Source organism: Panthera tigris, chromosome A1, assembly GCF_018350195.1.
Source record: "Panthera tigris isolate Pti1 chromosome A1, P.tigris_Pti1_mat1.1, whole genome shotgun sequence".
NCBI lineage: Eukaryota > Metazoa > Chordata > Mammalia > Carnivora > Felidae > Panthera > Panthera tigris.
This window is the reverse complement of record NC_056660.1, coordinates 142,537,792-142,751,949: the sequence shown is the minus strand read 5'-3', so window position 1 is coordinate 142,751,949 and position 214,158 is coordinate 142,537,792. Positions and strand designations below refer to the sequence as shown.

At 37.4% G+C, this 214,158-nt stretch overlaps 1 protein-coding gene across 1 annotated transcript; it reads left to right on the top strand.

Annotated features, from left to right (window-relative positions):
- Nucleotides 1–64,387: 64,387 nt before the first annotated feature.
- HOMER1 (homer scaffold protein 1) lies at nt 64,388–199,326 on the top strand. Its single transcript, XM_015536535.2, has 9 exons — nt 64,388–65,348; nt 112,864–113,020; nt 117,009–117,140; nt 120,637–120,729; nt 130,882–131,021; nt 178,070–178,226; nt 182,797–182,907; nt 183,531–183,611; nt 196,960–199,326. Exons 1-9 carry the CDS (start codon nt 65,344–65,346, stop codon nt 197,146–197,148), a joined length of 1,065 nt encoding a protein of 354 aa, XP_015392021.1. The 5' UTR covers nt 64,388–65,343; the 3' UTR covers nt 197,149–199,326.
- Nucleotides 199,327–214,158: the final 14,832 nt, after the last annotated feature.

Genomic DNA, 214,158 nt, shown 5'->3' with positions numbered 1-214,158 from the left:
AAATCTCTTTTTCTCCTGGTAATATTTTTTTGCTCTAAAGTGTACTTTCTCTGATGGTAATGTAGCCACTCCAGCTTTCTTTTTTTGTCGAGTTAACAAGATGTATTTTTAAAAGAAAATTTCCAATTCTGCCCAAGTCCTCCTGGTACTCAAACCCAAGAGGTTACAAGAAAACTACAGACCAATATACTTATAAACAGATGCAAAAATTCTTAACAAAATTCCTGCTGTTTTTATTCTAATATATGTAAGAAAGATAATACATCATGACCAAAAGGGGAATTATCCCAGCAATTAGGTTGAATTAATAGAAAATCAAACACTATAATTCACTATATTAACTAAGAAAAATTTTATCATCATTTTAATAGATGCAGCAAAAGCACTGGACAAAACCCAATATCCATTCCTAGGAATTCAAGGAAACTTCTTCAACTTGATAGAAAGCATCTATAAAAAGCACCATACTTAATGGTAAAGAACTAAATGTTTTCAGCAAAGATGAGGAACAGGGCAAGGATTTCTGTACTCACCACTTCTTCAGCATTGTAATAGGGGGTCTAGCCTGTGCAATGGGCAAGAAAAAGATATAAAAGGCATCCGAATTGAAAAGCAAAAAGTAAAACTGGTTTTATTTGCAGATAATATGATCTGTGGTGAAAATCCTACAGAATCTACAAAAGCTACTGGAACTGTTAATGAGATCATCAAGATCACAGGATATAAAATCAATACACTAAAGTCAATTGTATTTGTATTATACTAACAATACACAATCTGAAATTGGAATTTAAAATATCATTTAAAATAGCATCAAAAATGTGAAATATATCAGGATGAGTTTGATAAAAGATAGTCAAGTTGTACACTGAAAATACAAAATATGCTGAGAGAAATGTAAGAAGACACAAGCAGAAAGATATACCATGTTCATGGTTTAGAAGAGCCAAAACTTTAAAAATGTCAGTTCTTCTCCAAATTAATCTGTAAATTCAATACAATCCCGATCAAAATCCCAGCAGGCTTTTTTAGTAATTGACAAAAGGATTCTAAAATTTATATGGAGAGGCAAAGGACCTAGAACAACCAAAACAACTTTGAGAGTGAAGAGCAAAGTTGCAGAACTTACACTAAATTACCTGATTTCAATATTTACTATAAAGCTACATTAACCCAGAAGATATAGTATTGGTGTAAAGAAAGAGAAACAGATCAATAAAACTGACCAAATCCTATTCAATGAAACTGAATAGAGTTCTTAAAAAGTGCCAAAGTTGTTGATTTCAACAAAGGACAGAGGCAATTCAGTGGAGAAAAGAAAGACTTCACTAATAATGCTGAAACGTTTGGGTGTTCATAGGTGAAATGAATAAATTAATTAGTTAAATATTGTGTTGGAAATTAAATATTGTGTGGGAAAACACAAAATGGATCATACATCTAAACATAAAACTTAAAGCTTGTGGAAGAAAACAGGGAAAAATATCTGTGAACTTAGGCTAAACAAAGATTTCTTGGGTATAATACCTAAAGCACTATCCTTAAAAGACAAAAAGTAATAAATTGAACTTCATCATTCAATAGTTAAAAGAAATTAACTATTTATTTAAAGGACACTAAGAAAATGAAAAAACTAGCCAAAAACCGAAGAAAATATTTAGAAATCACATATCTGATAAAGAATTTGTATCCAGAATGTATATTTTGAAAATCTCTCATACCTCAAAAACAAAAAACAAAAAATTCTCATACCTTAATAAGAAAATGAGCAACTCAATAAACAATTGAGCATAAAGTTTGAATAGACACTTCACCAGAGAGGTCATATAAATGGCAAATAAGTGCATGAAAAGATACTCAACATCATGAGTAATTAGAGAATATATGAATTAAAACCACAGTGAAATATCACCACCTACCTATTTCATGGTAAAATGAAAAAGACTAGCCATACCAACTATGGTTGCAATGTGGAGTGATTGGAACTCTCATAACCACTAATGAGAATGTGAAATGTTACATCCTCTTAGGAAAATTCTTCGGCGATTTCTTAAAAAGTTAAACGTATATTTACATGTGACCTAGACATTACACCCCTAGATATATACCCAAAAGAAATGAAAGCATTTGTTTACACAAAGACTTGTACACACATGTCATAGCAATTGTGTTCATAATAGGCAAGAACTGGAAACAGCACAAATGTCTGCCAACAGGTAAATGAATAAACAATTCATGATATATCCATACAATGGAATACTAAGAGTAAAAACAAATTTACTTTTGATATACTTGCAACATGGTTAATCTCAATTATGATCAGTGAAAGAAGTTGAGCAAAAAATATGATCCCATTCACATAAAATTCCAGGACATGAAAACTAATCTTTAGAGAGAAAACAAGTCAGTGGTAGCCTGGAGAATGAGTTGGGGTGAAGGGTTGAATGTAGGGAGAATGTAGAAGGGAGAGATTGTAGAGGATTAGAAGAGAACTTTCGTGAGTGATATTCACATTAATTATCTTGATTGTTGTAATATTTTCATGTGTATATACATGTGTAGAAATGTGTAGCTTATTATGAGTCAATTATACCTCCAACAAGCTGTGAAGTTTTTTTTTTAAAGGGAAAATCTATTGGTCCATGTTGCACTTTCGGTGAATCTCTTAAACTGTGAGTAATTTTAACAACCCACAGTGGTCAATTGGAAATATTGGTTCACTGAGTTATGTAGATCTTCCAAATGTTGACATATTTCATCCTATGCTATCTAAATACCACATTTGTTACTATCACTTCCAATCTCATCGGAAGAATCTAAGTATTTGGTAATTGTCAAGATGACAGTGATGATGCAACTTTTACAGTTTTTTTTCTTAAAAGCTCAATTATATCAATGATAACAAATATTATTAGTTGTTTTACATGAACTGATGATTCCACTTCATTTATTTTTGAGAAAATATTTGTCAAATACCCAAGTCTAAATAACCACACTTTGTCTATGAATAGATATTTTAATAAAAATCGTGTTCCATAATATTAAAAGAAGTTAGTTCAGCTTGTAACTCAATCTCACAAAGCTTCTCCTACAGACAATTATGGTCTTTAGTATGCAGTAGAAACGTCCTATGAATACTTATTTTTTTAAACAGAATGTTTTAAAAGATGTGAATTCAAGGATCAATAGTCAATAGAATTAATAATTTTTACTGCTTCCTTAAGAGCATTCTTTTTTATTTTTTAATGTTTATTTTTGAGAGACAGAAAGACAGAGTATGAGCAGAGGAGGGGCAGAAAGGGAGACACAGAGTCTGAAGTAGGCTCCAGGCTCTGAGCTGTCAGCACAAAGTCCAACATGGGGCTTGAATCCACAAACCATGAGATCACGACCTGAGCCAAAGTCAGCGGCTTTTTAACCAACTGAGTCACTCAGGCACCCTCCTTAAGAACACTGTTAAGTTAAATTGTAATTTATTTTTAAACAGCAAGAGAAGGATAGTGAAGAACATAAGAACTATTGATTTGTGCCAGTGGTGTTCAACTAGAGGTGATTTTGCTCCCAGAGGTTATTTAACAATATTCGGAGACATTTTGGGTTGACACAACTTGGGACTAGAGGTGGTTGCTCCTGGCATCTGATGACTAGAAGCCAGAGATGCTACTAAACTTTCCAATAATCAATACACAGGACAACCCCTTCAATAGTATTATCCAACCCAATATTCCATTGTGTCATATACCACATTTTGCTTATCCAATCACCAGCTGATGGACATTTGGGTGTCCCCTTTTTGACTGTTACAAATAATGTTGCTATAACCATTCATGTGTAAGTTTCTGTTTAAACACATCTTGGGGTGCTTGAGTGGCTCACTCAGTTAAGAGTCTGACTTTGGCTTGGGTCATGATCTCATGGTTCATGGATTCAAGCCCTGCATCGAGCTCTGTGCTGACAGCTCAGACCCTGGAACCTGCTTCGGATTCTGTGTCTCCCTCTCTCTCTGCCCCTCCCCTGTTCACACTCTGTCTGTCTGTCTGTCTTTCTCAAAGAAATAAATAAACATTAAAAATTTTTTAAAAACCTATGTCTTCAATTATCTTAGGTATATACTTAAGAGTGAAATTGCTAGGCCATGTGATAACTCTGTGTTTAATTTTTTGAGGAACTGCTGACTCCTTTCCAAAATGGCTGCAGCATTTGCATCCCCATCAGCTGTGTATGAGTATTCCAATTTTTCCACATACTTGCCAACATTTATTACTGTCTCTCTTTTTTATTATAGCCATCTTAGTGGATGTGAGGTAGTATTTTGTGGTCTACAATGATTTGCTTTTGAACTATCAAAGCAAAAGTTAAAACAATAAAAAAACATAAATTCTTACTATTGTTTTGAAAATAATTTTGACTACATGGCTCCTAAAACACACTTTGAAAATGGCTGGAGCAGGGTATGGCAGAAGTCCTAACAAGAATTGATAGCAAAGAGATTTATTGGGAGCTTACTATATGCCAGGCACCTTGCTAAGCAATTTGCGTAAATTATGTCTTATACTCTGATTAACAGTCCTCTAAGATTGCTACTTTCATTATCTTCACTATACACGTAAAAAAATTAAGTCTTAGTGAAGTCAAGCAACTTTGCTCAATATCCCACAAAAAGGCCAAAGATAAGATTTGAATCTCGATAGCTGGACTCTGCACTCTATGCCTCCTCCTTTAGCATAGCGTAGGCCCCTCCCTGACTCAAAGCTCTGCTTTGGGACGTAGTCAGGGAAGAAGGGCAGGACTAAGGGACTCAAGAGCTTTTGATGATGTGGTGTTGTAGTTGTTGATTTTATATTTGCCTGTTGAGCATCTTGAACTTTTCCATGATGTGGAGTCCACTCTAACTTCTAGGTTCCTTCATCTTTGTCTTACTCACTTACATTCCCATTCGTATCTCCCTAACACTCTCTGTTGTATCTGATGAAAATTTTGGTTTCCAGAAAGGAGATGGGGATGGAGAAATAGGTCATTTAGAGAGAAGTTGGCAATCACCAGTGTATATAAATAGCTCTCTAGGCCCAGAAGAGACATTCTTTAGATTCTACCCACTGAAATAGTAGAAAGAATTTACAACCAGGTGCTAGAAGTTCTTCTTTCCTCATCATGAGTGTATTTTAGCACATTTCCCAAATCCATCTTCAAAGCTTCATCACTTTTGATTCGCTTTGATACATATTAAAAGGAAAGATGCGGGGCACCTGAGTGGTTCAGTTGGTTAAGCGTCTGAGTCTCGCTTTTGGCTCAAGTCATGATCTCATGGTTGGTGGGATCCAGCCCTGCACTGGGCTCTGCGCCGACATTGTGGAGCCTGCTTGGGATTCTCTCCCTGCCCCTCCCCTGCACACGCACGCTCTCGTGCTCTCTCTCAAAATAAATGGATGAACATTTTTTAAAAAGTTAAAAACAAAAGTAAAGATGCAACATCTCCCTAAGACAAAATGAAATAAAGACGCTCCAGAGAAAATAAGGTTAAGCTGAAATCTGCAAGTTATCCTGCAGTGTGAGGCCGCAGTGCTTTGATTTGGACGTGGTAAAGTGCAGAATAGAAGAGAATGGATAAAAATAATGACTACTCTTGTACTTTGTATTTATTATCTGCCATTTCACCCAAGGCATCTTGTGCCTCTTGGGGAAGCAATGGTAAAGAAGATCCACCCAGTTTCTACCTTCGTGTAGATGACCGTTCAGAGACAATAACCTTTACAAATTTATAAAACAGAAACTTAATTTTTACGGTGCTAACAGAGAAAAGGAACATACGTGTCTCTATAAGAGCAAATAACTGGGAGATCCAACCTATTATGGAGGCTGTGCTGGCTATGGACATGCACTTCTTAGCTCTCCTATGTGAGGAGCATAGTTGACTGACAACCCCAGCTACTGCCTCTCCAGACCCACAACGTTTGGAGTGGAGGCTATGCCTCTCCTGAGCCTCAACCAGCCAATGACTGAGCACAGCAGAGATACTACTGCCAGTCCATTCCTACAGGACACAGAACTCCTCTAATGGGCAATTCTGGCTTCAGAACTCCCCACTGGCATAGCCAGCACTTTCTTAGTACTGCAATCTTTTCCTACCCGATTCTCCTTTCTCCCTCTCCTTCAACAGATGTCAGACTTGCATTGGAATCCGAGTCTTTCTCTGCTTACTCTTGCTTTCTCTCCTTTATCTTCCTCAGGGATCTCCTCTAATAAATCTCTTGCACATCTAATCCTAACCTGATATTAGTTTCTTGGAGGACCTGAGCTAACACAGAGGATTTCTGTGAGAAAAGTGCCATTTAAACGGAGACCTAAAGGAATAGAAGTTAGATTTAAAAAAAAAAAAAAAAAAAACAACCTTGAGGGAAGAAAAAGAACAGTCCTGAGTTAGACCAGAGCTTGGCACAGTGCCTGGCACATTCTTGGTGCTCAATAAGTATTACTTGATTAAATGGAATGCAAAGTGCTTAGTGTGTGGCATGTAATTATTCCTCATAAGCAATTTTACAAAAGGAGTTCTATTATTATCTCTATTTTACAAATGACAAAACTGAGGGTGAGAGCCGTAAAGTAACTTGTCCAAGGTCAGGCAGAAGTTCAAAGTACAGCTGGGATACGAACAGGTTTGTTTATTTCCAAGCTTGTTATTTTTAACTGTTTTCCTGCCAAGATATGCTGGCTCTCTTCAGAAGAATTGAAAATGGACTTTCAAAAGAAAATACCTGTAGGGTCCTCTGGGTGGCTCAGTCGGCTAAGTATGTGGCTTCGGCTCAGGTTATGATCTCGCACTTTGTGGGTTCAAGCCCCGCGTTGGGCTCTGTACTGACAGCTCAGAGCCTGGAGCCTGCTTCGGATTCTGTGTCTCCCTCTCTGTCTGCCCCTCCCCAGCTCACACTCTGTCTCTCTGTCTTTCTCTCTGCCTCTCAAAACTAAATAATCATTAAAAAAAGAAAAAAAGAAAATACCTGTAATATATTTTTTAAATTCATAATCCATCCAAAGGCCACCACCTCTTCTAAAAACAGATCAGACACATCCTGAGTTATCCTGGGGATGTATATGAAAGTCATGAGGTAACTGAATAGAAGTTCATTAACGGAGTCTATGTTATAAGCAGGGTTCTACAGTTAGAGAAATAAAAGTTTCAAAAAGATTCAAAGAAATTATAGAAAGTTCCTCTTTATTAAGTAATGTCATATGGAAATCCATAGATGTCTTTCTATTTAGGAGGTAATGACAGAAACCAGAGGTACAGGATATGGTTAGATGATTATTACAGGGTTAAAACTCTTCAAACTTACCAATTTTTTTCTATCCAGTGTGATTCTGTATAGGTCATGGGTACACTTTCAAAGTGCATTTTTCTGTATGCTATTTGAGAACATATACTGGTTCCTGAGATGAACAGTGTTCTTGGGAATTCAAAATACAATTCTCCATAATTTTCTCTCTAATGAATTTATTGTAGAACAATCTGAGTGATTAGAGAGTATCAGAACTAAAACAAAGTTTAGCAACTATTGCCCTATTTTACATGTAAGAAAACAATGGATGTCATAAATATAGAAAAGGAAATAAATTCATATGTTCTAAATCATTTTAAGTATATCAGCGTGTAATTTCAACCTTGATATTGCTTGAGTATAGACAGTACAATCAAAGAAGGCAATTGCAAATTCTACATGAATACATTTTGAATGTAATTCTCTATTCACTCACTTGGAGAGAGCCCTTAGGAATTTCAAGGTGAAATTACTGTCATAGGTTCTCATGCCTTCAGAAATTACTATGATAAAATATAAATCTGAACAACAATTTGCTCAGAGGCATAAGTGGCTGATTTGGAGAGGTAGGGTACTAACGGGATCTATTGCTTTCTATGATTCTAAAAGTAATGAAGGTTTATTGGATAAATTTTGGAAAATACAGAAATGTATTAAGGAAATAAAAAATTTTAATTCATAAGATACAATATAAGTGAAATCCATGAGCCTGAAAGTTGCTGTATAAAAGGCTAACTTTATGGGTCACTTTATGGGTGGCTAAGTCGGTTAAGCATCTGACTCTTGATATCAGCTTATGTCATGATCTCACAGTTGTGGGATCAAGCCCTGCATTGGGCTCCATGCTCAGCATGGATTCTTTCTTTCCCTCTATCTCTGCCCCTCCTGTGCTCACACTCACCCTCTCTCTCTCTCTCTCAATATAAATAAATAAACTTAAAAAAATAAACAAAAGGTTAATTTTATGAAGACAAAAATAAGAATTATAATAAATGCCAATCAATGTCTCAGTTTTTATCATCATGAATGTTTTTTTTAAACAGGTATGATTTAATATGGCCCAGATTAATGTCACCGTCTTTAACTTTTGTTACTTTGAAAACTAAAGAACCGTACAATATAAAATGATATTCTAAGAGATTCAAAGTAAAAGATAAGAAAGAGTAACTTACTAGGCATTAAAGATCTAAAACATCTTGTTAGTTGTAGGTGCCAAATAACCGGACAAGATAACTGTAATTAAATGAATTAATTAGACCAAAAAACTAACTTTTTAAATTGATCCAATAGGCATTTTTAGAATAGCATTTGATTTTTCTAAACTGAGTCCTGAAATTATATGGATATGTAGCCTTCTCAGAGTCAACAGATTTTAGGGAATGTAAAAGAATAAAGTCATTATCACCAAACCTTCTTTGCAAAGTCCATCATTTACAATTTGTTTCAAGTTTTCTCTCTTTGATCTTGTTTCTTTTCTCCCTGGAAAGGTCTTCACTCACTATTTCATTTGTTCATTCCGTTTAAGCAGTCATTCAGTTAATCAACAAGTATTTACTGAGCACCTATTATTTGCCAGATTCTCTTCTAGGCAAAGAGAGGCAAGAACGACTATTAGGGAGGTGGAGGATGGTGGTAACAAAAACAGGAATAGAAAAGACGGCTAATGGAAAAGGAGACCAAAGTTCAAAATCAAGCAGTATGTGAACAAGATTAAACCTCAACAAGAGCTACAAAAGTGTTATCAAGAAACAGAGTTTCATTCAAAAAAAAATTTCCTCAAAAGGAAAAGTGGAGAAAAAGGCTGGAAGAAAAGTGAATTTATTGTAGGGAAAGATACTTCTCATAAGTATCAGAATGCAATGCTTCAGTTTCTAAATGTTTCTATTTGTATTCTGCGTAGCTTTATACCACATTCTTCCCTTAAAATTTCTTCTTAGGAAGCTCCACTCAGAGAAGAATTTTTCAGGGTAATGTTAACCAGATGGCTTTTTCTAATCTTCCCCAGAAAAAAAATGCAAAGTAGGGTTTGCAAGTAACACTGCCACCTACAAGTAAGTACTTTGGAGCAAAAATGACTGAAATTCCAATCATCTGGCTAGATGTCCAAGCTGCCAGAAATCTAAGAATAAGACTTTGCAGTGTGGCTTTTGGTTTACAGAAAATAGAAATGTGATGAAAATAAAATAAGAAAAGAAAAATAACTTCAAAGTCTTGGCATCCTTCAAAAACAAAAAGTCTATTTGTCTCTGTATTTTGTCTTTATATTAGCTACATCTTTCCAGTCATATGAGATCCTTGGCCAAGTTACTTAAACACCTCTGCATCTAAGTTTCCTTACCTGCATAGGGATATTATAATGGCAGCTGCTTCTTTTTATGAGGATTAAATTCTGACTATTTACTAAGAATGAATGGCTGAACTTTGAAGTGCCTAGGTGGCTCAGTCAATTGAGCACCCGACTCTTGATCTCGGTTCAGGTCATGATCTCACCGTTCCTGGGATCTAGCCCCATGTTGGGCTCTGCATTGGCAGCATGGAGCCTGCCTGGGATTCTCTCTCTCCGTCTCTCTCTGCCTCTCCCCTGTGCTTGCTCTCTCTCTCTCTCTTTCTCAAAATAAATAAATAAACTTTAAAAAACCCACTTTAATATACTAATATATGTCAACCATACTTCAATAATAAAAAAAAAAAAAACTTTGTTTAAAACCACTTAGAAAAACACTGACATTTCAAATAAACTAGAATGTGCACATGTTTACAATCCAGCAATCCTGCTCCTGAATATATACCCTAAAGAAATTCTTACCCAAGTGATATGTTTAATTATATTAACACTGCCATTTTTTCAAATAGAAAACTGGTAACTCAAATATCAAGCAACTGAATCAATAAATTGCAGTTTACTCATAAAATGGAATACAATATAGCAGTGAAAATAAATTAGTGTTACATATGTCAACATAGATGAACATCAAAAACCTATATGTTGAAGAAAAAAGAACATGTTTCAGGAGAGAAGAATTATATGCTTCCACTCATACGAAGTTCAAAAACATGCAAAGCTAAACAATCTGTTACTTAAGAATACATTCATATGTAGTAAAACTGTAAAGAAAACAAAGAAATGATAAATACAAAATTCAGTATAGAAGATAGCCATGGGGAAGAGGAGGAAAGAAGAGGGATGAGACAGTGCAGGGACAGAAGGTAGGACACAGAGTGATAATATTCTATTTCTTAAGTGGGGTGGAGCATATCTGGGTGTTCACTTATTATTGTTATGGTTGTTATTTATACTTACATCTATGTTATGCCTAATAATAAAAATTTTTTAAACCAGAAATTATATATTATAAGAAATGTTTGATTAATATGAGATTTAAAAGTTTTACAGACATCAAAAATCTAGTTAAAGTGATCTGAACATAATTTCAGAGAGACCCTATTGAATTGAAATATTACTAATATAATCAATTGTTCAGTAGACACTTGGTCTTGAAACTATTTGTCATTCTTTTGTGGTAAGAATTTGAATTTTATTTAAAAAAAGAATTTGAATTTTATACACATAAATTCTAGTTTTACAGAATTGCTGGTGACTGAATGAGACTACCAGATTTCTTTGAATACCCCTGAAGTTTTTATCTTATTGTTCTCCCCTTACCTTTATATACATGGGGACACTTGTGAATTAATTTTCTTTAATTATTATTTCTTTATGAAAATGGTCTCCACCAGAAAGTCAATTTTTAGTGCTGGTGTTGGAACTGTAGAAAAAGAGAAACAGCCTAATTTAAAAGTGATTCCTAACTAGAAGTTTTATCAAGAAAAAAAAAGAAAAAGAAAAAGCTATCATGAAATTTGTAATTTGAAGATTTCTGAAAGTGCCAAGATACTACCCCAAGAATAAAAGGAGAATGAATTATAGAACGGAAGTTATAGCATGACTGTGCTAAGAAGGAGTAATTCTGAGGAAAATCTGATAGAAGACAAGTTAAATTAATTCATTTATATAATGTAATGAATATTATAAAAGTTTTTTTTTTTGAGAAAGATTGAGAAGCTGGCCCATGTGATCCACTGTCTATCACTATTTCTTGGCTTTCTTGTGCTTAAATTTTTTTAATTTAAATTAAGCAGTAACTCATGAACATATTCTTAATGTAAAAACTTTCAACAATATGAACTGAAATGTCCCCCTAATTTATCATCCTTAATAATTCTTGAATGCTCTTCTCAGTTAACTATTAATTGTGGTCTTTATGTAAATGGTATCATGCAGTATAGTAAGTACTGAATCTTACTTTAATTCAATACACAAGCTCAAAGATTTTGTCTGTTTTTCTCCCTACTCTATCCTCAGCACTATTTATTCGTTTAACAAATATTTATTAAACATGAACTATGTACCAGGCTCAAGTAGGAAACATTTACTTGAGTTTTCTGCTGAATTCCATTTCCTCCAAATCTTTCAGCATAGCCCTTAGTTCTGATTCTACAGTTTGCTAGGGTTTACAAGCCGATATTATCCCAAGGATAGGGTCATTGCTGGCCCACATGGTGCTTTTATGCTACTTGAAAAAAAGGCGTTCTTCTCCCACGAACCTTATCACATACATGCCAGGGCCACATAGCCAGCACTGCACCATGTTTGGTGAGCAGAACTCAGCCTGATTTTCTCCCCCAGTGAACACTCCAATGCAGATACAACCTATTCAACTACATAAAGCAGCCCTACCCAAGAAAACTAGCTAAGAGACGCCGACTTCTCTTTCATTTTTTTGAACCTGGCTATCATCAAAAAGGCTTTTCCTTTACCTCTGCTATTTTCACTGTTAACTTGTATACTACACAGCTGTAGGTGTCCATAATTTGCCATGAAGAAAAACGGCACCAATCAGCTCTTTTAAATATAAGCTCTGTGGCTCAAAGAGCATGCTTTGTCAGTAAAATGAACCCAGATACCTTGGCCATTACAGTTTGGTTTGGCTTGGACTGAGAACTGCTTCACAAGCCAGAAATGACCTTCTCTAGGCTACGTATAAGGGACACTGGGTGCCTGAGGCGACGTCACCCAGTTTCAGCAGCCCAATTTCTGTTGATGCTGAAAAGCCAATCAAAGTCACTTTTGAGAACTGTACGTAATAGATGAATAAAGGACACATTACTCCAGTTTAGTTAACCCAAGTGATACTGAGCAATTCGTGATTTTTAGTGATACTCGAAGCTGCAAATATCCCATTGCAGGGAAATTTGGGACACAAGCCCACATTCCTTGTACAAAATCTCCAACAGAGAATGAAATCTGTATGACTCTTCCCAAGAGGTATCTGACTGGCACAATAATTGGTCATTCCCCCAGCAGTGAAGTATAAAAACTGTCTTGTGTCATTTTCCAAGTTCTGCTTTTCTCTCCAACCAGATGCAAACTTCCTCAAGAGAGCTTCCTTGTGAGTTCTTTAACGGCTGGCAGAGTGCTGAACACACACATAACAAAAATTCAATAAATACTTAAGAGGCTGAATAACTTTTAAAAAGTGTGAATAACTCAGCCTAAAACATTTAGGTATAAAGTAACATATAACCATTATAAAAATGTAAACAACCTAAGGTGGAGTTCATGTGTCTTTTTTTTTTCCTACTCCCAACTGTCTGCAACCAAGGATTATCAGTGTTAACGTGTGTTACATGATCTCCGACACCCTTTTATATGCACAGACATAGTAATTTGTGGAGTTTATTCCTTATATTAAAATGGAATCACATCTTGTTCTGTAACCTGATTTTTTTAATTAAATAATTTTTTTGGTCTGTTCTTCATGTCTCTGTGTGTGTGTGTGTCTGTGTATGTGTATGTTCACCTCATTGTTTTAGATGGCTGCTAAGTATCCCTCCCAGAGTATGAATATGTCTTTATTTATTGTTTTTAATAGATTTTTAAAAATTCATTTATTTTTGAGTGAGAGAGAGAGAGAGAGAGAGAGCACAAGTGGGGGAGGGGCAGAGAGAGTAGGAGAGAGAGAGAGAGAGAGAGAGAGAGAGAGAGAAATCCCAAGCAGGCTCTGCACTGTCTGTGGGGAGCCCTATGCAGGGCTCAAACTCATGAACTGCAAGATCACGAACTGAGCTGACACTGGACATTTGACCAACTGAGCCACCCAAGCACCCCTGTCATAATTTCTTTAAATAACCTTCTGTGGTTGAATCTTTAAGTAGTCTTCAAGTTTTCATTACTATGAGTAATGCAATGAACACCCTTGTACATATATTCTTGCACCCTTTGAGAGTCTTTCTGGAGGCTAAAGACCCAGATGTGGAATTACTGGGTACAGTTGTAAAGGTGTTTTGAGAAGGACACTCAGAACTCTGCTACAGAACAGAACAGAACAGAACTCTTCTGATCTGTTACTCTGAGTATGCCAATTCAACTCCCCAAGATTCCAACTGATCTGTAAGACAAGGGAAAATCTCAGTAGGTTTCATAGGATTGTTGTGAAAATCAAGTAACAAAACTAAAGCTGCATGGTTGATTAATAGTGGGTTTGAGGTCAGTTTTAGTAGGTTGGGAGCATTTCCTGAGCTCTTCCTAATCTGCTAAGTCTCGTTAGATGACCTGCCAGTTCTTAGCAGTCAGCTGACATGTTCCTCTTTGGAATATAGAATAGGGAACCAAGTAGAAGAATATTATGGAAATGAAATAGACCAAACAATGCATTCTGTAGAAATAGGTCTTGCTCTATAGAAAGATGAAGTCATGATTCCAGATTCGATCATCCTTCGAAAAATGTGGAAGTGACCCACAGTAACCTCCAAAAAAGAATACAAAGAAAACATCTGTTCTAGAGTCCTATAAGGTTGTAGGCAGAGAAGGCTACAAGACCTTTATAATCCAGACAGTCAATCTTGAAACACCTTAAAGTGGTTTAAAAAGTACTTGTGCCACTAATCTTGTTATCAGAAGACCTGAGTTTGAATTCTGACTTTGCCACTGACTAGTCTGTGAGCAAATGATAAGCTCTCAGAGTTTGAGTGTTTTTTCAAAACGGAGATAACAAAAATACCTACATTATTTTAAGGATTAGATGAGGTACTGTATGTAAAGGAGCCCAACAAAGTTCCTTGCAAATTGGGACATTCAGTAGGTATAATTAACATAAAGGGAGGAAAAAGAAAATTCCTGTGGAAATGACATCTCAAGGAAGAAATAGCTCTAAGCCCTAAATGAAGAATCTCCATTTTCCTCACTCGCAAAATGAAAGGGTTGAATTAGATCATCTTTAAGGCCCCCTGCCTTTAAACAATACTAAGAATTATAAGTTGCATGTATAAAGTGCTCATTGTATGTCAGGCACTGTTCTAATTGCCTTATATTTGTTGGTCCATTTAGCCTTTTTTTATTGAAATATAGTTGACATACAATGTTATATTAGTTTCAGGTGCACAACAGAGTGATTCAACAATTCTATACATCACACAATGCTCACCATGACAAATGCAGTCACTGCCTGTCACCATACTAGATTATGCTGAATGAAATAAGTCAGAGAAAGACAAATAACATATGATTTCACTTATATGTGGGAATCTAAAAACCACAATAAACAAAAAATAGAAACAAACTCATAAATACAGAGAACAAATAGATTCATTTAACCTTCACCACAAACCTACGAGGCAGGAACTGAAAGGGCGGGCCTACGCCGGCCGACTCCATCTTGTTCTGTGTCCTTCACCTTGACCACACCTCCTCCCCTTGAGTAACCCCCCCTCACCCGCCTAACAGGACTCAGGACCCTTCCCCAGGACCCTTCCCCAGCCAATCGGCTGAGGCCATAGCCATTACCTCACCAACTGCCCCTAGGCCCCAATAAAACCTTTGTCCTTTTGAAACTTGCTCTCTCCCAGGTATCTCACCGCTGCGTCGGGTGCAGGTAGGGGATTGAGCTCGAGCTAGCTCGAATAAAGGCTCTTTGCTTTTGCATCGGACTCGTCTCCCTAGTGGTCTTTGGGGATCACGAATTCTGGGCATAACAGAACTACTATTGTTCCCATTTTACAGATAAGGAAACTGATGGCCAGAGAGGTTAGGTAACTTTCCCAAGGTCACAAAGCTAGTGAGGCACAGAGGAAGGGCATTAAGTCTAGATTGTCTGGCTCTAGAGTTCATGTTCTTAAGCTTCATTCTATGACTCTGATACCCTCAAACACTTGACTTCTTGGTTTGTGTTGATATTTTAAGGGAGTAGGTAATAGTTTCTTTCTGTTCCTTTCATTTTAAAGTTTTATTGACTTATAAATGTATTTAGAAGAGAATTTTCCTTTTTTGAGAAAAAATATAAATACAGAGAACTTAAAATAGTTATCTACTGCAATGTAACAAATTGCCCCAACACTTAGCAGCTTTAAACAATAAACATTTATTATCTCACACAATTTCTGAGGGTCAGAAATTTGAGAGTGGCTTAGTTGTATGGTTCTCAGTCAAGGTCTCTCACAAGCCTGTAGTCATGTTGTAGGCCAGGACGGCAGTTATCTGAAGGGGCTAAGAATCACACGAGCTCACTCCTCTGACTGTTGGTAGCAGATTCATTTCCTCACCATGCGGGCCTCTCCATAAGGCTGTTCATTTAACTTAGCAGCTGGCCCCCCAGAATGAGAAATCTGAGGGGGTTGGGAGGAAGGAATAGAAGGAGAGAAAGAGAACCCAGGATACAAGCTAGAATCTTCTTTCCTAGCTACTGGTCTTATCTTAAAGGTGGCATTCCATTCCTTCTGCCATATTCTATTTTCTAGAAGCCAGTCACCAAATCCAGCCCAAACTTAAGGAGAGGGAAATTAAACTCCATCTCTTGAGGGGAGGAATATCAAAGAATGTGTAAGCACATCTTTTTTTTTTTTTTTTTGTAAACACATCTTTAAAACTACAATGAGTGAGGGAGTGCGTGAGTGGTTCAGTCGGTTAAGCATCCAGCTCTTGATTTCATGATCTTGCAGTTTGTGAGTTCCAGCCCCGCATTGGGCTCCACACTGACAACATGTGGAGCCTACATGGGATTCTCTCCTCCTCTCTCTCTCTCTCTCTCTCTCTGCCCCTCCCCTCTCTCTCTCTCTTTCTTTCAAAATAAATAAATGAAACTTAAAAAAAATACTACAGTGAGTACAAAGAAAAATATAACAGACAGTGGTGTATTCATTGCCCCAAACTGGCAATTATTACCTTATTGCATTTTTCTCAAAAACATTTTCAATTAAAAACATGAGAAATAAAATCTTCTTTGTTCCCATGTGCAGTCCGAGTCCCTTTTCTACTCTCCAGAGGCAACAATTACCAAACCATATCGCATATCTTTCCAGTATTTTTATTCTTTTATATAAATATAAATACAGTGAAAATAATATATGGTGTTGTTTTGTGGGTTTTTTTTTTAATTTTTCACAATTGGTATCATACTTACATATTCTTCAGCTTGCTTTTTTCACTTTTCAGATTTATGAATGCTGATATAGTTGGACCTAGTTCAATACTGCATAATATAAACAGACCACTTTCAATTCATCTACTGACAGAGATGGTTTCCTAAATTATAAATCACTATTATAATCAATGCTTTGAGAAATGGCTCTAGTCGTGTTTCCTTGTGTGCATGTGTGTGAGTTGCCCTAGAGAAGGGTTTCTACCTATTTGACCCCATCCCACAATGGAAAATTTCTTACTGTGACCAGCTCAGGTCTCCTTGTAACCAGTTGCATATACGTAGGTGAAAACATTTTTTGAGAAATAGTACTTATTCTTTCTATGAGTAATGACCTCTGATATGACCTACCTTTAATCTAAGTTCTTTTAACTTGTTAGCTGAGAGCCACTTGATTTCTGGACCCACTATTGGGTGTCCATCTGCTGTTTGAAAAACTATCTTCAAGGTCTGTCTCTTGCTGTTATGGCATACATAGTTTATGGAAGTTTAAATTTTACAAAACATTGTAACCTGGCTCTTCATAGCTGTATGAGTCTACGCCATCACAACCATCCCCAGCACTGTTCCTTTTTGCCCACATTGACACTCACACTCCATATTCTCAGATTTCTCATTTTTGCCAGTATCATTATTGGGTCTCACTGAAGGGTGGATGAAAGGAAGCCTGCATAAATGTACCATTTTTCTTTGTTGTTGTTTAATACATACAGGTGTAATGGGAGAATTCTCCTATGCTTGTCCTCATGGGTGCTGTATGTCACTACTGAGTTCCTTGGAAAATATAATAATTAAAGGGAGAAAGGGGGTCTATGGGAGCATCCCTCAGAGGAAGGACAGGAGCCTCAATCCCCCTGCCATGGCTCCCTCTGGTTTTCCAAGGAAGCCATTTCAATCCATTTTCACCAAGCCCTCCACTCTATAAGCTGTCCTCACCTTCAGCAACCACTTCTCCTACTGCGCAAAGAACACGAGACCATCCCAGAAAAACTCCGCCATAGCCTATCTTTCATCTATAAACCTATCAATACATGTTTCCATTCCCTCTCCTTCTGTCCTATCCCGAAGCGAATGGTGACCTTCCTCCTGGCCAAGGCTAATTCTTCTACCCCAGCACTGAACACATCCTCTGAGGACTCTTACTCCATAAATTATCCTGTCTTTTGCCTCTCTCCTAAACCCCCCTCGCACAACGTCATCACTCCCTTCAGCACATAAGCACGTTCGAGTTTCTCCTTCCTGAATAAGGCCTTTCCTTATTCTTCTCTGTCTGACTTCCTTTATTTATCTTCAAGCCCAAGCATCACTTTCTCAGAGAAGCATTTCCTTTCATTCATAGAGTCTATCCTTCCTTTTCCTTCATTACATTTACCCAAATATGTATTTACATTCTTATTTGAGGGTCTGCCTCCCCTACTATATAGTCAGCTCCGAGTGGTCAGGGACGTTGTCTCCCTAGCACCTAACATAAAATAGGCACTGGGTGCATATTGTTGCGTAAATGATTTCTAGCTTACAGCCTCATTTCTTCTCATCTCCCTTCCTACATCAGGTGGATATTGCAAAATGAAAAGCCTGTTGGATGCCTTCTGAGCTTGAACAATGCTGCTGGCTGCTCGGCCTGAAGAGTACAGTGCACTCCCCTTAACGCAGCAGAACAGGCTTCCGTGAAAACAACTCTCCCCTCCCCCCACCAAAGCAAAGCAAACAATGTTTCTTCTAATAGAGGAAGCAGAACAGGAAAAACTCAAATCAGCTAATATTATTATTAGCTGACAGCCCTGATAAAAGAAGTCACGGAAGAAGAAGAGTTTAGAATCCACAGATAAAGGCGGTTATGTCATTATTTATAGATTTCATCCTGTTGCCTTTGTTTTTGTTTTCCTCTTGCTCTTTTCCTTTCGTGATAAAACATTAACCTATTGGGTCAAAGGGAAGGGAATCTTAACATTTCATTGGGCAATTACAATTACAATACACCAGGCATTGGGCTAAATGCTTTGTTTATCTGATTTAACTTACTTCGCTTCAAAATCCAGTAACACGTATCACCTCCTGTTTCAAAAATTAAATGACCGAGGCCCAAACTATCAAATACACTAAGGAAAATGAAATGTTCTGGTGATTGCCACATTATAAGAAAGTGCAGAAGGCCTGTACATTATCTATGCTTTTTATTACTCAATATCAGATCACAGGTCATCTCCCGCATGTGTGATACTCCTGTCTCGCTCGTTCTTCTCTTCCTCTTGGCTTTCTCCTCTTTCTCTTTCTCTCAATTAATTCCATCACGTTCTATTTTTGCCATTTTTCTCTCTGCCTATCTCTTACACCCATCGCCAGCTGCATTGTTGCCTTTTAGGCCCAAATGGTTATTGACTACTTAACTGAAATGAAAGCAAACAGAAAGAAAGCCTTTTTAAAACTTCTGGACTAGAATGGCAACAAGCAATAATGATGTCACAATACGTGACCCAAAGAGAGAAAGTCATACATTCTAGCCAAGCCTTCTGATATGCCGGGGAAAGGTGCCCACTGAACTTTTTGTGAGGTTCTGAATCATTGCTGGTAATACTAAGGTTCTCATCTTTCCATTCTGAAAAACAGAATCTGCAATCACAAGACGAACATTTTATCAGCACGTGAGAAGTTACCAGAGACCTGGAAGGTAGAAATGGAAGCAAAAACAAACTGGGGCGGGGGAAGGGGGGGGGGGGGGGGGGGGGTTGCCAGAGGGGAGGGGAGGTGGGGGATGGGTGAAATAATTGAAGGGGATTAAGAGGTGTAAACTTCCCATTATAAAATAAGTAAGTTGTGGAGGGGTACCTGGCTGGCTCAGCCAGTGGAGCATGTGATTCTTGATCTCGGGGTTATGAGTTCAAGACCCACACTGGGTATAGAGATTACTTAAAAAAAAATCTTTAAAAAAAAATTAAATTAATAAACAAATAAACAAACTGTGGAAATGGAAAGTACAGCATAGGAGATACAGTCAATAATATTCTAATAATGTAGGGCGACTACATATATAGTGGTGAGCATTGCATAATGTGTACAATTGTTGAATCACCATGTTGTACACCTGAAACTAATGTAACATTGTATGTCAGCTATACTTAAAAAAAAATCCTGAATGTAACACCTGTGTCCAAGGGCAGCAGAAGTCATGGAGCCGTTGGCATGTCCAGTGTCCAGGGCCAGCAGTGCAAAGCTACAGGTTTTCTCACTCCGCAGGGGCACTACTACCCTTCCCAGATGATGCTGGTGTGTGGCTTTGTCTGTGGTTTTATTCAACTGGCCTTTCCTATTCTTCTTTGTTTGCAGACCCTTGTTCTCTGGTTTCTTGGAGATTCTGTGAGCTATCACTATTCCGTCAAATATATTCCTTTGAATATGTCAGACAAAACGAAGAAGAAGCAGAAGCAGAAGAAGAAGGGGAAGAAAGAAAAGAATAGAATAGAAGAAGACGAAAGAAACCTTCCTGTAAAGGACAGAGACTTAGGATGTGGACATCTGAAAGTAGCATCATGTAGAAAATTCAAGATGAGACTGGTGGACCTAAAATTCCGCCCCTTAATTTGGTCCTGAGAATGCAGAGGCTGCTTTGGAAAACCAAAGCTCTATTACTAATCCAGGAGATTTTATGCTCTATTTGACTGTTAAAGTCAAGGCTGGCACAACAGGTGCCTTCCATTTTGATGCTTTCTGAACCCCCACTTTCAGACAAACAAGAAGAAACCAAGGGAATTAATCATTTCCTCGGTTCAATTTCAAGAAAAGATATTCATTTATTTGCAAACTTTTCAAATGCCGTCTGAATACCAGACTCCATATTTAAACAAATCAAATCTTGGAGATCAAGCAGATGCTATAAATCATCATAATAGCTCCCTGTTCCCCCACCCCCCGGACAAACAAACAGGCATTAAAAGAAAATTAGTGTTGAAGAACAGAGCTAGTGGGTAGGTGGTTTATAGCTTGTGGGCTGATGATCTGACAACATTTTAGCAGAGAACTTTGCTGCCTGGCAAAAAGCAGCGAGTTGCTAAACACTCAGAGATTGTTATGAATACGTAAGGGCAAATGTATTGTTTCCTGGAAATAGGGGCAGTGTTTGAAAGCTATAGCCCTGAAACTATCATGATCTGCATCTCATGAGGATGTGTCTTTCCTTGATGAAAAGCATTTAGATTCCTGGCAGGAACCACCCCCTCCTCTTCAACAGACTCCTACCTTCCTGAATTAATCACAGACCTCGTTGGCTCATTAAGTCTTGGTGTCATTTTGATGCTTATGTTATTACAATGATACATACAAAGCTACAATATTCAATTTCTGTTTAAAGGATTTTAAGGCTATACTTTGGAGATGAGAAATTTTGAATCATCCAATTGATTCAGGAAATGAGTTTGCTGGCCTTTGGCAGAGTCATTGGAAGAAAGAAAAAGAGAAAGCAAATCCCCTGAGGCTTAAATCAAGGGCGCTCTTAGGTCTCCATTATACTTTTTGGGATAAAATAGTAACGGTAGTCATAAGAAGTTTTACAAATTCGCACACCAAAAATTTCTCTTTTGGCTAACTGGATATACCTGGTTAATTGAATAAGCTGGACCCAGTCAAGGGCAAAAGTTTTACTTTTACTCTTTCAGTTTTACTCATTCTTCACCATTCTTTCTAACTTCTGTCAAATTATTCTCCTCTATCCTTGCATGAAATCTTAGGCAGGGATCCTAGTTTTTCTGGCCATATTTGGCTATTAAAAACCTCAATATTCAGGTGCCTGGGTGGCTCAGTTGGTTAAGCGTCCCACTTCAGCTCAGGTCATGATCTCATGGTTCATGAGTTCGAGCCCCACATCAGGCTCTGTGCTGACAGCTCAGAGTATGGAGTCTGCTTCGGATTCTGTTTCTCCTTCGCTCTCTGCCCTGACCCCACTCACACTCTGTCTCTGTCTCTCAAAAATAAGTAAATGCTAAAAAAAAAATTTTTTAATAAAAATAAAAAGCTCAGTATTATCTAATATTAACATAATACACCGTCATTTGATTCAGAGTTTCTCTTTATGACCCCATTCCCCCCCTCTTTTCATGCTCAGGCCTGAATCAAGAGCCCAAGTCTCAAATGGGAAAGGCCAGGATGGGTTTGTGTGGCCTAAGACATATTCTTTCTTTCTAGATCTACCTGTGTGTGATGATGAAGAGGTATTCTTTCTTTCTAGATCTATCTCCTTCTATACTTTGTAACTGCTCTTTGTGGCTCTTTTATGGTCTAATCAATGGAGGAGGTGGATTAGAGGACAAAAGTAGTATTTCCTAGTTAATGCTGTGGACTTTCTGAGTTCCCACTCCTGAGGACCTCCAACCTCCTGTTTCCTTTCATAATGAGTGATGAGGGGCTGACTACTCTCTCCACCACTTCCTATTCCACATACTGCATCTCACCTGGAAGCTTTAGAAGGTCCACCACCACTCCTTAGAAAGACTGTTTTGGGGGAGTCTCTTTATTTATTTTTTTAAGAGAGAGAGAGAGAGCACAAGTCAGGGAGAGGTGTAGAGGGAGAGAAAGAGAGAAATTCAAAAAGACTCCATGCTCAGCATGAAGCCCGACATGGGACTTGATCCCACGACCCTGGGGTCATGACCTGAGCCAAAATCAGGACTCCAAACCTCAACCGACTAAGCCACCCAGATGCCCCTGATATCTCTTTTAGATGACCCAAACCCACCTCTTTTTAATGTAATCCACATGCAGACCATAGGAAACATGGACATTTGACCCCTCAGGCCCTTATTTCCAGCTGTATTAATCAGGGTTCTCCAGAGGAACAGAACCAATAGGATACAGAGATATCAAGACAGACAGATATAAAGACAGATATGAATATAAATATAGATATGGATATATAAAGAAACTTATTATGAGGAATTGGCTCATGTCATTATGGAGGCTGACAAATCCCAAGATTTGCAGTCAACAAGCTGAAGACCCAAGAGAGCTGGTAGTGTAGTTCTATTCAGAAGGTCAGTAGGCTGGAAGCCCAGGAAGAAGCAATGTTTCAATTCAATGTTTCAATTCAGAGTCTGAAGGCGGTAAAAATCTTCCCAGCTCCATGGCAGTCAAGGAGATTCCCCTTACATGTGGGAGGGGCAAACTTTTTGCTCTTTTGAGGCCCTCAGCTGACTGGATTGAGCCCACCCACATTAGAGAGGGCAATCTGCTTTACTCAGTCCTGAGTCAGAAATGTTCACCTCAGGGGCACCTGAGTAGCTCAGTTGGTGGAGCATATGACTCTTGATCTAGAATTCTAAATTTGAGCCCCATGTTGTGTATAGAGATTATTTTTTAAAAAAACAACAAAAAGAGAAATGTTAATCTCACCCAGAAGCATCCTCATAAACAGCCTCAGAATCATGTTTGACCAAATGTCTGGGTACCTTGATGCCCAGGCAAGTTGACTCTTAATATCAAGCCTAACACCAATTCTCTTCGCCTGCCACCTAGTTCCCTTAATGACATCTTTTTCCACTTACTTGTTTTCAGAGGAAGGACAGGTACAAATTCCTGATTCCTCCATGCCAGGCTCTCCCCTCCCCAAAATATTCCCCTCCTATCCCACCTTACAGGGCACAGCTGTAAGATGACTCCATGGAGAACTTAGTTTAGCTCATACCAACATGAAACCCCAAATCCATGGCAGAGTAATAGAATGCTTGAAAAGCATCAGGTCAACCTAACCTCTTTAATTTTTTTATGTCCCAGTATGACCCTATGTTTCCCCACAACCTTTCCTGCTCCCCTCTCTACCTCTAGTTCTGCCATCAGAAATAGACTCTGTTGGGGCATCTGGGTGACTCAGTCAGTTAAGTGTCTGACTCGTGATTTCAGCTCAGGTCATGATCTCATGGTTCGTCAGATTGAGCTCTGTGTCAGTAAGGAAACTGCTTGGGATTCTCTCTCTCCTTCTCTCTCTCTGCCCCTCCCCTCCTTGTGCTCTCTCTCAAATAAACGTTAAGAAAGAAAATAAGAAGAAGGAAAGAAAGAAAGAAAAGAAAGAAAGAAAGAAAGAAAGAAAGAAAGAAAGAAAGAAAGAAAGAAGAAAAAAAAAAAAAAAGAAACAGACCCTCTTAAATTCAAATCTGAACCCATTGATCTGGCTAAATGAAAACAGCTCCACAGTCTATTTGAAATAAAGTCTAACTCTCCATATGTAGATTTTTAGTCATCAGTACTGTGGAAAGAAAATGGATGTTTATTCTTTATGAATCTCAAGCTCATTCATTCATTCAGCAAATATTTACTAAGAGCTTAATGTATTCAATGTCAGAGAAACACAGGTTAAAAAAGTATGTTGTCTGCCTTTAAGGAGTCACATTCTGGTGAGTTACACAGATGATCATACAAGTGTTCATAGGGTAGGAACATAAGTTCCAAATGTCCAGGACAATTCTCTAAAAGCATTTGAATGAATAACCGGATGAGTTAGGCCAATCCTAACTGATTAACTGTTTATTCCTATGAGACTTGGACAGCAAGAGATGGATGAGGTTTTGTGAGGCCCTAAGCTTGTACAATTTGGGAAAGCTACTTTAAGAAAATGAATACAAAAATCTTGCCTTCACATTTTACAAAATCAGGAGACTATGTGAGCATGTCCCAGGGGACGTGGAAGGGACCCATGCAAGAAAGGGGCTCTGAAGCTAAAGTCCCATTAGCTTCATGTAAAATCTGTCTCAGCCTCAGTCCATTTGATAAAGTATTAGGTCTTTAAGGACTATTTTAGATTGGGTAGTGGTAAATCTAGGCTCTACAATCACACAGACAGACCTATGTTTGATTTAACCTCTACCAGATACTTCTGTATATTCTGGGAAAAGCTATTTAAATTTCCTAAGCTTCATTTTCCTCCATTAGTAGACCTACTTCATATGGTAGTTGCAAAGATTAAAATGCATAAGCATAGGGGCTCCTGGGTGGTTCAGTTAGTTAAGTGTCCAACTTGAGCTCAGGTCATAATCCCATGGTTCGTGTGTTGGGGACCCGCTTTGGGCTCTGTGCTAACAGCTCAGAGCCTGGAGCCTGTTTTGGATTCCATTATCTGCCTCTCCCCTACTCTCTCTCTCTCTCTCTCTCTCTCTCTCTCTCTCAAAAATAAACATTAAAACAACTTAAAAAAAATAAAAAATAAAGTACAGAATCATGTAAAACATTTTAGCATAGCTCATAATTAGTGCTTAACAAGTGTTACTATTATTAGCTATTATTAAAATCTGAAGTATCTGAACTCTGCCCCTCTACTTGTCTTCAAAACTCACAATTCTTGGTTCCTTGCAACATGAAATCCCGTGGAGCATCTGTAAGGAAACAAAATCTAGAAATTCCAAATCTGGAACCGTGGCGAATTTCCTGGTGAGGAATGGCAGCTGGATCCCTGCTCCCCCACCTGAGGTTCCACTCCGGGTTGATTACTTTGCCACCATTCTAGCTGGCTGACAAGGAATTGTTCCTCTTTGCTGAGACCAAACTGGATTGTGGAAGAAAAAACAAAGAGTAAATTATAGAAGATATTTTTTTTTTAAAAAGGAATAAATCAAAACAAAGTATATCCAAGGTAGAGTTGGCTTTCTCAAAGATATCTCCCTATACCACACGAAGCCTTAGGAAAAGAAATTTTGCTTAGATTTCTTCTAGCTTCCAACTGCCCTCATCATGGTATATCCCATAGACGAGCATCCAACCCGAGGTGTACAATCCCAGACACAGAACTATGTGGGTTGGGCACTGCAGAAAGATATCACATATAAGGAGGTACCACTCACATTATAGACATCATATATTTTTATATTTATCAAAATTACTTTCTGGCAAACGGCAGCTAAGTGCCTTGTTACATATTCAGTCAGTACATTATAGTTTTATAATCTTTGGAAGTAAAATGTCTTGAGGAAGACTTAGGGAGGTGGTGCCTTTTTCCACTTTGTGCACATGTATCATATAGCTGTGGAGACCCTGACTAGGTATCGAGAATATTCAAGTTCTACATCAAGAGGAACAGAGATCCAGCTCCCTTGTTTATCACCCCACATCTCCTTTGCCCTCTCAGTTCTGATTTCCTATGCAATCTACCTCTTCCCTTAAGAACTGACATAGAGAATTGCTCAGTCCATCAGTCAAGTCTTTACTTTTGCAGAGCTTAATAATATAAGCAGGCATTCATATAATACAATAATCTACAATAATAAATACACATGTGGTAGTAGGGAAGAATTTTCTTATAACATTTCTAAAATACATACACATATGGTTGTTTAAGGCCATGTTTGTTTCAGCAAAAACAAATTTCAGTTACCCAAATGGCTGAAGATATATTAAAGTGGGTAATAGAATATGTCTGCTCTTCTTTCTGACAACTTAAGCTTTTATAATACCACACCTAGAACAAGGAAAAGGAAAAATTTTACCAAGTTGATTTGGTTTTCAGTGTAAAGCTCACCAGATACGTCATATTTCTGGAAACATCAGTGAAAAGAGGATGTTTGGTTTTTCAAATGTGTTGGCCCAACATAAATATAGCTATATCCAACAACATCAGACCTAGCCATATTTAGCCTACCCATGCTTAGTATAAGTGTATTTCTTAAAACATGGTCTTTATTGCAATATTTTGTACTATGTTTAATTCTCAATATGTTCTGAGATATAAGTTAAAACCAAGCTTTAATTCTAAATGAAAAAGAAAAGTTTTATGATATATACCTTGTAGGGGCACCTGGGTGGCTCAGTCGGTTAAACATCTGACTTTGACTCAGGTCATGGTCTCACGGTTTCTAAGTTTGAGATGCATGTCAGGCTCTGTGCTGATGGCTCAGTGCCTGGAGCCTGCTTCAGATTCCGTGTCTCCCTCTCTCTCTGCCCCTCCCCCGCTCATGCTCTGTCTCTCTCTCTCTCTCTCTTTCTCAAAAATACATAAACATTAAAAAAAAAGTGTACCTTTGTAACCATAATTTAGAATTTCCAACTTAATTTAGAAAATATTAGCTTTCTTTTGTTTAAACTTTCTTACTGTGGAATATTTCATACCTTCACAAGAGTGTGTGTGTATGTGTGTGTGTGTGTGTGTGTGTGTATGTGTGTATGCAGTTTAAGAAGAATAATAAAAGAATAATTATGTACCTACCATTCATCTTAAGAAATAGAACATTACCAGTACCTTAGAAGTTTCCTTTGTACCTCTCCCCAATGATGTCCCCCTCCCTGTCTGCCCCATAGGTAACCATATGTTAAAACTTTGTTAATCATCCCTCACCTTTATTAATTGACTTATATGTGTGTCTCTAAGCAATATATGGTTTAATTTTGCCTTCTTTCTCAATTTATATAAATGGTATATATATATCTAGGCTTGTATGACTTGTTTTTTTGTTCAACATGTTTTTAAGATTTATCTAATCCATTGATAATCCATTGAATGTAATTCATTCATTTTTGCTACCCTGTAGTATTCCACTGTATGAACAGACCACAATTTTGTTATCCATTTTACTACTGATGGATATTTGGGCTGTTTCCCATTTTTCGTGTCTTCATGAACAGTGCTACTGTGAACATTTTTATTCACATCTCCGGGGGAATGTGCACAAATTTCTCTAGAATATAAATCTAAAAGTAGAAAGCTTTAGTATTTATCAAAATAGTTAGATTAAGAAATCAAAGTAATGCCAAACCACGGTATTCAGAGAACATATATTCAAGGATGCTGATGATGATGCTGATTTTCTTGCTGAATAATGGTACAGCAGGAGAGATCATGCTTTGCTCACTAGTTCTGGCTTCAAAATGTACTTCATATCACCAAACTCACTGGGAGAAGCTCCAAAAAACCTAACACAAGCCTCCAGGCTTCTCCTGATAGGGAACAACAGCTAAGAGGGTGGAAGAATCAATGACATGGTTTACCAAGTGATGGTAAATGTTTGCCAAACGATGGAAAGAAGAACTGAAGTCTGAGTACTATTAAGGAGAACATGCCTGGACAGGGACAGGAAAGCTTGACTTCTAAGCTGCCTCTATTTACAGATGGGTATATGATCTTGGGGAAATCAGGTCATTTAACTTGGAATCCGTTTTCACGTCCATAAAATATGAAGTTTGGCTTTAATGACCTTTGGGTCATTTCCAGGTCTAAAACTCCAATCCGGTGATTTCAAAATACTTTGGAAAATGACAGTTTTGGTCGCCCCCTAGTGGTTCTTTCTAGCTTTGCAACTAGAGAACCCAGCTCAACCCTTACGGTTGTTAGGGCCTCTCAAAAACTTCCCTGCTTAATGTAATTTAGGCATTGTAATTAAAATGTATGAAAAAGGAAACATTTTGTGAAGTTACTAAAATTTTTGAAAACATACACAAATAAAAAGTTATTTTTCTCACTGACAAGAACTGATATTTAGTTTTAATAATAATGTCCTTGAGCTGTACACTTATAATTTTTGCACTTACTTTCTGTGAATGCAACTCACTTTAAATACAAAGTGAGGAAAAAGTTCTTTGCCCAAGTTGGGGAAAAAAAATCAATTAATTCATCTCTCTTCTACTACATTAATGTCATTAATCATTACCTAGGTAGGTAAAAGACTGGAGAATTCCTAAGGATTAAACAAAATAACTTACACGCGACCTTACCCATAGTAAGCAAATGAATGTATTGAAACGGGTTATGTGAGTGTGAACATGAATCTAAAAAGCAACAATACTTTTTTTTTTTTTTTTTTCCAGCTGGAGCCTGATGTATCCAGTGGTTTGAATATAAAAGAGAATGGCATTGATCTACTTTGGACACTCGTGAACAGACTTAACCACTTTAACACCGAGTTTCTCTATTTGCAAGGAAGGAAAAAATTTCGTGATGCCTTTTGAAATGACAAGGACATCATAAAGATTAGTGAGTTGAATGTTGGTAAAAATATCGTGTACCTTAGAAGAGCAGTGTTACGTAAAGACTCAGTGCAGTATCATCAGAAACTGGCTACCAGGGCTCTGTGAAATACACCACATGCTATTTTTGAAATAGGGTATAAAATCGCGACAAGAAAAATAACCCTGCTCACAAAACTATAAAATGTCATTTTTCTTCAAAGAGAGGAAAATAAGAAAAATGAAGACTCCTACCTTTGAATTTAAACACAAAATCAATATATGAAGGAAAAGAATCAAATCTGAGTCCTGAATGCTTTGGTTCTTTGGGCATTTTAATGAATAAATGAAAAATAAGTTTAATTCTATAAAAATACTTTGACAGAAGTTTAATATTTCGTCTTTTTGTTGTTGTTGTTGCCTTTTCAACAGTAGCGCTACCTTGAGAAAGCTATTTCTGTGCTCTCTTATCTGTTCGCCTGATTTTCATAGACACAGCCCAGTGAAGGGGGGAAAGAATGGCACTGGAGTCATTTTAGCTCTGGCTCCGCCTCTTAAAGTCTAAGTGACCTTGAGCAAGCCACTATAGTTCTCAGACACTTCTATAAAATGGGGTTTTGATCATAACAGTAACTCTCTCACAGTGCTGTTCTGATGTTTAAGTAAGAGTGTGTAAATTCTTTTTAGAGATTGCCAAAATTATTTCCAAATGTTAATGATTGCTTTTTCATCTTTTTTTTTTTTTTTTTGGCTGTACAAACCTATCGATCTTGTCTATATCCATTATTAAGTCTTGATAGTTTTACTCCCAATCTCTCATGTCCAGATCTTCCTCTGCACCATTCCGGTTCACCACCTCACCACCCACTTAACCCCACCCCTGACTATCCTAGGGCTTCATTCAAACCACCTCACCACAGAGTGAAATTTCTCATGTGCAAATATAATCATGTTTTTTCTAGTGCTTGGTGTTCTTTATGGCTTCTAGTCATGTGTGGAATGAAATCTCAACTCCGTCACCATCTAGCACTGCCTACCTGTTCAGCTTTATCTTCTGTTTCCCTTCGTGTACTTCACAATAATTCCATGGTTGTGTTTTTTCCTGTCTCCATGCATTTGCACATTTATTCCTCCTGCCTAAAAGGACTTCCTCCTCCCACTGGGCAACTCTGGTACAATATTTCTGCAGAATCTTCTCATTTATTGCTGGCAAAATTCTACTGATGTTTCATGTCTTAGTTCAAAATGTCTCCCTTTTGCATGCTCCCTTTCGACTTTGTTTGGATCTTTTTTTTTTTTTTTTTCAAATTTGTTGCACTTTTTTAGGCTGTTGATTCCTAAAGAGAATTGAGCATGTCTTCTGTTGCTGTCTCCAGTGGCTAGCACAATGCCTTCACCTAATAAACACTTTGTAAGGGTAGGGCTAATCTGTAGCCTTAACACTATAGGTTAAGAGATAATAGCCTTATCCTATCAATCAAGGGATGGATTAGCGCTTGATTGGATTGGGGCAAGGGCCTGTTTGAACTGTTTCCACCTGGGAACTATTCCTTTGTTCTCTGTTCCCAGGTGATAATAAGACGATGTGGTCGGCTATAAAAACTCTGTACCCCGGCTGTTCGGGACCACACTCTGGTCAAGAGCGTCCATCCGGATCCATCAATCGGTTTGCCTTGCCTCTCATTGTAATAAACTTTGTTGTGACTGTCACTGGTGCCCGTAGCATTCTGTTTCAGGAGTCGTGTTAAACAAACTTTAATGTTTGTTGAATGAATGTATAGTTTCATATATTCTTAGGCCCTGGACTGATTTCATTTTATAAATCTTACTTTTCTATTTTTGCAAATTAAAAAAAAATTTTTTTTTTTGAGAGGGAGAGACAGACTGTGAGCAGGGGGAGGGGCAAAGAGAGAGGGAGACTCAGAATCTGAAGCAGGCTCTAGGCTCTGAGCTGTCAACACAGAGCTTGATGGGTGGCTCCAATTCATGAACTGTGAGATCATGACCTGAGGTGGAAGCTTAATCGAAAGAGCCACCCAGGCGCCCCGCCTATTTTTGCAAATTTTAATCCCTTCTGTATGTCAGTTTAGCATCCTTCTTTTAGTATCAGGTAAGCAGTTCTTATAACCTTATTTTGGGACATCATTACTGTATCAAATACAACATTATTGCTTAAGTTAGATCTTGTATAATTAGAAGGAACAAAGAATTACTCAAGCTAACTCAAGGGATGAGATGGGGGTGGGAGTGGTTTTTAAGACACTGAGGTGATATTTAGGGGCTCTAAGCACCGGAAGTCTCATGGGATATGAATACACATGGGGCACAGAACATCTTCTTGGCCTCTTGTCACATCTTTGCATCCTTCTCTTCGTTCTCTCCCAACTCCATTTGCTTTTGATTTCCTGATAACTTGGGCTTGACTTTTGGCTACAATTCAAGTTTCCAACATTTTTTTACATTTTGCCCCCACAACTTCCTCTTTTTTTCTCAAATTTCAGATCCACAAGAGAGAACTCTAAGTGACACAGCTCATCAAGCCACATTCATTCATCAAATATTTAAGGAATATATAATATATGCTAGACATTCTTCTACATTCTGGGGTAAAAGCCCTGGAAGAAACAGATAAAGATGTCTGCTGTCATAGAACTTACTTTATTAGTCACAGACAAATCATCGAACTGGCAATCCCTAGACCAGATACCACCTTTGGGCACCACCATCTGTGGCTGGGCAGTGGGGAGGAGGGTCATGTGGTACAAAACATGGCTGAACGTCAGTAAAAGTGAGCAGGGAAGATTCTCCAGATGGAGGTGTGGGTAGATGTAGAAAGACTTAGGTGCAATTTTAGTTTGAGTCCTCTCTTTATTACTTATATTCCCTTACTTTATTCTCTTTCGTTTTCTATATATCTCATGGAAGGTTTAAAAAACTTTCTTGAAAACTTTTCTTCATTGGACATTCAAGGCCACTAAGACACTTAAACATATTCTTCTAAGTTATGTGTAATCTTGAAAGTCACTTGGAAATTTTTTACTTTAAAGACAATTTAGGGTTTGTAAGGTTTTTTAATACCTAAAGAGTATATTCCAAGACAGAAAGAATAAACATTTACTCTTGATTTATGTGTATCACCTCATTTTGTGGGTTTCAGATGTTGTTATTCCCATATATATCTATAGTTGGAGGGAAATATTTTAGAAGACTTTAGTAATAAGCCCTAAACTCCATTAAAGTCTGTCATTCAGTGTGCTTCTCCTTGTCTTTCTGGGATTTCTACGTGCGTGAGCACAGGAGTCTATTCAGCATGTTGTTCTTGTCCATTGATAGTTCCATTTCAATTTCTTTACTGTTGATCTTTCTCCCTCTCCTACCGATCCATCTTGTTCTCCCACCTCTTCTCACAGCCCCTGAGTCTGTCTGTCTCCTTGAATTAACTAAGATATAGAACTGAAGTCAATGTTTTGTCTTCAAGATTTTATTTTTAAGTAATCTCTACATTCAACATGGGGCTCAAACTTAACAACCCCAAGATCAAGAATCGGGTGCTCTACCAACAGAGCCAGCCAAGTGCTCCCTGAAGTCAGTGTTTTATTACTGGTGCCACCATTTGGTTGTACTGGGATTGGATATGAGTACCCCATGACCGGATTACCATTTGGTAGAAGGCCTAAAATTTAGTTAGCTGTTAACAGTTGAGAAATAATTACTCAACCATGAGCTCAATTGGAGGGCTTCTCACCAGAGTAAATAACTACCACTCAGTGATACCTTTTCATGTAAAACCTAATTACTGAAACACATAATGCATTATGTAAAATTTCTTAATGATGATGGATGTTTTCATTAGAAAGCTATCACAATTTATAACAATGTAAGGAAATCTAATATCCTTCTACAATCAACAATCTTGCCCATTAGCCTTTGTTATAATTACAGTTAAGTAGCCTACTCGTTAATCCTCTGGTTAAATTAACTCGGGTTTATTTTGGCCCATGCAGATTAAGTTTGCCATAAATCAGGGCACCTGGGTGGCTCAGTAAGTTAAGCGTCTGACTTTGGCGCAGGTCATGATCTCACGGCTTGTGAGTTTGAGCCCCACGTCGGGCTGTGTGGACAGCTCAGAGCTTGGGGCCTGCTTCAGATTCTGTGTCTCTCTCTCTGCCCCTCATCTACTCACACTCTCTCTCAAAAATAAATAAATGTTAAAAGATATATTTAAAGTGTCAGGATGACACTTTAGAAATAAAAAATAAAATCTGTTTGATGTAATGTATTATTTAAAAAAAATAATAAATAAATAAACAAATTTGCCATAAATCTTCTCTTATAATCAGAAGTCTGTAGGCATGCCTTTGATCAAAAACCAAGGGACTTTAAAGCGACTTTTCATAAAGGAATTTTAGTAAGTAGTTTCTACTCTGTTTATAAACCACGAGTTATCTATAACTGCCTGCAACTTTTAGAAAGAAAGCAATTGCTTCAACTCTCCCTGTTCCAGACTTCATCTTTTTGTCCTTAGAGCAAAAGAAGGGGGGAAATAAAAGTGTTTCAGCATGACCTAGACCTGAATCAAAATCCTGAAATGATCCTCTTTTAGTCAACAGGCAATTCTACAACTGCTGACTAACTTGATCCAATTTCTCCCAGCCTTGTAACTGATTTTATACCTACACTTTCCATCTATGTACTATTGACTCATTTCAAACAGCTTTGGTAGAATTCCACTTCTTTTCAACGTGCTTCTTAAAGAAACTCACTCTTAAACTCATATCAGACGTCTCCTTCCTTGTTCTCAAACACCTTGGCAACATGTTAAAGTAACAGGGGTTTTTAAACAATTCATTCACCTTTTTAACAAACATTTATTGAGCCCCTACTAGGGCCAGCTACTGGGAATGTAGCTGAATAAAAGAGACAACAACACTTGCCCTCATGTATTTTCCATTCTAGTGGAAACAGATCTAGTTTGAATTGATCACTTGATAGCAATATTCCACTTTCCAAAGTGACTGGCAATTTGGAGCATCAGAAGACATGTTCCTAAGAGTTGATGACTCCACAAAAAAAAAGAGTACTCTAGAAAACCTGGGACCAAAAACCTCTGGTGAACCCATCTGATTTTAGTTATTTTAGATAAAGGCCGAGATTTCTTCCATGCTGCTACATCTCATACACAGTAAATAACAGTACTAACCAACTATAAATATTTGTGGATTAGTATAGCATGTAATTGCCATCGTTTTCCCACATATGAAAATGAGTTTAAAGTTTATTTGTTTTGATAGAGTGGATGAGTGGATAGAGCATGAGTGGAGAAGGGGCACAGAGAGAAGGAGAGACAATCCTGAGCAGGTTCTATGCTGTCAGCGCAGACCCTGACACGGGGCTTGATCTCACGAACCGTGAGATTGTGACCTGAGCCAAAATCAAGAGGCGGACGCTTAACCCACTGAGCCACCCAGGTGCCCCAAGTTAGACTATATTTAAATGTATTATTCTATGTAGCCATGGCCACAATTCTAAGGACAGATATGAGTCTTATTTTATAGGTGGGGAACTTAGCCTCATTTCAGCGCACCAAAAATGAGTTTAGATTCTTTGTTTTGCTCTGCCTGGCTTCTCTTGAGCGTCTGCTTACCAGCTGAACGGTCACAGGGCATCACTTCAACTTCCAATCAGCCAGACCAGTAGTTCTCAACCCTGGCTATGCACTGGAATCATCTTTTTAAGTTGCTGATGGATAGGCCCCTGATTCCAATTAAACCAGAATCTTGGGGGAGTGGAGCCAGGGTATCAGTAATGTTTTCGTTTTAATTCCAGGGGTGCACATGTGGCTCAGTTGGTTAAGCACCCAACTCTTGATTGAGGCTCGGGTCATGATTTCACGGTTTGTGTAATCAAGCACCACGTCAGACTCTGCACTGACAGTGCAGATGCTGCTTGAGATTCTTTCTCTCCCTCTCTCTCTGCACTTCCCTTGCATCTCTCTGTCTCTCTCAAAAATAAGTAAATAAACGTTTTAAAAAATCCCAGCTGCGCAAGAGATTCTAGTGCATAGCCTGGGCCAAGAATCTTTGGACGTAGCTTGTCAGGCCCAATTCAGCCTCTCCAAGGGTCTCTTAGGGCAATTAGCAATGTATTACCTCCTTAGAGACCTCAGCTTTCACCTCACTCTCCTTTTGTTTCAACTACTTTCCTCCCTTTCCTTTACTTCTTGTCCCCTTTTTGTGTGCTCCTGCCTGAGGCCTGCCAACAGTACCTGCTAAGGCTGTTTGGCCCTATTGTGGTACGGTGGGCTAGATTTTCAGCCTCTAATGCAAAACACACTGATCTAGTTACCCAGAGGTTGTCCGCTCATCATTTCTGCAGCTGCTTCTATGCTCCTCCAGGGTCTCTTCACCTCTGCCAGCCTGGCTGCCCTCCACAGGTGGTGCTGCACTCAGGGCCGGTCCCCAGGGTGGCCTGTTTGACCCTCAGAATTCCCATCTAATATATCCTATCATAGCATCCACATGTGCCCTCCATGTAGTATAAAAGGCATTTCATTATCTGACCCTTTCCTCTTTCAACCTCCCCACTATCAGTACCGTAGGATTCCCGCACTCCCACGCACATCCCCTCATGCGTCTTATCAGATTTCCACAGACATATTTATATGGCTTAAATCTGGATACTTCCTGACTCATCCTTCAGGCCTCTTAACTGTGGCTCCCCTCGGCAAAGCCTTCTCTCACCCCCTTGATTATGGTGTTATTTACACTGTATCATGATGGCTTGTGTGTTCATGCTTCTGGCCCTTCCTCTAGACTGAAGGTAGAGGATGAGTCCTTATTTTACATATTTTAAAATAATAACAACCTCTTAGTCAATGAAGAATGAGTAGACTCATACAATGTAGGCAGCAAACTACAGTTTGCTTGTAGACCACATCTGGCCCATTGCCTGTTTTGTAACTATAGTTTTAACGAAACATAGCTACATCCATCTCTATGTATTGTATAAATACATCCATTTGTATATATGTGTAAATTTGTATTGAAAACATAGCCACACTCATATGTATTGTTTGTGGTTGCTCTAATGCTGCAAGGGCAGAATTAAGTACTTGCAACAGAGACCATATGGTCCCCAAGGCCCAAAATATTTATGATATGGCCATTTGCAGAAAAAGTTTGCTGACTTCTGACCTAAAAGGAAAATGAGAGATCTTCTATTGTAGTGTATCCAGCAGAAAGATAATGCAAATCATGTATGTAATTTAAAACTTGCTGTAGGGGCACCTGGGTGGCTCAGTCGGTTAAGCATCCGACTTTAACTCAGGTCATCTTATGGTTTGTGGGTTCAAGGCCCGCGTTGGGGTCTGTGCTGACAGCTCAGGACCTGGAGCCTGCTTTGGATTCTGCGTCTCCCTCTCTCTCTGCCCCTCCCCCACTTGCACTCTGTCTCTCACTCTCTCTCTCAAAAATAAATAAACATTAAAAAAAATAATAAAATGTAAAACTTGCTGTAGCCACATTAAAGAAAAAAGAAAAGAAACAGACAAAAATAATTTTAGTAATGAGTTTTATTTAATTCAATACATGAAAATGTTATCATTTCAATGTGTAATTAATATTAAAATTACTATGTAATGAGATATTTTACATTCTTTTTTAGTACTAAGTCTTTGAAACTGTGTAAATATTTTATACTTACAGAACATCTTAATTTCGACTACCCCTGTTTCAAGGGATCACTAGCCATATGTGCAGCTCTTAGCTATATTATTGGACAATTCTAAGTCAAATCCATCAGTTTATAGTTGAAGAAATTGATCCAAAGAGGGTAAGAGTGTAATCTAAAGTCACATGGTTAATGGAAGAATTAGACATTGGGGTGCCTGGGTGGCTCAGTCGGTTAAGCCTCTGACTTTGGCTCAGGTCATGATCTCACAGTACGTGACTTTGAGCCCTTGTCAGGCTCTATGCTGACAGCTCAGAGCCTGGAGCCTGCTTTGGATTCTGTGTCTCCCTCTCTCTCTGCCCCTCCCCTGCTGGTGTTCTGTCTCTCTCTCTCTGTCTCTCAAGAATAAATACACATAAAAAAACTATTTTAAATTAAAAAAAAAAGAATTTGAAATTGAATCTAGCTCTCTCTTTTTTTTTTTTCTTTCTGAGAGAAAGAGAGTGAGCATGCGCATGCAAATGGGGGAGGGGCAGAGAGAGAGGGAGACAGGATCTGAAGTAGGCTCTGTGCTGAGAGCAGAGGCCTGATGTAGAGCTCGAACTCACAAACCATGAGATCATGACACGAGCCAAAGTCAGACACTTAACTGACTGAGCCCCCTAGGCACCTTGAACCTCTTTCTCTTTCTCTCTAACCAAGTGCTCCTTCCATCACATCATACTACCCTTGGCCTTGTTGTTTGTTCACCAGAAGAGGTATGATAAGAAGACCTGGATTCTAATTCCGCACAAGCATTAATCAATTGTGTAACTTTAGAATATTTCCTAGCTTCTTGGAATTTCCATTTCTTCACCTCTAGAGTAAAAGCATTGGATTAGCACTAATGTTACATGACAATCAAACATGTTGGTTTGCAAACCAGAATATACTGTAGTCATTTTGCTCCTGGAGTCTGTTTCTAAGAACCCATGTATAAATATGAACTTAAGACCATGTTGGTTGTCACCATAACTTCAAAAAAAGCTTTTAGAAACCAGAATTTTAGATAATTCATTCATTAAAATCTATATTTTAATAATAGGGCCAAGCCTAAAGCCTGACACATTTGGCACAGAACCTTACAGGACATCTGGGTTATATTCTCGAGAGATTTTGAAGCTGATCTGAGAAGGCCATTGCTGAGCAATGAAAGAGCACAGAAAGAAATTGTGTTAGGGTTCATTCAGGGCAGCAGAACGGTCTCCTCTCTCTGCTAACTAGCAGCAGGGTCCGTGACGGGCAACCAGAGCATACTGCGGTGTGAGGGAATGGAACTGGCATAATACCCATGGAAAATTAGGGGTAGGGAACTGTGACGTGATTAGATAATCAAATTTTATTTTGTATTAGCAAATTTTATTCCAGAAATAACTTTATTAAATTTGTACTCCAGATCACAGGAGAAATATAACAGTGTAGGAGAAAGGTACAGAAATGGAAGTGGGCAGGTATGGAAAATGGATGCATTTTTTCAAAACATCTGCATAAGACTTGTGTTTACTTTCAGATACATTCGCATCTCTCCTGTCCCTTAGTACAGAGAAACACTTCCTTCCTTCCAGAGTCTGGAGATGACTGCAGTGCAGGGCAAAAGCTATGGGCCTTGGTATGAGCCCCAGATCCTTCTTTTAAAAATTATAAGGAGTTGGGGCACGTGGTGGCTCAGTCAGTTGAGTATCCGGCTCTTGATTTCGGCTCAGATCATGATCTCATGGTTTGTGAGTTCAAGCCCCACTTGGGTTTCTCCCCCTCTTTCTGCCCCTCCACTACTCTCCCTCTCTCACTCTCTCTCTCTCTTTCTCTCTTTCTCAGAAGAAATACACATTTAAAAAAAATTATAAGGCCATGGCATAGTTGATACCTTAGTTTCCTCTTCTATAAAATGTGCACAATAGGGGCGCCTGGGTGGCTCAGTCGGTTAAGCGTCCGACTTCAGCTCAGGTCACGATCTCGCGGTCTGTGAGTTCGAGCCCCGCGTCAGGCTCTGGGCTGATGGCCCAGAGCCTGGAGCCTGCTTCCAATTCTGTGTCTCCCTCTCTCTCTGCCCCTCCCCTGTTCATGCTCTGTCTCTCTCTGTCTCAAAAATAAATAAACGTTAAAAAAAATTTTTTTTTAAATGTGCACAATAATAGTACTTACCACATGGGATTAAAGATGAAATTAGACAATATATGAAAAGTTTTTAGTGCAGTATCACATATTAAATTCTAAATTAATCTTAACTACTATTCTTATTCTGAAACTAGGAATCCTATTCTGAAAACAGGAATCAAGAAGGAGAGGAACTACCAGAATACTGTTCCCACAACTGGTGGTAGGTGACTCACCCAGTCCACCATGTTTATGGAAATATTTGCGGTATACATCCAATTGTGCACACATAAATCAGTGCGACTCTAAAGCATTTCACGGCAAATCCGACTCTGTCACCCAGTCCTCTATTATTAATGCCTCAAGATGGCAGAAGGGCAGCTGGACACAATGGTGAGGAGTCATCCCAGGAATCCTGCCAGACATTTTGCTTTTATTACTTCATAGGTAGGGTCTTCAGAAACGGAATTTTGTTTCTTTGTGGCTTTTGCTTTTTTTTTTTTTTTTAGTGTTTATTTACTTTTGAGACAGAGAGAAAGAGAGCATCAGTGAGGGAGGGGTAGAGAGAGAGGGAGACACAGAATCTCAAGCAGGCTTCAGGCTCCGAGCTGTCAGCACAGAGCCTGACGCGGGGCTCGAACTCATGAACCCTGAGATCATGACCTGAGCTGAACTGAGATACTTAACTGACTGAGCCACGCAGGCACCCATTGCTTTTGCTTCTTTATTTCATTTTGATAAGCTTATGCATTGCTAAATGACTTTACCATTGTTTTGTTAATCTTCCATCTTTCTAGAAAAAAAATGACATGAAAGTTTAAGTGGCTTGAAGTTTACATCCTGTGTTGGAAAACTTGCCCTCCAGTACCAAGAAACTTTATGAAACAATATTTCAGTATTTGTTCAGCCAGCAGCAAACAGGTGGGTTACCTCCCAGCTGACTCATTCACCACATTTCCTGCAGGGTGGATTCAACTCAGCGTGTTTGGAATCATTGGCCAGAGACCAACCTGACAGTCCTGGGATTTCCATCCTGGGAAATTTCTCAATGAAAACTCAGCCCCATAAGACAGAACATGAGGTTAGTTTCGAACCAACCATCAACTACAACGGAAAGTACCATTTGCTTTATAATTTAGGATTGAAAAGAAAGGTACTATAATAAAAACATCTATGCCCATATGGCACTTACCAAGTGCCACGGTTCTGAATGTTTTACTTTTATTAACTCATTTACTTTTAACAGCAACCTTACGAAGGAAGTACTGCTATTGTTGCCATCCCATTTTACAGAGAAGGAAACTGAAGGGCAGTTTCTCAACTAAGGCTGAATAACACACCCAAGATCGCACAGCAGGGAAGAAACAGAGCCTGAGATCAAACTTTGGCTGTCTGGTACCACAGTCTGTATGCCTTTATTTCCCTATTCCACCTGTTTACAAATTAAGAGGTGTTTTTAATTTTTGACAAATTTTTGCAAAGGAATTCCAAATATGTAGATTTAAAAGTCTATTTTGTTTCATCAAAATTTTTTACATGGGGCACCTGGCTGACTTAGCCAGAAGAGTATGCAACTGTTGATCTCAGGGTCATGAGTTTGAGCCCCACATGGGCTGTAGAGATTTCTTAAATAAATGAAAAATAAAACAAACAAATCACTTTTTAAAAGTTAAAAGTTATTCACAATAATTTATTTGGATACTAAGGCAATTTTCACTCTTCAGAACTTTTAAGTTATCAGTTTCTTTAATTACGTTTATTTTGCAGATAAAGAATAAGAAAGATGATAGAAGTTAGGGGCACCTGGGTGGCTCAGTCAGTTAAGCATCTGACTCTTGGTGTAGACTGAGGTCATGATCTCATCATTCGTGAGTTTGAGCCCTGCCTCCAGCGTCCATAATAACAGCGTGGAGCCTGCTTGGGATTCTCTCTCTCCCAATTTCTCTGCCTCTCTTCCACTCATGTTTATTCTCTCTTGTCTCTCAAAATAAATAAATTTTAAAAAATTAAAAAAAAGAAAGGTGATAGAAGTTAATCTTTTTGCATCAAAGTTTTTTAGAGTTATATGAAATCATTGTGATGTGATTTTTTTCTTACTATTTTACTATTTGTATCTTAAGGATTATTATTAGAAATAATCCTTTTTAATTTTGTGTTCCACATACTGCAATTTCTCATTATGATTCTATGAAGAGAATGTCATTGTACATAGTATAAAATGTTAGCAAATGTGCAAACACCAGATTTTAGCTAAAGAAATAAAGAGCCCAGTGCTGCAGCTCAATTATACATTTAGAAGCAAATACATTTATGTAACAGCTTACATTTGAATCTGTTTTTTACAAGAATAAAAGCAAAGTAATTATGTTGCATAATCTTTGATTAAAATTAGTTGAAAACCAAGATAGCTCTAACGTGTTACGTTATAACTCACCTAACAGTCAATATTATCAATATATCAAACTCGCAAATTTATGTAATTTGTTCTATTGAACATGTTATTTGTTTAGCTTCAATTCAATCAAATTTAAGCTTATGTTACTTCCTGACTAGTTTCTTAAGTTTATTATAAGAGCTCTTTTCACTGAAAATATTTTTGAATCCCGGTTTGGAGTTTATGCCATTCTACAATTATTATTAAATATGGCTTCATATATTTGTATTATAAATATATTTAGTGTTTACAATGTTTTTACAATGTGTTACATAGTGTTTACAATGTTTTATTGTAAGTATTCTGGATCTAGGACCTCAGACTCCCTAAGGAGTTTTTAGGAATTTGTGGTAGATACTTTTATTTAATTAAAAAAAATTTTTTTTATGTTTATTTATTTCAGAGACAGAGAGAGACAGAGCATGAGTGGGGGAGGGCCAGAGAGAGAGGGAGACACAGAATCCAAAGCAGGCTGCAGACTCTGAGCTGTCAGCACAGAGCCCGACGTGGGGCTTGAACTCACAAACCGTGAGATCATGACCTGAGCCGAAGTCGGTTGCTCAACCGACTGAGCCACCCAGGCGCCCCGGTAGATATTTTTTTTAATTTTTAATTTTTATTTTTTTAAATTTACATCCAAATTAGTTAGTATATAGTGCAGCAATGATTTCAGGAATAGATTCCTTAGTGCCCCTTACCCATTTAGCCCATCGCCCCTCCTACTACCCCTCCCGTAACCCTCAGTTTGTTCTCCATAGTTATGAGTCTCTTCTGTTTTGTCCCCCTCCTTGTTTTTATATTATTTTTGTTTCCCTTCCCTTATGTTCATCTGTTTTGTCTCTTAAAATCTTCATATGAGTAAAGTCATATGATATTTGTCTTTCTCTGACTAATTTCACTTAACATAATACCCTCCAGTTCCATCCACGTAGTTGCAAATGGCAAGACTTCATTCTTTTTAATTGCTGAGTAATACTCCATTGTATATATATACCACATCTTCTTTATCCATTCATCCATCGATGGACATTTGGGCTTTTTCCATACTTTGGCTATTGTTGCTAGTGCTGCTATAAACATTGGGGTGCATGTCCCTTTGAAACAGCACACCTGTATCCCTTGGATAAATGCCTAGTAGTGCAATTGCTGGGTCATAGGGTAGTTTTATTTTTAGTTTTTTGAGGAACCTCCGTACTGTTTTCCAGAGTGGCTGCACCAGTTTGCATTCCCACCAACAATGCAAAAGAGATCCTCTCTCTCCGCATCCTTGCCAACGTCTGTTGTTGCCTGAGTTGTTAATGTTAGCCATTCTGACAGGTTTAAGGTGGTATCTCATTGTGGTTTTGATTTGTATTTTCCTGATGATGAGTGATGTTGAGCATTTTTTCATGTGTCGATTGGCCATCTGGATGTCTTTTTTGGGGAAGTGTCTATTCATGTCTTTTGTCCATTTCTTCACCGGATTATTTGTTTTTTTGGTATTGAGTTTGATAAGTTCTTTATAGATTTGTGGCAGATATTTAATAGGGTGTATGGGTTTTCTTTTTCTTTTCTTTTTTATCATTATTATTGTTTTTTTGAGCCCAAAGTAGAGCTTGAACTCATGACCCTGAGATCAAGACCTGAGCTGAGATCCAGAGTTGAACACTTACCTGACTGAGCCACCCAGGAGCCCTGAGCTTTTCTTTTTTTTTAAATTTTAATTCCTACATTTCCAGAAGGGGATATAATTTAATATCAGAGTGAACTTATGGAAGCTCACTTTCAGATTCCAAAAGGCTTTTTATTTTGTGAACATTCTCCTATAATAAGTCTGTTGAACAAGCTGAAACTATTAGACAATCACAGGATACCTAAAGAACAATTTCCTTTCCTGTGCTACATTTACAACTAGTTTTGAAGAATCACTCTTGAACCAAACTATTCTCACAAATATAGTATTGAATGATTTTTTTCTTCACGTGCATCCTTTGAGAAGTAGGAAGCCATAATTTTTGTGAAATCATGTTTTTAAAAAATATTTTTAAGTTTATTTACTTTGAGAGAGAGAGAGAGAGGAGAGAGAGTGCACAGGAGGGGCAGAGAGAGAGGGAGAGAGAGAGAATCCCAAGAAGGTTCTGTGCTGGTGGCATGGAACCTGACATGGAGTTCAAACTCCCGAACCATGAGATCATGACCTGAGCTGACGTCAAGAGTTGGATGCTGACCTGACTGAGTCACCCAGGCACCCCAAATATGTTTTGTTTTTCAATGTGTGGCTTACTCAAATTGAAAACAGTAACAGTAGGAAATTTTTTAAATCACGTACATCCTCACCATCCTCACAGATTGAGATTTTATTACTATTTTATGTGTTTGCCTAAAGTTTGGTTTTTTGCACTGCTAAAGAGCCTGTAGCATTATAATTTTAATAACATCACAGTTTTCTCTCTATTCAGCCATCAGGTAGGTATTTAACAGGCATGGAGATGGACAAATGAAGGAAAATAAGAAAAAGTAATCATTCATCTCTGAAATGGCTGAATCTTTGAAACATCTCCCTTCACAAACAGTCCACACTCTTCGTGCTTTGCTTCCGATGGAAAAAAAGCAAAGCTAACTTTGGCCATTACTATTACTTCTTTTAGTGTAAGTCCAAGTTGACCTTGTTCAACCTATGTCAAACCGTTTTAGTTGATTGCTCTCTGGGGCTTACAATGCATTCAACAAACATGTGGACATTTGATTTATTGGTCACAAACAAAAGCTAAAATCTTACAGGAGGATAAAACTCATCTTTGTTTCAGCTTATGTTAGCAGGAAGAGTTGTTTTAGCTCCATGGAGACTCTGAACCTTATTTTGAACTTATTGCATGGTTCCTTAGAGCAGCAGGATCAATATTTTGAGGCATTTCTTTCAAGTCTTGTAATTCCAAATGAGCCTCAGCAAGTTGAACTAAGTTCTATTTGGCTTAAGTAATTTCAAACCTTCAATATTTTTTTCAATATATGGTTGAAAGTCAATGCTATCTACTCATTAACGTGTTTAGGTTTTGTTTGAAGCACAGACATTTTATCCATCTGTAAAAGCCTTGACGTTTTATGCTCATGAGAGAAACATATGCTTATTACAAAAAAATTCTAACATTAAAAAATTATTGTAGATAAACTCTTCTGATATGGACAGCCATTGTTAATAGAAGAATAGCAAATATTCCTCAATAATGTTTCCTGTTTACTTTATAGAAAGACTTTTTTCAATAATTCCTTGATAGAGGGGAGCCTGAGTGGCTCAGTTGCTTGAGCAATAATTCCTTGATAATTATATAGCTCTCATAAATGTACTAAATTATACCGTACATACTGTTTTGTACTTTGTGTTTATCACTTAATATCTCTTGGACATCTTTCCATGTTAGTATTTATAAAGTCTATTTCATTCTTTTCTTTATGTATATAGCATTCCATAATATAAATGTACCATAATTTGCTCAAATAGATCCATAATGATGGACACACGAGTTGTTTCCAGGTTAGTTTTGTTTGTTTTGTTTTCTTTTACCATACCAATGTCGCAGTGAATATCCTTTTAAATGTATCTGTATATACTTGGAACATGGTACCTTAGAGCATTAAAAAGAAAGAATAATACTGTTTCAATGTATTCATTCTTGTTAGCAATTCAGATTATTATTAACATATCAAACGCAATAAATATTTCAAAATTCTTAATTCATTCCCTTTAGTTCTTAAGGATAAGTGCTTTTTCTAGAGTTTGAAAATACTGATCCACAAGTCACCTTCCAATACATTCTTTCGTGATTCGTCGAATGATAGTAATAATGATTCCTTGACCATTATCTAGCTCTCCAGTTTACAAAGTGTCTTCGCGAAATTATCTCATCTGACTTCACATCAATGTGATGTATGCAAGACAGGTTTATAGAGAAAAATGGTACTGACTTAGAAATTTTTACTGCCTGAAATAGTTATGTAGAGTGTAAATTCTTTGTTCTGCTAACTCAAGGAGTCTAGGCACTGTCATGATAGGAGTGTTATATCATACTGGTACCTTAATGTGAAAAAAGACACTTACATATCACTTCAATAACCGGCGTTGCTAATTTACTATCCAGTTTTCTGGCGTTTTTATTTAATTTTCTGATATCCAGAGATGAAACTCACCAGGCATTTATTAGCTAAGTGCTCCAATAATTGCTACTCCAGAACCAAGTGCTAAAAGACATTTAAGCAGCAATTGTTAATGGTGGATGGGTTTCAGTGCCACTTTTCTTCATTTGCAATTGGGAGAACAGAGGGTGAAGACACAAAAGAAAAGCCCATAGAATGTAGCACTAACAAGACAGTGCTTGCTAAGACCTTAAAAAGTCCTATGCCCACACAACATTACTCCTATTCCTATGACCTTTAAGAAGGACTAAAGGTCCTGGAAGGACTGGCAAAAAATGGTGAAGCTTCTCTTATTACCTACCCGGCTGGTAGGAAGCAGGCTCCTGCATAGAGAGAGGAAATCATTGTAATGTTGTCTCCTGCTTTGGGAAAGGAAGCAATCTTGAATGATAGTATTGTTGCCATAGCGGCAAACTTATGTTGCCTCATTAGTAGATCTATTCCTACACTCTGTTTAGCTAAGAATGCACTTCTGAACTTCCTCTCTTCCTACATCTAGCACAGGACTTCGAAATCAGTTTCCATATCTAAAATCTTACGAGATCCTGTCCAATTCAAGCCCTGCTTATTGAATATGATAGCAATTTTTAACCAACCATGATTCTACAGAGTGGCTACATCCATACTTAAAAGCAAATTACATTACTTAAAGACAAATCACATAGCTGATAAAACTTTGAAATTCTCATGCTTTGTTCTCTTTCATCAGCTCCATTACAGAACGTTGATCTGTCCCTATCCTATCTGTCCAATATTATTTTGTACTGCTCAAAGTGTACTTTGTCATCAAATCAAGGAGGTTTCTTCACGATCTTGTGTGTAATACCTAGCTCATTTCCACATTTCTGCCTATCCTCGTATTGTTTCTCTCTCTTGTAAGTCTGTCTACTCTCTTGCCTATCTGAATTCTAATCAAATTTGAAAACAAGACCCCAAAACCCACCTAAAGCCTTTTTCTGCTCTGATGGAGAACCCCACTGAGGTCTAACATAAATTTGTACTTTTGACATCCAGGTTCATAAAAACAGTAACCTGTTTACTGAATCGCAATAATCACATTAGGCACCAGAGTGTAGTATATGCTTTTCCCATTCTCCTGTTCCCAAGCCTTCTCTCTAAACCAAATAGGGAAATATACTGATAAGCACGGTTGGGTTTTAGTACATGTCTCTGGGCCCATATGGAGCTCCCAGTGAAATTCAGAGTCAGAAACAGTTGATCACGATCTTACTCATGTAATATACGGGAATGATGGATGGTTCCAGACTGATCAATGACAAGTGGCCCACCATTCTTCTTGTTTGGCTAATGAACTCTTCTTACCCACAGAGCAATGACCTGTTGACCCTCAAGATGTTCATACAGCAGGTACCTTTGGACACATTTCCCCTACTCAGGATATTTCCAGAATGAGTGTTCCACGGCTGGTTAACATTTCACAAATACTTTCCAGTACAGAATAACATGTTTTATAAGTCTAATGAATAAAATTTTTTTCCAGTTCAGGAAATTAAAAAATACAAGAAATGTGGCATATCTGGAAGGTGAGTGTTTCCAATAATAATTTTATCTTGTGTCACGTGAGTAGTCCTATGAGCTGCCTAATTTAAGATTTAAAGTCCTGTATTACATATCGTTCAGTATATTGATCAGAAACCTTCTAACTAGAGTTTAAACTTGTCAAGGGCAAGAATCATGCCACAAATACCACTGGTACCTCTCATAGTACTCAGTATAATCCTATGTTTATTAAGATACCCAATATACATTCAGTGATTGAAATCAATACCATCTTTAGAAAGAGGTACTTAAATTCCATTTCAAAGTGTTTTAGGTAAGAGATGGTGTCCTCTGGAAGAAACAAAATTCACCCTAGATGGTTCAAATGAAGAGACTCTAATGAAAAGGCTATGCAAAGATATATAGACCAGGTTAAGAAAAAAGACAAAGTTGGGGCACCTGGGTGCTCAGTCGGTTAAGTGTCCAGCTCTGGATTTCAGCTCAACATGGGTTCGATCCAAGCGTTCGAGTCCTGTCTGTGCTGACAGTGCAGAGCCTGCTTGGGATTCTCTCTCTCCCTCCCTCCACCTCTCACCCCTCCTCTCAAAGTAAATAAATAAACATTAAAACGAAAAAGAAAAAAAAGACAAAATATGATGAGGCACCCAGCAACCAGCTACAGAGGGAGACCCATTTTTCCCCTGGGGCCGGAGAAACAAAGAAAGGCAACAGCAGAACCCATTGAGAGCTGAAGCTGGGGAAGAAGACCAACCTGGAAGAAAACGTGGTTGGAAGGGTGCAGCTACCAGAGAGCAGGGGTGTGAAAGCAGGAGGGTAAGGAAGAAACCTCCCACTTCCAATTCCAGCTCACAGGAGTCATGGAGATGCAGCCTGCAACTCCAGTCTTCTGGGGCAAGCAGCAGGGTGGAACAGGGTGGAGAGAGACAGAGAAACAAAATGGACACAAACAAACAAAAGGCTGAAGTAGTATATATAGAACAATAAAAGCTTAGAAATACAAAAACTATCTGGAGAAATAAATCTGACTTAGCCAAATTCAGACCCTGACACTGATAATTTTCTTCATGAGATCACTCTGAATACAATCTGAATGAAGAGAATAAATGCTCTGTTATATTCACTTTCAACTATTGCATTTTCAAGTCAAGAACTGAGCATGTACATCCATCACTCGTGGCAATGAATAAACATTCATTTACAGACATAACTGCCAACTAACTCAAAAACGGGGGCTGTCCTGCTTAATGAGCACCTCCATTTTTTTTGCTATAAAGTAAAAGAACAAACATGTTCCTCTTATGTAGAGAAATTGTTATGAATAATATAAAACTGTTCTCTTTCAGTTTATAATAGAGGTATATTTAAACAATTTTTGCTTTTGTCCAGTGCCTATCCATGACCACATAGGCATTGGTGAATATTTACATAAACAGAATCATAGAACTGAAAGGCATTAAGGTCTGGTAATGTACACTGAATCTAACAGGTGAAGAAACAGACTCCCATAAGTTAAGTCAACTGCCCTCAATCAAGTAGTCATTTGTGGCAGAACGAGTCCAGAATGCAGATAATCAACATCCTAACTTAGTCACCCATAGTTCTAGAAATGCTTGATTTAATTCCAGTTTAATGGCAAAAGAGCATAGGGCTTAAGGGCAAAGGTTCGGAATTATGCAGAGCTAAATTCCAATCTAGCTGGACCTTAGCAAACAACAAATTCCTGCTGAGCTCCCATTTCCTCCTCTACAAAATTGGAATGAATACAGAATACCACCCCATTAGAGTTGTTTTGGATTGACTGAAAAATATACATATAACAAGTTTAGCACAGTGCTTGACATGCAATAGATAGCCAGTAAATAAAAGCTATTATACACAGTAGTAGTTATAAACATTTTCCAGCTTTCTTTGAAAATCAACTGATAATAGTCATACATGATGGTCATTAAGAATTTAAGAAGCATTATGTAGGGAACTACAAAGCAAGGAAAAGCAAGAAAAGAACCTTGAAATAAGCCAGACAGGTAAAGTAGAGAATAAGGGAAACTAAATTGGGTTGGAAAGGAAAACAGTCCTAATAAAGTAAATGAATTGTTTTGTTTTTCCTCCATCTTTACTAAGGAAACAATACCAGGAGTCTCACTCATAAAATAGGGAATTTTTAAAAAAATTAATAGATTTTTTGAATAGTTTTTTCTTTATTTATTTTTAGAGAGAGAGAGAAAGAGAGGGGAGGAGAGGGGTAGACAGAGAGGGAGAAAGAGAATCCCAAGCAGGCTCCATGCTGTCACCACAGAGCCCACAGTGGGGCTCGATTGCATGAACCATGAGATCATGACCTGAGCCAAAATCAAGACTCAGACACTTAACCAACTGAGCCACCCAGGTGCCCCAGATTTTTGTGAGTAGTTTTAAGTTTACAGAAAAAATAAATTATTCTTTGATTCACAAAGATTAATACTATTGGACCCGTTAAAAAGTTGAAAATTGTTGAAAAGCATAAAACTCTATACAGATGGAAGGTGGTATGAATATATAATGAGAAGTCTCCAGGACCTAGTTTACACGCCAGAAAGAGATAAATCAACAGACTTGATCTACCTAGGTTTTTAAAGAATACCAAGGGTAAAATTATGCAACTGCTGACCAAGTTGTGTATCCTGTTACTGCAAACTTTCCAGGGGACTGATGGATTGCCTATCTAAATTCTATCTAAAAGAAGAATTGCAGGCGTAGCTGTGGAAACTTGCTGATAGTGAGTATCACACTATACAGGACAAACCAGTTGAATCTGTATTTAAAGGGTAGGACCATTGAAAAATACATAAACAAAACCTATCAGGGAAAAGGCACCATACCTCATAAGGGAAACTACACGCAGAAATATCATGAGGTCTTTAAAGAAATAATGACTTATTGTGCTAAAGGGAAAACTAGTGGATAAAATTTCTAAATATAAAACTTCTCCATAATCATTATATGCCCAGCCATTTCCTCCTATTTAATAAGAAATTTTGATTGAGTCATCATTAGATTGGCACTACTTAAAAAAAAAAAAAAAAACAAGTATAGGTAGCTGGCTTAAAATGAAGAAACAGGGTACATGAATCAATAAACACGTCTTAATTTGGAGGAGCATAAACAGCATTTCACAGATTCTTGTGTGCTGGGACAAATATATTTAAATTTTGTGAAAGTAATCTGAAAGATAGCCTACTAGCTTCGTAGGTAACAGTTATTCCAAGCAGAAAACGCCAGCAGTAGCAAATGGGGGTAATGGTAGGAAAAATCTGAAAGTTTGGGTAAGTAGCCAGAAAGGAAGCAGTTCTCATTCTTTAACACTTAATGCCCAGGATTACTGACCCTTTATTTGACCCTTTATTTGAGCAGGATTGCAGAGGGATGCTGTTAGCTAATAAAGTGCCTTGGACATGAGGAAGACTCCATGCAACTGGAGTCCCACTGTTCACTCTAAAGTAGGTTCTAGGCAAAACGTAGAGCTGGCCCACTTTCTCTCTGGGTCCAAACTGGGATGTTCTGTCACTCCAGAGAAGCCTTCCTGTAGAGGTGGGATGGGCCAAAGAACTGTGAAGAGAGGCTTTCCCCTGAAGGAAAAATGTTTTGTGGAGGTTTAACTAACCCTTGTAATCAGGTACCCTAATGTACTTGCAAGGGCTCAGTTAACTCACAGGCAAGAGTTGAAGCCAACTTTGAGATCTCCAAGTCCTTTGAGGGGTGACATGAGCCTTTGTGCCAGGAAGGCATTTTTTTTTTTTTAACGTTTATTTTTTTTTGAGACAGAGAGAGACACAGCATGAACGGGGGAGGGGCAGAGAGAGAGGGAAACACAGAATCGGAAGCAGGCTCCATGCTCCGAGCCATCAGCCCAGAGCCCGACGCGGGGCTCGAACTCGCGGACCGCGAGATTGTGACCTGAGCCGAAGTCTGACGCTCAACCGACTGAGCCACCCAGGCGCCCCAGGAAGGCATTCTTAAAACACCAGGAGTTTACTCCCGCTCCTATGGGATAAATCCAGAGTCAATGGTAATTTGCAGTCTAATTCATGGATGGAAGACACTAAAATGTAGTAGTTCAGAAGGATTCAGAGATCACTGGGCTTGAACTAGAAAGGATTTTGTATTTGTGTACTAGGGTCTCTGTTTTTGCTTCCTTTTATACTTAATAAGATCAAAGTGTTGGTATGATATGCCTCTGTGTAAAACTCTCAAAGGTTTTGCATGCCTTAAAGGAGAATTCATTTTGGAAACAACTTTGGAGTCAATTCCTCTAATTCTTACATATTCTAATGTTTCGTTTCCATTTATATAGTTCCTTTTAGACAGCCGATTATAGGAGTACCTGGGTGGTTCAGGGGGTTAACCATCCATCTTTGGCTCAGGCCATGATCTCAGCGCTCATGAGTGCAAGCCCCTAATCAGCATCTCTGCTGTCAGCACAGAGCCAGCTTTGGATCCTCTGTCCCCCCTTCTCTGCCCCTTACCCACATGCATGTTCATGCGCTCTCTCTCTCTCTAAAATAAATAAAATTAACATTAAAAAGTAAATAAATAAACAACTGATTATAAGTGGAATAGAAAGAATGCAATTAATTTTCACATCAGTAAACGAAAAACTGACAGTTACCTTTCCTATACAAAGAGCACATTTACTAAGCACTTGCAAAGTACTGGTATTTTATTCTTCATTTAATTATGTCAGCAAGGCCTTCAAGTACTATTATTATGGCCTTCAAGTACTATTATTATTCACATTTCAGAAACTGGGAAAATGAGACTCAGAGATATTCAGTAATGTATCCACAGCTACCCGGCTGGGCCAAGAGAACTCACACTCAAAGTCGATCTTCAGAGTCAATGTTCTCAATATCCCTAAACATACAAGAACCTACTGATTTCTTTAAAGTTCATGTTTGTATTCAATTGTAATTTATATTAACATAACAAAAGGAAATTTCATTAAAATACTTTCTTATCCTTAATCTCTACCTTAAAACTCTTTCCATTTTATTCTACATGCAGCTTACTCTGTTAGTAGAACAACTGCCATTCCAGATTATAAAAACTATTTTTCAACAGGGACGTATTCCTGAATGTCATGACTATTCATGTGCTGGTTCAAGTGCTTCCAAACAAATTTGTCTTATGGTGACCACTCTATTGCATTTTTGAGTAGGTGGTAAATCTTGTTAAAACCAATAAAAATATAATTTCAGAATATTTCAAAAGTGATCTCTCATGTCACTGGAGTCTCAAATGTTTTTCAGTTTTCTACGTTCTTCTTGTACAGTGCAAGAATTCTGGTCAGAATAATTTTATCTTTAGATGTAAAATTTCCTTCTAATTACAAAAAGTAATACATGATGACTTGGAAGAATTTAGGATATGTATAAGGGTATAAAGAAAAAAATCCAAAATTCCATTATCCACAGATAAAAAAACATGAACATTTTAATGTACTTCCCTTAAATATATATGAGATAAAAATTTAAGTGTGGCTTTTTTTGGAGAGTGGTTGAAGAATTTCAAGTAATTTAAAATTATATATATATATATTTTTTAAATATATATATTACACATGTATATATTCATCTAAGATATTCACTGAAGTTTTCAAATACTTTTCCTAAAGCTATCCCATTCCTTTATATGATGACTATAAGGTTACGATTATAAGCAAAAATGTGGCCAATTTGTCTAGTTGCGAATGAAAAAATAAATTAATGTGATTTGTATATAATAGAAATTTTGAATTTCGCATGTTTTAATTTTATTTTTTCTGTTTACAAAGATTATATGTGGCCACTATAAATAAATCAGATAACACATATAAGTATTAAAAGTAGGTAATATTTGTTGGGTGCTATCTGTGTGCCAGGCACCATTCTAAGGGTTTTATTAAGTCATTTAATCCTTACAAGAACTCTATACAGTAGGGATTATTATTTATTATTTGCATTTTACAAATGAGAAAGCTTAGTCTTCAAGAGGCTAATTTGCTTGAAGTCTTAGTTTACCAGGAAAACAGTTAAGCCAAACTAACATGGTTTTTGTTTATTCACCGAGCTGTTTATTTTAATGAGAAAATAAAATGAATTAGGGCCTGCCATGAATTCACAAAAGAAAATCTTCATTTCCTAAGAGGAAATGATAGCTCCACGTGATATTTTTGTAGGTAAAAAAGGTAAAGGTAGGGGTGTGAAAGCACACCTAGGAGGTCCTGGAGCCAGCTGAGCCCTTGGAGGAAAGGTTAATGGATCACTATCAAGGGCATATAGTTACTAAATGACAGAAGTGAGATCCAAACCTAGGCAGGATGTCCCCATAGTTAATCACTCCCTAAATTGCCTCTATAAAGTATAAAGAAGAATGGGGTGCTTGGGTGGCTCAGACGGTTAAGCATCTGACTTCAGCTCAGGTCATGATCTTGCTGTTTGTGAGTTCAAGCCCCACATCAGGCTCTGTGCTGACAGCTCAGAGCCTGGAGCCTGCTTCAGATTCTATGTCTCTCTCTCTCTCTCTCTCTCTCTCTGCCCCTCCCCTGCTCACATTCTGTCTCTCTCTCAAAAATAAACATTAAAAAGAATTTTTTTTAAGTATAAAGAAGAAAGACATCAAGAAAAAAGCCAAAATTTCTCTGATTCCATGCGTCAAGGATAACATTTGCTGTATTTCCAGACCCTTTTAGATGCAAAGCTTAACTGTAGCTGACTTGAATTTTCACAGAATGTCCTGTGAGCCTCTTGGAACATGAGCCCATGTGAAGCTTGTGAGAAACTTCTTCAAGGCCATTTCTCATTTGTCTCCCTATCTTTCCAGGAGATTATCATGAGGCAGTTTCTCATCATCTCCTAGGTTCTAAGGAGGTAAGAGGTTTGCCGACTTCTCCTCTGCAATGCAATTACAATGCTAACTACCTGGAGTTAGGTCAAATTTCACCGGTAAGGGCACAGTCCCCCCTACAAGACTACCCTCACTTCAAACACCAGCTAAGAGCTCAGAATTTCCCAGGCCACCCACATTTCTGAGCACAAAAGTGGAAGTTCCCATGATCTCCTCAATTTTAATAATTCACTAGAACAACTCAACAGAACTCAGGAAAGCACTACACTGATGACTGTAGTTTTATTTTAAAGGATATAAAACAGAACCAGCCATCTGAAAAGACCCATGCGGGGCAAGCTCTGGGAGGGTCCTAAAAGCAGAACTTTCAAATCCTCAAGATGTGTAACCATCCCACACATCAGTGTATGATTACCAACCAGGGAAGCTCACTGGAACTTCTGTGTTCAGAGTTTTTATAGATGTTTCTTTATGTAGGCATGATTGATTAAATCATGAGCCAAATGATTGAACTAAGTTTCTAGTCCTTCTCTCCTTTCCAGAGGTTGGGCTGACATCACCTGGTTCAAAGTCCCAAACTCTCTAAGGGCTCCTGGGTGGCTCAGTTGGTTAAGCGTCCGACCCTTGATTTCAGCTCAGGTCATAATTTCATGGTTTGTGATTTCGAGCCCCCCTTCAGTCTCTGTGCTGGCAGCATGGAGCCTGCTTGAGATTCTGAATCCCTCTCTCTCTGCCCCTCCCCCACTTTCTCTCTATCTCTCTCTCAAAATAAATAAAAATTAAACTTGAAAAAAGTGTCTCAACTCTCTAATCACATGATGGTCAAAGACATCCTATCTCTCAGGAAATTTCAAGAATTTAGAGGTTAGCTCCCAGATACCATCAGCCACATTCTTTCCTATACAACATCTCCACCTCCTTAGCATACAACTGCAGGCTATAAAACTACTTGGCTGCATGCAGCAGAGAATCAACTCATCAGCAACAGCATCCCACCTCTCATGTTGCATTGTCACCTAGCCCCTTTTGTTTCTGTCTTGTTCTGCGGGAAAAGGGACGTGAGGAGCAGCCCCTTTGCTGTTCCTGCTTTTGTTATCTATGTAAGTAATAAGCTGTCTGGATTTTACAAAGCTTATGGGTTTTTTTGTTTGTTTGTTTGTTTTTGATTTGCTTTCTTTTTGCCAGCCAAATCTGTTAGCCTTGGGTGACCTGTCATGTACAGAAATAAGAAAATCTCAAGAGGACAATTATGGGTGCTTCAGGTGTTTAATTCGTTTTAGCCATTTTGATTTACGAGAACACTCAAGTGTAGGGCACCTGGGTGGCTCAGTCGGTTAAGCGTCTGACTCGATTTCTGCTCAGGTCATGATCTCACCGTTCCTGAGTTCCAGCCCAGCATCTCTTAGTGTGGAGCCTGCTTGGGATTCTCTTTCCCTCTCTCTCTGCCCATCCCCTGCTCACATGCACGCACTCTCTATCTTTCTCTCTCTCTCAAAACAAACAAACAAACAAACAAACAAACAAACAAAGTGGGGGAAAAAAGAACATTCAAATGGGAGTTATTCAGTAAGCTAGGTGTGAGATTGGAGCCTGAAGGAAAGAGGAGAAAGTAAGTTGTGCAGTGGTGATGAATGACATCAGAGGAGAGGATGTGTTCTCTGAAGAAGACAATGTAGAGAAGCTAATGGGTGAAGGACTATTTTGACATGAGCTCAGAGTTGAGCAGTCATAAAATCTTTGAATAAAAAATGGCTTTGGGGGTGTTATATCCAACCTCTTACCTGATATAAACATCTTTTCTACATCATCCTGGCAAATGATCATATGGCTAGTTTCTGCTTCAATATACAGGGGAGGAAGAGCTGGGCCAATAATTATCAGGGCAAACAATTCTATTCATATAGATCTGAATGCTTTTGCAATCTTTCTCATATTGAGCTAAAAACCTGCCTTTTATTAATTTTTACTACCGATCCTTTACTACCTTATAGAGCACATATTCACATAGCTATTACCCATTCTGTGATGGACATGCTATGAGATCAACCAGCAAATTAAACATTTGAGTTTTGTCATCAGCAAATTAAACATTCACCTTCACCCACAACTCACACGGCGCTGTCTTGATTCTTTCTCACCATCTTGGTTATCTTGCTATCTCATCAGCATCTTGCTTAAAATAGAATATCCACATATGATTGCATCCGTGGAGAGTATGATGGAATGACTACTTCCGATAAAATACGTTATTTTTATTTCTTTTTATAAATGTATTTTTAACCTTACATAGTCTTCTTCATAAAAGAATCTGAGGGAGATAGGAAAATGAAATGTATGTAATGCCTTATTCTCTCCTCCTGCAATTGAATTTTAAGTGTATTTGTATTTTAAATAATATTTTAAAATAATTTGATTTGCTTTTGTATTATGAAAATAATAGACGTTTATGGTTAAAAATGCAAATAATCCAAATGGCAAAAAAAAATCCCCATCCCTGTCAAATTTACAATCCTACTCCTTAAAGGCAACTGCAATTTAATTTACTATATCTATGCAGAATTCTTTTTTACATTAGGCATCTTTCCATATCAGCATTATAGATCTACCTCATTCTTTGTAATCACTGCATAATATTTTATTATATGGTCACACCATGTAATAAAATGGTCAGTTATCTACCATTCCCCTATTGATCGATATAGAGGTTGTCTCATCTTTTTTTTTAAACTTCATAGCAATACAGAAAAAACTTTTTTTTTTTTTTTTTTTTTAATATTTGAGAAAGCCCATCTGTAAAATAAATTCCTTAAAGTAGAACTGCTGTGTCAAAATGTAAGTATGTCCTCAAGGGTATACCAATTGACATGGTTAAGAGTGTGTGGTAGTGTTTATTTTTCCATATGCCAAACTTTAAAATAATTGCTAATCTAACAGCTGATAAATGGAATATGATTCAGGCTTCATATTTTCTTTTGCCCCTTCAGATGCCCGTGCACCCTTCTTTTTCCCTGATTTCCCCTCCCCCCCAGGAAGACAATCTGTATGGACTACATCACTGGACTCCTGTGCCTTCTCTAGCTTTCTATATATGTCAAGATTAGGAAGAGCACCAACAGGAAATGGACGATTGGGTAGAGAGGAAAGTGAAGCCGAGATATTTATTTATTTATTTATTTGGGCTCCCTTCTTGTGAAGTCTCTGTGGGTTGGCTGTGACCCTTCAGCAAAGGACACAGCTCCTGTCCACATAATTTTCTCTTGCCCCACCTTTGTAAACAGTAGTATCATTATTAAGCACTCCTCAAAGTAACTCATTTAAATGTTCTGTTTCCTGCCAGTTCTTATTCCTGGGAGCTCAGCCTAGAGAGATTCCCAGCCCCCCCAGTGGTTCTGTTAGTTGCATATACCATTCTAGTAAATCTCTGTTCCAGTTAGAGCTGGTTCTGTGGTTCACTCCAGCTAACTAGTTAAGAACCCTGGTTAACTAGGTAATTTCTACCTAAGTATAACTGAAAATCTAGCAATTCATTCATTCAATAAATGTTTACTGAGTACCACCTATGTGCTGGACATTGTCTTGCTATTGCAGATGGAAAGTAGACAAGATTACAGATAAAGTTGCTCTTCGTGGGGTGTATAAGTATGTAAGAAAATTAATAAATCTATATTTTAGATAGAGCTGAATACACTGTGAAGAAAATAAAGTAAATCAAGTGGAAGGTGAGTGACTATGTATATTCTGGTATATTATAAAGAATGCTCAGGAGGTGTCTCTCAAGAGAAGTGATTTAGAATTAGAACTGAATGATGAGGAGTGTGATAATCTTGGGCATATGTGTTCCAGGTGGCAAAGTCTTTTCATATTTGAAGACTAGCAGGAATACCAGAGTGGCTTTGGGTCGTGTGTTGCATATGTGGTCTGCTTGCCTAATGCCCACTGCCTTTTCTTCCCTGATGGGAGAGCTCTAATTTGGTTCAGATGCAATATGCAGGCTCAAGGGATAAACCACCATTGGTCTAAGAAAATCATGGAAATTCTGTTCCAAACTGTCAGTGATTGATTTAGACATAGGAATATAACTCAGTTCTGGCCAAGGAGACATGAGAGGAAAATTTCTGGGGGCCTCTTGAGAGTTTTTCTCTCTCATAAGACATAGGCATAAAGGAAAAAAAATTCCTAAGTCTCTTCCTTTCTCTTTTTGTTTTGAAATGCTCTTTGTGAGACTGTAATACCTAGAAATGTAATAATCTAACAACCATGAGATAACAAACCAGGTTTAAAAGACAACAGATTAAGATGTCAAAGTGAAAGGCTGGGAAGAGCCTGGACCATAACGACACTTTGGACTTTCCAAACCACCAAAGGACCACCTACCTTCAGACTTCTTCTTCTTCCTCTTCTTCTTCTTCTTCTTCTTCTTCTTCTTCTTCTTCTTCATCATCATCATCATCATTTTAATGTTTATTTATTTTTGAGAGAGAGAGAGAGAGAGCAGAGGAGGGGCAAAGGGGGGTGGCAAAGGATCCTAAGGGGTCTCCACACTGACAGCGGAGAGCCCAATGTGGGGCTCGAAATCACAAGCTCATGACCCAAGCTGAAGTCAGACGCTTAACCAACTGAGCCGCCCCTGGAATTCTTAAGTAATTTGAACACTTTTATAGCTTAGGTCACCATCGGGTGGGGCTTTTGTTTCTTGCAATTAATATACTAACCCACACACTAGCAATGGAGGTATAGGGGGGGGTATGGTAACCAAGGTAAGAAAGATGGACAGGGTCCCCTCATGCAATACCTCTTAGGCCACGGCATGGAGTTTGGATTTTATTTTAAGGATAAGACATTTTAGCAGATGACCAAGTCAATGCAGGCATATGATAGAGATCTATCTATATTTATACATGTATTTGTATCTATATACATATTTATTATGTATAGATGAAACATAATTTGTTCTTAAAATAATAGAAAAGGTACATTGAATAAAAATATATTTGCCATTTCCTTTTTAATTTTTAGAGAAATTACTATTTAGAACCAGATTAAAAGAAATAAAAGGTCTTATAAATTCCTCATGAAATGTCTTGGCTGAAAATCTCAAAGGTTAAGAATCTTTACTTATGTCTGACCTCTTATGCTTGGGAGAGCCTTAATACAGTTTCTAGGTATTGCTTCTGCCCTTTTTAGTCATGTCAGAGTCTTTACCAATTATGTTCTGCTTCAGAGAGTTTCCAGTTGCCATCTTAAGCCCTTATCTCCCTTTGAAAGTCCCCAATTTTTGCCTCAGCCTTGTCTCTTTGGAAAGAAAGCGACTTCCTTTTATAAGCATGGCTATCCTAAATACTTTGGGTGTTGTTTTTCTCTTAGCTAGCACCAGAAGCATCACAGAATAAGGTAGCTCATTTAAAGCATTTTCCTCATGGTTGTCCTGTTCTCCCATTCAGGAAAAAGATTATTGGTTACCATGGCAATCAGCTTCCACAGCATTCCATTCCAAGTAAACGCACAGGTATAGCACAAGCTTTTACTCAACATTCTTTACTGTAGCTCTCTGCAGATCTGCATATTTTTTCCAGCCTGTTCTCGGTAACTGCTGTTTAGAACAATCAACATGAAATTAAGCCAGGTAATTTTCTCAAAGGCACCATATCCCCATCTATTCTAAATATTTTAAAAATTCACACATATAGTTGTGCAATAATTTTCTCATAGCACCAAAAAAAAACTTTCTTTAATAAGTCTGGGATTATATTTACACCTCTTTAACCATTTTTAGAAAAAAAAAATAATGAATTTACAGTAAAAAATCAGAGCAAAAGATAGTTTTATGAGATTATCTCCCATGTGTTCTAAATCATATCTTTCCTGAAACTAATTCTCTAACTTCCCTCCCTCCACCACTCCCAAGCCCTCTGATAAAAAAATGCACAAACTCATAAGAATAAAAATTTTCCTTAACCCACCATTATATCCTGGAGATGCCGAACCATTATATCCTTGAACCATTAACTACCCTGGTTTGGTTCAGAACATAATTAATAATAAAATAGGGTTTTGAACAGGCCAAACACATTTTACTGCCACCCAATGTCTGTTATATTGTGGAGGAGGTGGGATGACTTTGGACGATGAACTGGATAAGCTCTGTTTCCCTACAACTCTGTCATTCCTTTTTATTATTACTTATTATTACTTCTAGTCTTTGCTAGTTATTTGGTTTCTTCATAACTATGTGGCATAAACCATGAATCTTGAGACTTCTTTTGTTTGCTGAACTATCTTTTCATTTATTATTTCTACTATGATTTTATTCAAAGTAATACTGGTATTTTGGTAATTAAAAAGAGAGAACTTAAAAGGGAGTTGCTATTACCTAATGTTAAGCAATTAAAAATAAAATCTGGCTTTAACCATCTTTCTTACAAAGTCTATCACCTAGGTGTCTTTTCATTGAAAAAGACCTATCTCACACCCAATCTATGAACACCCCATTGAATATTGCCATCTCCTATTAAGGGCATGGAAGTAAATTCTGTAACTAAAACAGATGCCTTCGCCTACAGGTTCTAAAATCAGAGGGTATTCATAAACCTCTCCACAAATTTTCAGAGTGTAGTGGGAAACAGGAACTGTTAGAAATTTGAAACTCTACTAAAGTACTTTTTACCTCTTCCGGGAAAAGAAAATATATTACTTTCTAGGAAGCTCGCTACTTTAAAAAACATACAAAGCAATCCGGGTTGGAAATTCACTGTTAGCATTTGGGTTACATCAGCTTGGTTTTAGATGATATTTACTTACATTTTTTTTTTAACGTTTATACATTTTTGAAAGAGAGAGAGAGGGAGAGAGAGAGAGAGAGAGAGAGAGAGAGAACAAATGGGGGAGGGGCAGAGAGAGAGAGGTAGACACAGAATTCGAAGCATGCTCCAGGCTGTCAGCTCAGTACCCAACTCAGGCCTCGAACCCACGAGCTGCCATATCATGACCTGAGCTGAACTCAGATGCTTAACTGACTGAGGCATGCCAGATGATTTATTTTACATGGAAAGCCATAGAATGGTTCTCTGACTCTTCTCAAAATTGTGTTGAAATTGTTTCAAGGGAGCAGAAAAGTACTTTTATTTATCTATTTTTAATTATTTTTTTAAATTTTATGTTTTAAATTTACATCCAAATTGGTGAGCATATAGTGCAACAATGATTTCAGGAGTAGATTCCTTAATGCCCCTTACCCACATCCCCTCCAGTAACTATCTGTTCTCCATATTTATAAGTCTCTTATACTTTGTCCCCCTCCCTGTTTTTATACTATTTTTGTTTCCCTTCCCTTATGTTCATCTGTTTTGTCTCTTCAAGTCCTCATATGAGTGAAGTCATATGATATTTGTCTTTCTCTGACTGACTAATTTCACTTAGCATAATACCCTCCAGTTTCATCCACGTTAGTTGCAAATGGCAAGATTTCATTCTTTTTGATGGCCGAGTACTACTCCATTGTATATATATATACCACATCTTCCTTATCCATTCATCCATCGATGGACATTTGGGCTCTTTCCATACTTTGGCTATTGTTGATAGTGCTGCTATAAACATGGGGATGCATGTGTCCCTTCGAAACAGCACACCTGTATCCCTTGGATAAATGCCTAGTAGTGCAATTGCTGGGTTGTAGGGTAGTTCTATTTTTAGTTTTTTGAGGAACCTCCATACTGTTTTCCAGAGTGACTGCAGCAGCTTGCATTCCCAAGTACTTTTATTTTTTTCTGATCAGATACTTTTTCTGATACATAAAATGTTTTACTTATTCCTTTGAATACACAGACATATGTATTCCTCAATATACTAACCCCATACCAGCTAGAAATAAAATTTGACCAACCATTGGTAGATTTTTTTAGGTTGAGGACAGAGGCCAACATTAAATAATCACATAGAATCCGAGTAATTACATCACGATGCACAGATTTATATAGAAAAAAAAGTTGCTCTGAATTTCAAGTCGACAAAAGAAGAAAGAGACCGTGGTAGCTTTGAAAAGTAGAATCTCTAGTGAAGGGTCAGCACTCTAAAAGCAGGAAAGCAGCTGACATGCTGTTTTGACAGTTGGGTAAAGATGAGGGGGAATAAGATAGGAAACCGGAGGAAGTTCTGCTGAAAGGGTAGAATGAAGTGTTTGAAAATGGTAAAGTGAGAGCTCTAATCTACATGGACTAATGGAAAGAGCAGGAAAGAGAGAAAAGTGATTTAGTACAGATAGTAAATAGTTTGTGGAGAGATTTTATAGAATAATAACTTAATTTGTATTTTAATTTGCAAGTGCCAAGGGACGACATTATTTGAAGAATGACAGTTTTATTGTTTTAACATTTTACACATAAGAAGCTACCATTTATCTGAAATATAAGTCAGTACCAGTTTCCATTAATGTGATAATACAGGGGGTTGTTCTTGATTAACCTTTGTTATAACCTTAACAAAACTACTTTCAATATTTCAAATTATAAGATCCTGATTTTATAATGTGAAGATAAACAGAAAGCCTGATTTTGTTGCAAATTGGTCCTAACTTTTTTGGCTGGTGTCCTTTAATATCAAGCTTCTAACTTGATCAAGAAAATGTAAAAGCAAAACCCTGGAAAACCAATTTCCTTAACTAGGAATCATGTGAGTAGTTTAACATTAAAACATGTTTAAAACATACATGATAGAAATTGTGTAGAGTTTTATCTCCTTTTATTTAAAACAAATGCATGGATATCCATTTATAGCTCTCCCAATAATCACTGTAGGTTGGTAATCTTATGTTCTGGATTTTCCAGGTCACTTCAGATTTCAAATATTTTGTCTGTTGTCAAATGATGTGTATGGATTTTAGTTTGGAAAACATGGTCACTGAATTTATAGACCAACTCTGAAATAGCAATGGCCTTTGGCATTATGCAGTAATTCCATATCCGGGTCATGATCATCAAATTAAACCAAATCAAACTTCATTATTCGAGTTTACCCAATACTCGAATAATAAAAGTAAGGACATTTTAAAACTTTGTAGTAATTTGCAATTTGAAAAGCATTCATAATATGCTTTATTATAGACACAAACATACATAATCAGTAAATCTATAAATGGCTATTCACCCTTGTCATATAGGAAATGAAAAACAACATACTTAAGTGATATTGTAATTATATACTCCATGGCCAAAACTAAAGAATACAAAAATAATCTGAATGAAACTTTGTTAATATTAAAAAGAATTTGGTAGTCTTTCTTATTTTTAAAGTCCATAGACTGGAATTCATATTCTTGATAAACTGGAACTGGGAGGGTATACTGGCATTTGCTACAGATATGACAATAATTACGAGTGAGCTTTTAAAGATTGTCTCACTACTCTGTGCCAAAATGTTGCTGTTCTGCAAATGAAAACATTTAGATCATTTGACTGCCTTCCCTCCTCCAACCTTAATTACCATCCTTTATAACACTGTACCGCTTGTTCATAGTTCTGCTCTTTATTCTTTCGTGATGTGGGTAACCACTACGTGGGGGGGGGGGGGGAGTTTTAAAGTCTACTATGTTCAGAATGGCATTTAATAACTCTTTCAAAAAGTAAGATGCTTTTTCCCAAGTCTTGTTGGAAATACATCTACCACCAGTGATCAGGCTCTCCTCCCACATTTCCGTGCTAGTTGAAACTTGAGAAGCTCGGGGATGCTGCGAAAGGTGGGAGTGGGAGATAGGATATCACCCGCTTGACACTTCGGCACTATTGCTACGAATGATTCACTTGTGTTTGGCACATTTGTTGCAAGGAAATCTCCTCCCGCCGCTTCCTTCTCGGAGCTCCTCTCGGGCTGTCTCCTGTGCTTTGGCCTTTAAGGAGAAGCGAGAGCAGGTGGGCACAGAGCTGCTCACCGAGTCCTCCTCCCCCTGCTCCTTCCCTAATTTAGCAGTACTTCCGGCCGCGTGACATCATCCCCCGCACCCGGGTGACGAGAGCGGCGGGTGACGTGTGTGCGGAGAGGAGCGCGCTGACGTTGCTATTTAAAGGTCCTCCTGCGGGGAGGATGGAGACACAGCGCGAGCACCTGGTGTGGGGCGCGGAGGAGGCTGTGGCGGCCGGGAGCGGGGCCAGGAGACAGCGGAGGAGCAGAGCGCACGGTCCGCCCGCCGCCCGCCACTAGGGGAGGGGGGGAAAGGAAGGAAGGACGGACTGACGGACCTGCAGGCCGGACTAGCTCCCCACGAGGGCCCTCTCGGCCCCTGACCACCAGCCTTCCCGCCGCCTTCGCGGCTGCTGCTTCCTCTCCCGCCGCCCGTAGGGCCCCGCTGGGCCCTAGGGACGGGTCAGCGCTCCGGCCCCCGACGCCTTCCCGCGGCTCAGAGGCGGTGGCCGCCTCCCGCTCCCTCCCACGAACGGGGGGAGGGACAGCTCTCGCCCCCGGTTCTCCCCGCCTCCTCCCCCGCCCTCCGCAGCCCGCTCCGCCGCCGCGCTCTGCTCACGCGGGCGGCGCTGACCCGGGAAGCAGCGCCTTCAGCTCCGCGAGCGGCCGGTGGAGGCGGAGGCAGCGGCGGGCTTCAGGCCGCCCGGGCCGGCGCTGCTCTGCCGAGCGGGAGCTCGAGGCCGGCGGAGGTGGGCGGTGATGGAAGCGTGAGGAGGCGGTGGCGGGCCCGGGGACTGTGAGGCGGCGTGTGGCGGCGGCGCGGAGCGTGAGAGGCGAGGAGCGCGGGTGGGGGCGCTGGAGCAGCGGCTCTCCCGCGGCTTCGAGCCCCGCTCCCCTGCCCGCGACGCGGGATTAGCCGCCCGCCCGTCGACCCTTCAGCTCAGTCCAACGCCGCTGCTCGGCCCGCCCTCGCGCTGGGAGCGGGTGCCGGGGGCAGCGTGGGGCTTGGCTCTCTGATTCATTCATTCGCCGCCGCCGGCAGCCTCAGACCTGCGGTGCTCCGAAGAGAGGAGGGAAGACGGGCAGCCGCGAATGAAGGGCCGGGCGCCAGCAGGGCTCCATTGTGCTCGGCGGCGCGAGGCGGGAAGGGGCTGAGGGAGGTGGGATCGGGCCCCCTCCCCCTGCTCCCCGGCGTGCGCTGCGCCCCCAGCCTGCTGCCAGCCTGGAAATGGCTCCGTTTATTCTCCTCGGGAGAATGAATCGATCCTGCCCAGTCTTCTCTTCCTCCTCCCCACCTCCTCTCTGCTCCGAGTCTTAGGAGGGGAAACATTTAAAAGACAGATTCCAATGTGGAGTGCCGTGCACATCGCGAGCTGTTGGGTTTGCACTTCGAGGAGATTTTTCTATCTAGCTTTTTCTAACGTGAGCGCAGGGAAGCAGTGGCATGACTGCTTTTAGGATTTTTATTTTCTCGTAGGGATCTCTGTAAAGTGCACGTCGCATTGGGTTACATGCTCCACCCCCAAGGGAACTGGTGTGGTGGAGAAATTTGAACCCGCAGCCTTAGTAGCACCAAAAGGCCGAGTTACCTGGCTCTCCCCGAGTGTCTAGGAGGACATGAGCGAAATGACCACCGAACTCATTTTTTATAGGACTCGGTGAAGCTGGATTCTGCGTTTCCGACAGACACGTAGACTCATTTTGTGGAATAGAGTTGACCGCTGTCTCCTCCGCGCAGCATTTTAACTCTAATAAGCAAATGCCACCTCTGCTTGAACGTTTTGGTATTTACGAGAGAGAAATCCTTTTACCTAAGGGAACTAATTGAATTGTCAAGCACCACTGAAATACCTCCAGAAAAGGATCTCGGGGGGTGGAAAAGCAACTGCGAAATAGCAGACGGAGAAATTCCTTTGGAAGTTATTCTGTAGCAGAAGAGCAGAAACTTCAGAGCAAGTTCTCATTGGGCAAAATGGGGTAAGGACTTTTGTGCCTAACATAGCTTTGAATCTGTTTATGTGTGTTGTTGAGCGATGGTGGTGATTGTGTTTTATGTTTTCAAACAAATTTGCCACCTTGCTAAGCTGGTCGTACATTAAAAATACGGGTTTGTTAACCTGTTAATAAGATATTTTTATAGAGTGACCCCGGAGGCCATAACGAGGGAACATATATACATATTTTTTTTTAATTTTTGATAATTTGTAACCAGAATAGAGTTCGATTAGTAATATTTAAGAAGACAGCATCTTCTGCCCTTTTACTGGTCAGCCTGCTGCATCCGTTTGTAATTAAAATCATACTGTCTTAGGTTTTGTTGCCAGGGTCTTTGAGAGAAAAGTACTGCGTTCTCTCAGTGCTTTGAGAATAATCAGTTGCACAAAGGAACAATTGTAAAGTAATGAGTGGTTGGACTTTAGTCCTTGAAAATGATTCAGTGTAAATGATTGCCTCCACTGTGCCCTCTGTTTTGCCCTTGAATATCCAAAGCTAACATGTAGAATTGATTTATTGGGGCATTAAAATGAAAATCTGAAATTCTTACCCATGTGGTGTCCACAGTGCCGGTGCACTTAGTAGATCAGAGCTTCAAAGGAAAAATCTTTTTGTTGAAAGAACTTGTTCGCTTTTTCTGTTTTTTCCTCTAAAGCTCAGGTTTTCAGTTGATGTTAACAGTGTCGGATCCACACCTTCTTTCAGTACCAATGTCAACCAACAGTGTGTTTTCCAGCCTTTCATTAACTCTTCACACAGTAACTTGATAACATGACTCTTTGTAATGTAAGTCAGAAATATATTAATGGAGTAATGATGAAGTCATGTCATTGACAGATTGTCCATGCTTTTTGTCAAAGAGGAACTTCGAGAATTTTCCTTCTCTCTGTAGTTGAACAAACCCAGCTCAAGTGTAGTTAAGAGACAGGAATCGAAAGAATAGACCAAAATTTATTGTGACAGTTTAGGGGTATGTACACCTAAACTTTATTTTTTGAAACTTTGAAAGTTCTTAGATAGTACTATTTGTTGTTGTTGTTGGGAGTTAGAATTTGAAGTTTATTAACTTGAACAAGTTTGAAAATGTAGAACATGTGTTGTAGGGAGTTCTTTCTTCATCAGGAATTAATGAGAGTGATAATTGTTTTTAAAACTTGAGTGACAAGTGATGAGAATATATATAACTTGGATGATTTGAGGTAGAGCTAAGCAATTAAAATACCTTATTCTATTTTAGTACTGGTATTCGTAACTTGGTAATCTGAGGCAAATTACTTAACCTCTGTGGACTCTTATTATCTGTAAAATGAAGGACTTAGATGATAAGTTTTAACGTTTTTTTCCAGTCTGTAAAAATGAATTATTTTCATTTTCTCCTGTAGTATTTTAATTACTAGCTGGTTTCTTGAAGTAGATCTTTCAGATGGAGACATTATTCTCTCAAGCAGGTTTTAAATATCAGCTAGAAAATAATGGCATTTAAAACTGGGATGAAATGCACCAATTTTAATAAGAGAAAATGCAGAAAAATACTGCTATTTAAAACCTTTGAAATATGGCTTCCTTGAGAATCTGCAGCTCTTGTGTCTAAAACATGTCAGAAGAAAAAAAAAAAATCAAGTGACAATTTTTCATGTTGAAGGCTGCATTCTCTAGACTGTAGAGTGGTAGCATCATGGAAGAAAATCGGGTTTTCCACAATCTTTAAGCTGCATGAATGCTTACCTTTTTACCAAGAGAAGTTTGGGATGAACTTCCTACCAAACAGGCTGGTATTTAAACTATTAAAATAAGCCCCCCCTCCCAACATGACACACATTTTTGATAATTCAGTGTAATTACATTTGCTTATAAACTGATTTATTTGTCCTTTTCCCAATAAAGTTTTAGAAGTAGACTGGAGAGGAAAAGGAGTGTTTCTGGCATTAGTTTTCTGAAAATCTGTGTAGGGCTATGATTATTTCCCATGGATAGTGATCTGTTCCATCTGAGTTGTCAAGAGAGGATGGACAGGTAGAAGAGAAGAGCATAGAAGAGGCATTTGTGGAAGTTTCCACACTTGGTAGGTGTCAATATCCGTTAAGTGTTTGTGGAATAGGTATAGTCTCCTGTATCTATTTAAACCAAAAGGAAATGGTGTTTTAAATGGCCTTTAAAGTTTTCTCTGGGGTAATCCAAAATTACCTTACTTTGACAGGTATATAAAATTTAATACTGTCGTGAAGAGTTTCACCATCTTATGAACATATTTTTGAATGTTAGTTTTTAATAAGAATTTTTCTTTGCCTCAATTATGGCTATAATCCAAGTCTAGGGGCATAGTTTAAGCAGAAAGAATTATTTTTAGTTTTTTTATTTTTATTTTTTTTAATGTTTATTTATTTCCGAGACAGAGAGAGAGCATGAGTGGGGGAGGGACAGAGAGAAAGGGAGACACAGAGTCAGAAGCAGGCTCCAGGCTCTGAGCCGTCAGTACAGAGCCCGATGCGGGACTCGAACCCACGAACCGTGAGATCCTGACCTGAGCCGAAGTTGGATGCTCAACTGACTGAGCCACCCAGGCGCCCCTGAATTATTTTTAGTTTTAAACAAAATGGGTGATTAGGCAGAAAACAAACTTGGCTCCTATAATAGTTTGTGAACCACTGTGGAAATGGAAAAAGAACAGCTGAAAATGACAGTTGCCAGAGTCTTTCAAAATATCTTGGATGCTGCCCGAACTGTTTTTAATTACAGTGAAGGCAGTTGAAGAATTGGTTTGTGAAATAGGTGCATCAGACCCCTAAAAAGTAGAGCATTCATGTGTGTAAGATAAAGTCTGGAAAAAGCTTCAAAGCTCCAGTGAGGAGCGCCTGTTAGGTCCAGCCCCCAAGTCATCCTCCAAGTAGTATCTCCTAATGAGAGCAGTGAGTCAGTAGCTATTTCAGAACCATTAGAGGAAGCAATAGAAATTAAGGAACTTCAACAAGTTATTTCATGCCACCTTTTGTTTTGCTTAGCTCATATTGACAACTTAGTGCCATCAACAAGGGAATAGAGAACCTCCCCGCCGCCCCATTTAAAGTTATTTATAAAAATGTGATTCTCCGTGCTAATAAGGTCCGATAGTGCTATTCTGATTTGTCTCACCTGCTTCTGGGAACTTCTGGAAACCATCTTCTCTGCCTTTCCCCACATAACTTCCTGGAAGCATGAAAGTGGGTGCTGCTGATTGCAGCCCGAAGAGTCCTTTCTTGGCTTAGAGAGGAAGCTGACCCCTCTTTCTCCCTCAGGCTACTGGGTGCTGCTCTCTGGGTGCCCAGGCAAAAACGTGGAAGTTTTGATCCAGCAGTGCAACATGAATGGGCTTGGTTGGAAAGGCAATCGCTCAATCATTACTAACATCTGAGAAGTTAGATGCATGTCCTTAATTGTATATTGGTTCATCTTACTAATTGTGAATCCCTAACATGTGGCATGTTCGGCAGCCCAGTGTTGGTGATACGGAAACTAATGTGCTCCTTCCCTCAGAGAGTTTATAGTTTAGAAGTTAGGAAGACAGTCAAATTAGAAAGTACAGTGAAATGTCTAAGGGGCCCTGATGTAGGGCATCTTAGGGACACAAAATATGTGTGCGTGTAGCATTAGCTGCTGAGGGAAGGATAAAAAAGCTATTGTAGAGGTGTAAATAGCTATTAAATAATGAAAGAGAACAGGTGTGCCTTATAGACAATTGAGAAGGCATTCAAGGCAGAAGGAACAGTGTGATTGACAGTACTGAGACCAGGAACTGCAAAAAAGTTTGGCTTCACAAACTCAGCTCTGTGGAGTGCGGTAAGAGATAGGCCCAGAGTCTTAATGCAGGGGCCAGTTTAGAAGGCCTTGTAGACCAAACAAAAGCCGGTGTATTTCAAGGTTTTTGGGGGCATTGACCCATTATAGTAAGATACGCATTTTTACCTCACCACCTAGTGCACACATATTATAAATGATAAAATGTCACAAAATAATGCCCTTTGTGTGATGCATTGTCGTATTTTCTAGTTTTAAGAAAGAATGACATTTGAGATCCAGTAAGTTGATACAACAACCCAGTGATGATAACTGGTAATTCGAAAAACACTGCTCTTGGCTATGGGAAGCACTAAAGGATTTAAAGCAGAGTAGTTACATGAAGGGTCGGGTAAGTAGGATGAAAAATTAGTTTTAAAAACCATTGAAATTTTGGTTTTGTTTGTTAGGTCCTGTGGAAACACTAAGCTGGAGCAATGAACCCTAGCTAGTAGGGGAAGTGGATGGCTGAACAGGGCCTAGAAAATTCCAGGGTGAGGGGAGAGGAGGGATGATGATGAGTTGTATGCAGTTGTCTCAGTGGGACTTTTTCAGGATTAGGGCATTTCGTGTGCAGGGGTAAAAATATAGGAAATGGCATGATATGTTTGTTCTTTGCTGAGCTGCTCATTCAGATGGGCCTTGAAATCTTGAGTGTAGAAGTTTAAAAAGGACTTTCTAGCTAACATACAAATTGCATGGAAGAGTGAGAACATGTTCCCCCAAGCAAGTAATTAAAGAATATTTGGAATTGTCAGTGATATTTGCCTTATAAGCAGATAGATGTTTCCTCCCCCTCCAGTTTATTAAAACATAATTGACATATAGCATTGTATTACTTTAAGGCCCACAATGTAATGATTCAACACATATACACTGTGCAATGATTATTGCACAGCATGTATACTGTGCAATGATTACCATAGTAAGTTTAAGTTAACATCCTTCGTCTTATATACTTACAGATTTCTGATGAGAAATATCATCAGAATAGGTTTATTTTTTAATATATTAATGGCATAATCCCCCCCCCCCCACTCTCATTAAAATTTGAAAGAACTCATTTTTTTGTTAGGTATTTTTCAAGGTAACATATACATAGACAAGATGACCCTGGCTCTTTCAGATGTCCTTTTCCCTCCATCTAAACCTATAGTCAAGACTTTTAACTGATTATTTTTTGTTCTGATTTCGTTTTATCCTTGTGACTTCATTCCTTTTTCTCTTGTCCAAGGGGCAGGTATAATCACATGGGCTCTCAGGGTCTCTCCCCTGGCCCCAGTGCATTTACCCTCTTGAAAGTGCTGGAAAAAATTTAAGGCCATTCCTACTCCTGTCTCCCTAAACTACTCCTGCAGTTTCCCCCCTACTTCCCAGCTTCAGTTTGCTTCAGTGTCCGATTGGCAGTGCCCATCTGAGTGCCTACCCTCCCCAACGCCCACCCCCCCCCCCCCCCCCCCCCCCCCCCCCCGCAACCAAAAAAAATTGGAGGAGGAGGACTTTGCTTTTCTGGATTTGGTGGTAATGGGATGGGAAGGCCATCCACTCTGGACTGAAAAGTAGCAACATCTCTATGTGGGATAACAGTGTGTGTTATGCCAAAATGAATATTATTTTTTAGATTTACAAATAAGATATTTTATAATGTCTTTTTAAAAAATTATATCCTATTCTACAGTTTTAAAAACGAAAAAAAAAACCTTTTTGAATGGTTATGTATTTAGCATGGCAGAAATTGAGAAGAGGGGAATCAAGATTATGGTACTTGAATATTTAGACAAAGCAATTAGTGGGAATGTATAAACTAGTGAGGGTTGGTTACTTTAAGTTTAATCTGCATAAATTAATTTTAGGGAGGAGCAAATACTAGAGGTGGGATTATTTGGGAAACAGAATGGATGTAGTATATGATGTTCTTGGCTCTGACCTGAGGTTTTTATAAGAACTAAAGTAGTGATTATGAGGGATGTCTGGGTGGCTCAGTAGGTTAAACGTCCAACATCAAGTCAAGTCATGACCTCACAGTTGGTGGGTTTGAGCCTCGAGTCCGTCTCTGTGCTGACAGCTCAGAGCCTGGAGCCTGCTTTGGATTCTGTGTCTCCCTCCCTCTTTCTCTCTGCCCCTCTCCCCCTTGTGTGCTCTCTTTCTCAAAAATAAATAAACATTAAAAAAAAAATAAAGTAGTGATTATGAGTAGCATGTTAAGATGTGATTATGTAATTCTCAAAAACAAGATGTGTTATGTCATTTTGATTAGTTATATTATGTAGACGTTAATCCTTTTTAAAAACATCCTTATTAATCCTATTTTTATTTAGTTCACTTGTAACTTTCTTTTCTTTTTTTTTTTTTTTTGATTTCCTGTCTCTAGAACAGAATTACTAAACTTTGACCACAAACTTACACATCTGTCATGAGCAAACAAGTGTACACAAAAACAATCCTTTTCAAAATATATATACATAAAGGAAGTGTTTAGGGGAGCTCTTTGGTTCAGCAAAGTTTATTAATTTAATAATTTTGAAATGAAGTCACAATGTACATCAGACTAGTGTGACTTTTCTTTTTTGGGATTAAAGGATTCTGAAAGTTGGTTTAGGCTAATTACCTGAAGCATTATTCATGCAATTAAAGGATTGAACAAAGAAACTGTCTTTATAAATAATTTGTAAACTTAGTTTAGTTTTAAGTGATCAAATGTCTCAGTGAAAAAATGATTGAATCTCAAAAGGTCTAACCTCCTTGCTGCCGTATGATTTTTATTTTGTTCAGACCTCTGGTGTTTAGTTGAAATACTTATTTTTACTTAACTGGATTGTTACATTATTTAGAATTCAACTCACTGGACAAAAGAGTAAGGGAAATGAGTTACAAATATTTAATTTTTCCTGATAGAAATTTTAAGTGACTTAAGACTTTTTTGAAACGTGTGTGTGTGTGTGTGTATGTATATATTTGTAATGTTTATTTTGAGAGAGAGAGAGAGAGAGAGAGAGAGAGAGAGAGAGGGAGAGAGGGAATGGACGTGGGTGGGGAAGAGGCAGATTGAGAGAGAGAGTGACAGAATCCCAAGCAGGCTCCACTCTCAGTGCTGGAGCCTGACAACAGGGCTCAGTCCCATGACTGCGAGGTCATGACCTGATCCAAAATCAAGAGTCAGATGTTCAACCGACTGAGCTACCCAGGTGCCCCTGTATATAAGATGTTTTAAATAGATTTATATCTCAATTAGTAAAGATTATCTTTAGTTGAAGGAAATGTGCAATTTTTTGTTTGTGTTGCATCTTTGTAATGCCTTGTGATCTGTGGCTTATGCAGTAAATTGACCCTGTTTTATAAGATTCATTATGTTCTTGTAATAAGTGAGATTTTCCTAGAGATTTTCCTCTGTTAAGTATTGAAAAATTGAGTGCTTTTGGGGCATTGTAAGATTTCGGACTCATTAAGTATCTTCATTTCAAAAGAATCTCCATGTAATAAGCAGTGTTTATATAGATTTTAGCCTGTCTACAAAGAATTGAGATAAAATTTCCAAATCTTACTGACCAGGCATTGCAGGAGTAGGTAAACTTTTTAAAAGCTGATCATTCAGTGGTCTTCAACCTGTAAATAAAAGCATATAGTTAAAATCCTAGTTTTTATAGCATACCTCCATATTCCATAAAATTAGGACATTTCACTATCACTCTCTGTTAAAAGAAGCAGATTTATCAGTGAACTTCTGCTCTTAATTGTAGCCTGATTCTCCTTTTCCCATCCATCATAAATAGTACACCTTTGGTCATTTCTGTGCTCCCTAATATCTGAGTAAAAGAGATGAGATTGGTAAGAATCAATGCTGCTTGTATTAAACAATATTTTTCAGAGGAGAAGTTGAAATTACGGACATGGGTATATATACTGTCTTTTTCATCCACTTGTATCAGTAGATCTCTCAACAACTTGGGTTTGAGCTGTGTGAGTCCACTTACAGATTTTTTTATATAAATACAGTGCAGTATTATACATGTATTTTCTCTTAAGATTTTCTTTTTTTTTAGGTTCATTTCTTTTATTTTGAGAGAGAGTGCGAGTCGGGGGTGGGGAGGTCAGAGAGAGAGGGACAGAATGAGAATCCCAGGCAGGCTTCACACTGTCAGCGTGGGAGCTGGACGTGGGGCTCAAACTCATGCACTGTGAGAGGATGATCTGAGCTGAAATCAAGAGTTGGATGCTTAACTGACTGAATCACCCAGCTGCCCCTTCCTTATGATTTTCTTAATAACGTTTTCTTTCCCTCTCTTCACTGAAAGAAATAGTATATAATATACAAAGTGTGTTAATTGACTGTTGATGTTATCAGTAAGGCTTCCAGTCAACAGTAGGTTATTAGTAACGTGTTAGGGGAGTCAGAAGTTATAAGTGAATTTTTCACCGTTGAGGGAATCGGCGCTCCTAACCCACATTGTCAAGGGTCAACTAACTGTATTTCATTTATTTTCCCATCTTGTTTTAAAAAGTTTTTAAAGGGGCGCCTGGGTGGTTCAGTCGGTTAAGCGTCTGACTTCAGCTCGGGTCACGATCTTGCGGTTCGCGAGTTCAAGCCCCGAGTCGAGCTCTGTGCTGACAGCTCAGAGCTTGGAGCCTGCTTCACATTCTGTGTCTCCCTCTCTCTCTGCCCCTTTCCTGCTCATGCTCTCTCTCTGTCTCAAAAATAAATAAACATTAAAAAAATAAAAAAAAAAAGTTTTTAAAAACGTCACTTCACTGTTAAGTACAGTTTAGAATTAATTTTACAGGGACATCTTTCTAGTGACCTTGCAAAGGAAAAAAACAAAAACAAATATTCTTTCTCATGAGGTTCCCCCTTCACTAATGGATTGTGAACCCAAAATGGCTTTTGTGTAGCTAAAAGAATTTTAAATGGGTAGAACTAACATTTGACTTAGTTAAGCACTGAATTTCACTTATATATAACTGCCTTGTCTCTTTTAAGGTAGGCCACTGGAGGAAGGCAAAAAGTTCCTCTTTTCTTTCTTGTATGAGAAAATAAAATTATTTATAAAATACAAAAATTTACCAATTGAGTCAATCTTTTCCCTTCATAATAAAATTTACCTTTATACTTATGCTAGCTTTCAAAAAATCACCTTAATCTCTTAATAGCTACTATTAGCTTTAAAAAACAAAAGGTTTGTTTTATAGATATTTTCTTTTAGTGTTCTTCCATAAAACATGAAACATTTTCATGTTATCTTTGAGGGTTTGGCGCTAGTTCCTCAAGGCAGAGAGCAGTTGTAAGAATTGAGAACTTTGTATAAAATTACCAAATAAGAGTTAGACAGAAATTAAACACAAACAACTGCCAAGGGACCACAGATACCAAAGCAGCTTTCATTACTTTCTTTTTAAGTCATGTTTATCATGTCATGTGTATTGGCACATCTGGATCCGTGTGTCAGAGTCCAGAGGGCTGTAGACAAGAGTCCATGACTTCCTCCCTCCCCTTAACCCATAGAAGGGAGGAAATTTGTACGTGTATATTTTTGTTTTTGTTTTGAAAGAGAGCATGCACACATGCTCAGGGGAGGGACAGAGAAAGAATCTTAAGTCAGTCACTGGCGGGCTCCATTTCCCGACCCATGAGATCATGACTTGAGCTGAAATCAGGAGTCAGACATTTAACCAGCACCCCATGTCCCTGTGTTTAATAGGAGAGCCTTACTAGAAATGTGCTGAGAGCCACAGCTCTGGTACATATGTCTTGTGAGTGCTATATATTGTGTTTGCTAACTGTCTAGTTCATGGTATAGCATGCAAGTGCAATGTAAGTTGAAAGGATCTGGGGAAAATTAGAATCCTTTTTCCATATACAGAAAATCCGGATTCCTAATAGCAATTAGGTATATAGTTGGATGTACCAGTTATTTTTCTGATCATTTTTCTAGGTAAATTGTTGGTTCTTTTTACTTTTACCTTTAAGCATGCCTCAATCTTTATTGTCTTTCTGTTTTCATTTAAGCATTTATAAGAAGTTCAGGAGAGCTATTCTGAATAAGGCTTTTTTTGTGAGTTACAATTTTCTGCCCTAGTTATTTTCAGTTTCCCCCATTAGGCTCTTAATAAGTCTCTAAGAAATTATCTTAAGTGGATTTGACTATAAAAGAACTCCAAGTGCTCATGTTAGAAAATTTCTGTCAGTCTTCACAGAAGGTAAGTCTGTACATTACTAAACATATAGGACAATTACTTTGAACCTCTCAAAATATTTGAGTGTGCTTAGCCTATCCCTTTATCTTTATATGCTTCCCTTTTGCAAAACTGCCATTTTCTCTCCTGGGTTGTTAGGAATCTCTGTCATGTGGATTTTAACATTAAAATTCATGTGCTTTGCGTAATCACCCTGCCAGCTCCCAAGATGTTTACAGAATGAGGATTCTACCTACTCTTGTTTACTCAGTGCTGCCAGGGATATGTATACGTTCAGCTGAATGGGAATACTCCCAAGCCATCCTTAAACCCATCTTTCTGTTGATTTAAAACAAACTATTCTAGATCTCGCAGGCTGCCTTACTCAACTGATAATATATAGAATTTTAGTTGTCTAATTTTCATTGTTGCTTTCATTGAATACTCTATGAATGCTGAATTGATACTTATATTAGTGTGGGGAAAAGAAAAAGGCATTAATGAGAATATTACTATTTGGTTTTATTTGGTGACATACTAGTATATTCTGAGTCATTAATATATAATTGGTGGTTAAACTGTAGGCTATGTGTATGGTAGGAAGCCAGCCTGAAGAATGTTTTCAAAGATGATACAGTGGTCAGTTAGAAACCAGGATGCCAAATTGTATATTCTCTGTGGCCTCGTCTATATAAAATACATTCTGTATATACATAAAAATACTTGAAGAAAATTCCTTAAAGTGCTACCATGTTTATTTTGGGGAGGTATGATTGTGAATTTTTTAATTTTTTTTTTTATTTTTTCTGAATCTTTTAGCTTTTTCTGTGAAGGATCTGTTTTTATATTTTTTTAAGTGTTCATTTATTTATTTTGAGAGAGAGAAAAAGAGTCCCAAGCAGGCTCTGTGCTCACAGCAGTTGCGGGTCTTAATTCCACAAAATGTGAGATCATGACCCGAGCCAAAATCAAGAGTTGGACGCTTAGCCAACTGAGCTACCCAAGCCCCCTGAATATATTAAGTTTTTAGAACTTCTCTTGGGTTATTAGGGTGAGGGCTGTTTAAAAAATGATAATATCTACAGTACAAATTATCAGAATCGGTCACTGTTCTTATATATACTTAGGTGTTTGACCCAGTTTTAGCTTACCCTTATTTCATTTGTCTTTAAACAATTGATTAAGGAACTAGTTACGCTAATAGCAACAATTGTTTTTTGTTTTTCAGTGTAAAGAGTTTTCGGAGTGTTAGTACTTATCTACACCTTGTGTGGGTAAGGAGAGAGAGCTCAAAGGGAGTTGTGACTTACAGGAGGTTATGCCGCCATGAAATGGCAGAGTGTGTCCCAGCTCCTCCAGCTCCTCAGGCTCCTATCATTACTTCGGAGCATCCTAAATCGATGCTCACCTACGTCGTGACTCATTTAGAGAGAGGTTTCTAACCCCTCATAGTTAAAAGAAGCATTCTAATTTAGTGGAAGCTTGGTATCTTAGTGATGAGTTCATTAAATGTATCTTGTTTTCCTTGTAGATGGTATGGAAAGAAACTGCATTCTAATTTTAGTGTAATTAAATCTCTGCTCATGCATTAAATTTTGAATTCATTGAAGTGTTTCTCAGAAATGATTTGATGTTATTACATGTCCATGGTTTATATAAAGTTTCCAAAGTTCACATTAAATTATAAATTCCATCAGTCAAAGCCCTGTTAGCCACCTCTGTAGTTACTGGGCAGATGAACCTTTGAAATACTTAGGGTCTACTTTTCTGAAGACTTCAGACCAGGAACAGAAATCTTGGGATGGTATGTTGAAACACCTTTCCTAGGGCTTAATGCTGGACCAGGAAACCTGTAAATGGATGGGTAATATATTGTACATGTTTGAATCATCATGAGACAGCTATAAGTTACTCGCTTGCCTGGAATTTGTAAGAGAAGATTGGACCATATTGTATCCAGATTTTAAATTATTCATTATAAATTATTTTTTCTGGATGTCAAATTCAAATGCTGTCATTGGCTGGGCAGAAAAATATGTGAACATATGAGGTAGAAGGCAGTAGGGATTGATGAAGATTGTGGGAAAGTGAATAGAACACATCCTGCCTAAAGTCGTTCATATCCAATTTCTTCTAAAAACCTTCTGGTGAGAGAAACACATCTGAAGCCTAATACATTAGTTATTTAGCAAACATTTTTTTAAGCTTCTGCCAGGTGCTAGTGACTAATCTAGGAAATCTTTGGAAATGCTTTACCTCTTGACCAAAGAAGGAAGACCAGAACGTAGTAGGGCACTGGCAAAAATTGACATTAGATGAGTGGTTCTTAATTTTGAACCTGTATCAGGATCACCCAGAGGGCTTGTTAAAATCTGAGATTCCTGGGCTTCACCCCCAGTTTTTGATTCAGTGAGTCTGGGAGTGAGTTTCACAAATTTGCTGTTCTAACAAACTCCCAGGTGATGCTGATGCTGCTGGTCCTAGGACCTTGCTTGGAGAGTCGTTGTATTTGCTAAATGAAGCTGACACATGTGAGAAACTTTGTAGCCATATGAAAACTCAATTCTTGAAGCTTTTGGTTTTTTTTCTTTGCAGTTTGCAAAAATTAAAATTCTGAACTGAGGGGAAATCCTTGATTGAGCCTCTCCTCTATTTTTTTATTAGCTAAAAGATCCAGGACAACTTGAAACTGCTCTCTATCTCTTTAAACCTGCTTACTTTCAGCAGTACTGACCAGTTACGTGTCTTTCTTATTCAGAGTTAATCCTGCTTTCTGGTATTACTAAATGTATTATTTCTAAAATTACTTGAGCCTGCTTTGACTCCTGAAGTTTTTGCATTTGGAGTATTATTTCCTTTGAAGTTGTGTATTCTGCTTAGATACCCTTCAGTTTGTCCACATGCCATAGTTTTACATTTCTATTGCTGTGTGACAAATTACCACAATTTTAGTGGCTTAAAACAATGTACATTTGTCTCACAGTTTCTGTGAGTCAGGAGTAATTGGATCTTCTCAGGATGTCATGAGACAGCAGTCAAGGTGGCAGGAACTAGACACATTATGGATCTACATTATCTTTAAAGCTCATGTGGTTTTTGAGTGAATTTGTTGCCTTGCAGATGTAGAACTCAGAATCAGAAGCTGTGTCTTTGAGGCCAGGAGGAAGAACCCCTTTCCAGTCCTTCAACTTCTTTTAAAGGACTCACCCAAATAAGTGAGGGTCCTAAGATAACCTCCCTTTTGATTAACTGAAAGTCAACTGATGAGTGACCCTATCACCTCTGTGATACCCCATCCTATTCAACCCTTTTACCACACTCAAGGTGAAAGTTTTAGGCAGAAAGCATCCGCCAGGGGGCAATAATCTTGGGGCCATCTTAGAGTTCTTCCAGCCACACCGTATCATGTATGGATGGATGTTAACCAAATGGTCAAATGCCTCTATGTCCATTCCAAGTTTTTTTTATTTTTTATTTTTATTTTTAAAAATTTTTAAATGTTTATTTTTTAGGGAGAAAGAGTGTGAATGAAGGGAGGGACAGAGAGAGAGGGAGACACAGAATCTGAAGCATGCTCTAGGCTCTGAGCTGTCAGTTCAGAGCCTGACATGGGCTCGAACCCATGAACCATGAGATCATGACCTGAGCCGAAGTAGGAGGCTTAACTGACTGAGCCACCCAGGGGCCCTGTTTCCAAGTTATTTTTTAAACTAAAAAAAAAAAATCTATAGCCCTCTGTACTCCTGATGCAATATGGACTAGGTACTCTTTAGGCATACTATGTAGTTCTCATCCTAAACCTTCCTCTCTCTTTATGCCCATTTATTTACTTATTTGCACTGTATCTCCCGGACATTGTTTTCTTTCTTGGTTTTACTGAAGCTTGTTTTCCTGTAGTACCTGAAAATGGCTCAGTGGGAGATGAATTTTGAGCCATAGTATATGTGAAAGTGTCTCCTCTGCCTCCTCCTTTTATAATTGAGTCTATATCTCTAGATACAGTGTGAGGGCTTTTTTTGTTTGTATGTTTTCTTTTTCTTTTTCTTTTCTTTTTTTTTTTTTTTTTACCATTTTGCTGTTTAAGTCTCTGTTGGGCCATTTCAATCCGGTTAGTTTCCCTAAATTTGGGAGATTTTCTTCTGCTAAAAAAATTTACCTGTACATTTTGTCTTCTCTTTATGAATTGTCCATTGGTTGGATGGTGGACTTCCTTTTTGTCTTTTCTACCATTTTTTCCCCCTTTTAATCTGCCTTCTGAGGAAGTTTCCTTGACTTCCAGCTTCTAACACTTCTTTTTTTTTTTTAAGTTTATTTTTATTTATTTTGAGAAAGACCTAGAGAGCAAGCTAGAGAGGGGCAGAGGGAGAGGGAGAGAATTCCAAGCAGGCTCCACACTGTCAGTACAGAGCTGTACACAGCGCTTGAACTCATGAACCCTGAGATCATGACCTGAGCTGAAATCATGACCTGGATTTTTAATTTCCATATAAATTTTAATTTGCAAACCATCTTTTTCAGTATCTTATTTGAGGAATTTTATAGTGTTTTATAGTTTTGTTTTCTGTTTCCTAAATTACCTTTTTTTCTGTTCTTTTTGTTGTGTTTTGTTTAGTTTCTATCATGTTGGAAAGTTTCCTGAAATACCTGGTGATCCTCATCTATGTATTGGAGATATTGAAAAGCTGATTCAAAGCTCTTTGTGACTTAGTGAGTCATGTCATTAGTGAACTTCATGTTAAGCATTTAGGTGGTGGTCTTCTTGGGTGGTCCCCAAGTGTCAGTAAATAGTCTCTGTTGGGCCCTTTCAATCCGGTTAGTTTCCCTAAATTTGGGAGATTTTTTCTTTAAAAATTCTGAGATTGTTGTCTGAGATTGTTCACTTTATCTAGAGAATGATCTTCCACTATATATAACTCGTGGCATTCCTAGAGCAAGGTAAGTATTTTCTTCTCTATGTACCTATATACTGTATGTACCTGTATAATCTGAATACCACATAGGGGAGAGTTTTTGGAGGGCCATGGTTTAGTTTTCCGGCTTTCTTAAGAGAAAGTGTTAAGACACTCCTGTTTTAGGCCCCATCTTTGTCTCCTGCTCTTGGGCAAGGTTGTTGCTGGACTGTGGAGGGAGTGGGGACTCTTACTGCTTCGTTATTTAAATTTTCAATCAATTCCCAATTTTCATCCTATGCCTTACGCTCTGTTCTGTATCCCATTGCCTGTAAATCCTACAAGTTCATTTACTAGTTCCCTCTTTGCAGGCAATTTAGTTTCCTTGCCTTTGCCAAGTCAAGTACTATTCCTTCTTTTAAAATTACATCTTTCAAACCGTATTTGAATTACTTGTGCACTGGTGTCACTTCTGTTCTTTGGTGTTATGGGTTTATACCTTCTTTTCCCTTCACTTACATTTTAGTGGGATTTCAGAAAAGGAAGATAAATGTATGCAATTAATTTGCTATGTTTGACCAGAATCACTGAGCCTTAGCATTTTAATTTATATAAGTCGTTTTTTAGAATGTGTTGACACTGTTGGTGGTTAATTGATTAGAACTTGGTAAATGATAAAGTGTTGGCTTTCTAAAAATCTCTCGCTGTTACCAACACCTGAAAACTCAATGCATGATGCAAACACATCTCAAAATGGGAAAAGTTAAAATTGATCATCAGCCCAGACCTCAGCAAAACAAAGCACTTACTCTTTCAACTGTTTCAGGTAACTAAGGTGTTGCTGTGGTTTTTTTCATACCACTGTGCCTCTTGAGCACTGGTAACAAACATAACACACTTAATTTGTGTCATGAATCATGCTAGGCGCTGTCAGTACAAAGATGACTAGATAGCCATGTAAACAAGAAATTACATTACTGCTGTAATGTAATGCACGTGTCTCTGACAGACCGAGAAGGAAGTGCCCACCTCTACCTGGGAAGGTCAAAAAAAGCTTCATATAGCAAGTTAGGTTTGTTTTGAGAGATGAGTTGATGGGGAGGGTGGTCAATGGGAAGTCAGAACATATGTGAGTGGATATTAGGACATTTCAGGCAGAGGGGTGGCATACCTAGAGCCTCACAGGTGACACATGCTAGTTAGAAAGTTACGGTAGGTGCACCTGGGTGGCTCAGTCCCTTAAGCGTCTGACTCTTGGTTTCAGCTCAGGTCATGATCTCACAGTTTTGTGGGTTCAAGCTCTGCGCTTACAGTGCAGAGCCTGGTTAGGATTCTCTGTCTCCCTCTCTCTGCCCCTCCCCAACTTGTGATGTCTATGGCTCTCTCAAAATAATAAACTTAAAAAAAAAAAGAAAATTAAGGTAGTTTGGCGTAATTCATATACAGTATAAAAGTAGATTTGATTAAAAATTAGTCCAGGGTCATATGATGACTATGTGCCATGAAGTACCCATATCAATAAAATATTTGAAGTAAATTCCTTCATATGTATCTAATTCTGTTCAATGTTCTATAGATATAGATATATATCTATATATATATATAGATATATTCTAAAACACATAAAACAGAAATGAAAGAGGAGAAAACTTTTTGTACCCCACTTTAGAGGCCGTCGCTTTAAGTAATGGTGAGCAAAGGAACAGTTTTAAGCCAATAGAGTTATTACTATACTTGTGTTTTATATTAACTACTCATATTGCAAGTTTTGGATTTGGGGGTTTGGGGGAGGGAAGTGTGTGTGAAAAATGGTTGGGGGTCTTGTAGACCCTCAAGTTTAATTGTGTAATAGGTTAATTATAGCAGTTTAGTCAACAATAATGGCTGGCATTAAGATAGAGTAGAACTGGGGCTGAATTTAAAAGAGGTTTACCTACTAGTATTTATAGGAGTTAATGATGAACTGTGTAGGTATAGAGGGATAAGGAGATTGGCTTCGTCAGCAATTAGTTGAGGTAGGAAATGAGAAATTTGCAGTGAGGTGAAATGACAAATTAGGTAAAAGCTGATATATTTATGGTCATCCACATGGGAATGTCTTCCAGTTGGATATCCAGGTCTGGAGCTTAGGTAAAAAGGACTGGGCTGAGGATAGAGTTTTGGGAGTCAGTACAATACGTAAGTAATGGTTGAAAGTATGAATGTGGATGAGCTCATTCAGGATATTTATAGAAAAGAGCAGATGAAGCCTCTCTGAGGGAATAGTCATTTAAGGGACAGGCAAAGGAGCGGAGAAAACTGTCAGGCTAAAACAGTGAGAGAATAGTGCCAAAAAGCCAAGAAAAGGGAGTTTTAAGAAATGAATAGCCAGGATCAAATGTAGCAGAAACACCAAAGGAAGCAAAAGTAGCTCTTAGATGGGGTAGGCAGTGGTCCCTTAATGACCTTACCATGAGAGGTTTGAGAAGGCTGAGATGGAAGCCAAAGTGCCACACGGTGATGGTGCTAATGGAATGGATAAGGAAGCAGAGACCAAAAGTGTAGACTTCTTTAAGAGCAAGCTTCTTTGAAATAGTGTAACTTCAGCAAGCTGCAGGGTTAGGAAATTTTTTTGGTTTTGCTTCAAAATAGGATTAAGCATTCTTTGAGGCCCTGGGAAAGGAGTTCATAGCTGGGGGTACTTGAAAATTAGAGTAGAGAGGGATAATTACTGAGGAAAGAGATGGGCGAGATTGTGATCTGAAGCACAGGTAGAGTAGTCAACCTCAGTAGGCTTATCTTCCACATGGACTGGAGGGGAGGCTGTAAGGAAGGAAATGACTAGATTAAGTTTGTAGGTTAAAGGGCAGGAGGTTGGGAAAGAGTTCCTTAGCTGGGGGACTTCAATTCCACAATTCATCAATTGATTCATTTAACAAACAAATATTTATTAAGTACTTGCTTTGTGTCTGGCACTATTCTATGTGTATGAGATACATCTATGAACAAAGAGCCCTGCCCTCATGGTAAATTCTAGAAAATGGTGAAAGACAAGGCCATCTGCTGAAAATGTAGAAAGTGAGGGCTGGTCAGAGCCTTGGGAAAAGAGGTGAGGAATGGGAGAGATTACCAACCATCAATAGCCAGGAGCTTGGAGGGCCCAAACTGGGGTAAAGCCATGAGTTGTTGAAGGAGTCAAAATCTAGTTTGTTGCTTTACCTGAGAAACAGAAAGCTGTGTGTTAGAAGGGTTTTCCTGGTCTCCATTCTGCTAAAAATGAAGCATGAAAGAGGTATGTTCAATTTTTATAGTGTTAAATTCAGAGTTACTTTAATATGCTACCTTTTCCCCCCTCAGCTGCCCTTTTCCTTCTTTAGAGAACATTCCATTGTTTTAGGAAACCAACCTAGTATTAAGTTTGCCAGAGCACCACCAATTTCTTAACAGTAGATGTCTTTTCTGTGGAAAACCTCCTGAACCCTTGTGGTGTGGGAAGTTTTGAAACTCTTCTGAGGTCTGGGATTACATTTAATATTTATCTTCTCATTTCTCACTTGTCCTGTACACATACCACCCACAATACACAGACACTCCTGGGGAACCAGAGTGTAGAGGTGATCTTTAAGTTTTTTTCCTCTTCTTTCACACCTGGGAAAGTCACAGAAGTCAGTTGATTGGCATAAGCACTTGAACATTCCTCAGCTTCCTACTAAGTCCTTAACTATTTTGGAAGCAGTTTTGCAGCTTTAACTTATCCTATCTCCCATGATAAATATAAATATTTTTAGTTTTTTTGGGTAGGGTGGGCTTTTGTTCTCTTTCTAGTCCCTCAAAGTACCTGTACCCCTTTGCTGATTTTAATCTTATTATGACAGTTTTGGTAGAATTGTTTTTAAAGGGAATTTCCTGTTGAAGGGATTTGTCTCAACTAGTGAATTGAGCAGTATTTTTCTTTTTTATAGAATTAAGAGGCAGTTAAGAGAGGCTTGAAAATGAAATACATTTTTACTTTATCCTTTGTTGTGTAAGATGTAATTTCATCATCAAACTCTGATGGCACTGGTAGGATTTTTTAAAGTGTTTTTGTTTGTTTTTTTGGTTTTTTTCTTTAAAAACCTTAGGAGATTTAGGCCACGGACGCTGTAGCTGTGGCAAAGCCTAGCCTGGCACAGTATGGCACAGTACAGGGTGGCTTAGTAGTCACATCAAGGTCTCTTGAGCCAGCTAGTGGCCTAATTTAAATTATTGATCTTCTTTAGCTCTGTGATCTTGGAGAAGTTACTTAAGTTTTGTAGGTCTCCATTTCCTCATCTATAAAATGGGGATAGAATTGTGAACATTAGAGGACAAAATACAAGCAAGTTTGTTGAAACAGTGGAGCACTTAACTACTCACTACATCGTGGTTATTGTTATTGTGGCTTTTATACAGTTACATTTCTGGTACTCAGCTGAATTTGTTTAACTTCTAAATAGGCAACATGAAAAAAATTAAGCTTTGGTACTACTAAAGGTGAAAAATAAGTTTATGGGATTTATCCATCTTCTTATCAAATACCCATTAAAATCATCCCTCCCTTTCTATTTTATGTCCAAAGAAATTATCTGCTTAATGTTCTTTTTTTTTTTTTTTTTAAGTTTATTTATTTCGAGACAGAGAGAGTACAAGTTGGGGAGGAACAGAGAGAAAGGGAGAGAGAGAGAATCCCAAGCAGGCTCTGCACTGTTAGCGCAGAGCTCAATGTGGGGCTCCAACTCACAAACTGAGATCATGATCTGAGCTGAAATCAAGTCAGCGGCTTACCTGACTGAGCCACCCAGACAGCCTTATCTGTTTAATGTTCTAATTTCATTGACTGTCTTGAAATATTCTGATTTTGGGGGATCTTGATGGAATCATGAAAATACTACTCAGTAAGGAAGTTTGAAGTTTGAATATTGTATATGATAGAAATCACTGTAATAAATCTTATAAAATTAAAAAAGTCAAATTTAAGTAGTGCTGTTTTTATGATAACTATAGTTAGGCCATCTTACTGATCATCTTATTAAGTCTACAGAGAAGTATTTAAATATCTGATTTGGTCTTTTTTATTAAAGATTGTTCACCAATTATGGGATTCTTAAAATCAGATATTGTTAAGTTACTCAGATTAAAATTTAATATATGAAATTTTAAGTAGAAAAACCATCAAAAATAACACATGATCTATTTGTGAAAGATGTATAACAATGTAGAGAAAGGCTCCTGTTGAAAAGTTTGCAATATTTTGGTGTCATCAGATGGTAAATTCTGGTCTTTTTAGTTCACTACTTAGGATGTGTGATTTTTGGGCACTGTGGAGTGATTATCCCCTATGAAAATTCAAAAGAGACTGATACATAAACTAAGATGGCAACTTATTAGTTAATTATTTATTATAAGTCATTAAAAATACATCATCTGCCATAGAAAAAATGCCACAGTGGAAGCCAGATTGTAATCAGAAGTTTGCTTGATAAGTAAGGGTATTTTATTGGATATCCACTGCTACACCCCATGCATTGATCTCCATTTACCACTCAGATACATCAGGCCGCCTCTCGCCCAGAGAGTGCTAGAGGCACTGCCTGACCACCTCTCAGAAATCCTTGTTTCTAACTTACGTAGTTCTCTACTTTCCTCTTGTATCTTCTTGAAGACAAAGGCGAAGCACTTGGGGAGGTTTTGTGCTTAGTCATTAGCGTGATCATTCCTGCCTGAGTTTACAGCCTTATCTTGGTTGGATTTGAGAAGCTTAGATAGACTCCTAAATTTTTTAAATTTAAAGTCTGTATTATGGAAAGTTTTAAGTATATAAAAACATTAAGAGAATTGTATAATCCCCTGTCATCTTTCACTGTGGTTCAACAGTTAATATACATATGGCATATATTGTTTCATCTATACTGCCTGATCCTCTTAGTATTATTTTAAAGCAAGTATAGACATCATATGGTTTTACCTGTAAAATTACATTTGGTTGATAAATTTCTTGAGTCTTTGAATCTATAATAGCCACCTTTCCTGCTGGCTATTTATCAAATATGTCATCTGGAAATCTTCCACATTCTGGATTGGCAGGCTATGTTCTCATAGTGTCATGTAACATGTTCCTCTGTTCTCTTATTACTGGTAAACTTACAATTAAATCTAGGTTTAAGTGGACTCAGTTTTGAATTTTTTTTCCCCCACAAGAATATGTTATAGGTAGTGTGGTATACTTCCAGTGTATTGTATTACTCTAGAAGGCACATTAAAATTTCTTGGCATTTCTTTTTTTGTATGTTAAAGTTGATCATGGGACTCCATGTTAATCAATTTGATCCATCCATTATATTACAAAACCATGATATTTTAGTTCTTCCTAATTTTATTCTCAAACAGTACCTTGTTGTGAAACATTGCCTTTCTTCTAATCTGTTCTTCTCATGCAGCCAGGATGATCTTTTACATATAAATTGGATCATAGACCACTCTGCTTAAGTCATATCGCATTATTCAACGATTAATACCTATACTTTCTACCATGGTCTAAAAAGTCTGCATAGCCTGGTCTTAATCTACCTGTCTCCACCTCATTTTATGCCATTCTGTCCTTTGAGAAGCAGTATAGAATTTTGCATAAGATAGGCTTTTGCACTAGATTGCCTGAGTGTGTGGACTTTGGCAAGTCATTCAACTATTTTGTGCCTTGATTTTCCATATAAAATCAGTGTTTTAAGAGTACCTACCAACAGAATTGTAATGATTAAAGAATACATGAGTCACTTAGAACAATGCCTGTATAACACAAATACCAAGTGTTAGCTGTCAGTTGCTGCTGATATTGGTGCTGTCGTTTTCTATATCTGCCTTTAAGCCTCACTGTACTTTTCAGTTTCTGGAACTGCCAAGTTCTTGCGAGCCTCAGGATCTTTGCACATTGTCTTGATTATCTCTTGCTATATAACAAACCACCCAAAATTTAGTGTCTTATAATAACAACAATCATTTAATTAGCTCATGAATTTGGAACTTGGGACAGGGCTTGGTTGGGATGGCTCATCTCTGCGGTATGTGGCATTAGCTGGGGTGGCTTAACTGGGGGCTGCAGTATCTACTTTTAAATGAGTCATTCATATAGCTGGCAAGATCATGTTTGCTTTTGACTGAGAACTCGGCCAAGGCTAGGGGCCTTGGTTCCTCTCCATAGGCTGATTGGCTTTACTCACAGCATGGTGGCCAGGTTCTAAAAGTGAGTGTCCTTGTGGGGGGAGGGGAAAGTGGGTGATGGGTATCGAGGAGGGCACCTGTTGGGATGAGCTCTGGGTGTTGCATGGAAACCAATTTGACAATAAACTTTATATAAAAAATAAAATAAGAGTGTCCTGAGAGAACCAGGCTGATGCTGAGTGGCCTATTACAGCCTGGCATCTAAAGTCACAGGGTCACTTTTGCCTTATTATTTTGGTCCAGTCTTATAGGGCCATTCAAGTTTAAGGGGAATGGACATAGACTCTACCTCCTGATAAGGGGATGGGAGGGTTCTTGAAGAAGGACAGAGATACTGTTGCAGCCATCTTTGGAAAACACATTTCGCCACACATGCATTTGAGTCTGAAATGCTGTTAACACTCTGATTCTCACTCTTTAACTAAGTATCCAGTCTAAATTAGTTCCCTTTTCTTCCATTCCCATTGTGTACTTTCTTTCTCATAGCTCTTTATTTTCCTTGGCAACCACTGATCAATTACAGTCACAGTTGGTAATTTTCTCCTAAAGTCCATGAAGGCTAGAGCGTGTTATATACCTAGTACCATGCATAAAACCTGTTGAAATGTTAAAATGTATTATATGAAGCTTACACATCTTAACACCATGTATTAATTCCCACTAAGAATAGCATATTCTAAACTTTGTAGAAGGAAGGGAACAGATACAGCAATACCCGGAGTCAGTCCTTTAACTCCTGATAGTTCACATTCTACTGCCTAGCTTGGGGTGAGGATAGGGTGGAGAGGAGACACATGTATGTATAAATTTTGTGGGGGAAAGGGGGTGGGTAGTGTAAGTTGCAATAGCTGAATCCCTGCTTAATCTCTCTATACTTTTAAAAATCAAATTCACAAATACATTTTCTCTTTCTCTGTTTCTCTAGTATCCATTTCATGGCACAAGGCTTCTAGCTGGTCTCACAAAGAATGGTAGCCTAAGAAATATTCAGTACTGTGCTCTCAGAGCAGCCAGATAGATGTTCTTTACTCAAGGAAACCTAACCAGACCCTCACTCAGAACCACTACCCTTTCACTTTTGGCATAGATCCAACAAATTTAGTTACTGGGTTTCTCAGCCTCCTTGTGATTGGGTAGGACAAAGAGAATAGACAGTGGGGTACAGCTAATAGAACAGCTGCTAATACCTTGGATATTGTAAGCCTGGGAATAGTAATGTGGGATAGAAATTTCCACAAATTCTAAAGGCTTTCATTTGCTTAATACATACTGCATGCCACTTTGTTGGGTGTTGGAGACATAAGAGCAGATAGAATCTACGTGGCCCTTGCCCCCATGGAGCTTACAGTCTGGGGATGGGAGTACACTCATATTTGCAAGGTATATATTTTTTCATCCTCTTACTTTTAATCTGTATGTGTGTTTGTGTTTCAAATGATTTTATTTTTTTAATGATTTAAAAATTTTAATAAGCATCTTATAGTTGAGTATTACTTTATATCCAATCTTAAAACCTCTGGCTTTTAATTGGGATGTTTAGATTGTGTCTAATTTAATATGATTACTGATATGATCAGGTTTGTCTACTATTTTACTTGCTTTCTGTTTGTCCGTCTGTTTTTGTTGTTGTTGTTCTCCTCCCTGTCTCTCTTTTGACTTATTTTGGCAAACTTACTTGAGTATCTTTTATGGTTCCTTTTATTTATTTTATTGGTTTATTAACTACCTCTAGTTCCTTTTTTAAATGATTCTTTAGAGTTTATAGTATACAGCTGACCATTGAACAACACCAGTTTGAACTGCACAGATCCAGTTATCAGTTATTTGTGGATTTTTTTCAATCAATACAGTACTTTTTTTTTGTTTGTTTTTTTGAGAGCATGCAGGTGGGGGAGGGTCAGAAGGAGAGAGAATCTCAAGCAGGCTCCATGCCTCGTGCAGAGCTTGACTCAGGCTCGATCTCACGTCTGTGAGATCCTGACCTGACCTGAAATCAAGAGTCAGAAGCCCAAGTGACTCAGCCACCAAGGTACCACAATATAGTACTTTTTTTTTTTTTTTTTAAGAGACAGAATGCGAGCAGGGGAGGGGCAGAGGGAAAAGGAGACACAGAGTCTGAAGCAGGCTCCAGGCTCTGAGCTGTCAGCACAGAGCCTGATGCGTGGCTTAAACCCATGAACACAAGATCATGACCTGAGCCAAAGTCAGATGCTCATCTGACTGAGCCACCCAGGCACCCACCAATACAGTACTCTAAATGTATTTTTTCTTAGGATTTTAGTAACATTTCTTTTCTCTAGTTTTATTGTAAGGATACAGTGTATAATATAATGTAATAAAAACTACTTGTTAATCAACTGTTTATATTATTGGTAAGGCTTCTGGTCAAACAGTAGGCTGTTAACTTTGGGAGAAGTGAAATTTATATATGGGTTTTTAACCACACAGGGGTTCAGCACCCTTAACCTCTGTATTGTTCAAGGGTCAACTCTATAACTTATCACAGACTACCTTCAGGTGATATTATATCACTTCACATATAATAAGAACCTTACAGTAGTATCGTGTTATCTTCTACCTTTGTGCTACTGTTACACATTTTACCTTATTTTATTTTAGAGAAAGCATGTGCAAGTTGGGTAGAGGGGTAGGGCAGAGAGAGAGAGAGAGAGAGAGAGAGAGAGAGAGAAAGAAATAACTTAAGCAGGCTCCACATTCACCATAGAGCCTGATACAGGGCTCGATACCATGACCCTAGGAGCATGACCTGAACTGAAATCAAGAGGTGAATGCTCAACTGACTAAGCCATGCAGGTGCCCCATTTACATTTTACTTCTAATATAAACCCTATAGTACATTGTGATTACTTTTTGCTAAAACAGTCATTTATTTTTAAAGATATTTTAAAAATTAAAAAATGTTGTATTTACCATTTTTATGTTCCTCATTACTTTGAGTAGATCCAGATAGCTATATGGTATCAGTTTCTTCTACCTGAAGCTTCTTTTTAATATCCTTTTAGGTTTCCGATCAACTGATGATGAAGTCTCTCAATTTCTGTGTGTTTGAGAAAATCATTTCACCCTCATTTAAAAAGAATTTTTTTGAGATAAATGTGAAAGTAACCACTAACCATTTAAAAGTATATAGCATTCATTGCATTCACATGTTAGGTAAACATCATATTTGTCTAGTTCCAAGACATTTTCATTTCTTTCACTTTTATTAAATTCAATTTCACTTTTGAAAGAATTTTTTCTGGGTAGAGAATGTTTGATGAGTTCTTTCCTTTCTGTACTTGTAAGATGTTGTTCTGCTGTCTCCTGGCTTGAGTTGCTTCTGATGAGAAGTCTGCTGTCATTCTTATCGTTGTTCCTGTTTATGTAACGTGCCCCACCACCCTAAGACTGCTAAGACTTTTTCTCCATTGTCGGTTTTAGGCAATTTAATTGTGGTATACCTTGGTATAATTGTCTTCACGTTTCTCTTTGTGCTTCTGATTTATTGAGTTTTTTGGGTCTGTGGCTTTATGATATCAAATTTGGAAATTTTTCAACCATATTTCTTCATGTATTTTTATCGTCTCTCCCATCTTTGAGGACTTCAGTTAGATGTGTATTAGGCCTCTTTGAATTGTTTTTTGTTTTTTGTTTTTTAAATTTTTTAATGTTTGTTTATTTCTGAGAGAGTCAGAGACAGAGCATGAGCAGGGAAGGGGCTGCTGGAGACAGATGGAGACAAAGAATCTGAAACAGGCTCCAGGCTCTGAGCTGTCAGCACAGAGGCTGATGCAGGGCTCGAACTCACAAACCATGAGATCATGACCTGAGCTGAAGTCGGAGGCTCAACCGACTGAGCCACCCAGGCACCCCGGAATTGTTTTCAATAATCATATGAATACTTAATTTTTTTTAGTGATTTTTTTTTCCCTCTGTGCTTTATTTTGGATAGTTTCTATTTCTATATCTTCACATTAACTTGTTTTTTTTTTCCTCCTGCAATGTCTAGTTGGCTGTTAATTACAACCAGCATATTAGTCATCACTAGAAAATTGATTTGAAGCTTTTATATATCTTCAAGACTCTCCTTAACATGGTTGTGCTTTCCTCTGCCTTCTTGAACCTGTGGACTGTAGTTACAATAAATGTTTTAATGTCCTTGTCTACTTATCCTATCAGTGTCATTTATGGGTCTGTTTCTGTTGATTTCTTTGTGCTGATTGTATTTTACTTCTTTAAATGTTATATATTTAGATTTGTAGTTTGAGTGCTGAATATTTTTGTGTTTTAAAATACTCTTGTAGGGGCGCCTGAGTAGCTCAGTCGGTTAAGCATCCGACTTCGGCTCAGGTCATGATCTCATGGTTTGTGGGCCCAAGCCCTATGTCATGCTCTGCGCTGGCAGTGCAGAGCCTGCTTGGAATTCTTTCTCTCACTCTCTCTCTTCCCCTCCCAACTTGTGCTTTCTCTCTCTCTCTCAAATAAATAAACTTAAAAAAAAATTAAAAATAAAATAAGATATTCTTGTAAAAGGATCTAATGAAAGAGGTAGGCTATTTTCTAATATATATGTGTAGATAATAACTTGTACAGTTACAATGCTTGTCTTAAGGAAATGAGGAAATAGAATGTATTTTGTTAGCCTGACATAAAAATTTGTAAGCTAGGAAATTTTGAGTTGGTTACTGAGTTACTCAGAAGTAAAGAAAAAGGAAATTTAAGTCTAGTTTTCATTGACAGACACTATTCTCTTGTTTGGGAATAGTGAAAGTCGTGGGCTTTGGATTTAGGCATGCTATTCAATGTCAGAAATACTGGGGTGCCTGGATTGCTCAGTCAGTTGAGTGTCAGACTTCAGCTCTGGATGTGATCTCAAAGTTGTAAGCTTGAGCCCCACTTCAGGCTCGCTGCTGTCAGCGTGGAACCCATTCCATTTTGCATCCTATGTCCTTTTCTCCCTCTCTGCTCCCTCCTTTTCATGCCTCCCCTTCTCTCTCTCTCAAAAATAAAATAAACATCAAAAGGAAAAAACATCGATAGTAGTTGTGACCTGTGGCCAATTAGTTAAATCCCTCCTCCTTTAGTAAGTCTTTTTTTTTTTTTAAATTCCTTTTATCTCTTGGGGCGCCTGGGTGGCTCAGTCGGTTAAGCGGCCGACTTCGGCTCAGGTCATGATCTCGCGGTCCATGAGTTCGAGCCCCGCGTCGGGCTCTGTGCTGACAGCTCAGAGCCTGGAGCCTGTTTCGGATTCTGTGTCTCCCTCTCTCTAACCCTCCCCCGTTCATGCTCTGTCTTTCTCTGTCTCAAAAATAAATAAACGTTAAAAAAAAAAATTTAAAAAAATTCCTTTTATCTTTTAATGTTATTTTGATAGGAAATGAGAATATATACATATATATGTATATATATAAGGCATTTACATGTAGTAGAAATTTAACAAAATGTTGGTTTCTTCACGTTTCCCCATCCTTCAACTGTTTCATTTTTGCAACAGTGCTACTTCCGAATCATGTGTTGATTTGATGTTTAGTGAAATGGGGAGAAAAACAGAGTCACTACTCAACTACACTTGTTATTCTTGAACAATTACTGTAACTTTTCCCATAGCAATCATTTTTTACTCCTGAGCTTTAATTTTTATCAAATTACACTGCAGTTGAGGATACCCAGTTGGTAAACAAATTGCCTAAAAGTGCTTTAAGATATTCAAAATTGCTTCTATTAAGATTTTATGCTGTTTTCAGGAATTCTTCCCCTACTGAGTAAACATATTACTTGAGAAATATGATTAGAAACTTACTTTTAATAGAATTTAGAATAAACTAATCCTATAAATGGTGGAGAATTAGTAGATTTTAACTGGATGAGGATTTGTGCCATAGTCCCCTCCCTTATCCATGGTTTCACTTTCAACGGTTTTAGTCACCTGCAGTTCTGAAGCAGATGATCTTCCTTCTGATCTCTTGTCAGAAGGTCAATAGTAGCCTACCACTGCATCACAGTACCTGCATCATTCTTCTCACTTGGCATTACATAGGCATTTTATCATCTCACGTCATCACAAAAAGGGTGAGTACAGTCTAATAAGATATTTTGAGGGGTGCCTGGGTGGCTCAGTTGGTTAAGCATCCAACTTCGGCTCAGGTTGTTATCTTACAGTTCGTGGGTTCAGGCCCCACATTGGGCTCTGTGCTGGCGGCTCAGAGCCTGGAGCCTACTTCTGATTTTGTGTCTCTCTGCCCTTCTCCCCCTCGCATTCTGTCTCTGTGTTTTTCTCTCTCAAAAATAAATGAACATTTAAAAATTATTAAAATAAACAAAAATATTTTGAGATCGAGAGACCACATAACTTTTATTACAGTATATTCTATTAGTTACTGTTATTTTTACTGTGCCCAATTTATAAGTTTAACTCTATCATAAGTATAAATGTATAGGGAAAAACACAGGATAGGTAGGGTTTGGTACTACCTGTGGTTTCAGGCATCCACTGCAGGTCTTGAAACACGTCTTGCACATAAGGTGGGGACTACTATGTCATCTACTGTTGTATTAGTTTCTTATGTTTGTTGTACCAAAAAAAGTTCTTGGCTTAAAACAACACATATTTATTCCCTTAAAGTTCTAGATGTCAGAAATCCAAAATCAGTTTCACTGGAGGTGAAATCAAGATGTGAGCAGGGCTGCAGTCCTTCAGGAGCCTCTGGAGAGAATGGCTTCCTTGCCTTTTCCAGCTTCTAGAGTTATATTCCTTGCATTTGCGGTTGATGGCCTCTTCCATCTCCAAAGCCAGCACTGTACACATCTTCCAACCTCTCCCTCTTTTCCCTTTGTGACATAACCTTCTTTTGTAGCTAAATCTCCCTCTGCCACTTTCTTATAAGGACTTGAGATTACGTTTAGGGTATACCCATCTAATCCAGAACAATCTCTCCCATCTAAGGAGCTTTAACTTAATCATAGCCTCAAAGTACCTTTGCCAAATAAGGTAACATTTGCATGTTTAGGTTTTAGGACCTATGTATCATCGGGGGCATTCGTCCTTCCACAGTCATTTAAAGGGGATGTCAATAAATCTTACTTTTTGTATGTTAAAGTGTTTTTATGCAGTCTTATATTTAAAAGTCTGCCAGTTTACTGAGGTGACCTGTTAACTTCCCCTTTTCTGTAGACTGTTTACAATTTCACATGGTAAAGTATGTTTTTTCCACCTATCTCCACAAATATTTAGTTGTGATGATTTATAAGAAAAACACGGTCTTAAGAGTCCCATTATTTTCAGAGAATTAATAAGTACTTTCAAAAGTAGTTCATGGAACCCATTTTACAAAACTTGTTTTTATGAAATTTAGCCTTTCTGATTGTGTGTAAATTCTCTCATGGCTCAGATAGCTTTTATAGAACATATACACAACTTCCCCACAAGTGCAACTAGCTAGGGAGTTATATTTTAAAAACTTTTTTTTAATGTTTATTTTTATTTTTGAGAGAGAGAGAGTGGGGGGAGGGGCAGAGGGAGAGGGAGACTCAGAATCTGAAGCAGGCTCCAGGCTCTGAGCTGTCAGCACAAAGCCCAATGCAGGGCTCCAACTCACAGACTGGGAGATCATGACCTGAGTCGAAGTTGGATGCTTAACTGACTGAGCTACCCACGCACCCCTAGCGAGTTACATTTAAAAAACCGAAAGGAAACATTTTCCTGGAAAAACTCTTTTATCAGAGGTGAAGTATTCAATGAAATAAATACTGGAAGTATTAAATTCTTAGATGCTTTTACTAAAAAGAAACTAAATCAAGATTGGGGAAAAAAGGAGAAAGTAGAAAGTATATTTGCACATGTGCAGGTATGTTAACAGAATATACATATTCTTCCTATCATGTGATACTTTTCAGAAATGCCATGTATGATTAAATCTAGCCAGTGTGTGAAGCAGATGTGAAGTAATTTGAAATTAATAACATCTAGTCTCAAAGACCAATGCTTTCACTTCACACAGGCTAACATCCTCACCATTATTCTTTTTTTTTTTTAATTTTTTTTTTAACGTTTTTATTTATTTTTGAGACAGAGAGAGACAGAGCATGAACGGAGGAGAGGCAGAGAGAGAGGGAGACACAGAATCAGAAGCAGGCTCCAGGCTCCGAGCCATCAGCCCAGAGCCCGACGCGGGGCTCGAACTCACGGACCATGAGATCGTGACCTGAGCGGAAGTCGGACGCTTAACCGACTGAGCCACCCAGGCGCCCCCTCACCATTATTCTTAGGAAATTCTGTTAAAGAGGTGGAATCATTGTATCAAAATACAGATCAGAGAGTTTTGTCTTCCTTGCAGAACAGCTCAAGAACTATGACAATTGGCATGACTAAAAATAAGTTTTTGGATTCTCCCAAACCATACTCTCCTTCCAATAAAGTGTTAGATTACAAATTGCTTTCAAAATACAAGTGAAAGGTAAGAAAACACTTTCTTGAAAGAAAGATGAAAACACTGAAGTACTCTTAACGGTGCTTACCACGCACAGTAACCTTAGTTGTGGAGCATACTATCCCACTTCAGTCCGCAAAATTACAGGGGAGAGCCAGGCAAATGTTTGGTCATAGCATAAAGTCTGGTCTACAGGACTAAAGAATTCTTTTCCCATCCATGGACACAGCATAGGATGAAGTTGTGCGCTCTAGAGCCAGGTTATGTTTGCGTGCCGTCTCTACCGTGTGTCATCTTATGAGCAAATTATGTATGGACCCTCTCTGTGCCTTAGGATCCTCACCTTCAAAAGAGGGGTAATAGTAGCTACCTCATAAAGGCTGAGAGGATTAAGTAACACAGGGAAAGTGCTTTCAACAGTGTCTGACCATAGGGTAAGTCTTCACAAATGTTAATTAACCAAAGAATTTACCACGCACCAATTTATAAGTTGAGGTTTTTGTTTTCAGGCCTAGGAGTGGCATATTTGAATTTCTCAGTTTGAATTATCCAATCTGTGGCTTTCCTCCATTAGCATAAACGAGTGAAGTTGTTCATTTGTGTGCTCATTAATTTTTAAAAGGGAAATGGTCGAGGTATCACATTCCAAGGGCAAAAGGTTAAAAACTGTCAACTTTTTTTTGGCCCTGTGTTTTTCTCAAATTCAAAAGCTACTGTTTAAGCTATTCAGTTTTTATTATGTTACATGTGTAAGCTTTCGGTTTCTACATAGAATTTCCAATAATTTGTAAGATCAAGAACAAAGTAAAGCCAGTACAGTTGAAAACAGTTGTTGAAAAGCAGATGAGTAGATACAGCAGACACCTGAGATTACATTACTGAGGGAAAAATAGCATAGCTGAGTTTCTTGGCAAATGAGTGAGAGGTGTATTAGGTTATAGTCTTATTTGGATATAACAGCAAGCAGACGAGTTTTTCCCTAGCGCTGTCACATGGGATACTGAGTAACATGGGGATTCAATGGAAGTTTCTTTTATCAATCTATTAAAAAATTCAACGGGGAGCCTGATATCTTAATTCAGTGAAGGCTTTCTTCAAAGGAATTAAGATAAGCAGAAATTTGCCTTCTGAATGTATTACTAGTGGGGAGGTGGGAGCGGTTTATTCTTAGTTTAGAATAGTTAACCAGTTCCTTAAGCAAATACTAGATATCTGCCAAAGTACCATAATAATATATGAGAGTGAATGATTTAGGATACTAAGGATAGGAAGGTGTCTATTTTGTGTTATGGCTTAGCTTATAAATTCATATAAACTTTTCATTCTTTTCCTTAGTCTCGCCGTATTTATTTCTGATACTATTTTCATTGCCATGATACAGATTGTTGTAGGAGACATGCTGTGCTCAAGCTGCTGTTAGTAGTACTCTCCTTGTTAATTCCACTGCTCTCTTTTTTTTTGAGAAGTAATGCTAACTTGTTTTTCTGAAATGTCTCAAAAGAGAGTTTGATTGCATCTCCTAAGCTTTTTCTCACATGGTGAGAGGCTGTTTTTGACTGGAAGAGATTTTAAAAGTAGGTATTAGTGCTTTGTCAGTACATCAGAATATGCCTTTTATAGAAGAACCGAAGAGAACTGGTATCTCAGTGGTCACCAAAAAGTTGTGTTAGGCAACCTTAATTAGATTCCTGATATTACCCATTTAAATATTGTGGAATGTCTGCCAAACACGAAGGCTTTAGTAGAATTGGTACTTTTTGTATTTATCACGTGGTTCGGCTAATATTTGTATTTTGTTAGTTAAACTGTCATGATCTTCTATGCTGTGTTAGCTGGAAGAACCAGTTAGGGAACTTTTCCGATTGAGATGATTGGCTTTCTTAGAGTTGATGTATTGTGAGAGTTTGTAGGACAAGCTTCCTGATTCACACAGTGATACAGTTATATTTTTTACTTACTGTGCAGGATATTTATAGGTATTTTTAAACATCCTAATAGAACTTTAAGCGGACCTGATTGATGGAAAAACTTGGATCATGGGGGATTTGTGTCTGATTTATAGTGGTTGTCTATGGGCAAGAGATGAATCCATTATCAATAGGACTATAATATTTTTAATTGGCATTTACCTTTTTTTAAAAAATTTAAGACATATATTCTGTCAGGTGCGTAAATCTACAATTCATTGAATTCTTACACATATATTTATCTGTGTAATCACCAAGGTAACATTCTAATTGTTTTTTATTTTTTAAATTAAATTTAATTTTTTTTACTAGTTGTGTTTTTTAAAGCAAATATATTGCATGATGGTTGTTTGTTTAAAGTTTTATTACAAATATAGCATGTTTACCCCCTGAAAAACTGAGTTAAAAAACCAGTCACTTATAAATTCTACCACCAAGAACTCTATATTTCTTAATATATATTCATTCATTCATTCATTCATTCATTATGTGACTAATGTGTGCCAGGTATTTGAGTTGCTTGGGGGCATAGCAAGAATTTAAAAAGACTTAATTCTTGCCCTTGAGGAGATAACATTTTAGGAGAGGGACAGTAAATAAGAAAATACATTGTATGTCACATGGCGATAAACACCAGGGGGAGAAGTTAAAACAAGGGGATTGGGGAATCCTGGGAAAGAGGAAGGAGTTGCAGTTTTTACAGAGAGCCATCAGGACCAGCCTCACTGAGAAGGTAACATTTGAGCTAACAGCTGGAGGAAGCAAAGGAAAATGCTAGACAGATCTGAGGGCAAAGAGTACTTCATACAAAGGCCCTGTGGTAGGCAGTGCTTGGCATGTTTGAGAAACACCAGGAGGGCCAGTGTGGCTGGAGTAAAAGATACCACATGGCAGATGAGGTTGGAGGGTGGGTATCCTGGTGGTTCTTCCTCCTGGCTACACAGGACAATCGCCTTGCAGGCTGAGGGTTTCTAACACAGCCACGGTTGAGAAACACTGGTAGAAGGCCTTTAGACTGTTGTAAGGACTTTAGTTTTACTTTGACTAAGTTGGTAAACCACTGGAGGGTTTTGAGGAATGACCCGCCTGATTTAGGTGTTAACTCTCCTGAACCACCATCATCACACCCACTTGAGTAGCCTTCCACATTTTGCCTTTCTTGCTTTATCCTCACCCTTCCACCCTTTTTCTTCCCCATAGTTTTTTAATGCTAGCTTGGGTTTTTAGAAGGACAACTCTGGTTTCTGTGTTGAGAGAAGGAGAGGCAGGACAAAGACTGAATATAAGTACTAAATGTCCTCCATATATTTTTTCTATGCATATAGGTATATTTTAAACAAAACATACTGTATTCACTATTTTATAAACTGTTTTCCTTGACTATTTTGGACATCTTATGTCATTGAATATTCTACTACTTTGTTTTTAATAGCGACATAGGATTCCACTATATGGCTTTACTGTAATTTGTTTGGTCTTACATTACTGAACATTTGAATTTACATCTTTTGGTTATTGTAGATTATGTGGTGATACAACCAGCTAAATAGATATTGTAGATTATGTGGTGATACAACACAGCTAAATCTCTGCATATTCCCCTGATTATTTCCTTAAGGTAAATTCCTAGAATGGAATCGATGTGTCAAAGGATACGCACAAAAATTTAAAGGCTTTTGATATACATTGTCAAAGTGTTTTTCAAAAAGACTTTAACTGATTTGTACTCCCACCTGCTGCTTTTGAAAGTGTCAGGTTTCCTTAAACTCTCACTAACATTGAGTTTTTTCATTGAAAAAAAGGTTTCCTGTTTTGACAGGTGAAAAAATAACTTGTGGTTCTAATTTTCAGTTCTTTAATTTCTAGTGAGACTGAATTTTATTTTCATTTTCATTTTAAAAATGCTTATTCATATCATTTGCTAGCTGTGTGACTTCGGGTGAGTCACCTAAGACCTATGCTTCTGAACCATGAAGTGGGTATTGTGTGCCTGCTTCACATGGTTTTCATCAACATTAAATGAAAGCATTTTGTAATGCCTAGATTTTTAAACTTTTTGACTATGATTCACAGTAAGAAAAAAAAAAAGTAGCTTAAATTGCAGCAAACATAAATAAATATGTAGCCCAAAGTTTCATGGGTAATAAATATGTACACTGCTAACAAGTAAGATGTCCTCTGATATTTTACATTGTCATTCACTTTTTATAATGCCCATTGTTAACCATTAAGTTGACCATGACCCTCTGGGTTGCCACAATGTGTAAAAAAACAGTGCTATAAGCTGTAGAGTACTGTATCTGGTGCCCTTTTTATCAATGGTGATTACCTCATGTACCTCTCTACTAAAATTCACTTTCAGAAAGGCTAAAAAGGCCAAAGACACCCCCCCAACCTAGCTTATTGTATACGTATATTAAATTTATCATCAGTGACAAATAATAAATACATTCACAGTCAGAAAGTTTGGGATTCACAGTCAGAATTTGTTTGGGACTCGATAATGCTGTAATGACTGAATTATTTTAACACCACTGTTTTGAAATAGATCTAATGCATTTGAGCAAAAACCCTATGTCATTATAGAGATTGTATTTGCAAAACCCCAAATTGGGGCACAGCATCTGACAAAAATTTTTGTTTCCTGAGAAGCTGACAACAGTGGGCATCATAAATCACATTTAATTGCAGTTAATGCAGCCCTTTTTCAATAGAAAAAATAAGTATATTAAAGTTGGATAATCTGAGAAACTGAGAATGTGTGGCTATCGTACATAAAATACCAGATGCTGTTCGTTGGTAGACTTACATATAGCTAACCTACTTGAAGACCACTCAGAAAGGAGCTAGCCAGATGTAGTTACTACCTGTGACTGAGAAAACTCCATTAGATAGAAGTGATTCTTTCAAGTCTAAGGAAAGTTGGAATGGAAATTGTGTAGAAGTGGTGATATTGTTTAATATTTGAAAAACACCCATGAGTTTAACCTTTTTGACAGTAAAATCACATTATTACTTTTGACTTATAGTTTAGCATTAAAGGTTAGGTTTAAAATTTTTTTTAAGTTCATTTCTTTATTTTTGAGATGGGGGGGCAGAGAGAGAGGGAGAGTGAGCGCATCCCTACCAGCCTCTGACAGCACAGAGCTCCATTCAGGGCTTGAACTCATGCACTGTGAGAACTGTGATATGATGACCTAAGCCAGAATCAAGGGCCAGACGCTTAACTGAATTACTCAGGAGCTCCTGGATTTGTTTGTTTGTTTGTTTGTTTGTTTGTTTTGATAAGAAGCCAGGAAAACTTTAAAAAACTCTAAAAGTTTGACTAGTATACATTTATTACTCCTGTAGTCACCCCTCCACAAAGGAAAAATTTTGAAGAATGTCAGGAACAATTTGGTATATAAAAACTAAAACTATAATTTGCCTTTGGAAAAGAGCAGAATTTATGTGCTATATCTATGCTGTATTGATTTTCAAACATTAGATGTCCTTAGATTTAGGGGAAAAAAGCAACTTGGTTTTTCTGTACTTTAGTGGGTGTTGACCTCAATTAGGTTTATATATGTTAGAATTATGAAATGTTGCCCTGCATATGGTTTGAGTGCTGAATTTTGGATTCTGGTCTCTTTCACTCTCTGAAGCTAAAATAAGGTTTTAAACAAGCTCAGGAATAAGTATAGAAATCTACTGGACTCAAATGGGTCAGAAGTATACGAAGATCTCCTAAGCCTCACTAGTAATCAGTGTTATGCAGATTAAAGCAACATTGAAATACCATTTCATGCCCATCAACTTGGCACAAATTAAAGATGTTACTTGGACATTACCAAGTGTTGGGAGGAGATTATCTAAGACTATTAAGAATATAAACTCAGGGGCATCTGGGTGGCTCAGTCGGTTAAGCATCTGACTCTGGATTTCAGCTCAGGTCCTGATCTCACTGTTCATGAAATCAAGCCCCGTGTCAGACTCTGCATGGACAGCATGGAGCCTGCTTGGGATCCCCTCCCTCTCCCTTCCTCTCTCTCTCTCTCTCTCTCTCTCTCTCTCTCTCTCTCTCTCTCTCATCTCTCCCCCCCCCACCTCCCCTGCTTGATTCTCTCTCTCTTGTGTCTCAAAATAAATAATAAACCTTTTTTTATAAAAGAATATAAATTGGTACATGTGCTGTGAAGAGCAAATTGGAAATATGCTTTGGTGCATACCCTATGATCAGGAATTTTTCTAGTATATCTTCTTGCATGTGTGCACAAGTAAACATACAGGGGCATTGTTTGTAATAGTGTCAAAAATGGAACTTCTATGTCTGTCAGTAAGGAAATGGCTACATAAAATAGTCCAGTATTTTCTACTTGAAATACAGTGTGAGCATCTTGTATAATTTTAAATTGTTAATGTTTTAAAAAGGTAAAATTGGTTTTAACACATTTTGGCACAATATATCCAAAATAATATCTTTTTAATATGTGATTAATATAAGAATCATTGGAATATTTTACATACTTTTACTTACTAAGTCTTTGCAATCCCTTATGTATTTTGTACTTAGAGCACCTCTCATTTTGGAGGCTAAAATCAGAAATACTTGATCTGAATTTAAATTTCATCGGGGCGCCTGGGTGGCGCAGTCGGTTAAGCGTCCGACTTCAGCCAGGTCACGATCTCGCGGTCCGTGAGTTCGAGCCCCGCGTCAGGCTCTGGGCTGATGGCTCGGAGCCTGGAGCCTGTTTCTGATTCTGTGTCTCCCTCTCTCTCTGCCCCTCCCCCGTTCATGCTCTGTCTCTCTCTGTCCCAAAAAAATAAATAAAAAACGTTGAAAAAAAAAAAAATTTAAATTTCATCAAATGTACGGTTGAAATAGTAGATTCACATACCCAGGTTGTTCCGTATATGCTTAAATGTGTTTAAGTGACTTGGGTATCAAAATCTAAATGAATTCACTTTATCAATTGCATAAGCCGTATTTCAAATATTCAGTACTCATGTGGCTAGTAGCTACTGTATTGGACAGTGAAGCTCTAATTATATTATAGACTTTTGTGTCGCGGTTAAAAATAAATGATCTACATATCTATAAAACATAGCTGATTATTCAGATTTCATAGTGTCAATAAAAATTCTAGAGAAGTGGTGTGAAGTTTTATTGTTTGTTGTGAGCTATTTAAAATATTCAGAATAATACAGGGAATAATGTAACATTCATGCAACTGCTATTCAAATGTAGCAAACATTAACGTTTTGCCACAGTACCTTCAATTCTTTCTCTTCACTCCTGGATTTATTTCTTAGAATAGTTACTTCTTCAGATACTATATGGATTGAGTATCCACTTGGTTAGTTGTAGTAGGTGTACAGGAAAAGTACCTAAGAGTATTGTTGTTCCTTCAAATATCACTGGTATTAGAACTTATATGATCTTCTGGGGCGCCTGGGTGGCTCAGTCAGTTAAGCATCAAACTTCAGGACATGATCTTGCAGTCATGGGTTTGAGCCCTGCTTTAGGCTCTGTGCTGACAGCTCAGAGCTTGGAGCCTGCTTCAAATTCTGTCTCCCTCTCTCTCTGTCCCTCCCCCGCTTGTGCTCTGTCTCTCTCTCAAAAATAAACATTAAAAAATTTTTTTAAATAATATTTTTACATTTTACTCACTTTTAAAGGTTTTAGGAATTGGATGTCTACTAGAAAATTTTTTTAGATTTTTTGGAATGCACCACCTATTTTAACACGAATTAAATTTTCATTAATAAGAGACTTTTTTCCTTCGATTTCCCTTTTGTATATTTTCGGTTTTCACTATTTAGCTTTATTTAGTGGAAATCACCTGGGTAAAGAATAAAGTCTAATAGAGTTGGAAATAACAGTACTAATTTAAAATTTTTATTTTATTTATTTTTGAGAGACAGAGTGCAAGTGGGGAGGGGCAGAGAGCGAAGGAGACAGAATCCAAAGGAGGCTCCAGGCTCTGAGCTGTCAGCACAGAGCCCGACCCAGGGCTCGAACTCACAACCTGTGAGATCATGACCTGAGCCGAAGTTGGATGCTTAACCAACTGAGCGACCCAGGCACCCCGCCTTTTTAAAAAATTTTTTTTTCATTTATTTATTTTTGAGAGACAGAGATTAAAATTTTTTTCATTTCTTTATTTTTGAGAGACAGAGAGACAATACTAATTTTAAATATAATGAGTTATCAGGAATACCTCTTTATTTTTAAACATCCAGGATTTTATCTGAAATGGATATGGTTTAAAATGGAGAAGAGGGGGGGCGCGTGGGTGGCTCGGTTGAGCGTCCAACTTCAGCTCTGGTCATTATCTCGTGGTTTGTGAGTTCGAGCCCCGCATTGGGCTCTGTGCTGACAGCTCAGAACCTGGAGCCTGCTTCAGATTCTGTGTCTCCTCCTTCCTCTGCCCCTCCCATGCTCATGCTCTCTCTCTGTCTGTCAGTAATAAATAAATGTTAAGAAAAAAAAATTTTTTTTAATAAAAAATAATAAAATGGAGAAGAGGGGCAGAGATGATGTCACTTGGCGGTTATTTAATAAATAGCATGTCAAGGGGCACCTGGGTGGCTCAGTTAGTTAAGCATCTGACTCTGGATTTCGGCTCAGTTCATGATCTCATGGTTCGTGAGTTCTAGCCCGACATTGGGCTCCGTGCTGACAGACATCAGCTTGGGATCCTCTCTCTCCCTCTCTCTCTGACTTTCCTCTGCTCACTTGCTCGCTCTCTCTCAAAAATAAACTTTAAAAAATTACTTAAATTTTTAAAAAAATAAAAATAATTAGCAAGTCAGGTTCTCTGAGCATTGAATCAATTGATAATTATCATTTGCTAAAAAGTGTACATTGAGTGGGATTGCTTTCCTTTACTATGAATTTTGTTATACCTTTTGATGTTTTAAAAGTAGCTAATGATTAAAGTTCCCAAGGTAAATAAGTACTATAATCTCTTTTAATATCTAGTGCTGTGGCCTAATGAAAGGACTAAGATTGATGAAAACCCCTCTTAAAATGAGGGATGGTATATAAAGAAATAGTATTATTACTAAGTATAATTTCGTAATTTAATCTTAAATTTCAAATGGAAAATTTTAATTTATTTGATGTCATGAAAGTTTCTGACGCTCAATTGTGATGCAAATGATGATTTTTCTAAAAAAAAATCTTTCATTCAAAGGGTCATTTAACCAATTACAAGACCAAGGAACTCTATTTTTAAACATCAAACATTTCTAAGAAATTCTTCCAGAAAAAATGTTTTGTAGTTGTTGGCGTCACATTTTGAATCTGCATACTTGTGGTATAACAATGTCACTTTACAGTTTTGTGTTGGCTAAATAGTAACTTGGAAGTTTTAAAAAACATATGCCTGCTATGTTTTTGGTCCATCACTAGATGGAGTTCTTGTAGTACAACTATGTGTTGGGTAGCCATTAGAATAATCTCTGCTTCCCTCAAAAGAAGCTTGTATTTTTTAAAAGATAACATTCTAAATGTATATGCAGTCAGCTGTTAAACACATAACATGGCAATAGAAGTACCTAATTGGCAATATGCAGTTACAATATTTGAGCAGCATCAAGACAGGTATTGTAGTCAAGATTTTTCTCATGTGGATGTATGGGGAGATGGAGTTAAACCAGTTCCCCGATAATCCCAGTGGGATTACAATTTATATTATTACTTGTGCAAGATAATTCTTTGGAGGAAATTCAGGTGCTTGAGCTCTGACTTGTCTGAAGACATTTTGTGCCACCACCAAGTGGCACTGAAGCTAAGTTCTTCAGGTATTACATCTAAATTCAGTGATCATTGGTGTGTGTTCATTCCCTGTTTGATCCTTGCTCATGTCCTTTTGGCCTTAACAAGTATTATCCAGCTTCTCAAATTCCAAAAACTGAACTGACATAGAATGTTTTTATCTTAGTGTGTTTTTACTTCTAATGGAGGAGAGTATTTTCACCTCACCAAGAAGTAGACATACCTTCAGTCTTGGATTTAGGCATGTTTGGATTTCTGCTTCTCTCCACTTTCTCTCTATTCCTCTTAATGAATAATAGAAATACCTTCATAGCATGTACTGTTGAGTCCATTGAGTTCCAAGCTATTAAAATTTGTCACTTATTCTTTGGTTCTCGGCAGTCTTCATAAGTGGTCCCTAAAACATTCTTTTCTTGGTGTTAATTTTGATGTGTATCTAGATTCCTCCACAATGCCGCTTTAAAAAAGTCTTTTTGGTACCTATACAGAGTTAAACAATTAAGTAATACTTGAAGTTTTGTAAAGACAATCACTAGTTTCCCCTTCATCTGGCTGCATCACCAGAGTCAACTGCTTTTAAAACATCCAGTTGTTATTTCTCTTGGTGGTTTTCTCCCTATCTCTAATATGTGTTATACTGCTATTTCTTAAAAGCTTTGGGTATTAAATTCTTAAAGTAGAAAGTCAGTTGATAGTGAACTTTTGCCATTGTCACATTTCTTCCTCCCACCTGTCTGAATGCAGTTAGTCTTAGGGATTTTTTTATTGATTACCTCTAGAATTTTAAATGACCCCCTCACCCCCACCCAAATCTAACTGGATATGCTGTGGGGTCGTGTTATGAAGTTGATGAATGACCAGTGTATAGCTAGCCAGGAGTTCTGGAAGACCATCAGTCACATTTTATTGGGGGCACTTCATTGTAGGGTTTATTTCATGTAAACCTCTTCAGTGATCATTTATGTAATTTTTTGTTTTTTTACATTTATTTATTTTTGAGACACAGGGAAAGACAGAGCACAAGTTGTGAAGGGGGAGAGTTAGAAGAAGACACAGAATCCGAAGCAGGCTCCCTGGACATGGGGCTTGATCCCATGAACCATGAGATCATGACCTGAGCCAAAGTTGGATGCTTAACCAACTAAGCCACCCAGGCGCCCCTCATTTGTGTAATTTTTAAAGTGAAAATGACTTGCTTGAAACAATTAGGGAACTTATTTTACCACATAAGCCTGGAGGCTAATTCACTGATTCAGTAACAACTCAAGGAAGCAGATTCTTTGTCTTTCCATCTGCTATTCTTAGCAAACAATGTTGGCTTTGTTCTCAGGTTAGTGGCCTCATAGCATTAAAATGACTCCTTTAGGTCCGATGTCACTGCATACACAGTGTTATTTAAAAGAACACCTCTTGTTATGTGTGAATCTCTTTGTGACTGTACCCAGAAGCTTCCAGCAAACATTCCTTGCTTATCTCATTGACCTGAATTGCTTCAGAGGTCCATTCCTAAATGGACTTGTGGTAAGAAGACTGGAATTGCCTTGATTATTCTAGTGAAGCTCACAGTCATGTGAAGGAAGGTTGGAGCACCAGAACAAAATGCAGGGAGATGTTAGGAGGGAGTGCTGAAGAATAGTTGGTGAATAGCCAGCCAACCGTGTTTATAATCAGTGTCAAACTCTCAGTGGAAACTATGATTAACCTTGGGGTTTCTTAAACTTCTACCAGGCTACTTTCTTCTGAAAACTTAATTAGAAAGTCGGGGAATTATTTGAAACCATAACCTTCTTTATATCCCCTTTGCTACAATATTTAATTATATTTACATGTATGAAAAAGAGTATTTGTAAACCAAACCTTAAAAGAAGACTAGGGAGGGGTGCCTGGGTGGCTCAGTGGATTAAGCGTCTGACTTTGGCTCAGGTCATGATCTCACGGTCTGTGAGTTCCAGCCCTGTATTGGGCTCTGTGCTGATAGCTTGGAGCCTGGAGCCTACTTCAGATTCTGTGTCTCCCTCTCTCTCTCTGCCCCTCCCCTGCTCATGCTCTGTCTCTCTCTCAATAACAAATAAACATTAAAACAAAAATTTTAAAAGAAGACTAGGGAGTGTATAATTTCTTTTTCTTCCCTTGAGCTTGGTTGTTAATATTGGACCCATACCTTTGCACTTCCTTGAAACATACATTTATTGCATAATCACATAATGTTTGTAAAAATACAGATTTCAGTAATAATTTTTAAAAAGCATTATCATTGAACTTTTCTAAATCAAAGCTATCCAGATGATGAAAGTTAACTTTTTCCTTTTTTTTCTAGATCTAGAGTTTATATATTTCTTGGCAAGTAGTCTTTATGTTTTGCTTCAGTTTTCGTTGTTTTTTTTTTTTTTTTCTTATTACAGAGATAAGAGTTAAATATACTCATTCTTTATGTCAATTCTAATGTGTTTAAGTAAACCTTGTTTTTAACACAAAACTCTGATTTTACCACATTTTTCTCAGGTCATCTTGTACTTCCATTCTTCCAGTTTTTCATATCCATATTAAGTTTTGGAGTTGATCACTGCATGTAGTACTTTTACCGCATTTTAGCCCAAGATGAAGAACTTCAGAATTGTTCTTGTACCAGCTTCATAGAATTATTTTATGAACCAACTGGAAAATATTCCAGTAAGCTTTTCTTATAATAGGTCATTTGAACTACTCATTGTCCTGATAATTGATGGAAGAAATGCCAAAGTAGATGATTTTCTAGTTTTAAAGTGTGTATGGGTGTGGTGTGTGTATGTGGTTCAATTTTATTCCTCTAAGGCAGTTTAAAGCATTTCATGCCAAAATCTATTTGCTTTAAAATTGACAGATTAATTCCTTAGAAGAGTTCCTTTCAATGTCGTTTAAGAAATAATACTCTAGTCGTTACTAAAGCTTCGATTTTGTATTGTATTTTTTATATATGTTTTCTACTGACAGTAATGTCAGTAAAAATGGCAGAATATCCAGACCAGCTTACAGTGAGATACTTTTACCTCAAAATTTATCTTTTGATTTTCATATTTTGGTTATAAATATAAGTCCTATGACATGTTAACGTGTTACATGGAAAAGAATTTTGGGGCCAGATAATTTTGCCACATGCTGGGTTACTCAGGCCTAAATGGGTTTCTTTACTGCAGGATGTTTTAGAACCTTTAATACATTAATGTACATTATAAGTATTCAGAATGGGACAGAACAGTGTTTGCAGAATTTATTTAAACACGGAACACTCATTTCTAAGACTGTTGTTCCATAGAACGTATTTTGGGAACTATTTGTATCTGATGCAGTTAGTATTTTTGTGAATTGCTGTAAAGGAAGTACTGTGTCTAACCTTTATTGATGAATGCCATCCAGTTTACTTAAAAAAGTATTAACTTTAACACTTGGACACTTGGGTCAGTTAGTTTCAAATGCTTTACGGATCCTTTTAAAAATTAAGAGCTTTAAGATTTCAGGTATGGCTTTTCTCTGCTGCTTCTCAGAGCTTTTCTCTAGAATGAAATACATCCACATGCTTAGTGTTATTGAAATGTATCTTAAACAGACTAGTGTGATACGATCTCTTGATGACTCCCCCAACTTTTTTCTGCTCCGTGGTTTTCTCTACTGTGCTCCAAACTAATATTTTTAAGTTTCCATTCTGACAGTTTTATATGCAAACCCTTATACACATCTGAATTTGGTCAAAACTTCACTCATCCTCTCCCATTTCATTCTTCCTCAAACCCAGACTTCAGTTTCTGTTTCCCAACATGGCTAGTGGCACTATTGACATTTCGGTCTGGTTCTTTCTTGTAGGGGGCTGTTCAGTGCATTGTAGATGATTACCGATGCCCCTGGCTTCTACCACGTAGGTGCCAATAGCAGTCTCCCTCAGTTGGGACAACCAAAAATGTCTCCAGAAATTGTGAAAGGTCCCAATTGGGACAAATCACCCCTGTTTGAGAAACACTGCCCTGCAGCCAATCTGTTGCTTAATTTTACTGATTCTGTTTTCTAAATTTACCTTTAATCCCTCCTCAATCTTCATTCCATTCCCTAACTTCCATTCCTCTTCCTTCCTTCTTTTTTTCCTTCCTTCCTTCCTTCCTTCCTTTCTTCCTTCCTTCCTTCCTTCCTTCCTTCCTTCCTTCCTTCCTTCCTTCCTTCCTTTCAGGTTTTATTTATTTGTTTTTGAGAGAGAGAGAGCACAAACAGGGGAGGGGCAAAGAGAGTGAGGGAGACACAGAATCTGAAGCAGGCTCCAGACTCCAAGCTGTCAGCGCAGAGCCTGATACGGGGTTTGAACCCATGAACCATGACTTCATGACCTGAGCTGAAGTCAGATGCTCAACCGACTAAGCCACCCACGCACCCCATTCGTCTTTATTTCTAGTACTTGAGTTTTTTTCATAAGAGTCTGACTAGCCTTCTTGTGTTCAGTCTTGTTTCCTTCCCATCCACCCCTTCAGTACTGCCAAATGTGTCTTTCTAAAATGTGGAGCTGTTCTCTATTTACAATCTCTGAGTAGTTTCCAGAGGGGACCCACATGAATTGGCTTCTCTCTTTAGCCTCATTCTTCAAAGGCACTCACACTCACTAAGGTTCTTGCTACACCTACCTGTGTACTATTGCCTCTTCCCACTGTTACCTTACTTTGTTTCAAATTCTACTAAGACATCACATTCTCCATGGTAGCTCTCGGTCACTTATTTCCAGAGTCTGTCATGGTGAAGAGCATTTTATTTTTTGACATCTGTCCTCCCTCATCATTTTCAGGGGCAGGGACCATCTTTATCTGTTTTTGGCTTGTAGATATTCAGTAAAGGTGTGAACTATTTATTAGTATGCCTTGATAGATGTAGTAACTTCCTTGTTACTTCTAGGAACTCTGTTCCCTGTGTCAGTAGTGAAATTATTTTCCTAATATTTTTAATCTAGAGTTTGACAAGATTTTGACCAGAAATCTTGAACTGTAATTTTAAGAAATCACCTACTCAGAAGAGAATTGAAGAAAAGCAGTGTACTTGGTTGATACTCAAATTCATAAGGCACACTTGTAAAACAGCTAGTTTAAAGATTTTTATTCACAAGGGAATTGAATTTATGGATTAATTGTGTAGATTAATATAATTATGTGAATTAAAATGTGGAAAGTATTTATAATACTCAAAACACTAGATTTCCGCTGATAGGGATTTGTTGATTGGTCATATAAGATGTGTAAAGGCAATATCATTGTCTTAACTATTTTTGTTTCTTATAAAATACATATATTGCAACACCCTGCACTATTTAGAAATTTACTGCTTGTCAAATGGGGGAGAAGTTGTTAGATAACCCTAGAGTTCCTACTTCCCTTCCCTCCATGCCCTAAATAAATACACTTGTGTGTTTGGGTTTTCCTGTGGATTGGAACTAGTTAGTTACAGTCAGGCTGACCAACTGCACTACACCTAGAACTTTAATTAAAAGGTGAAGAGAAAAAAAAAGCCTCAAGGTTTGTAGGGCTTTTTGGAAGATAACCCAAGTGTAGCCTCACTGAAAAATTGAAGGATTAAAGATAGGGTAAGAGGGAATGAACTAGACCTCTTTCCAATTCAGAAGAGTTCTTCATCCAGGCACAATGCCTTGGGAGGTTGTGAATAATTACTTGTTGAATGAATCTATATGTAATATGAGTTAAGCCAGAAGTGATGACTCTCTGCTTCAGTTTTTAGGGAGTGGCATAAAATGTATCAGTTGCTTCACAACAGATTCTTAGAATAAGAAAAGTTGTTATGGAGGTTTCCAGAAATAAAGCTGGGAGGAGCTAGGTTACCTACAGGGAAGGGGCCTCCCTTTCATATCTGCTCTCCAAGGGCTGAAGAAGATCATAGACGTATGTGACACCTAGCCTATTACTGTTACCTGAAGAGTCGTGTTGCCATGGGCCAGACTTGCCTTGCCTGTTTTCTAACTTCTTCTCTTCCATACTCTCCTTTCTTTACTGGTTAAAATTCTCTTTAGGACCTTATGTAGCTTTAGGAAAGGAAGATGTTGTGTAATTGAAAGAAATGAACTTTATTTAGGCTCAAAGCAAAAAAGCCTGGTAAAGGCTGTTTCCAGAAGAACGTCTACTCAGAACTTGAAAATTTTGCATTCTGATGCTTCTGTTGCATATATATCATCACGTGCTTGTTTTCCAGACTGTAAAATAAGCTAATGATATTTTGGATACACATTTTTTAATAGTTTGGGTTCTTGAAATTATTTTTAAAATCTGTTTAAGGCCCTACTCAGTAAAAGATACTATGGTTGTGAGCTACCTTGTGTTCTGTATACTTTTTAATATAGTAGAGGTCAACTTTTCTTAGTAAGTTTATTCCCTGTTACTGGATTAATCTAGTTTTAAATAGGTGAACATTTTTAACCTAGTGCTTATATAAAGTTCTTGTATTTTAATAGAATATAGTCAGTTCTCATTATTTAGAGTAGTTGTGTTCTATACAGGCATCACGAACACTGAATTATCAAATACTCAAAGATTGCTTCTAGGGGATACAGAGAGTTAGGTTCCTACAAGCCTCCGATCACATTTTCATCAATCAGTCAACACATAAGCTTGTTTTATGTGTGTTTGTATTTAAAGACCCCTCATTTAATATAGACAATTGATTCATTACCATTGAACTCATGGCCAACAGCACTATAATTCATGCCTGAGCATAGCTTATAACATTCTCTCCGTAAGACACATCACAGCCTTCTTGCATCCAAGAATAGACCGTGCTTCAGCACTATGCTTGGGAGCTGTTTTACACAGTGAAAACACCAACAAAAAGCACAGTATTATGAAATGCATGGTGCCAAATAGATCACAAAAAGGACACTTGTTTATAGTATGGGAGCTGAAATAAGGCAGAGTGTTGCCTTGATCAACCTCAGATGGAAGCATGCATGTCAGGCGATTGCATCTTTCCACTACAAAAGACTAAGAAGGTACCTCAAGTACTGATTTTGGAGTTACAAATACATTTTAGCGAGTAGACAGATTCATCACATAATGAGAATGGACTATAATTGTTTTAAAGAAGCTTATGATTGAATACTTACAGTATTCAAATATGGAACAATGTTTCTGTCGTCTTGGGGGATGTGGGAGTTTTGGGGTAAGTGGAGTCATCCTCACAGATTTCATGTTCTCTTGTCCAGTGCAATAAAATGACTGCTTTCAATCTGTCATTTTATTTTCTGCCTGATAGGGAACAACCCATCTTCAGCACTCGAGCTCACGTCTTCCAGATTGACCCAAACACAAAGAAGAACTGGGTACCCACCAGCAAGCATGCAGTTACTGTGTCTTATTTCTATGACAGCACAAGAAATGTGTATAGGATAATCAGTTTAGATGGCTCAAAGGTAAGTTATATTCTCTTTAAATGATCTTGCTCTTTTGCTTTTTATAGTAGAGCATCTTCTGTTTTATTTTGGGGAATTTTCATCTTTATTAAGATACAATATTTCCTTTTGAGTTTTAAAAACTTCACAAAGCCAAAATTGATCATTTTTAGCAACACTTTTTGTCTTTTTATCTTCTAAATTACTTGGATTGGCCACCTTATTTATATTGAGTTACATTCCAAAATATTCTACAAATTTTAGGTTAGTTTATTTGATATATATTCATTGCATATCTATTACATGTCAGGCACTATGCTAGTTGCTAGGAATATAGTGGTAAACAGAATGGACAGTTTCTACACTTTTGGAGCTTACAGTCTAGTGAGGAGCTAGAATTCTTTTCAGATACACTTTTGTAGATTATTCAGTAATTCTAAGTCCCTAAATGGTATGAAGTCTGGTCAATGTCAGCATTAAAGCTGACATCCCTTACTCTGAAGGGAAGTATGTGGACAAGACCTAAGTTTTTATTTTTAGGAGAGGCAAATAGTATAATGTTTAAGAGCATGGACTGCCTGGGTTCATATCTTAGCTCTGCCATCTACTAAGTTTTTGACTTCCGGCAAATTACTTCTCTGAGCCTCATTATTCTTAGTAAGGATTAAATGAGTTAATATCTGCATAGCACTTTGATCATTGTCTTATAGATAGTATGCCTTTCAAAGGGGGGAAAATTCCATTTTTTATCAATGAATTTTGAATAAGAAATACCAAACATCAGATTCTGGATAAAATGTGTATAGAAGGGCAAGGGGTTCATTCTTCTCCTTCACGTTTTTTTTAAAGCCATGAGGCCTTTGAACTTGCAGAAATTTTAGCAGGTCAGCTCAGGATCTAAGAGCACACACTCTAGACCTAGACTCTCTGCTTTGAATTTTTGCTCTACTGCTTCCTAGCCATGTGACCTAGATCGAGCAAGATAGTTCATGTCTTCACACCTTAATTTTCTCATCTGTAAAAAGGAACTAATAAAAATACCTACATCATTACACCATGGGATTCATGTGAAGATTAAGTAATTTATGCAAAAACACGTAAAGGGTGTATAGTAACCACTATAAAAACACTGCTCTTGTTATCGTTGTTAATATTTTTAGGCTATTAGGTATTGCCTAGTGGTTTGGGGAAACAAAAGATAATTTAATGCTCAACTTTCAGTTCATTTTCTCTTGTGCTCACTGCTTATCTCCTTAACTAGATTACAGAACCCCAGGGGCTATTTGCCCCTTATCTTGTACTTAAGTGACTAGTACGTATTTATTAGAATAATTGGTTCTCTTTCATTTTTACTTGGAGGATTTAAAGGACTTGAGAAATACTAATAGTGAATTTCTATAAAACTTCTTTAATGAAGAATAAGTTTGTCATATTTTGTAACTATTTAGTGACATCAACAGATATTAATTGTTGTGATCTCAGCCACTAGAATATTAATTTCTTTCTTTTCCCTGACTGGAACTTTCAGTTCTCTATAATCTGTATTTCCCTCTTGGCCCAAACCACAGATAAGATGGAGTTTTATCAGATGGGAGACTTAAATAGAATAAAGTTCAACTGAAGTATTCCCATGTCCCATGTGATTAAATAACTCTCATGTGTCCTTCCTTCTGAGGCGATAGGAACTGTTGCTTCTGGCCTCCATTCTTGAGTATACTTTGCAGCTTGTAAACATTACACTCTTAAATAGCTCTTGTGAACAAGTTTTTATTTATTTTAACAAAATCTACCCTCTGTAGCAGTTATGATTTCTATCACATGTTCCATTTTCTAGTTAACTTTTTTAAAACTGATGCTGGTAACTACTGCAGTTCCCTGCAGGCAGAGTTGTTTTTGGTAAGCAATAGTGTAAGCAGAGTGGCTTACTTGTGGCTAAATGAGTGTTTTCTCCTCCCCGCCCCACTTCTATTTCTGCACTGCGTGATGAGTTGGAAAGCCCTTAGGTGCCCCTGATTAGAAAATGTCCATTTGTTCTCATTTAATGCCCTTACTGTGCATGTAAAGTTTGCTTAAAGGCTTTCTAATCATGCTGCAGAGACATCAGCATGGCCGAGGGCCAAGATAAGGGCACTACATGATCTGTAATGACACAGCATTTCTACCTGTTTTCCTTGAAAGGATGGGAACTCTGGGATTGAGAGAAAATTTATTTTAAAGAATTAAGATTTTCCTTTCAAGTGGATTCATCTTCAAAAAATTCAAACCATTCTAAGAATTCTAATGAATAATTTTTTTAAGTTTTTTTGGGGGGCAGGATGGAACAGAGAGAGAGAGTGGGGGGAGGGAGAAAATCCCAAGGAGGCTCCCTGCTGTCAGCACAGAGCCTGATGTAGGGCTCAAACCCATGAACCATGAGATCATGACCTGAGCCAAAACAGAGTTGAACACTTAACTGACTAACCCACCCAAGCATCTTATGAATAATGTTTTTTAAGTGTGGGATCGTCTTTCATTTTAAAGTTTTTCTTCAGTGATTAAAGAATCCCTAAACAAGTAATCCCCAAGACAAGTGGAGGCAAGGAAAGGTTCAAAATGGGGATTAAAATGGGACTCTTAACCTTAAAAGCATCAAGAAGTTCATTTGAAAGAGCTGAAAGTGAAGGTCTGTGACCTACAGCAAATGGGTCATTTTTCTTACAGGTTTTCTTACAGGTTTTCTTATAAAACCTATTGCTACCTCACTTTTTGAGAGTTACTGAGATCCCACGTAAAATGCCCTTCTCTCCTTGAAAACACTTAGATCTCAGCTCACAAGCACCCTCCTCTGGGAACATTCAAGGACCGCCAAATCTAACCTAGTACCTGCCAGTCATTGCCTTCTAGACCCTCTCTCTATCAAATGCTGGTCTTACAGGCTTCGGAGCACATAACACTCTGAAATTACATTAGTCAGTTACTTACGTATATGTTAATTGACTGACTGTTCTTGGTTTAGAATGTAATCCACAGTTAACATTACCGTTCAGTGTTACATTTCAACTCTCTAGAATTGTGCTTGACATTTAATAGGTACTCAGCAAAAAAAAAGTTGCATAACCAAATGATTCCATAACCAGATTCCTTACCTTTTGTTATATTTTGTTATTAACCATTTGTTAATATATCCTTTTCCATTGAGTCTTTTCATTTCATGACTACTTGCAATTTAGAGTACTTTGTTAGCCACATTTTACAGAATCTAAAATGACATGCTAGGAAAAGCAGCTTTTGAACTGAAGGGTAAGGAGGTTTGAGTATGAGTATTTAAATTTTGTCACAGGTAAAAATGCTTAATCAAGGGTAAGGGCTCTCATAGAACTACAGATAACACATCTGCTTTTGTGACAGAAAGCAAGGGGCCAGCTACTCTTACTATCTTCTTTAGTAGGACAGGTGTCATACATTTATTATAACTTCATCAATACACTCATACTCATAAGTATTTAAATTTGTACTGTTCACGTGTTCAATAGATTTTGCTTTGTTCTGAAAATGCTTGATTTTCATTCTACATTTGGTAGTTCACCAAAAAACTGCTTATGAATTTGGTAACATGTTTATTTCTATTATTACTGGAATCACTTTGTAATCTGAATTTTGGAGGGCATTAACTCACTAACTTAACTGATTATATACTTTTATAGTACTGGCAGTGGGAAGGTACTTCTGTTAATATGATACAAAGTAATAGTTGGAATTTATTATGGTGTTCACCAAAATCAATATTTAATAACACCAAAACACTAATTTTGTAAGAAACTATGTGTTAAATAGAAATGATAGTGAATCTCAGTATCATGAATTTATACCACTTTGTGGGAAAAGAAGTAAAGTATATATTTAGGGGTTGTTTTTCCTTTGAGTAAACTCATTAGAAATCCTTTGTTTTTTTACAGAAGTAAATAGTCCTGTGTTTAAATGCCTGTTTGCTAACTTTTGGCTTGTAACTCATATTTATTTTATTTTTTAGGCAATAATTAATAGCACCATCACCCCAAACATGACATTTACTAAAACATCTCAGAAGTTTGGCCAGTGGGCCGATAGCCGGGCAAACACTGTTTACGGACTGGGATTCTCCTCTGAGCATCATCTTTCAAAAGTAAGTTAACTCATTAGATTACGTGGAAATCTTCATCTTCAAATCATAGGTCTTAAGTATATAATAGCAAATGAAAAGTGTAAAATATAGGAGAAATTTAATACTCTAGAACAATTACAGTGATTTTAAAGCAAGAAGTGAGAGATCATTGGATTTCACTGTCAATTGGGAAATAATTTATGCACATTAAAAACGGTCACCATTGATAGAGAAGTATTTGGGTGGTTAACTCTCTGTATGATAGTTCACATAACAGTTGGGGATTATCACTTCTGAATGGACTTTGCCCAGGGATTAGCACCTTAGTGGAGATGGTCTGCAAGAAGGTAAACAGCAAGCTCTTCTGAATTGTGAAAACGTAAGCTGATAGTGATACAGATTTCAGCTTTTTGACATGACAGCAGGCACTTAAGAATTACTTTGTTTAGGGAAAATGGTGCTTTCTCTGAGAATTACTTCAAACTCTGTAATAGAGGACAGAGTGGTGAGATCTAACAAACACATGAAGAGTTCCTGCAAGATACTGACCAAGTGAATTACTGTGGTCAGAAAGGCCAACAAAATACAGAACATCACCAGGCTAATTACTGGAAATAAGAGTTGTCCTGCGTACCAGCAGCAGCTTGCAGTGTTTATACCAGCAGTGCCTTGTGGGTGTCATCCACAAAGACTAAGGCAAAGGAAACTGTCTCAGGATAAGATACTGGTCAAGGAGATGAGGAGTACTCACTTGGCTCATCAGATTTTATGCTCACCAGACCCAAAGATTTATTCTTTGAACTTCTCTATTTGAAATGTTCAATTAAAAGGATAACCCTACCTTTCACAATAATTTGATGCCTTTTGGGAGTTACAAATGTTCAGCTTCAGGGTCATCAGACTCTTGTAGGTATACACTGTTTATGTTTACACTGTAAGCTATTCATTACAGAAATCATTCTGATGCTTAAAAATAAGTTCTTTTTAAAAATAATCTTACATTTTTGTGAATATTTATTGACTCGTGGGTATAGTTAGATCAATAATTGAAGTAATCTTTGCTTCCATTTTTTTTGGTTGTAGACATTACTTAACATGGTTGTTTTCAAATATTTTTATTACCTTTAATATAAATTACAGTTTAGGGACCAATTTTAAGGCTATTTTAACTTTCGCCTTCATGATTATAAGTCCATTCTCTGTAGGATGATGAAAATGAAAAAGTGTTACTGATTTGTTTTCTGTTACACCCATCTTACTCTCTAAATACATTTCTTGGACTGTGGTAAAGGTATGAGTTCTAGATTCAAAGTATTTCAACATAGCAGGGACACAGGTATCCAGCTGAGCATTGCCCCTCCGGAAATAATCCCCCTAGGAAATTACACATTTGTTCTAATAATTTTGCCATTACTCAGATGGAACCTTTTTGGAACTTCCTTTTGGAATTGTCTATTAAAGTCTAGAGCAAAAAAAGTTGATATGTTACCCTTGCTAAATTTCTTGACAGGAACTAAATTGTGGATTAATTTCTCAAATAAACTTGTATGAAATGATTTTTGGGCATGAGTAATTTTGACTGCAAATTAAGTTTTTGTCACATCTTTGAGGTTACTGGGCAGCTAGCTAATGTGGCAAAGTAATAGCTTATTAAATTCTGTCAGTTATACTGTATCCTTTCATTTGATCTTTTTTTTTTCCGAGAATGGCTTTTATATTTCAAGAATTTTTCCTCTTTAAAGTTAACATATACTTTTGACCAACCTTACTGATAGTGATTCCTAGTATTTTGAGGGAGAATCTACATTAAATAAACTAGACTTGGCTCCAGGAATTATTCACTGGACTTGGCTCCAAGAGTTGGTGATCAGTCTCTTCATAATGTTTTTGTCCAGAGATGACAAAATCATGATTTATTTTCCATGCTACCTTAAAGACCGTTGTTGCTGCTTTATAGACTATAGGGGATCCCAAGGAGTTTATAATCTTTTACATAAATGAAGCAAGCATGTAATTATTCTGGCTTATTTTATCATTAAAAACCGTAAGTGAATCAAAGCATTATAAGGGTTTTAGAAAGTCTGAAGGCAATTCTAGACAAGGATCTCTCAAAATAAGAGAGAGTAGCAGTATTGAGAGAAATGTTTGGTCCGTAGGGTTGATGTATGAGGAAAATTGCAACTGTGCTTGGATTGTTAGAGTGCTTACTAAGTTGTATTTTGTTACCATGGAAACGCAAACCTATAAAAATTAACAGTAGTGTGAGCCTTTATGAAGTTGAAAGAGTTTTAAACATTAACTATGTTGGAATGCTAGATGAGTGTAAGAAAAACTGTGTTCTACTTCAGATTACATTGAGAGAAATTAATTATGGTTTCCTTTTTATTCCATTTACACAAGTGTGAATGAGACCTTTTTAGCTTTGTGTTCAGATTACTTGAACAGAATACCTCCTTACTTGAAAAAGGAGTAGTAATATACATTCAGTTCCCTGATCTACAAGTTACAGGTGACAACTTTAATGTAAGAAGGAAAGTTGTAATGAAAACTTAAATTTTAGCCTTCTTCCAAATGTCCAAGGCAGGTTAGAGTACAATGACCTTTCCTTCCCAAGTTTTCCTTCTCAATATCAAAATGAAATCAGGGTTGGCTTATGGGGTTTGAGTAGGGAACCATAATTTCGTATTTTAATTACAAGCTCTAGCTGGTGCTTTAAGTTGCATAGAGATTTTTGACTTTTTAATTTGATTATTGTGTAGCCTTAACTTACTCTGAGAATAATGTAAACTAGTTTCCACTTCCAAAGCAGTAATAGATAATCTTTGTGGCTCTGACATTTCTAGATTACTATGGATTTGTAGGAATTAGCATTTTATGTACCATAGTTTGTTGTTGTTGTTACCAATTTTAAAGACCTTTGTGGAGTTCGTGTTATTCCTCTCTGCTGTTGTACATTAGCTGTTTAAGAATCTTTGGAAATGAAGTTTTAGTAATGCCATTTAGCGATAATAGTAAATGTTGCCATTTATATTGTTGAAAATAAAAAGCCTCACATAATATGAGAGTTTATGTTCCAGTAAAAGTTAAAAGCACACTCCAAATACCGAGATGTTTATGAGTAAATACCTAAAAGATTCATTTTTTTCCCTGTGATAAACAAAGTATGCTAATCTTTACTGATTCCACTCCCATCCTATACTCTGCACCTTGGTCTTAGTAAAGTATATCTGAACACTGAGGAAGAGACGTAGATAAACTAGCTGACCTCAACTTCTAAGTTAGTTATCATGATGTCTTTGACTGCAGTTTGTCCAAGGAGTTTGTAGTGTACAGATAAGTGTTTGGTAGTAGATTTCTTTTTCCTTCATTTTCGTATTACACCTATAATTGATTTATGGCTACGTCGCTTGTGTTAAGAGTCAGTTATTCAGCAATTGAAAGAAAACCAAGGTAAAAGTGGGCAGTGAGACCTGTTTTTATTTTATTTGGTTAATGTATATAGTCTTTATACATTCAGTTCGCAGAAAAGTTTCAGGAATTTAAAGAAGCTGCTCGACTAGCAAAGGAGAAATCACAAGAAAAGATGGAACTTACCAGTACACCTTCACAGGTGGGTATTTAATTTCTATTCCTATTTTTGAGCCTTACTCATTTCCGATGGTATCCTTTATGCCAGGGTTACATTTGGGAAAACAATGGCAAATTTAAGGTAATTTCCAAAGTGGATATAGAATATGCCCTTCACTTAATCTGTAATAGTGGAGAAAGGTGGTTTTTTTCCTGTATGCCAATGTCTGCAAGAATCTGGGGAGGAAATGAGTTTAATAATTATAACTCAGATTTTTTGATGTGCATATAACTTTAAAACAATCATGTGTAAAAAGCATAGATTGGCCTAATGTTTTATGTTCTGTGATGGTCAATCACAAGAGGAGACACAGGAGAGGCTCAGGAAAATGAGTTTATTGTACTCACAGGTCTTAGAAAAAGGCGGCATAGCATACATCTGAGGGGCACATAGGGAAGCCTCAGGGTGGTCAGGAGGCAGAAAGCAGGAGCATGGGAAAAGCTGAGGCTAGAGCTATATTGGAGTTTCCTTGGGAATGGCAGGGCAGGGTAGACAGTTTATTTGGCTTGTTGAATAATTTCTGTAGGCTCTAAACTTATAGGGTATTCCCTTGTTGCCTGGTATCTGGCTCTGGGATGATTAAGACAGAGGAATTTTGCATCCTGGGTGTTTGGGCCAGATGAAGGAGGTATAGCTCTTCGTTGGTTAGTTTGCATATCAAAGGCATGCCCCCATCTTACCTCCTTGCTCTAAGAATTGGCTAGCCAGAAAGGTTTTTTTTTTTTAAGATGTCAAAATGTCAAATACATAGAAAATTAAAAAAAACAAATCTGTTTTATTTGATTTTAGTCTGTTTTACTTGATTTTAAGTGTAATTAAATCTGACAGTTGGGACATCTTTATACTTAGTACTGAGACCCAAACAATTTTCCTTTAACAATTGATTTAATACTGTGACTTGCCCATCATAATCTTCCTTCATTTGGAAATTAATTAGATCTCCGAGTTAAGTTCCTTAAATACTCCTATTTCAGTACTTTTACAGAGGTTTTAATGTACATGGTATGATTCAACTTTTTTAATAGGCTTTTCTAAAATTAATTTTCAGGGATGCCTAGGTGGTTTAACCAGTTAATGTCCACCTCTTGATTTTAGGTCAGGTTTTGATCTCACAGTTCGTGAGTGCCAGACCCATGTCCAGCTCTGTGCTGAAAGCATGGAGCCTGCTTGGGATTCACTCTCCCTCTCTCTCTGTCCCTCCCCCCACCTCAAAAATAAATAAAATAAAATAAATTTTTATTTAAATTTGTGCCCTAAGTGTAGAGTTCAGGTTTGGGCTGGGTTCTTGTCTATAGTAGTTGTTTTTGAAGCATACTCAGGAGTTTACATGAAAAGGAAAAATCAGATGTTATAAATGTTTCTCTGGAATATTGTCAGTAGTAGCAGATTTACATAAAACTTGAGGAAGTAAATCGGAGTTGCCTGGGAATTTAGTGACTAGCCATTTTTGAAATTTTTTTGCTCTTCACCTTCCACCTCACACCTGGCACCCCACTGGGTTTTGATAAACCCTACTGGTATAAAGAGTTGGGTGGGTTTTTTTGGTTTTGTTTTGTTTTGTTTTTACAGAAAAAGAGAGCTCTGTTAACTATGCTTAAAGTACATATTTCCTCATAGATTAAAGGTATGCCAAGGCTCCATTGTACCTCCTCAACATTTGCATTGACCTGGAATAACATGAATGATCATTTTGAAACTTGCGTTGAATCTCTCTTCCCTAAATGCTACGGGAGTTAGAGTATACTTTTCATAAAAACCTATTTAAAGTTTAGTACCAATACATGTTGGGAACTCCAGGTCCTCAGGTGAATGATTCTAGCATTGTAAGAGGATATTACAGCACATGCAGTTAGAGAATAAGCAAAGGACTCCAATAAAATTATAATTGATTACACTTGGCCGTTGTACTTAGTTCTTGTTTCTCTGATCATAACATGTCTTTATTTAATTGGCTATGAGCAAGTTGCTGGTAAGATATCTGCCCCTCTTTGGTGGTAGGAATGTCTTTAAGCCTTCACTTTCATCAAAAGAGTATATCCAAGATGTTTATATATGGAAAATACTATGAAATAGAAGGACTAAAAAAGATCTTAAGTTCATCAGTATTTGAGAGCCAAAATACACTGACCTTAAGTTGTCTTTTCAAAACATTTGAAGTCTGGTTGCTAATTTGATGTACAAAGCAGAGTGATATTTTAAAAAAATATACTTATTTTCATTTCCATTTTCTCCCCCTCCTTTTTGTGACATTCTCTTACATATGTCATTAATATCTCTGTTTTACTTTGAAATATATGACTGCTGGCCACTCTGATTATACTCATCTGGAGAGTAGAGTTTGATTCTCCCTGATTTAACCTAACCTGCTAAATTAACACTCTGCCTGAAGAATAGACTACTACTCAGGAATTAAGGGGATCAAGAAGTTAAATGGAATAATTGATAGTGGTAGTCACTCAGTTGGTCATAGCTCTTGAAGAGTATGGGTTTTCAAGTCAGACAAACTTGTACATAATTTTTTTTTTTTTGTCACTATGTGATCTTGGGAATATGGCTTCACCTAGGTCTGTTCATACATGTGTAACATGGCAATTACATACTTACACTACAGGATTGTTGGAGAGGATAAATATGATAATGGCAATGTCTAATGATAATGGCACTAATGTAGGTTTTATAGCCTGTCTTTTTTTAATCTGGGCTCCAGCCCTTACTAGTTTTTGTTTTTTGTTTTTTGTTTTTTTTAATTTAGGCAAGTTATTTTTTTTAATATATAAAATGAGAATAACAGTATCTCCTAAAACTAATATAATACTGTATGTTAATTATACTGGAATTAAAATTAAAAACTTGATGGAAAAAAAAGAAATAGTATCTCCTTGGAGGGTTGTTGTGAGAATTAAATGAGGATTACAAAGTGCTTATTATATAGTAAGTGCTTAAGTGCTAACAGCTGTTATTGGTGATGTGGCCTGCATCAGAGTACCCTGGAAAACTTATCAGAACACAAAATGCTGAGTCCTACTCCTGGCATGTCTGATTTAGTACGGCTGAGATGGGGCCTGAGAATTTACGTTTCTGATGACAGCATTCCAGGAGATGTGATCTGGGGACCACACTTTGAGAAGCAGTGCTGTAGACAAACTATTCCTCATCCCTAAGGGCATGTGATGAAGAGAGTCGGGCATTTAGAACCGAGTTAGCTGCTTCCCCATTCTTAAATTCTTGGGCTAAGTTTGTACACTTGATAGAATGTGTGGTCATGTCAGATAGTCTTTATATTGTCTTTATCAGGAAAACATCTCCAGGAATAAGTTGAATCATGTATTTGTTGTTAGTCTGTTTCATGTCCTTCTTTAAATAACAGACATTAATTTAGAACTTCTCCTCTTTTGGAGATCTTCTCTTCTTGTGTTTCCATGGGAATCTTTTAATAATCTTGACATAAAATCAAGAGTGATGATTGGCTTTAAAAGGGGCTACATAATCAAAATAATGCAATTTTTTCTTCACTGGAGTTTAGAAAAAAATAAGTTTTAGCTGACAGTTCACTAAGACTTTTAAATGGAGTGAAATATTAATGCATTAGTTGTTTGTAGTCAAACAAAAGTTAGGTTCCCCCCTCCCCATATAAATTGTCAGGTTGTGTAGTATTGGATATGTTGTAGCCTCTTAATCTATATTTAGACTAGCTTTTTTCCTCAGATTTTTAAAAATTCACTTTATAGAAAAAGTAGAATATGTCTGTATGTGTATATTCAAAGAAGGAACAAAGTTTCTTTAGCTTTGTTATAAATACCATAATTTTTTAATGTTCATTTTAATGGTAAATTGTATTTACTCAAATGAGGCACTGTTTTTTTGTAACTGATTGTTAGTATCTCTGTGACTAGCTATTTGATCTTCTACAAGTCACTTGACCTGCCTGGGTAGTAGTTCTTAAATCTGTAAGGTCAGAGGTTTGAATTATATGATCTCTTTGGACATTTCAAATATAATAAATCTCAAATACTTCAGATTTTCTTAAAAAAGGATGTTACTTGCTATACATGGATTTTTTTTGAAAGGTGGTCTGTATTAGCCAAGTGTTACTACTATGAACTGTATTAGTTACATATCTAGCATGCAAATATACCATTGGAATTAGCAAATGCCTATAAATTAATGTGATAATTTCTTACTATCACATAACAAAAGTGGTTTTACTGAGCCAGATAGCTCAAAACAATCTCAGGAAAGGTTCACTAGAATTCTCTGGATATTATGGTTTGCTGTCCAAAGTAAGGACGGTGGACTTAAGAGTCTCTAATCCTGTTACTTGCCTCAGTGGAGTATTTATCCATTTCTCTATTGGGTTTACCTCCTAGGTGTTTGCAGTGAGAATAGAGAGGAGGAAATAGATATGACAATGTGAAATTGACCGAACTTGGAGGAAATACAGCAGTTGAAGGAATGGTGAGGGAGGCTGATAAAACAGGAGCTGGATGTTTTTGAAACTTCTATTGTTGTTTTGTAGCATGAACTTCAGAAGATTTCCACTTCACATACTGAATTTGTATCCTAATTGAGCATCAGGGGATGTGTCCTGTATGTAGTTAGATATTTTGAATTGGAGGGAAGTCTCAAGAGTCACCAACAAGTGAGTATAGTTAAAGCTCTAGGAGAGAATGACATCATCCAGAAAGAAAGTAGAATGCAAAGATAGGGGAAGACAGGGTCAAAATTGTCATTTGAAGATTGTCACTTAAATTGAGGAAGATACAGGGAGAGACACTGAAAAGTGGTAGGAAATGAGCCAGCAGGAAATGTTAGCACAGAAGTCAAGAGAAGAGCATTTTCAGTTGGAGGCCATGATTTGGCAGTGTCAGAGGGGGGTTCCAGTAGGATGAAACTTAAGAGTACTTTAAACCTAACTGGAGTTCATTGGTAATTACAGGTGGACTGTCGGTGAAGAAAGGACAATGCGAAGTAGTTTCTAGAATTAAAGGAAGTAGAATTGGTGACTTTAAGGTATTCTTGAGATGGAAATGTTTGATAGTGAGAATAAGGTCACAAATACTTGTTTCTTTTCTATGAGGAGAATTAGAGTCAACATGATAATCTCTGGAGGATGTGAAGCTAAGAATATTTCTTTTATGTATGTGTGGGAGTGATTTGATTATGTTTTTAAATGTAAGGAAGGAGTCAGTAAAGGACAAAGAGAAGAAGAGAAAGAATGGATCATTGATGGAGCATTGTGCAGGGGAAGGTAATGTAAGCGAGGAGGTTAGAGACAAATGAGCCACTTCTTCATCGGAGACAGGAGGGAAGGATAAAAATGAATTCAGATACAGGTAGGAGGAAGACCGAGGAAACTCATGCCAGTTTATTTCTATTTTCTCTGGATGGAAGAGTTGGGTCATTCACTGAGAGGAAGGACAGCTTGAAGAGAGAGGAGGCTTGAACACAGATTTGGAACAGCTGTTAGGTAAAGTAAAAAAGAAGAGTCCAGTGGGAGTAGTAAGTAAAATTAAAGCTTATTCAGTATTTCAAGAGCATAATTGAAGTCAGAGCTCCGGATTATTTTCATGACACTAATCAGCATACCTCACAGTATTTTCTCTCAGCACTTGATAGCTTGGGCACGTAAGAATAGAGAATGATGGTTCAGTTGATGAGAAATTGGAAATTGGCAAGATAGTTATTGTGGAAGGTAAAGGAATCCTCCAAATTGGGATGATGCTAGTGAGAATATCATTAAGGTGATTGGCATTCTGGTTTTAGGCTGAGTGTAGAGAGATTGCACCTCACAAAGTAGGATAATTGCAGAGGGCCAAAAGATACCAGGTTAAAGAGCAGGTTAGGTTGAGAGGATAGGAGGTTGTACAGCACCTATTACCTGTTGGAATCAACATTAGTAGTTGATAAGTTAGTGAAAAAAGTCAGTTTCGATGATGAAGTTTTTAAAAAATCCTTAAAAATTTGTAAAATAAAATTCAGTAATACTGTGTTTTATGTATTTGCCAATATTTTTATTTAAAGGTCAAGTGTTCTCTTTGAATATGAATCTTGATTGGAATTCCATGTTCTTTCTGACACAAACCATGTTCATTAATTGTCAGCAATTTCCTGTTTTCCTTTAAGTAGAGCTGACTCTTGTCACTTGCAAAGAAATCTGAGTATGATAGATTTTTATGTCATTTTTCTGATACTATGTGGGTAGCATATAATGTATGTTATGTAATCGTTTATTATATACAGCGACTTCAATAGTGGATTTTATTTTCTAGTCATTTACCTGTTAGTCATTTCAAAGCATGTAGTTTGATTTTCATCAAAATAACCACTCTAGGTTTGCATTCAGATTTTATTAATTTGTATAATATGTAATTGAACTATATAATGATATGAATACAATTGGCATAAACATGTTTGGGACAGATACAGCTGATTCTTGGTTATCATTTAATGCAGCTGGTAGGTACAAGAATATGCAGAATAGAGATTAACCCAGTAGCACTGTGCATCAGTCCATCCACTTTACATAGGGAAGGAAGAACATGAGTTAATCTAGAGTCAGGGTACAAAGAGACTCTGTGGTTGTCAGAAAGTGGGATTTCAGAGATGGTGACCAGGTAAAGGGAATGCTTTGTGATCGTAGACATTTATCTTAACCTTATCTTCCTTTATATATCTTTTTGCCCTTCTGTGTCTCTTCCCTAGCATTTTTTTCCGTATCCACAGCCATGGGAACTCAAAATCCTAAGGTTGTCCCTCAGTTTTTCCTGTCTGAGCCTCTGCCCAGAAAAGAGGATTCTCATCTTCATTTAAATACAAGCGACAGGAAATAGAATAAGTCTTCTTTGAATATTTGTTAAATGATTAAGAGAAGAGGCTCTGTTTTACTGAAGTAAGAAAGGATGAAACTGTAACAGGAATTTTAATTTAGTCTAGTGGGGAAGGGCAGTGCCATCACATCCTTCCGGCCCACCCTCCTACTACAGCACAGACACGAGAGAGGAGGTTGGTGATACTACCCTAAGGCCTGGAGAGAGAGCCCAGGTCATTTGTTTTTCGTGTTTTACGTTTTCGTATTTTATGTTTTACATTTTTCCTTTCTCTTATCACCTTTGGTGTATGTATATACATACATACATATATCAAAGAAGGTATTGTGTGATAATTTTTTCCTTAAAATGGCCATATTAGCTTAAGAATGTCTTTCTAGGGGCACCTGGGTGTCTCAGTCAGTTTTAAGCATCTGACTTCAGCTCAGGTCATGATCTCACTTCGTGGATTCAAGCCCCACATTAGGCTCTGTGCTGACAGTGCAGAGCTTGCTTGGGATTCTCTCTTTCCCTCTCTCTCTGCCCCCTCCCCACTTCGCTCACTCTCTCTCTCTCAAAATAAATAAATAAACTAAAAAAAAAAAAAAGAATTAACAGCACTGTAGAAACAAAAAATGGAATGTCTTTTTAAAGACAAATTACCCTTTTTTTTCTTTGAAAAGTTTCTAGTCAAATAAATACATCTCCAAGTTTTTTATTTTAATATTTGAATTAAAGATAGAAAATGTTGACTTGATGGAAGGTACACCTTTAGGGACACCTGAGTGGCCCAGTGGGTTGAGCACCTGACTATTGATTTTGGCTCAGGTCGAGATCTCACAGGCGTGAGATTGAGCCTGCATTGGGCTCTGCACTGACAGCATGGAGCCTGCTTGGAATTCTCTTTCTTTCTCTCTCTCTGCCCCTTCCCTGATTTCTCTTTCTCTCTCTTTTTCTCTCAAAATAAATAAACATTTTTAAAAATTACACAAAGTTTAGATTAAAAAAGAACTAGTTTGGAATATGTTAAATAAAACAACTGTGCTATTTTCAGCATATATGAAATTCCTGGAAAGTTTCACAGAATACTTTTCACTACCTGTGGGGCAGTTAAAAGTCAAAGGAATCTCATTTTCCTTTTATGCTCCTATGCACTGTTGGAACTCTTTCTTAGGATTTTATGAATTTTTAACCTGCTTTAAAAAAAAAACATGCTCTGGGCTTTTTGTTTTCACTTTAGATATAATGTCTAGGGCAACTAAATCTACCTTTCATTAAATATAGCTAATATTCAAGTTTTCTAATGAAAAGCTTGTTGAATTACGATACTGGAATTGTTGCAGCCTCGGTCCCTTTCTTCCTCTCCTTCCTTCTTCCTTTTTCTCCTGCCTCTGAAATGGTTTTTCTACTTCAGTAACATCAGCTTTCCTAATCCCCCCAAGACCCATGCACCCAAACACTCATTTTCCCCCGAAGGCAGTGAGAACCAGAAATCAAACAACTGTCCCTCTTTCTTCTCTCTCTTTTAATCCTGATCTACTTTTGTCCCTCACACTCATATCAGTCAATTCTAGCAAATCTCTAGGTGAATCCTTAGTTGCTAATGCTGGTTATGCCCTTTCCGGTTAACAATGTAACTTGTTTTGTTCTCATTTCCACTGAATCAACTTACTGTTTAGCTGATTGGACAGTCCACCTTGATTATTTTAGTTTGGTTTGGTCTTTCTTGGAAAGAAGTAGCTCTGATTAATTTCTTCTTGCTGCTTAAACTTTTTCTGGCTGATTCACGTGATCCATAATTGACCTAGAAGTAACCACCTTGGATATGGTTTTATGTTGTAACATTATACTGTAAACCTTATTCTTGGACTGACCATCAATTACTAGAAACAAAGAGGATTTAGGAGAATGAAATTAAAGGTCAATATGGAAATTCCATTAATAATTGAAAAATAGTTAAGTGATAAGGTGGAATCAAGAAAGTAGCCTTTTGACTTTTAATAAGCTTGTATAATTAATAGCATTATGGTATAATGAGTTAAAATATTTACATATGAAATAAAATACATACAATTTAAAACCAGAAGCCCACAAAAGAAAGTTACCCTCACCACAGTAATATTTTCTATATTCCTAACATTTCTCCATGTGCAATATTTTTAGGTAAAGTAAATAAACTATCATAATCTAGATATTTCCTTATATTTACATATTTTTCTAATTCTAAGCATTTTCCTGTATTACACATATTTTTCTTGTTGGTTGTTTTTTTTTTGTTTTGTTTTGTTTTTGTTTTTGTTTTTAGAGTAAACTCTAGAGTAGAGATTCCAGTCCAGTAGAGATCAGGAGTCATATGCTCTAGGAACTAAACCAGGTCAGGTGCCTGTCTTGTTTTTATTTGAAGAAAACCTGTATTCTTTCAAGTTGGCAGATGGTGACCATACCTACCCACTCTCCTCTTGGACACTGATGTTTTCATTTTCTTCACTAGCATAGCCTAATATTTCAGTTGTAAACTTTCAGTGCCCAGAGATCCCAAGGGGTCCACAAAGGTGCACTTTAATGATCCCATGCTAAGATTGCCCCTGGTTAACAGGTTTGTCCAATGAGCCCTCATTCTGATCTCTACTAATACCAAATTTAGATAATCTTATGATGCAGTGACAATAATAAGTGTCAGTTTAAGCTGCATTTTAAAGTCCACTTGTTTTCCAGAAGAATAAATTAAGTTTGCCTTGATAGACAAATCTTAATTAAAAGTAGAAATAAGACAGAAAATTTTGTGAAGAAAAATAATTCCATTATGAGTAACAGGCAAGAAAAGCTGAAATAAACTCACTTTGTATATGTTACAGAGAGATTTCTGGCTGCTTTTGTAGATAACTCTGGAACTGAAAAGTAGGGCAGATAAAAAAATTAAAACTTGATTTCTTTCTTCCCTTTGCCTTCCTACTTCCCCAAGTAAAATCACATTTTCTTCCATTTTTGTGCTATCTTCTTTTTCTTCAGTAATTCTTTGAATATCTTTTCTTCTAACCAATTAATTGCTTATATAAACCCAAAAGCTTTTCAATTCTTTGAAACTACATTTCTAAATTGTGTTATCTTTACATTTCTAAATTGTATTGTTTCAGATAGTTTTATGAGTTGCTTTGCTTTAAAAAATTATTTCTCCTTTAAATTTCCTTTTTTAAATCTTTGACTCATATTTCAATGGAAATATGGTTTGTAAGTAAACATACATCAGAGTCACTCTTAACTTGAAGATAATCTTGTGTATTTTAACAAAAGCATAACACTTTTATCCCCTACCTCCCTTTTTTTAAAGGAATCAGCAGGCGGGGATCTTCAGTCTCCTTTAACACCAGAAAGTATCAATGGAACAGATGATGAAAGAGCACCTGACGTGACACAGAACTCAGAACCAAGGGCTGAACCAACTCAGAATGCATTGCCATTTTCACATAGGTACAGATTCAATTCAACCATCATGATTAAGTAAAATGTGTAAATATGGAAACTTACTTGGTTTTAGATAAATCTTGCAAAGTTACTACCCTGAGTGAAAATTCCAGGTCAGTCTTTTTTTTTTTTTTTTTTTTTTTTTTCCTTTTTTACTTTTTTTGTTAACCTCAGAAAGGTTTTTATAATTTATAGTTTATGGATGGCTAGATGGACTGGAATGAACATTTCCTTTATGTAGAAAAAGGGCTACCTAGTTAATTGCAGCACAAATCACTTTTCAGTGAAACAATATCTTATTATAATATCTCTTCTACTCTTTTTTTTTTTTTTTTTTTTTTTTAACCACAGCCGTAAAAGGCCTCTTTGTTAACCTGGTTTCCACTTTCATCTGTGTTCTTGAGGGTTATACATTTTTTTAAAAAAACAGGCTTCCTACTCTGAAACTAAGCTTTACCGTACTCTTAGAGGTGATCTCACCATAGGATTTCACAGAAGGAAACAAGTTATTGTCACTTCTATTAGTGTTAATGTCAGATTTAGATTTTGCATATCAACTAACAGAAGATAAATCTTCACATACTTCTGAATTTTAAAAGAATTTGGTACTTGAAAAAGATACAATGTATCTTAAATGTGTTCTAAACCAATTACATTAATTATTTGCTATTCTGTGGTATTTTTAGGATGTAGGGAGGTCTGTGGAACTGTAGCCTTGCAAATGTAAACAAAAACCTATTAGTCACTGTCTTAAAATTAATTTTCATCCTTTGGAAACTTTTGACTAGGTAATTTTAAATAAAGTTAAGAGATGCACAACATAGGAAAACTATTTTCTTTTCAAGACCACTTCTTAAAAAATCAAATTCTTTAGCATATTCAGAAAAATTGTGAAGTGATAGCATCCAAACTCTTCCATGAGAATTCTAATTTCTATTGAATTTGTTGACTGTTAGAGGCAGCATAGATTATACATATCAGAGACAAACATTGAGAGACCTCATGGTCAGATTGAGGAAGAAGAAATTAGTTACAGGTTTTTTTTAAGAATGTGTGAGGAAAACTATTTGACTTTGAGGTATTCTAATTTTGTTCCTAAAATGCAGTAATTTTGCATAAAACAGTAGACATATCTTAGAATTATCATGGAGATCATGCTTTAACTATTGCAGTGTAAGCATATTCTCTTTTCTGTTGTTACAAACATTACTGAACACATGAAAATTTTTGAGTTTCCTGAAGACTGCATTTTCACATTGATTTATAAAGTACACACTTCTTTTGAATATACAATTAGAATTAAAGAGCAATGTGATTAGTATGTAGATTTAAAAAAATGCCAAGGGAAGGAAAAATTTTATTCCTATTAAATTTAGCAGACCCATTTCAAAGACTTAAATGCACTGCATATAATTACAAACTTGATTTCTTTGGCTAACACTTAAATGAGCCATGTGCATTGAATACTGTAGCTTTTGGAAATAAGAACTTTTATATTTAACATTTGTAAAAAACTGTTTCTGCATTATACACCCCAAATTCTCAGAATGTTTGTTTTACTAATCCTTTGTACTTGAATTTACTAACTAGAATTAGTCATCTATTGATTTTCTCTGTTCCTGGGAGTCTAATAGGACTTACTTTGATTTGAAGATACAGCTTCTTTGGTAGAATCTATAGATTAGCCATGGAGATATTTTGAGTTCTGAAAAGAATTTAACAAGTCATTTTAAGCTTTTAATTATGTTAAAGGTATTAACACAATCTTATAGTTCTCCTGTTAGAGTATTTTAAATATTCTTTAGTTTATAAGATTTTTGAAGATTATTTTCTGAACTGGTTTGATTTCCACCTGAAATAGAAGACTGAATGTTTTATAGCCAATGTTAGAATCCCAAAATAACAGAAGAGACCTTAAAGATGGTATAAACCAAGATCTTCCAAACTGGTAGTTTGAAATCAATTTAGGTTATTCATGGCATTCTGAGAAATGAAACATAATAAAATAGGAAACATCAGAGTAAAATTCACGTTAAAAGTAGAAACTTTATTTTAGTCATATACAGATTTATGTGTGTGCTCTGGATCATGGTGTAAAACATCCAAGTTTGAAAATGTGTACCTTTGACACATGAGGAGACTAAATCACAGAGGTTAGGTGAGTTGTGCTAGGTCACGTTGTTCAGTAGTAAAAACTTTAGTAGTAATACAGATCACCTTTTGACCCCAGTAGGTACAGCCGGTTAATAGTGTATTTTAGCTCCATTCCCATAACATGCACATTGTTGTCAGGAAGTTAATAACTTCCTGTCCTAGGAGAACTCTGTAGACATAGGATCAGTGTTTCATGAATTAGAAACACAAAGAATATTAAAGTAATCTTCACTTAAATCTGAAACTTGTAAGTGTTTACACTTGAAACACTTTTTTTTTTCCCGTGGCAAAGGAAGACAATTAAAGTCTATGGTTTTAAGGCTTATTTAGGCTATTTTGCCTTTTTTTCCTTATTTCAAGAGAAAAGAATGAACAAAAAATATTTTGCCAGCATTTCTCTGTTCTGCCGTCTTATTGCTACATAAGGAGCAAAACACTCGAATGTCTATGTCTATGTGTTGTCCTTTGTAAAGGAAGGATATGGGGAACAGTGATCTAGTTAGTCAAGTTAATTAAGAGTTGATGGTGTAATAGCACGTAGCAAGACAATTTGTGCTCTTAAAATTCAAACTGTATGCCTAAATCTCATGAATTAATTAACATACCAAAAGAAAGCCCTGATTTTCATTTGGTCCTGAAAATTTTAGTAATGTTGCTACAGTTGGCTCTTTACTCTCTGTAAGTTTTATGTACTTTTTAAAAAGTACTAGCTTTAAAGATATAAGCAAGATTTTTTTGTTCCTCTTTAAACTTATACAATTTTTCATATGTATATGAAAGAATACTGTAATGAACTCCCATTAGTGCATCACCCAGCTTCAAGAATTATGAAAAAATGGCTAATCTCAATTCATTTCTATCCCTGCACACTCTTCCACTTTTGTATTATTTTTAAAACAAATCTCAGACATAATTTCATCCACAAATACTTTTTAAACTACTTTTTAGCTTTTTAAAAACTTATTTACGAGGGTAGTACAGTTTTTTATATTCTCTAATTCAGTGGCATTATCAGGTTACCTTGAATTATTTACTCTTTGATTTGTAATTATACTGCTGAACTAAATTTTGAAATGTATGGGCTGTTAAATACTCCTTAGTCAAGTGCTAAAGTACTGTTTTATGCCCTTGCCATAACCTATGCAAAAACATTCTCACTGAGTAAGTTTCAATAAATTAATAAATTTATAATGTATTTATTTAAATGCTTTTTTAAAGTTTAGGGTGTGTAAAAAAGGGAGTTTGTGAGGATGAAAATATTCACTAATTTCTTTGAGGAAATAGCATTACATTTTATCTAACTTGCTATATTTTCTTAAAATATTTTTTAACCTAAATGATAAAAATCATTTTGGGACTGAGCAGGTATACACTGACCAACTGAAGTGTTCAGGGCATCCTTTGAGACCTTAGTCTTGGATTAGCTATATACTAAATGAAGAGCTATATGCTAATAGACCAGCATATACAATTGGGTGAAGGTTTTGTTTTCTCCTTCCAGGGAGTTATTGTTTCTTCATAACATTGACTGTATAGAATTCTGAAATTACTTGTTAGCACTTAAGAAGAAGAAAATATAGGATTTGTTTTTTTAAGATTTAAAGCTGTTTAAAATTCTCTTGGAAATAGTTAATTTTATTAGTGTCCTGGTGTTACAACGTAATACTGAAAACTAAAACTTTTTATTTTGTTCATTGTAAATTTATGCTCCCAAATATACAGGAATATGTTGATAAATAAGTGCTGTTACCATATTTCTGAGAGTCCAGAACAGACATACACATGCATTAGTAGTTCGTGAAACTATTTTTGTAGTGACGAATTTTAATAACGTTTTGGTTATCTTAATGGAAAAAAGATTCTTTCAAGCACTGATTATATTTACATTCTTTTAATGTTTCAATAATATATTCTTATGGTGCTGCCAGAACTTCTACATTTTGGGGGTACTGCATGTATCTTCTGTTAAAGAGATTTTTCTGCCACTTTGTGTGTTTCCAACAGATACTCATTAAAGGATGTATGCAGAAATATCACTCTTTAGTACATTGATTTTGCTTTAAATCAGTATAACTATAATTTTACTCAAATTTATGGAATCTGGGTGGGTTCATTTCATTCCTATTTAATAGATTAATTCATCCATTATCAGAGTTTCAGAAAGCTACTATTTTAAAACTGATGAGGGATTTTTGTACAGTTTCAAAAACTAAATTTCATTGGAAATGTTACACACAGTTTTACTTATATGTTAGAATTGTTAAGAAGTGCTTTATCTTGAATCAAATACAGTTTGTACTTACTCGAAAGATGATAGAAACAAGAAAAAAGTTTTGAGTTCTGGGGTTCTATACTCTCCACAGCTGTGCCTTCTGTCTCCCCCTCTAATGGATAGTAGGCAAAATTTACAAGATTTTAGTTGGGAACTAAAATAGATATAATTTCTGTGGCTGACTCTTGTTTGGATAAGATTTTGTGTGTATGGGGCGCCTGGGTGGTTCAGTCGGTTAAGCATCTATCTGACTTCAGCTCAGGTCATGATCTCGCAGTTCCATGAGTTCGAGCCCCGCGTCGGGCTCTGTGCTGACGGCTCAGAGCCTGGAGCCTGCTTCAGATTCTGTCTCCCACTCTCTCTGCCCTTCCCCTGCTCATGCTCTGTCTCTGTCTCAAAAATAAATAAAAATATTTAAAAAAAATTTTTTTTAAGATTTTGTGTGTAAAACTGGGACTTGAGTTCACAAGAAGTGCTTTATCATGAATATAATTATAGATGAAAATTTAAGTTGTAGGATTTCCCTTATAGTAACAGTTAAAAATGACATAATTATTGTTATTTTTCCACCATGGAACCTCAAAATTTAGAGTAGGTTTTTTAAAAATTAACTAAGACAGATTATGAAAGATTGTAACTTAACAATTTAGAAATGTCAGAATTTCCTTTACCTTGATTGTGAACAGGTAGCATTTTATAAGAGGTGCTATAGTAATTCAGTAATAGATACAATTTACATTCTCTGGGAAGTGAGAAACAATGTATGTATTTTTGAATAACAGGCAATAAAAAAATAAGAGTTTGGTGACCCAAAGTGTTTACTTTATTAGCTTTCTAAATAAGTATACTTAAATTTTTACTTTGCGTTTTTCAAGAACTAATCCTTATTCTCTTCTAACGTCTTCTAAAATATTTTGAAGAAAATGTGGAAATTTGCTGAAGCATTTTTTCAGGTATTAACACTTAATACAGGTTATTTGTAAGAAGAAAAATACTATTTATATGAGACAAAGACATTACTAATTCACCTCCATCAGGAATTAGTCCCTTCTCCTTCTTCCCCCTACCAGTATCATTAATGGGAAAGAATGTTTACTAGTCCATTCCAGTGATTGTGAGCTTCTATTTTCAAAATTACTAGCTGGAGTTAGAGGTGTGGTTATTCACAATGGGACAGATTGATCCTAGATTAACTATGATCTCTTCCCTGTAGAGGGCTTTTAAATTTCCTTTTATTGTTTCATTTCTGTTTTTAAAAGACCATAGTGGAGATTCTGTTGGAAGGGAGGTATGTGATATGGATAGTTCTGTTCTAGGACTTAGAGGAAAATGTTCTTTGAATTTGGCTTCCCATTTTCCCTCTTATTAGAGAAGTAAGGGACAAGATCAAGATGTGTACAGAGGCAGAGGTCAAACAGGCTATGTAAATGTGTGACACTTGTGGTGTGGAAGAAATGGTGAGGTCTGTAGTAAAGTGAAGTGTGCAAGGTTCATCTGAAGGTAATAAAGTTTTTAAAAAATAAGGTCACACAGAGGGGTGGGGACTAGATGACCCATCCGGTTTCTAGTCTACACTTTCCAGAGGAAACTTTGATTTACGAATGGTTTAACTCATGGGAAGAATTTTAAGCAATTTCTAGCTAGTAATATTTGTTGTTGTAATAACTTATAAACTCTTGGTGGAGGTATTTGGGAGGATATATGTGCAGATGAATCCTGGGTATGTCCTCTTTGGTGACATATTACTCTGACAGGTGTTCGTTCACAAACAAAAATCACACAGTTTCAGTGGCATGGTATATATATAGACCACTCCATGGTCATCAGATGAGGCTTCCTCAGCCTCATCATCCTGTGCTTCTGTTCCTGTTGCCCCAAATTGCTTGCAGTTCTCCATATAGCAGCAACCATGCTGTTTCTCATCTGCAAGTCTTTGCTTCCTTGTTTTGGGAATGTCCTTCCTTCTCTTTGCAATGGCCTTGTACCCACAGTCCATACTGCCTGCCACCCACCTCTGCCTTTAATTCAGCCACCGACTGTTTGACCCCTACATATCCTTCAAGCTTCAGTACCACTGCCTCCAGTAAACCTTACTCTGGTGCCCTCATGTTGAATTACATGTCCTCCTCTATTAAATCTCTATTACCTCCTAACTTAATATGTGGAGGTTAACATGAAATTATCAGTTTCTCCTGCGGCAGGGATTGTGTTTTATCCATTTGTATTCCTGGTGTTTAGCATGGTAGACAGTCAGTAAATATGAATGCAACAGTTTCCCTTACAAAAATTGAGTACATGCATTGAATACCCTTGGTAGGGCTTCAGTCAACTGAAGTTACACCTACAGGTTCAGAAAACTTTGAAACTAAAATATAAAACTAGCTATATTCTTTGAAATTCAGTCACTCTTAACAAATTTAAGTCTTGAGTTTAACTGACTTAGTCTAATTTTCTTCGAAATCTCCTAGTTTGTATAAAGAAATTTTAAAAATAGTGTGTTAATAAACAATGTTCTTAAGTACCTGAATAACGTGAAAGATGCTAAAATGCTTTATTGTAACAGAATAATTTTTTATCCTTTTGATAATAATTTTTCTTTTTATCTAAAAAGCACCGCAGAATGTTTCAGTGATGTATTTTTTTTGTAAAATTAGGCAATACTTATATTCTTTGTTTTTAAAACCAGTTGTGACCCAAATGTGTTTTTTAAAAATTTCATCTCTTACAAAGGTCAACACAAGCACTTATTATTTGACACAAAGAAGTGAATTTCAGGACTATTGATTTTTTTTTAAATTAAGAATTGTACTATGTACATTTCACAGAAGTAAAGATTGAGAGAATACATTTCATATGGCAATAAGCTCACAGTACACTGAAAAGTATTGTAGGTAGTCATGCCCTAGGGACTAACCTTCCTTATAGGGTATATAAAATGTATATATGACTAACCAGTTAAATAAATGTACATTTTTATTTTCCATCATTTTGCCATTTTCCTCTGACAATTTAACTTGGCCGTGTATCCAGTGGAAACAAGAGAGTTAATTTTTATGACTGGACTAAACTGAAGTCTAAACGTCGATATTAGAACTTTGGAGATGGAGCGCTGGGTGGCTCAGTCGGTCAAGCGTCCGGCTTTGGCTCAGGTCATGATCTCGCGGTTTGTAAGTCTGAGCCCAACATCAGGCTCTGTGCTGACAACTCAAAGCCTGGAGCCTGCTTTGGATTCTGTGTCTCCTTCTCTCTCTGCCCCTCTCCTCCTTGCGCTCTCTCTCTCAAAAATAAACAAACAAATAGAACTTTGGAGATAGAAGGAACTTTATATTACATAGTCTACCCACGTCATTTTACAGAAGTGGAAGCGAGTCCAGGGAAGGGGTATGCAGCATCAGTGTTTGCTAATGGCTAGATTAGAACAGAGAGGTCTCCAAAGACATTGATCATTAGGGTCCATCCTGGTTGAGGCAGCACTCCTGCTGCTAAACTCCAAGAGGGTTTGTTTTCTGTATCACATTTCAAGATACTTTTCATCTGGATATTTGTCATTGTTCAACCCATATTTACCATTACTTGTTAAATTCATCTACTAGATTCTTAGCTTGTGGAGTAAGTCTTACTGGCTTGCATTTCTTGGTGTCTCATATAGTTTCAAGCCATTTAGATATGTAATAGATAAATTAGTGAATTTGTTGTGCAAATAAATGTGTGTTTTTACCATTACTGAGATGACAGAGAAGTTGGTACATCTTGATCATTACCAAGAAAAATACACCATATACTAGACAGGGCCGACAAAGATATTAATATAAAGAATAATTAGTTTAACCTTTTAAATTCTAACAGGATCCACTTAGCTATTAATATTACCATCAGTAATTTTAGTAACTACTTTATTGAGGTATAATTCACACACTTAGCCATTTACCTATATAAAGTGTACAATTCAGGAGGTATTTAGTATATTTTGTAGAGTTGTGCAGCCAATACCACAGTCAATTTTAAAACATTTTCATCATCTCCCCAAAAGCCCTGTACCCATTAGCAGTTACTTTCTTTTTCCCTTTCATGTACTCTCCCTCCTTCCCCCAACCCAAGGCAATCACTGATTTTCTGTCTCTGTAGATTTGCCCATTCTAGATAGTCTGTATCAATAGAATTATATATCTGGTCTTTTGTGACTGAATTCTTTACTGAGAATGAGTTTTTCAAGGTTCATCCGCATTGTAGAATGTATCAATATTTCATTTCCTTTTATTGCTGGATGATACTCCATTGTGCGGATATACTAGACTTTATTAATCCACTCATTAGTTGGTAGACATTTGTGTTGTTTTCACTTTTTGAACGTTACACCATTGTTATGAATAATGCTCCTGTGAATATTTGTGTACAGGTTTTTATGTGGCTATATGTTTTCAGTTCTCCACATAAACTGTACAACTAGAATTGTTGGGTCATATGGTAATTTGCTGTTTAACCTTTAGAGGAGCTGCCAAACTGTTTTTGCAAAAGCAGCTGCGCCATTTACACCAGCAGTGTATAAGGGTTCCAGTTTCTTTACATTATCAGAAACACTTGGTATTAGATGTCTTTTTTGATTATAGCTATCCTAGTAGGTGTTAAACGCTATCTCATTATGGTTTCAAATTGTACATATTTCCCTGATAGCTAATATTATTGGGTATCTTTTCGTGTGCTTGTTGGCCACTTGTATATCTTCTTTGGAGAAATGGCTACTCAGATCCTTTGTCCATTTTCAGTTGGGTTGTTTGGTCTATCTTTGTTGTTGGGTTGTAATTCTTTATATATTCCGGATATAGAAACCCCTGATCAGATAATGATTTGCAGATATTCCCTCCAATTCTGTAGGTTGCCTTTTCCCCTTCTTTTTTTTTTTTTTAATTTTTTTAAAAATTTATTTATTTTTGAAAGAGCATGAAAGGGAGGGGCAGAAAGAGAGGGAGACGCAGAATCTGAAGCAGGCTTCAGGCTCTGAGCTGTCAGCACAGAGCCTGCTGTGGGGCTCAGACCCACAAACTATGAGATCATGACTTGAGCCGAAGTCGGATGTTTAACCAACTGAGCCACCCAGGTGCCCCTGTCTTTTCCCCTTCTTGATTGTGTCCTTTGCAATACAAAAGCTTTACATTTTAATTAAGTCTAATTTACCTACTTTGTTCCATTTCTTACACTTTCGTGTCACATCTAAGAAACCGTGGTGTAATTCAAGGTAATGAAGGTTTACACGTGTTTTTTTCTGAGCGTTTTACAGTCTGAATTCTTACATTTAGGCTAATTTTTGAGTTATTTTTTTCTGTACATTGTGAGATAGAGGCTCCACTTCATTCTTTTGCCTGTGGATATCCACTTGTCCTGGCACTATTTGTTGAACAGATCATTCTTGTCTTATTGAATTGTCTTGGCATCCTTGTCAAAAATCAGTTGACTGTACATTTGAGGGTTTATTTTTGAACTCTGAATTCTAACACACTGATCTATCTATTTAGGTTTATTCTTCCTTTTCAAGATTGCTTCAACTATTCTGAGACCCTAGAATTTCTGCATAAGTTTTCGGATCAGCCTGTGAGTTTCTGTAAAGAGGCCCATTGGAATTTTGATAGGAATTGCCTTGAATCTGTAGAACAATTTCATGGGTCATCTTAATGTGAAGTCTATCAGTCAGTGAACCTGGGATGTTTTCCTATTTATTTACCTCTGCAATTTCTTTCAATAGTGTTGTTTAGTTTTCAGAATGTAATTTTTACGTTTCTTTTGTTAGATGTATTCCTAAATATTGTTTTTTTGATGCTGTTATTGAAATTATTTTCTTAATTTCACTTTCTAATTGTTCATTCCTAGTATATAGAAATAAGATGGTTTTTATACAGTGATCTTGTGTCCCATAAACTTGTGAAACACATAATTTTAATAGTTTCTAGTAACTTCCTTAGGATGTTTATATACAAAATCATGTCATCTGCAAATATAGATAATAACATTTCTTCTTTCCCATCTAGATTTTATTTCATATTCTTGACTAATTGCCCTGTCTAGAACCTCCAGTATATGCTGAATAGAAGGGACAAGAGTGGACATCCTTGTCTTGTTCATTATCTTAGGGGGGGAATCTTTAAGTTTTTTATCATTAAGTATGACAGTATCTACAGATTTTTCATAGATGCTCTTTATATTCCTAGTTTTTTGACGTTTTTTTCCATTGATACTCTAGTTGGTTAGTGATTTCCTCCCCTTAGTTGGTAGCTTTAGAAATCTGTGCTTTGACAAATACAGCAATATGCTTTCCTTGTGTTTATCTCTTAAATGGTAATTGATAGTTTCTTTAACTGATAAAAGAACTTAATGGAGAGGAAGAATTCCTTTATAAAACTGTTAATATTTTTTATTTTATTTTTTTAAGTTTCTTTATTTTGAGATTGAGAGTGAAAGAGAGAGTGCGTGCCTGAGTTGGGGAGGGGCAGAGAGAGATGGAGAGAGAGAGAATCCCAAGCAGCCCCACACTGCCAGTGCCGCTGGAGCCCAATGTGGGGCTGAAACTCACGAACCTCAAGATCATAAGCTGAGCTGAAATCAAGAGCTTAACTAACTTAGCCACCCAGGTTCCCCTATCGATATTTTTTAAAAGCACATCACTAGGCTTTAGTTTTTCTATCTAAAATTATGAAACCTTCCAGTTTTCTAGCTTTTTATCTTTCCAAAGTATGTGGAGCAGCTTTTATGAATGGTGGTAGTAGGGGTACATTTACTTCCTTATCTGATTTTTGAGTGACTTTTTTCTTCATTGATTTTTTATATTAAAATAATTAGTAAAGGGGCACCTGGGTGGCTCAGTCGGTTAAGCGTCCGACTTCAACTCAGGTCGTGATCTCGTGGTCTGTGAGTTCAAGCCCCACATCGGGCTCTGGGCTGACAGCTCAGAGCCTGGAGCCTGCTTCAGATTCTGTGTCTCCCTCTCTCTCTGCCCCTCCCCTGTTCATGCTCTGTCTCTCTCTGTCTCAAAAATAAATAAACGTTAAAAAAAATAATAAAAATAAATAAAATAATTAGTAAAAATATGCCCTATTCATTTATTTTTGTTTCATTGATTCTTTTATTTTTCTTTTCAAATTTTTATTTAAATTCCAGTTAGTTAACATACAGTGCAATATTGGTTTCAGGAATAGAATTCACTGATTCATCACTTACATACAACACCCAGTGCTCATCATACCAAGTGCCCTCCTTAATACCTATCACCCATCTTGCCCATGCCCCACACTCCTCCCTCCATCAACCCTCAGTTCTCTATCTTTAAGATTCTCTTATGGTTTGTTTTCCACTCTCTCTTTTTTTTTTTTTTTCCCCTTCCCATGTGTTCATCTGTTTTGTTTCTTAAATTCCACATGAATGAATGAAATAATTTGGTATTTGTCATTCTCTGACAGACTTATTTCATTTAGCATTATATACTCTGTCTCCATCCACATTGTTGCAAATGGCAAGCTTTCATTCTCTTTGATGGCTGAGTAATAGTCCATTGTACATGTATACCATATCTTCTGTATCCATTCATCAATCAATGGACATTTGGGCTCTCTCCATAGTTTGGCTATTGTTGATAATGCTTCTATAAACATCAGGGTGCGTGTACCCGTTAGATTTCTGTACTTTTGTATCCTTTGGGTAAATATCTAGTAGTTCTATTTTTAACTTTTTGAGGAACCTCCATACTGTTTTTTCCAGAGTGGCTGTACCAGTTTGCATTCCCACCAACAGTGCAAGAAGGTTCCCCTGTCTCCACATCCTCGCCAACACTTGTTATTTCTTGTGTTGTTAATTTTAACCATTCTGTCCGGTGTGAAGTGGTATCTCATTGTGGTTTTGATTTGCATTTCACTGATGATTAGGTATGTTGAGCATCTTTTCTTTTAGCCATCTGGACATCTTTGGAAAAATATCTATTGGGGCACTTGGGTGGCTCAGTTGATTAAGCGTCTGACTCTCGACTTCGCCTCAGGTCATGATCTCATGGTTCATGAGATTGAGCCTTGCATCGGGCTTTGTGCTGACAGCATGGAGCCTGCTTGGGATCCTCTCTCTTCCTCTCTCTCCCTTTCTCTCTGTCCCTCCCCCACTTGTGTGCACGTTCTGTTTCTCAAAATAAATAAATAAACATTATCTTTAAAGAAAAGTGCCGGGTGCCTGGGTGGCTCAGTCGTTAAGCGTCCAACTTCAGCTCAGGTCAGGACCTCACGGTTCATGGGTTCGAGCCCTGCATCGGGCTCTGTGCTGACAGCTCAGAGCCTGGAGCCTGCTTCAGATTCTGTGTCTCCCTCTCTCTCTCCTCCTCCCCCACTCACACTCTGTCTCTCAAAAATAAATAAACATTAAAAAAAAATTTTACAAAAGAAAAGTGTTGGAGCACCTGGGTGGCTCAGTTGGTTGAACGTTCAACTTCAGCTCAGGTCATGATCTTATGGTTCGCAAGTTTGAGCCCCACATCGGGCTCTGTGCTGACAGCTCAGAGCCTGGAGCCTGCTTCAGATTCTGTGTCTCCCTCTCTTTCTGCCCTTCTCCCACTCATGCTGTGTCTCTCTCTCTCAAAAATAAATAAACATTAAAAAAAAAACTGGAAGAAGAAGAAAAATGTCTGTTCATGTCTTCTCATTTTTTTTAACTGGATGATTTGTTTTTTGGGTGTTGAGTTTGATAAGTTCTTTATAGAGTTTGGATATTAACCCTTTATCAGATATGTCATTTGCAGATACCTTCTCCCATTCTGCATGCTGCCTTTCAGTTTTGTTGATTGTTTCCTTCGCCATGCAGAAGATTTTTATCTTGATGAAGTCTCAATAATTCGTCTTGGCTTTTGTTTCCCTTTTCTATGGCGAGGTGTCTGATAAGAAGTTGCTCCGGCTAAGGTCAAAGAGGTTTCTACTTGTGTTCTCCTCTAGGATTTTGATGGTTTCCTGTCTCGAATTTAGGTCTTTACCCACTTTGAACTTATTTTTGTGTATGGTGTAAGAAAGTGGCCCAGTTTCATTCTCCTGCATGCTGTCCAGTTTTCCCAACACCATTTGTTGAAGAGACTGCCTTTTTTCCATTGAATATTCTTTCCTGCTTTGTCAAAGATGAGTTGACCATATAGTTTTGAGTCCATTTATGGGTTTTCTATTCTGTTCCATTGATCTGTGTGTCTGTTTTTGTGGCAGTACCATACTGTCTTGATGATTAAAGCTTTGTAATATACCTTGAAGTCCACAATCATGATGCCTCCAGATTTGCTTTTCTTTTTCAGGATTATTTTGGACTTTCGGGATTTTTTGTGGTTCCATACAGATTTTAGGAATGTTTGTTCCAGCTGTGTGCAAAATGCTAGTGGTATTTTAATAGGGATTGCATTAAATGTGTCGATTGCTTTGGGTAGCATAGATATTTTAACAATGCTTATTCTTCCAATCCATGAGCATGGAATGTTTTTCCCTCTCTTTGTGTCCTCTTCAGTTTCTTTCATAAATGTTCTGTAGTTTTCAGAGTTGAGATCTTTTACCTCTTTGGTTAGGTTTATTCCTAGGTATCGAATGGCTTTTGGTGCAATTGTAAATGGATCAATTCCTTGATTCTTTCTCTGCTGCTTCATTGTTGGTGTTTAGAAACGCAGCAGATTTCTGTACATTGATTTTATTTCCTTTGATTTTGCTGAATTCATGTATTAATTAGTTCTAATAATTCTTTGGTGGAGTCTTTCAGGTTTTCTACATAGAGTATCTTGTCTGCAAATAGTGAAACTTTGACTTCCTCCTTGTAGATTTTATTTCTTTTTGTTATTTGATTACTGAGGCTAAGACTTCCACTACTATATTAAATAGTAATGGTGAGAGAGGACATCACTGTCTGTAGGGGAAAAGCTTTCTGTTTTCCTCCATTGAGGGTGCTATTAGCTGTGAGTTTTTTGTATATGGCCTTCCTGATGTTGAGGTATGTTCCTTCTATCCCTACTTTGTTGAGGGTTTTTATTAAGAATGGATGCTGTGTTTTGTCAAATGCTTTTTCTGCGTCTTCTGAGAGGATCATATGGTTCTTATCCTTCTATTATTAATGTGATGTATCACGTTGATTGATTTGTGAATATTGAACCAGCCCTGCAACCCAGGAATAAATCCCATTTGATCATGGTGAATAATTCTTTTAATGTACCGTTGGATTCAGTTTGCTAGTATCTTCTTCAGAATTTTTGTGTCCATGTTCATTGGGGATATTGTCCTGTAATTCTTTTTAGTGGGTTCTTTGGTTTTGGAATCAAGGTAATGTTGGCCTTGTAGAAGAGGTTTAGAATTTTTCCTTTCATTTCCATTTTTTTGAAACAATTTGAAAAGAATAGGTATTAACTCTTCTTTAAATGTCTGATAAAATTCCCCTGCAAAGCCATGTGGCCCTGGACTTTTGTTTGTTGGGAGATTTTTGATTACTGATTCAGTTTTTTAGCTGGTTATGGGTTTGTTGAAATCTATTTCTTCTGTTTCAGTTTGGTAGTTTGTATGTTTTTAGGAATTTGTCCATTTCTTCAAGATTGCCTACTTTGTTGACATATAATTTCTCATAATATTCTCTTATAATTGTATTTCTGTGATGTTGATTGTGATCTCTCCTCTTTCATTCATGATTTTATCTGTTTGGGTCCTTTCTCTTTTCTTTTTGATAAGTCTGGCTAGAGGTTTATTAATTATTAATTGTTTCTAAGAACCAGCTCTTAGTTTCATTGATGTGTTCTACTGTTTTTTGTTTATTCATTTATTTCTATATCACTTATTTTTGTTCTAGTCTTTATTATTTCCATTCTTTTGCTGGCTTTAGGCTTTTTTTTTTAATTTTTTTTCTTTTAACGTTTATTTTTGAGACAGAGAGAGACAGAGCATGAACGGGGAGGGTCAGAGAGAAAGGGAGACACAGAATCTGAAACAGGGTCCAGGCTCTGAGCTGTCAGCACAGAGTCCGACGCGGGGCTCGAACTCACGGACCGCAAGATCATGACCTGAGCCGAAGTCGGACGCCCAACCGACTGAGCCACCCAGGCGCCCCGCTGGCTTTAGGCTTTTATTGCTGTTCCTCTTCTCGCTCCTTTAGGTGTGAGGTTAGGTGGTATACTTATTATTTCCCTTCTTCTGATGGTTTTAGGCTTTATTTCCTGTTCCTTTTCAAGTTTTATAGGGTTGTGGTTTGAAAATAATGTGTGGTATGGTCTCAGTCTTTTTGTACTTGTCGAGGGCTGATTTGTGACCCAGTATGTGATCTGTTCTGGAAAATGTTTCAAGTGCATTCAAAACGAATGTGTATTCTGCTGCTTTAGGATGAAATGTTCTGAATATGCTGTGAAGTCCGTCCCACCCCATGTGTCATTCAAAGCCATTGTTTCCTTGTTGATTTTCTGCTTCACTGATGTGTCCATTGTTGTAAGTGGGGAGTTAAAGTCCCGTGCTACTATTGTATTATCAATGAGTTTCTTTATGTTTGTGATTAATTGATTTAAATATTTGGGTGCTGCCACATTGGGGACATAAATATTTACAATTGTTAGGTCTTCTGCATGGATAGACCCCTTAATTATGATGTAATGCCCTTCGACATCTCTTATTACAGTCTTTGTTTTAAAATCTAGTTTGTCTATAGCTACTCTAGCTTTTTTTTGACATGCATTAGCATGCTACATGATTCTCCATCCCTTCACTTTCAATCTGCTGGTGTCTTTAGGTCTAAAATGAGTTATAGGCAGCATGTAGATGGATCTTGGGTTTTTTTGTTTTTGTTTTTGTTTTTATCCATTGTGATACCCTATGTCTTTTGATTGGCGCTTTTAATCCATTTATATTCAGAGTGATTGTTGATAGATATGAATTTAGTGCCTTTGTGTTACCTGTAAAGCTGGCATTTCTGGTGATGTTCTCTGTTCCTCTCTAGCCTTTGTTGGTTTTGGTCTTTTTTTCCCCCACTCAGTCCCCTTTAGCTTGCAGGGCTGGTTTAGTGGTAACAAAGTCATTTAGTTTTTGTCTGGAAAACTCTTTATCTCTTCCTCTATTCTGAATGACAGCCTTGCTGAATAAAGTATTCTTGGCTACATTTTTTCCCATTCAGCACGTTGAATATATCCTGCTATTCCCTTCTGGCCTGCCAAGTTTCTGTGGACAAATCTGCGTCAAATCTGATCTCTCTTCCCTTGTAGGTTAAAGACTTTTTTTTCTTGGTTGCTTTTAGGATTCTTTCCTTTTTCTGTGTATTTTGTGAATTTGACTAGATGTTTAGGTGATGGCCAGTTTTGTTTTTTGTTTTTTTTTAATTAAATGGAAGTTCTCTCTACTCCTTGGATTTCAGTGTATGTGTCCTTTCCCGGAATAGGGAAGTTTTTAGCCACAATTTGCTCAAATAAGCCTTCTGCTCCTTTTTCTCTTCATCTTTTGGGACTCCTGTGATATGAATATTATGTTTTTTTTTTTTTTTAACGTTTTTTTTTTTATTTTTTTTTTTTTTATTTTTTTTGGGACAGAGAGAGACAGAGCATGAACGGGGGAGGGGCAGAGAGAGAGGGAGACACAGAATCGGAAACAGGCTCCAGGCTCCGAGCCATCAGCCCAGAGCCTGACGCGGGGCTCGAACTCACGGACCGCGAGATCGTGACCTGGCTGAAGTCGGACGCTTAACCGACTGCGCCACCCAGGCGCCCTTTGAATATTATGTTTTAAGAAGTTGCTGAATTCCCTAAGTCTACCTTTGTGATCTAATACCTTTGTTTCCCTCTTCAGCTTCATTATTTTCGTATTTTTTTCTTCTCTATCACTGATTTGTTCCTCTGCTTTATCCATCCTCATTGTTATGAGGGTTTGCATCTCAGTTTTCACATTTTTAATTTCAGCCTGACTAGATTTTCATTCTTGTACCTCTGCCCAAAGTGATTCTTTGGTGGCTTCTGTGTTTTTTTCAAGCCCAGCTTTAATTCTAGTTCAGACATCTTACTTATACCTATATTGATTAAATCCCTGGCCGTAATTTCTACTTTCTGTTCTTTTTTTCTTTTTTTTTAAGGTTTATTCTTTGTTTTTGAGAGAGAAAGAGCGAGAGAGCGCGTACTGGAAAGCAAGCAGGGGAGGGTCAGAGGGAAGGAGAGAATCCCAAGCAGGCTCTGCAGTGTCAGCAAAGAGCCCAGTATGGGACTTGAACTCACAAACCGTGAGATCATGACCTGAGGTGAAATCAAGAATCAGACAACTGAGCCACCCAGTTGCCCCTCTACTTTCTGTTCTTTCTTTTGGGGTGAATTCCTCCATGTTGTCATTTTGTCCAGGGGTAAAACAAAAACAAAGACAAAAGCAACTAGCTCCTAAGTGTGTTTTGGTCTGCTTGGTAAAAGAAGCTAGATCCAGAAAATAACAGGAAAAAATATATAGTTTATACTTTAAATAGTAAAAAATAAATAATAAAAAATAAAAAGGAAGCTGGATCCTATTTCCTTAGAGCTAAAGCCTTGTAGCACCCTATAATCAGTAGACTTGGTATCTGCCAGTGATTTTTGCTGGTCTTCTGGAAGAAGGGCTCTTGTGCTGTTTCTCAGGTCTTCTTGCCCTAGTGGAGATGCTGTCTGCAGGGTGTGTCGGGGCAGGGCTTGGTGTAACGGCTCCAGTCTCTACTTGATGGCTCTGTTTAGCTCACTGAGGTGGGTCAGTGCTGGTGGGCAGAGGGTGAAAATGACTTTGCCATGCTCTCTTGCCTCCAGAGCCGGGAGCTCGTGCCCACCACTCCTCAGGAAGCCCTCACAGAAGAGCAGTCACCCCTCCTGTGTCCCTGGATTCTGTCAGATCCCCACCTTCACCCTGTATCCAAGCTGTCTGCCTGGCAGGCTGCATAGCCCTCCTGTGTTTTATCTCAGATGTGGCTGTGTTTCAAACTTCTGAACTTTAGAGACCCCCCACAGTCTAACCCTGTGCTTATCCCCAGGGGGAGGGTCTCCCCCACACTGGCCGGTGCCAGTCTGTCCTAGAAAACGGTGGCACAGCGGTTCAGAGTTTATGGTAAATCACAGCACAAAGTCAGCACCTAGGTTTGCTGCCCTCAGCTGGTGTCTTTGTTCCTATGCTGATGAGCAGGGCATCTCAATGGTGCCTGCCAGGTCTTTTGCCCCTGAGGAAACCATATCACCTCTACCAAATGCACTTTGAAGCAGAGGAACTCTTCCTCCATGTGACCCAGGGGATCCTTAAACCACACTGCCTGCTACCTGGTCTCTGCCCTCCTTCCCCACCAGAGCACTGCCAGGCCTAACCCTGGCAGTAGCCTGGACTTCCCAAACTTCAGACTCTGCATTCTGCTATGATAAAAAACTTGCAATATTTAAACCCTCTCCTGTTTCCCAGTCAGTAGTTTTAGGGAAGAATTTTTTGTGTGTAATCCCCTGCACGTGTTTTCATAGTTTTTCTCTTTCTCTCTCGCTCCTCTCTTGCTCCCTCCCCTCTGCAACTGCTGTGCCTCTTTTCTCCCTCATATCAACACCACAGTTGTTATCTTCCACAAGGTAGTCATTTTTTCTGCTTGTAGATTTGCAGCTTTGTTCTCTGAGTCCTCAGATTAATTTCTTGGGTGTCTAGAATGATTTGATATTTATGTTGCTATGTTCTAGGGAGGAGGTAAGCTAAGGGTTGTCCTACTCTTCCACCATCTAAACCCTTCCTTTTTTATAAAAGTTAAGTATTTTCAAAAAGGTAGTAGGTAGGGGCGCTTGGGTGGCCCAGTCAGTTAAGTGTCCAACTTTGGTTCAGGTCATGAGCTCAAAGTTTGTGAGTTTGAGCCCCCTGTTGGGCTGTGGTGCTGACAGCTCAGAGCCTGGAGCCTGCTTCAGATTCTATCTCTCCCTCTCTCTCTGCCCCTCCCCCACTTGTGCGCACGCACGCGCTCTCTCTCTCTCTTTCTCTCTCTCTCTTTCTCTCTCAAAAATAAATTTAAAACATTAAAAAAACATAAAAAGAGATACTGGATAAATCATAACATTATTTTAGTGAATATAAAGCATGTTCTTTCTGTGAATAGAAATAGACATTAAAAATTATTCATTTCACATAACTCTGATTTCTAGTGTGATTATTACTCCATAAGAGTCATCAGATATATTTCCTTATTGCATCATAGAAATGTTAGTTTATGATTATCTTAAATCATCTGTTATGTGATCAATACTTGTTTTGTGTCAGTAGTGTTCTTCCTGGTTTATAACATAGTGCAGGTGTTTGTGGATGCGTGTAGTCTAAGTGAGTTTTGGGCTTATTTGTACATTAACCTTTAAGCAACATAGGGATGTTATAATCATATTATGGGACACTTTAAAGGCTGCCTATGCATATAAATTAGAAAATTAAGTCACAAGCTAAATGAAGCCAAATTTTTTCAGTCTTTGTTACCTTGGGTACCAAAGAGGGTCTTTATGTTTTGCTTCAATTTTTGATTTTCACCAGTAGAAATTCTTCATGATAATTAATAAGAAACCTTAAACATAAGCATAGAAAGAATTTTTCTTCATAGTAGTCTTGGAGTCTATAACATGAAATGAATCAAAAAGCATTTAATAAAAGAGTCTTTAGAAAGTATATTTAATCCTTTGGCTTAATAGTTTCTTGTGATTAGATCATTCTAGGGTATGCTTTACTCACAAACTAAGTTACTATTAAAGAGACCACCTAAGGCCTCTCTGGCTCTATGAAATAATAGATTTTTTTCTTTGGATATATAGAAAATGAATATTGATATTTATTAAATTATGTGAAGAACGATATCACTGGATATTATCTGAGTCCAAGGAACACTGGGATTATATAATATGCCTGCTGGATAGTTTTTTTTTATAAAGTCAGAAAAGATCAGTTCTCCAAGTTGGATTTTTTCTTCTGTGAAGAAAGCCAATTTTCCTTGGCTGACTGATGATTTCTGTGGCCATCTTTAGTTTTGGAGCTTAGTGGAGTCACCATTTCCTGTGGAAGAAGAAGTTCTGCAGTTTATCCAATAGAAACCACGCAAAGAGCCCCTGACTGAGAGAGCCTAACTAACATGGAAGAAACATGACAGTTTTAAGATACCTAATCTTCACAGTTTCGACTTTGAAGAGTCCAAAGAAGTGGAACCTTTAAAGAAGATACTTGACTGTTAGAATTCCTTTTTATTCTTAGATAGCATTTAAGATATTTCCATATAGCAGAAGAAAGAAATGTTTTTTTTTCCTTTGGCAAAATCCTATTATATGGGCATACCTTGTTTTATTGGAGTTTGCTTTATTGCACTTACTAGATAACCCTTTTCTTTTTTTTTTTTTTTTACAAATTGAAGGTCTGTGGCAACCCTAATTGAACAAGTCCATTTGGCACTGTTTTTTCAACAGCATTTGCTCATGTCATGCATCTTTGTAATATTTTGGTAATTCTCTCAATATTTCAAACTTTTCATCATTATTATTTGAATTTCTGCAATCTCATGATCAAATTTTAACGGTTGAGAAGTTGCTTCTTATGGATGAGTAAAGAAAGTGGTTTCTTGAGATGGAATCTACTCCTGGAGAAGATGCTGTGAAGATTATTCAAGTGACACCAAAGGATTTAGAGTATGACATAAATAAACTAAGTGATAAAGCAACAGCAGGGTTTGAGAGGACTGACTCCAATTTTGAAAGAAGTTCTATGCGTAAATGCTATCAAACAATATCACAAGCTACAGAGAATTTGTTGGTGAAAGGAAGAGTCAGTTACTACAGCCGACTTTGTTGCCTCATTTTAAGAAATTGCCACAGCCACCCCAACCTTCAGCACCAACCACCCTGATCAGTCAGCAGCCATCAACATTGAGGCAAGACCCTCTACTAGCAAAAAGATTGCAATTTTCTGGAAAGCTCAGATGATAGTTAGCATTTTTTAGCAATAAAGTATTTCTTAACTGAGATATGTACAATTTTTTAGACATACTGCTATGGTTCACTTAACAGACTACAGTATAGTGTAAACATAACTTTTATATGCCCTGAGACACACACAAAAAAACTCATTTGACTCACTTTATTGTGATAGTCACTTTATTGTGGTGGTCTGAAACTGAATCCTCAGTATCTCCAAGGTATGCCTGTCCTGTGCTCCACTTAATTTTTGGAAGACTTAAGAGCCCTTCATGAGGAAAAATTCCTGTTTCTTGAGAATCCCAATAGCTACTATTCCTGATACAAAAGAATGGAAAAGAAGTAACCTAACTTGTGAAATAGAACTGTTTATAGATGTCATTTCCTTAAGACTTAACATAGCCATTTTCCTACGTGTAATCTGTTACTCCTATCTTGGTCCATTTCTTTTGTTGTCATATATGAAAACTTTACTCCCCACCTCACAGGGATGTTGTGAGGCAAATTTTAAATGTTCCTAAGAAAAGTATAGAATTAATAACTCTTGACTGTTTCTTTGTTGGTAGTTTCTATAATTATAAAATTTTGTTTATTTTTCAATTTACAAGTGTTTTTATAGTTATAAATGGATAGTAGGTATATTAAAATGGAAGTAAGATAATGAAATTGTAATTGATTTATCAATGAGCATCCTTGTATAATTTAAATGAAATGTTGCACTGATTTTATTTTTAAAAGAGCTTTTATATCATTTTAATTAAAGAAAAGCTAAAGTAAGTGTCTCGTTTCCCCTTTTATTTGAGATCTAGTTATTCATACCTCTTAGAAAAAAGGTAACCCAATTCATTAAATTCTAATGAAAAGAAAATGAAAACTACAATGAAATAGATACAAGTTTAACAAAAAAGTGAAAATCTTGAAACAAAGTTGAAGCTTAAAGATGCCTAGAATTAGCTTTGTTAAAAGCTGAGTAAGCTCTGTGTTTAGATAGAGGTGAAAATTTACTAACACTTTGATTAAAAATAAGATCATTATGATAATAGAAATTTGAGGGGCGCCTGGGTGGCTCAGTTGGTTAGGCGTCCAACTTTGGCTCAGGTCATGATCTCATAGTTCGTGAGTTCAAGCCCCTACCCAGGTTCTGTGCTGACAGCTCAGAGCCTGGAGTCTGCTTCGGATTCTGTGTGTGTGTGTGTGTGTGTGTGTGTGTGTGTGTGTGTGTGTGTGTGTGTCTGCCCCTCCCCCACTCACAGTCTGTCTCTGTCAAAAATAAATAAACATAAAAAAAAGAAATTTGATAAGCACTTGCTTCATATGACAGCAAAAGAGTCAGAAAGAAAATTTGCATTAAGGAAAATGAGTTAAAATTCATGCATAGAAAATTCTTGATAGCCTGCACAATTTGGTTTCATCTGTACAATTCTATTTTCGTGACATATTTTGGGAAGTAATTATATAATGTTTTCTTTTTCGCATAAATCAACCCGAGTTTTGCAAGCCAAAGCTTAGTTACAGCACATGAATTATCAGTTAGTTAATGGCTCCCAGAGTGAAGGTTTAAAATCATTATCAAATGTCTACTTCTGCTTTGTTCTTACTATCATAGAATCAAAAGACAAGTTAATTCAAAGTGAATTTAGGGATTCAAGTTTATAATCTTTATTTGTAAACAAATAACTTGGGAAATATTTTCTAAATTACCATATTATTTAAATGCTTGTTTTGTAATTTATTCTATATGCTTTAAAAAGGAGAATGGATATATAGTCCTAGGTTAAAAATGCTGGGATTAAGAAAGCACTTGACATTGCAGTGTTGTATTTTTGTATGCCTCACTTTCAAAACATGTAATAGCTTTAGATGAGCCTTTCACACTTGTCTCTGCCAGTCTGCTCCTAGTGTCATGTGTACCACAGAATTCACTTATGTTGTGTAATTTATTTAACTTCTATAGGGGTGGGAACTATACAAGGGACTTTTTGTTGTTGTTCTTTATTTTTGAGAGAAAGAGAAAGACAGACAAAGGGTGAGTGGGGGAGGGACAGAGGGAGACGGAGACACAGAATCTGAAGCAGGCTCTAGACTCTGAGCTGTTAGTACAGACCCCAATGCAGGGCTCGAACCCATAAACATGAGATCATGACCTGAGCCGAAGTTGGATGCCCAACCAAGCCACCCAGGCGCCCCAGAACTTTTCTTTAGCTAACTCAGTTTGTCCCTGTAATTCTTCCCCCTTTTAATAGTTTCATAGTTTGCTCTCATTTAAGATTTATGTAGTAGATATGCATTCATATCTGATAGGAATGGTATAAATTGGTTCATTGTGTATTATTGAGCAATGGTATAAAGTGTATCATTCTTTGTCTAGTTTAATGCTCATATGTTTGATTACTGCAGCAAGAATAATACTTTGAAAATTCTAACCTCAGAGTAATGAGAAAAATTCGATGTGAACAGTGAGCTAGTTTGAGGGTAATAATGAAATTATTGATAACGTTTTATGGATAATAAGCACTTATAAAAATAGAGCCCCTTTCAAAATAATTCTGGGAGCGCCTGAGTGTCTCAGTCAGTTAAGCATCCCAACTTCAGCTCAGATCATGATCTCATGGTTCGTGGCTTCGAGCCCCTCATTGGGCTCTGCACTGAAAGTGTGGAACCTTCTTGGGATTTTGTTTTCTTCTGTCTCTGCCCCTGTCCCCTTCTCCCTCTCTCTTTCTCTCAAAATAAATAAATTAAACAAAAAAACAAGAAAACTAAAATTAAAAAATAATTACAATTCTGAAGCTGACTTCCATTGCCCCTACATATTTTTTGACACCAAAAATGGAATCTAATACTGATATGATAGCATTTAATATGTCTACTCTTCTAACCAGTCTGTCACAGGAAGCACATATTAAAAGTTGGTGACCATGTACCACAGAAATAATGGAGAAATACAACAGTATTAGTCATTATCTTAACAGTATTATTACTTATCTGATCTTTAAAATTTAGAAGGGCTATGTTGTATCAGTGCCATTTTACTATGAAAACGGTTTGTAGAATGAATGCATGCTGAGCTTGATGTAATTCGATAGAGAATAATTTCGTGGGAGGAACTATGAATAACATAATGGTTTTGAGATCATTGTATTGATTTCTAAAAATAAAATACATTCTTATCCTATCCCTCTCAGAAATAGAGGGGTGAACTTGGATTTTCCTGGCTGTCCTACCAGCAGTATTCATTTTAGGCGAATTACATCAACTCTCTAAGCTGGTTTCGTCATCTGTAAAGTAAAAGAGAGGAGTAAATAATGATTTCTAATGCTCTTTCTCTTGATTATCTTAAGTGATCTTGCCTTAGTCCAGGAAATAAGAAAGATGTCCTCTTGTGATCTCCTGTGGCTGGGCATCATTAAAAACATTGATAATGTTACTCTGCTACATAAAAGAATCTATTCTACAAGTCAAATTAGCTATCTCTGTCTTAAGTAGAACATTAGGAAAAAGCAGTATAGTATCCTATGCTTTTGTGTTATGTGCACACATAACTAACATTATCTAACTTCCTTCCAGATGGCATTATAGATTCAAAATATGTGATCAGTCCATCAGTTATTACTTTTCAACAGTAGATTCATTTAAAATTAGAGCACTAGCATAGGAGACAGCCATAATATCATACTGTCATAGAATGGATTATTGTAATGGGATACATTTTTGAACTATAATGCCATCTAATAGCTAGACTTAGATTGAAACCCATAATGATAATTAAACCTTTTATACTTGGGAATGGAATTTAGCAGTATTAAATCATAAACACCAAACTGAAAGAAACTTGCTATATGTAGTCCCTCACTTTGAAACCTGCAGGTTTCAACCCCAGGAAAATGGTGTAGTCTGATATGCTGTCTTGGGAAAGTAAAATGTAAGAATTTAATAAGTGATATATTGCTGTTGCTGTACCTGGAAATGATAGCACAGGCTTTGAGCACCTCAAATCTTGTTGTTGGATGTCCTACCTGTGAGTCATACCTCACAGTCTAATATAAGTTCTAAACTAATTTATAGGAAGAAAACATTATACTCCAAAAAGCCAGAGAAGACTACTCCTTGCTTTTAACTCACTGAAGTTCAGTGATACCAATTGAGAGAGAAAGATCATCTTTGTTCTTTTGTATTCATTTTTCTTCCTGAAGAGATCATCTTGTGATAGTCTGTTTATTTCAGTTCAGAACTCTGAATGCCAGGCTGTGTGCACTATTCTTAGTACTTCTAAAGATTAGGTGATATAGTATATATGGAAATCTATTCATTAAAGGGCCTAGGTGGCTTTATACTTAAAACTATGTTTTTATAATTTTTAATTTTTTAATCTATTTTCTTTTACACTTGTCTCATGAGAAGATGAACAGATATAATTTTGTTGTTTTCAGAAAACAAACTTGAGGTGTAAGGAGGTTAGAGAATTTTTCTAAAACCTGCAGACACCAGAATTAGAATTTGACTCTAACCTTTGCCTTTTCTCCCCCAGTCTTCCCCTAATCTATCTTGAAGACATTTTAGTCTTCTTATGGAAACCAAACTTGGAAGAGAGGGTAGTTGACAAAATTCAGTCATTATTTGCCACAAAAAATAGCTTATGAATCTTTAAATGTGTGGTTGAAATTCACCAATAAGTAGTAGCTCTGTAGGCATTTCATTTATTTGAGAACATGTTATTATTGAGGTTAAGTCGATATGGTCATGTTGATATTAAAGTTACTTACATTGACAACCATCTTAACAAGGTTTGGTGGGTAAGTTTGTGTGTGTAGTCCTAGAATTCTTGCTTGTAGAGCCTGCAGGAAGGGAAAATATTTAGGTAATCAGATTTGAATAATTTGTATTTATAATTTGTACAGGAATTTGTATTGTATGTTTACCGTGTACTTATACATTATATGCTTTCTTTGCTCTTAAGTCTATTGATCTAGTAATGTAGTAAAGAATACAATCTGAGTGTTGACCAAGTAGCTGGCTAACGTGTTAATTCTCCTTAGAGCTAAGCTTTATGTTTCCAGAACCATCATGGCATGAAGAAACATTTGAAACCCTTCTCCTATGAGTTCTCAGACCTGCATGGAATGGTCCTGACAACTTAGCATCTAGAGAGTGCCCCTTAACAATAGTCATTTCTTGAGAACATCTAGATGAAACTTGTAAACAGCTGCAAAGATAATTTTCAAATTTGATCATAGTCTCTGAATAGTTAAAAAGTAGATTCTGAATTTTATTTGAAGGTGAAGAGGTTAAAAGTAGCTCTACTATAAACCTGTGATACTAAAAACACAGCCAGAGGCTCAGAGCACCTGGAAGGCACAGTGACCTTTGTGAAGTGTTTATATGTATGTATATATACATGTATTATCACCTGGATTAGAAATCATTAAACTAAAAATTATATGTGTAAAATCACAAGAGCCACACACAAAAACAATGTGTGGTCAAGCTAAGCATGACCAGCTGTTTCTGGCAGTTATCCACATATAGGTTCATTTTAATACTCACTTGTTCAAAATCAAGAATTTATTGAGCATGTCTGTGAGCGAGGACAAAGTGAGTAAGATTGCCCTTGAAGAGTTTTGTGAGGCAGAAATATAAGCACTTATGGTAATGATCCCTGGGGTGCTCTGTAAGCCACAAAGAGCCCCATCTCTCTCCATTGCTACTAAAAACTCTCACTAATCTCAGATCTCACACTTCACTTTCTTTTGACCAATTTGAGTGCCAGGCACTGTGGATGCATCATTGAACAGGAGAGCGTTTTACTTCTCATGGTATTTAAACTTAAGTAGTAGGGGAGTAAGAAAAATAACTACTTAAATAACAGCATAATTACTGTTATGAAGAGTATCATGAAAGAAGAGATCAAAGGGAAAAGGAGAGGGCATGTAGTGGTATGGCTGGTTCAGAAGAGTAGGCCTCTTTGAGGACCACACATCACTCCTCCTTCCAGAGAAAAGAAGTTGGCCTAGGAGAGAAGGAGGAGCATCCAGGCAGAGGGAGGGGCATCTGCTTGGGCCTTAAAGCTCCTAGGTGTTTAGTGATTTCATCTGAGGTCATGGTAATGACAAAGGAAAGACATGCTAGAGAAGGGGGAGCCTGGGTGGCTCAGTTGAGCATCTGACTCTTGATTTCAGCTTAGGTCATGATCTCACAGTTCGTGGATTCGAGCCCCACGTTGGGCTCTCTGCTGACAACACAGAGCCTCTTAGGTTTCTCTCTCTGTCCCTCTCTGTCCTCCCGCCCTCTCTCTCAAAATAAATAAATAAACTTAAAAAAAAAAAAAAAAACAAAAAAAAAAACCTAGAGAAAGACTGGCCTGGAAGAAAGCAAGGAGAAAAGTTTTACTTTGTAGCTTTGAGAGCAAAGGGATAGAAAGAAATCAAGATGTTTCTAGTCCACTAGCTTGTAAGCCTTTTGAGAATAAGAACCATGCTTATTTGCCCTTGACATTGTCTGGTAGAGTGCTTGATACATAGATGTGCAATGAATATTTGATGAATCAGGTGACTGGTTAATTGTTCCTTATATATTTGATTTCTTTTTTCTTTTTCTTTTTTTTTTGACAGTTAAGGTAGAAATTCCTTTGAGGATAAGAAAAATGTCATATAGGGGTGTCTGGGTGACTCAATCAATTAAGCATCCAACTCGTGATTTCTGCTCAGGTCATGATCCCAGGGTTGTGAGATCAAGTCCCACATCAGGCTCTGTGTTGAGCTTGGAGCCTGCTTGGGATTCTCTGTTTCCCCTCTTTCTCTGCCCCTCCCCTGCTCGCACATACTGTCTCTCAAAATAAGTACGCATTTGGAAAAAAGAAAAAAGAAAATGTCATATACATTTATATATATCTCAAAAATATTAGACTCATAAAAGTAATAAATGCTATTGACTTAGCACTGATTGCTTGAAATAAATTCAAAAATTGTACAAACTGATAGCCTCTTTAGTTATCCAATAACCATTAAAATGCTAGCATCACATGACTAAATAAATTAGAAATGAAAATCTTAATGTATTGATAGAAAATAGACTAGCACGTCTTTGATTATTTTATCTTTTTTTTTCAAATAGAACCCAAGAGCCAGAATATATAAATGCCCAAATTTTATAAAAATTGTTATATGGTTCTCAGTTGCTAAAAATTTTAAGGAAGAAGTACTTCTGATTGTTATAAATCCAGAATATCATTTAGCACTGTCTGCTAAGATCTTCTATGAGTATAGTGCTAAATGGTATCTGTAAATAGAGTTGAAAATAATCTAAAATAATTTTTCCCTTCTTGAATCTATTCACTTTTACAAAAAGGCATCTGAAAGAGTTAACTATACTCTGAAAATATCACCATTTAAAAAAATTTTTTTTAAAAATCTTTATTTTTGAGAGAGACAGAGCGTGAGTAGGGGAGGAGCAAAGAGAGAGAGGAAGACACAGAATCCAAATCAAGCTCCAAGCTCTGAGCTGTCAGTACAGAGCCTGATGCAAGGCTCAAACTCAGAAGCTGTGAGATCATGACCTGAGCCGAAGTCGGATGCCCAACCACCTGAGCCTCCCAGGCACCCCTGAAAAGATCACCATTTTTAAGTTGCATATGTAGTTGCCACAAGTCATGTCACTGTAATATAATTCTTGAAAAAACTTAGCATAGAAGCTAGCTTTCCAGATCTGTATTTCAAGAGTCTCTCCAGTTTTTTTGTTTTGTTTTGTTTTGTTTTTGTAGTTTTGAGAGATGTTTGAAAACAGCATTGTATAAGTGTAAGGTATACAATGTGTCGACTTGATATACTTACATATTGAGACATGATTACCACCATAGCATTAGCTAACTTAACCTGTGTTTTGTCACATATTTACCATTTCCTTTTTTGTGGTGAGAACATTTAACATAATACTCTGTTAACAACTTTTAAGTATAGAATACAATATTATCAACTATAATCACTATGCTATATATTAGATCCACAGAATTTATTCATTGAATGAATAGCTGGAAGGTTGTACTCTTTAACCAACATCTCAATACACCCCCCCCCCCCCTCCCTAGTTAACCACTAGTCTATTTCTATGCTTTTTTTTTTTTTAATTCCGCATATAAGTGGTATCATACAGCATTTACATTTCTGTCTCTAACTTAATCCATTTATCAAAATGCCCTCAGGGCCCATCCATGTTGTTGCAGGCAGGATGTCTTTCTCGTAGCTGAATAGTATTCCATTGTGTGTGTGTGTGTGTGTGTGTGTGTGTGTGTGTGTGTGTGCGCGCGCGTGCGTGTACATGTCTTTATCCATTCATCCACTGATAGACACTTAGGTTTTTTCCATATGCTGGCTTTTGTGAATAATCCTGTATTGGACATGTACTAAGTACTTAATTTCTTTTGTATAAGTCAGTGACAACAACAGATATAATTTAACTGTTGAATGGTGGGAAAAAAAAATCACCAGTCATTACAAGCTCATAAAAAAGGACAGTTATATAAGGAGTTCACTGATATGGGTGAATTTAATGTATCTGATAAAAACTCTCAAACTTGGCATATGTGATTGAGGTAGTTTTCTGAAAGCTGTTAGTAAACCCAGTAAACCTTAGAAGCATATTCTAGTACTAAGAGCCTAGTTTTAGTGGCATGTGCATTCATTTGTATAAAACTGCTTAGTAGGTATTAATAGAAGGGTGTGAAGTAGTTCCACACATATTCACATTTATGTGTTATAAAATTATTTACTTTTCATGTAAATGTAAGCAAAACATGAGGTCATCCATCTCTGTAATATAAAGTTTTTGGTTTTGACTAGTGACGTGTATGTCTAGTATTTTCATATCCTCGAAAAGAAATGCAAAGATCCCACTTTATTTTGTTTTTGAAGGTTTTTTTTTTTTCATTTTTTTGTTTATTTTTGAGAGAGAGAGAAATAGAGCACAAGTGGGGGAGGAGCAGAGAGAGAGGGAGACACAGAATCTGAAGCAGGCTTCAGGCTCTGAGCTGTCAGCACAGAGCCCAACATAGGGTTCGAACTAACGGACTGTGAGATCATGACCTGAGCTGAAGTCAGACGTTTAACTGACCAAGTCACCTAGGCATCTACAGAGAGACATCCTTATTTGTAACCATTCTCCACTCTGAAATATGTTGTGCACATTTTGCTATAATGTTGAAGGCCTTTCGAGCAACAACTTAAATCTGTTCAATTCTATACTTCATAAGACTGTCGGAGTGACATTTTCATTTCTGATCAATTTAATCTGATTATCACTGACTTTTACTCATATTCTAAACTAATGAAAAGTGATCAATTATTTTTCAGTGATCCTTGCATAGCATTGTCAACACCTTTATATATGACTACGTATAGTCAGTTGCAGATTATTTCTAAAGTAATAGAGGAATAGCACATGTAAGAAACGACTATATAGTTGGAAAAATCTTTTTTTTAATGTTTATTTATTTTGAGAGAGAGAGAGCATGGGGGGAGAGGCAGAGAGAAGGGAGAGAGAGAATCCCTAGCAGGCTCCATGCTGTCAATGCGGAGCCTGACGTGGAACTCAGTCTCACAAACCATGTGATTGTGATCTGAGCCTAAATCAAGAGTGTGATGCTTAACCAACTGAGCCACCCAGGAGCCCTTAGTTGGAAAACGCTTAAGGCAGGAATCTTAATTCAGGTCCTAGCTTTATTGTTGTTATACGGAAGACAGAAAGTTTCCAGAAAGTTTAAGGAGGAAAAGTTTAAGTTTTCCTCCTTAAAGTTCTGTTAAAGCATTTTGGATTGTTATCTAGGTTATTTAAAAAAAGTTTTTTTTAACGTTTTTATTTATTTTTGAAGGAGAGCGAGAGAGAGAGAGAGACAGCATGAGTGGGGGAGGAGCAGAGAGAGAGAGGGAGACACAGAATTCGAAGCAGGCTCCAGGCTCTAAGCTATCAGCACAGAACCCGATGTGGGGCTCGAACTCACAAACTGTGAGATCATGACCTGAGCCGAAGTCGGACGCTTAACTGACTGAGCCACCCAGGCGCCCCTCTCTGGGTTATTTAATTTGGGTTAATTAATTCATTGCTTAAGCTTGGTATAAATGAAGCCCAAGTCAGTGGTCTTGAATCATAGATGATAGCTTCACACCAAGAAGAACTTTTAAAGTCGCAGATTTAAAAGAGGATATTCGATCAAGGAGACCTAAATTGGGGTGGATATGCTCAAGTCTGTCACTGTTAGTAGGAAAACAACACGAAGGAAATACCCTGCTGACCAAGATGTCAGTTGTGTCATCATCTTAAAGCTAACGTGATGGCTTGCTGACATAATCTGGAGCTGAAGTAAAGCCAGTCTTCATTACTGTGGCCAGTAGAGTTGGTTCCCAGAGTTATAATAGACTTTTGCTTCCATGCAGGTTAATCAAGCAAACTTTGGGGCCGGGGGGAAGCCTTTATTGAGAATGGTAGTGGATTAACATGTTATTAATTCTGAGCTATATTCGTATATACTATATCTAGCCCTCCTTAAAGTTCATTTGCATAATGCTTTTGATCAGGGTCCTTGTACAAATTATTTATATAGTACATATATGCTTAAATAAATGAAGTTTGGTATGATGAACTGCTTCACCTAACACAATAATAGTTGCAATTAAAATTGTGTTCATGCTGTTAGTCAAACATTTGATTAATTTGAAGTTTTATCTTCTGATCCTGGCCTTCTCTTTTAAAAAAAAATGTAAACTGAAATCCAAAAGTTCTCTGATTCTGAATATCATATAGTGAGTGGTCAATTAGATTATTGATCACAACTGTTTTTTTAAAGAATGAAGTTTTTATGCCAGGAAATTAGAAAATAGAGATTTTAACTGTAAAATTATTCATATATTTCTACCCAATTTTAGCTTTGGCAAAATATGTTAATAGCATCTTTTTCATTCTTCCAATACTGAAAGTGATTTCTATTATTTATAATATTTCCCCCCAACAATACTAATATTGTGCTAAACAATTTTGGGGATGGGTTTTCCATACATGACGTGCTTTGCAAGGAAACAGACATCTTAGAAATCAAATTATGGATGGACAGATAAAAATACTTATTTCTGTCTTGAATACAGTATAATGATTATAATTCTGTTACCCTGTAAATAAAAGGACAGGCTTAAAAATAGTTGTACCCTTTGCAGAATGCAAAAGATAGATGTGTATTCATAAGAGATGAGAGAAACATAATTCTTAACTTAGTATGTAAGGCTGTTTCCCTGAAGATATCTCCCCAATAGGATAGTCTAACCTCATGCTCTGAATAAATTTTAAAGAAAGTTTTTAGTGACTGATCAGTTTGTATAAAAGGGAAACCCGCACAAATAGTAACTTGTATGAAAGTATCAGATACATAATTCACAGTATCTCCTTGAGTAAATTCTTTTCTCACAAACTAACAGTAGGCTCATTAAGTAGCTTTTTTCTTCCTACCCTTATATCCAGCACCCAACCCTCCAAATTCACACATGTAGAGAAAGTATTATTTACATTAGAATATTTAAAATGCCTGTAATGTAGTTTAAACCTTCCACAAATATCTTTGAGCGAGCAAATAGTGTCTACATCTCCTACCACAAGGAGAATGGGCTGCTTTAAATTTTCAAAGGGAATCTCTTCAGAGGTTTTAGAACATTGTGGGTAGGAACTTGCAGCAGGAGTAAAAAGTGGTCATAATATTGGGCCTCCTGTGATCCCTTCACCTTATATCTTCATTCCTTGGCCACAGGTTCCTTAAGGCATGGCAGAAGCCACAGAAGTCACTATGTCAGGCAGGCAGTGCCATAAATGTTACAGAGCCTTCTTAGTGACTGCAGTTCTAGCATGTAGATATGCTTCTGTTACTGCTACGAGCACAATTATGGGAGCCAGGAGATTTCTAGAGATCTCTTTTTAGTGGGTTTATGGGTTCCTCCATTTTGGTGAATACAAATGGGGTAGAGCTAGACTTCTCATGCCTGCCAAAATCAAGTGGGAAACTCTGTAGGATGTTTTACTAGGTAAACCTGACGTAGTTCAGATTCAGATTTCATCTTCCATTCTCTCCTCACATAATCAGAAATTAACCGTGCTGTTTGTTTTCTCATTCCTCCATTATCTTGCAAAATTTATTCAGAGGTCTACGCCAGAGGTTTAAGCTTACTATGAATAATACATCTGTAATACCCAAGGATGATGACAAAACTCACTGAGTATATGCTTGAAATGGTTTTGATTTAAATGACACCTATTTAAGTTATTTACATCACTAGACAAAAACATCTCCCTTAAAATATTTAATATTAAATCTTTTAGCTTTTTCATAGCTTACTGAAGATTCTTTCAAGATTCCTTATTGCATGTGCATATACAGAAGGTACTAATATTTGAGTGTCTTTTATGTGCTTTCTTCAAGGGTACTTTTATGTGGGCTGTTTGTTCTCAAAATCACCCAGTAAGCATAGTTAGTATTAACCATAAATTTACAGATGAGGAACCCAAGGCCTAATGAAGTTAGATAATGTACCAAAAGTCCCATAGCTAGCAAGTAGCTGGAGCCACAGTTTCAACGAAGTCAACTCCTCAGCCGGTGCTTTTTTTTCTTTCCTTTTTTTTTTTTTTTTTTTTTTGAGATAAAATTGACGTATAACATTTTATTAGTTTTAGGTGCACCCGAGCCTGTATTTTTAACCACTCTATCACACTGGTTCTTGTTTAATGTATACATTTAACAAAATTCTCTATTTCTTTTTAAAGACTGATAAAGGCATGGATTATATATTTTAAAGTAATTTGTTTCAGGTTAATTTTATAACTTGCTCAGAAAAGTCCATGATGTTTCATTTTCTTTACCAGAGCTAAGTAAGCTTCTGTATTTTACCTAGTTTCAGATGCCTTTGATGATAAGACACATCATTATTTTATATACTACCAAGAAAAAACATTGTAGATTAAACTGAATATAACAGTTCTTTCAGACATCTGTTTAGACACAGATGTCACCACATCTATAACATTTTTGTACTTAGGTAATTAATATGTGGAATAAATGGCTTAAGATGTTCCTACGCTTTCATCATACTCAAAGTCCAGCTCTTCTGGTTCACTTTCTGACTATATGTCCACATTTTTCAACCCCTTTTGGGCTATCAGTAATGTTGGAGATAGAGTGTTTCTTTAAAAATTATGTCACTCTAACCTCTGAGAGTTTCTTCTAATCCACTATTCATTAAAAACTCTAATACATAATCCATTTCAGTTCTAAACACTATGTTTTCTGGAATGTGATTTCCAGTTCAGTACAGGGACTCTTTTTAGGAGTTTATTTATTTATTTTTTAAATGTTTATTTATCTTGAGAGAGAGAGGGCAGGGGAGGGAGAGAACTCCAAGCGGGCTCCATGCTGTCAATGCAGAGCCCAACATGAGGCTTGAACTCATGAACTGTGAGACCATAACCTGAGCTGATACCAAGAGTCAGATGCCTGCGACAGAGCCACTGAGACTGTTTATAAAATTTTATCAGCAAACATATCTTCATCTCTACCAGTAGCCATCAGTTTCTATTTTGTATGTTATCCAGATGTGGTAGGGTATGTGCAAAGATAATGGATTGTGGGGCACCTGGAGGGCTCAGTTGGTTGAACATCCAACTTCAGCTCAAGTCATGATCTCGTGGTTTGTGGGTTTGAGCCCCACATCAGGCTAGCTGCTGATGGCAGGGCTCGCTTCAGATCCTCTGGCCCCCTTTCTCTCTGCCCCTTCCCTGCTTGCACTCTCTCTCTCTCAAAAATAAATAGAACATTAAAAATTTTTTTAAAAAAGATGATGGATTGTAAGTTAGGAAGGAATCTGAGCTAGAAAGTAAGATTTGGGGGATTATCAAGGCATTAAATTGACAACAAGGGTCAGAAGAGGCCCCATTTGGAAGCAGGTGCCAATAGATGGATAAGGAACAGAACAATGGGAACATCTGATAAGAGGACCCCAAGGACAAGGAAACCAATTACAGTAAGCTTTGAGAGACACCTTGGTAAGCATTCAGGCACATTGAGGTTTGCAGGTATATCTAGTAGAATAATACTTTAATTTACTAGATTATTTGCCTGGCAGAATCTGAAATCCTTACTCATAGAAGTCTTTTTCATAATAAATAATGTTTGTAAACAATGCAGAGTTACTCTCTTTTCTTCAAAGGGATACTTTCTTTCTGTAACAGGGTAACTTAAATTGTATTAAGAAACACAAATTTAGACCCCAAACTGTTGAAGAAAGCATTAGTTTCTTTTTTATTTTTTTTATTTTTATTTTTTTTATGTTTACTTATTTTTGAAAGAGAAACAGAGCATGAGCCGGGGAAGGGCAGAGAGAGAGGGAGACACAGAATCTGAAGCAGGCTCCAGGCTTTCGAGCTGTCAGCACAGAGCTGATGGGGGGATCAAACCCACGTGCGGTGAGATCATGATCTGAGTCGAAGTCAGATGCTTAACCTACTGAGCCACCCAAGCAGCCCTAAAGCATTAGTTTCTAAGTGGAACTTGCTTGGGGCAATAGGCCAGCATGAGAGCACCTAGTTCATGAAAGTGGCACACATGTACATTGAAGTCCAGGTTGTTTGTTTCTGAGCACACGGGTGTGCAGGAAGAGTAAGGAGACAAACCAACAGGCTGTCCTTAGGGCAGTATTGGGGGTGCTTGAGTCACTCTGTTACTTTCATAGTGAGGGAGTAACCTCAATATCGTTACTGACAATTGTGTCCAGATTTGCCTATTGCAACCTATTTTTAAATCCCATTCTAAAAATTTATCTAGGGGCGACCTGGTGGCTCAAGTCACTTAAGCATCTGACTCTTGATTTCAGCTCAGGTCATAATCTCATGGTTCATGAGATTAAGCCCTGTGTTGGGCTTAGGGCTGACAGCCTGGAGCCTGCTTGGGATTCTCTCTCTCTCTCTCTCTCTCTCTCTCTCTCTCTCTGTCCCTCTCTCCCTCCCCAGCTCTCTGTCTCTCAAAATAAATAAGTACACATTAAAAAAAAACAGCTTATCTGGATATTATTTATATTTCTACATAATTAGCATGCTTAAGAAGTATATGCATAGGGCTACCATTCTAGAGACTGATGGTGAATCTGGGCCCTGGAGGCATGGGGGAGAAGCATCTTTCTTAAATTCTATAACTGACCATTCACATACAGGATTTACTTCATAGATTAAATAAGTGCATTGCTCATGCATTAGACTCTTATTTGTTAAATAGTCTATTAATTAGATAGTACTTTTTCTTCTAGACTTTACATAACTAATTTTAATGAAGTTTACCACTTTTTGTAGAATTTGACTTTAGTTCAAGGAAACTTGTAAAATTACAGTTTAAAGAGCTATTTAAGTGATGTCTTGGGTGTGTTTTGAACTCCTTCATCTGACTTGTAGATCTGAAGCCAACAGGAAACCGGCTGGTCCTTTTTGAAGGGAATTCTTACCAGTCACAGGAATAAAGAATTATTTTGCCCTTATTCCAGCAAACAGACATGAGATCATAGTGGTATTTCAATATCTCTTCTGACTCACTGGTGTCTCCAGCTAAACAATTTAGTGGTTTCTTTGTGAACAGTTTACTTAATGTGGAACTATCAAAACTGTACCTGTAAAAAAGGACCAAATTAGCAGCCAAAGATAGAGCCCTAACATTTTTTTAAATAAGTATTCCTAAAATGTAAGATGCTAAGCTTAAAGTTTTGCTATCAGCATTAATCCCAAGGTATTCATTACTGCTAAATCTGTCTAATGGGTTACTACTAAATCCGTCTAATAGGGGAGGAATGGGCTGGCTTAAAGTTCTAAGAAAATAAACGTTATTTTTTCAAAATTTGAAAAGTACGCGAAGTATTTAAAATTATACATGAGGGCTGAGCACTTCTGAGGTAATTGAGATAGCTCATATGTAGGACTTCTTTCAGGATACTTTTTAGAATTTATTACACAAGTTGAAATTGTATAGGGTGTTCTAATATACTAGATGGTGAAGGGAATATATGAAAAAGCTATAAAGAGAAAACAGGGCAGATGGACAAAAATGAAAAACATATTTCCTAAATTGTGTTTCACACTGTGCTCTAGAAAGATAGATTACTGAAGAAGTGGCTCATAAAATGGAGGAAGCAAAAGCAAGAATGTTTGGAAAGATTCAGATTTACCAACAAAGTTAAAATTTTGGTTGATATTGCAAAATAGACTTAAAAACACATACTTAATTTGGAACCAAGTGTAAGACAATACAGAAAGTATATTGAACTGCTCTCTCCTCTAGTAGTCACTTAAAGATTATTAGGTCTCATATTGTTATGGTTTAATGTATTCTCGTGCAATATGCTTCATTGTATTTGGTATGACCATTTTCTTCAACATTTACCTTGTTATTTAAACAAAATCAGCAGAACTTTGGGGCTCTGCAAAGAAGAAAAAGGTAAATGGGAGTCCATTGGACAGCTTATCTGTGGCCAGATCTCACTACTTAATATACTAGAGGCACAAGACATATTTAGGGAAATGAAGTAGACAAGTTTTATAGCATATTGAAACTTAGTACCTTCACCTTTTTCTATCCTGATCCAAAGGCTTTGTTTCAGTGTCTTACTGCCCAACACCAGTGTTTATTATGCCTCATCTATGTCCTATTCCTTTCCTATGTATATCCCTGCCTCTATAATCCTACTTCTCCTATCTACTTCTTATCACCATCTACAGATGCCCACTCACCTCCTTCCTTTTTATTTTTGATTCTTTTATTATGTGTTTCCTGCCCACCCAGTCTCTTCCCATGCCAACAAATACAGACATGATTGGAGCTGCTTAGAGAACATTCTACCAGTTTCAGACCCTTCCAGCTCTTACTGTTTGTAATCCTACAGTCACAGAAAGTGTATTTAAGAGTGCTTAGAAAGCTTTTTACTTTTCTTTTGGTAATGTGATAATTTTTTAATGGAAGTATAATTTATATATAGTAAAATTTACCCTTTCTGCTCTGCAATTTTAATCACTTCTGACACATTTATATAGTTGTGTAGGCACTAACACAAAGTCAAGTTCTATAATGCCCAGATTTCTCTCCTCCTCTTTGGTATAGTCAACTTCTATCCGTGCCCCCCAGCCACTGGCAACCAAGGATCTCTTTTCTGTCCCTATAGTGTCTTTTCCCTAATGTCATATAAATGGAAATCATACAATATGTTGCCTTTTTTTCCCTTTTAAAAAATTATGGTAAAATATATATAGCATAAAATTTATCGTCATAACCATTTTTATGTGTACAGTTCAATAGTGTAAAATATATTCACATTGTTGCAGAATCAATCTATAGATTTTTTTTTTCATCTTGCAAAACTAAAGCTCTGTACCAATTAAACGGCAACTATCCATTCCTTTCTTCCCTCCAGCACCTGGCAACCACCCTTCTACTTTCTGTCTCTGAATTTGACTACTCTAGGTAACTTTTTAAGTGGAAGTGTATAATATTTGTCTTTTTGTGACTGGCTTAGTTCACTTAGCATAATATCCTCAAGGTTCATCCATGTTGTAGCATGTGCCACAATTTTTTTCTGTTTTAAGGCTTAATAATACTCCATTGCATGTATATCACATTTTGTTTATCCATCTGCCACTGGACACTTGGGTTGCTTCTATCTTTTGACTGTTGTGAATAATGCTACTGTGAGCATTGTTTTGCAAATATCTTTTAAATATATGCTGAGAAGTAGAATTACTAGATCACATGGTAATTTCATCCCTAATTTTTTGAGGAACTGCCATACTGTTTTTCACAGCAGCTGCACCATTTTATATTCCCACCAACAGTGTACAAGGGTTCCAATTTCTCTGAATCCTCACCAACGTTTGTTTTTTTTTGTTTTTTTGAGAGTAGTCATCCTAATGGATATGAAATGATGTCTCATCATGGTTTTGATGTGTGTTTCTCTAATGACTAGTGATGTTGAGCATCTTTTCAAGCTCTTATTGGCCACTTGGATATCTTTGGAGAAACATCTCTTCAAGTCCTTTGCCCATTTTCTAATCAGATTATTTGGGTTTTGTTGTTGAATTGTACAAGTTCTTTATATATTCTACATATTAACTCTGTGATTTGGAAATATTTTTTCCTATTATGTAGGTTGTCTTTTCATTCTGCTAATTGTATCTTGATGCCCAAAAGGTTTTTTTGGTTTGTTTTTTTAATGTTTATTTTTGAGAGAGAGAGAGGGAGAAAGTGGGGGAGGAGCAGAGAGAGAGAGGGGGGACAGGGGATCTGAAGCTGGCTCTGTGCTGACAGCAGAGAACCCAATGTGGGATTCGAATTCACGAATCATGAGATCATGATCTGAGCCGAAGTCGAACCCCCAACCGAGCCACCCAGGTGTTCCTGATGCACAAAAGTTTTAAATTTTGCCATGGTTCAAATTTATCTTTTTTTAATTGCCTGTGCTTTTTATGTTATATCCAAGAAATCATTGCAAGTCCTTTGTCCTGGAGCTTTTCCCCTATGTTTTCTTTTTAAGAGATTTATAGTTTAACTCTTACACTTAGGTCACTCATCCATTTTTAGTTAAGTTTCATATACGGCATAAGACAGAGACCTAGCTGCTTTTGCATGTGGGTATTCAGTTTTCCCAGTATCATTTGTTGGAAAGACCATCCTTTCCACACTGAATGATCATGGCAATCATATATGTGAAACCCAATTGACCATATATGTGAGGCTTTATTTCTGGCCTCTATGTTCTATTCCATTGGTTTATATGTCTGTCTTTACGTCAGTACACACTGTTTTGATTATTGTAGTTTTGTATAAGTTTTGAAATCAGGAAATGTGAGCTCCAACTGTGTTCTTTTTTTTTTTTTTTTTTTTTTAAGATTGTTTTGCAATTTGGAGTCCTCTGAAATGCCATATGAATTTTAGGATGAATTTTTCTATTTCTCAAATTACATTGTTGGGATTTTGATGGGATTACGTTGAATCTGTAGATCACTTGGGGTAGTATGGACATCTTCACAGTATTAAGTCTTCCAGTCTATGTACATGGAATGTTTTCCTGTTCATTTGTGTCTTCTTTGATTTCTTTCAGTGACCTTTTTTTAAAAAAAAAATATTTTTTTAATATTTATTTATTTTAGAGAGAGAGACACACACACACAGAGTACAAGTGGGGTAGGGGCAAAGAGAGGGAGACACAGAATCTGAAGCAGGCTCCAGGCTCTGAGCTGTCACCACAGAGCCCAACATGGGACTTGAACTCTCGGACTGCAAGGTTGTGACCTGAGCCAAAGTCGGACACTTAACCAACTGAACCACCCAGGCGCCCCACTTCCAGTGACCTTTTATAGTTTTAAGTGTACAAGTTTTTTATCCCCTTGTTTAAGTTCATTACTAAGTATTTTATAAGCATTTTATTCTATTGGATGCTATTATAAATGCAATTGTTTTATTAATTTCCTTTTCTGATTATTTGTTGTATATTAGAATTACATCTGGTTTTGTGTATTGATGCAACTTTGTTGAACTCATTTATTAACAGCCTGTTTGTGAAATCTTTAGGGTTTTCAACATAGAAATTATGTCTCCCGCAAACAGATAATTCTACTTTCTTTCCAATTTAGACACGTCATTCATTTTTGTGCCTCCTTGTGCTACCTAGGACTTCCAGTACCATATTGAATTTAGAGTGGTGAAAGTGAGCATCCTTGTCTGGTTTCTGTTCTCAGAGAAAAAGGTTTCAGCTTTCACTTTTGACTCTGATGTTAGCTGTGTGATTTTCCTACATGGCCTTTTTATATTGGGTAGTTTCCTTCTATTCCTCATTTATTGGCTATTTTTATAATAAAAGGGTATTGAATTTTGTCAAATGGTTTTTCTACATCATTTGAGATGATCATGTGTTTTTTTTATTCTATTAATGTGGTATATTACATTGATTTTTGTATGTTAAACTTTCCTTGCATCCCAGAGTCTCTTCATTTTTTTTTTTAAATTGGGTCTTTCAAAGAGAAGTTTGTAATTGTTATGAAATACCTTTTATCAATTTTTAATGGATCACACTTTTGGTGCTCTAAGAAACTTTTTCCTAACCCATGTTGACAAGGATTTCTTCTTTCGTGGTCTCTTCTTGAAGGTTTATATTTTATAACAATTTTATATTTTCAGTTAATTTTTATATAGGATAGGAGATAGGACTCAAGATTTTCGTGTGTGTGTGTGTGTGTGTGTGTGTGTGTGCGCGCGCACGCGTGTGTGTGTGTGGTTATCTAGTTGTTTTGGCACTATTGTTTAAAAGGCTATTCATTCTCCTTTGAACTGTCTTGGGATTTTTTATATAATCTTCGTTTAATTTTTTAATATTTTTTAATATTTATTTTTGAGACAGAGACCGAATGTGAGCAAGGGGAGGGGCGGGGGGGGGGGGTTGGGGAGAGAAAGTCACAGAATCCAAAGCAGGCTCCAGGCTCCAGGCTCCAAGCTGTCAGCACAGAGCCTGATGTACGGCTTGAACTCACAAACTGTGAGATCATGACCTGAGCCGAAGTCAGATGCTTAACTGACTAAGCCACCAGATGCCTCTATAATAATCTTCATTTTAATCATGTCCAGATATTTTCATTTTTTTGTGAGGATCCAAGTTCCTGTCTAAAGAACTTCCTTTATATTCCTGTAGTATGTTATCTGCTGGTAAGGAATTCCTTCAGCTTTTGTTATTTCACCTTCATTTAGAAAAGTATCATCCCTGTGTGTAGAATTCTGGGTTGACAATTGTTTTCTTTTGGCACTACCACACTGTTCTCTTATGGACTGCTTAGTTTGTGATGAGAAACTACTATAATTGTTACCTTTGTTCTATATATATGTTTTTGAGTTTTTTGGGTTTGTAGTTAAATGCCCTTTATAGTTTTTTGAAAATTGTCAGCCTTTGTCTCTTCACATATTTTTTCTGCTTTCTTCTCTTTTCTTTCTGGGATGCCAGTTACACATTTGTTAGAAAGTTTGATATTGTCCCCATGTCTTAGATACTCTGGTGGGTTTTTTGTTTATTTTTTTCTCTCTGTGATCAGCTTGGGCAATTTTGATTGGTCAGTTGATACTAACTTCTAGATTACAGGGGTGCCTGGGTGGCTCAGTCAGTTGAGCGACCAACTTCAGCTCAGGTCATGATCTCACAGTTGGTGGGTTCGGGCCCCACGGTGGACTCTGTGCTAACAGGTCAGATCCTGGAGTCTTCTTTGGATTCTGTGTCTCCCTCTCTCTGTGCCCCTCCCCTGTGCACTTGCACACGGGCCCATTCTCTCTCTCTCTGTCAAAAATAAATAAATTTTTTTTTTTTAATTTCTAGATTACACAAAACAAGGCATTTGGTCAGGAATACTAACCTTTTCCTGAACAGGTCCTTTGTAAATACTCCAAGTCCCAGATCTGAATTTTATACATAAAATCTCCTATATTTTGTATGCTTGATCAATTGATTTAAAACAGAAATCAAGAAACTGTAGGTTCTACTAATTAAAGCTAGTGTGAAATCCCGTCCCTAATGTGAGATTCAAAATAATTATATTTAAGAATTTTCTTAGTATTGAACACTTAATTATGATTTAATTGTTGTAACATTTACTATTCATTATATTCACCAACTTAATCCTAGGTGGGTTTTGTACTTAGCTCATAAGTCCATACCTTTACTTTTTCATTTAGGTAGTCAATGTGTTTACCTAAACACAAGCACCGAGCTGTGCTGGGAACTTGAAGGTTCGGTGGTATAGCTAGAAAATACTTGTTGGAGAAGACCTGAATCCCTGAAAGAGAAGAATGCATTCTTATAGATTGATGCTGAATATGGAAAGTTTTGGGCAAAAATTCATAGAGAGGAAAATTAAAGTCTAATTGCAAGGAAGAAACTGTCACAGGAAAGCCAGCTGACTAGAACAGGAGCTATAACCCATGGCTTCAATCCAGGAAATAGATTGGTACCACCAAGCAATTAAGTCTGAGTGTCCCACAATTTTAACTCAATTCTTAGACTGCCTGGAGGGAGCATCAGATCCCACATATCAAGGGCTCAGTCCCATAAGACTGCTGCTTCTTCAGATGCCAGGTTGCAAGTCCAGGTTGTTACCTGTGTTTTTGATTCACTGGCTATAAATTAGAGATAGCTACAACCCCCTCCCTAGTTCAGTTAATTTGCTAGAGTAGTTCACAGGACTCAAGAAACTGGCTTTGCTTACTCAATAACCAGTTTATTACAAAGGATATTAAAGGATGTGAATGAACAGCCAGATGAAATAATACATACAGCAAGATCCTAACAACTGGAGCTTTTTCCCCTGTGGAGTTTGGGGCCTAGCACTTGAATGCTTTCTGGGTCACCAACATGGCAGCTCTTCTGGGTTTTTATGGAGGCTTCATTACATAGACATGATTGATAAACTCTTTGGCCATTGGTGACTGTTTCACTTTCAGCCCCTCTCTCTCTCCCTGGAGGTCAGAGGGTGGGAGTGAAAGTTTTAACCCTGTAATAATCAAGGTGGGTTCTTCCTGCCACCAGCCCTCACATCTTTAGGAGGTTTCTAAAAGTCACCTCATTAACATAAACTTAATTGTGGTGAAAGGGGCTTGTTGTGAATAACAAGACATCCATTTCACTTTTATGGCTCTAAAGTGATTTCTGGGGCTGCAGACAAAAGACCAAATATAACAAAAGATGCCCCCAGGAGTTTTACATTTGCATATATCTAGTGTTTAAACTAGTTCAGTAAGATTTTAGTTAGATTGAAAAGGTCTGTTTAAATAAAACTTTATAGGGAAAAAATGGTAGGTGGTTTTGAAAAAAATCTGTAATTAAGTTAGAACAGGTGCATGCTTTACTCAGAAAACCTGAATTTGGAAAATCATTTCACAAAAGACCGAATAGAAAAGAGTTTTCTTTTCAAGGCTACAAGTGGGCTGTTAAATTAATAGCTTAGCTTATTGTTTGATTTTTATTCATTCATGTTTTGAGGAAATTTCAGTAAACTTTAGAAAATTTTAAAAACTTTTTATTTGAAATTAATTTTAGACTTACAGAAAACTTACAAAAACGATGTGGAGAATCTCTATGTACCCCTCACCCAACTTCTCTTAATGGTAGCATCTTACACAACCATAATAATTACCAAATTAATATAGACATGGTGCTACCAACTAAACTGCAGACCTCTTTTCACAATTGTCCTTTTCTGTTCTAGGAACCTATCCATGATCACATTTTGCATTTAATTATTTCTTCTTAATCTCCACCATTCTTTTTCTCAGTCTTTTGATACTTTTGAAGAATACCAACCAGTTATTTTGTAGACTGCCTCTCAGTTTGGGTTTATGATGTTTGCTCATGATTAGAATAAGGTTATGCATTTTTGACAAGAATACCGCAGAAATTATCTTGTATCTTTCCCTATGCATCATATGAGAGGGTTCATGATGCTGATACATTTTATTACTGGTGATGAGCTTTAGAAATTCTTGATGATAGATGCTATGATTTCTTTTATATATACATATTAAAATTATTATTAAGGGGGCACCTGGGTGGCTCAGTTGGTTAAGCATCCAACTTTTAGTTCACAGCATGATCATGCAGTTTGTGAGTTCAAGCCCCGCATTGGGCTCTGTGCTGACAGCTCAGAGCCTGGAGCCTGCTTCAGATTCCTTGTCTCCCTCTCTCTCTGCCCCTTGCCCTCTCGTGCTGTGTCTCTCTTACTCTCAAAAATAAATAATAAGACATTTAAATTTTTTAAAAGTATTATTAAAAATACCAGTCCATCAAAGCATTTGTTTTGTAATGCAGATAATTTACCAAAAACCAAAATGCAGATTAGGGAAAGCTGTTATCATCACTAGTTAATTAATGGGATGAGGTCTGTAGAATTTCACTAAAAAAAGTAAATTGTTCAATGATAAGAAAAAAACACCTTTTTCTTTCAAATGAGGCAATTCTTTCTTCATTGGACAGTTAACAAAGGAATTATCAAAAGAAGAATCTTCCCGAGTAATAGAATTGTTTTTGTAGTAGAAAAATTGTCTTGGTTGAAGCAATTAACTTTGGATAACTTATCAAGTAGAACAATAAATGAGGAAATAGGTGATTGCTTTTAGGTTTTTTTGTTCTATGTGTAACACTGGAATTCTATCAAATTAAGTCATTAAGACCAGTTTCTGGGGTGTAGCCTATCATCATATCTGAAATAAATTTATTGCAACAAATTTTTTTGTATTTTGGGCATTTCAAAATTATGAATAGCATGAAATAAATCAATAATAATTTCAGAGGAAATACTACATTACATGTCCCATACCTTATTGACATTGAATCATCCTCATATGTTTCAGAAAGGAATGAAATTGTGCTTCAGGCTTTGATGCACTTAAAAAAATACAGTGTATTTGGTATAGCCAGTGTGGAAAACAGTATGGAGGCTCCTTAAAAATTAAAAATGGAGATACCATATGATCCTTCTGGGTCTTTACCCAAAGAAAATTCTAATTCTAAAAGATACATGCACCTTTATGTTTATTGCACATTATTTACAATAGCCTAGATATGGAACACCCCAAGGTCCACCAGTAGATGAATGGATAATGGATGAAGAAAATATGGTGCATATATATACAAAATGGAATCTTACTTACCCATAAAAAAGAATGAAATCTTGCCACTTGCCACAACATGTTTGGACCTAGAAAGTATTTTGTTATAAAATAAGCCAGAGAAAGAATACCATATAATTTAACTTATATGTGGAATTTAAAAAACAAAACAAACTTGGGACGCCTGGGTGGCTCAGTTAAACATCCGACTCTTTGTTTCTGCTCAGGTCATGATCTCACATTTCGTGAGTTCCAGCCCCACTCTGCACTGTCAGTGCAGAGCTTCGGATTCATTCTCCCCTCTTTCCACCGCTACCCCATTCATGCTCTCCCACTCTCTCAAAATAAATAAACTTAATTTAAAAAATCAAAATACAAAACAAACAAAAATAGACTCATAAGTACAGACAACAAACTGGTGACTGCCAGAGAAAAGGGGAGTGAGGGGAAGTAGGTGATCAAGGGGATTAAGAGGTACAAACTTGTAGCTATAAAGTAAATAACAGGGATGAAAAGTACAGATTAGGAAATATAGTAAATAATGTAATAATAGCTTTGTATAGTGACACACAGTAACTGTATTTACCATGGTGAACATTTTGTGATATATATAATCATCAAATCACTATGTTATACACCAGAAACTAATATTGTATGTCAAAACTGTGTTTTTATGAAATAAAATTTTTAATGATATCTCCCTCAAATATACAGTAGATTATTAGGTTTTGCTGATAGGTATATCGATATATACCTATATAGATAGATAGAGTGTTTATTCCTCAAAAGAGAATGAGTAGAAACTCTCCTGTAGATATCTGTAACCTGTCGTAATGAAAGTGGGAACTAGTTCACATTAAGCTTTCTTCACTTGCTAGGTTTTCTTCACTAGGAACATTTCATTGAAATAGTTTTTATACTTTTTGGATTATCTTTGAAGCATCCATGAACTGTAAAACTAATAGAACTGAGTCCTGCTGTCCCTTCAAAGTAACAATATTCAATGTAATTGATAGCATTTTCTTTTATTTTAGTTCAGCAATCAGCAAACATTGGGAGGCTGAACTGGCTACCCTCAAAGGAAATAATGCCAAACTCACTGCAGCCCTGTTGGAGTCCACTGCCAACGTGAAACAATGGAAACAACAACTAGCTGCGTATCAAGAGGAAGCAGAACGTCTGCACAAGCGAGTAAGTTCAGAGCTGCTGCCATCCATAGGGATTTATGGCTAACAGACTTCACTGCTCAGCAGAGACTTACATGTAGTAGACTCAGTTCAAGGACATCTTTTGGAGATAATCGTTGGTTGTCAGAACATATAGATAGATGGTAGTATAAGTGGGTTTATTTAGTTAAGAAAAATATTTTCTATTCTGTCATTATCTGTGAAAACCTTGGTAAGTTATGTCTTTCTTTCTGCTCAGTAATCTCATCTGTAAAATAGAAATAATAATTGATACTGTGTAGAATTCCTGTGAAAATTAATTGAGAAAGTGAATTGACATTTAGTTGCACTGAGTTAATGATAGATGCTTTTATTATTTTATTTTTATTTTTTAAAAAAGGAACAGGAGTGCCTGGGTGGCTCAGTCGGTTAAGCGTCCAACTTCAGCGCTGGTCATGATCTCACAGTTTGTGAGTTTGAGCCCTGCGTGGGCCTCTGTGCTGACAGGCCTGAAGCCTGATTCAGATTTGTGCCTCCCTCTCTCTCTACCCCTTCCCCACTCATGCTCTGTCTCTCTCTCACTCTGTCAAAAATAAATAAAAACATTAAAAAAATATTTTTTTTAAAGAGCAACTTAAAATATCCAGGTAGGAAACGCTTTATAAAAGTTGGGAGGTGCCTGGGTGACTCATTTGGTTAAGAGGCCAACTTTAGCTCAGGTTATGTTCTCATGGTTCATGAGTTCGAGCCCCGCATCAGGTTGTCTACTGACAGCACAGAGCCCACTTCAGATCCTCTGTCCCCCTGTCCCCCACTCATGCTCACTCGATCTCTCTCTCTCTCTCTCTCTCTCTCTCTCGATCTGTCTCTCTCTCAAAAATAAACATGAAAAAAAATTTTAAGAAAAAATAGTCGGTTACACAGGTTTCCCCCACTATCCAAAAATAAAGCATTGCTGTGAAACCTTTCCTAAGCTCAAGTGGCATAAAGCAAAGAGTATCCCCTACTTTAAAGTTCACATCATATCACTTCACTTTTACAAAAGACCTACATTGTTATCTGTTTTTGCTACTTGACAGAAATCTGAAGATGATTTTCAGTTTTACCAAAAAACACCATTACCATACTAATCTAGGTCTTTCATAAAAGTGAAGTGGCATAAATGCAAGCTCTCAGAAAGTGGGGGAGCACCTGCATTTGAAATTCATATAGGAAAAGAAAATCAGAAACCCCAGTATAAGTAATATCAGAAGCCCAAACAATTACTTGTGAAGAATTTTTTTTGTGCTCAAAGCATTTACATTTACCCAACAGGAAGCAGATGCCACTAATTTCCTTTTTTAGAAAGGATGCCAAACAAGTGAACTTCATAGACAATAGGAAATTGTCTTACTACCAGAGCACAATTTAAGGAATGTAATAGGACCAGAATGACAAGGGAAATAATATAGAAATGGAATAGACACAGGGAGGGAGACTAAGAAACCTGAATAAATATCATCCTATTATATGTATAAAGGTTAACTTAAGAGGAAGAAGAAGAAGGTTCTTTAATGAGTATAGAATTTCCATTTAGCAAGATGAAAAAGTTCTAGAGATCTTTTTCACAATGGTCTGAGTATACTTGTACACTTAAAAATGGTAAAGATGATAAATTTAATTATGTGTTCTTTACCACAATAAAAAAAATTAACTCACAACAGTTAACTCATGAGCCAATAAATATTCATTGAAAAACTATCATATCTCCTTATTGAGTAATCCTTGCCCTTAAGGAATTTTTGGTTTAAATAATTAATTGAATTTTAAAGATTTAAGAAATGAAATCTTTCTGTTCACATGTTTATAATTTTCAGTGCTCTTCCTTCCTTTTTATAGATTTGATTTCCATCAAGGTATCCTTTCCCATTGGCCTGAATTAACTTTGCAATTTTGGCCAGGTATAAGGACAGCTTTTTGACTTAACTACAGGTTGCGTTTTCCTATTTCTTCACATGTGTAGTCATTTTCAGTTGTGTGTATAGACATTAAAAATTAGATGCTATGCTGCCTATATATAGATGCTCTCATCTTATTCTGAATGATGTTTTTTATTTGAGCAAACAGTTAAATGACTTACAGATTTCCTCGAATTTGTGGAGGTGTGGACTTACGCTTCATTATTAGAGTTGTTTTATTTTAATTTTGCCCTTAACCCTCTGGAGAATCCCCTAGTCCTGAGAAATCTTTATTTCTAAGGCGTAACCCTTCGGGTGCTTCAGTGGAAAGTTTGAGGTGATAACCAATGTCCTCTAATTTGGTGGGACTCAAACTTCAAACTGTTTTCTCTATGGTGAGCATGAGCACTACCACCTTAGCTCCTTCAGCCTTCCAGCTCCCCACACCCCACCATGCTGGACTCCTTGGATTCTTACCTGTGCATGTTTAGTTCAAGGGTTGACCAAAGACTTGGAAAAAGTCTCTATGCTTATTTGGGGCTTTCTTCATACAGTTCCCTCAATTTCTAACTGTTTCAGCTGTTCTAAGGAGTCCCCAAATCATCAGGCTCCTCAGGCTATCTTTTAGTCTTTTGCTCTATTTGGTCACTAACCAGGGCATTCAAGCAGTTGAATTTTACATTTCGTTCATGATTTGCCATTGTTATCTATGGGAAAGTTTTTTTAATAAAAACAACTCCAGGGGCGCCTGGGTGGCTCAGTCGATTAAGCGTCCGACTTCAGCTCAGGTCACGATCTCGCGGTCCGTGAGTTCGAGCCCCGCGTCGGGCTGTGGGCTGATGGCTCAGAGCCTGGAGCCTGCTTCCGATTCTGTGTCTCCCTCTCTCTCTGCCCCTCCCCCGTTCATGCTCTGTCTCTCTCTGTCTCAAAAATAAATAAAACGTTAAAAAAAAATAAAAACAACTCCATCATTATGAGAACTGGAATTCCCCGTAAGGAATTTATTACCTAATTGAACAAAGAAAACTAATAAACATTGAAGAATAAGGAAATAATTCCCAAGATTTTCAATACATTTCATTTTATGGACCACAGGACAGGAGAGCCTTGACAGATTGAGTAGATAGGAATGGCTTTCTGGTGAAAGTGCATGCTGAGCTGAGAGTAGAGGGTTTGATGAAGTCTGAATGGCCTCAGAGGTAAGAGAGGACATTCATATCCAGCAAGATGGGTACGAGAGTTGTTTATTCTTTCTTCAAGTTTTATTTATTTATTTTGAGAGAGAGCATGCACAAGCCAGGGAGGGGCAGAGAGGGAGAGAGAAGGAATCCCAAGTAGGCTTCTTGTTGTTAGCACAGAGTCTGGCACAGAGCTTGATCTCATGAACCATGAGACCATGACCTGAGCTGAAATCAAGAGTAGGATACTTAACCAACTGAACCACCCAGGCACACTGAGAGTGGTTTGTTCTTAGGACAAGGAGACTTGCCTGCTTTTAGTTGGAAAAGTGATATATCACATACTGTGAGTGTCTTGGATGATGAGGATAGTTAAGTAGTTTAGGACTGGTATATGCAAGACCTGAGGGTTAAGATTTGATGTAAAAAAAAAAAAAAGAGCCTTTGAAAGACTTTGAATGGGGGAGTTAAAGATCACAGATGAATGTTAGTTTGCAGAAGAGGTAAAAATAGATTACAGTTAAGTCTTCTGGCAAGCCATTGCTGTTCTTTAGGCCTGGATGATAAGGGTCTGCACAAGGCTATTAGTACATGAATAGAAAGGACAAAAGTGTTAAGAAAGGTAGAGTGACATTTGTGGAGTGTAATTCGATATTTGGAAAACGTGAAAGAGAAGGATTTGCTGTGTTTCTTTAACAGTCTAGAATTCACTGCAGTCTAGTCACCCAAAATGTATGAGCTCCCAATGTATGTAAAGAGCTGTGATAGGAGGTGTATGTATGTTTTTATGTTGACTTCTGTCTCTTTTGACTGTCAAATCCAACAGTGTTGTTGGACAGGATAACTTTTAGGGACTCTGCCCTTCTCTGTTCTCTCAGAAAATACCAAGTGCTTATTAAAAATTAGGTAGCTCTTTGGGCCCTCAGTACATTGTTATTGACTAAAAAATGTTATCTTTTGCCACAGAGACATTATTGATATGAAGTCATTCTAGTAATAGAATGATTTAAGTTGTATTTTTAAGCATATCTTTTCTTCCAGATTCTCTTAACATTTTGGAAATGTATTTGAAAAATTTCTCACTTCTGCAAGGCCAGTTTTCAGAAGCCATGTTTAATTTGAAAGCTACAGATGGAAGGCAGATGGCTATATCTGATTTTGAATATGTTTTCATAGGAAATTTTTAAAGAAAACTTCATTATAGGGGTTCTCTGCTATCATTAATCATTTAATTTTAAGTTCCTGATTTTGCCCATGACCAAGCCATATAAATAATTATTTCCCTAGTCTTTTTTCTTTGTCCCAGATTCGTGTCTTTAAAGAATCTATTCATTCTAAATAAGTGTCTTAATATTTCTGTTAATTGATTTTCATATGTTCCTTCAGAATTCATGTTTTAACTATCAGGAGTTACTATATTTTCAGCAAGAAATCCTTGGAAGTAGTCATATAACTTACCTGTGTTCTCCTTTCATTCTAGGTGACTGAGCTTGAATGTGTTAGTAGCCAAGCAAATGCAGTGCATACCCATAAGACAGAATTAAATCAGACAATACAAGAACTAGAAGAGACGCTGAAAGTGAAGGAAGAGGTATTTGCTACTTTTTACTCATCTGTAATCTGGCTAACATATGTATACAAAATATTTGAGCTTATGTCAGATTTGCAGGTACTTTATGGAGTAAAGTAAGGTCATGGGATGCTGTTTAGGGGTGTGAAATGTTTTTTTTTTATTAATATTAAGCTTGTTCATATTTTCTCCTTCCTTATTTCTGCTGTTACGAACAATGATGAGGCAGTCAGACTGAGATGCTGCCTCTTGCCTTCTGTATGAGAGTTGCATTCATAAAATCAACAGAAAACCAGGAGAGGTTAAATGAATTTTATACGCTGTTGCTTTCTCTGGTTTCTGGTCAGAAGATTTAACATCCCAGGAAAGAATTATATCCACAACCTTAACATATTCCGATGGTTGTTTCTAAGCGGTGCTGTCTCAAAGCCCGCAAGTGTACTTGTTGCTTAAGATTATCATGTAGTAGACACCATACCCATAAAGACAAATCACCCCTCTAAAATTTAGTCAGTATAAAGGAATGTTTTTTTAATTATTTTTTTCCAGGGACTGGAACAATGATTTCAGGAAAAAATAAGACTTTCTCTTTCCTTGATTTAGTTTAAATATTGTGGCTAAAGACCTTGCTGTACTTTTTCTAGGAAATAGAAAGATTAAAACAAGAAATTGATAATGCCAGAGAATTACAAGAACAGAGAGACTCTTTGACTCAGAAACTCCAGGTGAGCTGTAATGACGATTTGATTCATTTCTGCACAGCAAGGCATCACTCATTCTTTCACGTAGTAATGACTTTTTTCTCTGAAATTTCATTTCGTAGGTTCTCAGTCCTTTTTCTTTTCCAGGACTTCTCATTCGGGCCTAATCTTTGATTTGTCAAAAATTACCTGATACCTTTATCTTGGTAGCATATGATCATCATAGATGGTCATTTATAAATTGTCTTCAGTAAATTATTTTAGAAATTTCTACTTTGTAACATAAAAAATACCCTGAATTTAAAGAGAATTTCTCAAATGGATTTCATTCACTTGAGAAGTTCTCATTTTTTTTAACACTGAACTACTTAGCATGAATTACAAAAGTAGTTGTGCCCTAATGGAAATCAAGTTAGTACTGTTTTTCTTCCTTTATACGAATTAATTTTACTCACTTTTTTTGCATAAGTAATATGTTTCTTGGCTCTCATTTACATATGTATATCCTGTGTCAGTGGTTAGGGAAGAATTTTAGAATTCATTATCAAAGTGCCCTGGCACCTCAGGTACTTTTACACCCCAGTGGTTAGCTGCCTCTATAGAGAGAGGTTAGGGCCACTTTAGATTTGGGAGTAGAAATAAATGTATGTACAGAGTGAGGAATTTGGGCTGAGTGATGATGAGTGGGACCTGAAAGCCCAGTATTAAAAGGAGTACCATAATTATAATGAGAATGTCCAGCATTAATTGAGTGCTCACTTGCACCAGACACTGTGTTAAGCACTTTACTTATATTGTGCATTTATTCCATGTAACAGTCAGAGGAGGAAACTGAGGCTTGTATAGGTTAACTTGTCCAATCTCTCTTTAAGTAGGCAAAGTTCTTTGACAGTGGAAATGGGTTCTTTATAGAGCATCAACTATTTCCCTCTCTCTCTCCCGTCATTTGACTTTCAGCAGTCTGAGAAAAAGGAGGTGGTTTGTTTTGGTTAGCCCTATTAAATGTTGTTCCTACATTTTAATGATCTGTGTAAATTAGTGGTTGTCAACTGGGGGCAGTTTTGTGCCGCAGGGGACGTTTGACAATGTATGGAGACAGTTTTGATTTTCACAACTAGGACTGTACTATTGACATCTAGTAGGTGGAAGTCAAGGATGCTGCTAAACATCCAATTATCTGGCCCAAAATGTCAATAGTGTCAAGGTTGAGAAAGCCTGGTGTAGAACTAAAAGATGAAGCATGGAATCAGGGCTAGAGGAGGTGGAAGAAATCAGTGTGGCTTTGCCATTTGTTTGTTTGTTTCGGGCTGTCATTGTCTGAGTACTTGCTATGCTTCAGGCATTTTGCTAAGCACTTGTATACCATCGCTCTAATTCTCAACTAATTCTCACACTAACAAATGTGGTAACCCCATTTTCAAAGAGAAGGCAGCAGTTCGGGGGTGTTAACAAGTTTACAAGACACTGAGCTAGAAAGTAGTAAGGCCTAAATTTGTTTTGATTCCCAAGTCTCTGTTCTTTCTGTATTAGCACCTCACTGCTCCAGGCAGTCAAGTGGCCAAGACATTCCTGACAATTCTTTAAAAACATTTTTCCAGTTACATACACATTTACATTGTCCCAGAGAAACCAACAGGTGATTTTTCATATCAGACTTCTAAATGTATTTCATCATTGAGTGAGCAGTAATTGAATTTTAAAGCTGGCTCCTGGAATAGTGAATATCAATGCTTACCTTTTCTTTCACCAAGTGTCAAAAATGCTTATCAAAACAACCTACATGGAACAGGGCAGGGAAGCTTTCAGACCTTCAGATGCGCTGGTCCCTATTTGTTTTAGGTCTTGGCTCACGTGTTAATTTCTCCAACTTCTCAATTTAAGCACTGCTCTGCAAGGTCCTCCCAGCCCCCTACTCCCCCCACCCCAGGTACTCTTTGTAATATTACCATGTTTTATTTTCCTAGTAGCCATTGTCAGTATCTGAAATGATTTTATTTATTTTTAAAATTTATTTTGGAATGATTTCAGATCAGAAAAACTTGCAAGAATAATACAAAAATTTTTTTCATAGACCTTTCACCCACATTTCCCAAATGTTAATTAACATTTTTTGCTGTATTTGTTTTACCATTCTGGAACTCTGTGTATGTATATACATACATACATACATACATACATACATATGTGTGTATACATACATATGTGTGTATACATACATACATATATACACTTATATGTGTATGTATATATATATATATATATATATATATACATACACATATCTTTCTCCTGAAATCTTTGAAAATACGTTTAAGATACAGTATCTCTCTCTCTCTTTTTTTTTTTTAATGCTTTATTTATTTTTGAGAGAGACAGAGACAGAATATGAGTGGGTTAGGGGCAGAGAGAGAGGGAGACACAGAATCGGAAGCAAGCTCCAGGCTCCGACTGTCAGCACAGAGCCCGACACGGGGCTCGAACTCACAGACCGCGAGATCATGACCTGAGCCGAAGTAGGACGCTGAACTGACTCTGCCACCCAAGCGCCCCAAGATACAGTATCTCTTTACCTCTAAACACTTCAGTGTGTATTTTATAAGAGTAAGGACATTTTCTTCTATAACCATCAAAAATTATCTATCTACAGACCTTACTCAAATTCCCATAATTGTCTTAATAATCTCCTTTATAGCAAAATTTAAAAATTGTTTTTCTGGTCCAGGATTTATTCCAGAATCACATATTGCATTTAGTTTTCATGTATATTTATTTTGATGTTTGAATTGTCCCACATTTGGCCAGTTGAAACCCCTTCCAGCTTCTGGTTCCTTTTGATATGACACTCTAATTCTTTAAAGAATTTCTTTATGTTTTAGTACAACATAATCCAGGCTCATCTTGTATTTTTTCAACAGCCTTGGAATTCCAATAGCCTTGGAATTAGCTATTTCTTCAAGGAGAAATTTCTTTTAGCAAAGATTGATATTTAGAAGCCAAAACCTGAGTACTAGATAAGCTTCTTGTTATTAAGTTGGCATTGTTTCTTTTCCATCTTAATAAACAGAGCTAGAAGTACACACATACCACATTATGTCCGTTTCAGGTACGTATATATGTCTTTTAAACTGAATTCTTACCCATACCTCCCACTGTAGTCTAATACTATGAAGTTCATTTTAGCTTTTTCCTTATTCATATCTGTAACTTGTTTACCCAACACCAAGAAACCTGGAGGCACCTGGGTGGCTCACTCAGTTAAGCACCTGGCTCTTGATTTTGGCTTAGGTCATGATCCCACAGTTCTTAAGTTCGAGCCCCGTGTCGGACTCCGCGTTGACATTGTGGAGCCTGCTTGGGATTCTCTCTCTCTCTCCCTTTCTTTCTGTCCCTCCCCTGCTCACACTCTCTCTCTGTCTCTCAAAATAAATAAATTAATTTTAAAAAATACTGAGAAACCTGCTTCTTACTACCCACAGTATATTTACTTACTTTTTTAATCTCAGAAAGCACAGAAAATAGTTGTTGAATTACTAAATAAAACCACTGCAAGAAAATACAAACAAACCCTTACCAACTAGAGATCAGTATAATTCTTTTTGTCCTTAGCCTATATCCAAAGTTTATTGGGTGAGTTCTTCCACTCCTCTGCAATTGGCTAGGTTCTTCATTTGAAACACATTTATGTTTATTTGTGTCATATTCCATTTTAAATGTATTTTATTTCCCATTCTTCTTCATTTTATAGCATGCATTTAATGAGTATATGAAACATTAGTGTGGTTCCAAAAATCAGAACTATTCAGAAAGATGTCTTTAGAGAAGTATGAGCCCCTTCAGTCCAGACTAGCCTAGTTTCTGTCCCGTTCTTCCCACCCCCCGTATCCATCTGCCACCCATCGGTAACCAGTCACATTAGTTTCTGGTTGATCCTTTCTCTGTTTCTTTTTACACAAATGAACAGATCTATTTGTTTACCCTCTCCTCCCCTTTTTTAAATGATATCATCCACTAGATTATTCTTTTGCACTTTGCTTCTTTAACCTGAAACATATTGTAGAGATCACTCTGTCAGTTCATACAGATCTTGTTCATGTTTGTTACAGTTGTATAGTACTTCATTTCTATGTGTTGATAGTTTATTTAGCCACTCCTTTGTATGGGTATTTAGGCTATTTCCAGTGTTCTGCAACAATACTACAAGTAATGTTGTGCATAGGTATTTTGTTATCATTGGAGGTGTATATTCAGGATAGTTTTGGGGTTTTTTTTTTTGGTTTTTTTTTTTTTTGTTTTTTTTTTTTAGTAATCTGTACACTCAACATGGGGCTTGAGCTCATTATGACCCCAAGATCAAGAGTCTCATGGTTGGGCACCTGAGTGGCTCAGTCAGTTAAGTGTCCAACTTCATCTCAGGTCATGATCCTGTGGTTTGTGAGTTCGAGTCCTACATCAGGCTCTGTGCTGACAGCTCAGAGCCTGGAGCCTGCTTTGGATCCTGTGTCTGTCTCTCTCTCTCTCTCTCTCTCTGCCCCTCCCCCACGCGCACACTCACTCACTCTCTCTCTCTCTCTCTCTCTCTCTCTCTGTCTCCCCCCCCCCCTCAAAAATAAGTAAACACTAAAAAAACAAAAAAGAATCTCATGGTCTTCTGACTGAGCCACCCACAGGAAAGATTCTTAGAAGCAAGATTTCTTAGTGAGAAGATAAACACATAAGTAGTTTTGTTAAATATTGTCCAGTTTCCCTCCATAATGAATTGTGGCAGTGCTCACTCATACCACCAGCATGAGTGCATGTGTCTCCATAGCCTCACCAACAAAATGTGTTGTCATACTTCTTAATTGTGTGATAGGTGAAAAATGGTATCTCTTGTGTATCTCGTATTATTATGAGTCACATGAACTTCCTTCATAAGCTTAAAGATCTTTTCAGTATCTTTTTGTACATGTGTGGATTGGGTGTTCATGTCTTTTGCCTTTTCTCGATAGGATTTTTGGTCCTTTTTCAAGAGTTCTTTGTATTCAGGAGTTCTTTATATATCTGATTACATGTTACAAATATTTTCTCCCAGTTTGTTGTTCTTTTTACTTTTTCCAAGGTAGTGTTGCTTTATGTAGTAGTCAGATTTCTTCCTTTCTTTACTTGCTTGTGGCTTGTGAATAATAGAGTTAGATAACTCTTCTAAACTCAGATGATATAGGAATTTATGCATATTTCCCTCTAGTACTTACAAGGTTTCATTTTTTACCTTTAGATCTTCGAGTACTTGGGGTTTATTTTTTTGTGTATGGTATGAGATGGGTATCCAATTCCATCTTTTTCTAAATGCCTGTCCAGTTATCTCATTACCATTTATTTAAAACATCATTCTTTTTTCCAGAGATTAGAGATACTTGATTTCTATGTGTATTTTGATCTATTGCTGGACTTCCTGTTCCACCCCATTGGTCACTCTATTCATGTGTCAGTACCACACTGCATTAATTGTAGAAGCTTTAATGTCTGGGAAGGCCAGTTAATCTTCACAGCGTTTCTTCTTCATTGCTTTTCTAAATATTCTTACGTATTTATTTTATCATATGAACTTCAGTATTAACTTCAATACCAGTTTTTGTGTCAACTAAAAATGTAGCTCTATAAAAAAACTTTTATTGGGATTGCTTAAAATTTATTTAGGAGTGTTTTAAGGTTTTTGTGTGTTTTTGCATATTTCTTGTTTATCCATGTTTTGTCTTTTTTTGTTTCAAATGGGATTTTTTCTATCATTGTATTTGATTATTGTGTGTATATGTTGAATTCTGTATGCTTATTTTATATGCTGCTACCTGACTATTTTATTGTTTGAGCTTGTTTTGTCATTTATTGCATTGATTCAGTAAGATTGTTTTGGTACGATAACACATAATTTGCAAACAGAGATAATTTTATTTATTTCTCCAATTCTTATGCCTCTGTTGATTTTTCTTGTCGAATTACACCTTAAAAACAGTAGTAAAGGGGCACCTCTGAGATTCAGTCGATTGAGTGTCCAACTCTTGATATGGGCTGGGGTCATGATCTCAGGGTCATGAGATTGAGCCCCATGTCTGTGCTGTCAGCACAGAGCCTGGTTACGATTCTCTCTGCCCCTTCCCCATTCACATGCTTGTACATGTGCTCTCTCTCTCAAAATAAATAAATAACCATTAAAAACAAAACAATGGTATAGTGTCAAACAGTAGTGGAGTTTATGGGCTTATTTTTGTCCCTTATCTTAGTGAAAATGCCTCTATTATTTTTCCATTAATAAAATGCTGGATTTAACACTAAAATATATTTTATCATATTATGAGACTGTCTTTCATTCCTGTTTTCTTGGCTGTTTTTACCAAAAATTTTGTTAATGGCTTTTTTTAAGTATCTTTGGAGGTAGCCATAATTCCCTCCCTAGATCTATTAATATGTTTTGTTTTATTAATAGATTTTCTAATACCAAACCACCCTTGCATTACTGGAATTACCGTTATCTATGATATATTATTCTCTTAATGTGGTTTTAGATTTTCATCTTTTATTATTTATAATTTTTACATGATACTCATTTGTAATATTGGTCTGTAATTTTCTTCCTTTGTGGGGAAGCTGTATTTATAAGATTTAGGTATCAAGGTTATACTTTATACAAAGTTATACTTCAGGAGTACCTGGGTGGCTCGGTTGAGCATCTGATTCTTGATTTCAGCTCAGGTCACAATCCCATGTTCAGATGCTCAACCGACTGAGCCACCCAGGTGCCCCTTAAAAAACAATTTTTTGGGGGGATGCCTGGGTGGCTCAGTTGGTTGAGTGTCCTGACTTCGGCTCAGGTCATAATCTCACAGTTCGTGAGTTTGAGCCCCGCGTCAGGCTCTGTGCAGACAGCTCGGAGCCTGGAACCTGCTTCGGATTCTGTGTCTCCCTCTCTCTCTCTGTCCCTCCCCAGCTTGCACTCTGTCTCTCCTTCTCTCAAAAATAAATAAACATTAAAAAAAATGTTAAAGAAAATTTTTTTAAAGTTATACTTCAGTTATACTTCATACACTTTCTTCATTTTCTGTGCTATGGCGTCATGGATGTCATATTGCAACTATCGGATCTTTGAGCATTTAATAAAACTCTCCTTTGACACCATCGGGGCCTGGTGCATTTTTTGTGTAGTTCCTGGATTATTCTGTCTTCTGTAGCTATTGGACTGTTTAAGTTTTCCATCTAGCTTTCATATATTCAGCAAGAACTCTTATTTTATATAGTTGTTCATTATCCTTTTCTTCTTGATTAAGTTAAGCAATGGTATGTCCATTTCGTTAAATTAAAAAAAACCTTTTTTTAATGTTTATTTGCTTTTGAGAGAGACAGAGTATGAGCAGGGGAACGGCAGAAAGAGAGGGAGACACAGAATCTGAAGGAGGCTCCAGACTCCAAGCTGTCAGCACAGAGCCTGACGTGGGGCTCAAATTCACAAACTGTGAGATCATGACCTGAGCCAAAGTCAGATGCTTAACCAACTGAGCCACCCAGGCATCCCTAAAAAAAAATGTTTTTTAATGTTTGTTTATTTTTGAGAGAGAGAGAGAGAGGGAGAGAGAGATAGAGATAGAGATAAAGTGCGAGTAAGGAAGGGTCAGAAAGAGGAGACACAGAATCTAAAGCAGGCTCCAGGCTCTGAGCTGTTTGCACAGAGCCCAGTGCGGGGCTTGAACTCACAAACTGTGCCCTCCTCAATACCCATCACCCACCCTCCCCTCCCTCCCACCCCCCATCAACCCTCAGTTTGTTCTCATTTTTTAAGAGTCTCTTATGCTTTGGTTCTCTCCCACTCTAACCTCTTTTTTTTTTTCTTCCCCTCCCCCATGGGTTTCTGTTAAGTTTCTAAGGATCCACATAAGAGTGAAAACATATGGTATCTGTCTTTCTCTGTATGGCTTATTTCACTTAGCATCACACTCTCCAGTTCCATCCACGTTGCTACAAAAGGCCATATTTCATTCTTTCTCATTGCCACGTAGTATTCCATTGTGTATATAAACCACAATTTCTTTATTCATTCATCAGTTGATGGACATTTAGGCTCTTTCCATAATTTGGCTATTGTTGAGAGTGCTGCTATAAACATTGGGGTACAAGTGCCCCTATGCATCAGTACTCCTGTATCCCTTGGGTAAATTCCTAGCAGTGCTATTGCTGGGTCATAGGGTAGGTCTATTTTTAATTTTCTGAGGAACCTCCACACTGCTTTCCAGAGCGGCTGCACCAATTTGCATTCTGGTGGGCCCTTTTAATTTGTAGATTCAGGTCTGCCTTTATTTCCAGGAAGTTTTCTTGTGTAAAAGTTTTAAATATTAACTTTGTCTTATTGGAGTGTTTTCTTCTTCAGGAGCTCCAGTGATATGTAACTGGATTGGATTTTTTTGTCTTCTGTTTCAACCACTTTCTCTCTGATTTTTTTTTTATATAAATGTTTATTTGAGAGAGAGAGAGAGAGAGAGAATACGGGCAGGGCACAGACAGAGAGAGAGGGAAAGAGAGGATATGAAGCAGGCTCCAGGCTCCAAGCTGACAGTGGAAATCCCAGTGTTGGAGCTTGAGCTCATGAACTGTGAGATCATGACCTGAGCTGAGGTCGGACACTTAACTGACTTGAACCACCCAGCCACCCCACGTTCCCTTGAATGTTGAAAAATAATAATTGAATAAACTGTATTTTTTTTGCAAATGTATTTTTTATTTTATAATTCAGTCTTTATTTCTGATGTGATTTTGCCTTTTTCTTCTGTTTCTATCAAGCTTTAATCACTCCTCATTTTTTTTTTTTTTGATTTTTTGGCCCATTTCTGTTTTTCGTGTTTAATATCTGACTCAGGCTCTATTTTGAATGCTTGACAGTATTTAAAGTTTATTTTGGGTGTAATGTCTACACCCAACATGAAGCTCAAACCCATGACCCTAAGATCAAGAATCCCATGCTCTTTCCCTTTTTTAAAAAAAAATATTTTTTCAAGTTTATTTACTTATTTTGAGAGAGAGGGAGAGAACAAGCACAAGCCAGGAAGAGGGAGAGAGAATCCCAAAGAGGCTCAACACTATTGGCGCAGAGCCCAACGCCCAACTTGGGCCTCAAACTCACAAACCATGAGATCATGACCTGAGCCGAAATCAAGAGTTGGACACTTAACTGACTGAGCTACCTTTGTGCCCAAGAGTCCCATGCTCTTCTGACTGAGCCAGCCAGGTGCGCTGTTTGATGATATTTAATTTCGAGTGGAGTCTTCTGTTTTCTTGTGCTTCATAGTTGGTTTTTTGTGGGGACTTGTATTTTCATTCAGTGAAGTGTCTAGAGTTTCATTTTCTGTTTTCATCTTACTATAGTTTCTGTAGATGAAGATATGTCACATCTTTGTATTTGGTGGACTGAGTGGCAGTTTGGGGTAGTTTACAAATTCTTTGTTAAAAACCACTCACTTTTTGGGAGACAGGTAAGAGAGAAAGCTTGGGAAATGTCTTTGCTGGAAATTGAAGTTTGTATTGTTCTATTTCTTCATGACCTGAGATGCAAGTCAGATGCCTAACCGACTGTGTCACCCAGGAGCCTCTGTAAAAAATTTTTTTAATCACTCTAGTGTTTAGGCTCTATATCTAACACAGAGAGTGACCTTCTACCCATTAAGATTTTGTACTTTTTTTTTTTTATATTTATTTATTGCTAAGGGAGAGAGAAAGAGGGAGAGAGAGAACCTCAAGCAGGCTCTACACTGTCAGCACCGAACCCAACATGGGGTTCGAACTCACCAACCATGAGATCATAACCTGAGCTGAAATCAAGGACCAGATGCTTAACCATCTGAGCCACCCAGAAACCCCTTTATACTTTGAATTATTGCCCTTTAAAACATTCGAAGGGCCTCCATTGCTTTATCAGGACTGAACCAGGTCTGGATGCCCCTGGCACATGGTTACCTGTCAGGGAAGGAGAAGAGGAAATTAGTAGCACACAAGTGGTTATAAGTAGAAGAATAAGTTAGGAGTGAGAATAAACGGCAAGAAGAGGCTTGGAAAACATGGACATAAGGTGGACTACTGGGAAGTGCCCACAAACCAGGGCTCAAATTGCCTTGTGTTGGCCCATGTGCACAGCGTTGGCCATTCTTGCTCTAGGATTATATTCTCTGCTTCAGAATAGACCAGCACTGTCAGCACTGTATTGGATCCCTTTTGTTACCTGCCTGCTAACATTCCTCCAATCAGAGAAATGGTTGAGAGTATGAAACTCTGTCTAGAGAGAACAATGCAATTTTAATAGCTGAGGAAATTTGGTGTTTTGCATGCTTCCATTGAAAATGTTTGGATGTTTCATTGATTGGCAAGGAGAACAAAGAAGGCTTTCATTTTAAGGAAGGCTTTAGAGGGCATAATGGGTGGTGCCTGGTGAAGTGGGTGTTTTCTAGTGAATGACATTTGGTCTATTTTTATAGTTGGAAACATTCTACTCTTAAGCTTATTGTTTAAGCAAGCAAGAGAGCATACTGTGCAATCATGAGTGGAATTTTTACATTTGATCCCAGGCTCTTTTTTCTCCCTCATAGTTTGGAGCCTCCATGAATGTGCCTATGAATTTATAAGTATTTTATTGGTTTCAGATCCTGCTCTCAGTTTACTTATCTTCTCTTTGTGGATTATTCAAAGGAAAAAGATTAGAAACATACTGGGAAATATCTAACAGTAAATGCTTTTTTTTTTTTTTAACTTTTTTTTAATGTTTGTTTATTTTTGAGAGAGAGACAGAGCATGAGCAGGGGAGGGGCAGAGAGACAGGGAGACACAGAATCTGAAGCAGACTCAGGCTCTGAGCTGTCGGCACAGAGCCCAACGTCGGGCTCCAACCACAAACCGTGAGATCATGACCTGAGCCAAAGTCGGACGCTTAACCAACTGAGCCACCCAGGTGCCGCTCATCAGTAAATGCTTTAATATTAGATTGGGATTTCTTAAATTCTTCATTTATAACTCATTTGAGCTGCTGTATTACTTTATTATATTTTCCCAGGTTCTTGCAGCTCCTCTGTGACTCTTGCTTAGGCCTTTCTCTTAGTTATTTCTGTCAGAGCAAGTGAACATTTATGTTCAGAATCCTAGATCAGGATTACCTTCTTCTGTGTATTCAAGCCAAATTCCCAGTTATTTTTCTCAAAAGTTGAAGTTTTACAGGTATTGTAAGAGAAGTAAATATAGGGGTGCCTGGGTGGCTCAGTTCGTTGAGCGTCCGACTTCGGCTCAGGTCATGATCTCACACTCCATGAGTTCGAGCCCCACGTCAGGCTCTGTGCTGATAGCTCAGAGCCTGGAGCCTGCTTCAGATTCTGTGTCTCCCTCTCTCTCTGCCCCTCCCCTGCTCATGCTCTGTCTCTCTGTGTCTCAAAAAAATAAATAAAAACATTAAAAAAATTAAAAAAAAAAAAAGAGAAGTAAATATAAAAAGTAAAAATACCCATAATCCTAACAACTGTAACCATTTCCTATTATGTACAGTAATTTCCAGTGCTTGTCCTCATGCCTACCAATTTTTGTCTATTTGCACTCTGCTGCTTGGTATTGTTTTTTTCATTTAACATTTACCAGATTCTTTCAAAAATTAAAAAAAAAAATGTTCCACCACCCTTTAGACTTGCTGTAATTTTTTTAGAGATTTACATTTAAATGATGCTTTAACACTTGAAACATAATGTTTTCTCGGGCTGATTCATATTGTATTATTAACACCAAAATTTTGTCTTTGTTCCATATAATTTATATATGTAAATATAATTTGTGTCAATCACTTAATTCCTCTCAGATGTAAAAGTGAGCTTTCCTGGGGGCGCCTGGGTGGCTCAGTTGGTTAAGCGTCAGACTTCAGCTCAGGTAGTGATCCCATAGTTTGTGGAATCGAGCCCTGTGTTGGGCTCTGTGCTGACAGCTCAGAGCCTGGAGCTTGCTTCAGATTCTGTATCTCCCTCTCTCTATCCCTCTCCTGCTTATGCTCTGTCTCTGTCTCTCAAAAATAAATAAACTTTAAAAAAATTTAAGGGGCGCCTGGGTGGCTCACTTGGTTAAGTGTTCGACTTTGGCTCAGGTCACGATCTCACAGTCCATGGATTCAAGCCCTGCTCTGTGCTGACAGCTCACAGACTGGAGCCTGCTTTGGATTCTGTGTCTTTCTCTCCCTCCCCCTCTTTCTCTCTCTCTCTCTCTCTCTCTCTCTGCCTCTCCCCTGCTTGTGTTCTCTTTCTCAAAAATAAATAACATTTGAAAATTTAAAAAGTGAGGTTTCCTGGGGCGCCTAGGTGGCTTAGTCAGTTAAGCTTTCCAACTCTTGATCTCTGGGTTGTGAATTGAAGTCCTGTGTTGGACACCATGCTGGGTGTGGAACCTACTTTAAAAAAAAAAAAAAAAATGAGCTTTCCAGAAAGAATATATAACTTTCTATGAATTGCTTATCTGAATAGCTTATTTAAAGTGTAATAGTCTGTTTTCTGCCGTTTTTCTCATTTAGAATTTTTAACCAAATTTAAGTCTCTAGCTCACTATATCCTTTTATTTTTTAGAGTCACTTATTATATTTGTTATGCTCGGGAACATTTTTAGAGCGGTAATAACTTCTAATTTTTAAGTATGCTGGACTTCATTCTGTTTTTTAAAAAAAATTTGTCATGTACCTTTACTTCCCTTTTGTTGTTTTCTCTTCTTTCCATGATTTGCAGTATATTGGAATGTCAGCTTTCTAATTCTCTCATATGTATACTTATTACACGTCTTGACTATAGTTTTTAGCCCTTGAGCTGTTTGCTCTGCCACCTCAATCCATTTGATAGGCAAAACAAAGAATAATGAACATGCTCAGAGGTTCCTAACACCACATTTTAGGAAGTTGTTGTCTTCCCACAATCTTTCTCAGGAATTGCCAATGAGGAGAAAAAAATTTGTCTTTTTCTCTGTTTGCTTTCACCTGAGTGTGTTTGCAATTGTGCAATAAGAAGAATAGGCAGGCAGAAATTGACATGAGATGTAGCTAATCCACAAAATGGGTCTTTAATCCTATCTAAGTATTTGAAGTGCCTGAAGGGTTGCCTAGCACAAAATAAGCAATCAGCAAGTTTTTGTCGGGTTAATGGATGGATTCATGAACAAGCCTGTCCATAAAATGCATGGATTTCTCAGATGGCAAAATTCTAAAAATCTCTTTAAATGGTACTACCTTGAGATTCAGAAACTCATCCGTCCAAGTGCATTAACTACCAGAATATTAGTAATAACAAAAGTTATATTGCTTTCTAAGTCATGAACTGACCTGTGTATATATATCACACTTTTGTTTCTAAAGGAAGTAGAAATTCGGAACAAAGACCTGGAGGGACAGCTGTCTGACTTAGAGCAACGTCTGGAGAAAAGTCAGAATGAACAAGAAGCTTTTCGCAATAACCTGAAGACACTCTTAGAAATTCTTGATGGAAAAATATTTGAACTAACAGAGTTACGAGATAACTTGGCCAAGCTACTAGAATGCAGCTAAGAAAAGTTAAATTTCAGTGCCAATTGATTAAAAAATACACTGTCTCTCTTCATAGGACTGTTTGGGCTCTGCATCAAGATCGCACAAAAAAATTGAATATCATTCCTCCTCCAGGAGGATGATCTTTTGAAAATTGGAATTGTATATTTCAGTGTAAATTTTAGAATTCAGCTTGTAGCTAGTTGGGGAAAAAAAAAGAGATGAAAACTTGAACTACAAATTACCTCCATGTATATTATTGGCCATAGTTAACTAGAAAGTTATAAATAGACACTTAATGCAATCTTTTTTTTCTGATATTAGCCAATGGGAGAATTAACAATGTCTGGGTCACATCCCCTTTTTGTGTTCAACACAGTGAAGGTTATCTGCTTCTTAAATTAATTTATTTATGATATCTAAAGCTGTGTTTTGTGCAAAAACTTAGTGATGAAAGCCCTGTCTTCTGTTGTAATCTGAATAATTTCTCAGGATATTTTTGCACTGCTAAGAAGCAGTGCCATTACCAATTAATTCTTGCCAGGAGTGAGAGAGAGCTGTATCTTTAATTGAAACATACTTAACTAGAACTGGGTGTATAGAGTTCTTCCCTTTTTTTATACTGGAAGATATTTCACTCGGTGACCACTCTGGTACACTCTGGTGTTCTTTAATCTTGTCTGCTGTATAGTTTACTTTTCCACATTGATTCCATGTATTTATGAGAAGATATTGTCTCCCATTTTATTACACATTTTAAAGCCAACTAACGAAGGCAGCTGAGTCCCTCAGAAATTTTTCTTTTTAAATTTCTAATAAATTTGACACACAGTACTGAAATACAGCAGCCCGTCATTGACGGTCTGGTCTAGCAATGTTAAGTATATTTACAGAATATGCAGTTACATTTATTTATATATTTTGCAAGAAATCTTTTCTGAATGATCAATGCATTTCAATTTACAAATAATAATGGTTACTGGGGAACTGTTTATTATAGATCATTTTAAGGTGTATAGCAATTTTAAAGGGGATCCATTTCCATCAAACAGCCAATCAGAGGACTGTGGGGGTTGGAGCCGTGTACTCTGTCTGGGTCTTCACATCAACCACATCTCTAGTCAAACCTCACAAGGCAATATTCTGAACTGTTAACTAGGCATTTCAAAACAAGAATTCAACAGGCTCTTCTCAATGAACAAGTTTTAATGTTGTTTTGATGTAATTTTAAAAGACTTTTAGCAAACATGCATTTCTTTCTATATTTCTTTGAAGAAGCTATTTTAAAAGTGAGCCAAGTGCTGTCTAGTCTGCTTATGGAGTTAGGAATGCATCAGAGTCCATATATCTTTGCTGTACAATGCCTGTGATGTTGAGGAGGGTTCTTTTTTAAAGTGTATGCTTGAGTATCTGACTCTGTGGAGTCTACGAATGCACTGACTTTGTTTGTACCCCAAAACAATTGAATTGTTAAGTACAAAATTAAGCTAATTAATCGATTTGTAACCATTTTTTCACTCACAAACAGCAACGCAACACTAGACAATTTTGTTTTATATATGTATGTGTATGTATGTAAATACATACATATTAATTTATATTAGAGTGAAAAATAAATGGTTTGTTTCTAAAGTTAGTTTCTAAAGTGAGTTTTCAGGTGTCTCTGAAAAGTTTATATCAGACACTTAATCATCATGTATTATATGTGCTATAACATCATGTAAGTTACCTCCATCTATTTTAGGATATTTTCCTCACCTGTTTATTATAGGGAGGATAATTTAGGTACACAAGCTCAGAGCTGAGATATTTCTCTGATAAATCAGGTAATAAAATTATTTGATTGATGGAATTTTGAAGTAGATGTGATTTTATCCATCAGTTTCTGAGTAATAAAGAGCACCAGATTTTAATTTAAATAGGGGATTTAACACTAGGGATCAGGGAATTTAGTTATGAAGAGTTAAAAATTAAAAAAAAAAAACAGTATAAGCTATTGAAATGGTAAGTGAATTATTTTAATGATGTAATAAGATATTTTTAAATTTTGACATAGTTGTCATTTAATGGGAAAATAACTCACCAAAATGTCTCCACTTGAGTTGTACTGATATGTGAGACATGTGTGTAATTCAATATATACATATACCCATATGTATATACAGAAAATTATTTTTAATATTTTCCTACTGATAAGAAATTTAAAATTGGAAATTTTGTGAGTTTTTTCCTTGTCCAATAAGGCCTAATTTTTTTTCTTTTTTTAGGGATTTAACAACTTGAGGGCTGCACCTTTAAATTCCCAGATTGTCTTTAGACGTGTACAGTATATGGGATAAGGTGGACACAAGTGCACATATAAATAAAATCTTCTTAGTAAGACTGTTTTCAGTATTAATTTACAGTAGGAGAGTATCTAGAAATCGTCATCTACAAGTCATAATTAGGTTGTGTGCCTACTGTAGTTTTCTCCATTTCTGTATTGTAGAAATAAAAGTTTGCATATTAAAATTTGATTTTTCCCAGAGACAAGTATTATATGATGTATCTATATTTAGATCAAACTGTGGTAATATATTTATCAGAAAATGATGCTGGGGACTGTAGCCTGAACATGGACTTGAAGTGACACAGAAAAGGAGAGCAGAGATCGATCCCATTGTGTATAAGTTACTATATGATAATTATGAATTCTTGTACAAAAAACAACTGAAAAAAAGGAAAAACAAAAATACAGTTTTTATTTTGAAATAACATTTGTTGTTCTCTGGAGAATGTACTTTATCTTCTTTTTCCTTCAGTCTTTTACAGATACTTTTTAAAAGGCATTTTAGTGATGGCAGCATTTGCTCAACTCCTACAGGTGCTACTGGATTTCACATTTAGTGTGTTATGTTGTGAAATCCTAACTTTGACATAAACGGTTTTATGAGTATCTCCCTGCCTGGAAAATTAGTTTTTGTTTCTCCTCTCTCTCCTTCTCTCCCTCTTTGTCTCTCGCTCCTTCTCTCGCGCTCTTTTCTCCCTTTCTTTCTGCAGATTAAAAAAAGTTCATGAAGTTACATCCGTCCTTGTCCTCACAGAAGAGCTTCAGCCCTCTCATGGATTTCATGTTTTGCTCTCATTTAACTGCCGGGAAGCAATTAGAGGAAAAGCTTGCAGGTTTTTTTTTCAAGTGGAAATAAAAGGGACACTCGAAATTAAACTACCACCTTTTAAAGCTCCTTTTCTGCCCTGTTAAAATTAAATGTCTTCTCTCACATGTGTGCTCTGGCCTTCCATGTTTGTGTTTAACTGTGGAGTGAGCATCTCAGCTGCTCTCTCCCTGCAGACCTGGTTTTCTGTCTGTTCTGGAAGGGACACTGGCCAGAGGCAAAACTTGTTTGGTGGCAGTGTTTTGTTTTTTAAGAAATTGTGTCGTTTATTGGGTATCAAATGATTTTACCAATCCCGATAAGCTGTGCGTGAAGTCCTGGAATAGTCTTCATTGAATTTTTGTCTTCTTCATGTTTAGCTCTGTTTCCTTACCATTCATAAGGTAAATTAATTTATATAAAATCTTGAGGAAGCTTTCAGGTAAGAAGTAGTTCAGAATGACATGTTTAAAAAAATTTTTTTTTCTCAAGTAGGATGCTGTACTATAGTAAGTATTGGTTGAGAAGATAATTTTCAAATGAGAGAATATTTTTTAAACTACTAGAAAAGGATAATTTTAGAATGGAAGCAGGTGAATCATTCACCCTACTTTAGATTGTGAAATGCATTTTTTCCAACCTAAAATTGGACCTTACATTTTGACAACAGTTTTTCTTTATGGGAAATTGATATGTACATGTCACAGAAATGTAAGCATCATTATTGAATTAAAGAAATGGTTTGTTGTTGTTCATATATTACCTAGTAAAATAGCTAACAATTTTATCCAAGAAAAAAACCTCAAAACTCAAATCAGCACTGCACTGCCTAGTGATTTCTGCTTCACTAGATAGAAAAGAAACATTTGAAGTTATTTTTACCCAAAACAGGTGACCCAGGTAGAGAAATTGCATCTATGCTAGAATAGGGAAAAGGCCACGAGCTCCCAGTTTATTTCTGGTCAATTCTCTGATCTCATTAAGGTCCCTTCTATCCTTTGGATGAAAGAACACATTCCAGCAGGTGGCAGGAGCTTATCTGGAGGAGAAGAGGATATTTTTTGAGAAAGCAGGGCCAGCAAAGAGTGGGAGCGTGCTGCCCTCAGTCTTTATCTATCTAAGGCAGGTCAGGCTAGCCAGAGACATTGTCGTTTTTCACTAAACAAGTTGGGGTTGCCTTAATGAATTTTAAGGGCTTTCAGAAGATCCTGTCATTTGTACTGTCAGCATTTATAACCTAACAGAAGACACCTCTCATTCAGAACTCACCATTCTGTGAATTCTGACCAACTTTTGCCAATTCTTTTCACATCAGGGGCGCCCAGGTGGCTCAGTCGGTTGAGTGCCCGACTTCGGCCCAGGTCATGATCTCACAGTCTGTGAGTTCAAGCCCCGCATCGGGCTCTGTGCTGACAGCTCAGAGCCTGGAGCCTGCTTCAGATTCTGTGTCTCCCTCTCTCTCTGCCCCATCCCCACTCATGCTCTGTCTCTCTCTGTCTTAAAAATAAATAAAACATTAAAAAAATTTTTTTTAATTCTTTTCACATCAGATCTACCCAGGGATAGAAATAGTACTCTGCTTTCTCCTAGTAACACCAAATTAAGATGATAATGAGTACCTAATAGATGCAAAATTAAGCCCATTTCTGTACCACAGGAAAATGTCTTTTGTGAGTATTTTTTCCACCAAAAGTCAGGGTTTTATCTTGTTATCTATGTTTTATAACTATGCTACTATATATGCATGTATAGTAAGTTCTTATCTACATGACTTGTGTGTAGGACTTATTTGATTGTTACACCTTAAATGGAATGACTGTTTCATAAAACATGGCCAGAAAGCAGGTGCTCTTGAAGTAAATGATTTCTCAACAATCTCAGTGTGAAGTGGAACAGAAAGGAGTGTTTGTTGAATCTGTGCCATGTGACGGACACTGTACTAACTGTTTGACATTTCATTTCTATGTATAGGGGCCCTTGCGGGGGTGTTCCTTTGCGAGGGGGATGAGGGAAAGAAAGGGAAGAGGCTCAGATGATTTCACCTGCTGGGTTGCTACAGAGATCAGTCTGGTCGTCCAGTACGCCAGTCAGAAGGTGGAGATCTTGTTCATGTTTCTGGTACAGTTTTTCCCTCTAGCTTGACTGCCTTGTTTCTAGAATATCTGCTAGGGTACTTCTTAACTGTATATTTTATATTTCCTCCTTTTGAACTTTGTCCTTCAGCCTCCGTTGGTGTTTACAGTGCTTGCTATCACTTGGTTGCAAATGGTACTTTGCCGATCATATTTATGCAGTGTGTTTTAGTTCCAATTTTTTTTAACTTAAAAACTTCAGATAATCCAAGGACAGTGCGCTTGTTATGCAGAGTTCCAGTCAATAAAATTTAAGTAGGAACTATTTATAACTATCTATAAAGACCTTGGGAGGACCATTCATCTCTTAAATTCCTTAGTGAAATAAGCTGTAAACCTGTAAAACTCATCCCCCAAGACTAAACACTAGTTCAGCAGGATGTGGGTTTTGCAGTCAGTGTTAGTTAGGTGACTTTGTGGTCAATTCTGGTTGCACAGAAGTCAAGGCGGCTCCAGGTTGATCACATCATTAGATCAGCTGCAGAAGTACCTCATGGCCTAGATTTTAGGTGATACCGATGGAATCATACGATATTTGTCTTTTTTGTGTCTGGCTTATTTATTTGACTTAGCATAAACTTTTCAAGGCTTATCCATATTGTGGCATATATCAGAATTTCACCCCATTGTATGGATATACCACATTTTGTTTCCATTCATCTGTTGATAGACTCTTGGGTCATTTCTACCTTTTGGCTGTTGTGAATGATTCTTCAATGAACCTTCATTTATGAATTGTTTGGGTCCCTGCTTTCATTTATTTGGGTATATGCGTAGGAATGGAATTGCTGGACAATATGGTAATTTTACGTTTAACTCTTTGAGGTAGGATTGGGTTTCAGTTGTGTTAATTTCAAAGACTCAGAGTAAAATGCCATCTCACTGGAAATCAAGCTGTGGGGTCAGTGTTTGTTAACAGACCTGTAAGTGATCCCTCGATATCTCACTTAGGCCTTTTACTCTCTAACCTAGAATATTTATTGAGTACAGACTATGTCCTATGCCCCATTTTGGAATAGAGACCAGAGAGAGAGTTTCCTAATCCAGTGTAGGATACAGACAGTTACTTCACAGTATGCAAGTGCTGTCATAAAGGAGAGCACTATTGGGGCGCCTGAGTGGCTCAGTCGGTTGAGCATCCGACTTGAGCTCAGGTCATGATCTCATGGCTTGTGAGTTCAAGCCCCGCATCGGGGTCTGTGCTGACAGCTCAGAGCCTGGAGCCTGCTTCAGATTATGTCTCTGTCTCTACCCCTCCCCCACTCATGCTCTGTGTCTCTCTCAAGAATAAATAAACATTAAAAAATAAAACAAAACAAAAAGGAGAGCGCTATTATGAGGGATCCTAGAGAGAAGAGGAGTTGTGAAGTCTTTCCCAAAAGACTGAAGATTCCTGACTGAATCTTGAAGAAGGAGTAGGAGCTAGCTGGTTGAAGAAGGGGTAAAATTTCAGAGAACTTCAGAGTATGTCATGTGCAAAGGCCCAGAGAGATGAAAGCATTGAGACATTGAGAAAATTAGAATGGGTTAGTGAACTGAAACACAGGATGTTAGGGAAGGAGATATAGCAAGATGGTGGTAGAGAAGGCGGCAAAGGGTAGATCAGTAAAGTCTTTGTAAGTCATATGGAAGATTCGGGTTTTATTCAGAAAGTAATACAGAGATAGTGAAGGATTTTTTTGTAAAGAAGTGATGTAATAAAAAATATGTTCTGAGGGTACCTGGGTGGTTCACTCAGTTAAGCGTCCAACTCTTGATTATGGCTCAGGTCATGATCTCACCATTGGTGAGATCGAGCCTCACATCAGGCTCTCTGCTGAGAGCTTGGCGACTGCTTGAGATTCTCTCTCCCTCTCTATCCCTTCCCCCACTCGTGTGTGTTCTCTCTCTCAAATAAATAAACATTAAGTGTGTGTATATATATATATACACTTAATGTGTATATGTATATATATATATATACATATACATATTTAACATGTATATATGTTCTATAAGTCTAGGCAATTAGGGAAATCCCAGCATTCTCTTGAAAGGCTGCAGTATGGCAGTGACAATGGAAATGGAGAAGATGGAATGGATTCAGAGGGCATTAGGAGGTAGAATCAGTAGGACTTCTTGCCTAATGTAGATGGCAAGGAAAAGCAAAGAATGCAGGATGACTGCTAGATCTCTTGAGTTGACCAGCCTCATTTACTGAGAGTAAATTCAAGATGTGGAGGGGCTTAGTTTGGGTGGAGGCAAGGAGGCAAGACAAAGCAAGATGAATGATGAGTTAATTTTGTTTTGAGTTTAAGGTGCCAGTGGACTAGCCAGATGGAGATGTGAGTCTGGATGGAGCTTAGAAGAAATATATGAACTGGAGATCGATGCTTGGGAGCTGTCAGCATACGTAATGGTAACTGAGGGCGTGAGAAATGAGAACACAAGATAGAAGAGTCACTTCGGGGCAGGTGCAGCACAAAAGCTTGGGAAAGAGACAAGCAATGGCCAGGAGGGGTGAGTGGATACACAAAGAGTAGGGACTCATGGAAGCCTAGAGGAGAGTTTCAAAAAGTCAGATTTCACACAAAAACAAAGCAACTCATGTCTTAAGGCATTGATATTCAAACTGTGTTGAAACCCTTTGTTAACATTTAACTTGTAAATATATTTTAACTGAAAAAAAGTAAAAACCGACCAACTCAAATATGTCGCTTACAACATGTTAAAACATGGAAATCCAGCAGACGTCAGTACCGGGTTAACTGTTTTTGTGCAAAGGCCACAGTAAGGCCATCTCGCTACATTGAAGAGCATCTTTATATTTCAAGGTGAGTTATTAAATAACTCCATTTCCTAGTGTGAATTAGGACTTTTTTGATACTTTGCAACTGAAACAAATACAGAAATAGGGTCTACTAACCTCACGTCACTGTTCCATAAACCCAGTCTCAAGTGCTTGTTGTTTATGAAAATAACTTCACTTTTCTTACTGACTTATTGATTCAATTAAATGTCATGCACCACCTTTTCTGTTACTGTGTTGGTTTTCCATGTAGCTGTCGTTTCCAAAAGGTGGTTGCGATAGAGGGCCACAGATAAAAGGAGGTAGACACTTTCCTAGTAGAACTTGGCTTATTTTTCTGTGACTCCCTTGCCTCTCCTCAAAGTCAAGTTCTAGGGGCTGAAATGTATTTCCTGCATCTTGTTTAACGTATTATTTGGATGCTTAACTCATTACTAGGAACAGGTGATTTTGTGTTTGCATTGCTTTGGGAAGTTTAGAGAGTTAATACTTAGGTTATCTTAAATGACCTTTATTCTTTTTTTCATACTGATTCGTAAGTAACTGTATACAAATTATCTCTGGTAGACACGATCTTAAACAATGACAACAACAACACTCTGTGTATTTGGTTTCAGACTGCGGTATGGTGTTTGACTTTTATTTCTGGTTTAAGTTAAAATTAGCTTGAATTCCTTGAGTAGACACAGCTTGCACTACCTGGGCAACAAATGAGCATGTTAGACATTCCAGGAAGAAAAGAGGAGCTACTGTTTTTCACATATGGCTCCAAGTGATCCATAAGATTTGCAAATCATTTGTGCATTGTGAAATAAATTCTAACTTTTAAACCATTTTTGTTCATATTTTTCTATTTACTGATTAATCTTGGTCTCCTTTAGCAGAACCCTTATTTTAGAGTATACTCTGCATTGAAATCCCATGGTATATTTCAAAGTATAAAGCATAGAACTTCACGATCTGTGGCACATGGCCATCTCACAACAGTCAACGACAAATTTTCACAACAGTGTCATGACCTAAATGTTACTGTTCTCCCCGCTTTGTAGATTTTACAGAGCCTGAGATTCCGCAACATTAAGTGATTGGCCAAGTCCAGAGGCCACCAAGGAGTAGAATACAGACCCTGTACCTGCTAACCCTGTACCCATCCCACTCCATCATGCCCAAACTATGAACTGCAGACCTTTTTTAAAACGACAGGTACAAAAGTTTATCAATTCCTGGTATTTAACAACCTGTCACTTAATGAGAAAAATCGTTCATTTTCCGTTTAACAATGGTATAATGTCTCTGAATATTTATGTCTCTGCTTTCTCCTTTTGTAGAAAAAAAACTTTAATTATTCTACTCATTCATATATGCTTTCTTTTTGCAAACATTTTTAATAGTACAGTAGAAAAAGAAAAAGAACGGATGTAACATTCTTAATAAGAGTAAAACAAAAATCACCCTTGATCTGTCAATTCCTTCCCTAGAAATTATGTCCTTTTAGCATATTTATATGCCTTTATATATAATATTTATGTGCTTATAGAAATATCTAATTGTTTGGGGGGTAGGGGGCACATAAATTCTATTACTGCATCTTGCTCTATAATTTGCTGGGGGTTTTTTAATCTCTTTGGAAGCTCCATCCAAGTACATACGGTTTTTAACTTCTTCAGAGTGTTCCATTTTATGGATATATCACAGTTTAAGCATTTCCATTTTTTTTCTTTCCTTTTTCACACTACCCTCTTGTTCTTGACCTGGAGGCTACTTTATTAAGCACAGTATTAGGGGTATTAAAGATTGGTTAGTGCTCAGTTACCCCATAATGCCTTCTATAGCACCAGTCAAAATGAACTTTAAGTGAATAAATTTTCTTAAAAACGAAAACTCAAAAAAAAAAAAAGACTTAACTGGTCTTGATAAAATTATTTCTAAATTACACTATAAGCAACACCTAGCAACGTGCTTAGAACATAGCAGTCACTCGATAAACGTGTGGAATGACTAAACACGCTTACTGTCTTAGAAAAGAGGGGACACCTAACAGAAACTAACCTTTGCTTAGTGACTTGGTCCACCAGCTCTTGTACACAGTGTCCCCATCTGGGGTGCCTGGAGGACCATCAGGGGTGTATAGGGAGTTTAAAATGCAAGGTGCTGTGCTCTGTAGTCCTCAAAGTAGAGAAGAAGGGGACAGGACTAAAAAGGAAAGGAGAAATACAGAGATACTTAAACTGGTATTTCCACGGGGCTCCTGGGTGGCTCAGTCGGTTGAGCGTCTGACTTCGGCTCAGGTCATGATCTCACAGCTTGTGAGTTCGAGCCCCGCGTCAGGCTCTGTGCCGACAGCTCAGAAGAGCCTGGAGCCTGCTTCAGATTCTGTGCCTCCCTCTCGTCTGCCCAACCCACTGGCATCCTGTCTCTGTCTCTCTCAAAAATAAGTAAACATTAAAAAAAAAATTATTAAAAAAAAAACTGGTTATTTCCAGGCAATGCCTCCCTCTTATGCCAAGAGCCTTTTGTCACCTTGATGGTGGCTTTGCAGAAGATGCTGCCTGTTAGCTGTTGATTCAAACTTTTTGTGAGTACCTACAGTGCCACAGGTCACTGTACTAAGCACAAGGAACAGAAAGGTGATAATTCACAGTCCTTACCCTCAAGACAGAGGAAGCAGACGTGTTAATTGATAGGTACAATGAGCTAGTAAGACTGAACGGAGCCATAGCTTCTGGTGAATAGACAGGAGAAGTTGGGCATTGTCACTGAGGGGGTGGCATTTGAGCTGAGATAAAGATGAATACATGTCCCCTTTGACAAAGATTCGGATGGATCTTTGGATGTATGAGGAGCCTAGGGGAAAGGGCACATCACAAAGAGCCACACACACCAATTTAGCCTAACACCCTGGCGGACCCATCAGTGGCTTAGCTAGGAATCCAGAGCAGATGAGGTGGGCACATTCCAGACCACAACCTTGTCTTGGGTTCTCAGCAGTTCTGACTTCTCCTAAAGGGAGTGGATGGCACTGAAACCTTGGATGAGGAAAGTAACATGATGACTAGATTCACATTTTAGAGAAAGTAAATCACTCTGGCCACAGTATCAAGAATAAATTTAAGACTACGTGAGATGAAGGAGGTGTTAACTTTATTGTGGTAATCATTTCACAATAAATACGTATATCAAATCATCACATTGCACACCTTAAATTTACACAATGTTGTATGTAAAAGATAATAAAGCTGGGGAAAATGGATTAAAGGTTCTGCAAGACCAGATTCAGAATTCAGGATGACTGTTTTTTTTTTTTTTTTAAATTGTGGCAATCCAGGTAAGAGCAAACAAAAACTGGAAATGATGCCAGAAGAGGAACTGAATATGAGAGAGACTCAAGAGGTATCTAATGGGAAGATATTTTGAAATTCTAAATTTCTGTTTTTGTGGCATTTATTGCTTCGTTTCCCTTCCTCCCACCCCCCAATTCAGGCAAACAAATGCCTTCTATTCCCTGGCCCTCAGGATTGGGTTGTTACTGCAGTAATGACAATCATTTCTTATTTAAAAAAATTTTTTTTAATGTTTATTTGTTTTTGAGAGAGAGCATGAGCAGGGGAGGGCAGAGAGAGAGAGGGAGACACAGAATCCGAAGCAGGCTCCAGGTTCCGAGCTCCAAGCTGTCAGCACAGAGCCCAACGCGGGGCTCAAACTCAGGAACCACGAGATCATGACCTAAGCCAAAGTCGGACACTTAACTGAGCCACCCCGGTGCCCCAATGACAGTCATTTCTCTTCTTTTGAATTTCTGCACTCACATGAGGTTCTTATGGGACAGGGAAGTGGAATTGAAGGGAACAAGATAATGAGAAGGTAGCAAGTACCCCTAAGAAGGGGCCCTGGACACTGCTCCTTCCCTTCAACACACCAGCCTTAGATCAGAGGTTGGAGGGTAAACAAATGACCCCCCAACAGGATGGAGGATTGGAGACCCATGCCTCAGTTTCCAGGTTTGCCTACAGAAGAATTCCCCTGGGCCAGGACGATGGAGCAGCTGCTGAGGAGAAATGATGTGGTGTGTCCACTAAGAGAGTCCCCAACAAGTTTGTTGGAGCTCAAAGAAAGTGCCTGAAAAGTCTCCCTGCCCCAACTTCAGCATGTGAAGAAGCAACTGAGGAAGAAGCCTGTGAACTGGGAGAACGGGTCACCTGTGTGGATCTGGCACCAAAGATCAGATGGACCTCTCCGTGGATTCTGGTGCAGAAGCCTCTCAAAACAAATGCCAGCATGGATAGAAGTGGATCGAGAACCAGAACCTGCCACTTTCCTAGCCCCTTGAGTACTTTGACACTTTATGGAACTCACTTGGATCCCTAGGAAGGAAGTGGTAGGAAGGGAAACCTTAACTGGCTGATTTTATCTTGAGTTGACAAAAGCAATGTTTCTGCTGCCAGGCAGAATACCATTTAGAATAAAATTGAGAACAAAATTATTTGGTACCCTGCTCATGGCCTGTGAGCATGTACTCATTACCAGTAGACTTTGCAGGACATGGTAACTGTTGGGAGGATTTCTAGGTTTCCAGATTTGGTGTGAAAAAAGATAAGTTCTGTTTTGGACATGTTGAGTTGGAGGTGCTTCTCCAGCATGGAGGCTAGAGAAATAAATTTGGAAGTTAACAGAAAACAGGCTGATGATGAAGCCATAGGCAGATGAACTCAAATAGAGGGTGAAAAAGACAGGCCCAGAGGGGTGCCTGGGTGGCTCAATAGGTGGAACATCTGACTCTTGATTTCAGCTCAGGTCATGATCTCGGGGTTTGTGAGTTCAAGCCCCGCGTAGGGCTCTGAGCTGGCAGCATGGAGCCTACTTGGGTTCTGTCTCTCTTGTCTTAAAAAAAAAAAAAAAAAAAAAAGGCCCAGAGCCATAGGAAGCCCTGTCATTTACAGGGGTATGGAGAGAAAATGGAATTAGGAAAACCCTGTGAATAAAGGTCCAAGTAACGTAGAGAAGAACGAGCAGGTGACACCAGGTAATCAAATTGATAGGTATCTAATTTTATAGTGAATGGGATCCAGCCCCAAAAGAGTTCATGGTTATAAACGAAAATTTTATGTGTTTGCTTTTTTTTTTAAAGGCTACTATTTAAAAAAATTTTTCTTTAATTTTTTTTTTAACATTTATTTATTTTTGAGACAGAGACAGAGCATGAATGGGGGAGGGTCAGAGAGAGAGGGAGACACAGAATCTGAAACAGGATTCAGGCTCCGAGCTGTCAGCACAGAGCCCGATGCGGGGCTCGAACTCACGGGCTGCGAGATCATGTCCTGAGCCGAAGTCGGCCACTTAACTGACTGAGCCACCCAGGCGACCCTAAAAAAAATTTTTTTAACGTTTATTTTTGAGAGAGAGGGAGCATGAGCAGGGGAGGGGCAGAGAGAGAGAGGGAGACACCTGAAAGTAGGCTCCAGGCTCCAAGCTGTCAGCACAGAGCCTGACATGGAGCTTGAATCCATGAACCACGAGATCATGACCTGAGCTAAAGTCGAACACCTAACTGAGCCACCCCAGTGCCCCTAACCTAAAATTCTTTGTGACATCTCTCCTTATTGACCAGGAAATTATCTGCCTCATTTTCCAACTTAAGACCATGTTCTGGTTGCTTGAGGATTCTGGGATTCTGACTACTGGAGCCTAATTTGTGTTGATACAGTTAAATCTTACCTCCCTAGTGTTCCTGCAGGATAAATTGAAGTTCATGTATGTTACGTCAATATGCTGCCGGGATTTTTTTTTTTTTTTTTTTTTATGTTCGGCTGTATAACCCAGTTAGCCTTTCAAGAAAAAATCTCCATCACAACTTGTTTTCCAAGATTAAGACGAAGCAAATTTGGGGGGAGCCTATGCTTCTTATTTCTGGGTAATGAAAACTACATAAATCCATTTCCGTATCACCCTGGCTACTAGGAAGCTGAAAAACAGGTTTTAGGCTTAATTGCTGTCGTGTTCCTCAGCTAGGAGTTCTCTTAGAATTTGGGGCTTTTTTTTTCTTCTTTTTGGACCTTTATTTTTTCCTGTTCCTAATTTTTTATCAGTCGTTTGGTCTTGTACTATCTGGTAGTACCTATATTTTTATAATCTACCTCAAATCTTTTATGAGTTTGGCAAGAAACAGAATAGCTAATTTAAAAATAAAGGACATGTCATAATTTTGCAGTTTCTTTTTTAACCTGTATCTCTAAGGCTGACCTTTGAGACCTTTGGTCTATGGTAGTAACCACGGTCTTCATTTTAGTTACAAAGTTCATTCTGATGAATAATTCAGAGAAGCTTCCCCCACTGCACACCCCATAGTCAACCTGTTTATCAACGGCAGTAGCAAAAATGAAACATTTGATTGCTTGATGATAGAGGTCATTTAAGGAAACGAGGTAACCCCAGTGAAGTGACACCAGACATCTTTCCTCTTTCATCTCTTAGCCCGCCTTACCTATCTTGGCTGTGTTTAGACATGTGTATTTAGAAATGTGGCCAATCATCTTATAAGTCATTTGTATAAAATTTGCCTTCTCCAAATCCCATGTGAGAGCTGATAACAAGCTTCTTGCTCTGTTGAAGTATCATGGGCAAGAACTCAAAAATAAATAATAATGTGTTTCCCTCTACTGTGCTTGGTTTATAACCTTGGACATGGTTTCACTTGCCACATTTTTGGGACTATCAGATCTTTTTAAGGTGCCAGGATCTACATTTACCATCACCATCCAGGAAGATACAACGCATCCCTCCTAAGTGAAGCGGGAACTATTGAATGGCACTTGGTTAAAACCAAATATTTCCCCCAAGACTCTGCCAGAGATTGCCCCCTGGGCCAGATACAGCCTCCTTCAGAGAGCGAAGCACACACCATGTGATCTTTCTTTTCCTCAACTGGTGTCAAAATTAATCATAGAGCCACGTTTACCAGGTTAGAATGGAGTTACCAATCACCATTGCTTTAATTCTCCCACTTTAGATGGCCCTGAGCCACCTGATTTGAAAGTTGGAGGAAATTGTCCTTTAAATAAAACTCATTGCAAGACTTAATGTAGCCTTGGTCTTCAGCCAATGTCTGCTAAATTCTAGCTCAGGTTCCAACAAAAAGAAAAGGCCCAAGCTGTCCTTTTGTCTGATGATTTTTTCGTCAAACCAAAATGTCTCAAACCTATAATTCTAGTCTTAATTGATTTCTAGGTTGAGTTCATTCTACTTGAAAGAGCAAGAGCTACAGAGGAGGAGAACAGGAACTTTTATTAACCACAGAGCGTGGATTGGGCACAGCATGTACAAGATCCAGAGTGGGTCCTTACAACAACCCTAGAAAAATGAGTGGATGAGCACCCGGAGACTCCAGGAAACCAGGGGTCACCCGGTACTATATAACTGACAAACGATGGAATCCAGTTTGAACTCCAGTGGGCTCCTATTTTTCTCCAAGAGGCATATTTTTCTGGGCCAACCTCAGCAATGAAACACAGAAAGATAATGGAAGTCACGGAGTTGACTGCTCCCTGAGGAGGCTGTAACAAGATTGGAGCCAGGGGCCTGTTGGAGTCGCTAGGGCAATGTCCTTGGAAAAATTCCTGAATTGCTGACCATGATTCATTCATTTCCTTTCTTTTGCCTGGCTTATTTTTGCCTGGTCCCGAGACCGTGCTATAATTTTGGGGGTGAATTAAAAAAAGGCTAAGAATCTCTGTCGTACGCAAAGCTCCCGTCTAATGTCTTGATTCCCAAGATGCCTACTTCATGCATAATGGGGAAAACACCTACAAGAAAGTTGTGTGCAGTGACCGAACTACATTCAAAGTACAATCTGCCATTGTGCCGAGGTAGGCTAATTCATGTGCACTCAAGAACCTCGGGGATAAGGTTTAGAAAACCAAAACCTGGGGTTCAGGAAGTTCAAAGTGCTGACAGTAATGATAGTACTTGGTGCTCCCCAAAAGGAGTCCTCCTGTGCCTGTCTGTCTGGAAAGAGATCCAAGGTTTGTTGGAATTGGATCAAATAAAGAAGGGGTCGATAAAGATGAAGCTGCTGACATACCCCCATTCCTCTACCTACAGAACCTTCTTAGCCTTCCCCATATACATTCTCCAGTAAAGAACTCCCTTCCACCTCGGCCTTGCTGGAATCCACAGATATCAAAATGGAGATTTTGGTTCCATCCCTACCTCAATACTGAGATAGTTTTTGTTGCAGGCCGAAAGCAGGCAGTGTAATTTTGGGGCCACAAGATGTTGGGTTCCTCAAAGACAAGCAGCATGGAACAAATAGGGAAGCCACAGAACCACTTCTGAAATTCAATTTAATCTTCAAGCTGTAAAACCCACTGCAATAATGGTGAGGGCTTTTGTCTTCTCTGAATAGCCCGGGATTCCTTTGAGAAAACTGACAAATTTGTAAATGTGGTAAAGATAACATTTTCAATAAGCTTTTATTTCTTCCTCTTCATTATGTGGTACAAAGGATCCTAAAATTCCATTCCAATTCTTTTCACTTTGTGAAAAATGGTCACACCAAGAAACACTTGACCAGTATATTCTTTTTGTATAATAAATTCTCTTCTCAAAGTTTTTTTTTTTTTTTCTGAGAGGAATAAAAATAATTTTATTTGCCGTTGAGTTGAGTTCTTTCTAATGACATTTTTCCTTTAAGTATGCCTTTTCTGACTTACCTGATTGCAGTGTTGATTGCAACACTTAGTGTCAGTAGTGTCCCATCTAAAATAAGCTTTGCTGTTACTGCTGAAGAAGATCTGATAAATATCCTTCTAAGAGTCGTGCATATGGGAATGCAAGCTGGTGCAGCCACTCTGGAAAACATGGAGGTTCCTCAAAAAACTAAAAACAGAAAAAAAACAAAAACAAAAAACTAAAACTAGAACTACCCTATGACCCAGCAATTGCACTGCCAGGCATTTATCCAAGGCATACAGGTGTACTGTTT

Excerpts from the sequence above, each read along its gene's own strand:
- HOMER1 (XM_015536535.2), top strand. Across the intron at positions 182,908-183,530 it reads CGCTGAAAGTGAAGGAAGAG|GAAATAGAAAGATTAAAACA; the intron begins GTATTTGCTACT and ends TACTTTTTCTAG. Across the intron at positions 183,612-196,959 it reads CTTTGACTCAGAAACTCCAG|GAAGTAGAAATTCGGAACAA; the intron begins GTGAGCTGTAAT and ends TTGTTTCTAAAG.